This window comes from Ictidomys tridecemlineatus, chromosome 11 (genome assembly GCF_052094955.1).
Source record: "Ictidomys tridecemlineatus isolate mIctTri1 chromosome 11, mIctTri1.hap1, whole genome shotgun sequence".
In the NCBI taxonomy this organism is placed as follows: Eukaryota; Metazoa; Chordata; class Mammalia; order Rodentia; family Sciuridae; genus Ictidomys; species Ictidomys tridecemlineatus.
This window is the reverse complement of record NC_135487.1, coordinates 12,031,326-12,308,979: the sequence shown is the minus strand read 5'-3', so window position 1 is coordinate 12,308,979 and position 277,654 is coordinate 12,031,326. Positions and strand designations below refer to the sequence as shown.

The 277,654-nt window shown below is 55.4% G+C and overlaps 4 protein-coding genes, 2 long non-coding RNA genes, 1 other non-coding gene and 1 pseudogene across 21 annotated transcripts in view; 6 read left to right on the top strand and 2 right to left on the bottom strand.

Moving 5' to 3' along the window:
• The window catches only part of Ubr4 (ubiquitin protein ligase E3 component n-recognin 4), a 127,829-nt gene extending 61,957 nt beyond the window's left edge, over positions 1–65,872 (top strand). For 6 of the 12 annotated variants that reach the window (XM_078025445.1, XM_078025442.1, XM_078025444.1 and 3 more), the window contains 53 exons: positions 151–272; positions 884–995; positions 2,929–3,059; positions 3,176–3,353; positions 3,797–3,901; positions 5,447–5,602; positions 6,401–6,575; positions 14,074–14,170; positions 15,054–15,161; positions 15,610–15,726; positions 16,681–16,890; positions 18,143–18,292; positions 20,059–20,286; positions 20,926–21,004; positions 21,399–21,644; positions 22,279–22,447; positions 22,941–23,085; positions 23,828–23,913; positions 25,375–25,462; positions 25,723–25,916; positions 27,694–27,933; positions 28,335–28,473; positions 29,294–29,419; positions 29,518–29,646; positions 30,612–30,955; positions 32,516–32,606; positions 32,894–32,978; positions 33,149–33,276; positions 34,858–34,987; positions 35,099–35,256; positions 35,943–36,052; positions 36,509–36,650; positions 37,285–37,366; positions 37,620–37,793; positions 39,623–39,744; positions 40,638–40,835; positions 41,722–41,802; positions 44,045–44,132; positions 44,657–44,784; positions 45,654–45,761; positions 46,250–46,369; positions 47,062–47,252; positions 47,674–47,847; positions 48,347–48,446; positions 51,913–52,131; positions 52,883–52,996; positions 54,292–54,434; positions 55,116–55,271; positions 56,511–56,705; positions 59,315–59,539; positions 63,275–63,365; positions 63,974–64,136; positions 65,495–65,872. In XM_078025445.1, the coding sequence (XP_077881571.1) occupies positions 151–272; positions 884–995; positions 2,929–3,059; positions 3,176–3,353; positions 3,797–3,901; positions 5,447–5,602; positions 6,401–6,575; positions 14,074–14,170; positions 15,054–15,161; positions 15,610–15,726; positions 16,681–16,890; positions 18,143–18,292; positions 20,059–20,286; positions 20,926–21,004; positions 21,399–21,644; positions 22,279–22,447; positions 22,941–23,085; positions 23,828–23,913; positions 25,375–25,462; positions 25,723–25,916; positions 27,694–27,933; positions 28,335–28,473; positions 29,294–29,419; positions 29,518–29,646; positions 30,612–30,955; positions 32,516–32,606; positions 32,894–32,978; positions 33,149–33,276; positions 34,858–34,987; positions 35,099–35,256; positions 35,943–36,052; positions 36,509–36,650; positions 37,285–37,366; positions 37,620–37,793; positions 39,623–39,744; positions 40,638–40,835; positions 41,722–41,802; positions 44,045–44,132; positions 44,657–44,784; positions 45,654–45,761; positions 46,250–46,369; positions 47,062–47,252; positions 47,674–47,847; positions 48,347–48,446; positions 51,913–52,131; positions 52,883–52,996; positions 54,292–54,434; positions 55,116–55,271; positions 56,511–56,705; positions 59,315–59,539; positions 63,275–63,365; positions 63,974–64,136; positions 65,495–65,559 (7,655 nt within the window). In that variant the 3' untranslated portion in view covers positions 65,560–65,872. The remainder of the gene's footprint in view (positions 1–150; positions 273–883; positions 996–2,928; positions 3,060–3,175; positions 3,354–3,796; positions 3,902–5,446; positions 5,603–6,400; positions 6,576–14,073; positions 14,171–15,053; positions 15,162–15,609; positions 15,727–16,680; positions 16,891–18,142; positions 18,293–20,058; positions 20,287–20,925; positions 21,005–21,398; positions 21,645–22,278; positions 22,448–22,940; positions 23,086–23,827; positions 23,914–25,374; positions 25,463–25,722; positions 25,917–27,693; positions 27,934–28,334; positions 28,474–29,293; positions 29,420–29,517; positions 29,647–30,611; positions 30,956–32,515; positions 32,607–32,893; positions 32,979–33,148; positions 33,277–34,857; positions 34,988–35,098; positions 35,257–35,942; positions 36,053–36,508; positions 36,651–37,284; positions 37,367–37,619; positions 37,794–39,622; positions 39,745–40,637; positions 40,836–41,721; positions 41,803–44,044; positions 44,133–44,656; positions 44,785–45,653; positions 45,762–46,249; positions 46,370–47,061; positions 47,253–47,673; positions 47,848–48,346; positions 48,447–51,912; positions 52,132–52,882; positions 52,997–54,291; positions 54,435–55,115; positions 55,272–56,510; positions 56,706–59,314; positions 59,540–63,274; positions 63,366–63,973; positions 64,137–65,494) is intronic. The other 6 variants (XM_078025447.1, XM_078025438.1, XM_078025440.1 and 3 more) reach the window with 6 other exon arrangements.
• LOC101958627 (activator of 90 kDa heat shock protein ATPase homolog 1 pseudogene) lies at positions 10,840–11,865 on the bottom strand (annotated as a pseudogene).
• Positions 65,873–73,474: 7,602 nt separating the features above from the next.
• LOC144367912 (uncharacterized) lies at positions 73,475–80,837 on the top strand. The gene is made up of 3 exons (XR_013427531.1): positions 73,475–75,216; positions 75,811–78,179; positions 78,742–80,837. It is a non-coding gene; the product is annotated as an uncharacterized LOC144367912 (long non-coding RNA).
• Positions 80,838–146,844: 66,007 nt separating this feature from the next.
• Positions 146,845–189,517, top strand: Iffo2 (intermediate filament family orphan 2). 3 transcript variants are annotated; one of them, XM_078025434.1, is made up of 9 exons: positions 146,847–147,875; positions 175,686–175,746; positions 176,937–177,032; positions 178,022–178,162; positions 179,402–179,541; positions 182,861–182,981; positions 183,112–183,204; positions 184,058–184,188; positions 185,326–189,517. In XM_078025434.1, exons 1-9 carry the CDS (start codon positions 147,220–147,222, stop codon positions 185,429–185,431), a joined length of 1,545 nt encoding a protein of 514 aa, XP_077881560.1. In that variant the 5' UTR covers positions 146,847–147,219; the 3' UTR covers positions 185,432–189,517. The 3 variants fall into 3 exon arrangements, with proteins under 3 accessions (XP_077881561.1, XP_077881560.1, XP_040143928.2); XM_040287994.2 differs by lacking the exon at positions 146,847–147,875 and adding an exon at positions 157,446–157,627; XM_078025435.1 differs by lacking the exon at positions 178,022–178,162 and having other exon boundaries at positions 146,845–147,875.
• On the top strand, positions 149,299–149,370 carry Trnaa-agc (transfer RNA alanine (anticodon AGC)). Its single transcript has one exon. It is a non-coding gene; the product is annotated as a tRNA-Ala (tRNA).
• LOC144367911 (uncharacterized) lies at positions 182,245–184,516 on the bottom strand. Its single transcript, XR_013427530.1, has 2 exons — positions 184,382–184,516; positions 182,245–182,370 (listed from the first exon to the last, which is right to left on the bottom strand). It is a non-coding gene; the product is annotated as an uncharacterized LOC144367911 (long non-coding RNA).
• A 1,578-nt stretch (positions 189,518–191,095) lies between the features above and the next one.
• On the top strand, positions 191,096–220,316 carry Aldh4a1 (aldehyde dehydrogenase 4 family member A1). 2 transcript variants are annotated; one of them, XM_078025432.1, is made up of 16 exons: positions 192,498–192,584; positions 192,745–192,959; positions 200,297–200,390; positions 200,867–200,959; positions 201,705–201,752; positions 202,481–202,636; positions 204,269–204,418; positions 204,486–204,560; positions 205,559–205,746; positions 207,769–207,842; positions 209,331–209,527; positions 209,675–209,722; positions 210,372–210,524; positions 210,806–210,927; positions 211,604–211,722; positions 218,910–220,316. In XM_078025432.1, exons 1-16 carry the CDS (start codon positions 192,513–192,515, stop codon positions 219,020–219,022), a joined length of 1,917 nt encoding a protein of 638 aa, XP_077881558.1. In that variant the 5' UTR covers positions 192,498–192,512; the 3' UTR covers positions 219,023–220,316. The 2 variants fall into 2 exon arrangements, with proteins under 2 accessions (XP_077881559.1, XP_077881558.1); XM_078025433.1 differs by lacking the exons at positions 192,498–192,584; positions 192,745–192,959 and adding an exon at positions 191,096–191,254.
• A 3,504-nt stretch (positions 220,317–223,820) lies between these two features.
• On the top strand, positions 223,821–242,034 carry Tas1r2 (taste 1 receptor member 2). The gene is made up of 6 exons (XM_005317518.4): positions 223,821–226,427; positions 228,264–228,564; positions 230,556–231,332; positions 232,779–232,988; positions 239,540–239,663; positions 240,568–242,034. Exons 1-6 carry the CDS (start codon positions 226,237–226,239, stop codon positions 241,494–241,496), a joined length of 2,532 nt encoding a protein of 843 aa, XP_005317575.2. The 5' UTR covers positions 223,821–226,236; the 3' UTR covers positions 241,497–242,034.
• The last annotated feature ends 35,620 nt before the right edge of the window (positions 242,035–277,654 follow it).

Below are 277,654 nucleotides of genomic sequence, written 5' to 3'. Positions count from 1 at the left end.
GTTTTGTTGGTTTGTTCTGCTGTGTTGTGCTTGTTGTCTTTTGTTAGCTTGACCTTTATGTGGGAATAAGAATTTGTACTTTATCTTAAGCTCCCAAGTATCTAGAGGCTTTTCCACCAAGTTTTCAGATGATATTTTTCTTCCCTGTAGGTCTTACTCATATTGAAGCTACTGTCAATGCACTGGTAGACATTATCCATGGCTACTGTACTTGTGAGCTGGATTGTATCAACACTGCGTCCAAGATCTACATGCAGATGCTATTATGTCCTGTACGTACCATTCCTGAGAATGTCTGGAAAAAAAATTTTTAATAGGCTTAAAGGAATTCATAGTTTCAAATATCAATAAAAGCTTTAAGATCTTACAGCATGGAAGAGTAAGGTTGGAAAGGGAGTGAGTGGGCTTAGTCTTTCTTGTTCAGTGCTGAATCCTTAAGGACTAGTCTGGTATTTGCTATATAGTGCTAAGTATTACTTAAAGAAGCACATGAATGAATGTAGCACATTAAGATGTCTCTTTCTAGGAACTCTGTCATAGAAGCTACATGTTAGAGGTACTGTTTATAGCACAGAGCTAAGAGGAGCATTGAGGGCTTGAACATCTGAAGAAAAGCCAATGTCTATATGTAAGGAGTCAAAAGTGACTTCAGGGGCAAATGGCCTGCCAGACTGTCACCAGGAACTGAGAGACAGGAAGGCAATGAATGGGTCTTCTGTATGCCAGGTTGGAAGTGCCAGTCAGCTTAACCTGCTGAATTTGGGTCAGCTGGGTGCCTGTGAAATAGGTCTTTACAACACATGTGAGTGACGCATGTGACGCACTGAGAAAGTGTCGCAGCTGCTTTTGTGAATAAGCATGACAGTTTCCTTTTAAACTTCAGGATCCTGCTGTGAGCTTCTCCTGTAAACAAGCTCTAATTCGAGTCCTAAGGCCCAGGAATAAACGGAGACATGTGACTTTGCCCTCTTCCCCTCGAAGCAACACTCCAATGGGTAATGTGAGGTGTGGGTGTGGGCTTCTGTCTGGTTTGGGGGGGTGGGGGAGAAGAGGTGCAGTCTTAGGAAGTGCTGCTCATGTTGACCAAGAGCCTTTGGTTTTTTTTATTTCTTACCCTACTTTTTCATGAAGAATTTTAAGGTGACATATAAAAATGTGTGTAGTTAAGTAGAATAAAAATAATGAAAGTCAAGACTATGTAAAAATAAAGGTAACAATGAAAACCAAGCAAAGGATATAGGACTCTTCATGACAGGGTCCCACATGGTCGTTAGTGAATACCTTATACTTGGCTGGAGCTTCTCCTGAGTCCCAGCATAAGAACATTTGAAAAGATCATGGTGACCAAACACAAAATGAACTTAATTTCCCCAGGCACCAAAGCTCTTCATTAAGGCTCCATTTTGTTTTGCCTAAGGAACAGAATCCTCAGTGGCCATACTGATAATAAGTTTGACAGATTTCACAGATTTCCCTCATAATACACTTGGCCATGGTCAAGAGTTCACCATTTTACATTTTAATAAGAGCAATTCTATAGACTGTCTAATAGCATTATACTATATAACTCTTTGGTTACTTGATTTGATTTGAAAGTAAGTTTCAAATGAAAGTTAAATATATTTTTAAATTTTCCAGCAGCCACATAAGGAATATAAAGAAATAAGGATAATTAATGTACTAAAAATTTGCTTGATCCAGTGTATCAAAAATATTATTTCAACATGTAGCCAATATAAAAAACCACTAGTGAAATGCTTTGTTTTCTGGCAGTCTTTCAGGTCCAACGTGGATTTTATGCTAGTGGCACATCTCCAGATGGACTAGCCAGAGCTCAGTAGCCACCCGTGGCTGTTGCCTACTGTATGGGACAGCCTGGGTCTAGAGGAGTGTAACTTTCAGACATTCTTCCCTGAGTAACATGTATCTTTTCTAAGGTTTCTAACCTTTACTGGTTTGCAGTCTTTTCTCTAGCAAGAACCTACACTGCCAACAGTTTGTGTTTCCTCAAGCTTCTTTTCTTTTTTTTTTTTTTAATTTAAAAATTTTCTTTTTTTTTTTTTGGTGCTGGGGATTGAACTCAGGGCCTTGTGCATGCAAGGCAAGCGCTCTACCAACTGGGCTATATCCCCAGCCCAACAGTTTGTTTTTCTAATTAAGGACATATTTGCCTGTTTTAATAATCCATCAAACCTAGCTGTGCATGGTGGCCTGTAATCCCAGGGATTTGGAAGACTGAGGCAGGAGGATTAGAAGTTCAAGGCTGGCCTCAGCAATTTAACGAGGCCCTAAGCAACTTAGTGAGACACTGTCTCAAAAAATAAATAGGGCTAGGGATGTGGCTCAGTGGTTAAGTGCCCCTGGGTTCAGTCCCCATTCCCCGCACCGCACCCCCCCCCTCACCTGGACTATTTCTTTTCTAGAAGGCTTTCCACCTTCCCACAGAAGTGGGCTTACATAGGACCTATTATAGTATCCTTAGTTCCCATTTGATAGTTTTGCATTTTAATTCTATGTAGTGTGAAAGTCTTACTAACCTAGTTGTTTTGGAGATAAGTAATGAATAAACTCTAAGCTTCCATGACAGATACACATCTCAATTGTATTATTTTTCATGTCTTGTCGAAGGCTTCCTGAGAATTGGTGGGAGTTTGTCAGGCCTTAGATTTCTTTGCTTTAGGGAAATCCTTTTCAAATCCTTTTTCAGTCCTATTCCTTGGGGACAAGCTATCTGTGCTTAACTCCATCTTCCTAGATTCTGCTAGGTCCAAGGCACAAAAGAAAAAGGTCTCTGGGCATAGCACCTTGGAGTTTTACCCTGGAAGCACAGGGTGCCATGTGCTGGCTTTTTGCTGTTCAGCTTATACCACCACATGTTAAGGAGGAAAAAGCAAGCACCTTCAGGTGATTGGGGTTTCTTTGACTCAGGAGACAAGGATGATGATGACGATGATGATGCAGATGAAAAAATGCAGTCATCAGGAATCCCGGATGGTGGGCACATCCGTCAGGAAAGCCAGGAGCAGAGTGAGGTGGATCACGGAGATTTTGAGATGGTGGTGAGTCTGGCAGCAGGAGAGGGGAAAAGGAGCTTCAGCTCCCCTCTAGCTCTTATTCAATAGACTCCACAATTTGCTGTTTGCTAAGGGACCCTGACAGAGTTTTCTCTCTGCAGTCTGAGTCGATGGTCCTGGAGACAGCTGAGAATGTCAACAATGGCAACCCCTCTCCCCTGGAGGCCCTGCTGGCAGGCGCAGAGGGCTTCCCTCCCATGCTGGACATCCCGCCTGACGCAGATGATGAGACCATGGTTGAACTAGCAATTGCCCTGAGCCTGCAGCAGGACCAGCAAGGTAGAAGGCAATGCCAGGAATAGAGTGGCCTTTGCCTTGCACAGCAGAGAGGATTTGGCAGTTACTGATATCCAGCTGACTTAGCTTGTCCCCACTTTTGGGGAGAGGTTGATCTGGGTGAGAGCTGTTAAGGGATACAGGTGGAGAGTGAGAGGGATTGTGGTGAGAATTTCGGGCTGGGAGCCAATCTCATTGTCTGCTGGTTTGGTCTTCTGGATTATTTACTCCTGAATCTCCTAGATTCCTCCAGCCTCTGTTCTGCCTGAGCTGACGGAAGCATTCCACCACCTCTGTAACTGAATTTGGGGGGTGGACAGCAGTGGATATAGGCCAGAGAGGGTCATGTGCTGGCTTGTAGAGACTCCTGAGGGCAGCAGGTGGCCAAAGCAGCTGTGGACGGGGTCTGAAGGGGATGTCGTGCTCACTCTCCACTTGTTTCCCAGGCAGCAGCAGCAGTGCCCTGGGCCTTCAGAGCCTAGGACTGTCCGGCCAGGCACCCAGCTCTTCCTCTCTGGACGCAGGAACCCTCTCTGACACCACAGCATCAGGTAACTGTCCACAGCAAGGAGCACGGCGCAGGGCCCCAGGACCCTTGGCCTTGTCTTAGTGCTGTGAGAGTGTAATGGGCAGCTGCTTTGACAGGCCATTCTGGACTTCCTGCTTCTGCCTGGCTTTAGGAATATGAGTGTGGAAGGCATAGTGCTGAACTTGGCAATGGTGCTCATGGCTCTGCTTTCTCACACTTCGCATGCTGCCTGGCTTGAGCTGATTCTTGAGGAGAGGTCCAGAGAGCAGCTGGTAGGCTGATTAGACTAGGGCTTGAGTTATATTGTTTAGTATTCTTTGTAGAGTTTTAACATGTTAAAAAATTTAAAAGGGAGACAAGATACTGTAAAGTTTTTACTGTTTAAGTTTTTACTCTTCCTTTGCAAAGAAAATTAAAGCTGCAAGTAGCTGGGTTGTGCTTCAGAATTGTGGGGCTACGTGGCTGACCATTAGGCACCTATGAGCAGGAGAGGTATGGTTTTTGTGGATAACCAAGATCCACAGGAAATCTTCAGAACTCATTTTGACTTGAATTTCATTCACTTTCCTAATGTGATTTGAATAGAGAGTTGAACCAAACAAAGGAGGATGTCATACCTGAGAAACCCACTGGAGAATCAACCCTCAAGTAACAGAAGGGTCGATTTATACTTTTCCAGACTGATGAATCTCTGTATTTGTTTCTTTTTCTTTCTTTCTTTTTCTTTTTTCTTTCTTTTCTTTTCTTTTCTTTCTTTTTTTTTTTTTTTTAATGTTTTATTCTGGGAGTTTGACCCTGGATAGATAAGAAAAAGAGAAACTGGCTATCCCCACCTGCTGCCATGGCTTGTTGCTTTTCTGAGGTCTCTTCTGTTGCTATCATTGCAGGCTCTGAGGTCGCTGTTGTGTTGTCTGGTTGTGTGCATACTGTACCTGCTCTGTGGCTGTCGTGGCTTCCCCCCGTGTATCTCATCCAGCATTTTCCTCCTGTCTCAGCTCAGCCCTGATCCTGGATGCTGTGGCTGTCTCTGGGGAATTTCCTTGCTTCATTATTAGCATCTGATGAGGATGATTAGAACGTGTGAAATTTCCCAGTGAGCCCCCTTGGGACCACTTGATTTTAAAAAACAGTCAATTCAAAAGCTCATGATAAGTGATTTCCTAAGCATAAATTGACTGATTACAAAACAAATCTCATTAAAATCCAGAGTTTTATGCTTTGAATGGCAATGGCTAGTTTGAGATCTCTCAGCAGGTTTCAGTAACACCTAGACAATGGTGACCATGAAGCATTTAGCTAGAAGACTCAGTGTCTACATCACTGATTCTTGTTGAATCTCTGTGCTGTAGTGTAAGAGCGAAGGAAATGCCCAGTGAACTGGGTTTTTACTTCTGTCTCAGTACTGTTTGCAATGCACCATGTACAGTGTTTGTTCCTGTTAGTGGTCAACTAGCGAAGCAAATCTTTCCCTTTTTTCTCTGACTACAGGATACATAAACTGCATCGTGTCCTCTGCACTATGTAGTTTGATACTTTCACCCCGAAGAGGGGTTTTTACTTGTAACAGCTCTTGTTACTCTCTCAGCTCCAGCCTCAGATGATGAGGGCAGCACAGCAGCGACTGACGGTTCTACCCTGCGGACCTCTCCTGCTGACCATGGTGGTAGTGTGGGCTCGGAGAGCGGGGGCAGTGCAGTGGACTCAGTGGCTGGCGAGCACAGTGGTAATGTGCCTGGGGGTCCTGATCTCGCTGGGCAGAGGGTGGGGACAAATAGGAATCCCTGCTTGGAATTGCTTTCAGCAAAGAGAAGTTGTAGGGACTCATTGAAAGTCTTGTGGAGTTCATTTACCCTCAGTGCTGAAGTTTCAAGTGTTGAGTTTGCTGACACTCAGTGAAGTAAACATTGAAATATTTTACAGGCATCTGTAAGTTTTTATTAGTGGAAAAAAAGCAGTGACATGCACAGTTCTACATCTTGATTAAAATAACTGTGACCTTGAAACCCATTAGCCTATAGTTTTTGCTCTTTATTACGGGGGGAGCATATTTTGGGGCAATCCTATTAATGATCATATGTATTGATGTAGCAAGCCAACCCCACAGTACACTAGCTAATAAGTGGGGGACTCTGGAATCAGGAAGCATGATAAAGCCATTTTTGTTTGAAAATGAGTCTGTAGTTAACAATTGACTGAAAAATTTTTATGGAGGAGATTAAGAGTAGCTCTGATAATTTCTAGATTTACATATCAGGTTTGTTTTCTCTGAATTATTTGATAAATTTGTTGAGATGAAGATCATTCTTGTGGGTGGAGCTTGGGTACGATAGGAGGTTGAGTGGCTAGAGAGTGTGATTTAGTATGGTGCTATGGGATCAGGATCATGAATTCAGTCCTCATTCAGCTTCATATAGAAAAAAATGATATCTATAGCTACCAATTATTGTCTAGCCTTTGCTAACTTGTATTCCGTTGTGCTTTGGAGTCAATTTTTTTTTTTTTTTTAACCATTTTCCTCTAGTATCTGGCCGGAGCAGTGCCTATGGTGATGCCACAGCTGAGGGACATCCAGCTGGACCAGGAAGTGTCAGTTCAAGCACTGGTGCTATCAGCACCACGACTGGGCACCAGGAAGGAGATGGCTCAGAGGGAGAAGGAGAAGGGGAAGCCGAAGGAGACGTCCACACTAGCAACAGGTCAGGACTGACCATTCACCATCTTAAGCTTTATCAGAGTATTTCAGAAACAGAGGTGGAATGGTGACAATAGTGTATTTCTTATGAAATATAAAGACAATCAACTCATGAAACAGATTAAGATCTTAGGAAATGCTCCAGAGCTATCATCTTCTCCTCTTCCTCCTCCTTCTCTTCCTCTGTCTCTTCCTTCCTTCTTTTTTTCTCCCCCCAGTACTGGGGATTGTACCAGGGTTTTTTGCATTCTAGGAATGTGCTCTAATAATGAGCAGCATCCCTACTCCTTATTTTTTGTTTAGAGTAGGGTCTTCATAAGTTGTCACAAACTGGCCTCAAACTTTTAATTCTCATGCCTTAGCCTCTCAGGTAGCTTGATTACAGTTGTATGCCCCCATATGCAGCTTAGATCTGTTGTCTGATTAGAGTTCTATAGATCAATTTCAGAGAGAATAGAAAATACTCTTTTTCTGAAAGCTCCCTAAATCCTATAAGTCTGAAATCATTGTCATAAAACCATGAATTTGGGGCTGGGGATGTGGCTCAAGCGGTAGCGCGCTCGCCTGGCATGCGTGCGGCCCGGGTTCGATCCTCAGCACCACATACCAACAAAGATGTTGTGTCCGCCGAGAACTAAAAAATAAATATTAAAAATTCTCTCTCTCTCTCTCTCTCTCTCTCTCTCTCTCTCTCTCTCTCTCTCTCTCTCTCTCTCCCCTCTCTCACTCTCTTAAAAAAAAATAAAATAAATAAAATAAAACCATGAATTTTTCTTATTAAAATTTTGTTTCTGGGCTGGGGATGTGGCTCAAGCGGTAGCGCGCTCACCTGGTATGCTGCGGCCTGGGTTCGATCCTCAGCACCACATACAAACAAAGATGTTGTGTCCGCCGAAAACTAAAAAATAAATATTAAAAAAGTCTCTCTCTCTAAAAAAAAAATTTGTTTCATTAATACTGATGAACTTATTATGTTGCATCCTTTTTTGTAAAAGGCGCTGTTTGAGGCTCATCAATAAGTTAATAGGTAGATTATATCAGAAATAGTTCCTTATTCAGCTTGTATACAAGGTAAAGGAGAAATAAGAGCATTGGTATTTCTAAATGCCAATGGTAGAATATTTTAAAACAAGATAATCTGTGAGTTTCTAATCTATCCCCCTTAAGAAAACGTGATGGTGTTTGGTACTGATTTGGTATTTAACCAAAGAGTAGCTAGAGAAATAGAAGAGGAGGAAGAAAAATTTAAGAATAACACTTGGGAGAGCTGGTCACAGTGGCACACACCTGTTATCCCAGCTACGCAAGAAGCTGAACAGAAGGATTGCAACTTCAAGGCCAGCTTTAGCAATTTAGCAAGACCCCTCAGCAACTTAGTGAGACCCTGACTCAAAAAGTAAAAGGATCTGGGGATGTAGCTCAGTGGTAAAATGTCTCTGGGTTTAATCTCCAGTATCGTCTTCCCCTCCACAAAAGAATAATACTTGTGATATAATGTTTGTTGAATTTGTTGAGACCAGCAGTTATCACATTAGTGCCAAAACAATGAATCCGAATTTTAAACTGAATGATTTCTGTCAGGAAGAAAACAATCACTGACAAGGCATTAGAGACAGAATAGAACATCTATGAACACCTCCTATGTTCCTATACCCTTCTGCTTCAACGTCAGCCACTTATAACATCTCTTTGAATGAAGATGATCTCAGACACTGTTAACTGTGATATTTTGATGGAGGGTTTTAAAAACTTCTTCAAAGGGTTTTTTACTGATTTTTTAAAAAAGTTAATGTGATTTTTAGGTTAATTCCATTGTGTTCAGATAATATGGAGTCTCTGAGATTGCTGGAATTTTTTTTTTTTTTTTCTGCTGGGACTCAAACCCAGAGCCTTTTGCACAGTAGGCAAGTGCTCTACGTAGCACTGAACTACATAAGATGGTTTTCTTTGTTTGTTTCCTTAGTTGTCTGGGAATCTTGAATGTATGGGTTAGTATCTTATTAGTTTTGGAAAATCCTCATGTATTAACCTCATCAGTTGTTGTTTCTGCCTCATTTTTTATTTTTCTTTTTGGGAGTCCATTTAAATAGATGTTAAGTTATCATAATCTCTTTCCATGTCTCTTAATAATCACTTTTCATTTTTATTCCTTGTGTGTATAATTTGTTAAGATTTATTCGAGTATCATTAAATAATAACATGTAGGAATAAGTTTGACAGATAAGATTTATATACTGAAAACTGCAAAATCTAATGAGAAATTAATGAAGACCTAAATAATTGGAATACTTACTATACCATGATTGTGGATTGAAAGTCTCATTGTAAAGATGACATTTGTCTTCAGATAGATTCAGATCCATGGGATTCCTGTCACAGATCCCAGTTGGTGTTATGTATGTGTTAAATTGACAAATTGATACTGACTTTTGTTCGGAAGTAAAGGACTAATTTTAGTCAAGACAATATTGAAGAAAATCCTTAAAATCAGAAAATATAACAATGATAGTTTATTATAAAGCTATGATAATTAAGGCAGTGTGATTAGTATAAGGATAACAAGTACGTCGATAGAACAGGCTGGAGTTCAGATGTAGATTCCATACATACATGGTCATATGATTTATGCCAAAGGTGACATTAGGGGAGGGATGGTGTTTCCAGTAAAACTGGGGGTTAGATGGAAATTCATACAGAATAAAATTAATCTTACATTATGCCTCAAACCATTGAACTGTAGATGTAAATTTAAAAGGTAACACATTATCAGTTTTAGGAGACAAAATATTTTCATAACTCAGGCTTAGCAAAGATTTCATAAGTAGTGTTAGAGCCACATCCCCAGCCCTATTTTTTGTATTTTATTTAGAGACAGGTTCTCACTGAGTTACTTAGCTCCTTGCCATTGCTAAGACTGGCTTCAAACTCGTGATCCTCCTGTCTCAGTCTCCTGAGCCCCTGGAATTACAGGCATGTGCCACTGCACCCAACTAGGGTTTGTTTTAACAGATATTCCTTATAAAATCAAGGAAATTTTATTCCTAGTTTATTAGGAGACAGTTTTCTCTAGTGATGTTTTGAAACTTTCCAGTAACTTTTATTGCATTTATTGAGTTGATTATATCACTTTTTCTCCTTCATTCTGTTAATGGTTGTAAATTACATCAATTTTTCTCTTAAACCAACCCTATGGTTTGGTTTAACTAGATTCTGATGTTATCCCTTATATTTTGGGGTTTTTGATTTGCTAATGTTTTGTCTAGCACAGTGATTTTCCTTTAAAATAAGTTAGGACATGTTCCCCATTTCTCATTTCTTTGGAAGGGTTTGTGTAATAAGATTACTATATTTATTTTTCTATAAGTTCTTGGAAAATTTACCAATGAAGTCATCTAGACTTGTTTTAAGGAAAGATTTTAAATTATAGATTCATTTTTTAAGTGATAGAGAATTATTTCTATTTCTTTGTATCAATTTTAGCATGTTATGTTTTATAAGGAATTCATTCATTTTATTTAAGTTGCCAATTTTATTGGCATGTAGTTGTTTGTAATTATTTTTTATCATCCTTATGATGTCTTTAAGGTTTATAGTATCTTTTCTTTTTATAACAGTCATCTAGCTAGTGATTATCAACTTATAAGGAACTGTTTTTTTTCTGTTTGTCTGCGTTGTATTTATTCCTCTCATTTCCTTTTTCTACTTAGTGACTTTTTTGCTTAATTTTCTATTCTTTTTTTTTTTTAGCTCCATCAGTTGGAAACTTAAAACTATTAATTTTAAATTTTTCAAAATACATATTTTAAAATACATGTTTGAAAATTTTATTCTAAAATTCCCTCTTAACCTTGCTTTGTCTGTAGTCCACATATTTTGATATTATGTTTTAATTGCTGTTCAGTTTAATCTGTTTTCTGGATTTGTTGTAGTTTAGTCCTTGGCCCAGGGGATATTAAGAAGTATTTACTAAATTTCTAAATATTTTGGGGAATTTTCTAATTATATGTTATTGATTTATAGTTTAATTTTTTTGTGTGGTTAGAGGACATACTAGATGATTTTAGTCCTTTGAAATTTTTTGAGATATCATTTATTTTGTTTTGTTTTTGAAGTTATGTTTATTTAATGTATGTACACTTAAAAGGGAAATTACTCTGTGACCTCACCAAGCAGAAAACATACACATACTAAGGTATATGTGGAGAGGAGGGACCCTGACCCCAAGTTAGCAGTTGGGATGGTGCAATCCTGTGAGTCAAGAGCCCCAGTCAGGAGAGGGCTGGATTGAAGTATCTAGCAGGCTGGAGCCCCCTGCTGCTGGCCCTAAAACAATGTGCTCCATAGCCAGAGGTCTGTTCAATGCCTTCAGTGTAGTACCGCTGCCAGCCCTGCTGTGTCCTCTCCTCCTCAGGGTCAAGGATGCCTCGGCCTTCCATGCACAGCTCAGTCTCTCCACTCTTGTCAATGAAGGTCAACATGATGGTAGCAAAGTGCCCCTTTGGCCAAGAGTTAAACCTCCCTTCATCGCAGTATGTTTTTCAGGAACTGGATCAGAAAATTCCCCAGAGACACTGCCATCTCCATGTGAAACTTCTCACCTTTGTCTGCTTCTGACATTGTGGGATCATGGGTAAAGGCCTGAACCAGCCTTGGGTGGTTAACTCTCTATAGAGTTCCTCTGGGGATGTCGGAGAAGGTCTCTCTAAGGTTGCTCTTATAAACGGGGCATTTTGACACCACCAGGTTTGGCCTGGGTTTGTTTGAGGAGCAGAGTTAGTCTTGTGTGCCTCAGTTTTCAGTGCTGGCTCCCCTGTTGGGTCTACTCACTCTCCATTCACTGTCTGCAAGATCATGCCCTGGGTGAACTCTGTTTTTTGAGGGTGCTGATGTAAATTCCCATTGCTTCTCTTAGAAGTTTCACCTGTTCTTCCTTTATTAAGGCCACGAAATTTGTATCAGGTTCATCTTTGTTAAGGCTTACACTAATCTCTTTATCCACTCTATTTTCGTCAAATTTGAGATCCTGTTCAGTTTAATTTGATGCTTCACTCATGAAAGAAGATAAGTTTGCCTTTTCGATTGTTAATGGATGCCTGTCCATCAGGCTTACTCACTTCTGTCACCTCACACTTGCCTTCCTTGTTTTGCACTCTTGCTGCCAGGAACAGTGTTTTCAACTTTTCTGTGGACCAATTAGAAGCATCCCTCTCTGTCAAGTGCTAGTTGTTCATGTTGCTGGGGTCTGCCTGCTCCTCCACGGTCCATCATGGATTGCCCTCACCCCACTTGGCCATAGGCTTTCCTACCGAATCCCCCACCAACTCCCAAGCAGCCACATCCACAGCCTCAGGACCTCTTGGTCCTAGCCACCTGGCAGCACCTGGAAACTACTAAAGCAGTCATAGCACCTCCTGGCTTGCTTTTCTCTCCATCCCACCCCCTCCCACCTTAACTTTTCGAGACTTATCATTTTTTTTAAATGTTATCTTTTTAGTATTTTTCAGTTGGTTTTAGGAGAGTCAGTTTAGGTAACCTAGCCATATTGGTGGTGGGAGTCTATAGTGCTTTTCAATTCCTTTTTTTTTTTTTTTTCCATTAGTAAGTTAATTAAATGGTCACTGAATTTTTTAAAAGAATAAAATACTTTAAGTCACCCAGGAAAAGAAAATTGCAATTTGGGGGCACAAGTTTTAATTTTCTTGTTAAATTTCAAGAATAGTATCTGTTTGGAAAGTCAGTAATATGGTATGATCTTGGTTGAGATCTGACTCCACTCATTTTGTCTTTTTTCTTTGTACCTGTGTGTTCACATGTATCTTTTCCAAATCTGAAGACATGATTCCATCCCCAAATCTGTTTTATCTATGAAACTATTAAACTCCTGCTGTTGTCTTACATTTCCTCACTGGTACCTCGTCCATCTCTGAGCAGTTCTTACTCATTTTACTCACAGCTTATAGCTTCCCAAGTTGTTCATGGGTGCCCGTGTGGAATGTTATATATTACTGTACTCTGAAGAACAGTTAACTCATTCCTCTGAGTTCTTTTTAGAATAACAACCGTTTATAGTTCAGGTAAGATCCAATGCTTTCATTCAAGTATTTATGATTTTGAAAATATTCTGGAGGGCTGGGGATGTGGCTCAAGTGGTAGCGCGCTCGCCTGGCATGCGTGCGGCCCGGGTTCCTCAGCACCACATATAAACAAAGATGTTGTGTCCGCCGAAACTAAAAAATAAACATTAAAAATTCTCTCTCTTTAAAAAAAAAAAAAAAGAAAATATTCTGGATACCTGTTAGGATATATAATGCATGAGAAAATCATGCACATTTCTTACAAATAATCCTTGAGGTGAAATGAAGGGACAGTTTATAATTATGAAAGTGAATCCGTTCATTCAGCAACCATACTTTTAATCTGTCTGTGATCATGTGTTAGGTGAGTCTGCCAATCTTGTCAGCGGGACCTTAAATGATAAATTTTCATATTGATTTTCTTGAGTCAGAATACTAGCTAGGTGGGCACTTGGTACATAAGGCCAACTGTGTATCTATAGATGAAGAAGGCTAGTAGGTAGAAGCGAACTAAATATGTCAGAAAATTTCTGGGTCTGTAAGAGAGTGGTTTTGACATTAAATTTTACATTAGGGAAATGATGGGGAAGATGTGAGAGAGAACAAAGCAGTTATTGACCTTCCTAAGGACTTAGGAAACATGAGAAAGAAAAGATCAGGTTACGGTGCAACAGGCCTGTACATCAGATTCCAGAAAATAATGCCTGGAGGCAGGTTAAAGGCATGTGTTAGGAAACCATGAAACCTATAATTAAAGGTTTAGTTCTTTTTGTTGTTTATTTGTTTGTTTCATTGTTGCTGTTTTGGTACTGGGAATTGAATCCATGGCCTTCCCTTGCAAATGCTAGGCAAGCACTCTACCACTGAGTTATATCAATAGCTTTTAAAACTTAAAATTTTATTTTGAGATAGGGTCTCACTAAATTGCTCCGACTGTCCTCAAACTTAGTCTTTCTGCCTCAACCCCGTAAGTAGCTGGAATTGCAGAAATGTGCCACTGTACCACCAGAGGTTTGGTTCTAAGAATGGCTAGAACCTGATAGTTTGCTTGGGAAATATTTTTTAACCATCAGTTGTAGATTAGAATAGTTTTGCTCCCTTTTAACAGAGTGAGATTTCTGCTCCTATGTTGCTGTGTATTTCTTAACATTTCTTTTTTTTTTCTTTCTTTTTTTAAAAATATTTTTTAGTTGTAGTTGGACACAATACCCTTGTTTTATTTTTTTATTTTTATGTGGTGCTGTGGATCAAACCAAGGGCCTTGCACGCGCTAGGCTAGCGCTCTACCGCTAAGCCACACCCCAGCTCCTATTTCTTAACATCTTTTTAATGCTCCTTCTTTTGTTTGGTGGCAGGAGGAAAAAACTATCCTCAGCTGGTGCTCTTGTGTGCTAACTCATGTTTCTTGTATTTCTCTTGTTCTTTTAGGCTGCACATGGTACGTCTAATGCTGTTGGAGAGATTATTGCAGACCTTGCCCCAGCTACGGAATGTTGGAGGTGTCCGGGCCATCCCGTACATGCAGGTATCCCTTGCTTCTCCTGGGTCTACTACATTACAGTGGAAATGTCCTAAACAGAGAACATGTCTTTCAGAGGACCAAAAGCTACAGGTGACAGAGAATGGAGAACAAGCCACAGCCCTTCATTTTTAGATGAGAAGGCTAAGGGTTAGAGAATCGTTTTAAATTGCCCAAGGTCATCACTCTAGTTTTGGACTGAGCCAGGAGCAGAGGCTTACTCTTGAGACTCTTAGTCTGTTGTCTCTAAGTATTAAAATGTGGTCTGGTTGCTATTTTTCCACTAGCTGTCTTCCTTGGAGGCAAATTGTTCTACAGTTCTTAGCTCAGCACACTGCCTTATTTTAATCATCTTTGGATGGATATAATATAGGTTAGTCAATTAATTTGTTCACATTTTACAAAACCTTTAATTTTTAAGTTGTAGATGGACACAATACCTTTATTTTATTTATTTATTTTTATGTGGTGCTGAGGATTGAACCCAGTGCCTTACACGTGCCAGGCAAGTGCTCTACCACTGAACCCCAGCCCCAGCCCCAAAAATATGATTCTTAATGACTCTGGATACTTAAACTTTAGAAAACTTGGAATGTGGAAACGCTTCAGTGCATTACAGTTATGGTCAACAGGAAGTAGGATTAGGATTTCTTTAGAGATGCCTATATTTAGAATAACTGTTCCTTAGGAAATTGGCTTTCATGTTTTCTTTTTTAAAAAGAGAGAGAGAGAGAATTTTAATATTTATTTTTTAGTTTTCAGCAGACACAACATCTTTGTTTGTATGTGTTGCTGAGGATCGAACCTGGGCCGCATGCATGCCAGGCGAGCGCGCTACCGCTTGAGCCACATCCCCAACCCTCATGTTTTCTTTCTCTTTGCTTTCTAGGTCATTCTAATGCTCACTACGGATCTGGATGGAGAAGATGAGAAAGATAAGGGTGCCCTGGACAACCTACTCTCTCAGCTTATTGCTGAACTAGGCATGGATAAAAAGGTAAAAATAGAGCAGCATACCAAGTAAGAAGCAGAAATTGACTAAGATCCTTCCTCTGGTTCGCATTCCTCTGGAGGAGCTTCACTTGGCTTCTGAGGGTGACCATTCACTGACAGCTCCCATTCTATTGATTGACTCTATGGGTTCAGGGCTTATACTAGCCCAGGCATACTTTAGTGTATTGAGCACAAATGATGAACCAGACAAAGTTCCCACCCTCGTGAACCTTTTGTAGCTCATTGAGATGAAAACATCTAATTAGGTATTTATGTCTTACTGTAGCTTTCTGAGTGTAGCAGGCTTTTGATCCCTCAGGGACCCTGGAACTTGGTTTTTCTGTGATTCCACCCAAGAAAGACTAGGTCTGATGGGATAAGGGACTTTTATTCAGAGGCTACCTCAAGCTGTAAGTAAGTGCAGGCTTCTGGGCTTCTACTTCTCCCTGCAGGATGTCTCCAAGAAGAATGAGCGCAGTCCCCTGAATGAAGTCCACCTGGTAGTGATGCGACTCCTTAGTGTCTTCATGTCTCGCACCAAATCCGGATCCAAGTCATCTATATGTGAGGTATTTTTGCTTTTAGCTTATAAATTTGGAGAAGGGTAAGAGGATTGTCCAGTTGGTGCATGCTGAGGGCAGAGATGATACTCCTCTTTTAGAATAAGGTTATTGTTACCTGAGGGGAGTAAGAGTCTAAGCTATTACCTCTTCAAGAACAGAACCTCCACCTTTTTCAGAATTCTTTCCAAGCTCTGGTGTTTGCCAACAATTCCTCCAATGGAGGGGTTAAAGGGTTTGGAAGTTCTATTATTGAAAAGCAAGGGCCTGTTCTGCAAGGCACAGAGTGGCTAAGAGGATTCCCCTAGTGTCTGTTGCTATAAGGTATGGTAATAAAGCAGAAAGAAAGCGAAGTGTGTGTGGTGAAAGGAGATTAGCACAAAGCGGAGAAGGTAGAAATTGAGGCTGAACTGCATCCAATCTTAATGAGCTTATGGGCTGTGGGGTTTGCTGGGATTTGCAAGGCTCTCCTAATGGTCTTATTTACAGTAGCTTTCCTCCTACTTTTTTATGCATGTGATCACTCACCCCGGTCTTCTTTGGAAACTGGCTCTATGGAAGCACCCCTACTGGGAGGGTGAGGTTGCTGTGATAAGAACTTGTATGGAAAGTTCTCTCTTTCCTTGTTGCCCAAGGAAAAAGAAAACCAGGAGGTTGTTTCCTCTTACTCCAGGAGGAATGGTTATTCTAGTCCTCACCTCCCTGGCCTCTGGCACATGTGTGTAGAAAGGATAGGCTGAGCACCTGTATTCATTTTCTCTTATATGTGGTTGTTCCAAAGAGTTGGGGGAAATCTTTGAGCTAGTTGGGACACTTTTACTGCAAGAGACTAATGAGCTCACTTCCTTAGCAGCTGATTTTAAGACTGCTGAGAGTGCGTTTCCTACCCCTTAGCACTCAGTTGGTTTATACAGTTTTTACAAGACATTTTTGCTTTCTCTATGTGTATTTTCTCCCTTCTAGTCATCTTCCCTCATCTCCAGTGCCACAGCAGCAGCTCTGCTGAGCTCAGGGGCTGTGGACTATTGCCTGCATGTGCTCAAGTCACTGCTGGAGTATTGGAAGAGCCAACAGAATGATGAGGAGCCCGTGGCTACTAGCCAGTTGCTGAAACCACATACGACTTCCTCCCCACCAGATATGAGCCCATTCTTTCTCCGCCAGTATGTGAAGGTGAGGTCCAAGGAGCACTCCCAGCTCTCCAAGCACTCTGCTTTGTACTCTCAGTGAGTTTAGAATGAGCTGCTGCAAGAGGGAACCAGGTTCCCTGGTGCTGTTTAATCTCAGCAGAATTTAATAAATGACTGCTTCCTCACTCCTGGCATTTTGATTCCTACCTGTAGGAATCAGAGGAACTAAATGAAATCAGTCATCTCATTCCACATGAAGCTCTTTAGAAAAAGATGAGACATGTACAAGGTAGTGCCAACTTCTGTGGGTCATGTCCTGGTATATGTCAGATGGCCCTCTGCTGTCCTGTCACAAGAACCTCTTGAACATGTTAGTTACCATGGGCTTTCTGATGGAAGAGTCCAAGAAGAGTTCCCACCGGGTGTACTAACCTAGGTCAAAAAGTCCATTGTGGATCCAGCCACCTCCTTAATTCTCTAGCTTTATCACCTACAGCACACCCTGCAGGCAGCCCTGCCAGACTTGGTGTTTCCCTAAATGTGGCAAGTTGATTTTGTGCGTGTTGTGCCTTCTGAAATTCTTTTCCTGTGATCATTTCTTCTTCCATTTAGCGAATTCCTAGTCCTACTTCAGCATCCACCATAAGCATTGGATCCTTGGAAAACTTTTCTGCTGTCAGGTTTTATCTCCAGTGCGTAGTATAGAGCCAGTAAGAAACTGGGGATTGAATATGGGACATATTGTACTCCCAGACTTCTGTAAGATCTTCCTTTGGGACTGCACAGTTTGTAAGATAGCTATTATTCCTGTCATCCTCAAATCTCTCAGTACCTCTGCCTGTTTGTGTGATACGAACCCAGGAAACTTGACTGGCCTGCTTGGTTTATTGAAGTATTTGATGTTATAATAGAAAGTTTTGGTTCTAGGGAATGTGATACATCTCTTGTAGAGAGATAGAAAATCTTTAACTGCTCCTTTTTTTTTTCCAAAATTTTGCCAATCTAGCTCTAACTTTTATGTAAGCTGAATACACTTGATGCAGTGTCTCAATCCACAGAAGGAAATGCCAGGCCATTGAAGAGCTTTGAGGTGTCACCACTGTAACTTTGTATTAAAGTTGTCCTAGGGCTTTCTGAGTTTGTGAACTAACTTATCTATCAATAATGGTTGTAGCTTTGAAAAGTGCCCTTTACCGACCAGCATGTAGAATGCCTAGTGAGCAATACCTAGCCCTTTCATGATCGTGGCCATGGAAAAGTGGCAAGCACTGGTTCTCATGTTCATGTTCTCCTAGGGCCATGCTGCTGACGTGTTTGAGGCCTATACTCAACTTCTCACAGAGATGGTACTAAGGCTTCCGTACCAAATCAAAAAGATTGCTGACACCAATTCTCGAATCCCACCTCCTGTCTTTGATCACTCGTGGTTCTACTTTCTCTCGGAGGTGAGTAAAGGTCCCGTGCAGCGTGCCAGTCTAGAAGCAGACACACCTGCTATCACCTTGTTGGCCTGTTTTCTTCCTAACCCTCACCCAGTGTTTTTCTAGTGGAGCTTCCCATTCATTTAGGTCATGATCTGGCCACTCTGGAACCTGCCATTTAGCCAGACTGTGGAAGCTGCGTATCCCAGCAAGCCATCAGCACTAGTTTTTGATTGTATATGTTTAACTTCCCTCACATGGACAGTGATGAGTAGCTTCACTCATTTAGGCTCTGTCAGAGAAACAAGAAGCACTCTAGTTATCTTTAGAGATTTCAGTGTAGGGTCTTGGTTAAATGCCTATGTGAGAACCAAAAAAAGACATAAATGGGACACTGTGGTAATACGGATAGCTACCTGCAGCCCTGGAATGAAGAAGAGAAGCCCATAGATCTGAGCAGCAGCTCTTTGAGGAGTGGGTACTGCTGCTGGTACCCTCTGAGCTCTGAGGGGATGTGACGTGAAGATTCAGGGAGCACTCAAAGAAGCTGCTGTTTAGAGCAGACAGTCATCCTGTGTGAGGCTGTCGGTAGGACTGCAGAGGAGTTAGCCCCTTGCCGCCTTTCCCTCCAGTGCTTCCATTGGTAGAACCTTGGAGGGAGCTGACTGGCAAAGGGGCAGCACAGATGATGTGATTCAGACCTGGCCACCACAGTGGAGTAAGGTGGGTGGGGTTGAAGTACAGAGACGGAAGCTTAACCAGATGGCAAACCTGATATCAACTCTGGGAAGAAGAATCTCAGACGCCCATTTTGAGTTGTGTAGCTGCACCACCTCAGCCTCTTTTCTAGCTCTTTTACCTGGAAAAGTGATTCAGAATGCTTTTTTCCTTCTAGGTATTTATGGGCAGCGTGAAACTGCCAGCTTCCATGCAAAATATCTCAAGTACTTGAGGAAGGAAGAGAAAAATTAATATTGTGATTCTTTTTTTTCCTTTTAAATTATTTCTTTCTGTGCTTTTCTTTCTCCTAGTCCCTTTGAGGGATACTTAAGTTCATCAGAGGCTGACGTGGCTGAAAGGAAATACAGTTAGCCCTTGGCATCCACATATCTATACATTTAACCAGCTGGACCAAAAATACATGTTTATTTTGTTTTGTTTTGTTTTTTTGATACCAGGTATTAAACCCAGGGGTGCTTAACCACAGAGCCCCATCCCCTGCCCCTTTTATTTTTTATTTTGAGACAGGTCTTGCTAAGTTGCTTAGGACCTTCCTAAGTTGCTGAGGCTGGCTTTGAACTCTGAATCTTCCTGCCTCAGCCTCCTGAGGCACTGAGATTATAGGCATGTCCCACTGTGCCCTATCAAAAATATACATTTTAAAAAATTGTGTCTGTACTGAACATTTATGGATTTTTTTCTTGTCATTATAAATAATACAATATAACATCTATTCATATTCAATATAACCATCAATTGGCAGAAATAAAACATTTACATTGTATTGGATGTAATAAGTAACAATTACTTAAAATACATGGAGGATGTGCATAGGTTCTATAAAAATACTATACATTTTACTTGAGCATCTATCTGTAGGTTTGGGTATTGGGGTCGGGGGATTCCTGGAACCAGTCCCTGTGGATTGGGTTGTGGATTGGACAGCTGTGCCTTGGCTTGGATTGCTTACCAGTTTTTAATTGCAGTTCATTAATATTCAGGGTTTTAGAGTCAAGATTGTACAGATACAGTCCCAGAGATACTGACCCTATCATGTTTATCCCCTCAAGTATCTAATGATCCAGCAGACTCCATTTGTGCGCCGCCAAGTCCGCAAACTTCTGCTCTTCATCTGTGGATCAAAAGAGAAATATCGCCAACTCCGGGATTTGCACACTCTAGACTCCCATGTGCGTGGGATCAAGAAGCTGCTAGAGGAGCAGGGGATATTCCTCCGGGCAAGTGTGGTTACAGCCAGCTCAGGCTCCGCCTTGCAGTATGACACGCTCATCAGTCTGGTACGAGGGCTGGGAAATTGTAGGGTAAGGGTGTGTGATGAGACTAGTAGGTAATTGGATAGATCAGTAGAGGGCTTTTAAACATTTAGAGTTTAAGCCTGGCTAGAGTTGCTCCATGTAGATTGTAACACCTGAATGCATGTTGTATCTTATGTAGTTGGCTTCAGGGTCTATAAAGTGATGGAGGGTTAAGGTATATGATGTATTACTGCCTGAAAACAAACTGTTTGGACTTAGGGGACTAAATGGAACCTTTTGCTTTTGAGCATCTAGAAAGAATAGCTTTAATCTTAATAACTCCTAGCTTGTTCATCTAGTGTTTTGTGTTTGTAGCAAGAAAAATGGTGAACTGGATTATAGTTTCTCAGAGCGTGGCCTACCTTGCTGTTGCCTTATGAGTAGCCTGCAGGTTCCCTGAAAACAAAGCCCCGCTCTGTGTGGTGGGAAACAGAACAGAGGGAGCCTCCTACTACTGCAGTTGTTGTGGGCTCTGCTCCCAGGTTCACTAGCAACCCTACACAAAAGACCATTGTCACTTTGCAGTCTCAAGCTAGGTGACAGTCACTAAAGACAGCAGGTGTGGGCTTATTTGGGCTGTTGTTAGAGCTGCTCATTACCTGAGATTGGTTTCCGTTTCAGATGGAGCACCTAAAAGCCTGTGCTGAAATTGCCGCCCAGCGAACCATCAATTGGCAGAAATTCTGCATCAAAGACGACTGTAAGCAAAGCTGCTTTTTGTGGTTGATAGTTCATTCCTTCAAGAACTGTCTATTGAGGCTGCTTTGTGCTAATAAGCACTGAACTGGATGCTGGAGCTGTAAGAAGATATAGAGACAAAACTGCCTAGCAAAAAAGAAAGTAAAAACTTAAGAGTGATAAGGACTGATTGTCAAGATTTGGGGTGTTGTGGGAGCACAGAGTAGGAGTATCTGAGATTATGGCAGTGAAGCTAAAGAGGAGTAGAAAAGTTTGGAGAAACCTCTGTTCAAAAGAGTGGAGGCTGGGTCCAGTTGTCTTCTCAGAGAAGAAAGCTGGTGGGAGAAGGGCAGCTATGGCTGTGTGGCACAGTCTTCCCATTCTTGTGTGTCTGACCACCACTCCTCTGCTTACAGCTGTCCTGTACTTCCTCCTCCAAGTGAGTTTCCTGGTGGATGAGGGGGTGTCCCCGGTGCTACTGCAGTTGCTCTCCTGTGCTCTCTGTGGCAGCAAAGTGCTCGCTGCCCTAGCAGCCTCCACGGGGTCTTCTAGTACCGCTTCTTCCTCGGCCCCCGTGGCCTCCAGTTCTGGACAAGCCACGACACAGTCCAAGTCTTCCACTAAAAAGAGCAAGAAAGAAGAAAAAGAGAAAGAGAAAGATGGTAAGAGTCACTTCTGATTTTGGTTATTGGGGTAAGTGTTTAATTCCCTTTTGGACCACGTACTTTGTTCTGAAATTCTGAAAAGTCCTTCATTCAGGTTTTCTGAAATGCTCTCTAGCATCTGTTTTTTATCTCATTTTCAGTTATGGTGAAGGTAAGCCTTCCTATACCAAGTGACTAATGGGAAAGGTCAAAGTGCATTGAACATTTTTAGTAGGCCAAGCTTCCCCCCCCCCTGTGAAATAATAAGTAACAATACCTACCCTGTGACGTGATTGTCAGAGTTAAGTGAAATCCTGCTTAATCTGCTGTGGATTCTCTGTGGAGGTCAGCTCTTTTGGCTGACCCCCTTCTCTTAAGTCTTGCTGCTTTTCTTGATCCTTGGAGACCTGACACAGGTTATCAGCAATTGGTAGCAAAGGAGGTGGTTTACATTGCATTATTTTGAGTCTCAATTCAGGCCATCCCTTCTGTCCCCCAGTAAACTGAAAATTGTTTTGCAAATTATAATCATCTAGTTGAAACTTTTAGAAATAGGAAGAATTCCCTCTTCTCCTTCTGATAGTGCAGGCCTAGGCCCCTGGGTGACTTCTTCCTGTCTTCTTTAGTCCTCAGTCCTGCCCTGATCTTCTAGGTGAGAGCTCAGGCAGTCAGGAGGACCAGCTGTGCACGGCTCTGGTGAACCAGCTGAACAAATTTGCCGATAAGGAAACCCTGATCCAGTTTCTGCGTTGCTTTCTGTTGGAGTCTAATTCTTCCTCAGTGCGCTGGCAGGCCCACTGCCTGACACTTCACATCTACAGGTAGGGCCAGTAGATATGGTTTGGCAAATGGACATGGGTCTGGAACCAGGCTGCATATGAAATAGTTCTACCTTGGCTTTTTGTCAGGTATTCATTGTCACAATCAGTATTGGCACCAGCCTGAATCCTCTTGAGCATTAAAGATTTCTTCTTTGAGCTATCGCTTTCTAGCTATTAAGCTAATTTTATAGGTAAGAGACTGTTTTCTGCTCATAAACCTAAAACGACCAGGCTTGACTCTGTTGGCTAAACAAAACTCAGTTTCCGGCTTTGGAGTAAGGTTGGATAAGAATAGACCACCTACTGAAGATTGAGTGATGGTGCTACCTTTGTTAGGATTGATTGTCAAAAGAGCCACCAATCCATTCCAACTTAACCCACAGTTTTTAGAAAGTAGATATGTCTACAGAAGTAATACATGGACCTTGGTGATAAATAAAGGTGCCTCAGCATTTTGTGCCACCTGGTAACAGGAGCTATCATTTATTTACAGAAATTCCAGCAAATCTCAGCAGGAGCTCCTTCTAGATCTGATGTGGTCCATCTGGCCAGAACTCCCAGCTTATGGTCGTAAGGCTGCCCAGTTTGTGGATCTACTGGGTTATTTCTCCTTGAAAACCCCACAGACAGAGAAGAAGGTAATAGTCAATATGGTCAGAGATGCTAATTTGCCATTTTTCTTTTTTCTCTTAAGAAAATTATAAACAATTAGATTGGAGGGGGGGTTCATATGTGAAATCTCTTTTGAAGATATTTAGTTATGTATTTTTAATTAAATGTGCTAAATAAGTTTGTATATCATGTAGATAATATGCACTAGCACATAAGTACAATCTGAATTTGACTCTGCCAAAAGAAGTCAGTTAAGTAAGGGAAGAAATGCAACCCTGTGCAGTTGCTTGGGAAAGAGAATGGCCTCCTGGTGCAGGTAGCTCATTTTTGTGCCTAAAAATGTTTCTACAATTTGATAACTATTTCATGACTTTCCAAAAGAATAAAAATTATCTGGGCTGCGGTTGTGGCTCAGTGGTAGAGAGCTTGCCTAGCATGTATGAGGCACTGGGTTCAGTTCTCAGAACCGCATATAAATAAATAAAAATAAAGATCCATCGACAACTAAAAAATTTTTTTAAAAAGAAGAATAAAAATTATCTTTTCTGTAATGTCTGAAGGATGACCTATCACTAATCTTTGGAACTTCTAAAGAAGGTATTAGGAAATTAAACAGTTGGGAATTAGGGCCAACTTTGTATAATTGTGAATGGAGACTGAAGTCTGGTACTTGGAGGGTCGTCTTTGGCCAGAAAACCAAAAAAAAAAAAAATTATTTTCAATAAAACTTGACTTTTAACTGTGTTTCTTCACTGGATCCCGTTTTAGTTGAAGGAATATTCACAGAAGGCTGTAGAGATCCTGCGGACTCAAAACCATATTCTTACAAACCACCCTAACTCCAACATTTACAAGTGAGTTTTTTTTTTTTGTTTTTTCTTGCCTCTTTGAAGCACAGTTACATTTTGAATAGCTATGTGCCTGTTGTTAGACTCTTACATATAAATTGAGAAACTCCTCAGGGGTTTATATAACTTTATTTACTTTTTTATGTGGAACAGTAAACCCACCTAGTTGATAAAATCTGATACTCTCCCATGTGCTCAGGCCTTTGGCCCTGTGAGACACTCAGAGTGTAATCTCTGAATTCACATGGTGGTAAGGAGTAATATCAGAAGGTCTCTGGTTTCAAGGGCTTAATCTAAATAAGATAAAAGAGAAAAAAAATCTAATCTCTTTAGTCCTGGGGATTGAACCCAGGTGCACTTTACCACTGAGCTATACCTCACCCCTTTTTATTTTTTATTTTGAGTCAAGGTCTCACTAATTGCTGTGGCTGGCCTTGAACTTGAGATCCTCCTGCCTTAGTCTCCCAAGTTACTGGGATTCAAAGACTTTTTTTTTTTTAAAGAGAGAGTAAGAGAGCCGGGGGGGAGAGAAATTTTTAATATTTATTTTTTAGTTCTCAGCGGACACAACATCTTTATTGGTATGTGGTGCTGAGGATCGAACCCGGGTTACACGCATGCCAGGCAAGCGCGCTACCGCTTGAGCCACATCCCCAGCCCTCAAAGACTTTTTAATAAGGACATTGCTTAAATTGATGGATTATTATTTCCCTGGCTTCAAAGTGACTTTTTTCTTCTTCTTTTTTTTTTTTTTTTTGGTACTGGGGATTGAACTCAGGGGTACTCAACCCCTGAGCCACATCCCTAGCCCTATTTTGTTTTTTATTTAGAGACAAGGTCTCACTGAATTGCTTAGTGCCTCGAAGTTGCTGAAGCTGGCTTTGAACTTGTGATTCTCCTATCTCAGCCTCCTAAACTGCTGGGATTGCAGGCATGCGCCACTGTACCCAGCTAACTTTTTTCTTTAAACAACTTTTTTGAAGTATAATTTATTTGCCACAAAATTTTCCTATTTTATTAAGTTTGATTCTTTCTAGTCTTTTAAAAAATATATATATAACGTTATTTTTTTAATGTGGTGCTGAGGATCGAACCCAGTGCTCTACACATGCTAGGCAAGTGCTTTACCACTGAGCCACAATCCCAGCCCTACCTATTTGAAACATAGAATTCAATGACTTAATTCTTTTATTTATTTATTTATTTAGGTAAATTTAATTATGTCTTTTCTTTGAGGCAAGTTTTAGTGCATTTTGAGATTCCACTGAATGTCAACTGAGAAACAGAAAGTATCTAAGGTCAATTGGTTGAATTTTTTTCCTATAGCTTCTAAACCCTGCTGGGATTTTCTCACTTTCCTTATTTTCTCACTCTGGGATGGCTGATAGTGGCTTTGTTGTGCTTCTTTGTGAAGCTCAGTGTTTCCTAAAATGAACTTTCCTTATGCTGAAATGGTTTCTTCCTTAGCACCTTGTCTGGCTTAGTGGAGTTTGATGGCTACTACCTGGAGAGTGATCCCTGCCTGGTGTGTAACAATCCAGAAGTGCCATTTTGTGTAAGTAACATTGTTAGCATGCTATTTCTGGGTGGCAGTGGGGTGGGTTTCTTGGTTCCAGAGATTGGTTGTTACTGTGTAGAAGTTCCTTCTCTAGTGTCTGTTTACCCACAGTATAGATTCTTGCCTGCCACATTTGTTACTCTGAGTAGCAGCTTCATCCATGGGTGAAGAATGGATTATGCTGATGAACGTTGAAGGCAGGAGGAGCTTATTAGCCCTTGAACTAATTCTGTGTTTTTGTGTACCCTTGTATCTAGTATATCAAGCTGTCTTCTATTAAAGTGGACACGCGGTATACCACCACTCAGCAGGTTGTGAAGCTCATCGGCAGTCATACCATTAGCAAAGTGACAGTGAAAATTGGGGACCTGAAGAGGACCAAGATGGTGCGGACCATCAACCTGTATTATAACAACCGAACTGTGCAGGCCATCGTGGAGTTGAAAAACAAGTATGGGATTTGCAGGCTTGGGGTGGGGTAGCAGGTTTGTAAGGCTTAATACCAGTTGTTGGCTTTGGTTCCTGGAAGGACACAAAGTAGCACATCCTAGGGGCCATTATGGCTTAATGGCTGAGTCACTGGTGACTGAGGAACAAAAGTGAAATATTAGTTCTTGAAGATATTGATAGATTATTGTTAAATTAATTCAGTGACAACCTAGAGGCCTGTGAAAGTTCCTCAGCAGCCTGCCTCCAGAGGCAAGTCAACAAGGGCTCCCAGCATCTCACGTCCATTTCAACTAGAGTGATTCTAGTCTTATGGGAAACCGTCTACATTGCCACTTCTTAGATTAAGATAGCTATATTTTTCCACATAGAGCATGAAGTGTTTCTCAAGAATCTTCTCTAGAGTGTATTTTCATTTCTGCATAGTGCCTATCCTCCATATCTCCCCACTCTGAATCTTTGTAACCCCTGGGCCCCAGCATCTGGATCAGAGCATGTGTCATGTGGGTCCAAAGAGGACTGAGGCTGTTATTATGTCTACTGTCACAAAGAAAGAGTTCTGTCTGTTGAAGTCTCACTCCTTGCTGTTAGAGAACATAGGTAGCTGCTATATGCATATTAAGACTTTTGATGCTTTCAAGGGCAACTTCAGCAACTTAGCAAGACACTGTTTCAAAATGAAAAAAGCAGGTGGTGAGGGTGCTGGAATCGTCTCTGGGTTGGATTCCTGGTACAAGAAAGAAAAGACTTGTGGTGCTGGAGAATGGAATTGTTAACTATTATTCCAAAAGGCAGAATAATGTGAGTGCACCCCATCAACACATGGCCAGGAGCTCTATGTGAAGCATGTTTTCTGTTCTTCCTTTGAGAAGCAGTGTTAACATTGGAAACCTGAAACCAGCTGCTGCCCATTTTGGTAGCACCTGCAGAGACTGTGGATTTGGTTTTCTGTTGTATTGAGTCAGCACAGCTAGCTACTGGTAGATTATGTGCTTTGGTTCCCAGCTGTGTGACTTTGGAGGACTGACTTAAACTTTGATTTGCACAAGTATAAAATGAACACAAGTTCTCACTTTCAAGGTCTTTAAGGGTTAAATGACTTAATATATATAAAGTGCTGGGAACATTGCCTAACGTGGTAAGTACTCAGTAAAGTGTAACTCTAATCATATTATTGTAGTCATCCCTAAACTAGCCTGTTTGTTCTCTTTATGACTCGGTTTAGCACTTGGTTTTGACCCTAACCAGATCCTGGTATATGCCTCTGCTCTCAAGTAGCCTAGCTGTATCCTTCCAGGGTAGTCATTATGATGGGAACTTGGTGGCAGTCACCATTGTGCCCCTTGGAATTATTTGAGACATTTGTGTGGCATACTTTGGAGTAATGTCTTTCATTATTTTCTTGGAACCTCAAGTTGTATGAACAGATTAAAGTATTTATATGATCTGTCCATTTAAAAAATATGTATGTTTTTTGGTTGTAGGTAGACATAATACTTTTATTTATTATTATGTGGTACTGAGGATTGAACCCAGGGCCTTGGATGTGCTAGGCGAGTACTCTACCCCTGAGCCACAACCCCAGTCCCTATCTGTCCTTTTTTGTAGAGAAAACATAGTGGAAGAAATTTTTAAATTAACTGGCAATTATTTTAGAGCTACCACTTAACTGCCTTAGAAAAATATAGAGAGTAGTCTTTCTCTTTGTCTCATCCAGACTGTCACCATAGAGGGTTAAATGACTCTCAGGCCCTCTGTTTGTCTGACACTGTCTCTTCTAGGCCTGCTCGCTGGCACAAAGCCAAGAAAGTTCAGCTGACCCCTGGGCAGACAGAGGTAAAGATTGACCTGCCCTTGCCCATCGTGGCCTCCAACCTAATGATCGAGTTTGCGGACTTCTACGAAAACTATCAGGCCTCCACAGAGACCCTGCAGTGCCCACGCTGTAGTGCCTCTGTCCCTGCCAACCCAGGGGTCTGTGGCAACTGTGGAGAGAATGTGTACCAGTGTCACAAATGCAGGTAAGTCAGTGACTGTCCCCAGGCCAGGGCCAAGCACCTTCCTTGTAATTATCTGTTTTAGTTATAAAATTTCAGGGTTGGTGCCTTCCATATTTAGAGGATTATGGGTATGTACAGTGGGTGCATGGATTGGGAGTAGAACGAAAGGAGGCGGAAGAGTGGGGTGTGTGTCTGTGTGTTGCCTATACAATGGCAGGGGTGTGGACCCAGGAAGGGAATTGAGTTTACTTCTAGTTCTACCCATTTTTGTTACCTGGATGGGTACATCATCCTCACCTATTGTTATTGTTTCTTGGGTAATTCCTGTAATTGTTTCCAGAGTACAGATGTGGCATAATCCATCTCCTCAGGCACCTATGCAAACTCTGCCACCCACTGACTCAAATACTTTGGTTCTTCAGATCCATCAACTATGATGAAAAGGATCCCTTCCTCTGCAACGCCTGTGGCTTCTGTAAATATGCTCGCTTTGACTTCATGCTCTACGCTAAACCTTGCTGTGCAGTGGATCCCATTGAGAATGAAGAAGACCGGAAGAAGGTAAGGCCATACATGGCTTAGACACAGGGCAGTGGCTTTGATTTGAACTTTGGCAGAGCTGGTACAGTACAATGTGCTTTTCCTTTAGCCCGTGTTTTCCTCAATCCAGTAAATAATGGGCTTAGGGACCAGCTTTCAGGTGGGAGCGAATAATGGCATAAGTTGCCTCCATCTCATAGTTTGCTTAGGAGTTCAGAGAGGTATTGGTTGGTCTTGAAACTAGAGCCCAAACTTAGACAGGCAGAAAGAAAGCAGAGGATACATCCTGCATTTGTTGCATAGGTTCTTTCACACCAAGGCTGCCAGCTTTCCCTGAGCATTGTGGGTAGTAAAGGGCAGTGAAAAGGGGGGAACCTACTAGGATAACAGCAGAGCCTTTAGCTTGGAGCCAGGGACTCAAGGCTCCATTCTAGCTGTGCTTTTAATTCTTATGTGACCTGGTCTGAATTACTTCTCAGCATTGTTTTTTCTTTTTTTAGTTGTAGGTAGACACAACAGCTTTACTCATTTATCTCTCTCTCGCTATCTCTCTCTCTTTCTCTCTGTGATGCTGAGGAACCAACCCAGTGTCTCACACGTATGAGACAAAGTGCTCTGCCATTGAGCCACAACTCCAGTCCTCGGCATTGTTTTTTGTTGTCTATCATTAAGAAAAATATACCAGCTTCTAAGATTATTGTGAAAAATAATTTCTAAAACATTTTATCTGATTTATGGGAAATGTTTTAGTAAATGGTTGGCAATTGGAATTACTCAGGGAAAGTCATCATGTTGTTGAGTGTTATGAATATTCACGTAGTTCCTATCACTTTCTGAGTAGGCTGTTTCCAATATCAACACTCTTCTGGACAAAGCTGATCGAGTGTATCATCAGCTGATGGGCCATCGGCCACAGCTGGAGAACCTACTCTGCAAAGTGAACGAGGCAGCTCCAGAAAAGCCACAGGTAATCTCAAACTGGAGAGCATTTAGAGAGGGCTTTGGGTCATGATCTGAAGAGTGCGCCTGTGTACAAGTCTTACAGTCACCCTCTTGTGATTGCAGGAAGACTCAGGGACAGCAGGGGGCATCAGCTCCACTTCAGCCAGCGTTAATCGTTATATCCTACAACTGGCTCAGGAATACTGTGGAGACTGTAAGAATTCTTTTGATGAACTCTCCAAAATCATCCAGGTAGGGAATGGGGATAACTTTCAAATGTCTTGTCCAAGTGTCATTGATACTATCTTCAGAGTAGTCTGTTGCTGTCATCCAACAGTTAAGCTCTTGGTGCTGCCCTTGCAGCTGCTGAAGTAGGCAGAGCCACCACATCAAACACCACCTCTCACCTGGTAGATCCTGGCATTCGTCAGAGAGCTGAGTTTATTATCTGTTTTCTTGGCCATTAACTTTTCTTCGTTTTTTGGTTTTGGTACTGGAGATTGAATCCAGAGGAACTTTACCACTGAGCCACATCCCCAACCCGTTTTATTTTTTATTTTAAGACAGGGTCTTTCTGAGTTGCTGAGACTAGCTTTAAACTTCAGATCCTGACTCTCCAAGTTGCCAGCATTACAGGCATGTGCCAACATGCCCAACTGATTTCTTTGTTCAATAGAGGGGTTACTGACTTAAAAAAAAGATAGGTGCCAGGATTCTGTTCCCTCTTCTTCTGATATGCCAGATTTAGGCTACAGTGAGGGTCAGGGCACATCTGCTGCAGTTGACCAGAGTGACCATGTGTCTGTCAATGTACTAGTCTAGTCCTTGAGAGAGGGAAACTGGCCATAAGCAATGAAGTCTTATACAAAGAGAGCACCCATTTTTGCCTACTCCTCAAATTGCTGGTGTGCTGTCTTTGCTACATTTGCATACCTTTCTTTAAAGGACAGTTTCCTGGGAGTTAAGAGTGAGCCTGTGATCAGAGTCTGATTTCTGACTCTGTCCCTTACTTTGGTCAAGCCACCCTTTGTAAGTTTGTTTCTTCCTCTGCAAAATAGGGTTAAAGTATATAACAGGTATGGTGTATGGTTGTTGAGAAACTTCAGTTATACCATGCACATTAAGTTTTGTCCAAAGCAAAACTAATTTTCCAATTTACTTCCGCTTTCTCCTTATTTAGTTGCCAATTTCTTTCTTTGATGTCTTTTCATTCTTAGAAAGTCTTTGCTTCACGCAAAGAGTTGTTGGAATATGACCTGCAGCAAAGGGAAGCAGCCACCAAATCATCAAGGACCTCTGTGCAGCCCACATTCACTGCCAGCCAGTACCGCGCCTTGTCTGTCCTAGGCTGTGGCCACACTTCCTCCACCAAGTGCTATGGCTGTGCCTCCGCTGTCACAGAACATTGTATCACACTGCTCCGGGCCCTGGCCACCAATCCAGCCCTGAGGCACATCCTCGTCTCCCAAGGCCTTATCCGGGAACTCTTTGATTATAATCTTCGCCGAGGGGCTGCAGCCATGCGGGAAGAAGTCCGCCAGCTCATGTGCCTCCTAACTCGGTTAGACCCTGCTTCGTGATTATTGGGCCTGTTAATTCCTACTATCACTGGGGTGCTTCTGGGGGCTCTAAAGGGTACAGAGAATTGTACTGCTGCCTGCCAAATGGGTTAGTTTATCACAGAGGAAATGTGCGAAAACATCCAGGTGTTGGTGAGCAAAGAGAGAGAGCTTTGAAACCCAGGCTTCCTTGCAGACTGTTTATTTGGCTTATACTTTGTTGGTTCCAGTGATGTGTCCTGAGGAAACTCTCTGGGTCTTGGTAAGGGAGGGTGAGAAAGTAGTGGTTTACTTGGACTAAGAAACTCACACGCAAGAAGACAGTGGAGTGGAGGGGCTTAAGCTTAGGCTTTGGAACAGAAAGAATGAGGCGCTGGATATGGTACTTTGTGCCATGTGCCTTGAGGAAATTCCTTAATTTCTCTGAGCCTGTGAAAAGTACTAACAATAGTAGTGAGTGAGTACCTTACAGGCTTGTGGAGGAGAGATGCAGTAGTCAAGTGAGTAAGAACTCATGTTGTGGAGCACTTAGTAGAGACCCACTGTGTGGCATAAGTTCTGAAACATACTGGGTGTTCTTATGTTTACTGTGTGGCATAAGTTCTGGAACATACTGGGTGCTTAGTAAATGTTATCTGCTATGTTATTTATTCACTCATTTAACAGGTATTTATTGAGTATCTGTTGAATGCCAGGCTCTAGGGATAGAGTGGTAAATAAAGTACTTACTCTCATGTGGCCTACGTCCTAAACGGAGAAAGCTATAATAAACAAACAGTGATACAATATAATGTCAGAAAGTAAAGATTGTGAAGAAAAGTAAAGCAGGGATGGTGAGCCCAGGTATAGGAGGACTTGCTGTAGTGGGTAGGGTGGTTGGGGACTCCTCTGAGGCAGGGTGAGGAAGCAGCTGATGCAGAGGCTGAAATGCAGGCTTGTGCGGGGAGTACGGGCAGTGACAGAGAAGCCTGCGTGGCTGGGGAGAGAAGGGTGAAGTCAAGAGGGAAGGAGGGCCAGAGGTTGCAAAGGAGCAGGCCCTACAGTTTTGGAGGCATCAACGGACTTAGGGTTTTATTCAAAATGTGTTTGGAAGCAAGAGAGTGGCATGGTGTAGTTTTATTTATTTTTTTCTTGATGTTAGTAGTAACGGAAATATTACAAAGCACATAGATAGGAAGTGTGGGTGTCTGTAGGAAATTACTTGAGGCAGTTGGAGAAGATGAGGAAAGTCTGGTGTCCCACACAGAAGATAGTGGACTCCTAGATTTGGGAGACTTGACACACTAGACAGCTTCTGGGGGCCCTGAAGATTGGTATGTGGTCCCCAGACATTGGTGTTCTTCCTCACCCAGCATCTGTTCCCAGGGAAGGTGAATGTGACATGTCCCTTTTTATTACAGAGCAGGGTTTTATAAGGCTAAAGCTATAGTCTCGCCCTGGGAAGGAAGTGGAAAATTTTGAGCATAGAGCCCTAGTCATTCATTTTCTCTGGACCTCTTCAGGTGGACAGGGGGGCCATAACTAGTGATGAATAACAGAACTCCATTGCTTTTCCTCCCCAGAGACAACCCAGAAGCCACTCAGCAAATGAATGATCTGATCATTGGCAAAGTCTCCACAGCCCTGAAGGGCCACTGGGCCAATCCAGATCTGGTGAGCAGGCTAGCTGTCCTCTCTGACTCTTCCCTTGTATTCCTTTATGTTCTAGCTTCACCTCCTCCAGCTCCATTTGTAGAGACTAAGGAGGGAAGGAGGGACCCTTTTGGAGAGCTCACATCCCAGAATGACTTCCCAGTTGCACTCCATAGCACAAGGGTCTCCAGTGCTGTTTTTCCTTGATGGAGCTTCCCACAGTCAGACATTAGTTAGGCTCCCTGATCAGAGCTTGGACTGCCCTTTAGAGTCTTCTTGACTCATCTCTCTTCCTACTTGCCTTCTAGGCAAGTAGCCTTCAGTATGAGATGCTGCTGCTAACAGATTCCATCTCAAAGGAGGACAGCTGTTGGGAGCTCCGGTTACGCTGTGGTGAGTTTGGGGAACATCTGGGTCAAGGCTTTTCCAGGAATGGAAAGGGACTCCAAGGTACAGTCTTGGCTACAGAGGAGAGGTGAAGGAGAGAGGACGCTTGGGCAGCCTCTGCTGGGGCAGGTGGCATATGTTTTGTGATTGTGACTCTCTTTCCTGACCATCTTTAGCACTCAGTCTTTTCCTCATGGCTGTGAACATTAAGACTCCTGTGGTAGTTGAGAACATTACCCTCATGTGCCTGCGGATCTTGCAGAAGCTGATTAAACCACCTGCTCCAACCAGCAAGAAGAACAAGGTACTAGGCTGGGGGGCTTTTAGCACTGCGCCCTGCCTGAGGTCTCTGCTTACTTGAACTCATCTAACCTGGATGGGCACCAAGCTGCCTCTCAATTCAGCAGAGATGGGTTGGGATTTTTGAAAAGGAAGTTTAAAGTAATCATTAAAATACATACATATAGGATACAGTACTTGGAAGGACTATGTCTTTCTGAAGTCACATCAGAAGACTTGCAGCTCCCAGAAAGCATTGTGTTTTTTCCCGCCCTTTGTGAGTGTGTCATGGTGCAGTGAAGGAATCCCAGGCCCCCAAATTGGCTTGGTTCCAATCCCACCTCTTCTTTTTACTAGCATTGTGACCTTGAGGAAGTTACTTATCATCCTCAGTTTTCCATCTGTAAAATAGTCTCCACCTTTAAGTTTGTATAAAATAAATGATTTAATGAGTTCCTTGAATCTAAGTTATAGTAATTATAGTAAGGACTGTCTTACTATAATTTTTTATTTCTAGTACTTAATGTGGTATCTAGTATATAATAGGTGCTCAGCGAATCATTCAATGAATGAATTAAGCTAAGCTTTTTTTTTAAAAAGCATTTTTTTAGTTATAGGTAGACACGGTATTTTTATTTTTATGTAGTGCTGAGGATCAAACCCACTGCCTGACACATGCTAGGCAAGTGAGCGCTCTACCTCTGAGCCACAAACCCAGCCCTTTAAGCTAAGTTTTTATCCTAAAATAACAATAGCTGAGCCACAGGTTGACCTGCTTATACAGCTTGTAGAATATGTAGGCCTTAATTCTTTCTCTTGGGCATGCCTGAGGCTGTGTGCCTCCAACCCTCCCTGGGTTGGTCCTTAGGCCCTTCAGATTCCTGCTGCATCAGATGGACCATGGCTTTAGCAAGTGGGAGTGGTGGTGGTGGTGGTGGGTTATCTTCATGGCAAAAGATTGCTTTGTGATACTGTGCACTAGGGGTTGTGGCGAGGCATCACACAATTTCCTGTGTTTCCCTTGTCCTGATCTAACCCACCTGTCCTCAGCAAAGACAGGGCTAGAGCACCATCATTTCTTCCCTTTAATGAAAAATTATTTCCCCAGAGCTGATTCCCAGCTAATACAATTAGTCCTTGATTGGAAAGAGGAACCTCACCCCCAGTATAACTGTCATTTTTTTCCACCATGTGAGGCAAAGGAAATTTTCACAGAATAACTTACTTCCTAAGTACCAAAGCACAGTGTTGATGTTTGCCTTTTGTTCCGGTTTTTGCTTCACAAGACGTTCCCAAGACTTTCAGGGCATCTGTGTAGACAAAGCTGTTTTCTGGTTAGTGATGGCTTTCCACATCCTGTAAAATGTGCAATGAACCCTGGAAGGTCTGTGCTTCTGGGAACTGCAGATTAGCCTTGGGATGGAGATCAGTAAATGTGGTTGTAGGACTCTCCATAGGAAGGCAGCTATACCTTCTGCACTGTAGAAGCCAGTGATCTTAAGCTCAGTGTAGAGTGTATGTCACCTGTCACTCCTTAGGGGTCACTGTCATTTCATTGGAGCTAGGGTCTTGAACTCTCTCACCTCTGTCTACTTGCTTCCTCCAGGATGTCCCTGTCGAGGCCCTCACCACAGTGAAGCCATACTGCAACGAGATCCATGCCCAGGCTCAGCTGTGGCTCAAGAGAGATCCCAAAGCATCCTATGAAGCCTGGAAGAAGTGTCTTCCCATCAGAGGTGTGATTGTCCAAGATGTGCAGAGCTCCTTCCTCCTGCCTTGGTCCTGATGGCACCCTTTTTCGATCATTTCTTCATACTCACCTATCTCTGCAATCCTTGGTCTTTCAGGGACAGATGGCAATGGGAAATCCCCCAGCAAGTCAGAGCTCCGCCATCTCTATTTGACCGAGAAGTATGTGTGGAGGTGGAAACAGTTCCTGAGCCGCCGTGGGAAGAGGACCACTCCCTTGGATCTCAAACTAGGGCATAACAACTGGCTTCGACAGGTGAGTGGCCGCCTCCTGGGTCCCTTGCCCTCCATTCCCTGGTCTCAGCAGTGTGTGTTTGCTCCTCATCATGTCTATCCTGCTTTTCCTTTGCTGTTCTTGTTTCGTTTCAAATGATAGAGCCTCTTAATTAGAACCACCAGCATGGGGGACTGGCCAAAACAGAACTGTTCATCTGCCTTTCTTGTCAGACTCGTTGTGCTGTCTGCCCCTCTCTGCTTAAAGGACTAAATGTCAGCACTGTGCTCCTTTCCTCTGTCCTTTCTGTGTCTGCTTTCCTTCCTTCCCCTTTCTTCCTAGCTAAGGTTTTAAAGGATTGAAGTCATTATATGCTTTTCATTGATTAATAAAATAAATACTTTGTTTAAATTGAATTGCAGGTATGCCCAAAAAGAATGACCAAAGTTTTGCTAAGAAAAATGCTGGCTTCACCTTTTCTCTTTTAGTCATCTTAGGTATATTCTCCAAATTATTTGGTGGAGAGACTTCCACAAAGAAGGGGGGCTTTTTAACAGCCTCTTTCTCAGTCTGCAGCAGTGGGTCCTGTGTTAGCTGGTGACTTGAATTTTTAGCCCTTTCTTAGAGAGCTTCCCAGAGGACTTCTGGATGGGTGGCGGTTGGATTGCCCTGCTGGGGCATGTGAAAACAGGGCGTCTTCTGAGCTGGTCTTTTCTCATGTCCTGCAGGTCCTGTTCACTCCGGCAACACAGGCTGCACGGCAGGCAGCTTGTACCATTGTGGAAGCTCTAGCCACCATCCCCAGCCGTAAGCAGCAGGTCCTCGACCTTCTCACTAGGTATATATTTCAGGGTGGGACGCAGAGGGTGGCTAGATTTCATCTAGAATGGTTTCCCTGTTCCCAAGTGAATCACTGATGAGAGCTTGGAAGCATGTGTGTGTATAACCCTCTCCTTGCCTATCACAGAAAAAAACACAGGGTAAAAAGCTGCATTTTATTATTATTATTAGTAGTAGTAGTAGTAATGGCAGCAGCAGTAGCAGCTAGAATTTATTAAGATCTTATGGGCACATAAATGGTTAGCATGCATTATTGTATGCAATCTTTGTAGCATTAAACACCAAATATGAATGCATTCATTCCCTGAGGTGCTCTGAAGTCTTTCCAGGTTGCTCAGATGTCCTCTTCCACCTTTAGAAGGAGGAGAAAGAGAGGCAAAGCAGAAGATGTGTAAGAGAGAGTATTGGGTCTCTCAGAGCACTTCTCTAGCGATGTCCTGTCTCTTGATGTCAGTTACCTGGACGAGCTGAGCATAGCTGGGGAGTGTGCTGCTGAGTACCTCGCTCTCTACCAAAAGCTCATCACTTCAGCTCACTGGAAAGTCTACCTGGCAGCTCGGGGAGTCCTGCCCTATGTGGGCAACCTCATCACCAAGGTATTCTTCCCCCTTGCAGCGGAGCCCTTGTTTCCCTAATTCCATCAGTTCTCCCCCCCCCCCCGCCCCCCTTCTTCATTTAATTGCAATAGGGGATAAAGATGGTATTTGAAACAGTGATGTGTTTTGGTACTGGGGATTGAACTCAGGGGGACTCAACTACCAAGCCACATCCCCAGGCCTATTTTGTTTTTTATTCAGAGACAGGGTCTTAACTAAGTTGCTAAGTGCCTCGCCATTGCTGAGGCTGGCTTTGAACTTGCGATCCTCCTGTCTCAGCCTCCTGAGCTGTTGGGATTACAGGCGTGTGCCACCGCACGCAGCCTCAGAGTTCTTTTTTGTTGAGGAAAAATATTTGTTGAAAATATTATTTTCATGACTTAGCATTATTTGTTTCATGGTTGTTGGTATTTGTATCAATGGTCTGTTGGCCATTGAGGCTGCTTCCAGGTTTAAGCAGTGCCCTAACAGCATTGCAGCTGCCCTTGGCTTCTTGGAAAGCAGCCCCAAGACTTAGAAGAAGGAGATGCAACTCCTATGTGCCTTGGTTGGTGTTACAAGCTCCTTGGGGTAGCAGTGGAGGGGACTGGGATCATTGGCAGTGCTGTCACACTGTGCTTATCATCCTGTTTAGGAAATAGCCCGCTTGCTGGCTCTGGAGGAGGCTACCCTGAGCACTGATCTGCAGCAAGGCTATGCCCTCAAAAGTCTCACAGGTAGAGAGAGCCACCTGGCCCTTCTGTTAGGGCATCCTGGGTATGTTTTAAGGACTGACACTTAGTTTCTGGGTGTTGAGTCAACTCTCTTCCCTCTTGTGTTGACCATGGTGCAGTTTTAAGCTCTGCATTTTTCTCCTCATTGATGGCTTTGCACTTGTGAGCTCCCATTCACTAGTGACCAGTGACACGGGCCTTCCTTGCCTATATTCTCATCAAGAGCTCTTGCAGCAATATTTTCCTCTCCCCACAGGCCTTCTCTCCTCCTTTGTTGAGGTGGAATCCATTAAAAGGCACTTTAAAAGTCGCTTGGTGGGTACTGTGCTGAATGGGTACTTGTGCCTGAGGAAACTGGTGGTGCAGAGGACCAAACTGATCGACGAGACACAGGATATGCTGCTAGAGATGCTGGAGGACATGACCACAGGTAGCACTTCCTGGGGGCTGGAGCCCAGGCTCACACACCCCTCCTAGACTGGCAAAGTGCATGATTCTGATGTCCCCAAGTGCTACAGAGCTAGAGAACAAGTGGCAAACATCTCTCCGTATTCAAGGACAGAAACCTATCTCTTAAGAGCACTGGTTCTTAGAGCTCGGCTCTGTCAATTTGGACTTAATATGTTGTGCTGTAAAGCAGGAGAAGGGCAGGAGTTCAGTTTAGTCATTTTTTTTTCTATGTGTAATCTGTTTAATCTATCATTGAGTTCTTTTAGTTCTAAATTTTGTCTTTTGTTTTTTATTCATGTCTCCCATCCCTTTTAATAGCCTTTAAGCATGTTAAGCACATTTGTGTCTGATAATTCTAAAATTTGAAATTTTTATGGATCTGATTCTGCTGTTTATTATTCAGGTTCTTGTATGATACCTTAAGACTTGTTGTATTTTGTGATTCTTTTTTTTTTAACTTATGACCTTGTTCTCAGGTTATTGTGGAAATTCTTTAGTATTCAATCCCAAATGGATTTCTCCAGAAAGAGTTTTATAATTGCTTCTGTGAAGCATCCCAGGGCACTGCCATTTCAGAGCTACCTCAGAGGAAGCCCTCAGTTTCAGGTTGTTCAGTCTTGGGAAGCAGAAAGTTGGAGCCACACACCCCTTCAGGCAATGGTTTGTTGTGGTTTTCAGTGGAGATTTGCACCCCTACTCAAATAATGCCATAATTTAAGGAAAGACGATTTAGTGTCTGTTATTTTGATGATGCAAGAATGAGAGGGTTATTTCCAGTTGTCCTATATGTCAAGAGTATAGCTCTTTTGGGACCACAGATTTATGTGGGTGGTGGTTGTGAGGTGGTTCCTGCTGCACTCCTGTGCCGGCAGGTCCAGGGCTCTCTATATAGCTTGAAAATCTGGGTAGATTGTGGAAATCAAAGCTCAAGGCCAAAACCACTTTGGTATTTTGCTCATCTTCCTGGGTTCCTGATTTCTCAAGAATTTTGGCTTTTGATTCTTCTTGTTAGTATAGTAGTTCACTGATACATATTCATTTAACTTTTAAAAATTGCTTTTAACAGTGGGAAGTAGGGAGTAAGTCAGGGAACCTCTCTTGCTGTATTATCCAAAATGGAAATCCTTTTTAAAAAGAAAATATTTTTTTTTAGTTGTAGTTGAACACAATATCTTTATTTATATATTTTTATGTGGTGCTGAGGATCGAACCCAGAGCTTCACATGTGCTAGGCAAGCGCTCTACACAACCCCAGCCCTGAAAATGGAAGTCCTTTTGATGCCACTTTCTTCATGCCATGCTAAGCTGGCTGGTGACCTTACAGTGCCACCCATTTAAACACCATATTTCTCCCCATCATGTGACTTAAAGTTCTGTTTGGCTTATGAGGTCAGTCTACCTAATCTTTTATAAAGAAGCTTAAAATTGGAACTGTCCTTTGATTTGACTGGAATACAGTCAGGATTATTATTTGACCTTGTCCCGAGATCTGTTTTTGGCAAGGGGTTGCTAAGTTGAATAAGGCATAGTTCTCTCGATAAGGAGGTCCTACCCTCAGAAAAAGCAGCACATATACAGAACCAGCCATGAGGCACAATATTGATTTGGGTATTCAGGATGTCTAATCAAATGTGTCTGAGTTTAAAACAAGTCAGCATCAGATTTCCAGTTGAACTATTGGTGTTGCCAGGTAGAATACTTAAAGACTTAGCAGGCAGAAAGGATGTAAGTGATGGTACTTTGTTGAAAGCCTTGTCTCAGTTCATGTGGGTGAAGCTTTTTCCTAATTGGCCACTTTGATTTTGGCAGGTACAGAATCAGAAACCAAGGCCTTTATGGCTGTATGCATTGAGACAGCCAAGCGCTACAATCTGGATGACTACCGGACTCCTGTCTTCATCTTTGAGAGGCTCTGCAGCATCATTTATCCTGTAAGCAGCATGGTGCTCCCTGTGGCCCTTAGCTGTCAGCACAAGCCATGGTGCTGAAGCCTCTTGGGGATTCATGAGAGTCTTGGGGAATGTTGCCACCTATGGACCTTCAGTCAAAATTGTAGGAAGATCCCCTGACACAAGAGCAGAAAAACCTCATGTTCTTAATGATGGCATATCAATGGTCTTCCTTGGTCTTACTTCCTAGATTCTAGGTCAAGATTAGTCTTTATTTTTTAATTACCAAAAAATCCCATTGCTTATCAATCCACCATGCTATTTGAAGAAGCAGTTTTGAGTGAGTATAAAGGTATCCTTCCTCCTTCCCTCCCTCCCTCCCTCCCTCCCTTCCTTCCTTCCCTCCCTCCCTCCCTATAGCCCCTTATTCTGTGGACATCTGCAACACATGTGTCTTTTCTCTCTGGCTTGAGCTACATGGAAGCCCAGTGTGAACCCAAGACCCCTTCCTGCTATTGAGGAAGACATGAGTCTCCTCAGACAGCAATAAGAGGGCATTGGGGCTGGGTTTACAGTGTCATATAGTGTTGTGTCATATAGAGAGGTCCTCTCCACAACTTCAGGGTCATCAGTGATGCAGTCACTGGTCTTGTCTAGCCTTGCATGAGATGAGCATGTCACTTCCTCTCTGCTTTAGTGTTAGGCTTCCTCTCCTCGTCTACCTGAGTATCAGAGAAGATATTTGATATTTAAGGCTATTTGGATTGTATGTGGCCATTTAGAATGACCTCTGAGTTTTCTGTCCTTTATGTCTCTCATGTTTAAAGGCTGAATGCATTTGGCGTGTTCCCTTGAGGGTCCATAGAACAAGGTAGCATGGTATAAATCTCTCCTTCCTCTGTCCCTTCTGATACATCCTTCTCTGTCTCCTCTAGGAGGAGAATGAAGTCACTGAGTTCTTTGTGACTCTGGAGAAGGATCCCCAACAAGAAGACTTTTTACAGGGCAGGATGCCTGGGAACCCGTATAGCAGCAATGAGCCAGGCATTGGGCCACTTATGAGGGATATAAAGAACAAGATTTGCCAGGACTGTGACCTGGTGGCTCTCCTGGAGGATGACAGTGGAATGGAGGTAATCAGGGAAGATAGTCTGCCGGAGACTAGTAGGAGTGTGGGCTGGGATCAAATCCAGCTGATTGTTCTAAGTAGCTAATTAGCCCTGGGAAGAGAGTTGACTTCTGCCTCCTCATCTATAAAGTACGGTTAATGATTCCCACTCTCTGCCTCCCTGGGTTTTACCGGTAATTACCTATGAATGGCTCTGCCCAAGGCATGGAATAAGCAAGTGGTTAATGGCTGTTGGTTATAGTGGTGATATGTTTCATTATCATTGTTTGCTTCTGGCAGAGATTTCTGAGAGATTCCAAGTTAATGGTGCTCCCAGAATCCTGGCATTTTAGTGCCTATTTAAGTTTGTAGCCCTGTGTCTGATATTTTCTGGCAGACAACCTCTTGCGTCTGGTGTTAAATGTACATCATGGCCAGGCATGGTGACACATTCCTATAATCCCAGTGGCTCGGGAAGCTGAAATGGGAGGATAGCAAATTCAAGCCAGCCTCAGCAACAGCGAGGCTCTAAGCAACTCAGTGAGACCCTGTCTCTAAATAAAAATACAAAATAGGGCTAGGGATGTGGCTCAGTGGCCAAGTGTTCCTGAGTTCAATCCCCAGTACAAAAAAAAAAAAACAAAAAACATTGTGTAGGACACATTGAATAAAACGAAAAATTGCCTTTTCTGGTACTAAAGTGGGCTCAAAATAGAAGGTCCTCAGCAGGGTTTCTAAACTGGAGTCCATGGTTGGGTTAGGGTGTTTGTCCCTGAGCAGGTGTTTGATGGAAAGATCCATGACACACGGAAATTATAGATTATGAACCACTGCCATGAAGTGTTCTTTGATCTTGAGACTTACTTGCCTTACAATTAATTTGGAATAACGGCCTCATCTTTTCCCTTCAGCTTCTAGTGAACAATAAGATCATTAGTTTGGACCTTCCTGTGGCTGAGGTTTACAAAAAGGTCTGGTGTACCACAAATGAGGTATGTGCTTATTTTCTTGCTTGGAGGTGTGGGTGTCCTTCTCTGACTCAACAGACTTGGACCAGGAAGAGCCATCACATATCACCACTTACCCACCTCGGAAGAACTCTTAGGCATTTTGTTTTCTCTGTTTTATGGGGCATCAACCAGTTATCTTGTCTGCTTTTGGAAGCATCTGACTAATGAAGATCAAAGAGCTTCAAGAGCATTTTCTGCCTTGCAAGGTCTAGAATCCCAAAGATTTGAGGCCAGGTGGTGTTTTTTCTGAGCCCATGCTGTGATGGGGAATGCCGGCTATCTTGAACTTTGTATCCTCTTAAGAATTCAGCTTTCACAGGCACACCCCCTATCGAAAGCTGGGTCAGGAAGCATTGTTCCTGTTTTATTCCTTGGGGAACTGAAACTCAAATAGGCAGTTGTTCTCAAGGAGGGGAAAAGGAAATGAAGGAAATACAGTACTGTGGTCATTTTGGTCACCTTGATACTTTTTGTCCTCTTAGGAAAGTCAGACATTTTACTTCCCCTTTCCCTTTTTTGTGTTTCTTTCTGTTTTCCTTCCTTTCCTCTCTTTCTGTGTCCCTTCCTTCTTCATTTTTCTGTTTCTATTCCTTTTCTTCTTTTGTTTCTGCTGGGGCTCTTCAGTAAACATCAAATGTTTAACTTAGTTACAGCAAAGTAGTGTACTAGTGAAGCATAGCAAACATCTTTGTTTTGTGCTCTACCACTGAGCCACATCCCTGCCCCTTTTATTTTGAGACAGAGTGTCACTAAGTTATCTAGTCTGGCCTAGAACTTGCCACCCTTCTGCCTCAGCCTTCCTTTCAAGTAGCTGAGATTGTAGGCATGCACTATCATGCCTGGCACAGCAAACTTTTTAAAATACTTAGTCCCAAATATTTCCGTAGGAAAATAAATTGGCAATATACTGTGCATTTTTGCCCCTCTCCTTTCTGTCCTCCCACTATGCCAGGAATCCTGGTCCCTGTTTCTGTTGCCAGTTAGGTAAATGTAGCATTATTGACAGAGTGACAGTCAGAAGACTGTCCCAGCCATTGTACCTTGCCCCAGTGACTTATTAGAATCCAAATAGAACAATACAGGCTTAATCTCCAATGCATGTTAATAAATAAATAAATAAATAAAAAATAAAGATTGGGCACTCTTGTAAGTGGTGGTGGTACACCAAAGAATGCATGTGAGCACCTCCCTCAGAACCATGAAGTCATATTTAAGTTGAAAATCATTCATTCTTCATGTTGGTGTGCTTACTTCACTGAGGGGTTCTGGAAAATTCCAGAGTTCATGATAGTTTTGTATCTGGGTCTTCAACTTCCTGTCCCTTCTCAACCCTCCGTCTGCCTGATAAATAGCCCATCTCTTTAGTTACTTTCCTGTGCTCTGTTTTCTGTGGTGGTTTTCTCTGAAGAGTCCTCACTGGGCTTCCCTAGCTGGAGGCCCTTAAAGAACTGGCCTTTCTGACAGGGGCTCTTGTCTTGAAGCTGTGCATAGAGTTGGAAACAGGCAGATGGCATTGGGGTGGTGCCCACTTGCCACTCAATCCTAGAGCATGTCGTTGAGCTCCTGCTTCTCACCTCCAGACCAAGTGCACCTGTGCTGGGGAGCCCAGCCCAGTGCCTGGCACCACATGGATTCCCACAGGGGCTTATTCCCAACCGTTCTAGTCAGGCTGTGGGTGTTAGCGTGGAGCAGTCTGGTCAAATCCTCTCCTTGTGTGGTGACATGGAGATTTCACACTCTTCCAGGTAGAGACTGATGGGTTCTCATTTTTCCCTCAGTGCCTGAGACCTGCATTGAAGCTCTTTGATGTAAATGAACTTGCTTGACGTGATTCTTTGGGTAGTAGTCCCAGGAGTTGGAGTTTTTCCTGAGCAAGGCATAGGCTTAGATTTAGAATGGGGCTTACGGCTGGATAACTGAACAAGCTGTTGAGCCTGGTACAAAAGGATAGTGTAAAGTGCTTCATTAGCATAGGACCTACTTAGCCCTTAATAAAAAGGTGTGAATGAGATTACGCATAAAGTCTACGTGATGCTTACCCTGCAGTGGACACTGGGCCGCCTCCTTTCTCCTAAAGAATTGCAGTGCTTTTTGAGACGGGGCTCAGGCCTTGTAGAAAAGCAGAGGTGCTTCATGTTGCTGGGCATTAAGCCTAAGAGGTGCTGGATCCTTTGCATTTTTCTGGGCTTATTATAAGTGCTTTTCTCCAACTTTCTCTGCTCAGGGAGAGCCCATGAGAATTGTTTATCGAATGCGGGGGCTGCTGGGCGATGCTACTGAGGAGTTCATTGAGTCCTTGGACTCCACCACAGGTAATGTCCCTTCCACCTGCAGTGCTGCACATGGACTTGGGGTTTCAGACGCATGGTCCTGTCCAGGAACTTGGGTATTCTCAACAAATACTCTCTTATACTCTGCATCAGAGCTGTGGATTTACCTCTCTATGGAGGAAAATATAGACATCAGGGCCTGATTTCATCACATCTGAAGATTGAGAGTGATCAAGCTTTTAGGGCGAAAATGCAGTTAGCAATAAATTTGAGTTTAGTTTTATTTTTGTTCGGGTTTTGTTTTGTTCTCCCAATGGTGATAGTGATTGTTGTAGTTTCCTGTTTGAATAAGTGATTTTAATTGACTTGAACCTTAAGAATGATTTTTGGAATGATGTTGTGTAGTCTAGTATCCAATATTAACCCTTTTTTGTGGCTGTCTTTATTGGAGATAGGGAAAAGGACCTTCTGCTCTCAGCCCAGGAGAGGGCTATTGCATTCAGGGGATTCTGATTTATTCCCATCTTCACCTATCTCCATTCTTCGTGGCTTTCCTTTTCTTCCAGATGAAGAAGAAGATGAAGAAGAAGTGTACAAGATGGCTGGTGTAATGGCCCAGTGTGGGGGCCTAGAATGCATGCTTAACAGATTGGCTGGGATCAAAGACTTCAAGCAGGGCCGCCACCTTCTAACAGTAAGTTGTGGGCAGCAGGGCTGGGATCAGCCTTTCTGCACTGGGAACTCTGCAACACAAAGCTATGGCCATTTGTGCCACTTAACCCTAGAGGGCAGCATGGTGCCATGGACCAGCGAAGAACCTGATAGTTCCCTACACACTCTGAATCATTGACCCCCTACTCCTCTTTCCCGGCCTGCTCCCCCAAAACCCAGTGTCATGGCAGCCTCTAGTACTTCTTTAGTCATCTATGGAACCAGTAATCTCATTATTTTCCTCCAAGTAACTGCACTATGTCAATCATCATTAATAATTTTTTTTATCGCTTTTTAAGTGGGTCTTGTAATGTAACTAATTTCTCACATTGTAGGATCTTGTTTGGAGGTTTTTCTGGCTATTTTATTAGTCAGAATTACAGGATTCCAGAGGCACCACAAATATTTCACTACTATTTTTATCCCTAGAATATACAAGGCTAAATATTATCATGTCTGTTTTAAATGACCTGCCTGGTGCTTAAGCTCCCATAGTCTCTAGGAACTTTGGCATCATTCTGTTTACCATTGGTTCAGGCTCTTAGTGTCAGAATTTCCCCAAGACAGAGTATCAGTACTCATCCCATTAGGAACCTGTGTCACTGCCATCATTTAGGGATGATAGAAATAAGCCCAGCTTCTGGGTGTGGCCTCTGGAGAACATTGCTGTTTTAAATGCCAACCTGTTAAGAGCCCTGCCACCTTACCATGTCTCCTTTGTGTTCATTTCCCCTGCGTTTCAGAAGGAGTACCTACTGATTACACATAACCCTCTGAGACTACATTCCTGCTGGTCCCCATATCTTACCCATGTGGACACTCTAATGGGCTTTGATTTGCTTCTCTTGTCAGGTGCTGCTGAAATTGTTCAGTTACTGTGTGAAGGTGAAAGTCAACCGGCAACAGTTAGTCAAGCTGGAAATGAACACTTTGAATGTCATGCTGGGAACTCTAAACTTGGTAAGAAGTTGGCTTCAGATGATGAAGAGGGAGCATTCATAGCCCTAGGTCGAGGCTGGGGAGCATCTTCAGTTCTGGGCAAGGTGAAATGGACTTGCAGCCTCTTCAAGGCCTCCATTCTCTCTGACTGACTGGTAGAGAAATGTGGGTCCTTCAAGTGCCTCCTCCCTCCTGCTAACTTTTGCCTATGCTCTTGCTAGGGCACCCCAGAGCTTCCTTGTCCCTTTTCTGAATTCACATGAGAGGAAGGCAGTCCTTGAAATAGTCCATAAGCCACACCAATAGAAAAGTAGTACCCTTCTCCTCTGGGCACCCAAGAAAGAGACCCGCACATTTTCATTATTGTCAAAATCCCACATGCTTGGCTCCTTTTCAGAACAGGCACTTGTGTGTATTCACACAGTTTCTGGGAATTAAGGCCATGTAGGGCATCAGATGTCATCAGCAATGGTTGTATCCTGAGAGTGTCTGAGTCTCTTCTTCTACAGGCCCTGGTAGCTGAGCAGGAGAGCAAGGACAGTGGGGGTGCAGCTGTGGCCGAGCAGGTGCTTAGCATCATGGAGATCATTCTAGATGAGTCCAATGCTGAGCCCTTGAGCGAGGATAAGGTAAGTATAGGGCCCACTCCCTCCCTGACAGACACTGGGAACTTGCCCTGTCTCATTACCAGCAGTAGGCATGTCTGTGTCCAGCCAAATTGAACCCAGAATGACCCTCTCAAGTCACAGGAATGGCAAGATTTAACTATGGGAACATCATTATCTTAGAGCCTTTGAAATCTTTGAATTCAGAAGAAACATAGCTGCTAAGGATGTTCTTTCACTAAAACAGTGCTCCTTGATGGAATCGGGGTATGTCTTAGCTGATAGTCAGGGACCTTTGTCAACTGAGGATACCTTAAGCCCAGAGAAATGAAATGAGCTGTTCTATGCCTTATAGTTGATCACTGGTAGATTCAGGCCTAGAACACAGTTCAGTTTCTCTCCATTGTCTCCACCTACAACTCTCTCCATTCTTATTGGTACCAGTGATTTGGCCAGAAATATGCCCAGATGGATGTTCAGCCCTCTGGATTCTCTGGGAGGAGGGGAGATTGTACTAATTCATTTTGACCACCTGAGATTGTTGAGAGACCATCACAGAAACTTAGAAAGTAATTTATCAAGTGAAACTCCTGCTGTTTATAATTGCCCAGGAAGTGTTAAAAACTAGTTCTTCTGTGTCTGATGGGAATGGATGACCTTATGGGGTCAGCTGTTGACTACACAGTCCTGACTTCACCCCCACTTCTCTTTTGCAGGGCAACCTCCTCCTCACAGGTGACAAGGATCAACTTGTGATGCTCTTGGACCAGATCAACAGCACCTTTGTCCGCTCCAATCCTAGTGTTCTCCAGGGCCTGCTTCGCATCATCCCATACCTTTCCTTTGGAGAGGTGGAAAAAATGCAGATCCTGGTAGAGCGGTTCAAACCGTACTGCAACTTTGATAAGTATGTGAGAGTCCCCACAAAAGCCTAAACTAGTTCTGTGAGACCAAGGAAGGAACACTGAATTTCTGTTGGATTTTTATGTCCCCCTTCTGGCTTTTAAGGAGCTCAGTCTAGTGGGGGAGGCAACAATTGAAATATATTGTGTTAAAGTAGAGCTGGCTAGCAGACAAGGTGAAGTATGTGAGATGGAAAGGGGCATGATAAGGTGGAGCTGTGTATACAAAAGCTTGAAAATGCAAAAAAAAAACCGGTGTGAGTTTTGGCACATAGCAGCTAAGAGGGAGAGTGGCATGGTCAGGTCCAAGGATTTTTATCATGATGGAGTTTGGACTAGAGGTGGTTGGTGATAGTTAACCAAGAGAATGACGTGGTGGGTTTTTGTTTTACCTTCACACCTTCAGATTCTGCTCTCTGCTCCTAGGTACGATGAAGACCACAGTGGTGATGATAAAGTCTTCTTGGACTGCTTCTGCAAAATCGCAGCTGGCATCAAGAACAACAGCAATGGGCATCAGCTGAAAGATCTGATCCTCCAGAAGGGAATCACCCAGAATGCTCTGGACTACATGAAGAAGCACATCCCTAGTGCCAAGAAGTGAGAAGCCCTCCTCCAGAGACTGGGTCTTCCCTCCCTGTCCTTGGTCTTTTCTGTCACCATCGTGGTGCAGAGCTTCATGCCCATTGCTCTTCTGGGAGACTTCCCTCCCCTTCTGGAAACTATCAGGGTGACCACTCAACAACTGCAGAGTCCTTAAGGAAAAGATGGCAGCTTTTTTGTTTCTATTCAGGCTCATCACTTCCGCCCATTTTTTAGGTGGATTATTTAATTTTTTTTTTAATGTTGAGTTTTGAGAGTCCTTAGGGTTGTATTTCTAGGCTGAGCTGGGTAGTTCTTATCAAATCTTTGTGACATTCTTAATGGGTCTGGTTTAAATCAGTAGTGGGAAAGCCAGATGTAGTAGTGCAGGTCTATAATCCTAGTAACTCAGAAAGCTGAGGCAAGAGGATCACAAGTTCAAAATGAACACGCATGCTCTGGGAGTGTAAGTAAGCCAGAATGAACGACTGACTTCCAAGTGCTTTCTGTTTTGCAGTTTGGATGCTGACATTTGGAAAAAGTTTTTATCTCGCCCAGCCTTGCCATTTATCTTGAGGCTTCTTCGAGGGCTGGCTATCCAGCACCCTGCCACCCAGGTGAGTGGCTAGTGTGCATGTGGACCTTGTTCTGTAGATAGGATGTGTGGTGGGAGGGAGCTATTTACTCTCTTATATCTATCACCAACTGAACAAAGAACCGCTGATGTGATTCTACCCAGTTCCTAGAGTAGAAGGGACTTTTAGGAGTCATCTAGTTCTCTCTGTGCAGAGGGAAGTAATTATATTTGTGATTTCCACCTTTGCTTAGTCTTAAGTAAGGTTTCTTGTCTCATGGATCAGCTGTATAGCATTTGAACTATGAGGGTCATGACTTGGCCAGACTGTAAAACAGTTATGACTTCTGACCACAGTTTCTGGGACATTCACAATACCATTGCCACCATTTTCTGCTGTGCCTCAGGCAGCTGAAAACTCTACCAGGGGAGGTCCGTCCATTCTACTCAGCCCGTTCCTGATCTCTCCCCACTGGGCTGAGGTGTCTGTTAATCCTTCACAAATCCTAACTGGCCCCCCAAAGCAGGTAACCAGGGCTGGGTTTTTTGTTTTTTATTTCCTCCAAACTTCATTTTATATAACTAGAGATTCATATGCAGTCATTAAATAATACAGGGAAATGGTAGGTACCCAGTCTTTTCCAATGAAGGCATCTTGCACAACTACAGCATGTGTCACAGCCACTGTTAATCCTGACAGTCAAGATACAAGACAAATTCATCACCACACGGATCCCTCTTGTTACCCTTTTGTAGCTACATCCATTTCCCTCTACGCCCCTGCCAGGAGACACTGGAGCTGATCTGTGTTTCATTTTTATAATTTGTCATTTCAGGGGTTGTCATGTGCATGGAATCATACTGTGTGTAACCTTTTGGGATTGGCTTCTTTTACTAAGCATGATTTTCTAGAGATTGACCTGGCTGTTGCCTGCTTCAATACATGTATTCCTTTTTATTGCTTCACAGTGTTCTATGGTAGAGACAGAGCCCAGTCAGTTTAATCGTCCACCCACTAAAGGATAATTGGTTGTTTCCAGTTTTGGACTATTACTTATGAAGCTGCTGTGAACATTCAGGTGCAGGGTTTTGGGTAAATTTAAGTTTTCAATTTCTAAGAAAAATGCCCACTAGTACAGTTACTCAGTTGAATAGTAGTTGCATGTTTTGTTTACAAGAAATCAAAGATCCCTATAGCAGCATGTGTGTAGTCTGGTTTCTCTGCATCATTACTAGCAGTTGGAGGCTGTGTTGATTTTCCGCCTCCTGCAGAAGTGCAGTGACCTCTTGCTGCTGTGCTGGCTGTGTCTCCCTGGTGGCTGTGCTGCTGCACAGGTACCCCTTTCCATGTGCTTCATGTGTGTCTCTTTTTCAGTGAAATGACTTTATATCTTTTGCCCATTTTTTTAGGTGGATTATTTAAATTTTTTTTTAATGTTGAGTTTTGAGAGTCCTTAGGGTTGTATTTTTTTTAATGTCTATAATGTTCTATATTGAAGGTGGTTCCAATTTCTTATTTGATGCTCTGTTCTGATAACTCGCTCCAAAAATGTGATAATTCTATTAAAGATTCTTCCAAGTGTTCTACTCCAGTCTTTATTGTTCTAAACTCTTGTTCAACTCAGTACAGATTGTCACAATTAGCTATTTTTGTAGAGATGATTTTTTGCAGTAAGGTTCTTCCCATACATTGTTTTCCGTTGCTATGAGGAAGCTCTGTTTTGCAGAGGACTAAGTCAAGGAACAGCTATGATTGAGCCCTGTAGTCTCCAATCAGCTGCTTCCTGGGCTTGCTTTCATTATTAAATTGAATTCTTTTCTTTAGAGTAAAACTTTATCTAGTTAAATGCTTGGCATTCATAATTTTCTTTCAGAGGATTTATTGAGCAGCTGTCATGTCTGGTACTGGGCTGAGCTAAGTTGCTGAACGAGATGTTCAGTGTGCCTGATGGAAGATGGAACCAGAAAAATAGTAGTGACCATGCAATGAGATAGATGTGGTGTGGAAGGGGACAAAGGGAAGAGGATTTTTAGGAAGAGAGAGTGATACCTGGAAAGGCTCAGAGGCAAAAGAAAGCTTGAAGCATCATAAGAAACGGAAGCAGTTGTGTAGGACAGGGGAGGTATGGCAAGAGCTAACAGTGAGCCCAAGAATATTCTCCAATGAGAGGAGTGTGCATTTTCTCTAGTGGGCAGTGCCTGGCCATATTACAGAGAAGACCCTGAAGGGAGGTGAGACTGGAAGTAGGCTACTGTCATGGTCAAGGGGAGTGCAGTGGCAGCTTGGACTAGTTAGTAGACTCAACAGAGACCTGGGAGGTAGAATAATGGATTTAGAGACTGTGCACATTGAAGAAGCCGGATGGATCAGGAACACTGCTCAGTCCCTGGATTGGGTGTCGAGGTGAATGGCAGTGTGGTGCAAGGAGGTGGTGGACCCAGGAGGTTTGAGAGTGTGTGGGAAATATTCTTTAGCATACATTGTGGATGTTTGTTCTGTCCTCTTTGCTGAAATGTGAACTGACAGCAGTCTTTTGTTTCCCTGTCACCTAAAACACTCCTTCACACACATATACATCCATGTGCACTCACAGTAGATACTCAGGGTGTTAAGTTTGGGGCACCTGTGGGAAAAGTTCAATAGAATTTGAAATATGGGCTCAGCTTATAGAAGCATGAGACATAAGATAACATGTAATTTTGCTGAGGTGCAATTTAAAGCATAGCTGCAGTGAGAGTAGATTTATGAGCTAGCAGATGATCTGAGTTTTGCAAGTTAGCTTTGTTGTTTTCAACTTATTGTCAGATATATAGTCATTGCTATCAGTTCATTGGTGATGGGGTGGTGGTGATGCTCAGTGAGCACACCTGGTGGCCTTTTCCAGGCACTATCTTCCTTGGGTGTTCTGACATCCTCCACAGCGCCTGATGACCAGTGCCATGGTACTGTGACTTCCAACCTTCTCCAGCATGGGGGTTGATATCTGTTTTTATTTGTTTTTTTATTATCTCTGCTCACACATATACTAGTTGTGCCTCTCGTATCCCTGGGTTGAGGAAGCTGTGCCCTAGGTTCAGAGGGCCCGGAGGGTTCCTGGATGAAGAACCTAAGAGCAGTGTGTCATGAACCACAGTGCCTGCCCTGCCTGGCGGGCTGCTGCTTCTCTTGTCAGGATAAGAGGCCCTGCTGGCCCTGTTCACTCTCATTGTGCTAGCTATTTTACATGGGCCATTTGATTTTTAATTTTCACTTCCACCCTGGCATTATCCCTGTTTTACAATTGGAAACACTGAAGCTAAAGATTGTAGCAACAAGCGAAGGGCAGTAGCAGAGCCACCCTCCTTCCATGTGTCAGTATGGAATCAGAGGGTCTCATTGCAGTTGAGCAAGTGACAGATTGTGTGTATTAGTTGATTTTTCAGATCTTTATGCTCCTGGGAAGAAGGCTTGTCTCAAGAGTTGGATACATGTATCTCTCTGGTCTCTCTCTTATCTCTCTTATTGGCAGGTTCTGATTGGAACCGACTCCATCACAAACCTGCATAAACTGGAGCAGGTGTCCAGTGACGAGGGCATTGGGACTCTGGCAGAGAACCTGCTGGAGGCACTGCGGGAACACCCTGATGTAAACAAGAAGATTGACGCAGCCCGCAGGGAGACTCGGGCTGAGAAGAAGCGCATGGCCATGGCGATGAGGCAGAAGGCCCTGGGCACCCTGGGCATGACGGTAAAGCCACCTCCTCGAGTCCTGGGTTGACAATGGTGCAGGTGAAGGCAGGACAGGAGGAGGCAGGAACTAAGTATACTGGTACCTCAGAGGTGTGACTGCTGTTCTGCTTATAGATGGGGTTCAGGGTTGACTTAGCAAAAGTTAACAAAAACAGTAAAAATACCATTGGGTATTGAGGATTTGCTGCGTGCCAGGCACAATGCTGGAACACCTTACTTATAAGATTTTTGTTTAAACCCTCAAATGATTCTATGAGTTGAAAGCATTATATTCATTTTTCCACATGAAGAAATTGAGAAGTTAGTAGGTCAAGGCACAAAACTAATTGGTTGACAGGGTTTTGATCAGGATCTGTTTGACACAAAGGGCTCTGTGCTTCACTATCCCATCTTAGAGGAAGCAGTAATCCTAGAAGAGCCTTGTCCCTGCAAACTTGAGTGTCAGCAGTTTCAACAATCACACTGTAATGGTGGGCCAGTCAGAATGCAGCAGCTCTTCCCAGCTGAGACCTGGCATTGCTGGAACAAAGAAAGGGGGCTTTTTTTGGTGGCAAATGGAAGTACCACTTGGAGTTCCCTTTGGAAGTTTTCCTCTGCCTCAAGGGTTCCTGTAGGGAGGGGAGAATAGCAAAAGAATCTGAGTCTGAAGGACTTTGCTCTTGATGTTAACAGTGTTTAAGCGTCCCCAGGTCAGGGTGGAAGGACATGTGAGAATCCCCTTCTGACATGCTACCTGGGTTCTCTTACAGACAAATGAAAAAGGCCAGGTAGTGACCAAGACTGCGCTCCTGAAGCAGATGGAAGAGCTGATTGAGGAGCCCGGCCTCACATGCTGCATCTGCAGAGAGGGATACAAGTTCCAGGTACCACTGCTGGGCAACAGTTGGCCTCAGGGACATGGGCTCTGAGGGCATGGTCTGGCCTCATTTTCAGGCGGTGTCCCTTTCCTGCAGACCCTATTGTTCTTAGCCTGGGGTCAAGGCTGTATGCTGTCCTCTTTTAAAGGCAGGAAGGCACACTGAACATCATCATCATTGATGACAAATAGCACCCACTGGGTTCCTTCTGTGTGTGAGGCCTCAGGCTCAGAGCTCTGTGTAAACTGGGTAATCATGTCTCAAATGTAAAAAAAGCCCCAGTTTATGGTCAAGAAAACAAAGGACACATGGTGGAGCCAGAATTCCAGCTGGAGCTGCTCTGACTCCAGACCTGGGATCTTCACAGCACACTGTGCTGCTTTCATTCAGGATGATGAGGGAAAAGATCAGAGCCCCCACTTTCCAAGCATATTCAAGCTAGATTAACCTGAAAGGAGTAGAGCAGCAGGTGACCTATTTCTCCCCTGAAGGCCTAGAAGGTGGCCTCTTCCTCCCCAGCATGAACTAACCACTCTCAGCACCCAGGGTGTGGAAGGGCAAGTGTCTCTGTTGGTCCTGCTGTGCTGCAGCTTCCTCAGCACTGCCTGTCAACTCCTGAAAAGCAGGTGACTTATCAAGAAAGCAGCACGTCCTGCATTTTCAAATGGATGAGACCCGGAGAGAAGGATGGCATGGGCTTGCTTCTCTGCCCATCTGCTCAGCCCCTCCTGTGGGCTACTTTCATACCCCTTCCCTAGGCTGTACCTAGCTTGGTGCCAAACCCACAGCTGAGGTGCCAATGTTTTGGTACATTTCTGCTGCTATATGTAACAAAATGTCCAGATCAATCTGTAAAGAACAAAGATTCATTTAGCTTATAGTTCTGGAAGTCCAAGAGCATAGTGCTGAAATCTCGGTTTCTGGTAAGATCTCTTGGGCAAAGTGCAAGGATATGGGGGCCGGGGCGTCCAAGAGAGGCACCAGGCCCTCTCACGACACCCCTCAGGGAACTGCTGGTCTTTGTGAGGGTGGAGCCCTGGCCTGATTGCCTCTTAAAGATCCCACCACCCTCAACCCTGCTCTGAGGAATTACACCTCAGCTTGATTTTTGATGAGAATAAACCATTTTCAACCAGAGCACCTGCTCTTCTGTGCACTTCCCTGCGTAAAGCAGCCTAATCCTAGGGCATTGCCTGGGAAGGAGGACACTCAGTTCTCCTCACTCTGTTCTACCTCCTTCCTAAGCCTGAGGTGGGGTTTTCTCCTCATCTCTCCTCTCTTATCATCTGTTGTCTTTGCAGCCCACAAAGGTCCTGGGCATTTACACCTTCACTAAGCGGGTAGCCTTGGAGGAGATGGAGAACAAGCCCCGGAAACAGCAGGGCTATAGCACCGTGTCCCACTTCAACATTGTGCACTACGACTGTCACCTGGCTGCTGTCAGGTAGGCACTGGCTTTTGCAGAGTGGCTCCTTCAGCAGGTCTTCCCAGAGCCTCCCTTTTCTCTCATGTATGCTTCTGCTCTGGACCTACATTATTTCAGAGGAGTGGGCCACTTCCCTAAAGCCCTGGAGTTGCAGGGAGTGGGACTGCCAACCCCGAGGTTCTAAATCTACACCTATAACCCCAGCTACTTGGGAGGAGGATCACAGATTCAAGGCCAGCTGAGGCAATTCAGTGAGACCCTGTCTCAAAAATGGCTGGGAATGTAGCTGAGTGATAGAGTGCCTGGGGAGTAATCATGTTCTACCTTAAACCATAGGCCAGAAGCCATTCTTGATGTAGGGACCCAAGGCTGGTAAAAAGTAGTTTGTTGACCTAAGTTAGTGAAGCCAGCCTTTGCCATGGTTTATAGAAGTCTGGACCTGCCACGGCCCACCCAACTACAGGGTGAGAGAAAGGAGCACCCTCAGTTTCTGGGGAACTGTTTAAAATTTTGATTGGTTACTTCACTCCTCTCTTCATTATGAAACTCTGGTCTATAGACTTGGTCCTTAAGTCCAGAGATTATAAATGGCTCATTCTCCCTATAGGTCAGAGCATGGCCTAACGTATTTACTGTTAAACAGCAAGCCTCCCTTTCCCCCATCCGCCCAGGTGTCTGATGCCAGCTTAATTCCAGTAGTCATTTGTCCCTGCTCTACTCCCCACCCAGGTTGGCTCGAGGCCGGGAAGAGTGGGAAAGTGCCGCTCTGCAGAATGCCAACACTAAGTGCAATGGGCTCCTCCCGGTCTGGGGGCCCCATGTCCCTGAATCGGCTTTTGCCACTTGCTTGGCAAGGTGAGTATCAAGCATTTCCCATGGTAAAAAGTATGGAATTTGCCAAGCACAGTGGTGCATGCCTGTGATATCAGCAATGGGAGGCTGAGGCAAGAGGAATACGAGTTTAAGGCCAGCTTCAGCAACTTAGTGAGACCTGGTCTCAAAAATCTAAAAAGGGCTGGGGATGGAGTGCCCCTAGGTTCAAAAGTCCTCGCCTGCTGAGCCCCACCCACAGGGTGAGGAAAAGGAGAACCTTTGGTTTCTGAGACACTGTTTAAAATTATGGTTGGTCATTCTCCTTCTGCTGATTTTATGACATAAAACTCAGACTCCTGACTTAGTCCTTAAGGCCAGAATGTCCTGGAATTCACTTATAATTATATATGGCTCTGATGTTTAAATAATAAAAACAACCAGGCCTGTGATGTATGCCTATAACCCCAGCTACTTGGGAGGAGGATCACAGATTCAAGGCCAGCTGAGGCAATTCAGTGAGACCCTGTCTCAAAAATGGCTGGGAATGTAGCTGAGTGATAGAGTGCCTTGCAGTCAATCCCTAGTAACAATAAAAAAAGGAAAGGAAATAATAATAATAATAATAATAACAACAACAATGAAAGTAGCTTAGTTGCACGGAGGATACTGGACTCCTTTTAAGGCTTCCCTGTATCTGACAATCCAGAGTGGAATAGCTTAAGCTTCTCTGAGATCCGTGTCCTAGTGGGGCTTCATGGCACAGTGGCCCCTTACCAAGTCCTGTTTTAAAGCTCAATAACAAGAAGATATTTACTATAAACTAGGCTCTGAGAGTAATAATGATGAAAGTAACAAAGGGTATCATATTTATAGGTTTGCCATGTGTTGTTTCTGGCAGTACAGAGAGGTTAATTAGTTTACTCAAAGTCACCCAACTAATAAGAGACAGGGCCCAGAAGGATAGGAATATATATTGACTTATTAAAAAAAATAAATAAATGAATTTGAAGGTTGAAGAGAGAGTTCCTGTGGGTAGATCATCTTGCCAGAATGGAGTAAGTTCCATGTTTCCTCCAAAATATATCATGTATCCACAATATGTGCTATGACATCTGTCCACACTTAGGGAATGTCACACTTGGTCACAGCAGAAATGAAAATGCCCTGTGGTCTTGTCTTCTGCTGGCCCTGCCCTTGTCCCCAGCTCTCCCTCTGGTTCTGTCAACCTGGCTTTCTCCAGGAATTCACTCCAGCTTCCATGTTTGTGCTGCTTCTCTCCAGGCACAACACTTACCTCCAGGAGTGTACGGGCCAGCGGGAGCCTACGTACCAGCTCAATATCCACGATATCAAGCTGCTCTTCCTGCGCTTTGCCATGGAGCAGTCTTTCAGCGCAGACACCGGCGGGGGTGGCCGGGAGAGTAACATCCACCTGATCCCGTACATCATTCACACTGTGCTTTACGTCCTGAACACGTTAGTATCCTGTAGCCCAGTGGGTGGCCTACCCCATGGACCCTCTGCCCCACAAGACCCCCTGGCTTTCCCATCACCTCTTTATTTAGTTCCAGAGTCAGTGTCTGACCTTAGGCAGCTTCTACTGAGGTAGAGAGGTTCATCTGTAGCTTTTGGGAGCTTCCCAGAATAACATAGGGTGGGTGACTTTCTAACACTGCCATGTGTCCCACTGTGGGCAGCCATGGGCAGCATCCTCGGACTGGCCTTCAGCCTGGAGGGTAGCAAAATGGGCAAAGCCATTCTGCCCTCTTGCTTGGGGGGCCATGGTTGGAGCTCAGCGCAGCACTAGTCAGGGCACACGAGCTGTCGCAGGTGGAGGCTTCCCATTGAGGCAGGGCAGTGGAGCTGAGGCCCCACTGCATGCCTGGAAACTGGGTTTGCTGTTCCTGTTTTTCTTCCAGCAAGTAAAACTCTGGCAAGTGAGAGGGGAAGGGACCGTTGAAGATTATCTGGGAAGTCAGCTGAGAAGGAAGGAAGCCAGGAAGAAAATGTGTTTTTTTATCTGTGTGCACAATATGGCATAGTTGGGTGACACCTAGATGTGTCTTTTAAAAGAAGCACTCAGGAGGTGGAGAAGATTCTCCCATTCCACTCCAGGTTTTAGAAGCAAATTAAGAGATTTATTATGCCTTAGCTCTTGGGTGTGAATGGTGTCGTACTTACAGGACATGTTCCTGGCAGAGCCCCACAGCTCTGGTGGGCAGAAAATTGGCAGCCTGTGGAAAGCTATGCCACCTACCTGAGGCACTGCTGTGCTGAGGAGGCAGCAGTACAGTTGGCTTTTGTCCTTTTTGCCCTTCTCTCATCAACAATGTTGTTCTCTCCTTCCTTTCCTGTGCTTGAGATAAAAGGCTGACCTCCAGAGTGCAGGCTGCATTGTTACAGAGGCAGGGCAGGGCTTCCTCGGAGTGCGTTGCATCATCGCCAGACTCCTTGGGTATCAGAGGAGACACCTGGCCTCGCTGACGGCACAGACATGCCCACTGTCCAGATTCTGCCGCAGGCCTGACAGCGCTCATTATCAGTGTTCTTGGGGCCCTGACAGCAGGTTTTTGTGAGACGTGTCTTGGCAGCCATGGGGTGGAGTGGACTGCTCCATTCCCCAGGGGGAGAAGCCGACTTGTGAGGAAAACACACACCCTGCTTGGGTAGAGCTGGTTACTTAGGTACTGCCATGATCCTGCATGCCAGATGTTTAGAACTCCTGCTCAAGACCCTGAGTTGGAGGGGAGTTGGCTCTTGACAGTTACTTTGGACAAGCAGAGGCTGACCCAGAGGCTTCTGTTCTTCCAGCACATTCTTCCTTCCCTCACTAACCATTTGACATCAGTGTGAGCTTGGTTACAGAGCACTGAGTGCCTCTGGTGGACATGTACAAAGACGAGTTGGTCACACCATGACACCTACAAGCCACGGTGAGCTTGTGCAGATCTAGGATGTCCAGAAGCCTCGGGTTTCCCCGGGGGCTGGAAGAGCCAATCAGGTCTGTCTATCCTTTCTAGCCAGACCCATTCTGTGGGGAGCAGAAGGAAGCAGGGTATCCTTGTCCCGCCCCCCCCGCCACCCCTTGTCTCCATAGCCCAGCAACTGTGGCAGTGCCACCTGCAGATCTGGGAACTGGGATTTGGGTGGCTGCTAGCATGGTTTATTTACTCCCCACCCTCCCCCTACACTCACTGAGTCGGGATAGGGCATCAAGCATTTGAGGCATGAGAACAGCGGCCAGGTGATGAGGAGGCAGTGTAATCAGGAAGGACTGGGTGATCTCTTATTGACAGGTCCATGACCACTGGTCAAAACTTCGTTATGGGGATGAGGCAGAGTTAAGAGTGGACAGGCTCTGGAGCCAGATTGCCAGGGTTCTCAGCCAAAGTTCATGACTTTGGGCCAGGTCCTTAACACCTCTGTTCTGCAGTTTTCTTCTCTGTAAAATTGGGTCAGTGGGAGTACCTGCCACACAGGGTTCTTGTGAGGATTAAATAAGATAATCCACATAAAGCACTCAGAATGGCCTGGTGTTCAGGTTTGCTGTGATGGCGATCACCACATAGCTTAGGCAAGAGTGCGCGCGACCAGCAGTGCTTGCCTAGGAGAAATTGCTCTGCTTACGAAGGAGGAAGAGCACCTGCCGTGAAAAACAAACCAAATAGAGAGCCTGGGAAAGTAGCCAGGTGCACCTCAGTGCCTGTGAGGGCAAGGGTAAGTTTGGGCTGTGGTCGAGTCAGGGAGTCTAGATCCTTCCACACTCGATGCTGTCACTCACTGGCTTAGTGACATTGACATTGGGCAAGTGTCCTCACTTTCTGGGCTTCCAAAGTGGTCAGGTACGTCCACATTGGAGAGTCAGTGAACATGCCAGCCGCAGGGCGCTCAAGGGCGAGAGGTCCTGGGTTGAGTAGGGGTGGGGGGTGGGAGGCAGGGATCGGCCATGAACAAGGGCCTGGGAGTATTGATGGCGGAAGGGGCTCTCCGCTCTGCCCATGTTCAGCCAGCTCTGAAAGACGCTGGCACCCCACTGTGTGACGCCATGCCACTTTCCTGCTCCCACCATGCCCCTTTTCTTGCAGAACCCGAGCAACATCCCGAGAGGAGAAGAACCTCCAAGGCTTCCTGGAGCAGCCCAAGGAGAAGTGGGTGGAGAGTGCCTTTGATGTGGATGGGCCCCACTACTTCACAGTTCTGGCCCTGCACGTCTTGCCCCCTGAGCAGTGGAGAGCCACACGCGTAGAGATCCTGCGGAGGCTGCTGGTGACCTCACAGGCACGGGCAGTGGCTCCAGGGGGGGCCACCAGGTCAGTACCTGCTTCAGGAAGGTGCTGACTAATCCATGAGTGCTAGGTAAAGGCGAGCTCGCTGACTCAGCAGTCGATGTTAACACTGGTTCCCTCCCACTGAGAGTCTAGGCTGATGGCTGGCAGTTTCCTGGTCCCCTCTGGTTTTGTGTTCATCCATTGAAAAAGTGAAGCCAGTTTTACCTTCGGTAGAAAATTCAGGGAGGAAGGCAGCCAGGCACCAGGTGATACAGCTATTAAGATTATCAGCAGGGACTAAGCCTGGTGACTAATTTTTTTGATTTGATAGTTTTGCCATAAACTAAGAAGTTTCAGGGTGACTGTGATAGGGGATTTCTTTCTTTCTTTTTTTTTTTTTTTCTTTTATAATAGTTAAAAGCTCATCCTTCTCACTTCTTGGTTACTGTTCATATCCCATCTGTTCCATGTTCTGTGGGCCTTTCTTCTTCCAGACCCACTCCCCTAATCATGGAGACACCCCCAAAGAGGAGCTGCACTTCAGGAAGGAAGTGGTCCTTTGCTTTCATGACCTTGTGCTACAATTTAGGTCAGATGGTGGGTGTCCTGGGAGAAACAACTGAACAAAAACAACCACCCCCAGCTCTTTGAGATGACCGCAGTGGTGACTGTGTGGAGTGAACTCTGGCCCCACTCAGGCTGGTGTTGGGGAGCAGTCTGCCTGTGCTGGGGAGTAGGCGTGGGGTAGTCCAGTAGCTTGCTGCTGCCACTTGAGTGAAATGTGACCCTACTTCATTTCTGGAAGATGTCCCTTTGATTCTGCTTCAGTTCTCTAGATCCTGTAGTTTAGGATCTGAGGATCATTTCCTCACATAGGGGCCAACAAGGGAGCAGCAGAGGGACTTTCAGGCCCATGATGATGACAAACCAAGTGAAGTAGCAGGGGCCTGAGTGGGCACACTTGGTCCTTCACCGCTTTCAGCTCCAGGCACTTGGTGCCCCAGAGAGACCAGACTGGAGCTGTCCTGTGGTGTGGCCAACTCCAGCCTGTTGGGTACAGGGAGGGAGGGAAGGAATCTCGTTGGTCTCCTATGTGACCCCGTCCCTATTCCACATGTGTCACTAGCCGGTGTTTCCCAAGAGCTTGAGCATTGGTAATCAACCAGCTCCTTGAAATCTACAGTCAGATCCTGTGACTGTGACACTGTTTATCGGCCAGACTGAGCCTGCACCCATGGCACATAGAGTGGCCGTTAGTTGGGCACAGGTTCTTGGCAGGTGTGGGGTCCAAGCTTGCTAGAGTTGTTCTGCCTTCACTGAGGAGACTGGGATTCACTACTGTCCCAGGCAGTTAAAGAAAAGTAGTTTGGTCCAAGCTTAATTAGGAAATTCATTGTGAGCTACATTTATGCATTGCCATTTTCTCTGTAGCAATTTAGTCACCTTTACTAATTAGCCTTAAATAATTAAATTGGGCAGGGTCACCTAAGAATTCCTGCTTACCAAGCAGGACAGCCACAGAAAAGAGCCAAGCGTGGCCATGGCCTGGGCTGTGAACCTGCCACCTATGAAACAGACCCACAGAGGTGCTAAGGGCTTTCCCAGTACTGGGACACCCTCCAAGGAGAGGTCATGGCTAAAGGGCATTTATTCTACCTGTCTTATGTTCTGTGGGCCTTTCTTCTTTCAGGCCCACTCTCTAATCCTGGGGACATCTCCCAAAGAGGGAACTGCACTTCAGGAAGGAAGTGGTCCTTGCTTTCATGACCTTATGCTGCAGTATGTGTCAGAGAATGTCATGCTGGTATTGGGCAATGTCACTGTCAGCAGACTTTGTCCTCAGTCTACTACTTTTTTTGGGGGGAGGGTACCAGGGATTGAATTTGGGGCGCTCAACCACTGAGCCACATCCCAGCCCTATTTCGTATTTTATTTAGAGACAGAGTCTCACTGAGTTGCTTAGTGCCTTGCTGAGGCCGAGGCTGGCTTTGAACTTTCAATCCTCCTGTCTCAGCCTCCTGTGCCGCTGGGATTACAAGCGTGTGCCACCACACCCGGCTTCAGTCCGGTACCTTTTGAGGTAGGAGCAGTAGCAGATATATGCAAAAGTAGCTCAAGACAAACTAATGACTTCTGCATATTTTATAATCAGAAAAAAGTGGTTCTTTCTCTGCTGGGAACTTGCAGGTATTTAAGGCTAGGAGTTGCTCATGCCTTCATCACAGCCTTATCTACTGTCTTATTGCCAGGACTCGGGTGCCAGGACTCAGGGGTGGATAGTTGCCCTCATCCAGGGGCCCACCTGACAGTAATTTTTACTTTATGCTTCAGCATCTCTGGGCTGGGAGGCAGAGGAGGAAGTGGGGCACTTTGGGAGATCTTGGGCAGAGGGGGTCTAGGCAGCATATTTTAACATTCATCTCTCATTTTATTATTTACTTTACATTTGTGAATTGAGCGTCTGCTGAATGCAGGTGTGAATGGCCTGTCTCATGCTAGGTGCTCCCTTCATTTGAGGCCCATGGTTTTAGCTTCTAGGAAATAACACCTGTGCTTATTTCATTATCTTTCTTACATATACATGTATTTTGTACTGAACAGTTTTATACATGTCCCTTTAATCATGAGAAGTGTTCCAGGGTATAGAATACTCCATGGCAGGGTTCATGGCCTTTACTTACCTATTACAGATGTTATGGCTATTTGCAAATAAGCTCTCTCATGGAGCTTAGGTGGTAGAAACCAAATCTTGACTCTGAAACTTCACTTCCTTCACTGAAGGGAGTCCAGTCTTCCTATTTTTCATCAGGTTGTACCTGGTGTGATCATTCCTCAAGCCAAGACTGTCTACTGTGAAGGCCATGGCCCTTGTCAGAGGCAGCCCCTGGCGTTCCAAGGCTCTGACTAGTCTTTAATCCTGAATTGAATCATTAGACTAAGTGGCGACAATACAGGTTAGAAATAAAGGGGTGTGGTGAAAGCTAGCCTTGGGATTACCTCAGTTTTTAGGAGATGTTGGGGTGGTTGCATGCTCCATCCTAGACAATACTGTTGCTCAACACCAATTTTTCTACCAGCTTGCTGTTTTTAATAGAGCATGTGTTTGACAAATGATGGCATTTGGCTGGTTTGCATCTCCTGGCTGTTTATAAAATTTCTTCTGGTGGGAAAGTAAAGATTGAGGTGGCGGGGCATTGTGGTACAGACCTGTAATCCCAGTGGCTGAGAAGGCTAAGGCAGGAGGATTGAAAGTTCAAATATAGCCCTGGCAAATTAGCGAGACCCTGTCTCAAAATAAAAAGGGCTGGGATGTGGCTTAGTGGTTAAGCACCCCTAGGTTCAGACCCTGGTACCCACCCCCCCCCCCAAAAAAAATTGAAATAGAACCTTGTTTCCTCTTCATATATTAGGCACCATCATGTCCAAAAGCTAGTGTAGGGCTAAACATGGGAAACATTGGAACTGTTTATATTTCTTAAGTCAGGAGGCTTGATTGCCTTTGGACTTAGTTCTCCCCATTGGTTTTACTGTGCTTTGGAAGACAGTGCTAAGAATCAAATGGATTTCATGGACTGTCTTTGTAATGAATAACCCTCTGGCCCAGGGCTTCAGATTTCCTTGCCCACAGCTGCATTTTCCAAGAAGATAGGCACATAGACCAAGCCATGTGGGGCAAATATCATAGTAACTCTGCCCTTGGCCCCAAGTTTGCTTTGCTCTGCCCTTGCAAGTGGCCTTCTAGGAACTTCATGGAATGGGTTTGGTTTTCTTTTCCAGGCTGACAGATAAGGCAGTGAAGGACTATTCTGTTTATCGTTCCTCCCTTCTCTTTTGGGCCCTCGTCGATCTCATTTACAACATGTTCAAGGTAAGGAATCCAGGGGGCCCAGCTGGTTTCTGCAGGGGTATAGGATGTCTGTGGTCCTGGCTCTGACCTGGCCTCAGCATCCACAGACTGCCCCTCACTGGTGGGAGGCACTTTGCTTCTCAGAAGCAACTAGCTGGTGCTGTGGGGAGGGTTCAGGCCAGACCCACGCATCTGGGCTATCCATTTGTATGTAGCTGGGTCACTCCTCATGTCCCTCCAGCTTGCTGCCTGCTCCTTGTGCACTTCTCTAGGGAGCTGTGCCTTCAGAAAATCAAAGTGTTTAGGGTGGCTTCTGTTGTCATCTGAGTGAGACAGCTCGGTCAGAGCATGGTGATGATTCCCTTAGCTTTGGCGTGCAGCTGTGAAACGTGTGGGGAGGAAAGAGAGCGGCTGTGGTGGTGCTCCTAGGTTCCGGTGGCACGTGCATTATGAGAGCTCTGTGAGGAGTGACTGAGGTTCTTTTGGTCCTGGAGGTAGAACACATCCTTCAGGAAGCTCTGTGTACAGGGAGAGCTCTTTCCATGGGGTTGAGATGGCCTGACCAGCTCCAGGCCAAGGACCAGGCAGCGTTCAGTGAGTCATCTGGCCCTATCTGTTGGTTCTTGTAGAAGGTGCCTACCAGTAACACGGAGGGCGGCTGGTCCTGCTCTCTGGCCGAGTACATCCGTCACAATGACATGCCCATCTACGAAGCTGCCGACAAGGCCCTGAAGACCTTCCAGGATGAGTTCATGCCAGTGGAGACCTTTGCAGAGTTCCTTGATGTAGCCGGTCAGTGTCAAGGCTTGTCTTGTAAGAGCCACAGGTGTGAACCAGCTCCCACCAAAGTGCCTGGGAAGAACGTGTAAACACCAAGCCACAGACAAGCGGGCAGCAGCTCCGTTGTGTACTAAGACTGAGCACTGTCTGCCTCCGAGGCTCTGCACCCCTCATTGAGTCTGAGTTCAGTCCTCTAGGCTGCCCCATGTGAAAAAGCCACTCTGCTTATCCCCAGTTTTATAGACGCAGTGAGACTGAGTTTCCCAAAACAAAGTCAGGGGCCAAGTAACATAGCCAGGAAATGTGACGTTAAGAGAATTAACATGAGAAAGGGAGTGAATCTGTCTTCTTCCTGCCTTTTGGGGACAGAGACCTCTTATGTCACAGCTTTTTTTTTTTTTTTTTGGTACTTGGGATTGAACTGGGGGGGGGGCACTCGACCACTGAGCTACCTCCCCAGTCCTGTTTTGTATTTTATTTAGAGACAGGGTCTTGCTGAGTTGCCTAGCACTCCCTTTTGCTGAGGCTGGCTTTTCACTCTTAACTCTTAAATAGTTGGTAAATCCATCAGCAAAAAAGCACCTCTTGAGTGTCTAAATAGGGCAGCACATTAGACATATTGTGGGAGACACTGGTAGACAGCTCCTTTCCCAAAGCTAGCGAAGCCGAGGTTCATAATACCCTCCTGTGCACAAATTCTTTGTGTAATAAATTTGTCATCCTAATTGCAAACACATTAAAATTATGTTTGGATTTCATGATCCAGCATCAGGTAATAGCAGGGGGAGGTGACTTGGGCTCCAGGCCTGGGAAGCCCACCTAGGAATAAAGTTCAGGGCCCTCTGGTGTCACAGTGCTGTTGCTTCATAGCCTTCTGTCAGAGGTGTCCTGATAGGAAGCTGCCCTGGGCCAAAGCAGAGGTAATAACATGCCTAGCTCTGTTTTGCTGGCTTGGTTCTCGGCTTCACTGTTTCCGATGCTCATTGTGAGGATTGTGTAAGTGTAAAAATGCAGGGAAAAAAGTTTTCCCCAGATCTCGTTATCAAGAGAATGCCTCTATTAACGTTTATCTTTTCATTCTCTGGAAATGAGACCGGCTGAAGGTATGGAATGATGTGCAGTATGAATTCCTCTTTCTTCCCAGCCCACTGCCAGCTGAGCAGCTCTTCCAAGAGCTTGGAGCCTCTGCATTGGCTGTTCCTAGCAGTGGCCTCGGTGGAGGGCTTTCTTCAGCCCAGTGCCTGCTTATGCTGTCTGTGTGGCCACACGCAGCCCTGCTCGCCTCTCAATCTCTCTCAACCTCACCAACTCTGCTGGGGCTGGGGGCTGTGCACGCTGCTCCTACCCACCCTCTGCTCTGTGTTTTCCAGGTCTTCTATCAGAAATCACCGATCCAGAGAGCTTCCTGAAGGACCTGTTGAACTCGATCCCCTGAACATCCCCACGGAAGCTGCAGTTGACGGAGATTGAAGCTAGCTTGCCTTCCACCCCTCTGTTGTCCCCTCCTCGTGCATTGATTTCCCCCACAGGATGCTGCATTATTACCCTTCTCCCCTCCCTCATTTTTCTTGGAGTGGCTTGGGGTTTTTAGGCTTCCTGTTTTATCTTGTGTGTGTGTGGTGCACTAGCTATGAAGTTGTCTGTAACCCAAGCCATTGAAGGACCTGTACATACCTAGGAGCCATGAGTTGTCCTGGCCAACTTAATACTTGAGTGTGCACATCTTGAGAAATAAACGAATGACTTAAGGTGTGGACTCCTGCTTGCACCCACCTGGTGATGCTGCCAGGTGCTTGAGCACAGCCCTCAGTGGTGCGAACACCGGAACAGTCTCTGGGCCTCTTGTCAGCCCCACAGGGAGTCCGTCTGTTCTCAGCCAATAAGTCGGGGCACTCACTGCATTTAATGGCTATGATTCCCCCTGTAAAACAAAGCCTGACCAGCTCCAGGCCAAGGCCTTGATCTTAATTTTTGGCCTTAAGCGCTGGAATCCAGATTCAGGGGCCCTGGTAGTTTTCTAGTGCCCAGCTGAAAAGGGGCAGGCACAGTGGAGCAGACACTGTTTTTTCTCTAGCAGGCCTTGGAGCATGCTGGCTGCCTGTTGGGCATCCTTTGGTGACTTTGGGGTTGTCATGGGAAGAGAGGCCAGGGAAGACTTGGGATCAGGATGAGAGTAGCTGCTATTTCCATTTTCCTCAGTGTCACTGATAAGAAGGGCCAGTGAACTAACTTCATTGCCAAGGTCAGCAGCCAGAGTGGTCAGGTTTGTGCCTCTGACGCTGCATTCTGAACCTGAGACCTCCTCCCCACATTCATGGGGGCTCCTCAGAGCCTCTCCCAGATTTTAGCAAAAGGCCTGGGGCTGTGTGGAATTGCTATCCCATAACAGCCTGTGGGGAGTAAGTCAAGAGCGGCTTCCTATGGGGCTGGGATGGGGGCAGTGTGGACAGGGAGTTGGACCCACCCGCTGGATGCCAGGTTTGCTGTTGGGTGTCTCTATTGCAGGCAGCTGTGTTTGTTGTCACACCTTGGGACATTGGGCATTGACCCAGAACCTTCAAAACCTTCTCCTTGGCCTGCCCCCAGAGTCGCCACAGCTCACTAAAAGGTGTCTGTCTTGTGAAGGCCTTAGAATCTTGGCCCCAGCCCACTGTTACAGCTTCCCAGTGGCCCTGCCACCATGCCAGGCAAGCTGCTGACACAGTAGCCACACAAGTCTGTGATGGATCCAGGGCTGCACCTTGGCAGTGCCTCGAGTGGGAGGGGAAGCTGGTATAGGGAGAGCAGCGCCTCCCCAGCCACGTCCCATGGCCCTGGGAGCAGCACCAGCAAGCGCCTTCTGTCCTCAGCCACTTCCTATGTTGCTGTGTTTCTCAGCCCCGTTGTGGAATTTGCTGAATCCAGCTGGCAGTGCCTGGTGGCAGCTCAGTTGAAGCCCCTGAAGCCTGTGTGCAGCAGTTACTAGAGGAGGGTCATTGGTCTAGCCTCCGGTGTTCCTTGCCATCTTGGTGTCCTAGCTTCCCAAGTTCAGTACTCTGTTAGAGATTGCATGGAAGCTGGGTGTCCCCCCTTTTCACTAGGCCTGCTACCTGTCCCCCCCCCCCCGACCCCAAGCGTGTTTGCCGAGACAAACTGTGCTAAGCTCTTTGCATTTCATTCTTGAGCCCTGAGTTAGGTGGCAGTTTTCTAGTCTCCAGGTGAGAGAACAACCCCAGAAAAGGTACCTCGCCTGCAGGAGTCAGGATGTGGTAGGCTGTGGGACTCCAAGGACCACACATTCCACAGCTGGCATGTTTGCCTGGTACCAGGTGGGCACCAAGGAAGCATGTCAGGCCTTGTCCTCGTGGAGCTCTGCTTCCGTGAGAGAGATGATCACTTGGGTGGTCTGGGCCTACAGACTGGGAGAATCCTTGTCACAGACCCCCACAGGGTACCCCTTTCTCCTGTCGAAGATCCCCCCCTAAGGGCAGGGCCATTTGTTTGCCTGGAGCTGGTTCTGGTGTCCCAGGCCACAGCAGACCTTTTTAGCCGGGGCTGAAAGCAGAGCTGAGGAGCAGCAATGGGGACATGGGAAGTCCCCAGATGGAGCTCCCGGAGCTGGCTGCCGAGGGTTACCCCAGGGCAGGGCCAGGACAGAGCCTCGGCCTCTTGGCTGCCCTGTCTGTGCCCAGGTTATTTGGTCCCCACTCATTTGCAGAGGGAGAGACAGAGCCATGTCTGAAGGAGCAGGGATGGGGACCTCTGCCTGGTGCCTGGGGAGCTGGGGCTTCGCCTGCCCAGGCCCAGGCACCGCAGGAGGGGAAGGACCGAGTTGGCGCAGGACTGTCAGCTCTGACCCCTGGTCAGGAGAACTGGCCGTACTTCCTGCTGGAGCTGGAGGACCTTGGTGAGGGGCTGAGGCTGCCTTTGGGAGTGGAGCCGGTGCGCTCCCACCCGACCTGCAGCCAGAGGTTGTGTGGCAAGTGTGCATTACCCAACTAAAGCAGCTGAATGTCTTGGGCTCCTTTCATCTGGTGGCATGTGGTTGTGGTGAGAGAGGGCTCAGCAGGGGGCTCAGCGGGGTGCAGCTCTGCCTTGGGGCTTGGGCTAGTTCCTGGTCTGTGTGAGGATGCTATGAGCGAGTTTGGGAGAAAGGCCTAGAACCTGGCCCAGGCTCAGGTGCAGCAGCAGTACACAGAGACTGTGGTGGAGGGCTCTTGGGAAGCATTGCGCGTTGCTTCTCTGGGTGGCAGGGAAGACGTCCCACCCAACAGGCGAGCACTCGCCCGGCAGTGCAGTTGCCTTGGCGATGTATTTGGTCTCTGCTGTACCACATTTCCTGCCCCAGGGGGACTACTCCCTTCCCTACCTGTCCTTGTTTCTTGCCCAGTCTTGGAGCTTGGCCCCATCTCCGTGTGCTGCCAGCTTGCCCCCTGTGGCCTCCTGACAGGCCTGGAGATGCTGGGCCAGGCACATGCGGATGCAGGGCTGTCTCCCTGCTGCTCAGCCCTCTGGCCCCCGCTCTCTAGGGCTGGGGACAATGGACATAGAGGAGGAAGGGACTTCCCCAGGCCGGGACTCACAATCTCTGCTTACCCATGTCCAGGCCTCAGGGGTCCTGTGCAGGGCTCAGGGGCACTACAGGCAGCCCAGCCATGTGTCGCCCAGCAGGGTGTGACCCACAGGAAAGAGTGGTACGGGGTTTGGGAGTGAGCAGAGTCACCTATGGAGTAGAGTGTCCCCTGCTCACCCCTCTGTCCACACCTGGCTTAGATGGGGGCAGATCTCTGGCCCAGGTGCTGAGCTGAACTTCAGCTGCTGGAACAGTAGGGCTTCCTCTCCGGGGCGAGGGGTCATGCTGTCCCCTTCAGCACCCTCCTGGGATGGGGCCAAGAAGGAGCAGGAAGCAGGAGTTGCCCAGACATTGGGGACATGAAACACTGTTGGTGGCCACCATCTGCAGGTGGCATGTGGCAGCAAAATCCACACTTCACTGGGTCTGAATCCAGGGGCCAGACAGTAGCAGAATTAGCTCCAGGTGACAAGCACAGGAGTGATCAGTGGGAGGGGCAGTGCCGGTTGGTGTGGTGTTGTGGGCAGGAGTGTAGGAGAGGCCTCACGCTTGCTCTTTGACCTCTGCCCCTCAGATCTCTCTACCTCCTTTGCCTGATGACCTTGTCAGTCCATTTCCCTGATCCTGCTCAGTCTACAAGGGTCGCTACAAGGGTCTCTATTGGTGTGTTGGTATACACCTACAATCCCAGAGACTAAGGAGGCTGAGGCAGTTTGAGAGGCCAGCCTCCCCAACTTGTCTTAAAATAAAAATTAAAAAAGGCTGGACATGTGGCTCAGTAGTTAATCGCCCCTGGGTTCAATCCCTGATACAGAAAGGAAGGGAGGGAGGGAGGGAAGGAAAGAAGGAAGGAAGGAAAGGAAGAGAGGAAGGAAGGAGTAGAAATTTGGAGACCCCACAATACTCATTGAGTACCTTCTCTGGCCAGAGCACAGTGCCTGGCATGATTGCTAACCCTCAGTTACTACTTTTCTTTCTGTTTGGCAGATTAGGAACCTGAGGCTCAGAGAGGCAAGCTCACTTGCCCAAGACTGCACAGCTTGTAAATGAGATTTAGCTAGCCCCTGTCTTTCCAGTCAGCCTGAGCCCTTCTCATTCATCTGGTCCTGCTTCCTATCTGGCCTACACATGGATTCATTTAGATCATCCCAGCTCCCAGCAGCTTGGGGAGCCAGGACCTGGCCAGGTGCCCAGCAGGCAGGCGGTGGTGGGGGGCACAGCCGAAGGCTAACTGCCTCATGCTGGGAGTTGTGCTCGGGGCTGGGTAGATGAGCTGCAAGGTCCTGGGAACCAGCTATGGGCTGGGATGACAGGGCCAATACGTGGGCCCCAGTTGGCCCTAATGCCAGGGCAAACAGGGCAATTAGAAGGTGGCTTTTGTTTGGTGGGGCTTAGGGCTGGGAGTGCAGGTGGCCCAGCCCCAATCACACAGCCTCTCTTGGCCCTGGCCCCTTCCTGTGGCAGGAATCTGCTTGTCCATGGGGACAGGGTCACAGCCCTGTGGATGGCTACAAAGAGTCAGACAATGCCACTCTGTCTCCTCTCCCCGTCCTGGAAGTGGCGGCGGGTAGGCTGATTCTTTCCAGAGCGCATTTTGACTGGGACTCCCAGCCCTCACACCCCTCCTGCTTCTGATGGGCAAAGGGCTCCTGTCACCTCACAGGAGAACTGACTCAGAGGGGTACCAGGCCAGGGGTACCAGGCCCACTGCCCTTCGCACGACCTTCCCTCTGGTTTCTGCCTCAGGAAAACCCCTCTTACCTCCTGCTCATGTCAGTAGCAGGTATCACCTCCCTTGTGCCCACAACTCTCTGGGGTTAGCTACTATTTCTGTTAAAATGAGGAGATCGGGGCTCAAGATGGGGGTGCCTCATCCACAGGCTGTGCTCAGATCAGGCGGCCAGAGCAAAGCCAGTGGCCAAAGAAATGTGAACTTCAGGTCGACGACTTAGTAACCTAAGTATCTCTCCAGTACTGCACAGGACAACTTAGTATGGGTATGTCCTGTGCAATATTTGGGTCAGACTAATATTTAGAAATGACCCATCGTTTCTCTGAGTGTCACTGGGTGTCCTGTACTTTCTTTGTTGAGTCTGACCAACCTGTGAGCTTGCTGGACACACTGATTCCTCACCTGAAGGAGCCCCTGCAGAGGGAGAGATGAGACCCAGCACAGACCCCTTTTGTAGGGGCCAAAGGAGCCACAGGAGCCCTGCCTGGAAGCTGGGGAGAGAGTAGTGTGTCTGGGCAACTTGAGGTGGACAGGCCTGGAGCGTGTGTTTGGGGGTGTCAGAAGCTGGTGCAGAGGCTTGTCCAAGGGTCGTGAGCAGGTGACGCAGTGCCAGCACCCTCATCTCTGGCATTCTGCAGCTGCTGCCCCTGCGAGAATTGTGCTGAGACCCCCGGCCAGCTCCAGGTCCTCCCCAACCCTGCCCCATATCCTCTTTCCAGCACCTGACCCTGCAGTTCCTTGTCCCGCTGCTTTGCTCTGCATGTGGCCTTGGTGGCCAGGAATGGGAGGCAAAGTCATCAGGGTCAGGGTCTGGAGTCAGATTTGGGTTCAGGACTGGCTGTGTGGTAGCTTTGAACTCAATCCTTCAGCTCTCTGGGCCTCAGTTTCTTCATATGTAAACTGAAATGTCTCATGGAGGCTGTGGAAATAAGTCATTAGGCTTATGAATGACAGCCCAGGAAGGGCTGTGTGGAGTGGCTTGGGTTCCATCTTTAAAAAAAAAAAAAAAAAATCAGCGCCAGTGGCAGAATCTGTACAGTGGGAGGAGCTACTGGAGGGGCTGAGTCCCCCGTCACAGTGGGGAGTCCAGGAAGGGGCAGCCCAGCCATGTGTCAGGCTGGTCACATGGGGGTTGATGACATTGAAGTTCATGTCCAGCTGAAAGGGCTGCTTCCATCAGGTGGAAAGGTCAGGGTTCTGGTTCTATCCTGGCTGTGTGACTTCAGACAGGCTGCTCCACCCCTGGGACAGGGGCTCTACCTCCCAGGACTGGTGTGACCATGAGCGCTCTGGAAGAGTGTGGGTTCCAGGAATTGTCTCCCTGATGTGGGAAGAGAGGCCTCTGAGGAGCTTTTCATGGGACCAGGCTGGGAGCCAGCCAGTCCCCCTCCCTGCCACTCTGGCTGGTCCCCCAGTGGGTGGGGCTGTGCCGTGGTGAGAACAGGCTTCTCAGAGCCCAAAGGAACCAGGGAGGACAGTGTCTGCTGCCGAAAGCAGCCCTGCCACCCACCCGACACCTCCAGGGAGGGGCCCTGTGGCTTTCTTCCTGCCAGGGGAGGTGAGGCAGCCCCGAGCCAGATGGGCAGGTTCTCAGTGGCGCCCGGAGCACCAGCCCGGAAGACTGAGCATCGATGGCCCACCTGCGTGTGACATTTCCATTCTATGAACTCCTGGAGGGTGGAAGGGCCTGAAGTGATCTGGTCTAGTCTGACTTAAAGACAGGGAAACAGGCCAAGAGGGCAGGGACTTGCACACTTTCATGGGTGTCGTTCACGGGCGTCGGGCCTGGGCGGGCCTGCAGCCTGGTCCTGGGCTGACCGAGGCACTGCTCAGACCAGGTCCCAACAACAGCTGATGTGGGCCTTGTTCCATGGCGAGAGTTTAGGGCGCTCAGCCATCACCCCTGTGGGGTGGCACTGTTTTCTTCCCCATCCTAGAGGTGAGGGAACGGAGGCTGCCCTGTCAGAAGTTGAAAGAGCAGGGATTTCCGTCCATGGCTACCTAAGGCCACCATCCACATTTCTTGCTACTCGTCTTTGTCCTTGTCCCAGTCAGACACTATCTTGAAAACCTAGGCACTTGACTTGCCAGGACTGTGGGGCAGATGGCAAGGACTCTGCTGTCGGGGAGGCCGACCTGCTCCAGGAGGGCACACCAGGGCCGGAGGCCACCTGGGGCCCTCGAAGCCCAGTTTGCCAAGCTCTGGCTCAGACAAAGCCTGGCCAGGCTCCTTTCATCCCGGTGGCTCATGGAAGAGAGATGCAGCCTGGGGACCCTGCCAGCCTCCAGCAGCCCTTCCACAGGCCATCTATCCCCTTCTCTGTCAGCGCGGGATGGGACAAGGAGTCTGGCGTGGGAGGTCACACAGACCAGGGTGCAAATGTGAGTTCTGCTGCTGGCTGGCCTGCCTCGGCAAGTGAATTTCTCTCTGAACCTGTTTACTCACCTGTAAAATGGAGACGGCCGCACCCACCGTGAAGAGAGTGGATAACTAGTAATAGTGAGCTGACATGGGGTGGCGGCAGGGGGGACCAAGAGCGTCCGAGCCAGTGGCACGGCAGGGAATTGGGGTCTTCAGTCTGTGTGCTCTGCCTCCTGAAAGTCCCCCGTGGCTCCTGCCCCCACCGGAGCACATGGGAAGAGGACGGGGTGCTGTGGCCATTTCCCTGGAAGCCCCCGCATGTCCCCAGACTCAGGCCAGGTGTCCTGAGATGGCAAGAGGAAAACCTAAGGCGCGGGGCTGCAGGACTGAGCGCAGGAAAGGACAGTTGGGGTTTTGAGGAGGGGGAGGTCACGTGTGGTGGGAGGGTGGTGTGCAAGCACCAGGGCAGGGCTTCTTGGAGGGGGGGCAGTGGAAATCAGGGCTCCTGGGAGGAGGAAGCAGAAGGGGGGGCATGGTGGAGGGAGTTTGGAGAGCCCTGGGCACGTCTTGCCTCTGGGGTTGATGCTGTCCTGGGAAGGTGTCGGGTGGGGGAGCCAGGCAGGGCTGCAGGGCAGGTGCCCCTGGGGAGGGGGAGACAGGAGGGGGCGTGGCAGCAGAGGACAAGACGGTGACCTGCTCTCCATCTGGGACTCAGGGAACCCCTGCTCCTGGAACCCTCAGGGCTTCCCCTTCCCCCTTCTCCAAGGGCCCATTGTCCCCAGGACCTCCTGGGCAGCTGGATGGTGATGCAGACCTGTCCCCCACGTGATGTGGGGGTGGCGTGAGAACCGTCGGCGGGTGCTGGCGCGCATTGGTGCTGTTAGCCCTGTTGGTGCTTTGGGTTAACCCCACCAACTCCTGAGCACCTATGGGTCCCCATTCCTGGGACTCAGAGATGGATGAGGCTCCCACCCCTGCCCCTAACAAGGCTGAGTGGACCCGGGTCACCTGACCCCTGCTCTGAGTGAAACCATCGGGACAGTCTGTGGGTGTCTTTCCCCAGGGAGCTCTTTCTGGCCTTTCTGATGGTGACAGTGACCACGGTCATGGTGACGAGAGCTGTGGCAATAGCAGCAGGTGTTCACACAGCCCTTCCTCTCTGCGGCCCTTCATGCTTGCAGAACCCCTCAGTCTGGTTATCAGAGTTATTCCCATCTGACAGAGGGGTATACTGAGGCTCAGAGAAGGTGTTTTCCCTAAAGTCACAGGACAGGAAAATAGGGCAGGAGTATAAATCCAGGTTTGTCTGATTTCAGAGCCCGAAGTTTTGCCCCACCCTTTTTAAAATTAATTTGTTTATTTTAATTAGGTACATATGAGAGCAGAATGCATTTTGATTCATCCACACAATTGCAGCACAACTTTACATCTCTGTGGTTGTACATGATGTAGCGTCACACCATATGTGCACATATCCCTAGGGTAATGGTGTCCATCTCATCGCACCATCATTCCTGCCCCTGTGCATCCTCCCTACGCTCCCTCCCCTTTGCCTAATCAAAGATCCTCCATTTTTGCCATGCCTCCCCCTTCCCCATTATGGATCAGCATCCACTTATCAGAACATTTGGCCTTACCTAGCTTAGCATGATATTCTCCAGCTCCATCCATTCACCTGCAAATGCCATATATAATTTATTCTCTTTTAATGCTGAGTAATATTCCATTGTGTATATGTACCACAGTTTCTTTATCCATTCATCTATTGAAGGGACACTTTTTAGTTGTACACAGTACCTTTATTTTGTTTATTTATTTTTATATGGTGCTGAGGATTGAACCCAGGGCCTTGCACGTGCTAGGTGAGCGCTCTACCGCTGAGCCACAACCCCAGCCCCTGAAGGCTGCTTTTTTGAAGGACTCATCCCAGAACTTGCAGAAAGCCTGGAGTCCCTGGTCTACCCCCGCACCCCTGCTCTGTCCTGGACCAAAGGTCCCCAGCCATGATCTGGCCCTAGTGTCCCCCAGAGGGGCTGAGTCACCCGTTCTGCACAGCTCAGCAGTCAGGATGTGCAGTCAGGGCTTGTCCTGGAGGGGCTGCCGGGATGGACACGTGCCTGCGCCTGAGACCAGGGGGGCTGTCCTTCAGCCCAGAGCCCATTGCCCAGGGCACCGTGGTGGTGTTAGGGGACATGGCATTCCCGTTCCTCCTCTGAGTCAGATGGTCAGCTCTGGGCCACCCATGGAGCCAAAGTCTTTGACAAATGTCTGTGACACAAAAATATGACCACCTTGGGGTCAGCTGTCTTCCAGAGGAGCCTGTTTGGATCTTGTTAGACAAGAGAGCAGGAGACCCCGTCCTCAGTCCTCGAGAATGAGACCCCCATGTGATGAGACAAACCTGCTTTCACGACCTTCAAACCCCAGCCCACAGTGATCTGCTCAGGTGAGGACATGCCCGTCACGGGGCTGAGCTGGGAGGGGCAAGACCGGGACCCACCGCAGCTCAGGTTCCCTGGAAGTCCTCCCGGAGCTGCCTGGAGACACTGCTGCCTTGGGGTGAAGCCCTGGGCCAAGCGTGGCCTCCAGACAGCTGCTGCTGAGACTCTGATGTGCCTCCTTCCTGTTCAGCCATCAGGGTCCCCTTCTCATGGCTCCTTCAAGGCCTGGTCCAAACGCCCCTTCCCTGGCAGCTTCTGCTCCACAGAGCCCCCCATCTCCCATGAGACTCAACTGTGCACCCCACACCCTCCCTCCACCCCTGTCTCCAACTAGAAAACCCACCTGCTCCTCTCCCGCTCCTGCTCTGAACCCTGGACTCCAGCCCCTCCTTCTGACACCTTCCGTGTCTGCATCTCTGCACCCACTCTGCCTGCTCTCCCCTGGCCTTGTGGGGCTTTGGTCCCTCATGTCATAGACGGGCAAACTGAAGTCCAGACTGGAGCTGGCAGGGCAGGTGCCAGTGCTTTTGAGATTGCCTGGTGTCTTTTTCTTTGCACACAGCGTTTTGTTGTCTTTTGACTCTTTTTTATTCTACCAGATCGCCATCCCTGCCTTTTCCCTCCAGCAATGACTCGAAGTGTCACTGAGCGGGCTCCGCCACCCGCGCCTTCTGTAAGTGGGGTCTGGCAGCTTGGGGGGTGTCGGTGATGCGGTGAGGCTTGCCTGCCCATACAAGGGGCTCCGAGCGTGACCTCGGCTCTGGAGGGGACCCCCAGCTGGCTTCCTGCTCCTTCAGTCCTTCGCCGGCCTGATACGGGGACACAGGCAGAAACTGGGCCTGTGTCTCACGGTTCTTCCCTGAAGGGACAGAGCCAGCTCTGGTCAGGGGATGGACAGGAGGAATCCCAAGGCCCTGACAGAGGTGATGTGATAGAGGTGATGTGACAGAGCCAGGGAGAAGAGGAGAAGCAGGGAGGCTTCCAGGGCTGAGTCCCACGACCAACGGGACTGGACAGGACGTGGGCAAATGGGGTGGTGGGGCTGGCCAGGGAGGGACACTCTAGGCAGGGTAGCCAGGTGGAGGTGTGAGGCCAGCTGTGGCTTGGTTGGTGGGGACTGAGATATGACAGGGAACCCCAGATTCACCCCAGGCAGAGAGCACAGCCACGGAGCAGAGGCATGTGGCCTGAGACCCTGGGGACCACGGGGAGGCTGTCCTGCACCCAGCCCCCTCCTTCCCAAAAGAGGTGTGAGGCTGGACGAGCTGGGTGGCTGCGGAGCCTCCCCCGCCCCCCCTTCCTTCTGCACCAGGACATCTCCACCCAGAGCACCTGCCAACCCAGCTGTCCACCTCCTGAAGCCTGCGCCTCCTGCCCACTCACCCCTGCCCTCCTGGGCCTCCTCTTCCCTCCTTCCTTCCCCCACCTCTCCCAGGTCAGCCCCCTCACCCTGACCTTGGAAAGCCTCACTCCGAGCCCCTTGGTCCCCAGAGAGGCCTGGGCAGGGCAGGGAGAGCTGCGGTCCATGCCACAGCAGGCGACACATCCCGCCTGCCCTCCTCTGGTCAGGGCAGCCCCTCTCCCTGCCCTTCCACTGTGACACTGGGCTCCACCACCTTGCCCAGCTGGTCCCAGGTCCTGAGCTGTGGTGTCATCTCTGGAGGGGTGGCCCCAGGTGTAGTCTGACATGAGTCTAGGCATCTGAGCCAAGGCAGGCTGGGGGTGGGGACAGCACAGCCATGAGCCAGGGGCCCGAGGTCTTTGCCTCCTGGCAATTTTCTGGCCTGCCCCAGGGTGGCCTTGGTCCTCTCCAGAGCCTGGGGTCTCTTTGTGTTAGGCAGGAATTCCCCTCATCTGGAGACTCTGGACCCAAAGTCCACAGTCAAGGGCAGCTGAGGTTCAGGAGACAGGAAGCAGTTCACTGTGTTCATGTGCCCAAGAAACAGGTGGAACTGGGGGGAGCAAGGCCCCCCAAATGTGACAAAGCCATGTAGAAACAGCTCCTCTTGCACAAGCCCTTCTGACCCTGCAGCAAGCCAAGCCCTCTCTCTGCCCCAGGGCCTTTGCTTGTGCAGTTCCCTCTGCCTGGAAAGCCCTTTCCTCTGACTTCTAGAGCTTCTCCAGGCCTCAGATATCAGCTCGCATGCCATGGTCAAGGGCCTCCCAGAGCTTCTGTCTGTGTTGTCCTCCTCGTTCTCTCTCCCACTGTCCTCTTTTTACACAAGATGTTGTTGTGCTTCAGAGTTACTGTATTTATCTACTTCTGGCTGATGGTGGGCTGCCCCCTGCACTGCAGGCACAGCTCAGCCTCAGCCCCCCATGATGGGTGCAAACACCTCACTCAAAACTGACAAATAAAGGTTGTATTATTTATGGTCCATGGCAAGATGTTTTGAATACGTGTGCATCTGGAAGGCGTAAATCAAGTACCTGATGCACGCTCTGCCTCTCAGACCTCTACCTCTCAGACCTCTGTGTGTAGTGAGGACACTTGAAATCCACTTTCTGAGCAATGTTCAGGTGCACGACGCATGAACTACGGTCACCGTGTCGTGTGAGAGGTCTCTTGACCTTATTCCTCCTGCGGAGCTGATGTTTGTCCAGCTGCCCTGCCCACTGCCCCTGGGGGCCACGTTCTCTGCTCTGCTCTATGAGTTCCTTTTTGGTTAGTTTCCATGTGTAAATGACACAATGCGGCATTTGTCTCTGTGCCTGGCTTCATTCACCCAGCATAGTGCCTGCCTGGGTCATCCGTGTCGTCTGGAGTGACGGATCTTTTCTTGTCTCCAACCTGCCTGTGTGTACAGGAACCACGTTTTACTTTCCCGTTGACGGACACCGGGGTCGACCCACACCTCGGCTGCTGTGAACAAGGTCTTCCGTGAACGTGGATGGCAGGTGTCTCTTTGGAGGGCGGATTTCATCTCCTTTGTGTGCGTGTCGAGAAGCGGGATTGCTGGATCACACGGTAGTTCTACTTTTAGTTTTTTGAGCAGTAATTGTCTTGGGTCAGATGCCAGGTACCTGAGATCCCAGGGCAGAGACTCCATCCTGTCCTGCCTGCTCCCCTTCACTGGAGTGGGGGCCTCGGGGTGTTTCTTTTTATCTTTCTCCTCCTCCTCTTCTTGTTTCCCCCCCTCATTCTCTTCTCCTCCTTCTTCTCCTTGTAGTGCTGAGAATTGAACCCAGGAGTGCTCTGCCACTGAGCTACCCACCCAGCTCTTTTGTGCGTGTGTGTGTGTGTGTGCGCGCGCGCGCGTGTGTGTGCGGTGCTAGGGATTGAACCCAGGGCCTGTGCATGTGAGGGAAGCACTCCGCCAACTGAGTTACACCCCCAGCCCACCCAGCCCTTTTTATTTATTTACTGTTGTTACAGGGCCTCGTTAGCTTGCCCGGGCTGGCCTTGAACTTGTGGTCCTCCTGCCTCAGCCTCTCCAGTGGCTGGGGTGACTGGCGTGCGTCCCTGCACCCTGCTCCCAGGGGTATTTCTACCAATAGCCTCACAATTAGCATCCTCTTTGGCCTTTCAGGGTGAGCACCTGAGGGACACTGAGGCCGCCCTCTACCCTTCTGCCCCAGCCCATCCCTGAGACCTGTGCCTGTCCCTGCCGGCGCACCGTGGGCTGGCCAGCCTGCCTGTCGAAAGAGGCCAAGCCGAGGCGGGCGGCCTGGACAGCAGCTCCGCGGGACTCCGGCCCTTCCCAATTCCCGCGCCTGATACGGAAGAGCCGCCCAAGATCCAGCTGAGGACACGGTCTTGCCCCTCCCCGAAATGGGCCAAGATGCCGGGGCGGAACCTCAGGCTGCCTGGAGGCCGGTACAGAAGCCCCTGCTGAACCGCTCTCGTTCTCCAGATGGGAAGCCGAGGCCCCGCGGGGGTCACGAGCAGCTCTGTGAGGGGGCAGAGCTGCTGACGCCCCAGGTCTTTCCACAGACCCTTTCCCTTCTGGGTGGCCTTGCCACCCCGGCCAACTTGGCCCCAGCACAGACTGCTGTGTGAGGTCTGTCTTCACCAGGGCCACGGAGCCAGGTCCTACCCCTGTCGGCCCCTCAGCCGACCGTGGCCTTGTCCTCCACCCTGGGGAGGGTTAGGGCCCCTGAAGTTTTCGGGTGGGCAGAGGCCTTGGAAGTCCCCCACGGTCCTGCCTGGCGGAAATGGCTCTGCCTGCCGAGGGTGGCACTGCCCGTCCTGGGCTGCTCGGGGACTCGGCTCCCAGCCTGCGGAATTTGGGGGAACCAAGGCTGTTCCCACTGCAGGGAGTGGCGCCTGGGCAGGGCCAGGTGAGCTGGTGCTGAGCTCAGCTCGGGCTGACTCAGGCGGCGCCTCTCCCAGGGCCTGGTGCAGTGGTCCCGCTGCAGGAGCCTGGCTTCCCCCGGGCTGCCACGAGGCAGCCCTGGTGGCTCGCTCCCCGGACACGTGCGGGCTGAGGACCGCGCCTGCCCAGCTGGCTGCCCCGCCTGTGTTCTGGGCTGGGGGAGCCGCCCTGAGCCCCAGGCGGCGCCTGCCACCAGCGCCTGCCACCAGCGCCTGCTGACTGGGGTTCTGTCCTTCGTGGGGGCTGGCTTCTCCTGCCAGACTCGAATGGGGGGAGGACACCAGTTTGAGGGGGGCTGCCTGTCCTGGGTGTCGATGAGATTCGCTAGGGACAATGAGGCAAATGACCCCATAGAACACATAGGTTCAGCCTGCAGTGACTGGTCCCAATGGAAGGGAGAGGGCACTGGGCTCCCAGGAAGAGAGGGTGCGGGCGCCCAACTCCCCGGTGATATCTGCCCCAGACTGAGCTCCTGAGGGCAGGGACGGAAATACCCGACATGCCAGAGCGCACACCCAGGGTCCTCAGGAGGGGGCCGGGCTGTGGCGAGCCCCCCTGAGCTAAGCCATCCCCGAAGACAGAAGCAGAGTGGTGGGGTGCAGGGGACACTCAGGGGCTCGGGCCTGGACAGTCAGGCCTAAAGTGGGGTTCCCACCTCCGATGCCTGGCTGTCCCATATGGACTTGGCTCAGGTCTCTGAATCAAGTCTCTTGCCGGCCACCGCCTGAGACTCCAGATCACTGACTATAAAACAGGCTTCCTGATCTCACCATGTGAAGATTCGGCAGGTTTACCAAGAGCTTTGTGAACTGAAAAGCGCTATTTAAAAGTAAGGTGTTTTTATTATCTGCCGCAGGTGGGAAGTCACCCCCAATCCTTCACCCCCAACTTCACCCTGCGGAGGCCTGAGGGCCCCGCTAAGCTGCAAGCCAGTGGGAGCAGAGGGCCAGGTCTGCAGCCCCGGCCAGGGCTGGAGGTGGCCTGCCCCTTCCCCCTGTGGAACAAGCCTGTGGCTGAAGCTCCCCGCATTCCTTGGATGCCTCAGTTGGGAGAAATCAGGAGCAGCCCAGCAGCCTCTCTCTGGATTTTGTGGGAAACACAGTGATGAAGAGCCTGGGGTCTGGGTCACATGGGCCTGGAGTGCATCCTGGCTTGAGCCCCTGCTAGCTCTGTTGAGGAGCGTGGGTGTCCGCAGCAAAAGTGGCCCAGAGAAGGGTCAGAGCCCCAGCAATGGAAGGGGGTGGCCTGCGGAGGGGAGGCCTGGCGGGGAGAGCCCAAGTGGGGAAGGGATGTCAGGGGGTGTCTCTGTGGGTGGGGGAGCTTCGGTCAATTTGGTAAATACGTTGAGGATAAAGGGGGATCAGAATTCATATCAGGGACACGGAAGTTACACGTAAGGGAGGGGAGAAAACGAAAGCAAATGATGTTGCTGGGCGCGGTAGCCTGTCATCCCAGTGGCCAGGGAGGCTGAGACAGGAGGATCGCAAGTTCAAGGCCAGCCTTAGCAACTCAGTAGTTAAATGCCCCGAGGTTCAATCCTTGGTACCAAAAAAAGAAAAGAAAAGGAATGATGTGGATTGGAATTTGAGATACCAGGATGAGTGAGTTCATGGTTTGCAACATAAGAGAGAGCGATAGATAGATACAGATGGAAATGTGCGTATGGAGTGGTACTTGCCTAGAACCTAGCACCTCCTCCCCTGTGTTTTAAGTATCTCTAGATGACTTCCAGCAGCTAAAACAACACAAATGCGACGCAAGTCGTTATAACACTGTGTTGTGCAAAAGAGAGCGACCAGAAAAAGAATCCATGCATGCTCAGTACGGGTGCGGGGGTTTCTCCCCCAAACATTTTCCATCTGAGGCGGTTGACCCTGAGGACGTGGAACCTGCGGAGACAGAGGGCCCACGTGAGCATGTACTTCCCGTCCTGAGCCTGCCCCTGTCTCTTGAGAGGCTCTGGCAGCAGCCCCCACCCCCAGCCGTTGGCTTCGAGGTCCCATCCTCCAGGGACCAGCAGGGATCAGGGAAGAGATGAGTGAGCCCGCAAGACCTCTTAGCGCCAGCAAGTCAGGAAACGGTAAAAGAATCATGGTGATGTGTCAAAATGCCACGGGGCCGCCTGAAGGGGCAACCGCTGACCAAACCCGGGGACAATTTGTGCATTCTCATAACAGGGACCACCGTGGATTGTAACCCGTCGGATAAGAGACCACAGGTCCCCGCTCCAGAGGTAAGTGAGTGAATGAATGGAGATTTTGACGAGGCCCGGGACATTCACACAGGCTCTAAGTGTTTCTTCACAAAATATTTAATTACAAAGGGAGAAAGAATAACTTCTCAGTGGAGAAACCTAATAGCCACCGTCCTAACGAATGAGCACATTTAAAAATTCAACATCACCACTGAAGTCACAAACGCGAAACGCCCAGTAGCGCCACCAGACAAGGTCCTGCCACCAACACTGATCCAGACTCTGGCCACGAGGAAACGGCAGCCAAACCCAAATTCTGCCAAATAACTGGTCTGGAATCTTCCAAAGCACCACAGCCGTGGAAGGGAGCACTGAGCTACCGGCCCAGACTTGAAAATGGCCTGACAACCTCACACCTCAGGACATTGCAGGGGGCCCCTCAATACAGGGACACTTTGGGGACAGTTGGCAAGGCCGGTGTGGGGTCTACGGAGTGGAAACGATCAACTACTAAACTCTCAACCCGAACTCTGACTTGGTGGTTTAGCTGTGAAATGAAATGTCCTTGTTTGTAGAAAATGAATAAATTAGGGGGCGATGGGGCCCTAGGTCCGTAACTTTTCAATGGTTCCGGGGGGTGGGGGGAATTCCGGCATAAATCTTATCAGGTCTGCAATTTCTTCAGAACTTAAAATCGTTCTTACTATAAAGACATAAAATGGGCATCAAGGAAAGCGTTCCCCAAGTGAGAGCATCAGGCACAGCTCTCAGGTAAGGCTGATGTCACCTGGTGACTCGCCAGCTCCCTGCAGCTGCTGGCTTTGCCTTCTGTTTCTGCTGACCTCTGCCGTTCCCCTGGATGTTCGGAAGGAACCTCCTCCAAGAAGTCCTCCTGGATGGGTCATGTATGTCACCGACTCTGGTCACCCCCATCTTCTTCCCGGTTCTGGCCTGTGGCTTTGTTTTCATTCACGATCGCTTGTAGCACCGGAAGCGAAGGAGAGGGTTGGGTTAATGACACTGTGTCCCCTTCCCCTAATCTCCCAGTGTCCTCTGATCTGGGTGTGCACCACCTTCTTCAGAGCAGTGCCTCCTCTGAAGCCACGGCTCAGGGGAAGTCCACCCCAGAGTCACAGTGACTCTGGCTGGCCACGTCCACTGCCCTGCCTCTTAACCTGGCTTGGTAAAGCGGCCTCGTCTTCCCCTGCAGGCCCAGGGAACAGGGTGTCCCAGTGTCAGCTGAGACCAAAGTCTTGGCGATGAGAGCTGTGGACTCCAGGCAGAGGCTGGGGCTGGTGCCGAGGGTTCCCTGCTGGCCGAGCCAGGCACTCCCTCCCTCAGCCCGTTTGAGCTGGTGCAGCGCCTTGGGGGGCCACAGCTGCGCATGCTCTCATGGATGGGCAAACAGAGGCGCAGAGAGGGCCGGACCCTCCCGAGCCTGGTCGAGCTGCCCGCCCCGAGCCAGAGCCTCACCCCCAGGGGTTTATTCTCCAGGAACCGCGAGCTCCATGTCATTCTCGATTACGGGGGCAGGGGGTTGAAGCTTCTAGAATTTGGGGGAGGGGGCTCTTAAAGAACACAAAGAGACTTTCTTTGAGTGAGCCCATTGCCAGGGCCCCACCCAGGGTCAGTCTCCCTACAGAGGGGGGCAGCAACTGGACCTGGGTCCCTCAGCTCAGAGGACGGTTGGACCCACTGCTGGGTGAGCCTCCCTCTCCCAAGCTCCTCTCCCGTCAGTCAGAGCCTCTTCCTGCACCTTGAAACACTGTGGAGGGGACCCGGCAGGGCTGCGAGGGCTTGGCCTGGCTTTGGGGTGGGACGGGGTTAGAAAGCCCAGGTGGGGGCTGGGCTCCAGAATGGCCCAGGGGTGGGGGGGTTGTCAGGAGGGCAGGTTCCTGGGCACCCAGACACAGATCCTGTAGGTCTGGGGCACGGTCTCCAGGTGAGGCAGATGCTGTCATCCCTTTGGGACCTTTGGCTTTGGGGACACTTGTCTTGCCCCAGGCTCTGTGTCTGGCTCTCTTCCAGGCCGGGCCGGCAGAGCGTCCGAGCTGTGTTAACAGGCTGCGCTCGCCATGCAATTAGCAGCCCCGAGAACAATGCCCTGGTTTTGATCATGACCTCGGAGCAGCCTGGCCATGGCTGCCCGCTTCACTACCCTGCAAGCTCGGGCGTGGGAGCCGGCAGAGCGCCTGCCCCTCCTCTGGCTTCCCAGACACCTGCCAGCTGGCGGGCCGGGAGCAGGGGAGACGCCTAGGGTTGTCTGGTGCAATCCGGGAAGACTTGCTGGGGGAGGTGGCTGCTGGAGAGACCCACCAAGGGACTGGGACCTGGTCAGGTGCTGGGGTAGACTGGCATTCAGGACAGACACCACCCCTGCCCTCATGGGACTGGAACCTGGTAGAGACCAATAGGGAGGGAAACCGCTACAGCCAGAGTGATGACGGCCAAGAGGGACCCCAACTCTTGTCATGCCTCCCATCCCCCTGCTGGATGACGTCACCATTTACCCTAAAGGGAACTTAGAGGGTCTCAGGTACAGCCGCCCAGCCGGAGGCTGGAGGCCCGAACTCACCAATCGGAGTTCACCATCCCCCGGCCACAGCGATTGGCTCACGGTGGGCATGTGACCGAGGCAGGACCAATCAGAGGAGAGTGGGATCCGAGCTGGGAGCGCTGGGATGGAGATGCCCCTCTTTCCTGCCTGGAGGTAATGGGGTGACTCGTCACCCAGGAGCCACTGTAGGGTCGGGACAGGCAGCCTTAAGTGGGGCCAGCTCTGCCCAGCCCGCCCGGAGGTTGGAGGAAGTGTGGCCTCCTGGAGGTTTTGGAACAGTTGAGTCCCACCTTGCCTGTTTGAATCCAGTTTCGGTTCCCTGTGACAGTGGCAATGCCCCCCCTGTGGAATCTCTGCCGCCAGGCCAGGGGCCACCTCCAGGCTCCTGGTCCTTTGTCCTCTGAGTCCCTCCTCCAGGTGTTTCGTCCCTGCCCTTCTGCGGTGGGACTCAAATGAGGTGCCCGCTCCTGGCTCCTGGCCCTGCCCTGGGAAAGCCTTTCTCACGGGGCCACCTCTCGCATCTCACCCACCATGGCCAAAGCCACCAACCAGAGCCTTGAGTCACCTTCAGAGGCCTCCGCACTGAGCTATGAGGGACACACCTTCTCAAATTCCCCTCTCCGCCTCTGGCTGGGGGCGGCACAAGGAAAGCACAGACGGGGCGGTCTCCTGGTCAGTCGTGACCCGGGTGCCCCAGGTGTTGGAGGTCACACAGGGGCTCTTCCCACAGGCTCTCCTGCCTCTGTTGAGGGCAGCAGCAACAGCAGATGCCCGCTGTGGGCCAGAGGCTGTGCCCTTTCAGGGAAGTCCTGCTCTTGGTCCTCAAGGCCACCTCAAGTTAGCAGTGTGACTCTGGAGCTCAGCACAAGGACTTTGGAGCCAGAGTCCTGGGTGGGAATCCCATCTCTGCCACATACTGGCTGTGTGATGTTGGGCAAGGTACTTAACCTCTCAGTGCTTCTCAGCTCTGCTGCCCTGTATTGAGACACTGAATGAAGAGCTAGGATCCATAAAACCTTAGAACAACACGTGCGAGCGTAGAGTAGGCATCACAGCGTGTGATGACCGTTCCCAGTTTCCAGATGGGAAAATGGACACCCAGAGAGGATGAATAAGTGGCCCAGAGCGCAAAGCCCAGGAAGCCAGGTGCGTTGGATTCCAGAATCAATGACGCATTTTATTGCCACCTGAATGGCTTTCTGTAACTGGACCAGCCAGGGCCCCGGTTCAACGGGAGCCTGACCCTCTAGGGAGGCCTGGGACTGTCTACAGCAATGAGGCGGCCACTGACCTCCAGGACTGCTCCCGTGGACGCGCAACCACCCGAATGGAGGTGCGCTGTGAGTGTAAGATACGAGAGAGAGAGAGAGGGAGAGAGAGAGAGAGAGAGAGAGAGAGAGAGGGAGAGAGGGGGAGGTCTCCAACACTCTTACATCCTCGACGTGCTGAATTGGTAACATTTTGGGTGTGGGTTAAACCACATATTATTAAAGTAAATTATGCCTGTTTATTCTGACTTTTTACGTGGCTCTAGGACACGTGTGGCTGTGCCCTATTCTAGGGGACAGGCCCATCTAGGCCACTATTCATCTAACGCAGGAGGAAAATGAGGCCGGGGAGCAACTGGCTTTAAAGGGTTTTGCTGGCCCAGCTGCTCCCCAGTCCCGCTCCCGCGCCCCCTGGGAGCGCCACCCCTCGTGGGCAGTGATGAACAGGGTGATCGAGTCGGGTTCCCTGAGCCCTCACCTCTGGGTGCCATTCCTCCCCCAGTGAGGAAGAGAGCCACTTTCTTGAGCATCAGCGGGACAGTGTCCACGGCACCGTGCTCCCAGCTCCAGAAGGAAAAGCGTTTCCCAGGGCGGACTTGCTGCGCCCGGCTGAGACCAGAGCTTTAGGGACACGCTCCTCCATTACGCGCAATTTTCTACTCTTTTCTACCCCATTCGAGGTCATTTTTTAAAACGCGGCTGTGGCCCACTAACTGGACTTCGCACCCCTGGGGACCTGCGGCTTGGAGCGCTGGTCCAGGGCGGGAGCTGGTGCAGGAGGCAGGCTCCCGTGGCTCGTTCTGAGAGCGCACGGTCCGGGCTCGCAGGGGTGAGTCAGAGGACAGGTGGCCCCAGGTGCGCAGGAAAGGGCAGCCGCCATTGGGAGGCTAGGGTGCCACTGTCACCTCTGGCCTGGGATTGTCACCTCTAGGGAATGGCAGGGGGATGCTCTCCACCCACCAGGACCTCAGTGTCACCACAGAGAGGCCGGGAGGCTGAGCGCGCTCTGCCCACGTGGCTCCTTTCATGTGTAAGAGCCTCTTGTCGGAGGGGTGACTTGGCCCCGGGTACTGGGGACAATGTCTTCCTTGGACTCTCTCTGTCGCTCTGTCGGGAGAGAAGGGAACTCGAGGGAGAATCCACGCAGAAGGTGGGGTTAAGAGGTGGACGGAGACCAGGGAAGGTCTTTCTGGACACCTGGAAATAGCCCCTGGACACATTGCCTGGGCATGGTCTCTGGCCTGGGGTCCCCCAACCCACCGCAGCGACGCTTGAGTGCAGATCCGCTCCCCACACTCGGGCTGAGCCGGCTCCGAGCGCCCCTCTCGGTCTCTGAACCTCAAGAGACGTTTCCTCACCAGCAACGCTGTGGGGGAGGGAAGCACAAAGTGCCAAAGAAACAGCTTCCCACGCCGCAGCTGGCACACAGTAGGACCCAGCCAGATCCGCCTGTTTCCCTTCCCCGGCCCCTCTCCGCTCCTCCACACCCACCACCCGAGAACCGGCTCCTGGGGAAAGATCTGCTCTGTCGGGCAGCGAGTCTCCCGTCGCTGGCGGTATTCAAGGAAAGGCTAGCAAACCAGGTTCTGAGCCTGGTTCAGGCACCGAGTAGGTGCTTTATGGATGGTGAATGAATGCACGATGCAGATTCCTGCACGGGGAAAGAGGTGGGTGTAGCAGAGTCCCGACATCTGGTTACACCACAGGTTCACCTGGGAAATTAAAGCAGTGTATCTGTCGGCTTGGACCTCGCCCCTGGGTTCTGACTGCCCTGGAGAGCCACCGGGCCCTGGGAGTCCCCAAACTCCCAGGTGGACCCTGCACCCTCGAGGTGGAAAAGAACTAGAGCGCTGGGTTTTTTCCTAACTCCAAGATAAGATCTTGTTTCCGAACAATGTAGCAGCCACAGTGAACAACAATGTATTGTTTTCTGGAAAAGGCTGGGGTATCACGCAGGGAGTAATGAGCTTGACTGGCCCATTCCGCGCGGTGAACCTGCATCAGAACGCGGCGTCGCGTACCATCCGTACATGTGATTTTTATTAGTCAATTGGGAACATGTTTTTCAAAAAATCTTGTAAAGTCATTTACATTTTAGTATGAAGTTAGGTCAAAGTTACCGCACCCAGCAGGTGGTACATAGAGTAAGGGGGTTCACAAATGGCTTAAAAATATGACCTCAGAAGTCAGAGCCCACTGAGGGTTCTCCTGGCGGGGCAGAGAGGGCCCGGGTGAGCCAGCTGGGCCGTGAGGGCAGTGGCCATGTGCGTGCGCTGAGTGGGGCGAGTTCCGCAGGAAGCCCTGTGCAGGGTCTTCTGGGCCTGCGGATTCAAACAGGAGCCTGCGTCCAATGGAGGAGGCAGAGCCCGGACTCAGGAGCCGCTCAATGAGCGTCAGATGGGGAGGCCAGCCCTGGCCTGCTGGGGGCCTCCAGTCTCGGTGGCCACCTCTGCTCCCAAGTCAACGTTTTCCAGTTCACAAAGTGTCTTTGTACCGCCGTCCTCACTAAGTGACTGGCCTAATGAGGAGGCCAGGGTCCTGCTCGTAGGGAAGCACCTTGGCCATTTGGAGAATGGAGAACCTTTCTCCCCAGCGTTTCCAGAGCTGATGGAGGAGGCCCAGCTGCAGAGTGGACGGGAACCTGGAGGCTGGGCCCCTGCTCCCTGCCAACCCTCTGGGCTCCTTAGGGAGTCGGCAGCTCCGTGGAGCCCTGAGCATGCCCAGTTCTGATTGTCTTTGGGCTGTTTGTCGCCTCTTTAAAACGAGGACACCCTCATGGCTGCACTCTGTCTTATTTCCCCTGGGTCCCCTGAAGGTTTGCTGACTGACTGTTGGACCGACCTAGTGAACAGATGAGCGGAAGAAGGGGGTGCAGAGGAGGTCCCGGAGGGGGCGCTCGCTGCTTGCTTTTCCTGGAAGCCGTGAACCTCCTGCCCACCTTCTCAGAGTCCCCAAGAGGACTGCCACCCCCGTGCAGGTGTGCTGCTCATCGGCCTAGTAAAAATGTGCCCAGAGACCAGGTGATGCCCGAGACCCTCAGGGCAGGGTCAGGACTCCGCCAGCCAGGATGCACAGCTCAGTGGGAGGCGCGAGGGGCCGGGGACAGGGGGCAGGACAGCCCCTTCCTTGGAGGTCCCCTGCCTCTCCTCTTCCTTCTGCCAAAAATCACACCTGGAGCCGAGCGAGCCCGGGGGAAATGCACCCCAATAAAACCGCGATGGTCTTGGGAGTGGGGGTGGAGGTGACATGCCACACTGTCCCTGTTCTTTCCCAGGTCCCCAGACCTGGCCTTGACAATGAAGCAAGCCTTAGCTCCTTGGGATTCACTGGAAGTCCCTCCAGGTGGGGTCTGCAGCTGCCTTCTTTCCGATTGGTGAGTGCTTCTGAGGGCTGCGGCTGCGGGCGGCTGCCTGTTCCCCTCCTGGCTGCCAGCATGGAGTCCATGCCAGGAATATGTCCCAAACAACCAGAGGTTACTCAATAAATGTCACTGACTGCTGCCCCCAGGGGGGCCGAGCACATTCCTAGTTGCTGAGATCAGGGACCGGAAGAGGGCAAAAGTCACCTCCTCCCTCCACCCTTGTAGATCCCTCTTCACCACCGAAAATGAGTTTGGACTTGTGTCTCCACTGGGCCCCAAGATCGTTTTCTACTTTATCCACCCATTCTTTCCTTAACTAACATCTGACCGTGCTCACCGTTGCCCTCTTCCTCTTGCCTGGCCTCCTCCCTGTTTTCCACTTTCTTCTTTTGTCTCCTCAAGAGTGTTCCCCTCCCAGAAATATTTCATGCTTCCTCCTCTGCACCATGTCTGGTGCGAGGCTCAGGCTCAGAGGCCAAGAGCTCAAGCACAAGGCTCTGGCTTGAAGGGACAGGTCCGCTGGCTGGGAAGAAAGATGGTTAACAGAATCTAGGGGAAATGCCTTGAGGGATGGAGCCAGAGGGCAGGCGGGCTGAGTGGACAACAGCGACTGCCCAGGGACTCAGGGGGAGTGGACTGGGCAGAGGGGCGGAAGGAAGGTCTGGGGGCCATCGTGTGCAATAGCTACAGTCCAGCTGGTGGGCCCGTGGCCGGGCTGCTGACCCCTGCAGAGTGGTCACCCTGCTGCCCTTCCTGCCGACCAGCTGGGGGTGTGGGCAGGGGCGCTCCCGCCAGCCAACAGGGTGAGAGGCTGCACAGCTGGGAAACCGCGGCCAGATCTGGGGGTTACTGCGGCCCTCGATTACCCCGGCTCTGTTTTATCTCTCGGTCTTGCCTGGCTTTGTGCAGGGAGTTAATCGACTCTCTGAATCTTGCCTTTGGACCGAGACACAGCAGCAGGCCCCTCTCCCGTCTCCACCTCCTCCTCCTGGCCACCAGGTCAAGGGCGAGGAGCCAGCTCATGGCCCACTGGACGTGAGGGACAAGAGGGCCATCCGGGAGACGGCCACAAGCCTCCACAACAAGGCGGCTGCCGAGGACTCCGGGCGGCCGGGTGATGGGGTCCGGGGGTGCCTGGCCCCACCTCCTGTCTCCAGATGGTCACGGGCTTGGCAGTCTCTCATCTTCAGCCTCAACTCGGGAGGATCTGGGGTTATTGAGGCCACCCAGGAGCCTGTCCCATCCCCAGAAGGTCTTTGAGGATCCAAGGTGGCAGGAGGCCAAGTCAGAGCTCTGGGACCCCACACAGCCTGGGGCGGCCCCCTCCGAGGTCACAGTCTAGAGCGGAGCTGTCCCTGGTGGCCGGGGAGCTGTCTGGGCCTGTGGCAGGGGCTGGCCAGGGGGCGCACTCCGTGGGCCGTGCAGAAGGAGGCACGTGTTCAGACGTGAGGGGGAACCTTGGGATGGCGATGCAGAGCACCAAACCCTACAGGCCCGGAGCCCCGTGACCGCGCCGGTGCCCACAGACCCGCAGCCAGCAGCGTGGCCTTGCCAGGGACTGGCCAAGCCATCTTCCTGCAAAAAGAGCCACAGCTGGATGCCTTAAGACCCAGAGGAGTCTTGTCCTGCAGAGCGGGGACCAGAGGCCTGGCAGAGGGGTGGATGGGAGTGTCCCCGCAGGGCTCCAGGGCACGTCCCGGGGCCTCTCCCTGCATCAGGGGGTGCTGCTCTTTGGCATCCTGAGCTTGCAGATGCCCCTGCCCTTCGTTGTCACGTGGCTTCTTCACCCTGTGTCTCCTTGTCGTCTGCCTCAAAGGCACCTGGGTCCACGTTTTCCCGTCTAGGGGTCCCCAGTCCTAGTCTTCTCTCTGCCCTGGTTTTAACCTGGTCCCCTCTGCAAAGCCTTGATTTCCAAATAAGATTGCTCAGAGGTTGGGGACCAGGACTCCAACGGGCCTTTCTTGGAGGTGACACAGTCCACCCTGCAGCACTAGCCCTGCTCAAAGGCCTCCATGGGTTTGGCTCCGCATGGTCCGTGGTGGACGTGGTGGACGTGGTGGACCTGGTGGACATGGTGGATGTGTGGACGTGGTGGACGTGTGAACGTGGTGGACGTGTGGACCTGGTGGACGTGGTGGACCTGGTAGACGTGGTGGACGTGTGAACGTGGTGGACGTGTGGACGTGGTGGACGTGGTGGACGTGTGGACATGGTGGACGTGGTGGATGTGGTGGACGTGTGGACGTGGTGGGCCTGGTGGACGTGGTGGACGTGTGGACGTGTGGACGTGGTGGACGTGTGGACGTTTGGATGTGGTGGACCTGGTGGACGTGGTGGTTCTGTGCCCAGCTCCCTCCTAGAGCAGGTGAACTTGCCTGGAGCAGCCTCCTGTCCCCACAGAGCCCTCTGGCGGGAGGCAGCTTGGACTCCCAGCACTGGTGACTGCCAGGCCTTGGCCATGCCTCGGGGGACCCAAGGTCCCTAAGGTGACCCTGGGAGGGTATGGACCCTGAGGGCCTCCCAGCTGGGTGGGAGCCCAGCCACCACCTCATGGCCAAGCTGTGTTGCTGTGGACCCCGCCAGCCCTCCTTGTCCCCACTAGCGCTCTCGGAGCAGTCGCTGCCTGGGAATGGTGGCTGATCCTGTCCCTTTGTCCGAGAGGATGACCCTGAGTGGCTGTGTCGTGTGTCCTTTGCTTCCGGCTCTTCCTCTGAAGCCCGGGTCCATGGCCACGGCCAGCTCTTGGCTTTGCTCTGACCCGGGGTGGTGCATTTCACAGACACCGGACGGCACTCAGCCCTCAGCAGGCGGGGACGAGGCACCTCCAGTGTCCCTGCGTTCCGGGCTGTTGGTGGGAAGCCCTGAGACAGCGGGAGGCATGGAGCCCTTGCAGGTGGCCCCTGGTGACGGGCAGGGCTGCGCATGTCCTGGCCTCCGTTGGCCCTCGGCGGGACAGGCTGGGTCCTGGCGCACACCTGGGGCTGTGCCCGGGCTCAGTCCAGGACGGTGTCGTCATTCTTTCCGAATGAGCATTAATTACCTCCAAGGAGAGCTGCCAGCGCAGGATCTGGGCTCCTCCCTCCCATTGCTTTTCATTTTTCTTTTTACGAGGGATGAGGGATGCGCTCAGCCGACAGGTGAGGAGAGCAGCTGCCCTTTTAAGGTCAAGGCGGCTCCCTTCCCTGACTCACGCCCGCTCCTGGCGCTAGGCGCGCACCTCGCCTGCTCGAACCGCCCCGCCCGCCCCGCCCCCTCCCCTAGGGCTTGGAGGCTGACTCAGGCTGAGGTCACCTTTGGCTGGGTTCTCAGGCGAGCACCTTCTTGCCTGGCCTGCTGGGTTCCCACTGGCACCCTAGCTCCACCTGCGCTGGCGCATGGGCTGGGACCCCGGGCGGGTGGTCAGTGGGCGGCGGGGCCCCAAGCCCACCTGTCACCCTGCCTTAACCAACCCCTGTGGGCTGAAGGCCGACTCTGGGCCGGGCTCGCGAGGGGGCATCAGTGTTCAAAGATGAGATGACCCTGCCCAACCGGGCCAGGGCGCGTAGATGCACAGAGGTGTCCAAACCCTGGACTTTGTCCCGACCTGTGTGGTGTACCCAGGAGGGAGCACCCGCTGCCTGGGGTCAGGATGGGGTGATGCCCTGGAAACATGTCAATCAGAGGGAACGGCATGTGCAAAGGCCCAGACACAGGCTCAGGGGAGCAGGGGTGGGAGGAGGCGGTGGGAACAGGGCTGGGTGGCAGAGGCTGCAAGCTACCCCAGGGCTGGACCAGGTCTTGGGTCTACATAAGTGTCTGAAGAGGAGAGTGACAGGTCGGGGCTCAGGTTTTAGGTAGGGGACAGAGAGGAGAGATTGGTTCGACAAGCTCTGGGCTCCTGGGCAGAGGGGAGATTCCTTACTCTGCTCCCAAGCCCTTTTCCTGTTTCTGGGCTCTCCACAAGGGTCTCTGACAGGCTGGCTCACCTAAAGTGTCCCCCTGACATCCTGTGACCCAGAGTGCGCCTGGCCCCCCACTGGGAGTCCCACCTGCCCTGCTGTGGGCTCACGGGGAAGCCCGTGCACGGTGGAGCAGCCACGGAGGCACGTCTCCCCACATGTGCCTGCTTCTAAAGCGGGACTCTGACCCGGAGGGTGAGCCTGCGCTGAGCACCCTCATCTGCTTGCCCAGCGGGGATCCGGGCCGCTTGCACAGTGGGAGGGAGCCCCGTGTCAGAGGCAGGCAGAGGTGCCAGGCCTGAGGGCGCTCCCGGGGATCAGCTCCATCCCTCCCCACCTCCAGGGTCTCTGAACAAACTGAGCCAGGACGAAGGTAACTCTTCCACCCTCAGGAGGGAGGCTAGGAAATCCCCAGGCTCCTGGACCAGCTGCCCGGTAAAGACGATGTCCTAGATCCATACTCCGCAGGCAGGAGCTGGGTCCGCGCTCCCGAGGTTGCCCGACAGCAGGGAGAGTGAGGCCTGGGTTGTCCAGAGGGGCTGGAGCACTCCCCCGACTCTGGAGGAGGGACTTGCCACTGGCCCTCTCCTTTGTGTCCTCTCAGAGTGTCCACCCAGGACCTCCCTATGTGACCTGCAGGACAACTGCAGGCCAAGGCCTGTTTGCCTTTGGCCCATGAGCTCAGAAGGGCTTTCATGTTTTTAAAGGGTTGTAAAAACCAATAACAACAGAAGAATGTGCTGCAGCAGGCGCGTGATCCTCAAAGCCTAAATTATTTAGGCCCTTGTCGGGAAAACATTGGCCAACCCTTGGTCTACAGAAAACTCAGCCTCGGCCTGTGTTACCGCCACGATGGCGAAACGGCAAAATGCATCGCATCTGGAAGGTTGTCAACTCCCCCTCAGCAAACAGAGGCATCGGGATCATTTCTCTATTCCAGTCCACACGTCCAGGTTGGGCACTGTGCGAGACTGACCTTTCCTTCCTTTCTTCCTTCCTCCTCCAAACTCCCTGAACACCTCTATGTGCCGGAGACTCATATCCAATGGGAGCCAGACCCAGACACAAGCCACCTCGACTCTCTGTCCCGAGTGCTATCTGGCACCTGCTCAAGGGGGAGGGGTCGCGGGCCAGGGCTCCGGCCTTGCTTGGAAGTAGGTGAAGGGTCCTCCAAGGAGGACCTGTTGGGGGATCCTGCAGTCACCTGGGAGCCAGGAAAGGCCCTCAGAAAGGTGACCCAAAACGCCAGGCGCCCTGGGCTGGACCCCAGCCAACAGCACGTGAAGTGCCCCAAACCAGGGTCGTCTGAGCTGGTTTGATGGCCAAGAAGGGGCCTGTGTGAAGGGGCCAAGGTCAACGTGTGGAGAGCAGGGGTGGCAGTCGGCGGGGTCAGCACATTTGGAGCTTGATGAGTGGGGGCTCAGAAAGGTATTTTAGGGCAGAGGTTTGGGGTGAGCCTGGGGAACAAAGAATCACATGCCAGCCCAGGAGCTGGGAACCCGCAGGGGTCTGGGTGTCCTGATGGGCGCGTGGGATGGGGCAGGACAGGCTGCTGGAGGCAGCGAGGCTGTTGCCACCCACAGACCCAAGCTCCCTCCCCAGACTCGGCCGGACCAGCGCGGAGAATTGGGAAACCACTGTGTGGGGCTGGGGTGGGGAGGCCGGGGGACACCCCTTCCTTCCTGTTAATCACTGGATCAAACTTTCAGTACATCTCTCAGCCATTAGTCATCCCCGAGATAATCTGACTTTCCTAGCACCCAGGACAACTGAGGCAAGACACCAGGTTGTCAGGGAGGTGCTGACCCGGGCCGTGCCCCTCCTGGGTGCTGGGACTTAGGAGATGAGCTGAACCAGCAGGCCAGCTCCTCCTAGAGATTTCTGAGCTGGGGTTTTTGCAAAACAGACCATGGTGTAAATCCTAGCTCTGCCACTGTGTGATCTTGGGCAAGTAGCTTCACCTCTCTGGGCCTGTTTCCTGATCCTAAAGTGAGGCCAATGAAATACACACACACACACACACACACAATAAACATTTGTGCCTCCTATAAGGAAACTTTGAGAAGCCAGGCTCGCCCTCCAGAGGCTCCTGGTGAAGCTGGCATGGAGCAACGCCCTTGGCTGACTAGGGCACTGGCTGAGTGACATAACATTGCAGCTTTGCCTCGCCCTTGGAAACAGCAGTTTACACCCCACACCTCCGTGGCCCCTGAGGTAGTTGCTACCTGGGATCTGGTCAGTGGGGCTTCTGGACGGTTCTTTGAACTCTCCGAGTCCCACAGCTGGGCCTTTGCACAGGTAGTCCCCTCTGCCTGGAGCCCCGCCCCTCTTATGCCTATCCTGCCCCCCCCCATCCCACTGAGATCAAATCAGCATCGGGAGGTGGTCGCCATAGCGACCTGCAGAGTTTAGATCAGAGAGGCCCAACCCAATTTTTGCAACACCCCAGGGAGATTCTAATTATTCTGAAAGGTATCGGGAAACTCCCCAGGCAAGATGGAATTAGATTCACTTTAATTAAAAGAGAAATGACAGCCACCTGGCATTAGGGTGGGCAGGAGGAAAAGGGGGAGGGAGACTGTGGGAAGGAAGCCCATGGCCCTGGGTCCCCGTGATCTCCGCTCCCGTGAGGCTGGTCCCCTCTGTGCCTTGTTTCCCAGGAGGCCGCCCCCTCCCGGAAGGGCCCGATGGCTCCCCTCTCGCTGTGCCCACAGGACTTGGGACTCCAGTGGAGTCCCACACTCTGCTCTGCAATGACTGGGTCACATGCCTTTCTGCCCGGTTGGAGCGGGCTGGCCCTGTCGCCATGGTAGCTCATCTTCCCGGCCAACCTCGCCTAGGAGGGTGGCAGTTGGCAGCACTTGGTGTCAAACCAGACGCGAATATAGGTCAGCGCATCCGGCCTCGGCCGGCCGTTCCCTGCTCTGCGTGGGCTTCCTGGTGCCCCGTCTGTCTTTGCAGTTCTCCTGAGATATGTCACGCAGCGTGGAAGTCACCCGTTTCCGCACACAGTTCAGCGGGTTTCAGGGAAGGTGTATGGGTGCAAAGCTCAGCCTGCCGGTCCCCGAGAGTCACCCTCCCGTCCCTTTGCGGTCAATCTGCAGCCCCAGGAAAGCACGGATCTGACGGTTTCTCACGGCGCTTTTGCTTTTTTTTTTTTTTTAGAATTTCACATAAATGAGACGGGACAGTGTGTGCGCCGTGGAGTCGCGCTTCTTTCACGGAGCTCCACGTGTTTGAGGGTCGCCCCTGGGGTACCATGTCCTGGCGGGTTGTATCTTTTTAAATATTATAAATAAGGCGGCTCTGATGGTTTGTGTACACATCTTCACGTGGAGAGACTTTCCATTCACTTGGGTGGCTACGATCCCCAAATCCCAAGTCCAGGAAGCTCCAGATTTTGAACTTTTGGAGCACTGACAGGATGTCGTGAGGGGAAAATGTCACTCACCCGATGTCATGTGACAGGTCACAGTCAAAACACAAGCTCACCAAAAATAGTGTGTGAAATTGCCTTTAGATTACGTGTATAAGGTGTGTGTGAAGGGCAGGTGAGCCCTGTGGCTAGACCTCGTCCCGTCCCCAAGATATTTCACTATCTATAAGAAAATATCATTTAAAAACATGGTTGGAGTTGGAGGATATCATGCTAAGTGAAATAAGCCAATCTCACAAAACAACAGGCTGAATGTTTTCTCTAATACGTGGATGCTAATTCACAATCAGGCGGGGGACACGAGGGAAGAACAGCGTTACCTTAGATTAGGTGGAGGGGGGAGGGGATGTGGGGATAGGAAAGACAGTAGAATGAACGGGACAGACATTATATTATTACTGTGTGCATATATATGTGACTGCATGACCCATATGATTCTGCAACGTGTACACTCAGAAAAACGAGAAGTCATACCCCTTCTATGTATGATGTATCAACATAATGCACAAATGCATTCTACGGTCATGTCTAACTAATTAAAACAAATTTAAAAATTAAAAAAAAAAAAAAGGAAACCTGAGACACTGCAGGTCCTGGGCATTTCAGATACGGGGTGCCCACGTGTATTTAGGACGAGAACTACTGGATGGTCATGCAAGGTGCTTTCTAGAAAGCCGGCTGAGGGGCCTCTCTGGGGGCCACAGCGAGGAGACAGGCCCCACCTTGACGCTCTGGCCAGCGTGGGTGTGGGCACCTGTTTTGTCTTCTGGTCTTGCCATTCTAATGGGGGGGGGCAATGTGGAGTGGAAAGGCAGAGCCGGACCCACCTCCTCAGGGGTCTCAGGTGAAGTACCCTCCAGTCCACCCATTAGGTGCCACGCCGGCCGCAACTTTCTCACGGGGTTCTTGACCAGGTGGAGGAAGAGCCCTCCGATTCCCGGTTTGCTGAGAGTTTTTCTCGGGAAGCCATGTTGAAAACTCCCGAGGGGGCTGTGTGGCTTCTCTGCTGCCTGAGAGCGTGGAGTAGTGCGCAAGGGGGTGGCTGGATGTCACTCGCGCCTGGCTGGTACTGGGCCAGGAGGTATCATCCTCTGAGCGTGTCTCTGGGTCTGATTTGCTAATATTTGTCCAGGAGTTTCGTCTCCATGTGTGTGAGGAGGGTTGATGGTGGTTTTCTCTCTTGTGACTTCTTTGCCTTTGGTACCAGGATGGTGCCAGCCTCATGAGATGAACTGGGAAACCCTTCTTCCTGCCGTGTTTTCTGGGTTTCTGTAGGATCTGTAGTGCTTCCTCCTCATAGATTGGGTAGGATTCACCCGTGAGGCCACCAGGGCCTACCTTTTTCTTTGTGGAAAAGTTTAAAATCACCAACTTGATTTATTTACTCGATGATTGTATTTAGATCATGTAGGTCTTATTGAGTCAGTTTTACTATTTTTCATCTTTTGGGATATTTGTCCACTTCCTGCACATTTTCAAGTTTGTGGGTATAAAGATGTCTGTCAAGTTCTTGGTTGTCCCTTGTCTTATTTATATTTATTTTGTAATGATTTTATTGAGATATAATTAACATACAATGAAGTACATATGTTTAAAGGGTACAGTTTTATAGTTTTCTCTCTCTGTCTCTCTTACATACACACACACACACACACACACACACACACACACACCTGTGAACCCATCATTACATATGATGAACAGATCCATCCCCAACAAAGTTTTCTTGTGTCCCTTTATACATTTCATTATAGTTTTCATCTCTTAAATTTTGATCTGGGTTTTTTTTCTTCTAATCGCTACTTAGTCATTTTAATCTTCTAGTTTTGTTTTTTTTTTTTTGTACTGGGGTTTGAACTCGGGGGCACTAGACCACGGAGCCACATCCCCAGCCCTATTTTATATTTTATTTAGAGACCAGGTCTCACTGAGTTGCTAAGTGCCTCGCCATTGCTGAGGCTGACTTTGAACTCACAATCCTTCTGTCTCAACCTCCCGAGCCACTGGGATTACACTGGGATTACAGGCATACACCACAGTGCCCAGCTCCTCTAGTTTTTAAACACATGGGATTCAGTTATATGTTTTATTTAATTTTATTTATGTTTGTGGTGCTAGAGATCAAACCCAGGGCCTAACACATGATGGACAAGCACTGTGCCACTGAGCAGTACCCCCAGCTCCAGCATATATTTAAATGCCATTATCTGTAAGTCTAGCATTCATGTCAATTCCAAGTCCGTTCAATTCTCTGAGTTTTCTCCTCATTATGAATGGTATTTTCCTGCATTTTGCATGTCTGGTAATTTTTTTTACTTATAAATTTTACTTTGTTGGATGCTAAATATTTTTGCATTCCTATATCTTATTCCATCTTGTGTTGCTGGAACAAAATACCTGAAGTTGAGAACTTTTTCATGAAAAGGGTTTATTTGGCTCACAATGATAGAGACTGAGAGGTCTGAACATCATAGTGCTGGCGTCCTAGAGAGGGTCACCTGGATGTGTTACAATATGGTGGGAAGTGGAAAGGGAACATGCTACGTGCAGTGGGGCCACATGCATAAATGAGCAAGCTAGAAAGAAACATCCAGAGGAGGGTCCAGTTTTGCTCTTTTATGACAATCTATTCTTGGGGGACTTCCCAAGAGAGCAAGAATGAGCTCCTGTGAGAAGAGCATTAAATCCCACTTAAAGACCCCGTCACCTTCCTCTGGGCCACACCTCAAAATTTCCACCACCTCCCTGTCCAACTACAACTAAAAAAATAAAATAAAAGAACAGAAGGATTGCCAAGACCCGTGTGAGTACCACCCAGTGACCGGCGAATTCTGAGTTTTTGCAGTCTGGGGATGGAACTAGGCACTGTTTCTAGCCTGTGTGATCTCTGGTGACTGTTCCCTTTCCTCCATCAGGATGGCCCTACCCGTGGTCCGCGGTGGCTTTCCCACCCTCCTGCACCAGTCAATACTCTGATGTACCTTTTACAGGGACTCTGCAGAATTCTGGGGTTCTTTCTCTAGTCATCTCTCTCTTCAGTACACTGCCCTGCAACTCTTGCCAACTTAGTCTCTATGTCAGCGTTCTGTTACTGTAACAAATACCTGAAATAATCAATTTATAAAGAGAAAAGGGGGTATTTTTTGGCTCAAAGTTTTGGAGATTCCAGTTCATGATCTGATGGACCTGCTCCCTTTAGGCCCCTGGTGGTGGGGCAGCACATCAAGGTGGCAGCAATATGGTAAGGCATAACCACTCACCGCATGACTGGGAAGTGAAAAGAGGAAGAGGGAGGGTACATGGTCCCACAGTCCCCTTCCAGGGCACACCCCAATGACCTCACTTCCTCTCACTAGGCCCCACCTCTTAAACGTTCTCCCACCTCCCAGTGTCAAGCTGGGGACCAAGCTGTCAACACGAGGTTATTTGGGGCATTGCAGATTGAACCCTGGCGGTCTCCCTGGACCTCATCTCAGGGAATCTTCTGGGCCCACCTGGTTCCCCTCCTGTGCTGCAGCCTGGCGACTCATTCAAGGCAGAGAGCTGGGGTAATTGCCGGGCTCACTTCTGTCTCTTGGGGATCATGGATGTTTGTTGCCTGTTATCTGAGGTCTGCAAACTGGTGCTCACTGTGTTTTGTCTATATTCTCAGTTGTTTCAAGAAGGGGAGTAAAATCTCATCCTTGTTATTTCATTTTTCCTGGAAGCAGAAGTCATCCTGATGGTGCTGTTCCTGTCTGTAGGATCCGTAGTGATGCTCCCATTTCATTCCTCACATTGGTGACTTGTGAATTCTTTCTTTAAAATCCATCTAACTAAAGGCCTATCAATTTTATTTGTCTTTACCAAGAAAGATTTTAGATTTCATTGATGTTCTTAATTATTTGTTTCCTAATTTATTAGTTTCTGTTCTTCTTATTTCCTTTCTTGACTTAATTCAGACCTAATTTTCCCTCCTAAGTGGCACTTTGATTTTATTCCTTCCTTCCTCCTCCTGCTCCTCCTCCTCCTCCTCCTCCTCCTCCTCCTCCTCCTCCTCTTTCTTTCTTTTTTAAATAGTACCAGCATTTAAAGATATGAACTTCCCACCAGGCACTGCTATAAATAAATCCTGAAAATTTTAATGTGAGTTGTTAGGTTAAAATATTTTTCTAAATTCTTTTGTGATTTGTTTTCTTTTGGCCATAATTTCTTTAGAAGTATATTGTTTAGTTTCCACATGTATGGGGGATTTCCATTATTTCTTTTTGTATTAATTTCAAACTTAATTGTTTTGTGTTTAAGGAATATATGCCGCATGTTTTCAATTCTTTCAAATGTGTGGAGACCTGTTTTTTGGACCAGGAAATGACCTAACCTGTAAAGGTGCTGTGTACACTTTGAAAGAATTATATTCTACTTTTTGTCAGGTAGATTTTTATAAATACCAATTATATCAAGTATTGTTCAAATATCCTGTATCCTTGATTTTTGGACCCCTTTTTAAATCAATTACTAAGGAAGGAATTTTTAAATCTTCATGCATTTGGGGACATTATTGTCATGTGCATATACACTTTTAGTTGCTATGTCTCTGTACTGTGTTGACCCCCTTATAATAATGAAGTGTTCCATTATAAAATGGTCTTAAAGTCAATTTTGTTTTGTTATTGATATGGCCAGTCTAGTTCACCATGCTTTTATTTTCATGGTATATCCTTTTCCATTCTTTTACTTCCTTGTAGGCAGAATATAATTGAAACTTGCTTTCAATCAGTCTAAAGTCCATGCATTTTGATGGGAGGTTTAGTTCATTCACATTTAATGTAGTTGTTGACATGTTTGAAATTGGTCTGAAATTTTGCTCTTTGTTTTCTACTTTCTGCTTTTCTTGTACCTCTCTTCCACCTATTCTGACTTCTTTTTCCTCCACCCACATTTTTTATTGGTGTGTTAGGTTGTAATGAGATTTGTTGCTACACAGTTGTACATGCACATAATATAGCAGTATAATTTGGCCGCTGTTATGCTGCCTTCTTTTTTGTTAAGCAAACTTTCTTAAATGTATCATTTAAATTATCTTTTTTGCTGTTTTGTGGGGTTTTAGTGACTTCTTTGGACAATGCAGCATCTTAATTTTGTCACAATTGCTTCAACTTATCAATGACTAACTTTTACCAACAGAGTTCTATTACACACCTCCTTTGTGCTCTTGTAATTATATATGTGACATCTACATACATTATAAACCCAGTGATGGAGCATTATTATTTTTTGCTTTAAATGGTCATCATCTCTTTTTTTAAAAATATTTTTTAAAGTTATTGATGGACTTTTATGTATTTGTATGTGGTGCTGAGGATCAAACCCAGTGCCTCACACATAGTAGGCAAGCGTGCTCTTACTGAGCCATAACCCCAGCCCATCTTTTTAAGAAATTAATTAAACAAAACAAAATAAATCACATGTTCATGGATTCCAACCTAGGGGTCTGGATTACCATTAGGTTTCATGTTTCTTTAAAGTTTTCATTGTAATATAGTTCTGCCCATAATCGATTTCTTAGTTTTTATGTATCCATAAACGTCTTTACTTCCCCTTTGTTTTGAAAGACAGGTTTACTGAATAGACCAAGGTTTATTGACAAGATTTTTCTCCCAGCACTGTGACGTGTCACTCCAGCGTCTTCTAGCCTCCATTGGCTCTAAGAGAACTCGGCTGCTTATCGTATCCTTGGTTTTTTTTATAGAAAATGTGTCATTTTTTTTTTCTGTTGCTGCTTTTAGAACTTCTCCTTTATCTCTCAGCAGTTTTGCCGTGATATATCTAAGAGTGATTATCTTTGTTGTTGACCTTCTCGGATCTGCTAGTCCATGTTTTTCACCAAATTTGGTAACATTTGGGCCATTGCGCTTCAAACTCTTTCTGCTCCTCTTTTCTCTCCTTGCAGGGCTACAATTATACATAAGTTAGAATGCTTGATACTGTTCTTCAGATTTCTTTTTTTTTTTTTAAATACAAGTGCAGCCAGAACATTATATATATTTATATGTTTAGTTGTTGATAGACCTTTATACTTTTATTTATTTATATGTGGTGCTGAGACTCAAACCCAGTGCCCCACGCATGCTAGGCAAGCACTCTACCTCTGAGCCCCAGCCCCAGCCTCATGTTGGGGGATTTTTCTAGGGATTGCATTGGCTCTGAGATGACGTACACTGTTTTGAACTAGCTGTGCTGGTAGTCTGTGAGGCAAAGTTAGGCAACTACCTCAACTGCTCTTCGTAGCAGTGGGAGAACAGTCCTTGACCTGTGGAGTAAATAATGTGGCTCAGAGCTCGGCACAAAATCATCCCTCAGTAAATGCTTCTCCCTTGCCCGGACATGCCTGAAACTGGAACTCAGGGTCTTTCTCAGCCTAGCCGTCTGATGACTGATTGGAAGCCTGAGATACCTCTAGTTCTGTAGCCTAGCTTGAGGGAAAGGAAAAAAGGAGATCTTTCTGCCCCTTTCCATCTATCTAACCACAGCCCCATGGGGTTAATTCATCGACATCTGTGTTTATTTTAATACGACAATGTGCCATGTATTTTATGTAGTTTATATTTTATATAAAAATCACACTTTGTTTGCCAGGCACAGTGCTGAGCACTTTATAAACATTAACCCATTGGACTCCTTCAAGCTGAAAAAGGGAAAATTAGCTTGGACTGAGAAAGGACCAGTGTGGCCTTCATTGGTCAGTCTGGAGTGACCGGCATGCACACGGCCACCTGTAAAGTCACCAGGACACTGTGGTTCTCCCACGGTCACGCCACAGCCATCAGACATCGTAGCAACTTCTCCTTTCAGGGGCAGCTGCTTTCTCGTTCACAGAGAAACTATCCTCTCCAGTAAGTCATGGGTGACCGGGAGCCTGCCTCTTTGAAGTCTTGTCAGTGGGGACAAGACTTCCCCACTCTTGCTTCCTCGAGAGTGTTTCTCCCTCACTGAGCAGGTCAGCTAAGGGGACCTTGGGGCACGGTGGGCTTGTTCTGGTGGCCTGGGGGAGGGTGGAGCTCACCTCCAAAGCTGCCCTCGGGACACCTGGCGGCAGCCCACCCTGAACAGAGGCCCTTGGGGACACAGAGACTGCCCCCCACCCCACCCTGGGGGGCGGGGGGGGGCGGCTCTGACTTGCATCTGAAGGCTCCTGGGGAGCTGTGTCTCTCGCATGTTCCCAGGTGCTGCTGCTGCTGCTGCTGCTGTGTGTCCCCGGGGACCGCCTTGGCGATGGCCTTCGCTCCCCGGTGTGGCTCAGCATCATAGAGCAAGGGCTCAGCCACGGGGCGTGAAGAGTCGGCTCAGGACGAGGCTCCTGCCGCCCACAGCGAAGGGGAGCTGCGGCCATTATTTTTAAGTTAGTTGCTGAGATTCTCCAGTCCTCTGCTCCCCTCCTGTTCTTTCTGCTGTCGTTGCCCAGTGTGAAGTCCTAGGTCATGGTGAGGGTCACGGTCACAGGAGCTCCCCTGGGGCCCCTGGATTGGTTCTTGTCAGGGGTTCTTAGGCAAGGTGGAAGCCCGTCCCTCCGCCTTCCTGTTTTGCCACGCGTTCTGCCCCTCTCACACCTGTTCCCGCCAAGATGTCACCAGAAGCCAAACTAGTAGAACTGCCAGATCTTGGACCTTCAGCTTCCAAAACCGTGAGCTAAGGAACCCTTTTCCTTCATAAGTTCCCAGCTTCAGGTTATTTTGTTATAGTAACAAACAAACAAACAAAAAATGGACTAATGTGCTTTCTCTCAGTGGGGTGACAAATTCACGGCTGTGGCCTTTTGAGAGCTTTCAGTCCAGGGCAGAGACGGGGAAGCAACTGAACAAAACACAGTGTGGGATAAAATAAGCTCTGTGCATAGATGTGGTTGGAAGCTGCAGATTCAGAGTCATAGGGTAGATGCTTTTACCCTTGCTAATTTTTTTTTTTTTTTAATTTCCAAGATTTCACCAGGTCTTGGTTAGAAAGCCTCCCAAACCAGAAAAATCAGGGGCATCTCTGATGGATTCTGTCTGTTCCGCTGTGGGATTTGATTCCTCCTGATGTGTGCAGCTCTCTGTGAAGGTCCTCCCGGGAGCTCTTTGTCAAAGGCATAGATGACGTTTCCAGGAAAGAAGCCTATGATGGGGAGAGGGTTGGTCCAAAGGTGTGAACTCCGAGTCTCCCCACAGCGGGTCAACTGTCTCCCATCTTAGACAGGAAGGGCGCTGGGGAAGCTTCCAGATGATGACTGCTGCGGCCTCGCGGTAGATCTCAGTGGTTCTAAGCACAGCCAAGGACAACGGGCCCCAGAGCAGGCTCCGTGTTTGCTCTTATTTTATTTTATTTTATTTATTTTTTGCATTTTGTGCACACCGCGCTCTCCTGGCTCCCGTCTCCCTCCGCTCCTCGGCCAGGATCTGCAGTTCCGGGAAACCTTGCCTCAGCTTCCACCACCCCGTCCCTAATGGCAAGTCGATCTCTTCATGGGTTTTCAGTGAGGTGTGAGGCTTCCATTTCCTGTAACCTTTCTTGAACCCCAGGCTTGGCTGAGGTTTGAGTCAACGGAGGCAGATGGTTACGGAGCGTGGAGTGGCCCCCTTCACCGCTGTCACCAGAGGCCACCCAGGCCTGCCTGTGTACAGAGCTCCAAATGTGGGTGCTCAGCGTATCCCTGCCCCACGCCTTCACCGGGGCGTTCCTGCCCTGGCCAACACACCTGAGGAGCCTCCCCCCTGAGACAGGTGCCACCAAATCATCAATACGCACAGAGCTCTGCACACACACGTCTAGAGAATTGAGGCTCAAGCAGAGAGGGAACTTTCCTGAAAGAGAAGGAAGTCAGGCCCTGTCTCCGGAGGCCAGCTGCCTGCCCCGTGTCGGTCCCGGAGGGTCCACTGTGTGTCGTGGGCTAGAGCCTCCTCTGGCTGCATTTGGAGCCCTTGGTGGTGCAGCCTTTGATCATCTTTTTGGTTATGATCTAGAATCTCCGACACCTCGCGCGCTGTTTTCTGGTGAACGCAGGGCAGGGCGCAGAGCAGGTGCTTGGAGATGCTTTGGGACTTCCCTTCTCTCCTTCCCTCCCTCCCTCCCTCCGCGCCCAGAGTGGGGATTCTGGGTGCTCCGCTCACTGCAGGAACTAGATGGAGGCGAGGAAAACATTTCCACTCGCGGCCTCGCGGTCCCCCAAACTCTCCGGGACTGTAGAGAAGGCGCTGACTCTGAATATTCCTGGAAGCTGACCACCAGAGAAGCTGCACAGCTTAGCACAGGGGCTCCTGTGGCAAGCACCAACCACCCTCTCTTCCCTTCTTTTTTCTTTCTGTATGTGTTTTCCACCAAAATGTGGCCTCCCTGTGCCCATGGCGCCTGGGCAAACGAGGCAGGTGAGACGCCTCTGCATTCTGCGTTCACCACTGGGTCAGGACACCAGATGAGCAGCGGTCAAGGACTTCCTGGAGGAGGCCACCCTCTGCATATCCTTAATGAGTCCAGTAGAGCCTGGATCCTGGACCCACGCCTCCTGGGATGAAAGGAGGGGAACTGTCTCATGTTATTTATTCTCCAGCAGCTGCCCGAGCGCCACTGCTCCGCCCCGCCCCCTGTCCCACCAGCTACCACCTGGTGGCCCTTTGGAGGTGTCTGGGAAGGTAAGTGCTGAGTTAGCGCCTCCCAGACGGGCCTCCTGCAGGAAACTGCTGCTCTGTGCATGGCTGGCGTTTCTCAAATCACTAAAACCAAATCGCGGTCATTTTTCAGAACACAGAAAAAAATAAAGTTAATAGAATGTTTTCAGCTATCAGTTTGGGGGGACTTGCTGCCTTTTGTCCACACCATAACTGGGTATGTGGTCATGTCTCATCTAGACCCAAATTAAGTTTAATCCACTGACATCTCGTAAAGTTCCCTACAAAGTCCTCGGTCACACTGAAACTGCCCGGGGGCTGCTAGCCCAGCGCTCACCACCCCCCTGCCCCCGCAGCCCCTGTGGCCATGTCCCCTTCACTCCTGGGCCTGTGCTCTAGGCAGGTGGACCTTCGCCTTGGCCTGGACAAGCCACAGTTCTGCACTGGCTTTGCCTACTGCTTTTCCCTGCCTGGGCAGCGCTTGGTCATCTCACCGTCTCCCACGTGGACTTGGCTCCTTTGGGATGTGTGCCCCGTCCCGCTCCTGCCCACCCAGGACTGACCAGGGCCTCATTTCAGGTGAGCACAGCACCTGATAGCCCAGCCCCTTTCCTGGCTCTATTTACTCTCCAGTTAGGGGCCACCGGACTCATGTCTGTCTTCTGCCCTAGAATGTGCACCTTTCAGGGGCGACAAGCGGAATTTCTGTGTGTGTGTGTGTGTGTGTGTGTGTGTGTGTTGAATGAGTGTGTGTTATGAGCTCGTGTGCATGCACGACCATTTGTGCATACATGTGCACATGCGTGTGTGCATTTCCCTGCTACCATTTCCCGCGAGCCAGCCTGCTCCTCCACACACAGAGCTCCCTGCAGCCCTTGTCACCAGGGTGAGAGTGCAGGGCCTTTGGGAAGCAGTGACTTCAGTTTGCAAACAGAAAAGCTGAGGCGTGATAGGACACGCAGGGGTCAAGGTCCTGGGCTCGGGAGGGGTGGGGCCGGGTTTGACCCAGGCCTCTGACTCCACCAGTGACCTGGCCGCCAGCTCCCTGGAGGTGGGCAGGTTAAACAGAAGCAAAGAATCGGGAGGAAATGAAGCCACAGGCAGAACCTTCCCCAGCGATGACTCCACCTCCTCGCGGTGGAAAGCTTTGCCTAAAAGACAGGAAAAGAAAATTTCTGCGCCGTGAGCAAGCAGGCCGCGGCTCACCGGGAGGGCTCGCTTTATAAGGACTCGCTGGGATCCCTGGGCCTGCCTTTCGCCCTGGGTCCAGGTCCTGGACAGGGGAAGTGGGTGAGCCCCGGCTGGACGCTGGGCTCCGCAGCTGCTAGCAGGGCTTTCCCTGCCCCTGCTGGGGCATCTCCAGCCATCGCCAGCCACGGGCAGAACGTGACGCTTGGACAGCGCCCACCTGAGTGTCTGTGGGTCTGGCCGCTAGCTGGGCACTGGCCGTCACAGGGCAGGGGTCGGCGTGTCTCTGTCCCCATGCTCACGAGCCCAGCCCCTCTCCACCAGCGCTGCCCTTCTCTTGTCTGACCTCTTCCTTCTGTCACAGAGTCGCTGAAGGGGCCTGGCTGTGGTGGCCAGCGTCCTTTGTGAGAATGTACAGTAAGCCAAGAGGCTGTTTCCCAAAACTCCCTGTCACCCTGGCCATGATGTGGGCTCCCTGCAGAAGTGGGGCAGAGGGCCGGGCAGGTGGCACATGCCTGTAGTCCCAGTGGCTCAGGAGGCCGAGGCAGGAGGATCATGAGTTCAAAGCCAGCCTCAGCAACTTAGTGAGGCCCTAAGCAACTCAGCGAGATCCTGTCTCTAAATAAGATATAAGAAAGGACTGGGCGTGTGGCTCAGTGGTTAGGTGCCCCCGGGCTTAATTCCTGGGACCAAAACCAAAACAAAACAAAGAAAAAAACAGTGGGGGAGGCCTTTGTCGGTGGGGGTCCCACTGCCTGCCCTCCAGGGACTGCCCACACCCGTGGCCCCATCCCATTCTCCCTCTTCCTCTAAGTGACCCCTGCTCCCGAGTGCCCTATGTGCACTGATGGACACCTGCAGGCTGCCCCCTCGTGCCTGCTGGCTCCCCAGGAGCGTTTGGATTCGGGGCAGTGAGAGCCGCAGAGACCAGGCCCCAACTGCTGCTCGGGCCCCCCGGGAGGTGGGATTGGCACCCCCCAGTTCAGAGAGGGAGAAGCGGAGCTCAGGAGGTGAGGAAACCTGCAGAAGTCTTACAGCTGGAAGGGACAGGGACAGCCCTGGAGGAGGCTCTGACCCGCTCTGCTGCACCCATCAGCACCGTGAGATGCCTTTGCCTGTCCCCGCGGCCTGCCACAGACATCCCATGCCCAGGGCCTGCAGGGAGAGCCTGGGAGGCTTAGGAACGCAGGAAGGGGCTGAGCACCTCCGGAATCCCAGCCGGGGAGGGAAATGGTGAGGGGTGACATCGCCCAGGGAGAGCTTGGAGCTGGTAATGGTTAAACTGAAGGTCACCAAGGGAGAGGAGGTGTGGCCCAAGGCCACGGCTGTCAGGTGGCTGAGATGACAGGTGTCTGTGGAGCAGCCCAGGAGCCCGGGAGCACTGCTCTGCAAGGGTGTCTGTCATCAGCCGAGGTCCAGCGACAGGGCCAGGGGCACGGCAGGCGGCAGGCACAGAGAGCCAGGCCCCACTCCTTTCTGTGCTCTCCTAGCTGTGGACTCGGCAAGCCCACCCCCACCATTTCCTTCCTCCCCTCCCCCTCCCTCCCTCCTTTCTTCTCTCTCCCTCCTTCACTCTCTCCTCCTCCCGGTCCCTCTCCATCTCTCCTCCTTCCTTCCCTCCCTCTCTCCTCCTCTCTCTCCCCCCCTCCCTCTCTCCTCTCTCCTCCTCTCTCTCTCCCCCCATGGTCTTGCTATCTTGCTCTACTGCCCACACTGGCCTCAAACTCCCAAGCCCCGTCCCCTCCCGATTCCCCAGGAGCTGGACTTCAGGTGCGGCCCCCGCGCCTGGCTTTGCGCCTCCTGTTTGCATCTGTGAAGTGAGGAAGCACAACCCCGGGTTCAGAATCGGGTTGGGAAGATTAATTGGGATAAAGTAGGTCAAGGGCTTTGCAAGTCTCAGACACCCAGCTCCTAGTGGTGACATTCCCTCCTCCTGCCACCATGTGGAATATCACTGCTAATGCCAGACACTCTTGGGTGGGGGCTCCCCGGTCCGCACCCTCCTGTACCTTCCCAGGCTGTCCCACCTGGACGGCGCTCCCCCAGCACATCTGAGCCCCTGCTGCGTCTGGGGTTTGCAGCAGGACAGGATGGCGCGTCGTGACATCTGAGTTTCTAAGCTCTCGCTAAGTGCTGGGGCCTCAGTGGCACCTCGGTTTCTGCATTCCCAACAAGCTCTTGGTGACACTAAACTGTGGATCAGGGATCCCGCTGAGAATCGTGAGGTGACAGATGGGCAAGGGGCAGGCGTGGAACAGAGGTCCCCCTGGGCCACATGATTGGGCTGAAGGTTCTCTACTGGCAAAATAATCTACTTCTTCAGTCAACAGATACCTCAGTGCCGGGATGGGTGGTCGGTCCCTGTCCTCTTGGCGCCCTGGTGCCGGGGACACCACTGTAAGAACCGTGGTTGCCCAAGAACAGCGGCCCCCGATCTGAGACGTCCTGGTCCCTCCTGGGCTGGGGAGGCTGGCTGACCGGGGCCCGCACGCCAGGTGCCCAGGAGCAGGAGGTGCGGGCTGGATGCAGGAGGGGCAAGAGGTGTTCAGGCAGGTGTGGTGTGGGAAGCAGGAGCCACACAGATGTCCACCTCTGTGTCATCAAGTCACAGCCTCATGCAGGGGGACATGCCAGGCTTGGGCGGTAGGGAGAGCTGGGGGTGACGGCTCTGCCTTTGACACCTGTGTCACCGGATGCTGTGGACTCACCAGGGATGTCCCCTCTCGGGGTCTTAGTGTCTTCCCCTGTGGTGTGCAGGTGTCACCCTGGCTCCGTGCTCTGGGCAGGGGAGGGTTAACTGAGGCCACAGCAGGGAGTCTGGCCCCGGGGCGCCCCGCCACCATAAAGGCCTCCAGGTCCCCACACTGCCCTGCCCCACCAGGCTTCTGGGCCAGGGTCCCAAGGAGACTGGTTTGCTCAGAGTCACAGACTTGAAACTCCTTGTCACTCCTGGCAAGAAACCAGAGACCTGGCCGATAACAGGGCTGCTGCAGTCGACCGTCTCCTGGGAGAGAGGGGAGAAGAGAACAAAGCCCTGTTTGTCCTCCTTGATGGGACACGGGTGGCCTTCAACCTCCCAGACAGCTCTGCAGCAATGGCCCCAGCTAACCTGGCTCTGGAGCTGTCCCTGGGGACCCTTCTGCAGCTCCCAGCCACCCTGCCCCTTGGGCCTGTCTGTCTGCTTCTCCGGCTCATTTGTATCTGCTTATCCAGAGAGGGGTGGGCACGGAGGCAGGGCAGGGGGGTGGTGGGAGGGCGGCAGGGGGGCGGCAGGGGGGCGGCAGGGGTCTGGGGTGGCCCTGTGGTTTGCCTGTGATGGAGGGCGTTCCTGAGACGCCAGACTTTGGTCTCAAAGCTGGGACAGTCCCAGGAACGTTGGGTCGAGCTGTCACCCTGGTTCTGTGAGCCTCAGTGTATCATGTCTGCAACGAGGCTCCTTACCACCAGGCCTGGAGTCAGTGGGTGACGGGAGGAAGCACCAGCCCCTAGCACATGCCCAGACCTCTGGGATGGTCTTGGTTTCTTGTTATTCTGCCTGGAGGGAATTGCAGAGTTTTGACCTTGAATTTCTCACCTCCCTATTCCCAGGACCTTTACAAATCAACACAAAAGCAGATTAGGGTAGTGTTTATGATTGAGAAATTATTAAAACCATCCATTGTGCTTTTACCCAAAATGCCCTTTGATAGACCAGGCGCACACAGGGAACAGACACAGTTAGTAAAGGGAGAGGGTGGGTGGGTCCATTCCTGACTCTGCCCTTGATTTGCTGTGTGATCTTGGACAAGGTGCTATGCCTTTCTGGGCTCCAGCTTTCCCATCTACAAAATGGAAGGTTGGAGAGCACAATGTGTAAGCGCACCTCCCAGCTCTGACACTCCGTGATCCTGCAGTCTGATGCCCATTACCCTGGAAGGTGGGATGGAGGAATTTCAGGAGAAGGAAAGACTTGGTGGGTGAAGGGGTGTGGAGCGAGGAGAGACTAAGCTTCTGGCACCTTCCCAGGCACCAAGAAAAACGTGAAGAATGTCATCAGATGGACAATGACCAGGGCATCTCCAAGATGGAGCAGTTGGTTGATGCCTGTGAAGCAGACAGGGCGCCTCAGGTGCCAGGCTGCTGGGGCTCGTTTCTTGCTCCCCGGCTTCTCTGTGCACATCGGGGTCTTCATTCCCTGCGTCACCTGTTCATTCATTATTTGCTCATTCTCTCACCGAGAGGCGTGGCCATGGAGAGCCCAGACTCCCAGGCCGGTCTGCCTGGGTTTAAATCCCACTTCTGCCACTTGGTTGCTGTGTGACCTTGGCAGATATCCTGAGTTCTCTGTACCTCTGTTTCCTCCTTGGTGTAAAGTGCAGTCACCAAAAGCAGCTGCCTGGTGGGGTTGTCCCTCGTCTTAAATGAGCTAATGTGTGTGAAGTGCTCGGGAGAGGGCCTGGCACGGAGGAAGGGCTGTGTATGTGTTTGCTATTGTTTGTTTATTCTGTTGCCACTAAGAGATGACTATGGCTACGGGGCAGGCACTGGGCTGGGCAGGAACCAGGGATTCAGACCTGAAGGGCAGTCCCTGACCCTGAGGAGGTGATAGAGGGCTAAACAGGCAATTATAAAGTCATGTGGTCAATGTTTGGTGCAGGTAAACCCAGGACGCTATGGAAACCCCGAGAAGGGCACCCAGCCCCGACTGAGAGGGGCCCTTTACTGGGAAGATTTCCTGGCAGAGGTGGCCCTTGACCTGGGTCTCACTGGCCAGGAGGTGAGGAGGTGGACGACAGGAGCGGCTGGCACTTGTGCAGAGGATGGGTGCGGGGACCCTGGTGTTCTGGGCGAGGCACGGCTTGGCATGGCTGGGGGCGCTGGGCAGGTGGTAGGTAAAGGTGGGGGGTGGGGAAGAGCAAGGTGTGGGCAGTGGGGGACCCTCTGGGCCTGCTGGGGGGGGAGGCGCCAGCAGCTGCCCCAGCATTTCCAACTTGCAGGATCGTGCTGGAAATAAACAAGAAAACGTCCGTTACATGGGGATTCATTCGTCACTAAATCAAACACTTGTACCATCACACAAACATTCCACGCACGGGCAAGACTCAAAAACTGGAGCAGAGGAACCCTGAGGTGCAGACTAGGTAGAGAGAGAGACGCTGCGCTTTCCTCCCCCGAGCCAGCGGCTCTTCTTCTGCGTCCCCTGGATTGGACTCTGGTGCCCCCACTATAGAGCTCCATGCTTTAAACCTTGGGGTGCTTCCAAGGCCTCCTGGACATCTGTACGCTCCGGCCTCCCTGCGTTTGATTAAAACGAAGACACAAAACATTATCAACATCAAAAGGTGCTCATCTAAGAAGCAGGGAGTCGCAGGGTGACCAGCTCTCCCAATTTGCCCAGGACCAACCAGTAGTTTTCTGAGATCTAGGCTCTTGGGTGCAAACCTCAGGACCGTGCTCGTTGAACTGGGTCACCCTGGTAGTTTGTGTACAATCCGAGTCTGTAAAAGATCTAAAGGAATGTTTAGAAAAGGGGTGAGAGGCCGCCAGCGCTGTGGCAACACCCAAGATCCCAGTTGCTCAGGAGGCTGAGGCAGGAGGATCACAAGTTCTAGGCCAGCCTCAGCACTTAGTGAGACCCTGTCTCTAAATAAAAAAAATTTGAAGAAGGACTGGGGATGTGGCTCAGTGGTTGCTGTCCCTGGGTTCATCCCCAGCCCACAAAAGAAAGGCTCTTTGTCCAAAATGTTAAGCTTGGTCATCTCTGGGTGACATTGGGCCAATAGGCCATTAAGGATTTTTTTTTTTGATACTTCTTATTGATTCATTTGTTTGGGGTTTGCTTACCTGTATTAAATATGTGTTCTTGATACCGCCGGTTATCGGTGACGAGTCCTGCTCCCCCACGTATTGAAGTGTAACGTTAGAGAAGCACCGGAGGCAGGCATATGGAGCAGGGTTTATTTAAAAAGGGGTCACAGAGACTCCTCCTGCGAGGGAGAAGGGGCCATAGCTGGTGTCCTGGTATCCCAAGAGGCGAGGGGTTCTGCCCTTTTTAATGTCCTAGGATTCCTTTGTTCTCCTGCCTTTTCTCCTTCCTGCATAGTGACTAGGCCCAGGAATGCCCGGTGGGGGGTGCCAAAAGGTGGGACACAGGTGGGCTGAAGGGGGAAGGGCAGGGTGGAGTGGACAGGACACTTTAACAACCTTAGGGCTCCCTGTGGGGAGGGAAGATTCCTGGGACAGGTTGGACCAGGGGCAGGTTCTTGATAAGATCCCTCAGGGGACAGTCTCCAACTTCCCAGACCCACTCCAAATTGGTCTCCTGGATCCGCCCTGACTGATTTACCTGTCTACACCCACTGCCTTCTAATTCCGGCTTCATTTGATTTTTCAAGACATGGAACATAACAGAGTTGAGGCTTCGTTAGCAGCCAGGGCAGGCAGAGAGGGGCGGGAGGCAACCGGGAGTCAGGGAGGTGGGGGTGGACTTGGCGGTGGCAAGGTGGGAAGGACAGAGAGATTTGAGCGAGTGATTGGACAGAAAGATCCCGGCTCTGGCTGACCAACTGACCCAGGAGGCCCAAGTCCCAGGGCGGGGGGCGGGTCGGCATTACCTCAGATGGATCTTTCTAGAGGATCCACACTTTTGAGCAGGTGGTGGGAGTGCTGGGAACACAGCTGGCCTGGTGTTGGGCACAGGGACGTGCCTCAGGGACACGAGGAGTAGTTGGAGCAGTGGGATTCACCCCAGGAGCTCGGGGAACGGGCTGTGAACAAGGCCACTCAAACTTTTATGGCCACTGCCTCCTTTGAAGAGTCCCCAGACCTTCAGCGACCTGCCCTGTGGCCCGGAGTCCTTCCTGACCAACTCTTGGCCTGGACTGTGAAGAGTCGGGCCTCCGGGCCCCACAGCGGCCTGTCACCATCAAATGTGCTGTGTGCACATGACAAAGAAGATTCATTTCCGTCCTTGAGCTATGGGAACTTGTGTGCCCCTTATTTTTCTTTTTTTCCAGATTCACTGCGGCTATTTCAATCCTCTTCAAGGTACGAAGACAGGTTTCAAGGCCTCGCCTCTGTGTGTCTTGGTGAATGTCCCCTGTGCCCTTAAAGACACTGTATACCCTGCTGGTGGGCAGGGTGTTCTGTGAACAGGTTCAGGTCGAGGGACAGCGATCCAGTCTCTCCATCCTGGCTGACTTTCTGCTCACCCGTTCCCTCAGCTCCGCGAGTGTGGAAATTTCCAGATCTAATGACGGATTTGCTCCTTTCTCCTTTTAGGTGTGTCGCGTTTTGCTTCAAGTATTTTGAAGCTCTGCTGCGAGGCGTGTGCGCATCTAGGCACGGTATATCCTCTTGCTTGTTGATCCCTCGCTCACTGACAAATGTCCTCGTTGACCTCTCATGATGACCTTGTTCCGATGTCCACTGTGTCTGATATTAATGCAGACACTCCAACTTGTTTTGTGATCGATGTTTCCCTCGTGTCTATTTTTGGTCTTCCATTTAATGCATCCGTATCTTTACATTTAAAGTAGGTTTCTCGTCGACATCGTGCAATGGGGTCTTGTTTTTAAATCCACTCTGACAGTCTCCACCCTTGAATGGGACTATTAGATAACTTACCTTAATGCAGTTGCTGATGTGGACAGTTGTGCGATTTGCTTGGCTTTCTGTTTGTCCCATAACCTCCTTGTTCCTTAACTTCCCTTCGACTGACTTCTTTTGGATTCATTAGAGAATCAGTCCAGGGACTGGGGCCGTAGCTCAGTGGTAGAGCCCTTGCCTAGCACGCATGAGGCACTGGTTCGATCCTCAGCACCACATACAAATAAACAAATAAGATAAAGGCATTCTATCTATCTACAAATGCAAAAATTTTTAAAAAAGGAATTAGTCCATTTTATTTTGACTCTTAAAGTTTTATTAGTAGTTGCTTTAGGGTTAATAACATAAACCTTTACATCACCACTTAGTGTTCACATCACTTTATGCCTCTTTGCCTGTTCGTTAGTCAAGGTTCAGCCAGAGAAACAGAACTACTGAGTGTGCTGTGAAATGAGGGCTTTGTTGTAGGAGTTTGTCCTTACATAATTCTGTGGAGCTGGCTAAACTCTCTGTACGAGGGGGAGATGGATTTAAAGTTGGGACAGGAGCGGGAGAGCAGGAACAATCTAGAACTCAGGTGTCATCCCTCACCTCCTCCCACCCACCTTCAGTGATGGGAATGACTTAGAGGAGAAGCTGGGGACTGTCGCACACCTGGGCCTGGGGCACAGCAACCACAGGACCATTCAGCAGTAGCTAGAGGACCCAGGGGCCCGGCGGCCGCCTGGTGACAGCAAGGTGACCCGACAGTGAAGTGACTGTGTGGGCAGAAGCTGCCACGGCACCTGGCCTCCCTGCACCAGCTCTCTGCGAACATTTTTTTTTAAAAAAAACTAAAAAGCTAAGAGCTAAACATCTCTCGTGATCTGTACCAACTCCAAGTAGGAGGAGAGGAATCCTGAGAAGCAGCCCCAGCGTGGCTTAGTTCACGCCAGAGAGGGCCACTACCACGGAGGGCACAGATGCTGACTGTTGCGAACGACTCTACGCCAACAAACTGGGGAACCTGGAAGAAATGGAGAAACTGCTGGACACACATAACCTACCATGAAGACGCGGAAAATCGGGACAGTCTCCCGACAAGCAATGAGATTGGATCAGCCTCCCCAGTACAGCAGAGCCCAGGAGAGGACGCGTCACCACTGGATTCTACCAAACCTTTAAAACACGGAGCTTGTGCCTCCTTTCCCCAAGGTGCCCTGTGGGTGCCTGCAGTAAGGCACTTGGTTTCTGGATACCTTACCAACGCCACCGGACACTGTCCTGGGTTTGGTTTTAAGTAGTTATCATCTTAAAGAGTTGGAAAAACAAAGGGCAGACGTTTACGTAAACTCACCTGTTCCCCACCCCGTCACCTGCTAGTCCTCCGTGTACACTTTGAGTTCCACCCAGGATCATTTTTCTTTCACTCTAAGAACTTCCCTCCCCGTTTCTCGTAGGGCAGGTCTGCGGGTGACAAACTCCCTCAGCTTTTGTTTGCCTGGAGAGATTTTTATTTCTCTTTCATTGCGTGGCTCTTGTTGCTGGGTAGACTCCTGCACATTCCAAGGGGTCCCATTGTCTTCTGCTCTGCATAGTTGAGACATAGATGAGAAGTCTCTAGATTCTTATCATCGTTATCTCTATGGGACATGACTCTTTTTCTTTTAATTTGTTGTTAGTGATTTCAGCAATTTAAATGTTATATACCTTTTTCTTTTCTCTTTTCTTTAAAGCCTCTTTTTTTAAATCTTTATTTGATTTATTTATTGTTTTATGTGGTGCTGAGGATCCAACCCAGGGTCTGCCCCGTGCTAGGTGAGCGCTCTACCGCTGAGCCCCAGCCCCAGCCCCTGATGTGGGATTTCCATGTTTATCCTCTTGTGGTTTGTTGAATTCTCAGATCTGTGGGCTCTTAGCAGATTTAGAACATTTCTAGCCATTATCTGTTCAAATACATTTTCTGGTTCTTTCTCTGGTTCCCCTCCCCACCCCACCCCATCTCCCCCTCTCCTCCTGCTTCCTAAAGTCCAGTTACACATGTGCTAAACCATCTGATGCCGTGTCAAATTTTTCTCTTCACTAGGCTGATCTTTTTCTTTCAATTCTTCAACGTTATTATGATACTGTTTAAACATCTTTGTAAGCTGGTTCCATCATCTCTCTTTCTTTTTTAAATATTTTTTAGTTGTAGTTGGACACAGTACCATTGTTTTATTTATTCGTCTGTATGTGGTGCTGAGGATCGAACCCAGGGCCTCACACGTACCAGGCACGCGCTCTACCGCTGAGCCCCAGCCCCAGCCCCCATCATCTCTCTTATTTCTGGGTCTGCTTTTGTCGACGGATTCGTCTTGCCCTGGGTCACAATTCCCTGCTTTGGGCACATGTGGTGATTTCCGGTGGGGGGTGGGTGGGGGGTGCTAGACATCATGGACGTGGTATTGTTGAGTCTCTACTTTCTTGTTTTCCTGTAAAGAATGTCTGGCTGGGTTCTAATGGGCTGTAGTTGCTTGCACACCATCTTGGTCTATTTGAACCTGGTTTCAGGCTCTGCTGTGGCCAATCTGGACTCGCCCTCACTCTAGGAGCAGCTCTGTTCCGGCTGCGGCAGGACCTCTGCCGAGTCTGCATTGCTTGGGTTTTCAACGCCTTCTCACGCTCTGACTCTGAACGGTTGCAACTCCAATATCTCCTGGTCCTGGGCGAGTTCCAGAAGTTGTTGAGCTTGCAACTTTCTGGTTGTTCTTTGCCTCTCCGGCGTTCTGACCTATGCAGGTGTGACCTGCACACAGCCTCAGCCACAGCCCCCAGAAAATCCCAGGCAGGCTCCCGGCCGCGTTTTCCTCCATAGTGTCCTCCTTTCCAGAATTTTCGCTGCAGCCCTGATCTCCAAGCTCCGAATCTCCGATTCAGCAAGATGACAGTATTTCACTTGGGATGTCTGTCCCTGAACTATGGTGTGGCCCTCCCAGGGCTCTCCACTCGTTTATCTTCTTTTAGGGGTCACACCTGGCCGCCCCTCTTTGGCAATGTTTGGAAACAGTTGTTCCATGTTTTGTTCATTTCTCTGGGTGGTTAGTGTGGGGAGGCGAGTCCATCCCCGATTAATCCAACACAGGAAAGGGCAGGCATCAGGACCTGACATACAGAAATGCTCTTTAAGGTTCCTCATACCCATGTCCTTTGACTTGAAATAATTACATGACTATGGGACTTAGAGGTGGGCACAGGGTCTCTCCCTTCTCAGCTACCCCTCTGAGCCCAGCATGTGACAGGCCCTTGGAGAACGAGGCTGGGTTTCTTTGTGTGTCCTGGCAGTGACCTGAAGTGACCTGAGGAGGTGACGGTACCCCAGGCTGTAGCCCAGGAGGCCCAGCTCTCCCCTGTGCGGTCACCTTAGGCAGCTCCAGGTGAGATCACAAGGGTTCTCCTGTATTGGGCAGGGGACGGGGACTTGGCTTAAAGGATCCAGGCCTGCCCAGACTTGCCACACACGTCACCCTGACACTGGAGCTTGCAAAGCTTCGGACCTCCGCACAATGCAGGGACTTGGCCATGCTTCCCTGGTGGTGTCAGATGATGCTTCGGGCGGGCAGGTCCCTGGATGAGGAGCCAGGACCTCAGGCCGCTGCTCTTCTCTAGAAGTGGAGTGAGGTTGGGGGGTGGCAAGGGCTGGGCACTAGCCCGACCTTTGTGACCTTGATCATCTGACTTAGTTTCCCCAACTGCAAAACAGGATGGTGCCCAGGGCTCTTTCCCCCCGTAGTGAGGATCCTGAGGATGGGGTCCTGGAAGCCCATTTGGTTGGATTTTAATAACCCACGGTTCTGGGACACTGGCTTTCTGAGGCTCACAGTGACTCAGATAGTCCACGGTGCCGTGCCCCTGACACTGTGGTTCTGTTGGCCACGGCCTGTGGGATGCTGTGGCCTGTTGTGTGGTGTCTGACCCTGGAGCACCTGCTGGCTCCATCCCCATCCACAGCAGGAAACTCCCCCGGCTTCTCTCTGCTCCGAGGACCAGACCTGCTCCTCCTGCCCTGCTCCTGGGCTGTTCCTTCCAGTGAGTCACTTACAGGAGCCACAGACAGACAGAGAGCCAAGGACTGGCAGCTGGCCTCCCAGGCCTGGAGGGGTGGACTGCTGGCCTAGCTGAGAGAGCCTTGGTAGTCTGGCGGGTGGGCCAGGCTGGGCTGGCTAGCAGGGGGCTAGGGTACCGCAGCCCTGTGCCCATTCTGGGGAGGTTCTGCCCTCCTGGCCCATTACCTGGCATCTGGCTTCCCACTGATTCTGAGCCCCACCAGGAGGGTGAGCAGGAGGACAGGGCTAGGCCTCTGCCGATTCTGCCCCACAAGCTCCTGGCGCCAACCTCTCTGGGCTTGTTCCTGCTTTTCCAACCTTGGCTGATGCCCTGGCTTCTGCCTGGTTCCTGGGCGACCCCATTTGGGACATGCCATGCAGTTCTCTGGGCCTGGTCAGGTGACTGGGATCCATTGGAATAAGGGCTAGGATGCTTCTTCCTGACCTGTTGTACTGTAGATTTGGGGCGAGCCCCCAGCAATCCCGTCTAGACGCTGTGACTGCTTAGGTCGGGTGCTAATTCACAGGGATAGGCTGGAGGAAACGTGAGACAGAAGGTGAGACCCACCACTCTGCCAGCTGTTTCCTGTGTGACCTTGGACAACTCATTACCCCTCTCTGTGCTGCAGGCACTTCAACCTTTCCTGTGGGCAAGTAGTCATTAGTACTTGGTATGGCTGTGGAGAAAAGCCCTCAAGAAAGCGAAGAGGGTGTGCAGACGCAGGGCTGGCTCTTATGGTGTGGCCGGTGGAACCAATCCTCCAGGCACACCTGTGGCAAGAGTGCACCTGGCCCCACCCCACAGAGCTCCTCCACACCTGGGAGAAGATTTAATGGGCACTAGGGTCTGTCTCGCCTGGTGAAACACTGATGGAAAGATATGATCAGAAAAATTAACCCATCCATTCATTTCTGTACCTGTTAGTTTGCTCGTCCATCCACCCATCCATCCATCCATCCATCCATCCATCCATCCATCCATCCATCCACCCATCTGTCCATCCACCCATCCACACATCCACCCATCCACCCATCCACCCATCCACCCACCCATCCACCCATCCACCCATCCACCCATCCACCCACCCATCCACCCATCCACCCATCCATCCATCCATCCACCCATCCATCCATCCACCACCCATCCATCCACCCATCCATCCATCCACCACCCATCCATCCACCCATCCATCCATCCACCATCCATCCATCCACCCATCCATCCATCCATCCACCCATCCATCCATCCATCCACCCATCCATCCATCCACCCATCCACCCATCCATCCACCATCCATCCATCCACCCATCCATCCATCTACCCATCCATCCATCCACCCACCCATCCATCCATCCACCCATCCATCCATCCACCATCCACCCATCCATCCATCCATCCATCCATCCATCCACCCATCCACCCATCCACCCATCCATCCATCCATCCATCCACCCATCCATCCACCCATCCACCCATCCATCCATCCATCCATCCATCCACCCATCCACCCATCCACCCATCCACCCATCCACCCATCCATCCATCCACCCATCCACCCATCCACCCACCCATCCACCCATCCACCCATCCATCCATCCATCCACCCATCCATCCATCCACCCATCCATCCATCCATCCATCCATCCACCCATCCATCCATCCACCCATCCATCCATCCATCCACCCATCCATCCATCCATCCACCCATCCATCCATTCATCCATCCATCCATCCATCTATCCATCATCCAAGCTCAGAATATTTGCCATTCATTGTTTCAGGTGCTGGATTTTGTCTTAGGAATTCAACTGAGTGAAGGGTTTACTGCACCTGGACTCAGAAAAAACAGCTCAGGCTTGGGTTAGGAGCATGCTGGAGTCCACGGGCAATAGTCTCTGCAATCACCTCTCCCTCGCTGAGTGGCCTTGGCAGATTATTTAGTCTCTGAGTCTCTGCTCATCTGTCAAATGGGAAAAGTAATGGTGGTCCCGTGCAAAGGTTGCTGTGACAACTGACAGCTATCCAGGGTAGCCTTGTGTGATGGAGTACAGGCGCCATACGTAGTGGCATTACGTTGGAGGTTAAGGTCACAGGTAGCAGGTGACCTGTGTTTGAATCTTAGTTCTGCCTCTGGTTGGCAGAGGGGCCTTGAGCAGGTCATGGGGCCTTTCCTGCCTCAGTTTCCTGCCTTGTCAAATGGAACTGAGGTTCTATGAGGATTAATTTTTTTTTTTAATGTAGATCATCAGTTGGGTACAGAGGTGTGTGTCTGTAGTCCCAGCTACTTGGGAGGCTGAGGCCAGAGGCTCACTTGAGCCCAGGAACTGGAGGCCAGCCTGGCAATAGAAAGAGACCCTATCTAGAAAAAGAAAAGCTAAACTAGACAGAACAACAACCAAACCTGCAGATTGTTTGGCCCAAGGCCTGACACTTGGCAGTCTTCAATAAATGGAAGCCAATCGTATAAGGTATTCCTGGTGCTACTGAGGGCCCAGCCTGCTTGGGCTTCATTCCTGAACTTTGGGAGGTGGTGCTCCGTGGCGAGCGGGGCAAGAAGAGCTTCTCTTATTTGCATATATACTTAAAAACCTTCCCCTTTCAAAATGCCTCCTTGGTAGGTTAATCTAGATTGTATAATGTGCATGGCAGTGTGATTTATCCAGGACTTGGGAATACCTGAGTGTGTCTATTTGGAGAGTGAGAAGGAGGTTGGGGACCATGGCTCTCTCAGTGAAGATCCCCTCGTCCCTTGGAGTGGGTGACAGGATGCTGTGGCCTTGGGCAAAGGCTGGCCACATGGTAAACAGGGACTCATCCCGGAGCTTGGGATGTCTTTCTATGGAATGAGGCCTGGCGTCCCGCACCCGTGGCCCAGTTGGCTCCACCGGAATTTCTAGATTCCTAAGGCCCTGGTGAAGAAGGCACCCTCCTGGCCCCTCGGGTTTCCCAGAGGGCCTGGTTTCTGTTTTGGTGTCTTGTTGTGGGGTTTCCATGGGGCTGCCCCGCTCGGTGATGGCACTGATCTCGGCTGCAACACCCTTGCTACCGAAGCCTCCGGAGGCAGGAGGGAGCCACACCTGCAGCCTTCCCTCTGGGGGCAGATGGAGGAGAAGGAGGAAGCCAAGGAGGAGGGTGGCAGCTTGTCCCTGTAGCCACAGCAGTCACTGGGCCGGGAATGGAAACTCTGGCGGGTCCCCAGAGCTGGTCTCAGGGTGAGCAAGAGGACAGCCCTGTCCAAGCACCTGCCAGTCCCAGGAGTGTAGCTCTCAGGCATCCTTGCTCTGAGGTCCGCCTCCTACTTCCTGTCGGCCCCGGTTTCTGAAGTCTCCTGAGAGCGAGCACGGGTCCGGTCCGCGGCCTCTGAATGCAGTCCTTCCTTCCGTCACTCTTCATTCCCGTAGTCGAGGTTTCCTGGAGAGCCACCTGTTCCACACCAGGCCTGCACTAGATCTGGGGGAAGGGTGGTGGACTGGGCACCGTCTCGTCCCCAGGCCACCCACAGGCTGGAGGATCTGGCCAATTATAGCCCACCTGAAAGAGAGCAGCAGAAAAACACTTTGGTGCCCGTGTCACAGACCCCTTTAGTGAAGACTGGGAAGATTTGCCCAGAAAATGTCGTGAGCACGTGCATGTGGCGTTTTGCATAGAATTTCAAGATGCTGAGGAACGCCCCTGACGTCCATTCCAGAACCCCAGAGTGAATGTTCCTGAGTCACAGCGGGAATGTGGCTGAGAAGGCCGAGCCGGGAGGCTGGAGGAATGCAGAGCCCGGGAATGTTTCTTAGCCCTAGGAGTTCACGGAAGACTTCCTGGAGGAAGTCCACCTATTCATGCAACAAACACTTAGTGGGCGCCTACTCATGCCATCCCTTGGGAGGCAGACCACTGAGCAAGAGAGATAAGCTTCCTCCTTTCCTGGGCCATACACAGCCCCGGGGGAGAAGATAAAAAATAAACCAGCCAAGAACATCTGCAGGCCAGGGGAGGCTTTGGGGCAGATCAGGCTGAGCCAAGCAGAGATTCTTAATGGAAAGGCAGGTGGCCAGCCCCGCTGGAGCTTGGTGAGTGGTCTGCGACAGAGATAGAGTCAAGGACAAGGGCCAATCGCTCCAGCCCTGTGGCCCAGGCAAGACGTTGTGATTTGACCCAGATGGTCATGGAAACCATTTTTTCTTTTTAAGGTGAGAATATTAAGTTTGCACAATGAAAGCAGCGTGTGCATCATTTTTCTACCGCCTCCTTCTTTTCATGTGAAAATGTTTGACAGATGTAGGTATAAATTAGTTCCTCTTTTTGTTCTATTTTGGTTTTGTATTTACTTTTGTTTTTGGTTCCAGGGATTGAACTCAGGGGCACTTAATCACTGAGCCACATTCCCCAGCCCTTTTTCATACTTTATTTAGAGACAGGGTCTCATTGAGTTGCTGAGGCTGGCTTTGAACTCATGATCCTCCTGCCTCAGCCTCCTGAGCTGCTGGGATTACACACGTGTGCCACCGGGCCCAGCTATTTCCCTTGAAATGCTACACAGATGGTTTTCCCCTCTCGGTGTCTGACTTTTCTATTTTATGAGGGGGTGAAAGGGACTTGCATTCAGTAGAAACCACGCTCTGCATTTTGATTCTGTTCTCTCCCCTGCTGTGGATGCCCCCGGAGGTGCTGGGCAGCCTCAGTGGCCTCCAGCCCCGTGGTCAGGAGGGGCATGATTGACTCTCCACCATGTCCTGAGTTACCAGCATTTTTTGCCCCAGGTACTGGACAAATTACAGGCTAACGCATCCTGCTCTCTCACATTACAGCTCTCTTTGAGATGGGGGGGGGGGTGGCAGGACACGCACGATTTCCACGTTCCGAGAAGCTGCCCCTTGGTTCCCCGAAGTCGTTACGCTCATGGACGTTCCCACTGGCAGCGTCTGAAAGTTCCTGTTTCTTTATGTCCTTGCCAACTGTTGATCTTGTCCGCCTTTTAAAATTTTGACAATGTTTTGGGCATAAAATGGTAACTCGGTTTAATTTGCGTTTCCCTGATGACTAGGGAGGCCGAACATGTAATTTCGTATTTATTGGCTTTTGGGATTTTTTTTCTCTTGAGAGCTGTCTCTTCACACCTCCTGCTCCTTTCCCACAAGCCGTCTTCCTCTCATTGATTTGTGGGAGCTGTTTATATATTCGAGTTACTAATCCATTGTCTTCTACAAATGATGCAGCTATCTTCTCCCACGCTGTTTACTGGAGGGTTTTCAGGAGACACCGGCATCTGGTTTGCATTTTTAAGAGATCCCTCTGGCCACGGCATGAGAAATAGACAGGGGCCATGGGCAGGGGTGTAAGTGGCCAAGCCATGTCAGAGGTCATTCCAGTAGCCCAGGGAGGCAGGCAGGTGACCTGGGCTGGGGGTAGCAGGGAAAAGTGAGTAGTTCCAGGGCACATTTTAGAGATGGAGTTGACAGATGTGCTGATGATTGGAAGTCGGGTGAGAAGAAAAGATAGGAATCAGGATGACTCCAGGTTTTGGGCCTGAGCCACTGGGTGGATTGGGTGCCGTCGTCTGAGATGGAAAATGACAGGTGGAGAAACAGGTTTAGGCTGGGAGCGGGAGAGCCGGCATTTCTGTTTCTAGGACGTCGATAGCCTGTAGATAGCCAAATAGTTGCAGGCAGCTGGAGTGGGGAGTCTGGAGTTCATGGGGCTGAGCCAGGGCCAGGAATGGACATTCGGGACTCATCAATACGTGGATGGAATTTAAAGCCCTAAATCAGAATTAGTCGTAGTAAAGGCCGACGTTAGAGGCTGAGCAGCCCTAAAGAATCCATCAAGATCTGCCCTCAAATGTACCTCCACCAGGGCGGCTGTTTTGTTCTGTTGACTCTCTGTGCAGGATAAGGCTCAGCACACAGTAGGCCCTTGGTTAGTATGTGTGGAAGGGACACAGGAAAGAAGAGACCCAAGAAGAACAGAAAGAATGGCCAGAGGTAGGAGGAGGGGGATGGAAGCCAAGAGAAAGAGAAAGATCTCAAGAAGTTAGGACGGGTGGATGGTGTCGAATGCCATCAAGGAGTTGGGCACAAGAGACTGGCACCAGAGTGACTGCCCAAGCTGGCGACACAGGGGTCCTCGGAGGCCTGGACAAGGGCAGTGGAGGCTTGAAAGATGGCAGTCTGCAAAGCCTATGGGGTGGGGGCCAGGTGGGGGTGGGGAGGGGAGCAGCCTGTGGAAAAGCCCAAGAGGACACGCTGGGGCCGGCTTGTGTCACCGCAGCTGTTCCCCATGACCGGCCGTGAGAGCAGGGCGGCTGCGTGGGGAGAGGCTAGGGCCCGCAGGGTGGGCGTCAGGGCAGAGGGCCAGGGAGGGGGCGGCCGGTTAGACCAACCTAAGGGTGCCCAGCAGGAGGTTTTGGAACATGCTCACTGAGCGGAGGTTAAGGGGGTAACCAAGGGTCCAAGGGGGTTATTCAGGATTCAGGGGACACGATTCCAGGTCAACTGGCTTCAGGGAAATGGATTTCGTCTTCCTCCACAGGTAACAGAAGTCTAGGGGAGATCTTGGCTCAGGTGCTAGACTTGGACCCTCCTCACTCTTGGTCCTCCTGTCCCTGCGCTGGCTCCTGGTCAGCAGCAGCTCTGGACAGGGAGGGGACGGTCACCTGCAGGTCTAGGGCTTCGTCTGCCTCCCTTAACCCCAGCAGAAAGCCCCACTCAGTTCCAAACTTTCCCATTGGTTGTGCCTGGTGGTCAGGTGTCATGCACGAACCAATCGGAGTGGTCAAAGATGCGTACTCTACTCTGATTGGTCAGGCCTGTGCTGGGCCTGGGTCGGTCCCTATCGCTACGGTGCAGGTTCTAGCCAAGGTAATTGTCCTCTGGAAAATCAAAAAAGGCAAAAATGTGGGTGAGGTCTGGTGTTAGGCTGTCAGGCCTACAGAATGACGTGCCTACAGAGCTGGAGATATCAGAATCTAAAAAAAGGAAGTCTGTTAAAGAGGTTTCCTAATCCAGTGCTGTCTGATGGAAGCAGAAGGTGAGCTTATATGTAACTTTAAATTTTTAATTCTCACACTAGGGAAAAAAAAAGGAGAAACAGGTGAAATTTATTGTAATAATATAACTTATTTAATCCATTAGATGGAAATTGTTACCTCCACATGCAACCAGTATAAAAAGTACTGATATAGAAAGTATCACATTCTTTTTCATATTGTCTTCACCATCTGTACTTCGTTCTAGAGCGCATTTCAGTCCTAGTGCTGGATTTTCCTAGGCACTCTTGATCTAGGTTCGGTTTTATAAACTTCACAATGGAAAACAATAGGCCCACAGTGTGAAGGCTGTGGACGCAGCCCAGTGGCAGGGCACTTGTCTAGCCTGGGTGAGGCCCAGGTGCCAGCCCAGCACCACAGAAAACAAAATCCAACACTCCAATGACTGGCCTGTGTCTCTGATTTTAAATTTAAATTAATTAAAAGCAAATAAGGTTCCAAATTCCGTTCCATCCCAATAGCCACATTTTGAAGTGAGACACTTCCACATGGATGGCACAGCTCTGACCCCACATGTTTACCTCATCCCTGGCAGTGAGGTCCAGAGAGGGGAGTGGCTGCCCAGGGTTGCTGAGCAGGCAGGAGGAAAGTCCCTTGACTCCATCAGGGCCAATCCACTGCACCCCCTGCCCTGTCTTTAGCAGGGGGAGACGCTGCCCTAGGAGCAGCAGTGTTGGAGGTAAAGTCCGAGTATCTCCATTTTCCTTGTTCCTCTTCCCAGCATCACGAATCCTGGCCTGTTGGAGGCTCGGCCTGACGTGGTGAGAGTCCAGATCTTGCTGAGCTTAAATGCTTCCTCAGATTGTAAGATTTTTATCGTGACTGGGTTTAATGTTAGTCTTCTCGATGAGCAGTCTCTACCAGGGGTTACAAATATCTGTGGACGGAGTGCATAAAAAGACTTCAGCAAGCATTGATTGAGCATCTACTGTGTTCTTGACATGCTACCTCACCTTGGGGACATGGAGGTGAAGGCCACCCAGCTCCTGTCCTCAAGAGGCTCACCTCTGGCCCAGGTACATACATCATCTAGGGCACGCACAGGGTGGTAAGGGCCCTGCACAGAGTGCTACTGAGCCAGCAGATCACGTGCCCAGTGTAGGAAAACCACCAGCACTGCCTCCTGGCAATTGAGCCTCCCAGGAGCTGGACGGGACCTTGGGAAAATCTGTGGGAGCCCACACCTAGCACTGCCCTGCCGGTGTCTGGCCTCGGCCTGTGGGTGGGAGGGTGTTTGGGTAACAGCCTAAAGGCTAGGAGGGGTTGTTTTTGTTGTTGATGTCTGGAGCTGAGAGGGGCTATTGTTGGGTGAAGTCTCGGCTTGTTGGTGTGCAGGGTTGGTTCAGGATTGCAGGCGGGTGGGGACTGGTGGGGCTCTTGTCCTTCGTTAGCATCCCATTGGAGCAGCAACAGCCTTCTCTCTCTCTCACTCACACACACACAAAACCGACTATATAATTTAATTGGCAGAAAGAAAACATGGACTCCTTTGTTCAAATGTTAAGAATTTCAAGATGGCGGCAGGGGAGAGCATTCTGCCAAGGGCTGCCACACACCAGGAAGCCGGCCCTGCACATACCTCTGTTTGTGCGGCCTGTCTTCCCCCTTCTCCACCTGCTCTAAGGAGACTATAAGCATGCCTACATGTGCCCAGGGCTTTCCAGAATTTTCTCCTGTTCTCTCTCAACGTCTGGATGTGAAAGGTGGTTGACAGGCCACTTTGCACTTGAGGACATGAAGGTGTGCAGGAGCACCCACCCAAAATGTATCTCAGTCCAGAGCCCAGGCTCCCCCCATGCACCCCCACCCCTCGTCCTTAGAGAAATAAGCCACTTCGTCTTTGTGAGTTCTCTGACTTTTTTCCTAACACTCATTTCTTCTGAAGATGGCCAATCTGGTAGAAAAATAGAATCACCAATTTCCTCCAATCTGGTGGGGTCACCCTTGCCTTAGGCGAGTACCAGCCAAGGGGACCCCTAGTGTCTCCACCTAGCACATGTCCCCAGGGCTCTCGGGTGCTGGGACTCCTCCGGGTCACCTCTTGTCCTGCAGTTGTTCCCTACTCCCTTCCCCTCAGGACTCCTGAGTGGCCCCATTTTACGTTAACTCCTCGTGGTATCACGCGAGCAGCACAGGCTCTTTCTGAGACTTGGGGTCACAGAGACAATAGCAAGTAGCTAAGGTGACTTTGGATGCGCATCTCAGCAATCTCCAGGTCACCACTGCCCCAGGACTCCTTCCTGGCTGAGGTTCCCCAGAGCCGTCTCTCCGTGGCGAAGGACCACCTGCTCACCCCTCTCTGTTCTCCCTGGTTCCCGGGCTGTCTCTCCTCCCTCTTCCTGGAGATGTCCCGTTCACTCACTCACCCCTTCATTCATCAGTACTTACTGAGCACCTAGGATGTGCTGGGCATGGTGCTGGGTGCTGGAGATACAGAGAAGGACAAGACAAATCCCCGTTGTCATGGCCCACTCTGGTGGGAAGAGGAACTCAAAGCAACACACGGACTAGCTTCTAAGTTTTGGTTCTGGCAAGTGCCGTGAAGGCAAAGGAAGGGAAATCAGACAAGAAGAGGAGGCTCCTTTTAGATTGCATGGTGTTTAAGGTGCCAAGCCCTGAACACTGAGCAGGGACCAGCAGGGAAGGAGGGGACGGGGACCCTGACGGAGGCAATACTGTGGGCGAGGACCCGAGGCAGGAGGAGCTGCGGATCTGTGTGCCATAGGAAGGGACCCAGGGGCCTGGACGGAGTCCTAGGGGCCGAGCCAGGCAGACGGAGCTGGAGAGAAGGAGGGGCCCGAATTCCCAGTCCAGCAGGAAGCTCCGGGAGGACCTTGAGGATGAGGCGATGGGATCTGAGTTACGTTTAGGGAATAGTTCTCTGGCTGTCAGGTGGAGAATGGTCTGAAGGATGGAGGGACAAGAGGGGACATGGGGACTCTTATGGACAACTGCAAGGTCCAGGTGGCAGTTGAGGATGTCAGGGGCGGAGGTGATGGAGGCAGACGTTGGCATTGGCTTTGGAGATGGAAGCCTCAGTGCTCCAAGGGGGAAGGTCCTTGGCAGCCCTCACGGGGCTCAATCCCAGGCGCTGGTCCTTACCCTGGGCTCCTGGTCATCTGAGATGGGCAGAGAGGCTGCTGGGCCACGTGCAGGGTGTCAAGACCCAGTCGGGCATTGCACGGTGGAGAAAATGTTCCTAAGAGAATCTGTGGCATCTCCCTCATGGGAGACCTTGGGAGAACGAAGAGATAAAAGTGTGTCCACATTGGTCTCAGAGGCAGGGCTGCCTGGCACCTTCTGAAGTGCCTTCCAGAACTGGGATTTGAGGTTCCAAGGACAAGACAAGCCGTGGAATCAGTGTTGAGGTCACCCTTGACCTTTGGTTGGGGCTGCCAAGGCCCCTGGGTGAGTCTCCAAAGACTTTGCCCCAGTGCTCCACCTTAGGAGGCTGTGTGTCTCCCACACCGAGACCCAGGCATATGACAGAAGGTGGCTGTGTGACCAGCACACTCTCTGGAGTTGCCTGGGGCTGCAGCTGCCCCACTCAGGGCCTGTGGAATCTGCACGCGGTGGCCGGAGCAAACCCGGGGACAGCCCCCCCAGGACCCTGGAGTCTCCATGATTTCCACGCGCTCTGTGTAACCCTCTCTCTCTCGTTCCTCCAGTTCAATACATGTTACACCCGGCCCAAGCATGGATCAGAAACCAGCTCCCTCTGATCCATCCTCCTGTTAGGGTCCTTGCTGGGTTTTCTGCGAATACTAATTAATACAACGGAATGAGATCACGGTGGACCCTCTCATCCCACCCCATCAGTCTAAGCTGCAAAGATCTTGAAAACCCATTCCTTTTCCCTAAACCCACTGCCGTCGCCCCCGGCCAAGCCCATGTCATCCCCATAAGGGCAGACACCCCTCCCGGGAGGACACTGTCCGAAGCCCTTTCCACCCAGGATTTCACCTAGTGCCCAAAGACCCCAGAGAGTGACAGCCTCTGCGTAGGTCTCCTCTCTCCAGTCTCTTTGGTACCTGTGGTCCACACCATCCTCGGGCGTTCCCGACGATGGGTACGTGTGGAGGACTAGCCTTTCCCTTGGAACACTAGAACATTCCATCCACGTTAAACGCGGAGCTGGAGTTCAAGCTTTTCTCCTGCCCCCGTCCAGAGGCAGGAGCCCCCTTGGCCCTGGTCCCTCCCGGTGGAGGCAGTCTGCCTCTAGTTCTGCATGCTTTGGAACCTGAGGAACCTTGTCCTGCCGGCTCCCTGGGCTGACTGCTTTTGCTCCCTGGTGAGCTCCGTGCAAGGCTGAGCCGAGCTGTTGTTCCTTGCTTTGCTCTGTCACCGCATCCTGCAGTGGACGGATACACCACAGGTGACCCACCCGTTCTCCTCTGGACAGACCAAAGAGGACTGCCACCCATATTCACTCCATCTCTGGGGGCAAGGGTCTCCCGGGGGGGCGGGGGGGGACATGGGAACAGAAACGCCCGGTGGGAAGGTCGATGCATCTGAACTGGGTTGACAGAGCTTCCCAAAGGGTTCGGTGAATATCAGCTCCCCCAGGAAGCGCAGGAGAGCCCCATTGTTCCAGATGCTCGCGGTGTTATCAGGCTGCAGCGAGGGCCAACCTGGTGGGTGTAAGTGGACACACGAGGGAAGCGCTGCCCTTGTCCTGCTCGTGTTCTTAATGAGCTGGGCATTTTCCCCACGTTGGTTGGCAGCAATCGTTTCCTGGTCTCTGAATACTTGGCGGCTCCCAGCCCCTTTTTATAGTTTCTTCTTTCTTATTGATTTTTTAGGAGCCCTTCAGCTCTCCCGACCCCAGATTACGTGCATCCAAGCGTCGTTTTCTGATCTTTGGCTTGTCTTTTCATTTTCCAGATGTGTTGTGTTTTTGTGAACAAAAGTTCTTGTTTGGAGCACCGTGGAGTTTATGGAGATTTTCCTTTATGGTTTGTGCTTTTTTGTGTCTTTTTAAAGAAATGCCTCCCTTTCCTGAGGTCATATGCGTCGTTTCCTGTATTTTCTTCTAAACACATTGCTTCGCACATTTAGGTTTTTAATACACCTGACATTGATTATATATGTATCTCCAATTTCAGGTTTTTTTTTTCCCATATGGATAAGCACTAAGCTGTTTATTGAGTATCTCATCTTCTACATTCTTTTGCAAAACTATATCCTCTGCAGATTGTATTTCCACTTATGCCTGAGCCTCTCCTGGACTCTCCGGGCTGGTCCTCTTGCCTGTGTATCTGCCTCTGAGCCGTGACCACACTATCTAAATTGCTAATGCTTTAAAATGAATTTTGATGACACTTTCTGTTGTCATCAAAGGGTCCCGTCCCCAGAGGGTGGCCTTGCCTGGGTAGGATGGATTCCTTGGGTGTGTACGGATTCACTCTAGACCCCACTTAGCTCTTTGCTCTTCCTTACATAGAACAGATGGTCATGTGACTCGGACACCTCTTGGGGAGTTTTTTTGGAACTGCAGTGAATGATAAATTAATTTGTGAGGACGTTATATTCTGTGTAGTTAGTATTCGTTTTACTTCCCTTTGTTCTGTCTTGCCTTGGAGACGTCACATTTGGGACCATTTCCTTCCTCCTCAGGTGTGTCTTATAATGGGTGAAAGTTGGTTGGTGGTGAGCCACTCAGTTTTGACTGGAGACTTCTGTCCCTGTGGGTTCAAGATAGTTTTGCAGGGTACACAATTCTAGATGGTTCTTTCCCCTTTGACTTTGAAGATAGTGTCCCACTGTCCTCTGGCTACAGTGTCGACTCTCCTGGTCTCCCTGCTGGTGTCTGTTGTTTTGCTCTTCTTGCCCCCCGTCGGGCTCTCCCACGGACACATGCGTCTGGAGCTGTGGATTTCAGCGTTCAGCTTGCCCGTGATTTACCGCGCGTCTCGAATCTGATAATTCATGTCTTTCGCCACTTCTGAAAAGTGCTTGGTCATCATCTCTTTGATTGTTGCTCCTCTTCCTCTCCGTCGGCTTCCTGTGGCTACGTCATAAACTTCCACAGACCCAAAGCTCAAAGCAACAGAATCTACCCTCTCATCCTTCTGGATGCCAGGAGTCCTCAACCAGCGTCGTTGGGCTGAAACCCAGGTGTCAGGGGGGCTGTGCTTCCTCTGAAGACCCTTTTGGCTCTTAGCTTTGGGTGGTGGCCCACATTCCTTGACCCGTGGCAGCATTTGCAAATGTGTCTCTGCCGCCTTCACATAGACTTCCCCCTTCGCATTATCAAATCTTCCTCCGTCTCCTTTCTCTGCTCAAGAATCCATACGGCTGCATTTCGAGCCACCCAGGTAATCCTCGCTAATCTCCCGTCCCATGAGCCATGACTTAATTGCACCTGCAGAGACCGTCCCTCCCTTTGCCATATAAGGTGACATTCACAGGTTCCAGGAATCAAGTCACGAGGGTTTTTTTGGTTTTGTTTTTTGGAGGGGACATTCTCAGCCCACCACACCCATTTCCTCCTTGAATTTCCTTACGGAGCCACCGAGGCACGCGGTACCCTTCCCGCTCTGTTTTCTACGGCTGCAATCTTTTTTCCAGTCTATAATTTTCTCTCTCTGTGTCATGTCCTGTACGGCTTCTCCAGGTCTATCGTGCTTTCTCCCGATTCTCTTTTCATCCCTCTACAATCTGCTTTTTAATCCAGCCATTGAATTTTTTGTAGGGCGGGAGGGTTACAGGGGATTGAACTCAGGGGCACTCCACCACGGAGCCCCATCCCCAGCCCTATGCTGTATTTTATTTAGAGACAGGGTCTCACTGAGTTGCTTAGCGCCTCACCGTTGCTGAGGCTGGCTTTGAACTCCCGATCCTCCTGCCTCAGCCTCCCCGGGTTGCTGGGACCACAGGTGTGTGCCACCAGCGGTTCTAGCCATTGATTTTTAAGTTTCAGTTTATAGACATTTTTTTTTTCATTGGTAGACATTCTATTCAGTTGATTTTAAATCTTCATGGTCATTTTATAGTTTCTTGTTCCATGTTCAGTTTGATTGATTGGTTGAATTCTTGACATTGAAGGTGACTACAGGAAAATGCACGACTCTTTCGTGAAATTCTACTATGAAAGTCATCAGAGAAATCAGCAGGAGCTGGAGGGGAAAGTAGGGTCAGGAAAACAGAAAAAAAAAGAAACAAAACTTGTAAGGTAGGTAGAGATTTGTCTGCCGGTGAGACGGGTCGCCGCAGGGCCAGTTGATGGAGCAGCGCCTTCCCTGGCAGAAAGGGTCTGGTCCCCAGAGGTGGCCCTGCCTTGGGAAGGAGAGAGGGTCCACACACAGCGATGGGGACAGCGCTGTACAGAATCACCCAGGTTGGGAGGAGGAAGTGGAGGGTGTGCACTCTCCTCTGGCTGCTTCTGCTTCCTCAGTAAATAGGGAGGAAGGTCATTAACTGAGGAGGAGGAGGGAGGGGTCCCAGTCTGTGGGAGAGGGAAGGTGTGAACAGGCCTGGGAGGCGGGGACAGGAGTGGCTTGGGAATGCAGTGGGGTTGCCTGGCAGCGCAGAGGCCCAGTGGAGGCCCGGAGGCTGACGGGCCGGGTCTTAGCTTACTAAACCGTGGAGTTGACCAGCCCTTCCCTGCTTATTAAATCCTCCTTTATTTCCTCTGCTCCAAGCGCTCAAAGTGCGTGAGACCCCGGCTCTCTGGGGTCCCAGTTCCGCCCTCCACACCCCAGCAGCCCAGAGCCGTTCCCTGCCCTCCGTCCCTCACGCTTCTGCCTCCTCCAGGCCCAGGGCTCATCAGGCACAGACCGTGTCCTGTCCCTGTGCGTCCCCAGCACTGGGCGCCAGCAGGTGCCGAGACAATGTCCCTTGAGACCGTAACCCCTGACTTTGGCAGGTCACCTGGAGGCCAGTCACGGAGTCACTGGCCTGTAGAGAAGGGACTGGGACGGAGCAGCCAGGAAGCAGAGCCAAGCCCTGAGGTCAGGAGAAGGCCGCCGCATGGAGGGCTGGCAGAGAGACCACTGGGAAGGAGGTCACCAGGACGGGGCAGCGGGCAGGAAGGACAGGGGAGCAAGTGGGCACTCCCAGCCCCCGGCAAGATGGCCCCAGCTGTGACCTGGGCCCTCACGCTGGGGAAGGTACGGGGGACTGCAGACGCCTTCCTCTGGGAATTCTCTGGAAACCATAGAGCTCTAGAGGTGCGGGGGGGGGTCTGCCAGCCCCTGGTTCCCAAAGAGCCACGTGTCCAGTCCCACCCGTCCTCGGAGCATGCTCTCAGGAATGGGGTCAGCCTGGGATCCGCAGACAGCTTGCAGAGGAGCCCTGGGAAGAAAGATGAGCAAACCATGTTGTTTTCAGTTGGTGCAAACCTGCCTCTTCAGAATCTGTTGTGGGTTCAAATCCTAGCTCAATGATGACAAGCTCTGTGACCTTGGGGAAATCACTAAACCTCTCTGAACCTCTATTTCCTCCTCCTCCAATGAAAACAATCTCCCAGTGTTTCAATGAGGGATCCGTTTATTCACTCTGGTACCGTCACCAATATCTTTCCCACATCAGCCAGCACCTCCTACAGTCGTTGGCCAAGTTATCTATCTATCTATCTATCTATCTATCTATCTATCTATCTATCTATCTATCTATTTTTGGTACCAGGGATTGATCCCAGGGGCACTCAACTACTGAGTGCTGCACATCCCCAGCCTGTTTTTATAACTTATTTATAAGAGACAGGGTCTTGCTAAGTTGCTGAGGTTGGCTTTGAACTCGCGATCCTCCTCCCTCAGCCTCCTCAGCCTCCTGTCAAGGCTTCCCATGGAGAGTTAAATAATAAATATCGCAGGCCTCACAGCCATCCGTCTTTGTTGTGACAGTCGACTCTGCCGATAGCACAAATGACGATGACGTGTGCCGAGTCAACTTCATTCACAGATACGAAGGTGGAAATATCATGTATCTGTCCCGTATCTCAAAATGTGATGCTTCTTTTGATTTTTTTTTCCTCCATCATTTAGAAATGCAAAGATTATTCGGAATTCCAGAATAGCACAAAACCAGGCAGCAGGCCGGGTTTGTCCCGTGGGCCAGAGTTGGCTGCTACTCTCTGTAGATGGACCTCTTGCGGGGAAGACCCTGTGCGGGGGTGTGGCTCACGCTGTGTGGGGGTGAGCTGATTGTTAACTTCCCGCAGGCCCAGGGAGGGTCTGAGCCAGGGCTGTGGTCTCCATGGACCAGGACAGAGAAAAGAAGAGCAAGGTTCTCTCCTTGCATCCCCGATCACGGGTGCTCAGCAGGGTGCATTGACCTCCTGGGGGGGGGGCGGTGTCCGTCTGGCATCCGCCGTGTCACTGGAACCCACTGGCGGGTCTCTGCGCTGCGTCCTCAGCTCTGCCTAGAGCTGCGATCTGCCGTGAAGCCCGCCGTGTCTGGCCACCCATGGGCGCGAGTCAGCTCGCCAAGCGCCCAGAGATGGCCATCGACGAGCTGACGGCCTGGCAGAGCCGCCTGGATCCTCCTCAGGGTTGTCAACAAGACTCGCCGTGAGGAGTCGGGTGAGGAGCTGGCACCTGGAGCTCGTCTTCAAAGCTTCACTAAATTAACAGTTAAAACCAGAGGTGAGCAAGGGTGCGCAGAGCCGCTGGGACCTTGGAAAAGAGCCAAGGGACAGCTCGCGTGTGCCCCAGCTGCCCGGCTTGCTCGGGGCATCAAGAGGCCAGAGTCAGGCTGTCGCGGCTGGGAGGCCCCGAGCGCGAGGCCCAGAGGCCTCAGCTGAAAGGCGGGGTGATGGTGCTTTCCCCGGGGAGGGGCTGAGCCCGGCCCTGGGTCCTGCTCTGACCTGCTGGGCGTCTGCCGTGCCTCCCCCACCCCCGCTGCTGCCTTGTGGCACGTGTCAGTGTCCTCCATCTTTGTGGCCTCGTGGCTGGGGCCACATCCGATCCTAAGTGGATTGATTTGATATAAACAAAGCCAGCTCTGGGGGTCCACTGCACACGGTGAGGTCCTCGCAGAGACAGAAACGCGCCCAGTCCCTGCTCAGGTACCGTCGGGGGACCACGGTCAGACCCCAAGAGGGCGGGTGTGGCAGGTCCCCAAGCTCCCTGTGCCGCCTCGGGTCCCAGCGCAGCGTCCTGCTCTTAGCCTGCAGGGTGACCAGGGGTTGTCTTTTCTTTGGACGCCACAGGATGGGTCAGAATTGCACACCCGTCTGCGATGCCACACCAGCCATTTCCAACTCCATTCAGTTCTGACGCCAGCTACCAGAGTCCCCCAGGAAGGTCCCCAGAGGTGGCCCTCCCTGCAGACCAGTCCATGGCCACGAGGTTCCCCCTGTTCCTGACGGACGGGCTATAAATTGGGGTTTCCCATGACGGCCTCCTTGGGTTTAATAATTCACTAGGATGACTCAGAGACCTCAGGAAAACACTGCACCTGCTTTATGGGTCCACCATGAAGGGCAGAACAGGGCCAAGTGGGCAAGGTATGGGGGCAGGGCGCAGAGCTTTAGGGCACCCACCGTTCACCAGCCCGGAAGCTCTCTAAACGCCAGGCTTAGGGGGGTCACGGGGGATCAGTTGTGTGCTCACGACTGACCAGGTCATCGGCCATTGGTGATGGTCCAGTCCCTTCCCCCAGAGGTGGGGACAGGGCCAGGAGGTCCAGCTGTGATTGTGATGGGTCTCTCTGTCAACCAGCCCTTTCTGAAGCTATCTAAGGACCCCCCTAAATTATCTCACAGTGTGCAAAAGAGAGTAGATTCCAAGGGCTGTCGATGCTCTGTGCCAAGAACCAGGGAGTGGGGACCAAGACCACAGACCGTCTCTAAGCAGGGACGGGCACACTCTGACTTGCCACAGACCCCACCCCTCCCCGGTGATGTTCGTAGATGTGTGGTCTGCCCAGCCTCTGAAGGCTCTTTGTCCTCCTAGTAGAAGCCATGGTAGTCACAATAATTACAATAATGATGAGGATGATAACAGTAACAGGTGGCTATTGTTGGGGGTGTGTGACGTGCAGGAGCTGCTTGGAGCACTTTCGATGAAGTTTCTCATTTAATCTAGAGAAATCCTTCCAAGTAAGGTCTCCTATGTTCTCCCACTTTACAGAGAACCCAGGATCAGAGAATGTGAGTACATTTTCTGAGGTAACACAGCAAGTAAGGTGGAAAGCCGGACTGGACTGTGTCTTGAAGTGGCAGGGGTCTTGTGGGGAGTGGGCCTGGCTCGGATCTTCGGGGAGCAGCACAGGTTTGGGAGTCAGAGAAGCCCTGGGTTTCAACCATCATGCCCCCGCCCTGGGCAGGGGAGTCAGGCTTACGAGCCTCAGTTTCTCTACCTATCACCTCAGCATAATCACAGCCACATCACAGGGACACTGTGAGGATTGCATGAGCTCAGCGCTGGGTAGAAGCTCCATAAATGAGTCCTTGCTGCATCCAGCCTGAGTGGAGGGGTTGCCGAAAAGCCGGCATCCCCAAGAAGCATCCTACCTCCACCTCCATCCAGACCCAGTTCAAGGCCACCTCTTCCAGGAAGCCGCCCAGGTTTCAGCAGTCCCTGGGCCTCGCCCTGACTTTCAGATTCCCCGGGACTTTGGTTTACGGGACAGACAGCGCATGCTGTGCCTGTGGCCCTCCGAGCCCAGCACACCCACTCCGCCCTCTCAACACCTTCCGCCTCCCGGAGGACTCTGGACCTGTCCTGGGCATCACGGGTGGGCATGCCCGGTCCCTCCCTCTGGACAGTGGGACCAGCAGATGGCAAGGGGTAAAGTCGTGCCAGTCAGCTGTCCACACCGGAGCCTGCCCCAGGGCCCGGCAGAGCAGGCCTCCGGGAAGGGGGCTTCAGCACAACACAGTTCCCTCTCGGCAGAGACACTGCTTGGGGACCGTGTGTCTTTTGCCAGGGAACGTGCCGTGAGGTTGTGCACCTCGTCCACTCGGCTCCCCAGGATTCTCAGACGTCACTGAGACCTTGACCATCGCGGTGAAGTGAGCCCACATCAAATTCACCATTTCCACTTTTGGTTTTTTGTCTGGTACCAGGGATTGGACCCAGAGGCACCTACCCACTGAGCCACCTCCCAGCCCTTTGTGCATTTTATTTAGAAACGGGGTCTCGCTGCGTTGCTTGGGGCCTCGCTAAGTTGCTGAGGCTGGCTTTGAACTCCCAGTCCTCCTGCCTCAGCCTCCTGAGCTGCTGGGACTACAGAAGGGCACCACCAAGCCCGGCTTCGACTACCTTTTAAGTGAACACTCCTGGGGCATTCAGCACTGCCACAGTATCGTGCAAACATCACCACTGTTTCCAGAACTTTCTCATCATCCCGGCCTGAGACTCTGTGCCCAACGAACAGTAGCTCCCAGTCCCCAGCCTCCCAGCTGTGGTTAGCCTGTTCTCATTCTGTTCTGTGAATGAGCCTGTCCCGGGCACCTTGAGGAATGGAAACGCACCTGTTCATCCTCGGGTCTGGCTCGTTCTCTAAGCCTCCCCGTCTCTGGGCCCGTCCAGGTTGCAGCACATGTCAGAATTTCCTCCTTTTCAGGGCTAAATGCTATGCAGCATCCATTCATCTTTCCACGGACACCTGGGCGGCTGCGGCCTCTTGAGCACTGTGAACACAGGTGTGCAAGTGTCTGCTCAGGCCCCTATTTCAATTCCTGGTAAACGCCTGGGAGCGGAACCGCCGAGGATTCTGTTGACCTTTCTGAGGAACTGCCCAAATGCTTTCCCCAGAGCTGTGCCATTCAACGTTCCGTTTCAGGGGTCCCGTTTGTCCCTGTCCTCGCCAACTCTTGTGATTTGCCATTTTTGGGGAGAAGCGCTGTCCCCGTGGGTGGGAAGTGGTCCCCCTCCCAGAGCGGCCTTCTCACAGCCCCAGCCCCCCCACGTGATTCCTGAACAGCAGGGGCCACGCTTCTCTCTCCTTCCCCTTTAAGAAGGGCGAGAGCTGTTTGGCAGAACCCCTGGGTTTGGGGGGCTGGCAGGGCCCTTGGAGTCTGGCCAACTTCGTGGTTTTCAGGGGAGGCTGAGGCGGGGCGTGGGGTCACACCTGCGGGGCCCGCTCCCTCGATGACCCAGCGCCCGACTGAGACAGGGAGGGGAGTCTGGACTCCTGGCAAGTGGCCAGCGTCCAGTCCCAGAGCACAGGTGCACCTCCCCGAGGCTCCCCCAGCACGTGTCCCCATCCTGCCCCGGGGGGGGGCGGGAGCCCTTGACCTTCCCTGAGGAGGGGGACCCCAGGAGGGGAGCCCAGAGGGGGAGCCCCGGGTTCCTGGCCAGACTGGCTCTCGCCCTCAGACCACCCCAGGGGTCTCCCCAGGGGCCACAAGGCCCCCGGGTGGGCTCCATCCGATGTCACCTCCACGGCCCAGGAGTCGGGACCATTCGGCTTTGGGTGCCGGGGTGAAGGGGGTGCGTTCCGCCCACTGTGGCAAGTAGTGGCATCCCAGGGGACGGGGGTTGGAGGAGAGGAGCCTTCGGGCCTGTGCAGCCGTGTCGCGGTCCCGGTCCTACCACAGATCGGCCGTGAGATGTCTGCAAGTCACCTGGGCTGCCTGGGCCTCCGTCTCCTCATCTGCAAAATGGTGGCATGAGCATGTCCCCACAGCACTGCCGAGAGGAGCCTTCCCCTGGGCATGGGACCTGCTGGTCGACCCCAGCGACCCGCGGCAGAGGCGCTCTGATTAATCCCGCTTTCTGCCTGATCCTGAGCTGTTGCGGCTGGACGCTGTCGGAGGCCCCCTGTCCCCTCAACCCTCTCCCCTGACCCCGAGTCTCCACCCCCATTGACACCTGTGAAGCCATTGCCATCAGCTCCTCTCACCAAGACGTCAACCCAGATGCTGCTGACTCCTCCTAGGGACGCGGTCACACAAAGGGGCCTTCACAAGCCGGGGAGCAAGGAGCCGGCGCCGGGACTTCGACATCTTTGAGAACAAAACAATGCGAGCCGGGCGCCGATCTGAACCCTCATTCATTCTCCCCAGGCCAACGGTGGAGATCAGGGCTTTTAACATCACCCTCTTCTTACAGAGGAAGAAACAGAAGCCCAGAGAGGTCAGGCAGCTCGTCCAGGGTCACTCAGCTGGTAAGTGACAGGGAAGGGATGCGAACTCAGGTAGCCCTCCCCCGACCCTCTGTGCTTTCTGTCCCCCAGCGCTCTCCGGGGGCTGGCACGGTTTCAAGGTGCTTCACACTCACGATGACCTCTGCCACTTCTCCCTGCAATACCCTCGGCTCCTATTTCCACCTCACACCGACCTGAGACGCAGGTATGCACAGGGGGGATCACGGGGCGGGTGGGGGGTCTGGGGAGGGGGAGACTGTCTTGGGGGGGGGGAGCCTTTCTTGCTATTGAGATTCTGCCTGTGAATCAAGGTCACGTGACCTTTGAGGACAAAGTTGCTTTGTCCCCAACACTCCCCCCAGATGGCGGGAATGGTGGGGGCAGGAGAGACAGCACAGTGCCCTGTCCACTGTGGCTGCGTCATGGCCCTGGGTGGGTTGTGGCCGTGTGAGTGGCTTCCCTCCAGAGCACAGTGGTGGCCTTCCTGCGCCTCCAGGGCTGTCATGAGCCTCAGAGGAGAGAAGGTGCTCAGCCTGGGGCCCATGTGCTCCCTTGTCCCCAAAGCCACCTCTGTTCTGTGCTCTCCTGACACCTGGCCTGGTGCCTCTAGGATATCCTTCTAGATTTTTCTATGTATATACACACCTAATCTCATATTTATAAGACAAACAACTTTCTTTTTTTTTTTTCCTTTGGTACCAGGGACTGAACCCAAGGGTAGGTAGTTGACACTGAGCTACATCCCCAGCCCCTTCAGTATTTCAACAGGGTCTCACTAAGTTGCTTAGGGCCTTGCTAAGTGCTGAGACCGGCCTTGAACTTTCCATCCTCATGCCTCAGCCTCCCCAGTTGCTGGGATTACAGGCGCGCACCATCGCGCCCAGCAAAAAACACTTTATAAAGTGGGTCGATCTGTTGTTTTCTGTTTGGTTTGGTCGTGGTGCTGGGGCGGGACCCAGGGCCCCCTGCATCCTGGACGTGTGCTCTGCCACCCAGCGACACCAGTCCCCGTCGTGTTCTCTACTCTTCGCTTCAGCCATAAGCAGTTTCTCTTTCTAAGCCAATAAATACAGACGTGCTCTGCCCTGTGGCCTGCCCTGAGGACTTCATCTTACGCCAAGATTCATTTAGTCAATCACCTGTCGCTGGACACTTAACGATTCCCGTAATGTGTTTCGAGTTGGGCTGACCAGGTGCAGGGCAGGTGTAGACCAAGAAGCCTCTGAGTCCACCGTGGTTATGAAACAGCCACCGTGTGAGTGGCCAGGCCGACCCAGGCGGCTCTGAGTGGTGAGCAACTTCCAAGTCGCGTTGAGGACAATCAGGGAGCCCTGGATGAGCTCAGACACATTCCTTCCCTCCCCGGCCTGGAAGGGGCGGTCCTCCAGGAAGAGCGCCCCGTGACTCACTCTTCTCTTGCAGTCACCTCCCGGGAGGTGTCCCTGTTGCTGGGACCTTGGTGGCGGCAGCAATTGAACCGTGAGGCCAGAGGACCTGCCCTGCTTTCTTCAGAAAGGCTTTCCCTGACACAAGAAAACCATTTGCAGACCGGAAGCTGGAGGGGAGGCCCTCCCGCCCAGTGGTTTCTGGAGCTCCCGGGGTCACCCTGGCAACCACCCACCCACCCCTGTCCCCTGCTCAGCTTCAGCATCCTCCTCCAGCCCCGGGCAGGCGTGGGCACCCAGCCACCCAGGACCTGCTCAAGGGTTTGCACCTCTCATCTCCAGGTCCTCGGTGCCCCTGGCCTCCCCTCCCAGCCTCAGTGCCTCCACCTGTATAGAGTGAGGTCTCTCAGACGGGTGAGGAGAGAACGAGGTGGTCCCGTGGGGCGGTGGTCCATGAGGCTAAGTGCTCCGCCACCGTCGCTACGGGGCCAAGGTGAGGATGAAGGCGCCTCCGCCGAGCGCCAGAGGGAAGAGGCTCAGCTCATTTTGTTCCTGAGGTCAAGGGTCCATCTCCTGGGCAGAGGCCACCTGCACTTTCCAAAGCTTTCAGATGATGATAAAAACGAGGCAGAGGAGGCCATCTCCCCTGAGGGAGGGCTGTGGGCTTTGGAGTGGCCTCAGAGAGCCACCCTGATCTAGGACTTACCCTCTACCAGGCGTCCTTCCGAGGACGTCATAGATAGCACGTCACCGAACTCTCTCCACAGCCCCGGGAGGCGGAGGTGTCGTTTACAGATGGGGAAACTGAGGCTCTGAGAGGCCTCACACCCAGGAAAGCGCCGTCTTGTTAAACATTGGGCTTCAAATGAATCAGGGCACATCAAAGAGAAGGACGCGTGTCCCCCAGGTGGGACTTCTGAGTACACTGGGAAGAGCTGGAAGAGGAGGGCAGCCAGGGCTGGGCGTGCTGGCTCCGTGGTGCACCCCGGAGGGAGGAAGGTTGTACTGGGGAGAGCTAGGAGGAAGTGGCTTCACCGTCTAAAATCAAGGGACGCGTGCTGAAGGTCACTAGGCCACAGACAGCAGAACACTTCCACGCCTTGGTGCACAACCCGATCACCCACTTGGAAAACTGCTGGGCAGTATCTGGTAATGCCCAACCCGCTGGCACCCGCTGGCACAGCATCTGAGAGGAGCAGGTGCTTACGTTCACCCTCCCGGTCCCGAATGGGGCAAGCACCCGAATGTCCACGGGCAGCAGAATGGAATAAATCAGTCGTGCCGCGTTCCACACCATGAGCCACGACACGACTCAGAGAGATGAGTCCTGCACACAGCTCCCTGGTGGATCTCACCCACACAGCACTGAGCCACAGAAGCCAGGGCCACACTACAGGATAGAAAGGGACCAGGGTGGGAAGAGCCTTTGGAAGGTAGCAACTGAAAGGAGCCGAGGGAGCCTCCCAGGGTGTGGGAAGCAACCTGCTGAGAACCTTGGGGGTCCCTGAGCTGTGCACCCACTGAACGTGGCTGTGCCTCTATCCGAGCCTCAACAAAACAGCACAGAAGAAATGCTCGGATCAGTGAGAGCCAGCCAGCCAGCACGGGGCGGGGCGTGTCCTGGAGGAGTCAGAGCGGGAGAGGCAGCGAGGCAAGAATGCAGGTGACATTCCTCAGCTTGTCTCTGCCTCATGGGACCACGTCCCTCGTGCTCTCTGTGCCTCTTGCCACTCATTTGGAGTTTCTGCTCACACCGAGGTTTCCACCACCCGCCAGAAGTCACTTCAACAGCTCACTCCTCAGTCCCCCTTGGGTGTCAGGGAAGGGGCTACAGTTGAAAGGAAAAGACTGGCCGGGAGGTCAGCGCTGGGTTCAAGGCTTAGTTGTGCCGGGACCGTGGCTTCCCTGTGAGCCACTTCCCCTCTGTACGAAGTTCTTGAACAAATGAGGTTTTAGGGAGAAGGCTGGGGTAAAGGACATGCTTAACAGATACCTACGGGAATCCAGGGCCCCTCCCACCTTCAGCCCGGGGATGCGCAGGTTGCAAACCTCTGATTGCCTGTCACGTGGAGCTCAAAGCCATGTCCCCAACAGGGCCTGGTGCACACTCGCGGTTCAAGGCGTTTGCCTCAAGATAGCTAGCACTTCACGTGTGCGGACTTGTTCAGGCTCACAGCCACCCTGTGAACCGAGAGCATCCCATTTCACAGAAGGGGAAACAGAGGCACAGAGGTTGAGTAGCTTGCCCAAGGTCTCGTGGTTAATAACTGATGGAGCCCGACTCCGGATCCCTTGCTTCTATTCACACTGCTATAGAGTGTACAGAGCCACCCAGGCTGGCCTTGGGGAGCCCTGGAGAAGGTGCTGGAAGCACAGTTCTCCCTGAAGGCAGCTGACCCTGGTCAGCACCGTCAGGGTGGCCAGTGGGACACTCTGGCACCTGATGTGGGTGAAATCCACACCCTTTCTGATGAAGGCCAACTCACCTAGGAAAACTGTCGAACTAAGAGGCAGCTTAAGCCGCTTGTGAGCCTGGGGCTGCCAGGGAGGACAGGCCAGCGAACTGCGGCTGATGCCCGGATGAGCAAGAGTCACCTTTTGTGCCAAGAACTTTTTTTTTTTTTTGGCTGCTGCTGTCATTATTGTTTTTCTGGGGAGGAGAGGTGGGACATCTTAAGAATTTGCTTGTTCACCTGCAGCATCGTGAGGATTTGTGGCCACTCCCTTCCTCTGTACCATCATGTTTTACTGCTCGCTTTCATTTCTCATGAAGAAACCTGACAGGAATGTTCTAGAAACTGCAGCCTGGGGGTGGGGAGGAGGGACACGGGCGGGGGGGGGGGGGAGAGGGAGCCACGCATTCTCTGTGGCACCAGAGAGGGCTACTTGGCATGGGACTGAGGACGTGCTTTTATCCCCTGCTTCTTTACACAGTTATGGACTTTCCTCGTTTGCTTAGGGGGGAAAAAAAGGTGAGAAGACTGTGATGATAATAGTTATCAGGAACCACTCCTGCGACTCCTTTGGATCTCCTGGCCTCTGCTCAGCCGTCTCCCCCAAGTTCAACTTCCTCCTCTGCACCCTGGATGGCCTCCGCTGTCTCCAGGCGCTGCCCTGGCTCTCCGGAAGCTCCTGCCTCAGCTTTCAGGGTAGGATCAGTGCCCAAGCAAGTGCCCAGAAACGATCATGGAGCGGCTGAACTTTTCAGTGCCTAAGGCAGGGCTGCCCCCCATCAAGAGGATCTCCCACCCAATTCTAGGGTAACTGTTGGCAGGACAGATCCTTCCTGGAAGAGGCTTTGGAAGCCACTCCTAGGGTGTGGCTTCTTAACACTTTCTGTTCCATGGGCCCCTCAGGCATCTGGTGAAACCTGTGGCCCCTTCTCAGAGTAGTTTTTAAAAACACTTAGGATGCATTTTTAGTGCATGCAAATAAAACCATTTAACTAAAATACAGACATCCAAGTATCAAAAAAGAAAATTTGGACAGTAAAATGCTCTTCTTTATTAAAACTTTAAATAATAAGATTTAATGGTGAGGGCTGGGGATGTGGCTCAAGCGGTAGCGCCGCGCTCGCCTGGCATGCGTGCCGCCTGGGTTCGATCCTCAGCACCACATACAAAGATGTGTGTCTGCCAAAAACTAAAAAATAAATATTAAAAAAATCTCTCTCTCTCTCTCTCAAAAAAAAATATTCAAAGACTTTAAAAAAAAAGATTTAATGGTGGGTCTAATATGATTTCCAGAGTTGGGTAGCTTACACAGTCTCTCAGGATACCTAGAGTAACTGTGGTATGATATGAAAAAAAAATCAGTGGTTTGTATTAGTGACAAAATCCCAAGGGCTTCTACTTGCTGCCTATTCATAACCAAAGGAAATGCTAAGTACCATTTAGAGATTTGGGAACGTGAAAGATTCCAATGACGTGGGCTGCTCAGAATTCTATCCTCAGCCCCCTTGGGGGTCTAAGAACCCTTGCTTCGGGGGAAATGGCTTTTGATTATTTAGGTTAGATAAGCAAGAAAATCACCAACAGATGAGAGAAGCCAAGAGTAAAGAATGGTGACCCGGTTGGGCCGTGTTAAGCAGAGAAAGGGTACCAGCTTGGTGAGTTTCTGAGCTCAAAGGCGGGTCCATTTCAGCAGGCAGCAAGAAGCTGGGGTCAAGGGAGGGAATGTGTGGAGAGTTTGCTCCAAATAAAAACCAGAGACTAACATCACACCTCAGAGTCACCAGGAGCAAGCCTGTGTCTCCTTTGTGTCTCTTTTGTCACCAAGAACAATGAGACATTGTCTCTAAAGACAGGGTAACTGCCCTCAAGCTTACACATAAAGAGACAAAGCCAAAGCAAGTGAATAACAAGACAAAAATTAAATGGCAATGCAAAAAATATTGCCAGGGGAATCTGGAACGTGACGTGCAAGCCGGTTGCCTGCCTTCCTCTGAAGTTTGTGGTGAGGATGAATGCATAAATTAACAAAAGGCCAGCAGTGGGTGTATGTGTGTGTGTGTGGGGGGTTACAGTATGTGTTTTGCGATCTTTGGGGTTTCTCAGGTCTCAATGACCTTGTCTATAAAATGGGCACAATAACCGAGTATGATCACTGTCATTTATTAATGTTTGCAAATTGATCCAGGAGACACCAGGAGACTGGAAAACTTGGCCTTTAGGGTGGTAGATGGAGAAAAATCTTTGAAGAAATGAATGAATGAACGCGCCCCCCCTCACTGGTTCTGCCCAGGTGCTGCAGCTAGGGCGGTTGGATGGGACAGATCCCCATCTCTGGGCTCAGCAGCATCTCAGATAAGAGAGCAGTGGTGGGGAGGTGGTCAGTAGCTCAGGGGACGCCAGAAGGCCCAGGCGCGGCTGGCGGGTGTCATTCTGAGGGTCTTTGCTTTACTTTTCCTGGCGCCCCTGGCGGCCTGGAGCCTTTGTGAGTACTAGCCCGGGTACTAGCCTGGGTGCGAGCAGGCTCGCAGTGTCCAGGCAGATCTCGGGACTAAGAGGCCCGCAGCCAGCAGCCCAGGAGCCTAGGAGCCGGGATCCGCCGCATGGGGGACGTGCGGGCGGAAGCGCTGCTTTAAGCCGGGAAGGGCCATCTAGGCTGTCCCAAGTCGGAGTGGGGGTGGGTGCCGAGGTACCTGCGCATGCTGTGGTCCCTCAGCCCTTCCAGGCCGTGGTCCTACCGCCGTGGAATTTTGGGTAGGGAAATTTGGGATGGGAGAGGTCAGAGAAATGGGGCCTCCCCAGCGGACGAGATGGGGGAGGGGAGTCCCTAAAGGGGGAAGCGAGCGCGGCCGAGGCTGCCGGCCCCTTTAAGAGGCCGGACTGGCTCTGCGGCGGTTCCAGCTAACCAGGTCCCTGGTGCAGGTCTGCGGCCGGCGTTCACCGGCAGAGAACCCGAGAGGTGCGGGTTAGCAGGACTGGACGCAGGGGAGGGCGTGGTCCAGCCGGGGAGCTGGGAGGAGCCAGAGCTGCGGCAGCCGGTCCACTGCGCCAAGAAAGCGGCGGAGCCGGGGGAGTGGGAGGAGCCTCAGACCTGTGGGCGTGGCCCGGCCCTGCGGGCCTCGGGGGAGGAGCTTCTGCTCAGGGATCGCCGCAGAGGGAAGAGGGGTGGGCGTGGCCAGACCGGGGGCGGGGACAGCGTCTGCAGTGGGAGGGGCCGCCGCAGAGCGGGTAGTGCCGGCCGAGAGTCCTCTGCGTGCGCCAGCCGCGGCCCCCTCACAGCGTCTCTGACAGCCCGGGCGGTGGGACCCGCGACCCTTACTGGTCTCGTGCAGTCACCCTGGCCTGCACCGCGGCCCGAGGAGCGGCCGCGTCCCGTCCTTCGTCTCGGCGCCCACATCCGGGGGCAGTCTAGCCGGCCGTCGCCGCGGAGGCCGCATCTGGCGCGCATCTGGAACCGCCCGGCCGGCCGCGCTGGAGCCCGCGCCTGCCCTGGCCCGGCCGCGCCGGGAGCCCTGCCCGGAGCTGGAGCCTCACCTGGAGCCGCGGGTCCGGGGCCCTGAGCCACGCAGCCGGCGCATGGTGAACTCGCTGCTATTCGGGGAGATGGCCTTGGCTTTCGGCTGCCCGCCGGGCGGCGGCGGCGGCTGCCCCGGCGGCGGCGGCGGTGGCGGTGGGGCCGGACCAGGGCCGTCGCCGGTGACGGCAGCGCTGCGAGACGACCTGGGTTCCAACATCCACCTCCTCAAGGGGCTCAACGTACGCTTCCGCTGCTTCCTGGCCAAGGTGCACGAGCTGGAGCGGCGCAACCGGCTGCTGGAGAAGCAGCTGGAGCAGCAGCAGAGCGAGCGGGATCGGCGGCTGCGCTACAAGACCTTCTCCCGCGAGCAGGCGGTGCAGACGGGGCCTGAGCTGCTGCGGCCACCAGTGCCTGGCGGCGGCCACGGCAGCGGCCCGGCGCCCGGCGCCAACGCCAATGCCGTGGCCCTGGGCTGCCTGCCCCCCGGCGGCGGCTCGCACCCGCAGCACTACGGCCGCCTGCCCGGGACCATTTGGAGCTACACGCAGGTGCGGCGCACGGGCGGCGGCGGCGTGGAGACGGTGCAGGGCCCCGGCGTGTCCTGGGTGCACCCCGACGGCGTGGGCGTGCAGATTGACACCATCACGCCAGAGATCCGCGCGCTCTACAATGTGCTGGCCAAGGTGAAGCGCGAGCGCGACGAGTACAAGCGGAGGTGAGTGGGGCCGCCCCTCCCCCGCCTCTCCCTGGGAGGGGGCGTCCAGGTCCAGGCAGCTGCGGAATGTGTGCGCAGGAGGGCAGGGCGGGCAGCTGGTCCTGGCAGGTGGGCTCTAAGCTGTGTTTGCAGAGCGCTATACAAGCGCTGGGAGGACTGTTATCTAGATCAAGAATGGGGGTGGCGCTGACTATGGTTGGGGATACCTCGGCGCCGTCACTGGTCCACGCACGTTGTTTTCTATGGGACGTAATAGTCCGCGGTGTTGTAAGTGATCTCATTTTTGTCCTCTTGGCGGTGCAGACTGTGAGGTAGCGTAACCCCCATTTTGCAGATGAGGAAGCTGAGGTGCAGAGATGCCAAGTGACTTGACCCAGGAGACTGGGCTAATACCCGGTGAAGTCAGGATTTGATTCAGTGACTTTGCGCCTGGCTAGTCTGTCTCCCAACCTAGGTATTTCCCCAAGGATGTGGGAGATAGGCTCCCTCCCTCAATGGGTGAAAAGAAAAAATCTCTTAACTAACCCACTGCCTTTGTTTTTTGAGTTTAATGATATAATGTGTGTGAAAATGGACGGATCTTTCCCTACCCCGCTGTCTTGTTCCAGTTCCATAAGGTCCAGCTCCCTGGGCTGGAGAACCATAACTACATCACACTGGCCATGAGCTTTTAAAAATGCCTTCTCTTCTCCACGCTTCCCAAGTCTCGTAGTTTACTGAGCCCCAGTGAATTCAGCCCTAAAGGTACCCACCAGGAGATAACCTTGGATCTGAAGACTGGACATTAGTGGACCCAGACCACAGACTCTGGCTAGAGGTGAGGGACACACTGCTTGCAGGACTGGCTAGTGTGTTCCTGCCCAGTCCTGATTCTCTGGCTGGAAAACTGACATTGCTTCCGGCCTGTGTCTTGATTGACAATAAGGTCTGCTTAGCTTTCTGATGAGTGGGGTCTATCTGCTGCATCTCAGGCCTGGATGGGGGAGGGGCCTCTGGTCCTGGGCTGCTGTCTCAGACGTGGACAGCTCTGCACTTGGAGACATGGCTCGGAATCCAGAAGGACTTTTCGTTCTCTCCTTAATGTCTGCTGCAGGAGCGGGACAAAGTCTCCTTCCTTCATCTCCCACTGAGCAGGCTAGCTACTGGGAAGGATTCTAATGCCGGCTCCATCACTGGCCAGAGAGATGGTTAAACCACTCGCAAGCCCGTGTGCTCATCAGAGAAATGGGAATAGTGAAATACACCACAGTGCTTGAGGGCAGAGTAGGACTCTGCTGTTTTTTTTTTCAAAGTACAGGGTAAATGAGGGGCCGGGTGAGGTGGTGCACTCCTATAATCCCATCTACTCGGGCCGCTGAGGCAGGAGGATTGCAAGTTCAAGGCAGATCTGGGCAACTTAGTGGAACTCTCAAAATAAAGAGCTGGGGGTGTAGCTCAGTGGGAGAGTGCTTGCCTAGCATGTGGGAGGCCCTGGGTTTAATCCCCAGTACCTCCGAAAGAAAAGTTAACCAGGTGGATTCGTTAATGATGACAGACGGGCTGGGGATGTGGCTCAAGCGGTAGCGCGCTCGCCTGGGATGCGTGCGGCCCGGGTTCGATCCCCAGCAGCACCACATACCAACAATGATGTTGTGTCCGCCGAGAATTAAGAAAAAATAAATAAATGTTAAAATTCTCTCTCTCTCTCTCTGTGCCCCCCTCTCTCTCACTCTTTCTTTAAAAAAAAAAAAATGATGACAGACACTTTGTCCAGCCAACAGGAGCAGAACTGTCTGGAGCTGGCAGTGCAGGGTGGTGAGCTTCCTTCTGGGGTTCCTTTCTCTCTGGAGGACTTGAGAATGGCCTGATGCTTTTATAAGGAGGCCACCCCTCTGGCCCTGGTGATCAGCCCTGTCTGGGCGGGTCAGGGTAAGATGCTTTCCTTGGTGAAACTCAGGGAGGGATGGGCCGGTCCTCCTGTCTGCTGCTGTTGACCATGTCGTCATCGTCATCCCACAGACTTGCCTTGTATTTGTCTAATGGTGTGTGTGCTCTGCAGACCTGGGTACTAGGAGATGGGAAGACTGTGCCCAGTCTTGGAGGGAGATGGGTTGGCATTGAGCAACGATCTGTTCAAGTTGCACCCAGGGCGTGGGATGTGATGTCAGCCTTTGGCGCTGGCCTGGAATGAGCCAGCGCTCCTGGGGCAGGTGGGGTGCAGGTGTCCTTCTCTCTGCCTTTCTGGGGTGCGTGCATACCTTCCCGACCTCCATGATTGTGTGCATTGGAAAGAACCATCTTTTCTGAAGTTGATTCAGGCCTCATGTTGGATTTTTCCAAAGTGAGCAACCCCCCTGCCTGGGGCGCAGTTTCCCTCCCTGTGAGCCAGGTGCTTGGGCTGGAACTGTGCTCCTTGCAGTCCTGGATTTCTTCAGCGATGCTCTAGGGGTTCCTTGAATACTTCACTCAAATTGTTTTAAAAAAGTGTTACAAAAAATGTCACAAAAAATGTCCTTAACAGCTTTGTTACAATGTTAATACAGTCACAAAAAATGTCCTCTCTTTTAAGTTCTTGGTGTTGACTTCCTGGATTCCACTAATGTGTAACTTGTTCACAGTTGACCTCAAGGTCCCTCTTTCCCCTTGTCTGTCTGTCTGTCTGAGGGTGTTTCGAGATTCCCATGCAAACCTCGGAGAGCTAGTCCCTATCCCAGCCCCTTACCTGTGTGCCTCAGGATTTCTTTCATCTTCTGCAGCCCAAACTGGAGATGGAATCCAACTGGATGTGGAACTGTCATCCCTAGTCCCCGTCCTCGATGTTAATGCATCAAAATAGATTAATGGTTGCCCTGATTGAATTGAGAATAGGTGACTGTTAGGTACTTGAGCCGACAATAGAAATGTAAATATGTAAAATTCTGTTTTTATTTGTTGATATATTGGGGTTTCTCATAAGAATTTTCTTGGGGGGGGAGGAGGGTAGATATATGATCAACTTAAAAAAAAAAGTTTAAAAAACAGTGGGCTACACGATTTCAAAGGGTTTTCCCAGCCTTGACAATATGAAAGTCTGAGTCGAAGCTCCTGGCCGACCTCTGTTCCCCTTCCCACCAGAGGAGCCACGGTCTGGGAGATGAGACCAGGATCGGCCACTAAGGCCTCTGCTCCGCCCAGGAAGTCTAGTGTGGACTCCTCAGTGGTGACCAATGGAGGGAGCCTGTCTAGGAAAGGCATGTCCCATGTGCCTGTGGTCACCTGGAGGAACCCACAGCCTCAGGGGCCCGCAGTGGCTTCCTGGTGTGTGCAACTCAGTGTTCTTCAAGCTGGGGGCTTTTCGGGTTCCACCTCCATGATTTGTGGCCCCATTCATGTGCGACCCCTGTAGGGGTACTTAAGCGAAGTAGCTTAACGGCTTTATTGAGGTCTCATTTGCATATCATGGAAGAAAGTCACCCATGTGAAGTATATCAGTGACTTGAAGAAAAGGTCCAGAACTGTCAGCCATCTGCACAGGCCAGATTTAGAATCCTCCATCCCCCGGGCACGCTTCGTGGCTGTGGGTAGACGGTCGCCATCCCTGCCCGCTGCACAGTCGGGACCTGCTGTCTGTGTGTCCATGTGCCCTTCCTGGACATTTCACGGTGGTGGCTTTGGGCTCTATGTCGTCTTTCTTGTCTGGTTTCCGAGGCTCACGAGTCCTTTCCTTGCTGAGCAGCGTGTAAACCACACGGCTCATGCGTTCGCCTGCCCCTTCCACTGTCCCTCTCAGGACCATCCGCGGTGCTCCACCACGTTTAGGGAACATGTGCCCAGGCAGAGCTTCTGGCCGCGCTGCCCCGCCCTGGCCCTGCTCACCACTTCTTTGGTTTCCCCTCGGCCCAACCAACCATTTACCACGTGGGAAATGTGGTCACCGAGACTGTAGAGAGCGCAAGGTTGTCAAGCGTTGATTTGGAAACCAAAACAAACACACTCCTGTGTCCCCGACCAGTGTCACCAAAATATCCTGTTCTGAGTTTGCAAGCTGGGGGCTTTCCCCTGGGAGATTCCTGCTGAACTTATCTGCACTTTAAACAGGAGAGTTTTCTCAGTTGACATCAAGGAGACCTGGATTCCAGGTCCAGTTCTACCACTGTGTGCTGTGTGACCCTGGGGCAACAGCTGCCCTCTCTGGGCCTCAGGTCATCCACCTTTACGGGAAGGGGTTCCTTTGGGTAATCCCTTCAGCCCGCTCTGTGATTCAGGTCTGTGACACAAAATATAGGTTATGGCGATTTTTCTGCCCGATCTTTCTGACGTGTGCTTTCTGTGGTCCTTCTTTGTTCTGGGCGTCCCTGTCCCTCTTGCCTCTGCGTGGCTGGAGTCCGGGCTTGGGGCATAGGCGGTGCTCATGTGGAGCAGTTTAAACAGTTTGGCTCTGGAAGCAGGAACTTTTTGAGTTGGTTGAGAAAAAGTTCCCTCTGAGAGCGTGGTGCTGGGGCGGTGGCCCCGGGCTGTGCTGGCCTGGGGTCTGGTGCTCCTGCAGCCCTCCTGACTCCGGGCCCAGTGTGATGGGGAGTGGGGGCCTAGTTCCCTTCCGAGCAGGTGTGTGTGAGGCTGTGTGTTTTCCCTTGGGGCCTGGGGTGAATTGGAGGGTCACTTGAGAGTCAAGAGGGGCCACTGTGCTCACCGGGTGCCTGGGCGATTCTGGGGACAGTGGGAGGCTGTGCCGCGGGAAAGGACCCTGTGTCCATCTGACTCCCCAGCGACTGCACAGTCTGAGGAAGTTCCCGTCTGGGCTGGGCCGGGCCAGTTGGGGCTTTCACTTTAGAGGTGGGGAGACCAGGGCCCAGCCTGAGCCCAGCAGGACCCCCAGAGCCGGGTTCCCTGCCCTGACACCAGCTGCTTGCAGCCGGCACTTAGAAAAGGTCCCTGCACTTTCTCATGTGTCTGTCTTGAGCATTTTTATTTTTTTTAAAATCCCCTTTCTGGGGTGGGAGGAACTCTTGTCACAGCTATTTCTGACCTTGAGCCGGAAGGGGCTGGGCTGTCAGCCAGAATGGAGGTCTCCAAATTGGATGGTGAATGGGGCAGCTGGAGTGTCCCCTGCCTTTTCCCGTCATGCCCAGGGAGGCCCTCCAGCAGGTGGGTGCTGGCCCCGGAATGCCCGGCACCAAAGGCTGCCCATAGCCCCCTTCTCTGCCGCTCCGTGGACGCTGTGTATCTCTCTGAAGCTCCTTCGCTGCGGATTCTTGCTTTCTTTCTCTTTTGGTACTGGGGATTGATCTCAGGGGCCTTGACCACTGAGCCACACCCCCAGCCCTGTTTTGTGTTTTTTATTTAGAGACAGGGTATCGCTGAGTAGCTTAGTGCCTGACTTCTGCTGGGGCTGGCTTTGAACTCATGATCCTCCTGCCTCAGCCTCCTGCCCAGCTGCTGGGAGTACCGGCCTGTGCCACAGTGCCCACCTGCCATGAATTCATTATTTCCAATTTCCCTTCAGGGGCGGCTTGGTGTGGTACAAAACAGTTGGAGTCCCTGCTGTGCCACCTTCTGTGTGACTCTGGGCCAGTTGCTTGGCCTCTCTGAGCTGCCTGAGCTAGTGCTGCCTCCTCGGTATGGAGGGATTCTGGTGTTGCTCCCCCAGGGCTTGGGAAGGAGTTAATGAGCTCCTGAGTGAGGGCCCGGGGCCTTGGAAGCTCCTTGTGTGTCCTCCTCTCAGCCCACCCCTCTTCCCCTGGCAAAGTCTCTTCCCTTAATTTATGAGGATTTCTGGGCACAGCCCTGGACTGCCCAACAAATCCATCTCGGGACAGTCGCTGCGCTGTGTCCACGGAAGGCGCCAGAGGTGGTGCTGGGGGCGGACGGAGAAGGGCTGAGAAGGGCTGCCGCTTTGTCCTGCTCTCTGGAGGGCCTTGGGCCTACTCTGAGCGGTGATTTGTGCCTCCGGAAACCTCTGCTCCCAGCCCTTTCTCCCAGCCGCCTTTTGAAAACACAGCGAACCCCCGTCGAGGCCCTCGGTTGCTGGAGAACCATGTGCCCGAGTCTCTGGGCCGGCCTGGCATTCTTCTCTCTGGGGACAAATTTGGGAAGGATTCTCAGAGCCTCCAGCTAGAGGAGGGGTGGGACCCGGGTCCCAGAAAAGCAGAGGAGGAAGCCGGAGACAGCTGACACCGAGATTCCTGCTGGGAGGAATGCGGGCGGGGCTCTGCATGGCCACCGGATGCGCGGCCCTGCCCCCAGCACGTGTGCACAGTCGCAGCTCTCCGTGCAACACGCTCACGTGCACACGCGTGCACACGCACCCTCCCCCGGGCTCTCTTTGGTCCAGGCCCGAATCCCCCCACGTGTCGGGTTTGAAGGACACAGAAGGGTAGGCCGGTCTGAGCATGCCCTTGCTGCGAGCAGCCGCATCGACTTCCAGGAGCATTGATCGCGGCGCTGCTGGTGACAGGAGGGCGCGCACTTTGCACTCGCAGGCTTGGGATTGGACTCCGCGGGACACCCGGCTGTCACAGATGGTGGGAGGCTGGGCGGGCCAGGAAGCCACCGTCCCCTGCTCAGGCTGAGGAGCGTGACTTCTTCTCTTTGGGGGGGGTCCCCAAGCGCCCACCTCTTCCTGCCTGCAGCCTGGATCCTAGCAGCGGGATTGCCCACCCATGGCCTGGGCGCCATGGAGCCGGCGCCTGGGCTTTCTTCTTTGCAGAGCCCCCTCCGGGCGGCCAGAGTCCACGCTGAGTAAATATTTGCGTGTGAAGGAGAGTCTGGCTGCAGCAGGCAGTAGGCACCCGGGGACAGGGGACATAGAGATGACACAGGGATCCAGCTGTGCGTGGAGGGAAGGATCAGCAGACCCGGGATTTAGTCCCAGCGCATCAGCTCCGTGAATTCAAAAGAAGCCCAGTGCCTGGTGCCCCATGCCTGGGCCCAGCCCAGGAGGGAAAGGCTGAGTGAGCGTGGGCTGGGCGCTTTGCCTCTGGGTCTCAGTTTCCTCATCTGTGAAATGGGGATGCCAGGTCCCGTGGTCTGAGGTCGTGGGAGGAGTCAGGAGGCCCACAGAGCTGCAGAGCGTTTTGTGTGTCCATGGTCAAGTTCCAAAGAGAGGTACTTGGGAAGATCTCACAGGGCGGAGAGGGAGCTGTGCCGGCCCTTGACGGGGCACCTGCTGGAAGTTGGGGTGTGGTGGTCCCCACGTCCTCTGCCTGCAGCCTTTAAGGGTTGTGCAGCCTCTGGGCCTTGCCAGCCTGTGGGTGCTGGGGGGCCCCGGCCAGATGGGGCTGGCCAAGCTCTGGGACTCCCTGCCCAGCAGTAAGCTCCCTCCCGCCCACGCTGGGCACAGGGCTCCTGGCTTCCTGGCAGGATGTGGTTCTCTCTCTAGTCCCCAGCACAAGAGAAGGTAGTTGGCGCTGGGTTGTGGCTCAGCGGTAGAGCGCTCACCTAGCACGCACGAGGCACTGGGTTCCATCCTCAGCACCCATAAATGTAAATTAAAAAAAAAAAAAAGAAAGCGAGAAGCTAGCTTCACCCAGTGATCAGCCTGGCAGGGGCTGCTGGCTCTTCCGAGGGTTGCAGCCTGGCTGAGCCCCTGGGTGGTGGCCCGGGGCTGCTGGGATCCTGTGGAGTCCAGATCCCGTCCACACTTGCCTGAGGTGTGGCTGGAGCTTTGCCTTGCCCTCCCGGGAATGGCGCAGTGAGGGGTGGGCTTGCGTGGCCCTGTGAAGACTGTGTCCTCTCTGTGACTTTGCTGGATCACGCACCATTTAATTTCTCACACCCAAGTTTATCCCTCTATAAAACGGGGTGAGGTTTCTTAGGAGTTCTGCTTCCTGGGCTGGTGTAAAAATCAGTGCAGTCGTGTGATACGAAAACATCTTGGGAGAGGATTTAAAAATAAACCAGTTGGACTCAGCAGCTCCTGTTTATTGAGCACCTACTAGTGCGAGGCCCTCAAGCTTCTGTAAATAATAATAGTAATCAGCAGAGAATCTCCAGAGGAAGGAAGCGATCGCGCTCCTCTGACAAAGGAGAGGCTCAGAGAGGTGAAGACGTCCGTCCTGCGCCTCACAGGGAGTCCTGCCTGGACCTCCAGACCCCAAGCTCAGTGCCCTTCCTGGATGTGTGTCCCATGCCACCTGAAGGCTAGTGAAGGTGGAGCCTAAAGCAGGCAGGAGGCAGGCCTGAAGCAGGGTCTCTCCAGCACCTGTCACAATATTGCCACGTGGGTGGCAGAACAGGAGGCGGTGGCTGCGCTAGGAAGACTTTCTGCTGTCACTTTACAGTAATTCTTTCTTGAGAAGCAAGTAAATCGCGGTGGTGGCAGGTGGCGGATCCCCCACCCCTGCTCTCTGGAGGGGATCCTCTTGGGGGTGGCCGGGGTGGGGGGAGCACCGGGTGAGGGAAGCTCTGGTCAGCCAGGGAGCAAGGCACAGCTGGGCAGTGTGGCCGGTGGGGGATGCACAGGGAACGGACACACACCTGGGTGTGGCTTCCCGTCGGGTCTCAGGTAAGCCCCCGGCTAAGGCAGATGGACACCAGGCTCAGGGCAAGTAGCTTCGCCCACGTCCACAGCAGAGCCGGGCCGGTTGAGACTGGGCTCTGGGGTGTGCTCCTATTGTCCTGCCCAGCCCCAAGGTGTCCCCAGAACAGTGACTTGAGGGTCTTCACTGACAGCCAGGAGGAAGCACTGGGCATCGGGGGCAGGATGGAGGCTGGCCTCCGCCGTGGGCTGGGGACGCCTGACTTTTGCTTTTGATCAGCGCCGTGAACTTTACCAGGCCACAGGGAACCTGTTACCGTCATTTCGTGCCTCTATGGGGGAAGACGAGACTTCTGGGTGTGGTGTCTGAGAAGACAGTGGCTGGTCACTCACTGCACCAGGCCCCGTGCTGGGCACCAGGGGAAATGGACACAGCCCCTGCTCTCCGGAGCTCAGAGTCTGGGGGCGAAGGGAAATGTCATACCGTGCGGCAGCATCACGGGTCAGGCACCTGCTCAAGTAGTGCCTGCATCCCAGGAGCCTGATAAACACTTTTTTTTTCTTTTTTGGGTACCCGGGATTGAACCAGGGTCCCCTCAACCACTGAGCCCCATCCCAGCCCTATTCTGCATTTCATTTAGAGACAGGGTCTCACTGAGTGCCTTAGTGCCTCCCTGTTGCTGAGGCTGGCTTTGAACTGCGATCCTCCTGCCTCAGCCTCCTTACAGGCCTGTCAGGAACATTTGTTAGTTTTAATTGGTTAAACAAGTATTTCTGGCGTTGCCTCTTGGCCAGGCTCCATTCAGAGCAGTTCACACACATTGAGTCCCTGGAACCTCACGCTGAGCCAGCCCTGCGAGTGGGAGACCATCTCGCCCATTTTCGAGGTGCTGCACACTTGTCGCACACCCCCTCTAGCCTCTGTTTTCACGTCTGTGAAATGGGGGTGCGCAGTCTGCTCTCACCAGGCTGTTGGGCTCTGGCCTGGGCAGAAGCCCCTGCACGTGGCCATGCGGGGAGGGGCTGTCTCCCAGCTGTGACCAAGATGCTTGCTCAGCGATCTCTGCTCGCGTGCCCTGACTGCGGGATGTGTGAGCTCACACAGCCCCCACGCGCTGTCTGCTGCCGGGTGGAGAGAGGCCCCTGCAGTGGGGATGGTGCCTTCCACCCTCTTAATTGGCCATTTTTATTACTCGGATTATTTTAAGACAGTTCTTGGCTCCCTGCCTCCTGTTGACCATCTCGGGGGAAGGGAAGAGCTGCTGGTCTTAGTGGACCTGGTGAGATTCCCCGGCAGACAGACTCCTCTCAGGGCCAGGTCAGTACTTCTTCCCAGGACCCTCCGGGGGCCTCTCTTTGCTCAGCCCCCTCTGGTCAGGGGAGGAAGGCCTCCTGGGGACGGGCAGGGGAAGCTCCAGGAGAAGCAAGTTGCTGTCAGCACCAGAAGGTCCCAGAGCTCCGTGGGAGCCTGGCGAGGCCCGGGTGCCCCAGCCTCAGGAGTCCAAAGCCCCTGGGCCTGAGCAGGGCCAGTCAGTGGGCCCGCTGGAGAGCTGTGCCCGGGGCTGTGGTCAGAGCAGAGGAGGAGGACGGTGCAGAGGCCTGGAGGGGGGCTGTGGGGCGGGCGGGCACCGCTGCTGTGCCCAGCTGGTGTGGACTGTCCTCCTCCACTCTTCCCCTCCGTCCTCTTGGCCTCCCTGCTCTGGCCACCCCGGCCCCCCTCCTGCCCCTCTTCCCCTTCTTCCTCGTGCTGTCCTGGTTTCTGCCCTGGTGGCCGGCTCTCACCCCGGCTGAGCTGGGCCATCCTGTCCCCCAGCCAGACGCCAGGCCGCTGTGTGGCTCTTGCTGCCGGGGCTCCGAGCCCCCTGGGTGCTCACGTCACGTCTGTGTGTACGTCTGTGTGTACGTCTGTGTGTACGTCTGTGTGTACGTGTGTGTACGTGTGTGTACGTGTGCGTGTACGTCTGTGTGTACGTGTGTGTACGTCCGTGTGTACGTCCGTGTGTACGTGTGCGTGTACGTCTGTGTGTACGTCTGTGTGTACGTGTGCGTGTACGTCTGTGTGTACGTCTGTGTGTACGTGTGCGTGTACGTCTGTGTGTACGTGTGCGTGTATGTCTGTGTGTACCTCTGTGTGTACGTGTGCGTGTACGTCTGTGTGTACGTCTGTGTGTACGTGTGTGTGTACGTGTGTGTGTACGTGTGCGTGTGAGCACGAGTCGGGAGCCTCGGTCTCGTCTCTGGGGACTCAGAGCCCTCCAGGTTGGGGCCTTGCCTCTGGCCACCTCTGGCCACCTCTGGCCACCTCTGGCACTGTGGGCTGGGCCCTCAGCATCAAGGTGAGGCCAGGAGGCCGGGAGGTCAGTGCCCGCCATGGGGGCCAAGGCCTCGGTCACACGCAGGTGGGGGGCAGGTGGGGGCAGGTGGGGGCAGGTGGGGGCAGGTGGGGCTGGCCTGCTCACCTACTCCCCTGGCCTCCCAGGTGCCTGGGTCTTTCAGCCCAGAGGGCCTGAGTACTCCCTAAGGTCATTTCATCCATTCCGCTGCCTCCAGGCACGGCCATTCCCGCCATCCCCCGTGAGCAGATGTACCTCCCGTCCTTCTGACCGACCCGGGGGTTTGTCTTGCTGTGTTTCTGTCTGCCCCCCCCACCATGACCACTGTGCAGATGAGAACAGAGAGGCCCATGGGAGAGAAGCTTCCTGGGGTCACACAGCAGGGGGTGGACCGGGCCTCCCACCCTGGGGCTGCCGCCTCCGTCTCCCAGCAGCCCGAGCACTTGGGGGTGAAGAGCCACCCACCAAAGTCACAGCCCAGGGCGTCCCCACGGAGCACCCTGCCCCTCCAGCAGACCCGGGTCCTGGGGCTGTGGGGCTGTGGGGCCGAGGTGCCCTCGGATGGGAGGTGGGGTTTGTGTCCTTGGCTTTGGGCTCCTGGGGTGGTGACTGAACCGCTGTCCCACCCGCCACCCAGGTGCCGGTGAATCGTTTCTCTGCCTCGGTTTCCTCTCGTGGAAAACTGCTGGGGAGGCCACAGGGCTGCTGCAAGCCACCCAGTGGCTGTCCCGGCCCCCTACCTCCGGGTGAGCCCTGGGTTGGGGGCTGGAGTCTTGCCTGGAATGCCGGAGCCGGGTGGCCCACGCCAGGCCTCCAGGCCCCCTCCAGACCCGGACGTCGCTGCTTTACGTGACAGTGGGCTTCACCCTGCCTTGAAGGCCCACCCCCGCCCTGGGCCCTGGGAGCTGGGTGGGCAGCTGCGGGCAGAGCTGGCATCTCCCTGGTGTCCTGTGCCAGGGACCCACCCCCAGGTGGTCGGCCAGTCCTTCCTGAGCCTTGGGCTGCGCTCGCTCTTCCTGGGTGCCCGCCGAGGGCTGGGACCGCCCGAGCCTGTCCTCGCCTGGCCTCCGTTCTCCCGGCTGTCAGGTGGGCTGTTGGCCTTAGCTCTTAGGTTGTCCCAGGGCTGGGAGGTGGCGTGTGCTGGGTGCCAGGCATGGTGCGGGCACCCAGCTGCCCCCCGGGCTGCCCCCGGGCCGCGGCACTGAGAACTGCTACTTCCTGTCCTTCCAGCTGCACCCTGGCCTTTTGTGTCCGGGCCTTCCTGTCCCCAGCCTGGCCAGCCCGCGAGAGGTCACATCCTCCTCCTTCCCAGCAGACCGTCGGCGCAGAGTGACCGGGAGGGCAGGACCCCGAGGTCAAGGCTGTGTCCGGCACGGGGAGTCGCCTGGAGCCTGTGGCTTCCAGGTGGGCATGGACGGGGGCGGCTGTGCCTGTCCCCGCCTCCCCGGGAGGCCACAGGGTTGGTGTGAAGCTCATGGGCAGGGGCCGGCTGGGTCGGAACCCGCCTCTGGCAGACAGCTCACGGGAGGACTTCCCAGGCTCACTCTGCCAGGCTGAGAAATGGGCTCACGTCCCCCGCCCGCTTCTCGGGGGCGATCTAGGGCTGGAGGCAGGGCTCCCCGGCAGCCAGCCGCCCCTTCCTCCTGGATCCCATCAACCAACGCCTCTTCAGGGACGGCGCTGAGCGCTCACTCCCAGACCTTGGCAGAGGGTGACATTGAAGGCTGGCTCGCCATTGTTCTCCCGGGTTGACGTCAGGGCAGAGGTTTAGGGTTTCGGCTCTGAGACAAAGGCCTCCTTGTAGCTTCTGCCAAGTTGAAGTGCAGGCACGTCACCCCCAGGTGGGAAACCAGGTAGAGGGATCGAGGCGGGAGCGCCAGGAGCCTGGGAGGCCCGGCTTGGCCTCAGCTGCCCAGGGAGGAGGCAGATCTCACGGTCCAGCCACACCCCATGCGCTCCTTTCCCACGAGGTGCCCAGAGCTGTGCAGACGCGCTCCTGAAAGGGAGGGGAACTGGCGCCCCGAGTACAGGCGGGGAGCGGAGTCTCCCAGGCAGGGGGACTAGGTACCTGCTGCAGCCGGAGCGTGCAGAGCCTGCAGCAGCGCTCCGACTTCAAGGATCAGCCCGGGGCCCAGCACAGGGTGTCACTTCACATCCAGCTCTGGGAGGGTGTCTTGGAGAGCCCGGATGCAGTGAGGCCACAGCAGACAACCTGGTGGCTTGGGGGAGCCAGAGCTGACCTCTCTGTCCTCAGGATTCAGAGTGGACTCCCTGATTGTGAGCATGTGTGTAGGGCCTGCGGTCTGCCCGATGTGTATGACACGTGCTCAGGGTAGAGGGGGGACCGGATGCTGGAGAGTCAGTGGTCACTGATTCCGGGGGGGGGGGCCATGTGGGCAGGCATAAGGAGCCATCTCAGAGGACACCTAGGACCTTCTGCTCGTCTTCAGTGTTTTCCCACTTGATATTCATCCATCTGTCCATCGTTTTGGGGGTCCCTGTGCCCAGACCCTATGTTCGGGCTTTGTGATGGTCCTAAATGAACTGGGTGCTTGCCAGTTCCTGGGGAGCTTTCCAGTTGACTGTCAAACAGGGCGGAAGAGTGCTAGAGCTTCAGTCTCCCTCTTTCCCTTATTTCAGAGAGGGGTAGCGACTTGTTCAGGGTTGCCCAGCGAGGGCTCATCAGGTATGCAGAGTCCAGCCCTCGCTCATTTCTCTGCCGTGCTGACCGCTCTGGCCCCTGGCTGGTAGCCTTCTTACCCAGCGCTCACCCCCTGCCACAGCCGATTTGATGCGTTCTTCAGCTTTTCTGGAATCCTCCACAACCTCTGCTCTGAGACATCTCTGAGATGCCCGCTGCAGCCTCGCTTGGCTGTGCCCTGCCCTGACACGTCGCCTTGCACATCCGCAACAGGAGGCCAACTGAACCCCGAGTGCGCATGTTCCTTGCAGGCCCCAGGGGGTCTCTGAATCTCTCTCACCTTGAGGTGGGGACCATTGCAAATCCTGCTTAAAAATTTTCCTTCCAAGAAGAGCATTCAGAGACTGTCCAAGACATGCCGTCCCTCATCCTTTTTCAGCCTTTTCCAATGGGAAGTGCTTCCTGGTCTCTAGCCATGATCCTGAATGCTGCATTTCCCCTGGCTTGGTTCTCCTCTGAGCAGGGAAGTGGCTGGACGTCACCCCATGCCCCCCGCAGCCCTGGAAGCGTGTGCTTGTCTCTCCACCTCCTTCACCCTCCCTCTCAGGCCTGCGTCTCAGACAGGGCGCTCTGGGTCGGGAGGCTGGACCCTTTGGGATCCCGCAGGTTCCTGGAGAGGCCCGGTCCTCCTGTGTGGCGCTGGGGTTTGCACCCAGGGTGAGCCACGTCCCCGGCCCACGTGCCTCTTCCTGCTGGAGTCGGGGCCCTCTGCACCGGAAGTGGCCCGGGTCCCGCCTCTCCGGATGGGGAAACTGAGGCCCAGAGAGGCTGACTCCCTGCCTTGGTCCGTCCCATCAGCGTGGCCGAGTGGGGTCCCTCTGGGGCCGTGGCATCCTTGCTGTTGGGGCAGGGGACCTTCCAGGTTGGTGGAGACGGTGGGTGGTCGGGGCCCAGACGGGGTGAAGCGTCCTGGGCCGCGCTCAGGTGCTGTGGCACCTGCTCCCTGCCTCACTGTCCCGTGGCTCCCTGTTGTCACACGGCCTCCCAGACTCCTTTTTGGCCCCAGGGAGGTCCTCGTGTGTGCGAGGGGGACACTGTTTCCGCGGCCAGGGCAGGAAGGGGTTAAGTAGCCCTGCCTGCCAGGGCTGGACGCCCAGCTGGTGTCCTGGCGGCCATCTGGCCTGGCAGACACCACACTGCGTCCCATCTGTCCCAAGGCAAAGTCACCAGGAGGAGACCCGTCAGAGTAGGCATGGAACCTGCTGTCTGTCCCCGCTAGGCCGGGCCTGGGCAGGCTGTCCTCTGGCCACTCGCCCAACTGCCCCGGAGTAACTGGCACACAGGGTCTCCCCAGGAGAGGAGAGTCAGCTCGTGCAGACAGGCCCAGAGAGGTGCAGAGACAGGCTCAGCGTCACACAGCAAGCCAGTGCCAGTAGAGTGGGTCTCATGGGGGACACTGCTTGCCCTGTGGCTCCAGCTCACCCATCAGTAGAGACCGTGCAGGGTCCGCTGTGTGCCGGGCAGTGGTGACTGGGGACACGAGGCAGCGCCCCGCGGGGAGGAGAGGCACATCCCAGCCTGGCGGGGGCTGTGACACGTTTGCACAGCTGGACACGGGGCTGCTCTAGGAGGGACATGCTAATCCGAGGCGCTGTGGTCCTGTCGTTCCTCACAACCCAGGGGGGTACCGTGGTGACCCCCATTTTACAGATGAGAAAACCGAGGCTCAGAGAGGAGAGTCACTTCGTGGGACCACCAGCTGGGGGGCGGCCGAGGTGGGCTCCCTCCAGGTCCGTCTGGTGCCTCTGGAGGTGGGGCAGGCTGGGCCTCACTTCTTCCCCAGGTTGGCTCCTCCCTGGCTCTCTGCCCCGGCCTGTCTCCTGAGTGCCACCAGGGACCGTGTGTCAGGAGGACGAGGCTCAGGAGGAGAGTCCCCAGGAGGGTCGGGGTGAGAAGAGGAGCGGTGCTCTTGCCGTCCCTCGGCACAGCTGGAGTTGGTGGCCCTCTGACGGGCCTTGGGCGGGCTCCCGGCGGCATCCGGGCAGCCCTGGGGGACTCGGCTGGTCGGCCCTGTCTTTCTCGAGGCCAGCACTCTGCCCAGGGTGGGGCTGGACCAGGCCGTGGGGGCCACACAGGGTCCGCCGGGGCCTGGCAGCCGGGCCCAGGCCTTCAGCGCTCTGCTCTGGAGGTTTTGGGGCGCTGCAGCGTGGCGTCCGCTCTGATCCCTGGGGCTGAGCCACACCCTCCTCCACCTTCTCCCTTCGGTGTGAGGCCACGGCCCAGAGAAGCCAGGGCAGGCTTCGGGGTCAGGCAGCCCGGCTCCCGTCCAGCTCTGCCTCCTCGCGGGGCAAGAGAAAGGGACCCAGAGCCGGGCAGGTCAGGGCTCCGTGGGTGTTGGGTGGGGGCCGGCCCCCCTCGGCCCCCTCTGGCTCGTGTGGAGTGGGGTCGGGGTGAGCCGGTCAGTCACTGATCCCCCTCTTGGCACGAGCCACTGCAGGCGAGTGGCTGTCCCCGCTGTGTAGAGCCGGCCCCTTCCCGGCCAGTCACGACAGTCACATGGGGCCGTCCCCACCCCGCCCCACCCGCATTTGCACAAACCCCCGGGTAACTGGCGGCCCTCTTGCTGTCCTCCCCCAGGGACGGCCAGGAACGCTGTCCTCCCCTCGCCAGGTCTGAGCCCCTGCCTGGCTGTGTGACCTTGGGAACGCCCCTCCGCCCCTCTGCGCCCCAGACTTCGTTCCGAGGGGCCTGGACCTCTGGTGCTGGTCCTGGTGCTCGGCCCGCTCCTCGCTGTGCTCTTTTTGCAGCGCTGGGCACTCGAACCCAGCCTCCACCTCTGAGCTACACGCCCCAAATGGCCCAGGCGGCCTTGAGCTTGCCGTCCTCCTGCCTCAGCCTTCTGAGTCTCTGGGATCACAGGCAGGCGCCCCGCCCAGCTTCTGTGCACTTTTGTCACCTCACTGGGGCCACATGTCACCCTCATCGAATGCCCGGGGTTGTCCTCCACTGTACCGCCCTGCGCTGGGCCCTGGCTCCAACGCGGAGCCTGGTTTTAAACTGGCGCTTGCCTGGCAGGCTGTCCTTGGCCACCGAGCCCTCATTTGTCCAGCCTGCAGGTGACAAGGGAGCCTTGGAATCTGAGGCCGTTGCCCCAGGCTGCTGGGTGAGTGACGTGGCCCCCTGCTGAGCCACTGTGCCCTGCACCTACCTGGGGGCCGCTCCGTCACTTGGCATAAACAGTGGACAGATCCAAGGTGCACATTAGGTTCCAAAATAGCCTGGGAGTCTCTGTTTGTCTCCAGGCTGTAAACACGTCCCTGGGTGGTGCCCAGAGCCCCTGCTGGCTCTGGATAGGGCAAGAGCTGGAGCCCAGAGGGGAGGGCTGGAGGACCCTGGGAGGGGGTGAGGGAGAGGGTCTCTGGGGGCCAGAGAGTGGGCTGTGTCACCAACATTGCCACCCCCTGTCCTGGCCAGATGGGCCGGGCTTTGACGTGGGAGGAGGGCCGCAGAGCGGGTCTGGCCTGGGGACGTTGGGAAATGGAGGCTGCCGGGCGGTGGCGGGGCCAGCTCCTAGGCCAGTCAGGGCTGCAGCAGCCCTAGGTTGCGTCTCCCTGGGGACAGCCCTGGAGGTGACACTCAACAGGCCCCATTGTACTAGTGAACGCTCATCTGGCGGCTTCTGGGTGCCACCTCTGTGCTGAGTTGCGGCTGTGCCCTGGAGATGGCCTGATCTTGCAAGAGCTGCGTGAAGTGAGGGGGGCCCGCAGGTGGCAGGGGACCTCCGTGCCCACTGACCGGGGCCTGGTCCTGGGGGAAGTCAGGGTCACCGACGGGGTCCTGAGGAGCCAAGAGACACGGGAGACAAGGTGGGGGGCGTGGAACCTTCTGGGCAGAGAACGCCGCACACCCAAAGGCCTCCCGCGCCAGGCTGGGCGTGCGGCGGGGACGTGGCCGCGTCTCGCCCACACTGTGTGGCCACTTGTCCCAGGGCTTCTCGCCCATCAGGTGGGACCTCTGTCCTTTCAGAGGAGAGGCGTCCGGCCCTCAGTGGAGGAGCCCGATCTCCCACCCACAAGGAAGGGCCGTGTGTGGAGAGGCCACGTTTGGTTCAGAGGGAAACTGCAGGAGGGGGGCACCCGGGTTCTGCGTTCATTGACTCCCTGGGCGTCGGGAGCCCGTGTGCGGATGCGGGGAGCGCTGTTCCCGGTGCTGCCCACCTGCACACAGCCTGGTCGTGCCCACACGCCATCCTTGGAGGACACACTCAGAGCATGTCCAACCGAGAGCTGGAGAGGCCACAAAGGTGACCTGCTCCGAGTCCGTGTCAGGCACCAAGGTGTTCTCAGCAGTGCTGTTTGGGTTGCTAGGACTTGGGAGTGACAGCGGGGGTCCCACTAAACCCACGGCACCCCACCACCCGTTGAGAAGGATGCCGCCAGTTGTGGAGTGGAGCCTCGTGGCTGAAAACGACATGCTCTGAACCCACTTCTGCTCTCTAAAAAGCTCACAGGGAAAAGCTGGGCAGGATGTGCCCCTAGATGTCAAGGGTCACCCAGGGAGGGGACTTGGTGGGTTTGATCTTCACCACCCCACATCTCCTGTGTAACCATTGTAAAACACTCCTGCAATTTAGAAATTTAGAACCAGGGGTACATGAGTGGGTGTTTTTGTCTTCTTAAAAATTAAATGGTTTTGACTTTTTGACCAAGGATACATGACATCATTCAAAACTAAAAAGAAATGGAAGGGGGGCTGGGGATATGGCTCAGTTGGTAGAGTGCTTGCCTAGCATGCACATGTCCCTTCTTGGGATCCATCCCCAGCACCACCAAAAAAAAAAAAAAAAAAAAAAACCGAAAGGAGTATATGTATTGGTCTGTTTTCTGTTGCTAATACAAAACACCTGAGGCTGGGTAACATTTAAAAAAAAAAGTTTATTTAGGTCATAGTTTTGGAAACTGAAAATCCAAACAGGGTGGCTCTAGATTTGACCAGGGCTCCTTTGACCATGTCACATCGTGGCAGCAGCATGTGTGAGAGGGAGTGACCACATGGTGACACGGGAAAGCAGAGAGTGAGGAGGGGCCAGGCTCTCCCTTGTCTATGACCCTTTGAGCAAACCAGCCTGGGGTCCCCTGAGACCCATCTCAGTCCCTCCTGAGGGCAACCCCCAAGGACCTCACCAACTCCCGCTAGGCCTCGGCTGTCCCTCTGAGGTGGGGCTCACGGAGGACCAGACTTCCCACGCACCATCCGTGGAGGACACGAACCGTGGAAGCGAGGACATTTTGACACTCTGTGACGTGGATGGCCCTGAGGACATGGTGCTAGTGAAGGTCCTCCCTGCCTAAGGCACCGAGCGGAGCCCAGATCTACGTGGAGAAGGGGCTCCAGGGCCTGGGCGTGGGGGAGGGTACGGGGAGTTGGTGTTGAATGGGTGGAGAGCCAGTTTGGAAAGATGAAAGAATTTCTGGAGGCGGATGGTGGATGGCTGTGAATGTGCTTAATGTCCCCGACCTGCACACTTAAAATGGCTGAAGTGGTGTGATGAGCCGGGAGGGTGATGTGCCCCTATAACGTCGGTGACTCTGGAGGCCGGGGCGAGAGGATCGCAAGTTCAAGGCCAGCCTCCGCCACTCAGTGAGCCCAGTCTCATAAATGAATAAGCGTGCGTGGCTCGGTGGTGAAGTGCCCCGGCCCAACCCCTCCCCAGATGTTACAATAGTAAGATGTTACACGCGTTTTACTGCAATGAGGAAAAAACATGCTCAAGGGAGAAAGTGGCGAGTCTCCCCAGCATCTCCATCACCCGGCTCCTCCCTCCAGCCTCTGGGGACCCATGGGCCAGGCAGCTGGGGCTGGCCTTCACTCACGGGCAGTCGAGATGCTGCCTGGCCACCGGGGCCCAGGGCGAGAGCTTGGCAGCCGGGGCCACAGCTTCCCCTGCTCGCTGGGCGGGGGGCTGAGGGGGAGGCCGGGGGAGCAGAGATCCTGCCCTGGAACAAGGCCGGAACTCGCCTCTCCACTCTCAGGAGACCCCTTAGTCCCCTTCTCTGTCCCCAGCACCTGGCTCCCAGGTGGGCACCTGGGAAACGTCCGAGAAGCAGCTGGGCTGAGCGGGGGGCACCGGATGCTCCCTGGCTGAGGGCCTGGTGGCTCCAGAACATCCAGAGCTCAGTTCACAGGCTTCTTCCCGGGTGTGTGCTGTCTTCCCAGCCCTCTGTTTCCAGGCCTTGGGCGGGGGCTGGTTTGGCACCTGGAGCCCAAGCCCTGGCCACGTCCCTAATGAGCTGCCACCTAGCTGGGCCGCCCACTCTCACTTGAGCTGTTTCTAGGCACAGCGTCCACCTACCGGGCATTTCCTCGGAGCCGGGCCCGTCCTTAGTGCGTGATGGGTCCGTCCTTAGTGGTGACGTGCACCGCCTATCGCGGCCCCACTTCTGCTCGCTCCTTCTTCAGGACCACAGCGACAGGACCACGCGGGCAGGAGGGGAGGGGACTCACTTTCTCAGAGCCTGCTCGTGACCTCTTCCACACAGTGGCAGCCCAAGGGGGACCTCGAGGACCTCACGGGGACTGGGGAACCAGACCTCCTGTGGCCTGGAGCACACGCCGGGAGGGATGGCACTTGAGCCCCGTCCTGTTGGACTCCCAGGTGGAGCCTTGCGCCCTCTGTGCTGTCCCCAGGGGTCCCCGGCCTGGGGAGGGGGTGGCTAAGGCCTTCCCGAGCTGAGAAGCGGCTCTTGGGAAAGCACAGCCCCGGCCAGGGGTCTTTTCCAGGTCAGTGACTGTCACCCGTGGGCACTGTGCCCCTGCCCCTGAGCAGCATGCTGGGGGGCGGAAGGAGAGGGGTTCGTGGGGCGGAGACGCCGTCTTACCCTGAGGTGGGGCGTCGGGGGGGGGGCGGGCTCTGACCTGGAGCAGTGGTTGTCACCTGTCAAGTGGGAGTGACTGACCCCCGCTCACAGAGCCCTGGTGGGAGGAAAGTGACCAGCCCATAATCAGCGGGTCACAGTAGACGGGGCCCTCCTCCGCTGGGAGAGCAGGTCTGATGAGCGGCAGGGAGGGAGGCCGCGGGGAAGGCTGGGCCCAGCCCTGGACGCGCTGGGTGGCGGCGGCTCAGCTGGGGGGGAGGTGGGAAATGAGCTGCAGAACCTCGGGTGGTCTGTGATTTGGGCCACAGATTCCTCTCGCCGTGGGACGTTCCTGGAGTCTTTCCCTCCTCGGCGTGGCCCGGCGGGCGGGGGCAGTGCCCACGAGGGTGTGGATTCGGTCAGGTTCTCACAGCGCGCTGCCCGGATGTCAGCGTCCACAGCTGTTCTCAGTGACCCATCCCAGGCCTCACCATCCTGGGAGCCTGGCAAACGCAGACCCTGGGCAGTTAGGACAGTGGCTCATGGAACGTCCTCACCCTCACGTGGCATCGGGGCAGGTGACCTGGGGCCTCTCTGGCCCCCTCTTTGCCCACAAAGCCAGCAGCCGGTACAGGAGGACACCCTTAAATGCCCAGGCCTGTCGGGTGGCACCGTGAGAGGAGCACCTGCTGCCACAGTGTCCCTTTTCAGCATGGACCTCGGGGGGCCGAGATGTGCCCATCAGTTCGTAGGGAGCCCCTGGAGGGTGGGGCAGAAGCAGGTGTTTGCCGGGTTCCTAGCAAGGGACAGGGTGGCATTAGCATCTGTCTTCTTTCCCTCTGCCACCCCATCCCCGTGTGCCGCTGGCCACCCAGCCAGGTGACGTCAGCACCTAGTTCTTTATCTTTACCTTCAACAACACGATTATGGCAGGAGAGTGGCTCTGGGGTCGGGCACCCTTAGGTCTGGCTCTGTCAGAGTCCTGGAGCACTCTCCCAGTCTCTGAGTGACTGTCACTTGGCATTCACGGGGATGGTGACACTGCCTGTCACGGTGCGCAGGGCCTTTTTGTATGTCACGTTGTAGGATAGTTACAAAAACCCTGTGAGCTGGGGGTGGGTGACTTGCCTGAGGTGACAGAGCTGCTGTGTTGCTGGGGCTTGTTCCCAGGGTCCTCGCGCTCTTCTCCACTCCGCAGTCACACACTCGAGAACTGGTGATGTCCCAACTGGCTCTGGAGACTGTGGAACGCCAGACAGCTCTGTGGCCAGTGTCGGGGGCTGGTTTCTGACCTAACTGGGTGGGTCCTCCCAACGCATCCAGTGTGACCTCATTGTATGGCTCAAGGGAAAGTGACTGGGAGGAGGGCACTCTGGTCGTCTGCCTTCCTGGTGGCTTCAGAGATGATTGTCATCTTTGATTCTGCAAGGCCTGAGCAGCTCAGGGCAAGGGACCCAGGGACTGTTGGTTGAATGAATGAGTGACATACGGATGAATGAGTGCAGGCCGCCACCCCGTCCCCTGCTTCTCAGCCAGGGAGGGGGTGCTCAGGGGGTGCCTGCTGGTGAGGGCAGGCAGCCAGAAGCCTGGCACCATGCAGGGTGTCACCTCTTCCTGGCTCCAACGAGGAGCCATACCCAGGGTCTGTGAGTCTCAGAGGTGGAGGGATTCTTAGAGACCCTGTTGCAGACGGGGAGACTGGGGTCCTGGCCAGGCAGTGAATTAGCGATGCCCGACGCCCGCCACTGCCCGCGCTTCCCCGTGGACATCAGAGCTGGCCGCCCTGGTGGCTGGTGGTTCAGGCTGAGAGGTGGCCTGCTGGTGGGGGTCCTACTGGACGCCGTGGCTCGGCAGACCTGGCCCCGTTGCGTTTGCAGCTGGGGCTCTGGCCTGCCCGGGCCATTACTGCCCGCCTGTAATGGAGCCTGCCCTGGTTAAGTGTTCACATTAAGTGAAAACCTCCCCCGCGGAGACGATCAGTTGGCATTTAATTTGTGTTTCCTTCCGAGAGCCGCAGTACAGCTGGGCAGCTCTGATGGGCATGTCTGCGAGGCGTCCCTTCCTGGGGCGCAGGGGCTCCGTGGAGGGTGGGCTGGGGTGGTACCCGGAGGGGCAGGGCAGGCAGGGGTCGACGGGAGGATCAGGGGCCTCCCTGCTCACAGGCAGCTGAGGCTCCTGTTTGTCATGTTCAAGACAGAAAAGTGCTCTCGAGATGCCAGGTGGGAGGAGGAGGCCAGGAGACCCAGAGACCACATCTGGCTCCCGGTGGGGGTCCCAGTGGGGGTCCCACGTGTGTTCCTGCTGGCCCTCTCCCGCTGCCCTTTCTGCCACAGATGGACTGTCCGGGGGGCGCAGGGGTGTGGTGTGGACGGAGGAGTTTGGTCTGTGAGCTCCTTCCAGGGGTGCGGTGGAGGCTGGGGCTCCAGGTCCTCGCCGCGGTAGACCCACCTGGTCTTGGTGGCCAGTGGGTGCCCGGGTCTGTCTCTCCTGGCAACCTCTCCTCCAGCTCAGGAGGCACCTCCTCCCTGGTCTCGCTGTGTCAGCACACCTAGGGGCCTGGGCTGGTGAGGCCCCTGTGCTGCAGCCCCGCCCCAACATGCGCACCGTCCCGGGCACCTGCGGCCAGGGAGGAGCAAAGATGGCACGGGCCGGACCCCAGGAAGGAAGCTGCTCCCGTCCCCACCTGCCTCTGCCCGAGGCCAGGCCCACGCTTGGCCCAGAGGACGTTTTCCACCGACGGTCTCCAGCCAGCCTCACCTGAGCACGTTCCCCTCCCCCAGTGAGCTGGCCCGGGCGTGCCCGCTGCCCGCCTTTCCCAGCGAGGTGTGCACCACTCCTGCGGCACCTCCAGCTCCTGCCCGGCTGCCCAGCCAGACCCCTGCGCCCTCCAACCCAGAAGGAGGGCTGTGCTTCCACCTCACTGGTGGGGAAACTGAGGCCCAGAGAGGGTGACCGACCTGCCCGAGGTCACACAGTTGGAAAGTGGTGGGGCAGGAGCTGACCGCCTGTTGCCCAGGAGTCTCAAGACTCTCCCCAGCAGCCCCAGGCTGTCCCTGGCGCCTGGACTACTTCGCCTCCCTCTCCAGAGCTGAGCCCCTCTCTCTGCCGGCACAGGAAGTGAGAAGCCTGTGACTCAGCCGCCCCTCTCCCTGGGCCGGGCTCTGTGGGCTTGTTCCTGAGTCTGTGTCATTTTGAGCTGATGGGGGAGGGGGAGCTGGCCTGGGCGGGGGCTGGGGGCTGGCCTGGAAGCTGCCCCTCCCCCCATGGCCAGCCAAGGCTTCTCGTCAGTCACGTGGTCCCAGCGGTGGCTCCTCAGGAATGCAGGGAGACCACATCTGGCCAGGACCAGCGCTGCCACCTCCCCCTCCTGGCCACCGCCTCCCACGTGTGCGCCTGTTCCGCTGAGAGGGTGGCCGGGCCCAGAGCTCAGCTGCGGTGCCTTTTGTGGAGTCATTTCCTCTCCCTGCTACTGTCCCAGGTCCCTGCCTCCCCTCCCCGGCCCTGGAGGGCTCTGAGCAGTGGGAGGGGATTTCTCCGCCGGCCTGGGCCTGCTTCCTGCCCTGGCCGTCCCTCGGCCATCCCTGGCCGTCCCTCGGCCATCCCTGGCCGTCCCTCGGCCATCCCTGGCTGTCTCTCCTGGGAGAGGCTCTGGAGCTAGTGGTGGCGCGGCTGGACTCGGGGCTCCTGGGTGCCCCCCGGCCCGGGAGGATGCTCCAGAGGGGAGGGGGCCAGCAGGGGGCGAGGGAGTCGCCCACTCAATGCCCAGCGCCTCACCAAGGCCCGGGGGTCGCAGGTGCAGGGAGCACAGCAGAGCAAGGAGTGGCCCCTGTCACCAGTCCTGGGGCCCGAGGTGGGGCCGACCCCAGCTGTAGACCCAGCTCTGCCTCCCTCCTCAGCAGCAGGGACCTCGCCCACCCCTTCCTCCTCGCCCATCAGCCGGCCCAGGATGCCCTGGACGTCCAGCGGGCATGTGGTGAAGGTGAAGGGGGGGTGGCGTCACTGCAGGTCCACCGCTGTCCCTGGCATCGTGGGCTGGCTCCTTTGGTGGGACACAGTGACCAGGCTTCCTGGGAAGACAGCGGCCCCCACCCCTCAACCCTGGAGTCCAGCTGAGTGGCTCCAGGCTTGGGGAGGAGGGGACATTCCAGACAAGCCTGGGGAGGGCTGGGGTTTGGGGGGCAGAGGAGGGGAGGACAAGAGGAAGGACCGCCCGGCCTGAGTCTCTTTCCCTGCCTGGGACATGGGGACAGTCCTTTGGGGGATTAAGTGGTATTTTACTAAGGACGTGGGGTTGGCTTGCCTGAGGTCACCCCCAAGGTGGTCAGGGACTGTCCCCTCCCCCTTCCCTCCTCAGCACTGCAGGAGAGAAGTGGGGGGCCCATGAGCCGGGAAGGGGGTCTGCGGAGGGGCATTCTTGAAGACACTCAACTTCCTGCCCTGAAGGTGTCTCTAAGGTGACCCCACCAGGTCCCCTTCAGCTCACCATCACAGAAGTTCTCGCCTTAGATGGCCCAGAAGTTGGATTGGGCCAGACCTGGGTTCAAATCCAGACTCCGCTGTTAACTTGCAGGGGTGACTCTGGCCAGTCCTTGGCTCAGCCATGGACTGGGGTAGAGAGTGGGGGGCAAGGGCTTTAGAAACCACGTCCGCCCCCCTGGCCTGCGGCAGATGCACCCTCCTGCTGGCGCACCGGCCCGTGCCCTCCCTCGGCCCTGGCCTTGTGCTCTTCCCTCTGCCTGAGCCGCCTCTGCCCAAGCCTCGCTCTAGACAGACCCGGGACAGGGGACAGACCCGGGGCACAGGACATCTGGGGAGCAGGTGTTGAAATCTCAGCCAGTTTGGGGTGAAGCTGGCGCTCCCTCACTCTGGGCGGGGTTGCAGTGCACATGGGTGTCTGGGGCGCTGTCACAAGCCCACCACGCCTGGCCCTTCACCCCAGGCCGCGAGTCACAGAAGGGCAGACACTTCTGCAGTGACAACACCACGGCCCACTGAGCCAGGCCTTCCTGCGAAACTCCTGGGAGGGACGTGGCGAGGCCAGTGGGCTACAGCCTGGGCGGCCAGCTGCCCTCCGCAGCGGAGCCTGTCTCTGGTGTTCTGGGAGCAGCGAGCCAGCTGCCTGAGCGGCCCGGCTTTGCCAAGAAGAGGCCCTGACATCTCCCGAGCGGGCACACCATTGGGGCGGCTGGGGACGTATCATGGAGGGGAGGGCAGGGCTCAGGCTGGGAGGCTGAGGTGGAGGCACCAGTGGAGGGTCTTCAAGCCCGGCCACCGCAGTGCCAAGCGCCAGCCAGCATCACTGAGGAGCGTCTGCCCCGCCCTGAGTCAGCGTCTCAGGGTTCAATTGGTGACAAGATCACCAGGTGATTCCTGGGCACATTATTCGAAACTGTCTGCTTCAGAGCAGGAGCTGGCTTGGATCCCAGCCGTATACGAGCTGTGTGACCTTAGGCAATTACTTCGCCTCTCTGAATCTCAGCTCCCTCATCTGCAAAATGGATTTGGATAAAAATTCTCTACCAAAGAGGGTTAATAACTCACAGCCCAGAGATGATGTGTGTGAAGGGCGCTGAGCCACAAATGGAGGACCCAGACCGAGTCGGCCAGCAAACGGCTGCTGCCGCCACCGCCATCGGGGATCCACAGGCGCAGCGCGGGTCTCACCCTGGGTTGATTCAGCGCAAGTCGCTTTGCCTCTCTGGGCCTCGTTTCCCCGGCTGTACAATGGGCCTCTGGGCCCCTGCCCTGCCTTCCACACCCGGGTTGCTCAAAGACAAGGCGGGGGTCTCACTGCCACAGGCCCATCTGGGGCAGAGGGGTGTCATTCTTCGCCCCTCCTTGCCCCGGGCTGAGAGGACACGGGTGGGCTGATGCTCACACACTCTCGCACGGGCCTGCTCAGCAGCTTGGCTCTCGGTCCCCTTGCCCGGAGCACAGTGGCCAGGAGAGATGATTCAGCTGGGGCCCAGTGTTGAGGGGAGCCCCAGATGCCCGTGCTGCAGGGTCGGTGAGGGTGACCTGGGAACTTCCCCCACTTGGCATCCCGTCCCCACGGGGGGCCTGTCCTCGGGAGAGGTGGCCTTGGGCAAATCACGTGCACGCTGAAGGCCTCCGTTTCCCTCTCTGCATGACGAGGGGCTTCCAGGGAGTGGCCCCCTCCAGGTTAGGCCCTGAGCCTCCTGAGTGTCCCCTGTGTCCCCCAGGGCTGGCGGAGCCCCGGCCCCAGCCCTGCTGTCTTGGGGTCCTGGAGCCCATGGCGGGTGAAGGTGGCGGCTGCGGTGGGCTGCTGAGGACCACAGTGAGCAGAGAGTGCTGTCCTCGGAGCCGGGAGCCTGGAGAGGAATTTTCCTGTGTGCAAACAGTCTCCGTTTTCTCTTGTTTCCAAAAGCCGGTGACGTCACCGTCTCCATCCATCCCTCTCTCGGGCCTATTTTTAGCTGGCCCGACAGCATCCTAAAAGGCTCTGGACTCCTGCTCTGTGGCCTTGTAGGGAGGGCTGCAGGGGAGCGAGACAGAAGCTCCTCTGTCTGGCCGGGTGGGGGGGAAGGGAACTGGCCCCTGGCTCCTCCCGGGAGGGAGGAGGTGCCAGAGACCCTGGTCTCAGGCTCACAGGCTCCTGGCCTCTGGGGAGCCCCCCAGGGGGACGCTGAGCAGTCAGCATGGACCTCCCCACCCAGTGCCGGCTTCTTCCCCTCGCTCTACCTCGGTGGGAGCCTGGCCCTCTCCACCTGTCGTGGGAGAAACCGACCCGTGCCCGGGGCTGGACTTATTGTGTAAAAGGTGACCGGCTTCAAAGGAGTCTCCAAAAAGAGAGCTGGCATTGTTGATGTCACTATTTTTACAGTCAGCCTGAGGCTCCAGGGACTCCTTCCTCCCCCCTGCGGTTAATCTGGGATGCCTTAAACCCTCATGCGTCTGTGCCCCTCTATCTTTTCCTGTTCTTTCAACCAGTTGTGTACATGAATGAAATGATTTGCAGGTGTACTTAGAGTCGAGTCTGGCCTATAATAAATGTTAGGTACATGAGAGCTGTATTTGTTAGGTTTTGCTTTAATGTAATAAAACAATCTGGGTTTGAATTCTGACAGCACCCACTGATAAGCTGTGTGTCTTTGAGCAAGACATTCAACCTCTCTGAACTTAGTTTTCACATCTGCAAATGGAATAACAACACCTATGTAGGTTTCTGTGTTGGTCAGCGTGGGCTACGAAACAAATAGGCTGTGCTTAGCTGCAGCAGCTGGAGCCCCAGCATCTGTACAACACTTTACAGTTTGCATGAAGGGGTGGCGACCCTTTGGGCCTCCGCCCCTCCTAGTGCCATCCTCATGTCTTGAAGTGATCCCTGTCACCAGCTGCTACTAGGGTTACCTGCAGCCCAGCTGTGTCCCTGCACCCCACCCTTGGCTAGGCGCTCCGGGAGGGCAGGAGGGGATGGGGTCACCGTGCTGCTCCCGGGCCAGCTTAGGGACAGCCTGGGGTGGGTCCTGGGGCTACCTAGATACAAGGAGGTCCCCCTCTGATCCCCTGTTCTCTTGGCTTTTGCAGATGGGAGGAGGAGCTGGCCAAACGCATGAACCTTCAGACCATGGTGGACACCCTGCAGGAGGTGAGAGCCCTCGGAGGTCCCCACCGGGGGGGGGGGGGGCAGGCGGACAGTCAGGTGGCCCAGGCTTCATAGGACAAAGCTGGAAAATGACTCCGAGCACAAGCCCTTCTCTGTGGTCACTTCTGCTGCCCTCACCTCTTCCCTGTGGAGGAAAGGGGTCCCGTCCACCTCCTCTGCTTGAGAGCTAGGAAGGGCCCAGCCCAGGTGACAGGTAAACTCAGCCTAGGAGCAGGAGAGCCTGGGTCCTGCGGGTGGCCTGGGCCAGTGACGCCCCTCTGTCTGTCCACCTGCGTTGGGCTAGGTGGGCTCCAAGTTCCCCTGCCCCTCAGTTTGTGGTTCCCCTGAGCTGGGACTGGAGAGAGCCCGTGGTCACGTCCCAGGTGGGTCTCTGGCCCAAGCAGGTGCCACAGAGAATGTAGCTTGGAGCATTCCCTCGGAGCACCCTGACCTCCCATTTCACCTCTCGGCCCCTGTTTTCCTCTCGGCCAAATGGGAACAAGAGCAGAAAAGTTCTTTCAAGACATTGTAAACATTGGGCCAGGGACAGAGCACAGGGGTAGAGCACCTGCCTGGTAAGGCCCTGGGTTCCGTCCCCAGTGCCATAAGTAATAAGTCAGTAAGTAAAGAAATACGTGAATAAATAAAATTGCTTTCTGATGTTTCAAGCACTTACTGTCGGGCTGGGGACACAGCCCAGTGGGTAGGGTGCCTGCACAAGGCCCTGCGTTCAATCCCCAGCACCACACACACAAAAGCACTTACTGTCCAAGAAAGAGACGGATTGAAGTAACTATCTCTGTGAGGAAGGAGAAGGGTGAACATCCCTCTTTCTTTTATAACAAAGTGTTCTTTCTTTATAAATCCAACATGTTCACGGTCAGACATTTGGAAAAATAAAGAACAGAGTCAAGGTGACCTGCAGTTCTCCCCTCCGCGGCTTGTCCCCGGCCTGCCACCTGTTACTTTGGCATGTGTGATGTGGCCGTTTTTAAGACCAGAGGCGGTCAGTCCCTGGCAGTCGGCCGTGGGTCAGCCTGGTGTTTGAACGTGCGGGGCCCTCTTACCCCGACCGCTCCTGTCTCCCCCGCCGTGATGATGTTTGGGAAGTGTTTGGAGGGGTCAGCACGGGCACCAGGTGTCCAGTTCCTGTGCCCCTTGCTCCCCCTAAAGCCTGCCATCTCCGTCCGCAGGCGGCGCAGGAGGCCGAGGCCATCCAGGAGGAGATGAACGACAAGATCGAGAGGCTCAAGGCGGAGCTGGTGGTGTTCAAGGGGCTCATGAGTGACGTAAGTGCCACCGCCGCTCTCAGTCACCACCTCTCCCCACACCCATCAAGCACAACGCTTCCTTCACTCCGAGGCTCCGAGCTCGGCTTCTAGTTAGAGTCCTGGCTGGCTGCGTGTGCCCCGGGGGTGGCCTGAGGGTGACGGATGCATCCTGGAGACCAGGCGCCCTCCCCCGCCCCCACGTCCGCTTCCCGGTCTGAGTAGAGATGCATTAATCTGCCGCTTAACCCATCCGACCCGCGGGCTCTGGACGTGTGCGTGTGGCCCCACTCCTTCCCGCTCACTCGGGGCCTGGGTGTCTGGGCACGGGCGACAGTGGGGACTGGGCCAGCTGGGTGGCTGTGTCGAGTCAGGAAGGGCCAGCGTGTGTCCTGGGCAGTCTGGGGCCCTCTGAGCACCTGTGGCCGCAGAGCCTCCGTGGAGTGTTGGCAGGTGGAGGGGGAGCCTGCTGGAAAGCAGTGCTGTGTGCGGGTGCCTCGGCCGGCGTGGCTCCTGGTGCCCAGGGCCCTGCGGCTACGGACGTGTGACTGGGGAAGTCATGGGGGGTCAGGTGGCGGACACCTGGCTTCCCCTCATTGGGTCCAGGGGGACCCCACTGTCCTCGGCAGGTCCCCACTGCCAGCTGTGGGCGGAATCCAGGAGAGCGAGTGGCCTTGGTGGCACCTGTGTGGCGGGGGGATGTGTCAGTGGGCGAAGGAGGGCGTCTCTCAAGGCGGGGTGTCTGTCTCTCTCCTTTGCTTTAACAAACACGGACTTTGCACCTTCCCAGAGGGCGCCTTGCCGCCCCGGGAGACCAGCACACACGGCCGCGCCTCTCACTCCCCAGGTCCCCACACAGTCCCCACCCCAGCAGCGCTGACCCCACCCTCCACCCGCAGGACAGGCTCAGGGCCCCCTCCCCCGACACCGGGGGCTCTCCCCACCCCTCCAGCCGGCCCCCATGCTCCCTCCGCCCCTCGCTCACGTAACCCCTGCTGTCCTCCCTGCAGCCCATGACAGACCTGGACACAAAGATCCAAGAAAAGGCCATGAAGGTGGACATGGACATCTGCCGCCGAATCGATATCACGGCCAAGCTGTGCGATGTCGCGCAGCAGCGGAACTCGGAAGACGTGTCCAAGATCTTCCAGGTGACCAGGGCCGCCCCGCACACCAGCTGCCCCCACCTCCCAGAGCAGCCCTGGCCCCCACCACTGCCCGGCACACCCTCCCTGCCCCCTCCTTCCACCTCCGCTCACGCCCCTCCTGAGAGGTAGCGGCGACCCGGCCCTACGGCCTCCCAGGAAAATGTAGACCCAGGACCATGGACGTGTAGGCCCCCGACTGCCCTGACTGGTTCAGCCCCGGCCCAGGGGAGTGCGGCCGGGGGTTCCGCACCAAGGAAGGAAGTGGCAGAGCTGGGCCAGGACTCGGCTCCTGACCCACACTGTGTCCACCGCTTCCCTTCCCACCTTCTCTTCTGGGTGCTGGGCCTGGGCATGGTCCCCGTGGTGGTGTCCCTTATAGGGAGACCCGGGGGAACAGCCTGAGCCCGGCAGGTGGGCCTCAGGGTGCAGAAGAGAAGCTGTGGCCGTGGCAGGTTTCCATTCCCCCCAAGAGTCTCGGCACCCCCAGACCTAACTGAAAGTGTGGGCAGCCCTGAGAGATGGCGGTCAGGTAGCACTGGTGGGGCTGTCCCCTGGAGAGGGCCCGGGGGCCGCCGCAGCTGACGAGGACAGGTGTCACTCTCTGGAGGCTGCTTCCTGAGTTTCGGGTTGTGACCTGGCTTCTGCTTGAGCCCGGGGCCCTCTGGTGTGCAGATGCTTTACGGTGTGACTCTGGACACGGCTGCGTGAGGTCCGGGGCCTCGCTGGGCCCCTTTTGTGACCTCCATGCCTTCTTGCTGGCCCTGTGCTGGGGAGCAGGAGGTCCTTGTGCCCCTCATTTGCTTGTGTCTTGTCTGCTTGGAGTGGAAGCTGGGTGGACCTCCGGTCGCCTGTCCGTCTGCTGCCTGTGCATGTGAGGAGAGCGCTGTTTAGGCCTCTGTCTGGGGGTCTCCGTGGCTGGCTCTGAGACACCCAGGCAACCGTGCGCCCTGGCCTGGCCCCTCTGCCTCCAGTCATGGAGCTGGCGGAGGGCCAGCTGAGGTGGCCCAGCCACCAGGCCTCCCAGGGAGGGCAGGGTCCAGGCCACCTGTATTCTTCACCCGCATGTCACCCCTCACGCTTCCTGCTAACGCTGCCCGCTTCTTAGAGGACCTGCGCACCTTCCCTGCAGTGGCTGGCCCCGGCCACGCTCCATCACCCTCCGAGATGCCGGTTTCCTTTTCCGTCCACCCCACCCTCCTTCCCAGCCCCCCAGTTACCGTGATCTCTTCCTTTCCGGTCCAGGTGGTCCCCAAGAAGAAAGAGCGTAAGGTGACTTCGGACGATGACATCTCCGAACAGGATGGAGAGGTGAACCGGTTCTCGGACGACGAGGTTGGCTCCATGAACATCACGGACGAGATGAAGCGCATGTTTAACCAGCTGTGAGTGTCCCCGGGCCAGGTGGCCGGCGGGATGGGCTGGGCCCTGGGGCCTGGGCTGAGAGTGCCCACAGGGGTGTTCGGTGTGCGTCGGGCAGTGTTCTGGAGGAATTGGGGTTCATATTCCACAGGGATAGTCGGAAGTTTTGTGGTTTCAGCCTCTGTGGGAAGCTGGAGAGGATGAGGTGTCCCAGGCTCAGGGCACAGTTGACAGGGCCTGAGAGCGCTGCTGGGTGTGGACATGGTGAGGCATGTGTGCTGTTTACCTCCATCCCGCTCCGTCCTCTCTTTTAGAATCCTCACCCCCAGAAGGGAGGTCAGAGGAGGGATTGCTTTGGCTGGGGAGAGGGGTGCTCTTGCCTGTGGGATGAGGGACTGGGCTGTCCCCTCCCTGCTCATGCGTAGAAGGGTCTGTGCCTTGGATGTCATGAATCTAGAAGGTGCCAGAGGTACGGTGGTCTTCTTGTGGGCTATTCCTGATCAGACCCAGGCACCCTTCACGTCCCTCTGCCTCGGTGGGCCGGCTGGGCCACCCTCTCAGGGCCTGGGAAGGGCCACGGCATTCTCCGAATGTCCTCCATGCTGAGGCACTTCTTGGCCAAGGTGCTCGGCCGGTGGCCAGGATTCAGACCTGGGCTGCGTCGGGAGAGCGTGCTCTCGCCTCGAGGTGCTGCCCAGTCATGGCAGAGTCAGCCGGGCATGGTCAGTGGTGACCAGAGCCAGCCTGTGCCATCTCTGGGAAGCTGACTGAACACATGTGCTACTTGTGGGCAGGCACAGTGATGTCACATTAGTCACTTAATGTGCAGGAAATTGGCAGCTGCTCACCATCAGGGCTCCCCGTCCCGCCCCACGGAGAGCTGGTGTGCCACAACTCCCCGGGTATGGCCGACCTGCGGCCAGCGTGGCCCTCTGGCCTTGGCTTGTCCGTGCTGTGTTCTTGACCCAGATGCATCTTGAATCCACGTGGTACCCTGCAGTGGGATGGGGAGGGGCAGCAGGTCAGCCGCGGGCACTGGGTGAGAAGCAGGGCAGGGCGGGGCCTTGGTCTGTGGGTCTGCCTTTCCCTCTGGCCCACTGGCCTGCTCTTCCCCTGCGGTCCCTTCAGTTGGGACCCTGAGAACGCAGCTTTTCCCTGGGCCTCCCAGCTGCGAGGCTGGCTTGGCATCACCTCGTCCCCGGAGCGTGCCACCAGCCCCTTTGTCATACCGAGGGGGAAATGGGCTCAGAGAGAGCATGCGGGTGCGGGGACCAGGAAGAGCCAGGCCCCAGCTCTGGGTCCAGGGCTTTTTCCCTCTTCCATGTCTGCGTCACTGTCCCTCTCTGGTCCCTTTTCACTAAGCCAGGCTGGCTGTGCGGAAGAGGCGACAGGGGCAAGAGCTGGAACTGGGGGGGTGCTGGGAGCCCCTGCCTGTTTCTCCCCTGGGCCTGTGGGGCTGCATTTTGGAGGTTTGCTATTGGGGGTGGCGAGGAGACCCCCAGACTCCGATTCCCTTTAGACGATCTCACGCCTCGTCTTCTGCTGACAGAGGCCTTTGGAAAAGAGCCATCGGTGGGGTCCGGGTTTTCTGAATGTCACTGTGACATTCGGGAGCCTAGGACAGTGGAAGGCCACAGAGACCCCAGGTCGGTTCCATGTGGTTGAGCGAAAGGGCTTCTCTGAAGACGTCACTGTCCTCATTTTCGTGTTAAGCTGACCAGGTTGGGTGAACTGGACAGGGCGCACACCGGACATGGCTCGTGGTGTAAAAAGCGTGCTCGGGTCCAAGCCAGGCCAGACCCGTGCAGCAGCGTCCACGGGTCTGCACGAGGCTCAGGATCTCGTTACATTCATCTGGTTGCAAAGTGGCCTTAGTTAAAAAATAAACAGATAAATCCTGTGATCATTTTGCTTGATCCCCGTGTCCTGCATTTCCAGGCGAGTGGCAGGGACCCAATGGACAGGCCCTGGCTTTCCCTCTAACTTATCCGCTAGCCGTGGACCCACGCCAGAGGCCGCTCGGGCCAGTTCTAGTCTTTGAACAGACGCGCCCCTGTCAGTGCTGTTTTGTTTTGATCTGAATCAGTTGCTTGGGCTTCAGACCAAGGAAAAAGGGAGGAATTTGCTGCCTCTCTGCCTGGGGCCAGCCCTCCTCCTCTGGCCGCCACCGCAGGATGGGGAGGCTCTTGCTCTTGTCTATCTTCCTGTCCTTCCTGGCCCGCCATCCTCAGCCACTGGGTTTCCTTCAGATCCCAGGCACTGGGAAGGAAGTGAAGTCAGGGGTGGAGTATGTGAACTGTGACGGGGTGACCCAGTGGCTCCTGGTGGCGCCTCCCTCTCCATCCCAGCCCTAGGTCTTGTCCTTGGACTCATGGGGCCACCTACAGGCTCCTGCAGGAACAGCAGTTGGGTAGGGAACCCCCTCAGCCTGACTCTAGGGGGCGCTGGAGGCAGCTGCCCAGAGGTGCCCAACCCTTTCCATTGTAGGATGGATGGGAACAGTGCCCCAGAGGATCCAGGGCTGGAAGTCTGAGAACAGGATCCCACCCTCTGTGCCACTGATGTGTTCGAGTCCTAGACTCAGCCCTCTCTTGGGACAGTGGGTGTGTTGGATGGAATGATCATTAATGTCCCTTCCAGTTAGGTTACCAGGGCCTCTTGGGGGCCCCTTATTCCTGGGCAAATGCTTGGTCAACTTCCAATTGTAGCCAGTTGGGAGGCTCTGAAACCTTCAGGTTTTTTATTCAAGTCCAGTTTCAGCATGTGGGAGTCCTGGTGCCTTCTGTCCTATCTCTGATGTCCTGATGTCCATCGTGTGGGTCACCTCGTATCCCTGGGTCTCATTTTCTCACCTGTAAAATTGGAATAATAATCGTGCTTACCTCATAGGGTTGTTTTGAGGTAGAATTGGTTGCATTTCAATACAAGTGTTCATATTTATATTTCATAATAAAATATGTTGTAATAAAAATATTTTTTTAGATGCATGCTCAGTGGCTAGTCCAGGCTCTGTCAAAAAAAAATAATAATAAGATTGGACTTGAGAGGAAGATATCTCTAGTCTCCATTAATTAAAGCCTGGTATCTTAAAAAAATCCTTGTGTGTGTGTGTGTGTGTGTGTGTGTAATATAAATTGTACAAATAAAGCTTAAGTACATTCTGCATTTCACAAGAGTTAAACTCTTTTTGGATATGACAAGTGACCTCGGTGTCTGGCACTCCCATCTTTGTTAAGAAGCCTGGCAGGCCGTACCAGGGGGAAGACACCCCTCTCTGTCCCCAGTGTGGGCTGCTGGAACCTGGCTTATGTTCACTTGTGCCCTCTGATGTCACCCCCATAGGCGGGAGACCTTTGACTTCGATGACGACTGTGACAGCCTGACGTGGGAGGAGAACGAGGACACGCTGCTGCTCTGGGAAGATTTCACCAACTGCAACCCCAGCATCGACCTCCAGGGCGAGGTGGGCCCGGGGCCTGGCATCCTGAAGGCGGGGGGCTGGGGGCGGCGCCTTCCCCCCACCCCTCGACCCTGTTCTTCCCGTGCAGCCCCCACCACCCAGCTCAATTGTCCCTTCTGTCCTGTTTCCCCAGCAAGAGGAGAATCTGGGCAACTTGATCCACGAGACCGAATCCTTCTTCAAGACGAGAGACAAGGAGTACCAGGAGACCATAGGCCAGATTGAGGTGAGGGCTCAAGGGCGGCTCCCCCAGGTCCACATGGCTGCCGCTCCTGGTGACCAAGTGTCACATGGGTGCGGGCTGGAAAGTGGGGTGAGCAAGGCTCAGGAGTCAGGAGGCCGTGGATTCCCTGCCTGGTGTTGGAGTCCCATCTTTCTTAGGCTTTTGGTTCCTGGGCTACAAGAGAGGGGTGGTGACCCCTGCCTGCCCCGAGAGCCTTTTGTTTTTTTAATTATTCATTTGAGATGAGGATCCCAGAGGAACCAGAGCTGGCATTTGAGTGATCTGGAGCAGCGGTAGGCCCAGGGTGAGCCCTTCCCAGGCTCATGCTCCTAGTGTCCTCACGTCCTTACGGACGGCAGGAATGGTGCTCCCGTAACACAGAGGAGGTGAGGTTACAAGAAACCAAGCGCCTTGCCCACGCCCCGCGGCCAGGAAGCAGCGCCCAGGCCTGTTCTCCTGTCCCAGAGGCTGTGCACGGGACCACTTCTGTAGGGGACAGCTGATGCTGTCACCATGCTGGGGAAAGAGAACTCAGGGCCTTCCCTGGAGGGAGCGCCGTTTGGTAGAGGAGAAGGGCCAGAGCCACGGACGGGGCAGGACGGCTCTCGTCACTGCCACACTTGGTGGGACCATCAGGAGGGACTGCCTCGGGGTTGCTAAGCAACCCTTCCCCTTCGACCAGAAGCACTAGCTAAGGACGTGGACCAGGCAGCAGAGGGCGAGGGGCCAGTGTCCATGAGGCAAGGTCCTGAGGGCGTGGTGCAGTGGGGCCCCAGAGAGGGAGGGAGGAGGGAGGTCTCCGAGGGATCTGCCACAAAGATGGCTTGTCCTCACTTACCCCCTGGGGTCCCCCCAGCTGGAGCTGGCCACAGCCAAGAGTGACATGAACCGGCACCTGCACGAGTACATGGAGATGTGCAGCATGAAGCGGGGCCTGGACGTGCAGATGGAGACCTGCCGCCGGCTCATCAAAGGCTCTGCAGACAGGTGCGCACCTGGCCTCCCGGGGAGTCGGGGGCGGGTCCTCAGGGGGGCTCTGGGCTGCCCCTCACAACCTGCCTAAGTTTCATCTTCCCACCCGGCGGTCTGTCCACCCACCCACCCACCTACCCCTGCAACCACCGTGCACCCTGTGAACATGAGCCCACCTACTGTGTGCTGGGTGGCTCACCCCGCTCACCTCATGGAACTCCCACAGCAACCCTGTGCCCGTGGTTCAGCGGGAACTTGCCAAAGGCCTGCTGTGTGCGAGGCCGCAGGGTCCAGAAATGAGCAGTCGGGGCCTCAGCGCTCAGGGGCCGTGGGGAGGTGGGCAGGGCCCCCCCACTGCGGAGGCTAGGGCTCCCATGGGTCTGTCGGAAGTGAATTCCCTTCTTCCTTCCCCGTCTCCCGACCCAGGGCCAGATGGGTCTGTCCCCAGGAGACTGACATGCATCAGGCCTCGCCCACAAAGAGCGAGCCCTGGCCTTCAGGACACACAGCTTTGTTGGGGGTCAGACACGCTGATAATAGAGTCACACGGGGAGAATGCTTGGCCTAGAGCGCAGATCTGTGTGGCTCACAATCCTGGCTCTTGTGGTGGCTGTCACAAGAGAGGCAGCCCTGTGGGAAGCACAGTGTGCTTAGCCTGGCCTCTCTTTAACTCGTGGAATCCCCCAGAACACACTGCGATTACAGACAGGTGAAACAGCTTGTCCCTGTCCCCCAGCCAAGTGTGATGGAGCCCAAATCGCAATACAGCGTTGTTGACCTCCAGCTGGGGTAGCCTCCTTTCCGTTCTGGGTTATTTGAGGTTTAGTGAGCACCTACTACGTGCCTGGACCTGGATGGGATGATTGCAAGTTAGGAACCAAGCTTGATCCATGGCTCCTGCTCCCGAGGCGCTTTCTGCCTGGTGAAGCCAAGCACCCAAGTAGAGGCCGGGGCCCGGGAACTCGGGAGGTCTCGAGAGTCCAGTTCAACTCATGATCTTGAAGGTCCCTAAACAAACAGAGCAAGGGCAGGGTTTAGGGCAGGACCCCTCTGAGAGCAGATGGTGAAGGGGTGGCTGCTCAGCTTTCCTGCCCCTGGACCCCCTCAGGAGCCCCATGCTGACTGTCTGTCCCGTTTCCCCCTGTTTCCCAGGAATTCGCCGTCCCCCAGCTCCGTGGCCAGCAGCGACTCAGGAAGTACAGACGAAATCCAAGATGAGTTGGAGCGGGAGGGGGACGTGGAGCCGATGGTCAGCTGATGACGGAGCCCCAGGCACCTGGTGGTCCTGGTGATGGGCCTGTGGCCCCTTCTCTCCAGGGGCCCAGGAGGCTCCTCCCATGGGCTCCAGCCCTCACCACACAGACTTCCTCTGCCTTCCCTTCTCTGGAGGCCCCACGGGACCGCTGCTTCCTTCCACCGCCCCCACGACCAGTGCCCCTCTCCATCCACCCCCCACCCAAGGAATGGTGCTGTCAATTTCTATCGTTCTCCACGTTACAAATGCAGACTTCTGTCGGAGGATGCAGTGTGAACTGTGCCTTCTCCCTTAAGCTGAGCCACTTTGAGCTCCAAAGATTTATTCCTGGCAGGTGTTTTTATACAAAACTCCAAGGTGAGGGCGGGGCCCGGGCCTGAATCGCGTGGTTTCTCCCCTCCCACCTGCTGCTCTGATTGGCCATGAGCTTTGCCCTCCCTTTCTCTGCGGCTGACACCGGGAGGGCTCTCCCTTCCCTGGGAAGGAGCTCTTGCCTCTGGGCCTCGTGGGGACCTCCTGGGCCCTCACTTACTGAAAGAGAAAGGTGGGAGGAAGGGAGGGAAGACCAATTTTTATTTTCTATCTTGGATCTAGTGGCAAAGTAGAGGGACAAGGCACTGTGGGGGGCGGGGGGTGGAGCCTCACTGTGTTTAAACTACTATGCAAAAAAAACAAAACATAAAGCAGCTTGCCTTATATCTTCCTGGATGGCAGGCCCTCTCCCCGCTCCTGGCTCTCCCCCGGAGCTGGGAGGGAGGCTGAGGTTGGAGCCATCTCCCTCGAAGCCTCCTTGGGTGCGCCTCCTCGGGTGCGCCTCCTTGGGTGCGCCTCCTCCATAGGTCCAGGTTGGGAGCGAGGCCTGCCTTCCTGCCAGGCCCGCCCCACCTGACCGCTGGCTTTCTTGGGGACCTCTGTGGGGTTGGGTTGGGCTTGGGGCGCTTTTATTGTCCTGATGACTTGATGTTCTCCTCTCCCTCTCCGGCCAATAATAAGGATTTATAGAGCTGTAATTTCTCTGTGAGAAAGTCTGAAGGGGCCAGGCCTGGTACCTCTTCCGTCCATGGTAGGGCTCCCCTTGGTGCCCGCCTGCCGCCATCTTGGTTCTCCGCCGTCCTGTGGTCACCTGGTATTAGGCCACTGGCAGGAAAGAGGCATGGGAAAGGGAAACGGAGGGAGGTGGCAGGGGCTGCTGGTGGGTTAGTGTCTGGAGGTGGCCTGAGGAGAACCCCGGTGGGGGCCGCCCCTGTTCTGCGCGTGGACACGGGAGCCTTTTTCCGCCAGTCACTTTACCCACCAGCTGGGGAGTTCATCTGAGCCAGTATCTCCCCGCGGCTTGAGGGGCCTGAGTTGGAGGGCCCTTTGTTGAGACCACCCACCAAATCTCAGCTGGGGATCAGTGCAGCAGGCTTCCTCTCCACAGCTGGATGTCCACCCCAGTGCGGGGGTGGGTGCCCATTTTTCGTGCCCCCTCGTGGGCCGAGGAGCACTGTGGCTGGAGAGGGAGGGTGGCTCCTGACTCCCCTCTGCAGGGTGCCACTGGCCATTCAGGGCCTTCTCGTCCATTTTCCCCGTGTTTTGCCGTCTTAAAACCGTTGTACATTGCATTCATCAATATGTAGAGAGAGAGAGAGAGAGAGAGTCATTGTCTGTGATATAATTTATCAGAATCTGTGGTGTCTCTCCTGAGCTTTTCCCTTTCTTTTATTTGGGGGGCGCATCTGCTGGCCCCTGGGCAGTCTGGCGGCCCGGCTTCCGACCTCCTCATCTCTCGATGGCCAGACTGCTCCTTTGGCGGGTACTTGGAGGGATCAAGGTTTTGGAAGAGGGACAGCCCCTTCCCCCTCCTCACTGGCCCTTGTTGTAAAGGTTACAGGGTTCACACATATCTGATTATTATTATTGTTGTTGTTGTTGTTGTTGTTGTTGTTTTATTTTGATTTTAACCAAAGGTTATCGGAGCCGGTGGGGCTTAGACCTCAGCTGCTGAAGAGATTTCCCATTTCCATGAGGGTAGGAAGATGGCCGCCCCCGCGGGTGTCCCCAGCCTGGGGCTGAGGGAGGCGTCCAGGGCTGTGGGGCAGGCTGGGTGGGAGCCAGCCCTGGGCTGTTCCTCCAGTGGTGGAGGGTCACAGACCTATCTTTAGTTAGGACAGTTAGGCAGCAGTGTAAGAGTTTGGGGACAGAGGTCACGGTGGTAGTGGTGTCCTGTGGTATTAGTTTGCTTCCCCCTTGTCCACGTAGGCCATTTGTCTTCAGGGTGCTCTGATTTGTCCAGGGAGTGTGAGAATGGCCGGTGCCAGAGAGGGACCCTGGCCTGAGCGTCCCTTCCTGCTGGCTCCCACCACCTGCTCTCCTCTGGGGCGCTGAGGCCTTGGGGCCGTGGGGAGGAGCGCAGAGCCAGGGTGTGGCCAGCCGCCTCCTGGGCAGGGCCCTGGGTCTCGCCTGGTCACTGTCCACGCCACTCAGTTCTTTAAGTTGGTTGCCAGTGGGCCCTGCTTGACCCCTCGCCACGAGCCCACAGCTTGCCAAGAAAGACCCCACCGCTCTCTGGGGCAGCGCGTGGCCCATTTGGGGCCAGCTGGTCCGTCCTTTGTAAAGCTGTAAATACTTCATTTTTTTGGTTTTCTATTTCTGAGCCCGGTGTCATATTGACACTGGTATTTTAGACTCGTTCTCAGATGGGCTCTCCTGGCTGCCCTCGCTCACTCGCACTCTCCTAGGTTTGGGGGTTTTATACATACACAGGATGGGGGAGCAGCAGAGAAGGTAGCATTGTTTTGACTCCCTGGTTGATTGTGAAACACACCCACACACATACACACACACACACACACACACACACTCCTCTGAGACTCTGAACAGTGAAAAAAATGATTGGCCAGCAAACACATTCTGCTTTCTCATGGCAATAGGACTGGAGGCTCCCGAGGACCAGTCCCTCCTAGACTCCGCCCTGGATGACTCGGGAGAGTCCAAGTACTTTGGCTTGGGGTGGGAGGAAAGGGGGTGGGGCAGGGGATAATATAAAGGTGTAACTTAAGCTAAATGTAATCTATTTATAAAGCCAGAGACTCTCATCTATTTTTATGAAAGGAAAGGTTTTTTTAAATCTAGGGTAGGCAGTTGAGGTAGCCCAGCATCTTTCCGTGGACAGGATATTCTGCATGTCGCTGCTGGATTTCATATCACCAGTACCCCCGGCCCCTGACTTGCCTTCCTGAACTCATCCACACCCAAGAGCGCAGTCAGCAGAGAGGAGCCCACTCCACCCTGTTTCCTTCTCCCCTGATCCCTCCAGTCTTTGGAAGTCTTGGTGAGGGGAGGGATTTCCAAATTGAGGGGAGTGGTTGGAAAAGGGGGCATTTGGTCGGGGACAAGCTCTGCTTCAGTCAGCTCTGATTAGGTGCCCCAGCTCTGATCTGCCAGTCTGCTGTGTTGGGAGAGGGCTGGGAGGCAGCAGGCTGTGGGTGGGGACCTCCTTTGGACCTGGTTCTTAGTGGGTCCCAGGGGTCAGGCCGCCGGGGCAGGTCTGGAAATTCCCTAAGACGCCCAGAGAGCAGCCCTGCTGTGCCTACTGGGGCAAGGCTGCAGTCCTTGTGCTCCTGCAGGGTTCTGGACGAAGGACCCAGGATACTGGGGGTTTCCTTAGACCTGTCCTCCTCCTGGGACAATAAGCTTGGCTCTAGATGGCCACGTTCCTAGAGTGGAGCATCTGATCCGCCGGTGGGTATGGGGAAAGTCGGATTCTCTCTGGGAGGGAGTTTTCTTTCCTGGAAGACTTCCTGGCACAGAGTGGGCGCACTGCTCACCGTCTCCCTCCTTCCCAAGCTCTCAAAGACATGAAACAAAGCCCCCTACCAAGACCCCTTTGTGGACATTTTAGCATCTACCTGGTTTTTAGTCCCGTCCTATCCCACTGTTGCTGTTCGTCTGCCAGCTGGGTCTGACATCACTGGGGAGGGGGATTTGTACTCACTGAAAGACTACTGATCCTACCGGAAAACCAACCTGTTTACTGTACTGTTGTAAATATCGTGCCCTTTATATCCTGTATATTGGCTTCTTTTAAATAAAGTGAAATGTCTTAGATTTGACTGTGCATTTATTTATTTTTAAAAATTGAGGATGCAAGTGATGATGGCGGGGGGGGGGGCCCGCTGGAAGACAAAGGGCCACATAAACACTAAAGCAAACTTATTAGCCAACCCCCGATAAAATGGGGGAAATTTCACTTCACCTGTTAACAGGCACCTCACAATATGATCTTTGGTAGAAGAGGAGGGAGGGATTATGATATGTTTTACAGAAGGGGAAGGGAGAGCCAGAGAGATGGCACAGCTGTCTGCAATGGAAGTCCTGTTGACCATAAAGCTCCCCTTTCTCAAACATTTCCAGTGTGCCCACAGAAGCCTCCTTGCTGGGATTGTGGATTGAATACTGCCTCATGTTCTAGTGAATTCTTGTTAATGGCCACATTCAGGGTGACACTATTCCAACACCTGACAGGGCCTTCTCCAAGGAAGAAGAGGGAAAAAAACCACCATCAATTAATTCCAAATGCCCCCCCCAATCTTTAAGCCATGACAGTAGTTTCCCTTCCTTTTTGAATATTTAAATGACCCCATGTGTCTTAAACGGTGTAATCTGGTGGAAAAGGAGTGATGGGGGGCAGTCTGAGGTGTTATCACCTCCATTTTACAGAAGAGGAAACTGAGAGAGGCTAATGTAATTTTCCCAGTGTCATATCAAGGAATCAGAATTGGCATCAGAAGGGACTCCTAAGCAGGTTCTCGGTTTACAAGGCTGGAGGAAATATGAACAGAGGATGAGAAAAGCCTTAACAGTGTTTTAGAGATGGAGTAGGTTCCCACTCCAGAAGACTTGAGTGTCCGAGTTTTTAAATATATTCGAGGGTTGAACATCAAACAACCTCAAACCCAGAAAACTGAAATTTTCATGGGGTGGGGGGTGGGGCGTAGGAACAACTGGTTTTGCTGCCAGCGGCTAAGCACAGACCCGCTAGGTTTTATCTCCTGTCGATCACTAACTGCAAGGAAGCAGGGACTCGGTAACCAGCTGGCCCCGCGCCAGGCCAGGCCGGGAGGAGGCGGCGGCAGGGCCCGCAGTCAGGAAGCAGGAGGGAGGAGGTTCATCCCAGGGCCTGCAGTCCGGGGTAGCGGAGGGGAGCTGCCTGCGGTGTGGACCTCCGGGGTCGATGAGCCTGGCGGCGGGGTTGCAGCCCTCCACCCGCCAAGGACGTCGTAGGAGAGGCTAGCAGACCCTGGGGCACCTGTCGCGCGGGTCTGAGGGTGGGGCGCAGCAGGTCCGTCCGCCCTCGGCACGTGCCCCAACCCCGCTCTCTCATTGGCTCCCGCTGCCCCTCTCTCCCAGGCCCAAGAAGGCTGCGACGGGACCGCCCTGCTGATTGGCCCGGGGGCTTCCAAGTGTTGTTCTGATTGGTCGCTGCGGCTCACGCCCTCCCCGCCCACTGGGCCATACCATATAAAGAGGAGGAGCAAACCTCTAGGTTTCAGGACTTCCCTTTCAGATTCCCTGTCCCGCGTTACAGAATGGCCTCGGTCACGCAGCACAGACAGATTTTATTAGCAGAAGGTAGATCCACCTGGTGGGATCCCGAGCTCGGGCGGAGGACGGTCGGCGCGGGCGGGGCGCCCCCTCCCGCCGAGCTGGTGCGCTCCGGGCGGGGCCGCGCAGTCAGGCCGCCAGGGCTGCCCGTCCCGCGACCAGTCCGCCGCAAGCCGAGATGCTGTCACCGCTGTCTGCACTCCGTCGCGCCCCGCTGGCCCGCCCCTGGAGGGCGGCCGGGTGAGTGAGCACCCGTCCCGGCCGGCCCGGCACGGCGCCTGCTGCCCGGGGTTCCCAGGGTCGCTGGGCGGCTCCTCCGCGCGGGACGCCCACCTTGTGGGACCCTCCAAGTACCCAGCGGGGTACCCAGGGCTGCTTTCTGCCCGAGCTCGCCCCCTCCCGCACCTAGTCCTTATCCCCACAGGATCCCTAGGTCCCCTCCCCGTCGTTCTCAGTGGTCACCTTCCTTTAGCTAAGGGATCCCCTTCCCGACACCTGCACCCGGTGGGGGTGCTCGGTGCTGGCGTCCCAGGCTCAGAGAGTGGCCTCCTTCACTCACTCTCCTCCACGTGCTAGATATTCAAATTCTCTGGCTTCCCAGCGGGGACCACTTCTATTTTTAGCACACCACGCCCCTCTCCTCCCCACCCTAATCTCACATTCCGGACCCCCTCTGGTCTTCCGGGAGTCCTCTCCACCGGGATTTCCACCTCTCCTTCTCTCTTCCTCCTACTTTTTCAAGTTAATTGTTAGAAAAGTTGGACTCCTTTTCCCTGGTAGGTGGAATGATACTTATGCAGCGCTAGGCATTTGGCGTGTGTCCCACTGTGTTAGGATTAAAGGATTTAATACACGTAAAGTGCCCTGAACAGTGCGGGGCGCGGTCGTCATTATCACTTTTATTTAAACTTTTCACTGCCTTGAGGCATAGGCATTATTATTCCAGAAAATGAAGAAACAGAGGAGCTGTTCCAGGGTGGAGTGCCTCTAAATCCAGATTTGCAAACCTGGGCACTGTGGAGCTGGGTTCCTGGACCATAGGTGCAGGTGACAAATGGTCTAAGAACCCTTCCTGCCCTAAGCTGGGGGCGGGAGGAAGCTGGGACATCCACTGCCCCAGAGGGGCTCATAGGATTCTGGTGGGGCTGAGGTATGAACTGTGTCCCCTCTGCCTCGCTTTTGAGTTTGGTTTGCCTGGCCCCTAGGGCAGTAGCTGGCCATGCCCCCCCCCCCCCCAAGTTCAGCTCTTTCTGAGTTAATCAGTGTCTCTCTCCCTGCCCCCATGGCATAAGTTAGTTTTAACTTCTCTGTGTGTTCTCACAGGGAGGGGATAGGGAAGGACACAGAAGAGGACATGGGACGCAGAGGCTTCTCTTCCAAACTAAGATGGGCCAGCCCCACTTGCCAGAGCCTGGGCATGGTTGCATCTGCAGCCTCTCTGTGCACTCTGAGACCACCTCTCTCAGAACCCAAATGGAAGCCCCAGATAGGTAGGGCCATGCAACAGATGCATGTGCTGAGTCCTGGGCAGATGCTCAGCATACTGCAGGCAGAGACAGCGGCATTTACGGTGAGTGGGCCTGACAGGTTTTCAGCTCAATGAGGGGGAGAGGTGTAGACACGAAGCCCTCTAGTGGAAACCAGTCTGCATTCTAAAGAAAAGCCCATAGTACTATTTGCCAAGCCATGGAGTCCCACAGGCCCAGCGCTGTGCTATCCCTGTCTTACAGATGGGGAGTCACACCAGTGAGGCAGATGTAGGACCAGAGTCACAGTTGACCTTACTTCACGGTCATGCTCTTAATTACGAGGCCCCTGGAGGTGAGAGGAGAGAGAGGATTTTGCAACAGGTTACACAGGCTCAGGCCACTTCTCTGCCCCACCGCTGTCCTGGCTGGATGCCGGAGAGGGTTTCTCAACCCTGCACCATGAACACTGGAGCCAGGTAATGACATGGGGACCGCTTTGAGCCCATGGGGTGCCAGGAGCACCCCTAGTCATGACAATGTCTCCAGATGTTACAATTTATCACCTGGGGAGCAGAATGGTCCTGGGTTGCCCAGCTCAAGGACAGCTTTGGTGTTTGATCATTTGTGCATTTATTTGACACATACACAGGAGACACCTGTAGTGCGCTGTGTCTGCCTTGATAGAGAAACAATTCTAGGACATTTTTAGTGATAGCTCTCAGTGTCCTAGAAGTTAGACTCTAGTACTAAGAAAATCTGCATTTTGGGGGCTGAGGCTGTAGCTCAGTGGTAAAGTGCTTGCCTCGTGTGAGTGAGGCACTGGGTTCAATCCTCAGCACCACATAAATATAAATAAAGGTCCTGTGTGTTCCTCTACAACTAAATAAACATTAAAAAGAAGAAAAAGAAAATCTGCTTTTGAGGAATCAGCAGTGTTTCTCTGGCTGACTTGAATGCTAGGAATTTCAGCATTTTTTTTTTGACACTTGTTAGTTTGTTTTCTTTTTTTATTCAGTTAGTATGTGTGTATTTTAAAAAGTACAAATAGTGCAAAAACAGAATACAAAAATCACATGTAACCTCAACATCCAGAGTAGGTACCATCATCATCTTAATGACGGTTCTTTTTCACTTTCCATGAATGCATACAGTGAAAGCCATAAAAGTGGACTCAGTGCGAGGACAGGTTGATCATCCCAAATCTGACTCTCTGCGCTCTCATGTGACGCCATAAGAGGAAAATTCCTCACCTGACCTCATGAGACAGGCCATAGTCAAAATGCAGGGGCACTAAGAATATTGTATAAAGTCACCTTCTGGCTGTGTGTATAAAGTGTATGTGAAACACAAATGAATTTTGTATTTAGACTTGGATCCCAGGCCCAAGATATCTCATAAGTATAGGCAAATATTAAAAAATCTGAAACCATCTGAAATTTCTGGTCCTAAGAATTTTAGGTAAGGGAATCTTCAGCCTATATCTTTTATTTTTATTTTTTTTCTTGAATGCTGGGGATTGGACTCGGGGCCTGGTGTGTGAAGTGCTGTACCACCAGGTCATATCACCACCTATACATGTCGTAGCTTCTTTTCCTTTTTCCCTCGGCACAGACTTGTCCTCCCTACTGTATGTCCCTGGGACTCCAGAGCTGGGTGTGGCACCTGCTAAGCCCTGGACAGACCAGGTGAATCGGGTCGTCAGTGAGCCCTTTTGTCCACATTTATTACAGAACAGTTTTGAGACATCACTATGAACGTGTGGCCTTTGAGGATGGACTCAGGGATGTGGCTAGTGACAGGAGCTAGCATGTGCCTTTCATGAGGATGATTTTACTCAGCTCTTGGCAGCTTACAATGTAGCGGTTACATCCCCGTTTCACAGATGGCTGATGGGAATGCAGGAAAGCTTGCCCAAGGCCTCAGGCTGGCTGGCACTAGGCCTCCCTGGCTGGCCTCCGTTCTCCATGGACCCTGACTTCTGCCCTTTTCTCACTGGTGTCAGTAAATAAAAGACCTGGCCAGGAATGTTGTCCGCTTACAACAGGTGCCAGCTGCATCCCTGGCCTGGAGATGATTCCTGCAGTCTGCTGGGGGGTTTGGGATTGCACCTGCCCACCACCCCTGGGCCCTGCAGGTATCTGGGGGGGGGGGGCCGTGGGATCCCTTGACACCCATCTACCTGCTTGATTTTCATAATTTCAGAGCCACCCAGTATGTGCCCAGCTTGCTGCCTCCCGCATGGGCACAGGCTGCCTGGGCTGGCGGTCGCCCCCTGCATTCCCTGGGCGCACTCTGCTCTCAGACCGCCCCCAGGCAGTGGCTAGTGCACTCAGGGCTCCTGGCCTGGAGGGCGCTCTGCTGACCACATGAACAGATGCAGTTTTCATGGCCTCAGCAAGGTGGCTGTCCTCTGGCCTTTCTGGGTCCTCTTCTGTGAAATGGGGACAGTCCTATAACAGCCGTGGAGCAGGTGATCGCACGGATTAGTGCTGGTGCGAGCCTGGTACCTGGCATGTGTTCTGCGAGTATTCGAGTGCAGAGTGAGGAAGCTGCAGCTGCAGCTGCCATACTGCTTCTGAAGTCGTTCAAGCCCCCACTCAGCAGCTGGCACTGGCTGCCCTGGGGGCACTCTGCCAAGGACACCCAGGAGGTGCTGGACAGTGGCTATTGGCATGGCTCGGATCCTGGCCACACCTCTTAAAAGCTGTGTGGCCCTGGGCAGGCTACTTGATCTTGCTGAGCTGCCTCGTGTTATCCTGTGCAAAATTGGGAAAATCAGCAGCCACCTTCCAGGGTCATCTCTAGAGTGAATGAGTTCACAGGTGGAAGGCACTCTGGAGGGTGCCCGGCACCCAGAAAATTTGGCAAATGTTGCTCTGATTATCATCCCCTCCCACCAGTGGGGTGGGTGCCCTGGGTGACCGGGCAGCCCTGACCAGGAGTACCTGGGGTGGCTCAGGGCAAGGGCCTGGGACTCAGGTGTCCCTAGCCCCCTTTTTTCTCACTACTGTGGATGCAGACTCCTAATTGTCCCCAGGCTGGGGGAAGACGCCTGCCTTCCTGGGGCCTCCGGAGCCCTGAGCCCTTTCCTTTCCTGGCAGAGGTGACAAATACAACAGAAAGATCCCTGGCTGAGCAGCAGTGCCACTGGGCAGCTGAGTGGCCTCGGGCAAGCCTCTACCCATCTTGGGGTGGCCTCTTCCACAATAGGAGGTCCTCTAGCCACACCGAATGGCCAAGGGACTGACCACGGGCCTCTGAGATGTATGGGGCGGGGGGCTCTAACCATGGACTGTGTCCAGAGGGAGGAAGACCTGGAGCTGTCATTTGCTAGCCTGACCGTGACTGTGAGCCATGAATGAGTCCTGTAGTCTCTGAACCTCGGTGGTTTATGCCTGGTCTGGGCCTGGCGCCGCCCCCCTCCCGGCCCCTAATTGCAGTGATAAGGAGGATTTGCCTTATCAGGCCCCAGATAACAGTGGGTCCAGCGGGACTGAATGAGGAAGAGCCGGCTTCCTTCCCATTTCTCTCCTCTTGGCCTTGGCCACCCCGTCCCCGCCCACGGGGGGGGGGGGGACTTGTGTCCACCCCAGGTGATATGTCAGCGGGAGAGCACTGGCCTGGGAGTGCTGTCCTGGGGGCCCAGGGCTCAGGTTCATTGCTCTCGCAGTTTCTCTGTTTCACTGGGCAGATGTGGGGCTTGGAGTGCCCAGTGGCGGACAGGATGGACCCGGCCACTGCGTGACCCTGTGGCCTGGAGGGAGCACAGATGGACCAGCCCTGTGATAACCGTTGTCCCTGGTGCTTCAGGAAAAACGCAGGGCTGCGAGGTGATCCCACAGGTGCCCCACTGGGCCGTGCAGCCGGCTCGGCAGGGACATCCCATGTAAGGAGGCCGAGAAGGCCAGGTGACTGGACTGACTGCAGGGGGCCAGCGGGTGCTCGGCCCAGGCCTTGAAGGTGCTGACCTTTTATTTTAGAAGAAGGGAGAGGCCCCGAGGGGCTGTGAGCGGAGCGGGTGCCTGCCCCCCCCCCCCCCCCCCCCCGCTTCCCTCCCTCCGTCAGACTGTCACCTTAAAATAGCGCCACACGATGACATTTGGCTGACTGTAGGCACATGTGCCGTGGTGGTCACCGGAGATGGTAATGGAGGTGGAGGATTCCTGCCACCTGGTGAGGTGGTGGCTGCAGGAGCTCGCAAGGCTGTGCATCCCGTGTGGGTGCGGCTGGGCAGAGACCTGCGACCTGAACCAGACACGGCTACTGGGCTATGCTTTTGTTCTGGAACATTCTATATATTTGAAAAAGAGCTGATTGTAAAGTGGGCACCGTGTCACCTGCAGCAGCCTCTCACCGCTCAGGTTCACAGTGTCGCTTCATTGCCAGAGGCCAAGGCCAGGTGCGCAGGGCATGCTCTGTGACATTGCACAACACGTAGCCCCGTTGTTAAGCGAGGAGGGCCTGCGTGGCTTTGGTTGTGTCTGGAGTGGCCACTGCCTTGGCCCGGGCAGGAGCCGATGGCGCCTTGGGCTGGGGGGTGCCCAGGTGACTGGGGGGTGCCCAGGTGACTGGGGGCGAGGCCCTCCCCTGCTCCTCCTCTGGGGTTTTCTCAGGTGGCGTCTGCTGGGGCACAGCTCTGGCCGCAGGAAGGGTGACGTGGGCTCAGACCCTGGCGCCTGCAGAGGGTGGGGAGGGGCCCTGGCCGTGGGGTCCCTGGGTGAGCAGAAGCGGGTGCCCCAGGTGGTTAGGGGGACCTGAGTCAGCCTCAGACCCTGCCCCGCCCCTCCTCCCTGCAGCTCGGGAGCATGAGCTGCTCTGAGAAAGGTGCAGGTCCGTCCTGCAGCCGGCTGTCCCTGGGCTCGGGCTGTGGGCCTGAGTGACGGGGAGCTGCCGGTGCCCTGCTCCGGTGCCCTCCATGGTGTGGCACGGCTGGGTAAGTGAGCGAGTGAGGGGTGTGGACCTGCCCAGAGGCCCCTGTAGGTCCTCGTAGAGGCCCACGTCCTGTGAATGACCGCCCCCACCTCACCCGGGCCCACGAAGGTGCTCCTGGTAAGTCAGGAGCGGCCCAGGAGCCAAGAGCAAGAGTCCGCCGCCAGTCCCTGCTTCTTCCTGGCTGCAGTTGACTGGGCTGAACTTTGAACTGGTCTCGGCTGCCCAAGCCACACTCTGGCTGATGGACAGCTGGGCCAGGGCCTGGAGACTTTCTAGGCACAGAGAAAGCCTGTGATCCTGAGGTCATGGTGGGCCTCTGCCCTGTGGCAGGTGGAGGGAGGCCTGCAGGATTTCTGTTTCTGGCACTTCCTGGGATGGGCAGGGCAGGGGAGCTGGTGTCCTGTGGTCCTCTGAGTTGTGGTGGACGGTGGTGCTAACCTTACCGCACCCCGCGGTGGAGCACCCAGGCCTGTCCTGGGAATATGATCCTTGGGAACGTCTGGGGGCCACTTTGCCTTTGATGGCCTGGCCGGAGCGGAGGGTGAGTGCAGGCAGGGCCCCCGGGGCTGGCAGCAGTGTGCCCGGGTCTCGAGCAGGTGCTGGTGTTGGCTCCAGGTTTGTGGCTTCCAGAGCCTGGCTTTCCCACCAGCAGGGAATCCGGGGCCCAGAGGCTGGAGCTGATTCAGTTACTTAGTGTCCCCTGCCCGGCCTGGGAAAGAGCCGGTGCTGCCACAGCAGTCCAGTCTGGGCGGGGGGAGGGGGGGTGGGCTCCAGGGCTCAGCCCAAATCTCAGCCAGAACTTTCCAGATGGCCCAGGGGTTAGACACTGCCCTTTCCTGAGGGGCTGCTGGGGCTTCCTGCTGCCTTTCCACTCTGCGCTGGACAGCGGTGGAAGGGGGCAGTGTGGATTTCTTTCTTTTTCTTTCCTCCTTTCTTGGTGCCAGGGATTGAACTGGGGGCGCTTAACCACTGAGCCCCAGCCCCAGCCCTTTTTTATATTTTATTTAGAGACAGGGTCTCTCTGAGTTGCTTAGGGCCCCGCTGTTGCTGAGGCTGGCTTTGAACTCTGGAACCTCCTGCCTCAGCCTCCCAAGCTGCTGGGATCACAGTGTGGCCACCACGCCTGGCTGGCAGTGCAGATTTCTGTGGCTTTGCACTTGTAGCTCACGGTACCATTTCAAAGAGGGACAGTCACTCGCTCAGGGTCACACAGCTAGTGGGAGGGGGCTGGATGGGAGCCCGGACCCGCTTTCTTCCTTTGGCTGGGGGAAGGGTGGCCTGGCTATGTGGGGGAGAGTTGGGAGAAGAGGAAGGCCTGGTGCTCAGCTGCCCGTCCTGTGTGCCACCTGCCCTTCCTTCAGCCTGGAATGTGCTGCCCAGAGCTTCCCCCGCCTCCTTGGGGGCACGGACTACCCTCCCGGCCACCCTGGCTGCTGCTGTCCCACCCTCCTGTTCCTCATTCCGGGCTGCCTTGGGTAATGCTGGTGTTTATTTCCTGACTGTACCTGTCACTGGAGGCCAACGGCTGAGGCCCATCTTGGTCACCGTTGGACCTTCAAGGTCTGGAACGTGTCCAGATTTGGTCGGTGCAGAGCGCGGGCACAGCCTGCCAACCGGGTCCTTCCTCGAGGACCCCCAGACTGGGCCTTTAAGGCCCCAGAATCCTTCCCAGGGAGAAAGGACTCCTCCCCCAGCCTGGCCACCGTGTCCTCCTGCTGGGCCTCGCGGCCCACACAGCACCGCCCCGACACAGGTTCTCCCAGGCCTGAAGGATGAGGCGCACGAGTCCACTTCGTCGTTTTTGTCTTAGCACAGACAGAAGCAAGGTCACCGTGTCACCCACACATGCTGGGCCCCCCTCTCTTGTTAAATAAGAGCTACCACTCTGCCCAGTCACAGAATTACCCCAGCGTCCACCCAGAGCCAGCCCCGGCCTCCTGGCCCTCCTCCAGATGGCCGTGGCAGAGCCAGGTCCTGCCATGCTGGGTCCCTCCGACTGAGGCGCCCTGGGCAGCCTCCGAGCAGCCCGGCTCAGTCCGTACTTGTGGCTTGGGGCCGGGAGCATGGCGCCAGGGCCAGTTGTCCTGGGTTTGTGTGGCTCGCATCCAGTCCCTGCTCATTTTGGGCTCAAACTAGTCATCTTCCTGTTAGGACTCAGTGACCCTGTTTCTGTGAAGGGGCTGCTGGCGAGGCCGTCCGTGCCGCGCTCATCGTCCACGTTTACAGAGGAGGACACTGGCCCTGGACCAGCAGACCCTAGAGTCCTGCTGCCCCCGGGGCCCCCAGACATGGTGGTGGTCCCAGGTCATCAAGGTTTGGGGCTCCTCTGGAACCAGACAGAGACCCCTAAGCCAGCCCTCCCTGTCACTGGGAACCGTGCTCGGGCCACCACCCAGATCCCCAGCCACCTCCTGGGCGTCCTTGCCACCCGAGTGCTCAGCTCCACTCTGGGGAACGCGGCTCTTCCCGTTCTGGAGGTGCTCAGCTCTGGGGTGTGCTGCCTGTTCAGCTTCGGGAAAGAAGTCCCTGGGTCTGCGGGGCAGGGTGGCACCTGGGGCTAGAAGGGACAGTCGCCTGTGCGTGTGCAGAATCTGTCGACCTGGCTCAGCCACTGGACATTTAAACTTGAGATGTCCATGGGGTCTGGACAGAGTGTTCTCACCGAAGAAGTGTTCTCATGTGGCGTCTCGGAGGAGGAAGGTCACCTGCCTGAGGACACACCGTGGCAGGATGGGGGCTGCTGGGTCTTGGGCCCCAAGGCCGGTTCTTCCCCTGTCTTGCCCATGGACCTCAGGCCTCTGGGCTGGCCCAGCACCCCCAGGGCAGGGGCCTGGCCGCCGTGGCCACCGCTGACTGCCTTTCTCCCCCGCCCTGGGCGCAGGCTGCGGTGGAAGCACAGCCCCTCCCTGAAGGTGGCCAACGAGCCCATCTTGGCGTTCACGCAGGGCAGCCCCGAGCGAGAGGCTCTGCAGAAGGTAACGGGGTGGGCAGCCCCCACGGCCCGAGGTACCACCCTGTGCCCGTGGCCATCGCCACTTCTCTGCCTCATCCCCCGGAGGCAACCTGGGTCTGGCGGGGGCTGGGCCTGGAGGTGGTGGAGCTGGAGCCGCAGGCGACAGCCAGGGGCCCTTTTGCAGCCTGTGCCGCCGGGTCAGAGGTCGTGTCCAGAAGTCGTCCACGAAAGTCGTTTTCTAGGCAGTGGCAGCAATTTAAAAATGAAGAGCTGTCACATGACTCCAGATGTGGGTGGGGAGACCTGGCAGCCTGGCTGCACCTTTCTGCAGGGTGACGGCTGCTGTCCCCGAGGGAGCATGTGCTCCCAGGTGACCCCAGTTGGCCCTTCCTGTCTGGGTCCCCACCTGGGCAGCTCCGTGGCGGACTCCTTATCAGGGCTTTCGGGGGGAGATGGAAGGGCAGCCAGTGCCCACCCACGCCCTGTCCCTCTCGCCAGGCCTTGAAGGACCTGAAGGGCCAGACGGAAGCCATCCCATGCGTGGTGGGGGATGAGGAGGTGTGGACGTCGGACGTGCAGTACCAGGTGTCGGTAGGTCCAGTGGGTGGGGAGGCTCAGCCCGTCCCCGAGTGTGTCTCCTCTGACAGCTCATGAGCATGGAGCCTGTGGTCTCTGCCGTGGACAGGCCACTGTGGACCCCTAAAATGTGCAGAAGCAAAGGGCACCCCTGCTGTGACAGGCAAGGTCGGGGAGGGGTACTGACACCTTCCCGTGTTCCTGGTGGGCCCCAGGGCTGGGAGCTGAGGGCCAAGCCGGGCCTGAGCCCACCTGCTGCGAGTTCATCCATCAGAACCCGGGTCCGCCTCCGGTGGCCCAGGAGGTCCACAGGTGCCTGATCTGCAGGAGTGAGGGGCCCACCCTGAGCTGGACGGGGTGGCACGTTCTGGCTCTGTCCGGGGAAACCACTGGACAGTTCTGCAGGGATATTCACCCATGAGCCTCTGGGTCTTGCTCTATGGTATGAGGTGGCAGCCCAGCACCCACTCCTGGTGGAAAGACCCTGGGAGGGACGTGAGCGTCCCCAAGGCCAGGAGCCAGCAGCTGGCAGAGCTGACCACATGTCTGTCTGACCACCAAGTCCACGCTTCCTCCGAGAGGCCGTGGCCTGTGGTCCTTGCCTTACTCGTCCTGTGGCAGGTGCTTGGCAACCTTGCAGAGGAGGGACGGGGTGGCCGGGCTACTGAGGGCCCCAGGGGGCAGGGAGAGAAGGAGCGTGTCTAAGACCTTCCCAGGAACGTCCTCCTGGCAGTGACCACACTCTTCCCTCTTTTTTCAGCCCTTTGACCACAGACACAAGGTCGCCAAGTTCTGCTATGCAGACAAGGTGAGTCCTGGCCACCCTGGGTCAGGGTGGCTGTCCTGGCTGTGCCACCTGTGCGGGCCAGACTCAGTGACTCTCTCTCACCTGGCGTCTGGGTGGAGGCAGCAGGCGCTGAGTGAGGCCCTGGGTGGAGGCTGACAGGGCCAGGAATCCGGAGTGAACCAGAGCCAAGTGAGAGTTGCCTCAGCCCGGGCTGGGACATCCCCAGACATGCCCACTGCAGGGGGCAGACCTTGGCTTGGGGAGGAATATTCTGGAAGCCTGAGTCAGGGCAGGTGAGACAGATGGAAATTCAGGCACGGAACTGGCATCAGGGGAGCGAGCAGGAAGGGATGGGGCCAGGAGGGGCCAGGAGCTGGGGTCTTGGGGCGTGAGGGTGGTTGTGTGGGGCACCAGGCCTGTGCTTCAGGCTGCAGGACCCTCTGGCCAAGACCCACAGGTCCCAAGAACAAGGTGAGGCCTTGCTGGACCGTGAGAGGAAGCACCGAGAGGCTCGGGCCGGGCCTTGGTGTGCTGGCCCCCCCAGCAGGTCCTTCAGACCCCAGGCTGACAGCAGCGGGCTCTGAGTTGCAGCACCCAGCCAGCCAGGGGACAGGCCCTCCGCAGCTGTGGGGACCAGAGGCCAGGGGAGCCAGGGTCTTCCCTGGTGGGAAGTGGCTCCCCCTCACTCTGCCCTCCCCTGGGGCCCTTCCTGCTGCAGGAGGTGGTCCCCAACCATCCCCTCTCTTCAGGCCCTGCTCAACAAAGCCATCGAGGCCGCCCTGGCCGCCAGGAAAGAATGGGACCTGAAGCCTGTGGCCGACCGGGCCCAGATCTTCCTGAAGGCCGCAGATATGCTGAGTGGGCCGCGCAGGGCCGAGATCCTGGCCAAGACCATGGTGGGGCAGGTGAGGGGCGGCGGCCTGGGGCTGGGCTGGGAGGCAGCTGGTGGGTGCCGGGCCCTGTGGAGACCCACCGATGACCTCAGGGACAAGGCCAGTGGCAGGACAGAGGAACGGAGATTATCAGACTGCTGCAGTCCTGTCCCCTCTGTCTCCTCTGTCCCCCTCCCCACCACCCCGGGCCAGGCCTGTGGTGCTTTGCCTGGACCCGCAGCCAGACCCTGGTGCCCCTCTACTACCTCCAGGTCACTCCTGGCTCGGGAACCACCAGGATCTCCCCGTCACCGAGAGGAGAGTCCCCAGACCCTACCCCATGACTAGGGCCCTCTGCCCTCCCCAAGGCTGCCCTGCTCTGGTGCAGACTGTTGGGACTTGGCAGAGCTTCCTGGGACGACATCCCGGGCATCTCTGCCCCTGCCTCGGGCCCTGCTGGCACGAACTCTGGTCAGCCTGGCCGTCCCTCCTCCCTGAGGCTGCCTGAACCTTTCAGGCCCCCAAGGGCTCATTCTTGGTTTTTTTTAATTTTTATTTTTCATGTTGAGAGGGTCAGCTCTGCTCTGTCCTCCCAGAGCGTGCTGTCCCTTTGTCAGTCACAGCCGTGCTGTGCGGAGGCACCCTATAGTAACACCGTCTTGGCGCCTCAGCCTCCTGGGCTGTGCACCGAGTCCTGGAGGAGTCTTAGCTCCCGGTCAGCGGTTCACAGGTGCCAGGCACGGGAGCTGCTGGCAGTGGTGTGCTGGGAAAGGAGCCCAGTGAAAGGGTCAGTTCTGTCCCCAGGATCCCAGTCTTAGGGAGCCAGCCCACCCGGTTCCTGAAGGCACATCAGGGGCTGACCCAGCCTCTCCCGGGGCCAGGGTGTTTGCCCCGCCTCTCTGCTGTCCCGTGGTGAGAGCGCCCTCTGCTGCACAGAGGTGGGACGGCAGCTCCACGTGCTGCCCTGAGAGTTGGAGTGACACACAGGTGGGCACACACAGGCACAAGTGGTCACGCTGGCTTCTCTTGTCATCCGGCTTAAGACTCGGGAGCTTCTCGGGAGCACCCTGCACACCTTAGCCCAGCTTCCTTGGCTCCATATCCCTGACGGGCTGGGTACATGCCGGTGACCCTGGGTGACGATCAGGGTCCCATCTGGAAGGACTCATTCTTGCTGCCCAAAGACCATCCCCCAAGGCTCCCACTGGCCATTTGGAAGAATGGCAGTTGGAGGGAGTCGGTTGTGGGTCTAGAGCCCTCAGTGTCCAGCACACGATGTCCCTGCCTGGTCCCCAGCCGTCCCCTCCCCCTTGACTGGTGTGAGCCTCTCTCTGGAAGGTTCTGGTTCTGGTGTGGTCTGTGGATCATGATCACATATCCGGGCATCCCGCTGGATCAGAGGTGCTGGGACACTAAGATGTCACGTGCCTGGCCCCAGCAGGGGCCAATGCTGCTGGTCCCCATTCAGCCCAGAGGTGTTGGTCACTGGGGGAGGCGATTCAGGTGTTTGAGAAGCAGGGTCCTTTCCCTCTCTGTCCCCGGGGTCAGGCCTGGTCAGCCCACTGAGGGCTTCCCATCCTGCTGGGATCTGGCCATGCTTCGTGAGGGAGAAGGGTCAGTGGGAGGAACATCCGTGGCCACTGAGCCCCGGCCGCCCACCTGCAGGGCAAGACTGTGATCCAGGCGGAGATCGACGCTGCCGCGGAGCTCATCGACTTCTTCCGCTTCAACGCCAAGTTTGCGGTGGAGCTGGAGGGGGAGCAGCCCCTCAGCGTGCCGCCCAGCACCAACAGCGTGGTGTACCGGGGGCTGGAGGTACGGAGGTGGGCCCGCGGGGGCTGCGGGGGCGCCGTGCCAGGGCTCACGGCCCCTTCTTCCCCAGGGCTTTGTGGCGGCCATCTCACCCTTTAACTTCACGGCGATCGGAGGCAACCTGGCGGGGGCACCGGCCTTGATGGTGAGCACAGCAGGACGGCAGCCCTGGTCTTGTCCCTAGTCCCCAGCAGACAGGCCACCACGGCCTCCGTGGCTCTGGCTGTGGGGAGCAGCACAGAGGGAGGTGGCAGCCGGGGTGTGGCTTTGGGTTCTCTGCCTGGCTTGACTCCCAGCTTTGTCCCTGTCTGGGAGACCCCGGGAGACCCCGGGAGACCCCGGGAGCCCCTGAACTTCTCCGAGGCAGTTTCTCAGCTGCAGGGTGGGAACCACAGGGAGCCCGGTGACAACTCTATGGGGTTGGAGCAGGAGGTGCCAGATGCCAGGCAGCTCTGGCCCTGAGCAGGGGACTCTGGCTGTGGTGGTGGTGGTGGTGAGCTCAGAGCGCTGGCCATGTGCTGCCGTTAGAGGGCCTCGGTCCCATCATGCCTCTCGTCAGTGACAAAGCTGAGACAAGACAGACTGACGAGGGCCAGCGGGTGGGCTCGGGCTCAGCAGGTCTCGGGGCCCATGGTCGCTGTTGGAGTGGAGGCAGATGTCCCCTGTGAGCTCCGGTGTGACGGGGAGACATGGCCGACCCCAGGCAGCCCGGGCAGGAGGAGGCCGGTGCTGTCGTAGGGGGCACCAGGCTGGTGACACCTAGGTGTGAACAGGGACATCCCGTGCTCTGCACACCGGGGCACACACCTAGGCATCCATGTGCCTGTGAGGCCACACGTGCCCTGACCTGGGACACGTGCAGAGGGAGCCCGGAGCACCTGCCCGGCCGAGCCCAGAAATGCCGAGAACAGACCTGCCCGGGCCAGTAGGCGCGGCTGCCCGAGGAGGGCGCCCAGGGGTGGGGCGGCCGGGCTGGACTGGGGCTCCTTGGCAAGGGCTTCCAGAGCGCAGCTGCAGACACCTGGAGGACATCCTGGCCAGCACAGGGCCGGGTGGTTCCAGCTGAGGGACGGCCATGCTGTGGGTGGGAGGGGACCAGGGCTGGCGGCCCTTGGCCTTGGGAGTGATTGCCACCTCCTGCAGGGCAACGTGGTCCTGTGGAAGCCCAGCGACACGGCCATGCTGGCCAGCTATGCTGTCTACCGCGTCCTCCGGGAGGCTGGCCTGCCCCCCAACATTGTCCAGTTTGTGCCAGCCGATGGGCCCACATTTGGGGACACCGTGACGAGCTCAGAGCACCTTTGTGGTATCAACTTCACAGGCAGCGTGCCGTAAGTCCCCGGGTGTTAGGGCACGGTGGCCTCCTCCTTCACAGAGGTCACCCACTTCCCCCCATATGGCCCCCGTGGGCCCCTGGGCCTCCCTGGGCCTCCTGTTCTTCACCTGCCCAGCAGGACGGGGTCCCTGCCTTGTAGCACAGAGGAGGCCGGAGGCAGGAGCACCCGTGTGCCCTGGGGGTGTCTGGTCCCGAGTGGCTGGAGGGGGGTGTTCTGGGGCCACCTGGTGACCCTGGCTCCCCGGTGGCAGGCACCACCTCCACATCCACTCACGAGCGGCTCTGCTCACGCTGAGGCTGGTAGCGCGTGCAGGGAGCTCAGGCCCCGCTCAGGCCCCGGGTCACCGTCCCCCCACTTGGGGGTTCTAGTCCAGAGACTCAGAGCCTCATGAGTCTGGAGGGGCGTCTAGACTGCGAGATGAGGGTCACGGGAGCCACCGAGGCTTTAAGCTCTGGAAGAGGCTGAAGTGACTCACTTCCAGCCTGCGGTTGCCAGGGTTGGCCCTCAGGTGGGACCAGGCAGGTGGCTCTTTTCTTGACCCCTGTCGTGCCGGCCAGCCCCGAGCAATCAGCACAGTTTCATATCAAAACCCCAACTTTGATTCTCTGAGGACTGGACACGCTGGTCACCCTGGGCCTTTGTTCCCCACCTGGGCTGTTGGCTCGAGGTGGGCAGTACCTGAGGCCCTGGGTCTGCATGTCCCTGGTGTGGCCCGGTGGCTTTCCTGCCTGGCCTCCTGGGCCCCTGCATTTGCACCCTTTATCCAGGGTGACGGCTCCGGTGCTCTGCGGTGTCTGTGGCCAGAAGCCGCAGCCTGGGTAGGAGGACTTGGGCGCTCGGGGAGGGGCCATGGCCCCGAGTCAGGGCAGAGATGGCGGTGTGTAGAGGCCTGGCCACGCAGCTGGCGCCCGCCCACTGTGAGGGTGTGAGGAGGGGTAGTGGGCAGGAACCTGCGGCCTCTAGTAGCAGGGACAATGTTTACCCAGGTGGCCCCAGGAGGCAGGCGGGCCACGTGTGGGTCACTTTGACTTTGAGGAGCCCTTGGGTCATCTGGGCGAAGGTGACTGGGGGCAACCAGATGTCCCCGCCTGCAGCTGGAGCCCTCCTGGTGGCCCCAGGACCCCTCCGTGGCCTCTCACCCTCTCTGCTCGGCCTGGGCCCTGCCACCCCCTTCCACACCCCGGGCCGCTGGGTGCTGGTGGCAAAGTGAGAATTGCTGAGACGTCCCTTTTGCAGAAGTCCCACTCTGCCCCCGCGGGCCCCCTGGGTCCCGCCTGTTAGCGGGCGGAGCGGGCCTGGCCCCCATTTGCCACGCTCTGCCGAGTAGCCGCTCAAAGGTGGGAAAGTCATAAATTAGTATCAGCTACTGTGTCGCTGGTTCCTGGGTGATTAGCATTTTTATTGTTTTCGGTGCCGAGGTTGGTCACAGCGGGAGCCTGGGGAGGAGGTGAGGGCCTCTGGGCAGCAGCTGGGGGCAGGAGCCTGATTCCTCCCTCAGGACCCTTCTCAGTTTGGCCTCTGGGCCCTGGGCCCTGGGCCAGGATGCCCCTCGCAGGCACTGCAGTGTGCAGCCAGCCCCCACCAGGTACCTGCAGCATCCAGAGCTCTTGACTCGATGTTGAATTAATTACGAGACTGTCCTGCCACGTGGGGCTTGTCCTCTAGTTCTTCGGCAAGGTGAAGAATTTGAGGCTCAGAGGGGTTAAGCAATGAGCCCAAGAGTACACAGCCTCATGTGTGAGTCAGGCCTGGAACCCAGTGCCTCCTGGTTTCAAAGCCTGGGCCTTCTCTGCACCATCTTGCCACCCAGCCTCCCTTTCCCAGTGGTCACACTTGGCTCCTACCACCCCTGGGACCCCTGCCCACCTCCTGCTGGACTGCAGGTCCCCACCACCACTGAGACCCTTGCCCACCTCTTCCCTGGGGTGTTCATTCCCCTTCATCTGCCAGGACCCGCCCCCCAGGACCCTCATCCTGAACCAGTGCCCTGACACCCACTCTGTCCTCTGCTTCCAGCACCTTCAAACACCTGTGGAAACAGGTGGCCCAGAACCTGGACCGGTACCGAACCTTCCCACGCCTGGCTGGAGGTAAGGACCCTCCCACTCCAACCCTGCGGGGCTGGGGACCTCCCTGCCATCGTGGGGGGAGAAGGAGGTGCTGGCACCAGGGATCAGGTGCTGAGCTGTCCTGGGCCCCGGCACCGTCCAGTGGCGCTGTCTGTGATGATGGGACACGTACCTGCCTCTCAGGACGGTAGCCAGGAGCCACAGGTGACCGTAACACCTGAGCCGTGGCTCGTGTGACCGAATGGCTTGTTTTCTTCCATCGTATGTTAAATGCACTTGCCACGTGTGACATGGTGGACCGCCCAGGTCTGCAGGGACAGGAGCAGAGCAGGGCCAGCCTGGGTGGTGATCTGCAGCAAAGACCAGGGCCAGTGCCTGGAGCCGGGAGGGGCGGAGGGAGCAGATCGGCCGCAGGCCCGGCTCTGGTTGGCCCAGTCGTGATTTCCCCTCAGAGACGCAGCTCTGTGGTCAAGGGGTTTGGTCCCTGCTGGGTAACAAAACAGAGTGGGGTCCTCTCCGCAGGACTTGGCCGCTAATTCTCAGAGGCACCTGGTACACTTCAAGGGCAAGGTCGGCCATACACTTTCCCAAACTCACGGAGCCCTCTGGAAGGTGCCTGACCCCACAAGGGCATCTCCCTGCAGCCTCAGGGGCGACCTGGAGGGGCGACCCGGGAGGCTACGCGGCCACAGGGCGCGGGCAGAGCTGGGGCTGGCGTGCAGCCGTTGGGCCCCGGGGAGAAGTGGGCCATGGACCCCATTCCTGAACCGGCAGGAGCTTGGGGAGGGCTCAGGAGGCCAGCCCCCTCCAGGCAGCGATGACATTTCCCCCAGTGAACCCCGGCCCAGCCTCTGAGATGAGCTGGGGGCCACCCGGTGGAGGACGTGGGGTCCTCTGTCCTCAGCCTCCTTCCTGCTTCCTCCCGACGGCCCACGTGGAGCCCAGGCTCCGGCTCTCTGTCTTCTTGTCTTACAATGGGGGGTCCAGCCAAGGGCCCGGGACTTTGGGGAACTGCCACAGCCATGGGGACTGGAAGGCAGGTGACAGGGCTCTGCTGCTGTTGCCCTGAGTGGGGACATGGTGGCCAGAGGGTGAGGTGACCCTCCGGAAGCTCCTCACACTATGACCCGGGGCTGGGTTCCCACCGTGAGGAGGGAGGAGGCCCGGCCAGTGTGGACGCTGGGGCCTCCTCTCTCCCTCGTGCCCGCATCTGGGGTGGCCTGGCTCTTGGGAGTCTTTGACCTTGGTCTTGTCTCTGCCCCTGGGTGGGACAGTCCCGTTCCTTAGCTGTGTGAGTCGGAGCTGTTGACCTCGGATGCCCTTCACCCTCCTGGGCCTCCGTCTTCTCTGTGGTGCAGGAGAAGGGCCTGGCCGTGGCTCCCGGGCGGCCATGTGTGGCTCCAGCCCTGTCTCCTCCCATGGCCACGAGGCCCGTGGACAGGCGTGGGCGGTGGCTGGGCTGCGGGGGAGCCTGGGAGCCCCTGTCATTTCCCCACCCGACTCCCACAGAGTGCGGCGGGAAGAACTTCCACTTCGTGCACCGCTCGGCCGACGTGGACAGCGTGGTGAGCGGGACCCTGCGCTCGGCCTTCGAGTACGGAGGCCAGAAGTGCTCCGCCTGCTCTCGCCTCTACGTGCCCAGCTCCCTGTGGCCGCAGATCAAAGGGCGGCTGCTGGAGGAGCACAGCAGGATCAAAGTGGGCAACGTGAGTGGCGAGTGGCGCCGCCCCCCACCGCGGCCCAGCGGGTGCTGATGGGATTGGCAGCGCTCTCCGAGGGGGGCCCGGGGAGGGGCTCCTTCCTCCAGGCCTGCAGGGCCTCATCTCTCCTGGGTCTCCCTCCTTTGCCTCCAGCCTGCAGAGGACTTTGGAACCTTCTTCTCCGCAGTGATTGATGCCAAGGTAAGGGGCAGGAAGCAGGCCGTGCCTGGGGGCAGAGAGAGGGAGACGGTGACCCAGCCCCACCGCTCCGAGCTGCCTGGTAGCCACACAGACCCTCCCTGGCCTTGGAAGGAGCAGAGTCTTCAGTAACCCTGGAGCCAGGTTCAGCAAGCCCCTCAAAATTGTGTATCTGTGTGTATGCACGCTCACACGCACACACAGGCAGCGCATGCACACTCAGCATGCACACACAGGCAGCACATGCCCACTCACACACACACACACGCACACACACAGGAAGGCCCTCCTGTGTGCATGGCATGCCCAGGTGCAAATGTGCACACGTTCACGCGTGTCCATGAGAGCGCATCTCTGCAGAGCAAGATCTCTGCAGCCCTGTGTGGGTCCGCAGAGTGTCCCCAGCACGTAGGACAGACATCCACATGACAGATCTGCGCACGTGCACAGCCTTGAAGCCATCTGTGTGTCTGTGTTGTCTACATCACACCTGCAGCTCTGCCACGGGCACACACACCCCACGAACACACACACACCTGCCCCCAGTGTCCCCCACCTCAGCCTCTGTCCACCACTTGTTTCCTTTGGGTGTGAGTGGGGGCTGCTGCTGGATGACCTCCCAGCCGCCCTGACCCGCCCCTCCTCCACCTAGTCCTTCAGCCGCATCAGGAAGTGGCTGGAGCACGCGCGCTCCTCGCCCAGCCTGACCATCCTGGCCGGGGGCAAGTGCGACGACTCGGTGGGCTACTTCGTGGAGCCCTGCATTGTGGAGAGCAAGGACCCCCAGGAGCCTATCATGAAGGAGGTGACTGGGAAGGCCATCCTGGGCCTGGACGAGGCTCCTCAAGGTCTAGACATTTGCCCGGGACAGCAGGGCTGGCAGCTGCCGGCTCTTCCCCAGCCCCTCGGCGGCAGAGGGGACTGTGAGAGGGAGTGGTGTCCCCAGAAACGTCCAGCACCCACTCTTCCTGGGGAAGTAGCATCTGGCCCTTTTTGTGGGGGTCGAGGTGTGGCCTCGGGCGGGGACTGGGAAGAGGGAGGCAGACCTGGGAGCCCAGGAGGGCCTGACCTGGGCCTCTCTCCCAGGAGATCTTCGGGCCTGTGCTGACGGTGTACGTCTACCCTGAGGACAAGTACCGGGAGACCCTGCGGCTGGTGGACAGCACCACCAGCTACGGCCTCACGGGGGCAGTGTTCGCCCAGGATAAGTGAGTGGCCTGCCCTGTCCTGCCTCCTGGGCTGGTGCTGGCACCAATGCCGCCCTGCTTTCTCCCAGTGTCTGCCCCAGGCCCCGACAGACAGGCAGGTGGCCCTCACAGCCGCGGGGCTCTTTGTCCAGATCCAGACCCCGCCAGGACTGCTGAGTCGATCTCTAGGGGCCTGGTGGGGGCAGCTTTTGACAGACACAGGGATCTGGCGGTGCCCACTGAGCCCTGTGACTGCCCTGTGGCCTAGCAGAGGAGGAACAGGGACTGCCTCACGCGGTCCCTGATGTCCGCCTGAGGCTCTGTGTGTCCCTGCCCGTGGAGCTGATCCACTGTGTCTGTCTCTGAGAGTGGAGGTGGGATTGGAGCGAGAGGGCTGTGGGGTCTGGGAGTCCCCTGTTCCTGGAGATGGGAAACTGGACTGGACAGGCCCCTTCCTCGGGTGCCGCTGACCCTCCATGTGACCCTGTAGGGAGGGTGCTAATCCCCTTCCCAGAGGCTCAGGGACCCACTGCCTGGCCCTAGCCACCTACCGCTAGCAGCCAGCAATGCCACTTGTCCACGTGTGGCCTCGTGCTTAACTGGAAATCCCGGGTGGGCTGGGCAGGGACGTGGGGTTGGACCTGGGGCCTGCAGGGCGCCTGGGCAGGTGCTCTCCTCCCTGTGCCTTGTCTCTCAGGGATGTCATCCAGGAGGCCACAAAGATGCTGAGGAATGCTGCCGGCAACTTCTACATCAATGACAAGTCCACTGGCTCCGTGGTGGGCCAGCAGCCCTTCGGGGGGGCCCGCGCCTCTGGTGAGTGGTCCCTCTTCCAGAGCGGAGCCGAGCTCCTGGCCAGAGACTCTAGATCCTTCCTCTCGAGGGTTTAGGAGAAATAGGAATGGCACGGGGTGCTGGGGCTTCCTGTGGCCGGGTGAAGGTGCCAGTTCAGGGCTCCCAGTGCCCATGAGCAAGGCCTTCCTGCTTCCCGTTCTACGGAGGAGGAGAAGAGGTGTGAGGAGGCTGAGATTCTGGCTGCAGCCCCTGCATTTCCGACCAAGAGGCTCAGGATCGCTAAGTGCCAAGCCCTCTACGTCACAATGGGGAAACTGAGGCCAAAGGTTACTGCCCCCTAGTGGCAGAGCCAGGGATGAATCAGGTGTGGGGAGGCTCTCTGCAGGCACACCTGGGCGTCCTGCACTGATGCCCAAGGTCAGCCCAGACCCTGCAGATCCCGGGCCAATCTGGAGTGCTCCCACATCAGACGGCAGTCACAGGTGGCAGGTCCCTGGGTCACCCACACTTCTATCCTACTGGCTGTAGAACAGCCTCCTCCTCAGGTTCTGTATGATTTCGCTGTAACTTTCCGCAGGAGAGGTCACTCCGTGTTAGTGATTGATTCCAAAGGGTGTGTGTGTGTATATATATATATATTTACACTTTGAATTTCTTCTCTTTTAAATTTAGTTTTGAACTGATACATAAAGACATAAAAGTTGAACGGTATTAGTGGGGTGCCAGTGATCAGCGGGTTCCACGTGACGTCTCGGACATGTGCGCGTTATGTAATGTTCAAATGGGGTTAAGCACATCCGTCTCCTCGAGCATTTTTCTCTATTGTGGAGACAGTCAAAATCCTCCTAGCTTTGTGTGATGGATGGCGTGTGATGGATGGCGTGTGATTGCTGCCTCCCATCAGCCTGCGGCAGCCCCCCAGAGCTGCCCGTCCTGTTCAGCCCCCGCCCTCCCTCACCCACTCTCCCAGCCTCTGGTTCCCAGTTCTACTCTCAGTGTCTATGAGATCAACTTTTTAGATTCCTCATGAGAGAGAGACAGCACGTGATGCATGTCTTTCTGTGCCTGGTGGATTTCTCTGAACACAGTGTTCTCCAGTGACATCCATGTTGTCGCAAAACATAGGTCATTGGTGTGTGTGAGAGAGAGTGAGAGAGAGAGACTGGGAATCGAACCCAGGGGTACTTAACCACAGAGCCACATCTCCAGCCCTTTTTATCACTATTATTCTTTTATTTTTGAAACAGGATCTCACTGAGTTGCTCAGGGCCTTGCTAAGTTACGGAGGCTGGCTTTGAACTGGTGACCCTCCTGCCTCAGCCTCCTGAGCTGCTGGATGACAGGTGCCCCAGTTAGAGTTTCTCGCTTTAGGGCTGCATAGTACCCCGTGGCCCGCAGTCGATGGACACTGGACACGGAGGCTCCTGTTTCTTGGCTGAGGTGGACAGCTGCGGTGAACACAGGGTGCGGGTGTCCTTCAGTAGATGGGTTTCATTTCCTGAAGGGAAGCGAGGCGGGCTTGCGGGTCATGTGGTGGTTCTGTTTTCAGTTTTTGAGGCGCCTCGGACGGTTTTCCACAGACCTGAGCTCACTTAGGTGCCTGCCAACAGTGCCGCGGGTCCCTCCGCCACCTCATTTGTGCTTTCGAGAACCGCGGTTCTTCCTGGCGTGAGGCCGCGTGACGTGGTGGCTGGGTTTGCTGTTCCTGGGTGATCAGTGTCACCAGGCATTTTTTCACGTACCTTTGGCCCCTCGTCTGCCCTCTTTTGAGCGATGTCCATTTAGGTCAGCTGCCCACTTGTAAATCAGGGTTTTTTGCAGTTGAGTCTGAGCTCCTCGTGCGCTGCACCCTCAGCCCCGACCGTGTGTCCTGTGCAGTCCCCAGCCACGTCCCGCCCCCTCTCTCCCGTGCTTGTCCCTCTTGCTGGGCAGAAGCTTTTTAGTGGTGCTGTCCCGCTGGACTGTTCTTACTTTTCTTTCCTGTGGTTTTGGGATCCTGTTTTTTTTTTTTTTAAAAAAAGTCCTTATCCAGGGCTGGGGATGTGGCTCAAGCGGTAGCGCGCTCGCCTGGCATGCGTGCGGCCCGGGTTCGATCCTCAGCACCACATACCAACAAAGATGATGTGTCCGCCGAGAACTAAAAAATAAAAATACTAAAAAAAAATTCTCTCTCTCTCTCTCTCCTCTCTCACTCTCTCTTTAAAAAAAAAAAAAAAACAAAAAGTCCTTGTCCATCCCCATGTCCCAGACCATCTCCCTTCCCCCAGCAGTTTCACGTTTGGGGTCTTAAAGTTGAGTCCTTAATCCATTTAGAGGGATCTTTTAGCTGGAGGTGGGGTCTGTTTGATTCATCACTCTGCTCAAGTTTACGTTGGCTGTTCGGGGCTTTTTGTGATTCCGTGCAAAGTTTAGGATCGTTCTTTCTTAAGGGTGCGGTGAAGAACTTATTGTGTGGCATCTGTCGATGGCTTCGGGCAGTGGAACAATTCTGATCCTCCAGTCCGTGAACATGGACGTGTTTCATTCCTTGGGTGCCCTCTTCCATGTTTTCCACTAACATCTTAGAGTTTTCATTGTGGAGACCTTTCGTATCTTTAGTTAATTTATTCGCAGGTATTTAAATTTTTTATAGCTATTGTAAATGGGACCGCTTTCTTGTTCTACTTCAGATAATCTGCTCTTGGCGAATGGCAATGCTACTAGTTTTTTTTTTATTATTTTTTATTATTGTTGATTTTATATCCTGTAATTTTATCATTGATTAGTTCTAATAGTTTTTTGGTGGAGTCTTTGGGATTTCTCCGTATGTTCTCTGTCTGCAGACGGTGACAGTTCGACTCGCTCTGTGCTGCTTTGGGTGACCTTTATTCCTCCCCCTTGCCTGAGTGCTCTGGCTGGAACCAGAGCCATGTTGAATGAAGGTGCTGAACACGGGCGTCCTTGTCTTGTTCCAGATTTGAGAGAACGCCTTCAGCTTGATTTATTGTGGATCGTCTTTATTATGTTGAGCTCTGTTCCTAATTGGTTCAGCACGAAGGGTTGTTAAATTCCATCATGTGTCTTTTCTGCGTCTTCTGAGACGATCATGTGGTTCCACCTTCATTCTGCTGACAGGGCGTAGCGTACTCCTAGATGGGTGTGTTGAGCCATTCTTGTATCATCCGTGGGATGAACCTCACTTGATCGTGGTGAATAATCTTTTGAATGTACTGTGGGTTCAGTTTGCTGGATTTTACTGAGGATTTTGCATCTGTGTTCATCGAGGATATTGGCTGGTAGTTTTCTTCTCAGGTTCTGCTCTGGCTTGGACCTCAGGGTAATGTCGGTCTAAGAATGTATTCAGAGATTTCCCTGCTCTTCAGTTTCTGGGAGTAATTAAGAAGCGTGGTGCTAGTTCTTAAGTGTGGGGTAGAATCTGCAGTGGAGCTGCCTGGTCCTGGGTTTTCTTGGGAAGTGGGAGACGTTCATCACTGACTCAATCTCATCGCTTGTTATTTCTTCGTGATGCCATCTTGGTCAGGTTGGAGGTGTGGCTTGGTGGCAGAGCACTCGCCTGGCACCGTGTGGCCCTGAATCCATCTGCAGAACCTCAACAAAACAAAACCCACCGTCTGAGTAAGGCATGTGTACATCCAGGGTTTGCTTCTCCTGGGTCCTCAGTTTTTTTGACATAGAGTTGTCCATGACGCTCTTTAGCGATCCTGGCGTCATCACAGAAGGTCTGTGGGGTCCGTTGTAATGTCTCCCTTTTCCTGTCTGGTCTTGTCTGAATCTGTCTCCTTTCCTGGTCTAGCTAAGGGTTTGTCCATTCTCCCTTCCTTCCTTCCTTCCTTCTTTTCTTCCATCTCTCTCTCTCTCTCTCTATCTCTCTCTCTTTCTTTCTTCCATTTTTTTAAAATCTCTGTTTAATTATTTCTCCTCTAATCTTTATTCTTTCTTTCCTTCTACTGATTCTGGGTTTGGTTCTCTTTTTTCAAGTTGTGATGCAGTGGTAGATTTTTTAAAAAATATTTATTTTTTTAGTGGACACAATATCTTTATTTTATTTTTACTTGGAGCTAAGGATCAAACCCATGATGCCAGGTGAGCGCTCTGCCTCGGAGCCCTGCCCAGCCCAGGGGTAGATTGTTGACGTGTACCTTTCTACTTCTCTAAACGTAGGCGCTGATTGCTATGAACTCCCCTCTTAGCACAGCTTTTGCCGTACCCCTCAGGTTTTGGTGTTTTGCTACCATTTTTATTTGTTTCAAGAGACTCTTAAGTTTCCTTCTTGATTTCTTCCTGACCATTGGTTGTTGAAGAGTAAGGTATTTGATCTCCACGTACTTGTAGGGGTTTTCTCATTTTAAATTCCAGTTATATTGCATTGTAGTTGGAAAAGAGATACTTGATATAGTTTTATTTTTAATGATTTCTTGTGGGCTGGGGTGTGGATCAGTGGTGCAGTGCGTGCTTGGCGTGCGCAAGACCCTGGGATTGATCATTAGCACCACAAAAATAAATTTGGACTGGGGTGTGTGTGTGAAACTAGTTTGTGGTCTGTCATGTGATGTGTCCTAGAGAACGTCGCTGTGCTGATGAGAAGGGTCTGTGCTCTGTAGTCGGGTGGAATGTCCCGTGGCTGTCATTTGGTCTAGGATGCAATTTAATTCTGTTTCTTGTCTATTTTCTGTCTGGTTGATCTATCCATTGCTGAAAGTGGGGTGTCGAACGGAGTCCTCTACTGGTATCGTACTGGAGGGTGTCTCTTTCATTGGGTCTATTAACATTTGCTTTCTATGTTTGGGTGCTGTAATATTGGTTGCATATTTATTTAGAATTATTTCCTCTTGCTGACCTTTATCATTATGTAATGGCCTTTCTTGTCTCTTTTTACTACTCTAATTTAGAATCTGTGTCATCTAAGTTTGGCTGTTTCAGCTTCTTTGGATTCTGTCTGCAGGGGTGCCTCCTTCCATCCCTCCTCTTTCTGGCTTGTGTGTCCTCAGGGGCCAAGTGAGTTTCTTATGAGCAACATGTGGGTGGGTTTAAAATTTTTTTTTTGAATTTTTTGTAGTTGTAGATGGACAGAATGCCTTTATTTCATTTGTTTATTTTTATGCGGTGCTAAAGACCGAACCCAGGGCCTCATGTGTGCTAGATAACTCGCTCTGCTTCTGAGCCACACCCCAGCCATTATTTGATTGATTTATTTATTTGGGAATCTGTTCAGTCACTCTTTGCCTTTGAATTAGGGAATTTAATCCACTCACATTTAAGGTCATCATCAACAGGTGAGGTCCTGCTGTGGTCGTATTGTAGTTTCTTTCTCATTCTCGCATAGTCTTCGCTTGTGGTCACGTGTGTGTTGATTCCTCCGTGTTTATTTTTGGTGTCTACTACACCTTTTTTGCTTTGGGATTCCTGTGAGCCTTCAAAACTGTCTTTTGATTATAACAACGGTTCTGAAAGGAGAGTAACTTCATGTGATCATAAGAATAGAGAGAGAATATCATGATAAAAACTCTGGGGCTGGGGACGTAGCGCAGTGGTCGAGCGCCTGCCTAGCACGGGTGGGGCCGGGGGTTTCATCCCCAGCCAGGAAACCACCCGCCATCAACCACTGCGACCCCGAAACTCTGCCTGATGTCCTGTTGTACCTGTTTGTGTTGCTGATCTCTCAACTTATTAATGTAGTTGTTATTATTTCGAATTGTCCTTTTTTTTGTTTGTTTTTGGTTTTATTATTAGAGACTCTGCAAATGGTTTCTGCCCCGTGTTTACATTACTAGAACATTCTGAATATATCCGCGTACTCTCACCGGTTTTATGTTTTCCAGTGTTTTCTTATTAACGTCTTTTTCTTGGGGGGAGGGGCCCTGGAGATTGCGCCCAGGGTACTTAAGCCCTGAGCCCCATTCCCAGCCCGTTGTTTGTATTTTGAGACAGGGCCTTGCTAGGTTGCCAAGGCTGGCCTCGCATCTGCGATCCTTCGGCCTCGGCCTCCCATGCTCCTGGGATTACAGGCGGGAGCACTGTGCCCAGTTTAACACGAGAACCTCGTGCCGGTCCCCAGGCCTGAAAGGCTTCTGCTGAGGCGTTGGCTCTCGGGGGATCAGGACCCCTGTGTGAATCGTTCCTTTTCTCTTGCTGCCTTAAGAAGCTTTTCTTTAACTTTCACCTGTGAGAACTGAATTATCAGATGTCTCCACTGACTTAACCCTGGTGACCGTTGGCCTCTCTGTACCTGGGTCCCTCTGGGTTTGGGACGTGTTTTCTTACTGTGTCTTTGAAGGTGCTTTCTGCCCTCTGGTATTCCTAAGTGCTTCTTGGACCCCTAAGAGGGAGGTCACAAAGAACATGTTATCGGGGTTTTTATTTTTTTCCCAGTGCCGGGAACTGAGCCCAGCACCTGGCACATGCTAGGTAAGCACTCTACCGCTAAGCCACATCCCCAGACCTCACAGAGTCTACTTAATTTTCTGATTTATTTTTGGTACCAGGGATTGAACCCGAGGTACTGGGTACCTCCCTCGTCCTTTTTTAATTTTTTATTTTAAGGCAGGGTCTCCCCAAGTTGCTTAGGGCCTTGCTAAATGGCTGAGGCTGGCCTCGAACTTACCATCCTCTTGCCTCAGCCAGCGAGCGGCTGGGATTGTGTGCAGCACTGCACCCGGCACAGGTCTGTTTTAAAGGGTTCAGATGCACAGCGGATGAAGGGGCAAAGGCCGGAAGGTTCCTGAGTCATGGAGTCCGTACTGCACCCTCCCGTCGGGGATGGGCTTGTCTGTGGGAGACTCGAACCCGAGTCTGCGGGGCTCCTTTCGTAGGTACCACTGGCTAAAGCTCTGGCCGTCAGAGCTGCGGTCAGCCTCGTCTCCACCCAGTGACCAGGGGCTGAAGGTCCAGCCTCCGACACATGGGTGGCTTCGCGGGCGGCTGCCCCCAGCGTGAAGGCCAGGGGCACATTCCTTCCTGTCTGCGACACACCAGGTGTCCGGCCCCGTCAGTGTCCCCTCAGTGCCCCCTGCCGCCTGCCCATCAGCTCCCGCCGCCCGTGCACATGGCCAGGTGCACTCTGGGCCTTGGCTGCGGGGAGCGCGGTTTCTGCCCAGTGGCCTCCGCGGGGTCTCCACCGCCCCGCCCCCGCTGCCCCCGCTGGTGACCTTCATCATTATGTAATGGCTCCTTCGTCTTTCCTGAGAAAACCAGAGCTGTCTTCTCCACAGGAACCAACGACAAGCCGGGGGGGCCCCACTACATCCTGCGCTGGACGTCGCCCCAGGTCATCAAGGAGACGCACGCGCCCCTGGGGGACTGGCGCTACTCATATATGCAGTGACCCCCGAGCCTCCCTGTCACCTGTGTCCACCCAGACCCCTGGCCAGCTCCTGTGGACAGCTCCCTGGGACAGCCACGCTGGACGCCCTCCTGGTCCCTGGTGTTGGGTGCCTGGGGAGGAACAGGACACTGTCCCCTCTCCTGTCGGCCCTCCTGGAAGTCCCATTTGGCAGGAATGACCCTGGTGCCAGGCAGGTTCTGTCCCCCCCCTCCCTGCACTGGGCCCGATGGCTCAGGGACATGGGGGACAGAGGGAGCAGCTCTTGGGACCCTGTGGGGAAAGGCGGCGGCTCTGGGCCCCAGGGCGCCTCACTGCCCGCAGGCTCCCGGCCTTGGCCAGGCCCCTGCAGGTGTCCCAGTGAGGTGTGGCTCGGAAGGCGCCTCTGACCTTGCCCTCCTCTGACCTTGCCCTCCTCTGACCTTGCCCTCCTCTGACCTTGCCCTCCTCTGACCTTGCCCTCCTCTGACCTTGCCCTCCTCTGACCTTGCCCTCCTCTGACCTTGCCCTCCTCTGACCTTGCCCTCCTCTGACCTTGCCCTCCTCTGACCTTGCCCTCCTCTGACCTTGCCCTCCTCTGACCTTGCCCTCCTCTGACCTTGCCCTCCGTGGCTGGGCCTCTCGCCTTCCCGGCTGTGTCCAGACCCACCTGAGCCAGGGCCCTGCGCCCAGCCAGACGCCTTCACGCTGTGCCTTCCTCCAGGCCGTGCTGACCTGGGCCCACCGCTCCTGGCCACCTGCCGCCATGTGGGAAGGGACGTCCTGTGTGGGCTGGTTCCCCAACCCCCGGCAGGGCCTCTGCTCTCGGGCTCCTGAGCCCTCCAGACCCGCCCTAGAGACGTCCACCTCAGAGCCCGACTCCAGCCAGGAGCCCCCTGCAGAGCCCAGTCTGCCCGGGCACATGCTGATCCTCTGCTCCCAGACGGGGCCTGTGGACCCCCTCCTTAGTGTGAGTGGCCTGGGGCTCGCCCCTCAGTGCCCGGTCATGGGGGCAGCCAGTCCATGGCCGGGGCGACTCCTCCAGGCCGGGTGCTGGGTGCCCAGGAGGCGCGACTTTCCCAGCCCAGGGCCTGCTGGGGCCTGGTGTGGCTGTTCCTAAGTGCCCTGACCGACCCCGTGGCCCCCAGCCCAGGTGGGCACCCCTGCCGCCTGGGCGTGGGCTCTGTGTCCCTCAGAATCTGTCTGTCTGTCCCCCATGAGGGCCGGGGGTTGCGGGAGCAGCTGGCGGAGTCCTGGTTCTACACTGTGCGGTGGGGGCGGGGTGCACCGTGCCACCCAATAAAATGCCTGTCACCTAGTCGGAGCCTGGTCTTTGTGGGGATGGCGAGGGCCGGGGACCGTCCCTTCTAAGCCTGGTGGCCTTGCCAGTGTGCAGCAGTAGCCCCCCAGAGCCCTCAGGTGAGGGGACGGAGGGGAGGCCCTGATATTTGCGAGTCTCTGGAGGTGGCAGGAACTCTGGAGCTGGAGGACCTGGGTTCAAATCCTGGCTCACTGCCTCCCAGTCAGGTGATCTGCAAAAGATCTGCAACCTCTCTGACCGTCTGTCTCTTCATCAGTAAAACATTCATCCCCGCACGTACACACCCACGGGTTACCAAGGGAATAAGCGAGTTGATTCATGTAGGTGCTTAGAACAGCGCCAAAGGTAGAAAATGTTTCCCGCTACCCACTGTGGTCACAACAACCACTGTCACTCGCCGATTGGTTGATATTATGTCAGCTTGGTTGGGCTACAGCACCCAGATGTCTGACTAAACATTCTGGATGTTTCTGTGATAGTATTTTTTACATAAGAATAGCATTTAAATTAATAGAATTTAAAAAGGGAAGAGATCATCCTTCATAATGTGAGTGGACCTCCCATGATCAATTGAAGCCTTAATAGAACAAGAATGAGCAGAAGGACCTCTGCCAGCGGAGTGCCCTTAGGCATGAGCGGTCTCCTCCTGGGCCTCCGCCTGCCCGCTGTGCAGATTTTAAACCTGCAACATCTGCGGCCCTATGGGCCAATCCCTTAAGATCTGTCTCCTGTGTGTGTGTGTGTGTGTGTGTGTGTTCCCAGCACTGGGGATGAACCCCGGGGTACTCACCACTGAGCTACATAGCCAGCCCCTTTTATTTTGAGATGGGGTCTCTCTAAGTTTCTGAGGCTGGCCTCCAACTTACCATCCTCCTGCCTTAGCCTCCTGAGTTGTTGGGGTGACAGGTGTGCGCCTGTCTTCTCTGATTTCTCTTGTTGGGTCTTTTCCTGGGGACCCCTGTCTCTGCATCTGTCTCCTCAGTCACAATTGTCTTGCGAGTCGGGCTGCCACTCTCCCATTTTGTAGATGACAAAACTGGGGTGCAGAGAGTCAGGGCACTTGCCCAGGGTGTGGTGTCGCTGGGAACCAGCCAGCTCTGTGTGGCCCCCAAACTCCTCTCTCCCCCATCCTGACGTCCACCCCTGGTGCTGACCGCCCTGGGGAGACCTGCTCCACTCGGCCGATGGCTCGCAGGGGAGCACCCACGGCCCGTTGGCTGGAGCCCGGTCAGGCCCAGGCCCAGGCAGGCCCGCTGACCTCTGGAGGGCCGTGTCCTGGCCCGTGTCCACCTTCAGGTAGCAGAGGAGGGCTGTTTCTAGCCACGTCTCCCTCCATAGTCCCCCTCAGGACCGTGGGCATGGAGGGTCAGAGCTGGGGAGGCGGGGGGCCCATCCCGACCCCCTCGTGGCCACCGCTGATTGGTGTGAGACGGGGCTTGCCTCCAGACAGGGAGTCCACGCGAGGGTGTGCCCCAGGACAGAGGACGGTACCTGGGGCGCCCTGACCCCAGCAGACGAGGGGAAGGCTGGCACTTCAGGATCCAGGGCCACACGTGACTTGCCCAGGTCGCTCAGTGCAGAGCTGGCTGGGTCTTGGCAGACTGGCTCTGCAGCCTCCGTGTGGTGCTGGGGACGAACCTGGGCCTCGTGCTAGGCCAGCGCCCTGCCCCTGAGTGGCACCCCCAGCTCGTGTAGCCTCCACGGCGACCTCACCAGGTCGGTCACTCTCGGCTTCTGTGGCAGGGTTGGTGGAGGTCAGAGGAGGAAGAACCGGCCAAGGTCATGTGACCGGTTAGTGGAAGTGGGCTTGAACCCAGGCTGGGCCGGCGGCTCCTGCTGCCTGGCCCACTGCTCCCACAGGCCCCTGGCTCCCGCATGCTCTGCCCGGGCCATTATATTCCCCCTACCCACCTCCGTGTCCTTTTAGTGGGCCAAGGGGTGACAAAACCGCCACTCACTCTGTTCCCGTGGCCCTCTCCCACCCTGAGCTTGGGGCTGGTGGCCTTCGAGGCCCAGCGACTGCTCCCTGCCTGGGGAACTCGGGCCTCTTTGCATGGTCACCACCATAAGTCCCCGTGTCCGTGGTCACCCAAGGAGTCCTTCATTTCCCTGCTGTGGCCAGGGGCCCAGCCGCAGCCTGGGTTGAAGCGGAACCATTTGACTGAGGCCGGACGTCCCTGCCACCGCTGCCCCACGGGCTTCAGTGGTGCGTGCCCTCTAAGGAAATGAGTGGCCACCTGGGCCAGCTCCAGGCCATGGGTCTGGCCCGAGCTTCAGCGGGGGTGGGCAGAGGAAGTCAGGTGCGGGCCCGGCCCCTCTGCGGCCCTGGCCTTCCGCAGCGGACCTGGGCTCTGCGTAGAGGCTGTACTGAGCTGGACGCGCCATGCCCGGGCATCGAGCCCAGTGCTTCAGACACCACGTCTCATCCTCTGCCCAGACCCAGGGAGCTCCCGTGTTTCCATTTTACAGACGGGGACATTGACGCCCAGGCAGGGGAACGGGTCACCAGGGGGGAATGACCAGCCTGGCTTCATCCCACATCTCCATTTGACGAGCACTTGGCATAGCCAGCCCCAGAGCCAGACAGGCTTGGGACAGGATCCTGGCCTTGACCCTCTTCCCTGTGCCCTGGCCTCCCAGCTCCGGGGCTGACGTTCTTAGGAAGCTGAGGAGGGAATGAAAAGTTTAAAAATGAGGTCCCTCCCACAGATTTCGCGTAAGGGCACTCGATGAGCGAGAACCAGCAATTCCACCCTCCGTGACGTGTCTGCCTCCCAGAAACACGCGTGCCAGGAAGGGGGCGATTCGGGTGCAGCTGAGGACCCACTGGCAGGGCGGTCTTCTCACGGATTTCCTTAGGCCACGCCAGCCTGGGACCGAGGTGGAGATATGTCAGCCCCATTTTACAGACGAGAGACCGAGGCTCCGGGAGGTAGCGAGGGACCCAGGCAGGTTTGGTGAGGCGGGAGGAGCAGTGTCCACGCCACAGCAGTCACCCGGCTGGGAAGTCCTGGGGGAGCCCTGGGGCCAGCCTGGCCTTCCGCTCTCCGAGGGGCAGGATGAGGAGACTGCTGGGGCCGAGCCCTCTGAGAACTGCGGCCAGGCCTCCCCAGCCGGCCTCCCCCAGCAGGCTGGAGAGCAGCTTGTCCCCCCGCCCTCCTCTGGGCTCCCTGCAGCCCAGCGTTGCCTGGCCGAGGGTGTGCTGGGAGAAGGGACCGGCAGGAGGGGCGGAAAGCAAGTAGGAGAAGACAGGCAGGGTGGGGGGCCGCGGCCTTGCCCCGGGCCCAGCCCCACCCACACCAGGGCCCGGGGGAAGGAAGTGCAGGGCGGCCCCCTCCGGCCACTGCGCCCAGGTCCTCTCCGCAGCACCGGGGAGCGGATGCCAAGGCAAATGGGCACCTTCTGGACTGGTCATTTCCATGGCCCGCCCCTCCCCTTCCCTGCCTCCCCACAGGTTTTGCATAAGTCTGTCGTGGCTGGCTGTCACCATGGTGACCAGTGGCTGCTCAGTGTGAGCCCAGGGACATCCGGTCCTGGACCAGGCTCTGAGGGTTGTTGGTCCACCTGGGGGTGCACGCCATCACTGGACGACGATCACCAACGTGGCGTCCTGGGGACACTGGATGACGTCCACTCTGTCGCCCTGGGATGGGGGCAGAGCTGGACCAGAAGCCAGGTGCCGGGCATCATCCAGTGCTCAGAGAGAGCATCTGTCCCTGCTGACAGCCTGCTCAGGGGAACCCCATTGTTCCTCTTTATTGGAACCCCTCAGTCTCCGCGGATCCTGTAGGGTCCCATTACAGCCTTGGGCAGCTTCTGTCCATATAACTGGTGGGTCGCTTTGACCGAGTCACTGCCCCTCTCTGAACCTCAGTCTCATCTTCTGCAGGATGGGAAGATAGTGGTCACACCTTGAAAGGTAGAATAGCCTAAGGTGACAGAGCGTAGCCATGCTCAGCACAGGAGCTGGCAGGTGGGGAGCCCTCAAGACGCGTCACCATAGAAACGCCTTGAGCTCATCACGGTCACTGGACACTGAGGCTCCACGGCACAGGTCGGCCTGCCCACCTGGGCTGCCCTGCAGGGGCCCTGAGGTCTGTCCCTTGTGTGTCCCTGGCTCTCATGTCATGGCCAGTCCAGCCCAGGACCCCCGGCTCCTGTGTCCTCACAGATGACACGTGCAGTCCTAGCGCCTCCCTGTGGCGGTGCCAGGAGCCGATCCTCCTCCAACACCTGTCTTGAGGGGGCACCGAGTGGGGGAAGGGCAGCACTGTCCTCCTCCTGGTGGGAGCACAGGTTTACGTGGGCCCGGGGTCAAGGACAGGCCCAAGATCACCAGGGAACCCTGAGCCCAGGCCTCGCTGGCTGGTTTTCTGTGTTTTTCTCAGTGACAGGGACTGAGCCCACCAAGCTCCCGCCCCAGGTCCTGTTGGTTTTCTTTTTGAGACGGGCTCTGGCGGGTTGGCCAGGCTGCCTGGAGCTTGCCATCCTCCTGCCTCCGCCTCCTGACTCGTGGGGGTCCCAGGCGCGGCCGCCACTGCTACTGACTTCAAATGCCCACGGTCTCACCTCGGGGACATTGGCCAGGAGGGGGTGCTCCCGCTCTGGAGCTGCTGAAGACACCCCACTTCCTCAGGGCAACAGAGGGACACTCAGCTGGGCAAGGAACCGGGGTGTCCCTGGTGGCTGTCCGTTTTGTTACAAGGAGGGACGACCTAGCACTTTGGCCGTGTCCCCTTTCTCCGGGGCCTGCCCTGCGCCCTGCTGTTTGCAGACGCTATTTTATTCAATTCCCACGCCATGAGCCGAGTCATGATCCTTATTTCAATGGGGAGGAAACAGAGCCTCAGAGAGGTTAGCCAGCCTGCCTTTGGTCACACAGCCAGGCTGATGTCAAATAAAAGCCGTCAGAGTCGCGCTGCCTCGGGGTTCCCAGCAGGAACGGGTCACAAGGCGAGGCTGGTAACAGGTCCTGGTCACGTGCAGGTGAGGGCTTTGCTGCCCAGCGGGTCCTTGAACAGGTGTGGGGCAGTGTCTTGGAGGAGGAGGAGCTCAACAGAGGTCACCTGTCACCTGTCTCTGTCCCCTCTTCGTGTCTTGGAGCCCCTCTCTGCTCAGCACCTTGGACCCCACAGCAGGTGAATGCCAGGGTCAGCTCTGAGCGGTTCGATTGCCCCTGAGGCTCTTCCAGGCCCTGTCCTGGCCGTGTGGACAGGCCTTCTGTGTCCCCTGGTGGCGCCTCCTCCACCCGAGTCCTGGTGGGCACTTGGAGGGGCTCATCACAGAGCTGGGGGAGGCTGGCTGACCATGTGGCTGTCAGGAGCGAGGCCCCGGAACAGTAACCCCGTGATGTCACGTGGAATGGCGGGCGGGTGACCTGCCCTGCTGAGTTCCAGCTCCTCGGCGCCCGAGTGGGGGTGGGGACCACCTGGCTGTGGGGAGCACTGAAGGAGATGGGGCGGCAGGCCGTCCTGATGCCTGGCTCTTGCTGACGGAGGCCACTGGGGCACCCCGTGGGCCAGGTCCTGTGCCAGGCCTGGTCTGGCTGGGCTCTTGGGGTCTTTTGGCACCTGTCCCATGTCCTGGGAGTGCCGGGGCCCTCAACATTCTGAAATGTTGAACGTCAGGGAGAAGAAACTTGTTCCCAGCCAAGTGGCAGGAGTGAGGCTGTGGCCAGGTCACGGGGTCTTCTCCCTCCAAATGGGGTCCTCTCCCAGGCCCCCCTGTGCCTCAGGAAGGACTCCCTGGTTCTGGTCTCCTCTCCTATCCCAGAGCCCTGGAAGCCCCCCACCTGTCCTGGTGCCCCACGGTCAGCAGCAGGACCGTCGCTATGTAAATGTCTGTGCAAATGTCCTGGGTCTAGCCTCCGGCTCCTCAGGGAGGCAGAGCCTCCTCCGGACACCGTCACTTCAGGGCCATGGGGCGCCCGCGGAGGACGTTCCCCTCCCTAATCCTCTTGCTGCAGGTCCTGGCCGGGCCGACCCGGGCCAGCGAGAACTCCGAGTTCTCTCTGGCTGGGGACTACCTGCTGGGTGGCCTCTTCACCCTCCATGCCAACATGAAGGGCCCTGCCCACCTCGACGTCCTGCAGGTGCCCAAGTGCAAGGAGTGAGTCTTGGTGGGAGGCTGGGCGCGGTGGCGGGCGGGGACCAGGGCTGGGCCAGGGCGAGGCTTAGGGGACTCGCCTCAGGCCCCCCGTCTGGGTGCAGCCTGCAGGTGCCCCGGGAGGCCACGCACAGTCCACGTCACTGAATCTCTGACGATGGCATTTTGTGACCCTGAGACCTGGGTCCTCCCAATGTCACGTCTGTCTGTGGCGTTACAGGACGCTGGAGCTTAGAGGGGTCCGAGAGACTCGTTCTTGCCACCTTGGCAATGGGGGAGGCCAGGGAGGCCACACAGGCTGGTCAGACGGGGCCTGCCCTTGGGAGGCTGACGTGGTCTCCTCAGTGGGTTCTCAGGTGGACGAGAGGCCTGCGAGTTCCAGGGGGGCAGGGGGCTTCCAGGGCTGCAGGGGGTCTCCTCCGCTCCTCCTCCATGAGCCCCTCAGGATGACAGTCACCGGGACATTGGGGGGACATCTTCCTGCCAGCACGAGGCCAGACGCTGGAGCCAGCCTGGGATGACACAGTGACCCTGCCACAGAAGGGGGGCGCTCCAGGGGGCAGAGGGGAGGGGCAGGGAGGAAGGCGGCCGAGGGCTGACCACAGGTGCACCCCAGTGACAGAGCACCAGATGACAGGCTGGGCTGAGTGGCGAGGGAAGGTGCTGGTGTGACACCGAGCGAGGAGCTGGGTCTTCTGATGCTGTGAAGGGCAGTCTAGTGACGGGAGGCTGGTGGCAGGCGTGGGTGGTGAGACTGATGCTGTTGATGCCATGGTGCTGGTGGAGGAGCACTGTGGGGCTGGTGCTGGTGGTGAGGGCAACAGTGGTAGCGATGGTGACAGTGGTGGTGGTGATGGTGGTGATGGTGGTGGTGGTGGTGGTATTGGTGATGGTGGTGATGGTGGTGATGGTGGCGATGGTGTTGGTGGTGATGGTGGTGATGGTGGCGGTGGTGGTGATGGTGATGGTGGCGGTGGTGGTGGTGTTGGTGATGGTGGTCATGGTGATGGTGGTGATGGTGGCGATGGTGTTGTTGTTGGTGGTGGTGATGATGGTGGTGGTGGTGGTGATGGTGGTGATGGTGTTGGTGGTGATGGTGATGGTGATGATGGTGGTGGTGGTGATGGTGGTGATGGTGATGGTGGTGGTGGTGGTGATGGTGGTGATGGTGATGGTGGTGGTGGCGATGGTGGTGGTGGTCATGGTGATTATGGTGATGGTGGTGATGGTGTTGTTGGTGGTGGTGATGGTGGTGATGGTGTTGGTGGTGATGATGGTGATGGTGGTGATGGTGGTGATGGTGTTGGTGGTGGTGGTGATGGTGTTGGTGGTGGTGGTGATGGTGGTGATGGTGTTGGTGGTGATGATGGTGATGGTGGTGATGGTGGTGATGGTGTTGGTGGTGGTGGTGGTGATGGTGATGGTGTTGGTGGTGGTGGTGATGGTGGTGATGGTGTTGGTGGTGGTGGTAGTGATGGTGGTGATGGGGGTGGTGGTCATGGTGATGGTGGTGATGGTGGTAGTGATGGTGGTGATGGTGGTGATGGTGACAATGGTGGCCATTACATGTATGGGGTAACAATGGTGACAATAGATAATGGAGTTGTCTGTGGGTGACGGAGTGTTAGTGAGGGTGGCTACAGGGATCTCAGTGTGGGGGTCACAGGGACAAGAGTGACCCTGGGATATGGTATGGTGGCAGGACTGTGCCAGAACTTTCCGGAGCGGCTCCTCTTGGTTGGGTTTGGCTTTCTCGTGGGGGGAGGAGGGCTGGCTCTCCCTCCGCTCTTCTCCCCTCCTTGCTCGGCCCGCTCTGCCTCACCTGGCCGTGGCCCCCAGGTACGACCTGAAGGTGCTGGGCTACAACCTGATGCAGGCCATGCGCTTCGCGGTGGAGGAGATCAACAACCACAGCAGCCTGCTTCCCGGCCTGCTGCTGGGCTACGAGATAGTGGACATCTGCTACCTCTCCAACAACGTGCAGCCCGTGCTCTACTTCCTGGCGCAGGAGGACTACTTCCTGCCCATCCTCGAGGACTACAGCAACTACGTGCCCCGCGTGGTGGCTGTCATTGGCCCTGACAACTCCGAGTCCACCAAGACGGTGGCCAACTTCCTCTCCCTCTTTCTCCTTCCACAGGTGAGGCTGCTGGACCCTGGGGGAAGGGGCGGGGCAGGGGACAGCAAGGTGGTGACCCAGGAGCCTCCGAACCCTCCCCGACAAGTCCCAGCCTGGGGGAGGCCGCCCAGGCTTTGGAGGCCGACGGGCCTGGGGTGCCTCTTGGCCGAGTCTCAGCTGCTGTGCGGCTTGGGCAGACCCCTGAGCCCTTCTGAGCCTGTTTCCCCGCCTGTAAAGTGAAAGGCCTGTCTGCAGAGTGAAGTCTGACCCGCAAGAGTTTCCAGCGCATAGTAGGTGGTCAGTAATGCTATGGTTATTAAGTAGAGCTCAGGAATGAACGGTCGGAAGGTGCTCTATGTTCTGTGAAAGTGCCCAGCACAAGATCTGCCCCATGGGGGGTCCTCAGGAAAGTGCCATTAGCGTAACCACTGTTAAAACTGTCATCGTCCTCATGATTGAGAGTGCCCAGCCCAGTACTGGTTTAGAGTGTCTACTCATCAGAGAGCAGCTGGCATAAGGCTTGGCGCTCCGTAGGTTGTTAAACAACTGGAATCGTTGCTGTAGTTTTTACCAAGTAGAAGCACCTGACTCAGGGTCTTGACACTTAGTAGGTGCTCAGGAAGTGTTCATGTTTGTATGAGAAGCATCTAGTCCAGGACTGAAGCCAGCCTGTCATTCAGGGAACAGCTATTTCCTGAGCGCCTGCTGCGGCAGGTGCTGGGGATACGGCCGGGAACCAAAGAAGCAAAGGCCACTGTCCTCTTGGGGTCTGTCTCCTAGTGGAAGGGAGACAACAGGTGAAATAATCGGTGCTCCAGAATGTTCCGAGGTGGGTCGCTCAGCAGATAAAGGGCGAAGTTGAGCAGAGGGGCGGGAGGCAGGGGCAGAGGGGGAGACGGGGTACAGGGAGGGTGCAGGCTTCAACAGGCAGGGGCTCAGGGCACCTGGGAGAAGCACCTTCCAGGAACAAGCAGCTGCCCAGACCCCGAGCCCCCCACGGTGAGGACAGAACTAGGCGACCAGGACCCCGTGGGGGACCAGGAGAAGTCAGGGAGGCAGGGGCTGGGCACACCATGGGCCCCTTGGGGGCCACTGAAGGCCTCTGGCTTTGCCCGAGTGACGCCAGGAGGCTTGAGGGTTTCCGCACCGGGCATCAGCGTGATGGCCTGTGTGTGTGGGGTCGGCCGGGCTGCGCGGGGGAAGGCGGGAGGACCAGGTGGAAATCCAGGCCGGGGATGACGATGGCCCGACTGGGCCTGGGGGTGGTGGGGTGGCAGGTCCCTCGTGGGATTTCAGCGCAGTCAGGGCGCGTGAGGTCTGAGAGGTCGGTTTGAGGTTTTGAGAGGCCTGAGCCTGGTGGATGCCAGGAGTGTTGGCATGGAAACAGTGTTTGCCGCCACCGGGCGGTGTGGGGTCACCCCGGGAAGGATGGCAGATGGAAAAAAACCAGCAACACAAAGGGAACAGAAGGCGCATCAGGGACAAAGCCAAGAGTGAGGGGCAGGAGGTCAGGAGAAGAGAAGGGACCTGCGGATGGGCCTGCTGATGACAGAGGTGCTCAGGGACACACAGTAGGTGCTCAGGAAATGTTGCTGGGTGGTGGGGAGGATAACAATGCCTAGCCAAGTGTTTGCTGCTGACTGTGATGATGATGGTGAGCGTCACCTAGCCGGTGCGGCACACAGTAGGTGCTCAATAAGTGCTATTGCAATGATATCATCACGATGCTGCTGATGTAAAGTATCTAGCTGGTGTGGCACACAGTAGGTGCTCAATAAGTGCTATTGCAATGATATCATCACGATGCTGCTGATGTAAAGTACCTAGCTGGTGCAGCACACAGTAGGTGCTCACGTGTGACTGCAGGACGACCCTGACAGTGCTGATGTGACTGTCCAGCCCTAGAGTGGCTTGCAGCATGTGTTCCCCAAATGTCACCCAGATGATGACGGCACGTGGACCCCCTTCCCCGTGGGCACCTCAGTAATGCCAAGGGCCCCTCTCTCCGGCAGATCACCTACAGCGCCATCTCTGACCAGTTCCGTGACAAGCAGCGCTACCCGGCCATGCTGCGCACGGTGCCCAGCGCCAGCCACCACATCGAAGCCATGGTGCAGCTGATGCTCCACTTTGGCTGGAACTGGATCGTGGTGCTGGTGAGCAACGACGACTACGGCCGGGACAACAGCCAGCGGCTGGGCGACCGGCTGGCAGAGGGCAACGACATCTGCATCGCCTTCCAGGAGGTGCTGCCCATGCCCGAGCCCGACCAGACGCTGACGCCCGACCAGCGGGCGCACCTGAGCCGCATCCTGCTCAAGCTGCAGCAGACCACGGCGCGCGTGGTGGTGGTCTTCTCCCCCGAGCTGGCCCTGCACGTCTTCTTCGACCAGGTGCTGCGCTGGAACATCACCGGCACCGTGTGGATCGCCTCCGAGTCCTGGGCCATCGACCCCGTCCTGTACAACCTCACCGAGCTGCGCCACACGGGCACCTTCCTGGGTATCACCACCCAGAAGGTGCCCATGCTGGGCTTCAGTGAGTTCCGCGTGCGCCGCGCTCAGGACGGACCGCCGCCCCCCAACAGGACCAGCTCGTGGGCCACCTGCAACCAGGAGTGCGACGCCTGCTTGAACATCACCGAGTCCTTCAACACCATCCTCACCAGCTCCGGGGAGCGCGTGGTCTACAGCGTGTACTCGGCCGTCTACGCCGTGGCCCACGCCCTGCACAGCCTCCTGGGCTGCACCCAGACCCACTGTGCCAAGGAGGTGGTCTACCCCTGGCGGGTGAGGCCCGAGGGGCAGGACAGACTCCACTCTGCCTGCTTCAGTGTCCCCTGCAGGGTCTCGGGGGTTGAGGGCCCGGGGAAGGGCTTGTGCTCCCCACCGGCTCCCTGAGGTCTGCATCCTGTTCTGCGTGGCCTCGATTCTGACCTGGAATCTAAGTCTGTGTTTTTCTGCGTTCACACGCACACAGCCCACCAGGAAGCCTTCCGGCCTGAGGAAGGTTTTACCGAGGGTCGGGGAAGCAGAGAGAGGGGAGTCGGAGAGGCACGTGCTGTGCTTTGCTGCTGGACATCTCTGCTCTTCAACAGGACCTCACCCCCTGAGCAGGGGAGGGAGGACGCTAGGACCAGCTGGCTTAGGGATCTTTCACTCTGCAGACCCTGAGATGCAGGGAGCCCTGGATCCCCTGTAGCCCAACAGATCACCCCATCTCTGGAGGAGAAGATCTAGGAGACAGATTGGTAGGCTGTCTCAGCTGCAGGCTGTTTTGGGGTCAGCCCAAAGAGGTTCAGTGACTTGCTCAAAGTCGCACAGAAAATTGAAGACAAGAGGCAGGACTGGAATTCAGGCCAGAGGATGCCCCGTTCAGTACCAGTCTCTGGGGGTGTGTAGGGACCACAACCAGAGCTGACCCCAAGGAGTGGGGAGACAGGGAGGACCCAGGGAGCAGGGCAATCCCCTGCTGGCCTTTGTGGGTGAGAGACACAGTGGGCTCTAGGCCTCTTGAGGATGACCATGGTGACTTACAGGGGAAAGGGACACACGGTCCCGGGGAGGGGAGTCTGTGCTGTTTCTCAGGCACTCTGTATGCCCCTAGTGTAGATTAACTCAGAGCCCAGAAGACATAGGGCCCTGCTGCTCCCACTCTGGAGAAGAGGAGACTGTGTTCCCAGAAGTTAAGTGACAGGTGTGGGGCCTCAGGGCAAGTGGTAGAGCTGCGGTCTGGACCCAGTGCTCCTGATTCCAAGGCCAGACCCCAGAGCCTCCCACATGGCTTCTTTCTGAGGACTTCCTGCCCGGATTTACAGATGTGGAGCCCGCGGTTGTGGGTGGAGCCCGCGGTTGTGGGTGGAGCCCGCGGTTGTGGGTGGAGCCCGCGGTTGTGGGTGGAGCCCGCGGTTGTGGGTGGAGCCCGCGGTTGTGGGTGGAGCCCGCGGTTGTGGGTGGAGCCCGCGGTTGTGGGTGGAGCCCGCGGTTGTGGGTGGAGCCCGCGGTTGTGGGTGGAGCCCGCGGTTGTGGGTGGAGCCCGCGGTGGTGGGTGGAGCCCGCGGTGGTGGGTGGAGCCCGCGGTGGTGGGTGGAGCCCGCGGTGGTGGGTGGAGCCCGCGGTGGTGGGTGGAGCCCGCGGTGGTGGGTGGAGCCCGCGGTGGTGGGGTGGTGCCCTCGCTCGGGACTGGCCAAACTGATGCCGGCTTCGCTTCTCTCTCCCTCCCTCTGACCGCTGCAGCTACTCGAGAAGATCTGGAAGGTCAACTTCACCCTCCTGGGCAACCAGATCTTCTTTGACCAGCAAGGGGACGTGCCCATGCGCCTGGAAGTCATCCAGTGGCGGTGGGATCTGCCACTGAACCCCTTCCCGAGCGTCGCCTCCTACTACCCCTCGGAGCGGCGGCTCAGGAACATCCACAACATCTCCTGGCACGCCCACAACAACACGGTCAGCCCCGGGCACCGCCAGGGGGTGGCCTGGGCGCTTGTGCTGGGGTGGCAGGGCCCTTTTTATCAGGAGGGAACCCGGAACTCAGCGTGGGTGGGAGGGTGGGGGTCTCTGTCCTACAATCTGGGTCCTTCCTTCCCTGTTGATGGAGAACTGGGTGGTCAGGGGGATGCAGGGGCCTCTGCCCAGTAAACTTCACTGAGCTTGTGCGCGCCAAGGACTTCGGTTCTCCTGTCATTCCCCAGGGGATGGAGGCTAACACCTTCCCAATTTATGGGTTAGGACACTGAAGGCACAGAGAGGTGGCTTGACTTGCCTAAGCCCGCACAGCTTGTCCCCAGTGGAGCTTCCCTGGGTATAGAACTCTGCTCAGCCTGTCCTTGAAGTCTCCTGCTTTGTCCTGGTAGCCAGGCCCTTGACTGTGTCTGGTGACTGCCCATCTGCAGCTATTTTGTTTTACCCTCTTTGGAAAACAGACCCTCAGAATTCTGCAGGAGCCCGTGAGACAGAGAGCAGCCTGGTGGAGCTGGGGAGGGGACCCAGGACCTACACGCATCTCCTTTGTCTCTCTCCCTGGTTCCAGAGGAGTCTGGGGCTGCTGGTTCCTGAGCTTCTCGAGGGGGACTGTGAGGGAGTGGGCAGGTGGAGACCTTTGTTGGTCCCTGGGGCTGCAGCGAGCACCGGGCAGAAGCAGACAGTCCTGGGCTGGAAGCCTGAGCTCAGCTGTCACGGGCTGGTTCCTGCACAGGGCCATGAGGCTGCGGGCCCCTCCTGGCTTCTGGAGGCTTCCGGCACTCTGTGGCAAACCTGAACTGTGGACGCTCCACCTCCATCTCCCCTTCGCCAGGCCTCCTGTTCTCCTCTGTGCGTCGGAGTCCAAATGTCCCCTCTGTAGAAGGGCACCAGTCATAGAGGGTTAGGGACCACCCCGTTGTCATATGTTCTCATCTTAACTTAATGTGCCTGCAGTGACCCTGTTTCCCATCAGGCCACCTACTGAGGTCCTGGGGGTTAGGACTTCAAGGGGACACAGCAGGCAGAGGCCCCTGCTTCCCCCTGTATGAGCTGGGTCTCCCCAGAAATCTGAGATAGGAGATGAGCCCAGAATATTCTCCTTGGGGATGGAAGAGGCCAGAGAGTCCACTAGGGAGGAGGGACGGTCAGTCCCAGTGAGGTCCCCCAGTTGGACACTGCCTGAGCCAGTGAAGCTCCAACTTCCCAGGTCCTTCTGAGGAGCCACCTTGCCCCCAAGGGACAGAAGAGGGCAGCACTGACCTGCTGGCTGCCGTCCCCTGGCCAGGAGTTAGTGGGAGTTGACCCTGTGTTTTGGGGTCCCCTGTGAGTGCCACAGCTTCTAGATCACTGGCCTGAGCCCTCAGCTGCCTCGTCCTTGTGGGCTGCACCTGCTGCGGCTCCGCCTTAGCAGTGACCCCAAGGCTCCCCGTGAGTGCCCCGGACTCCAGACCACCCTTCCACCCACCCCTCTCTGGGCCCTCATACTTCCTCCTTTCTCGGCTTGCCATTCACTGGCACGAGGACCCCAGAATGCCAGGCGGTGACCGCAGAGCCCTGCGGTGCTTGTGGTGGGCATCCCCTGTGGGGACGGGGATCCTGCCTCCTACGGTCTAGGAGGGTCGGAGGTGACGTGCCACGTCCACAGTGGGCCCCTGAGAACAGTGGTGGGTGCCCTCTCCTCCCGAGGGCCCGCCAGACCCAGCTCCCGGTGCCGCGGCCCTGGACGCCCGCCATTCATTCAGGGTGTACCTCACCCCCCAGGACAGTGTCCCCACCCACAGGTGTGACCCTGAAGGCAGCCTGCTGAGCCTTGGCACGCCACCCCGTCCCCTGAGGTGTGTGGGGTCCCGGGAGGACGTGCTTCAGTCTGAGCACCTGGATGAGGGTGGCCGGGGTCTGAAGGAGTGGCCGGTTCTCCGCCTCAGGAGCGGGACCACCGAGGGGCTCAGCGTCGGTCTCCGCTGTGGGACGGTTCGGCGTTGGGCTGGGCTGACCACGGGGAGAGGGAGCCCAGGCCGGCACGGGAGTCCCAGGCACCAACTCGAGGCATTTCCTCGTGCCCACGGCCGCTCTCTGCCGTCTCCATCTGTGGTTCCTGCCCTGCCCCGGGCCTGAGAAGCGGATGGTCCCCTGGCGTCCTGGGGTCAGGTGCTCAGGGTCTGGGACAGCCCAGCAGGACTCCGGGGTTGGATTCGTCCGCCCGCATCCACGCTCAGATGGTCACATCTGCTTGGTGTCCCACCCTAAGGGCCGGCACAGAGCCAGGGCTTTCTTTGTCTGAGCATGTGACTTTCTGTGCTTTGAAACCGGGAGCCCCTGAACCACCTGGTAAAGAGGGGACAGCTTGTTCAGGTTAATTTCCAAGAGCAATTTGTGCATTCCCCAAATCCAAATAACCAGTTCACCAAGTGCCCTACTGTCACGGCAGGGGGGTCGGGGTGACCAGTCTCCCACCTTAGAAAGGATGCCTGGCATTCCCCAGACCACGGGACCCTAAGCGGTGTCCCCTAAGCTCCAGGGTTGTTCTTCTGCCCTCTGGCATCTGCAGCTCTTCCTTGGACATAAATAAAAAGTACTGGTTCCGGGACCAGTGGCACGCGCCTGTCATCCCAGTGGCTAGGGAGACTGAGGCAGGAGGATCGCAAGTTCAAAGCCAGCCTCAGCAAAACCGAGGCACTAAGCAACTCAATGAGGCCCTGTCAGGTGTAAATAAAATACAAAACAGGGCTGGGGATGGGGCTCAGTGGTCGAGTGCCCTGAGTTCAATCCCTGATACCAAAAAAAAAAAAAGTACCTGGCTACTTCCTACTCACAGGTCCTGATAGCATGAAGATGGCTACCGTGGACCAGGTGACCTGCCAGGTCAAGGTGACCAAGCTCCACGCAGCCTACCTTGTGACAGAGAGCAGCAGAGTAAATTTAACTGCGTGATAAGCTAGCGAATGTTAGTGATTTGACATCTTTTTAAGAATATTTATTTTTATAACTTCTCCAAATATTATTCTCACGGCTCCCCATAAGATTGGGTCTGTTTTAAATCTTTGAAATTATTCATTATGGTAAAAACATATCAAGTTCATCGTCTTAGCCATTTTTAGGTGTACAATATAGTGATGGGTCTGGGCCACAGCCTCTAAAATTTTTCATCTTGCAAAGCTGAAACTCAGCTTTGGGTTTCCAGTGAATGACCCCCATGCCCCCGCCCCCGGCTCCCTGTCTCTGAGTTTGACTACCTCAGTGACCTCGTGTAAGTGGACTCGGACCGCAGTCGTCTTTTTGTGAAGGTGGATTGTGTTTGAATCTTCATTAGTCTCAGAGTGTTTTCTAATTTCCCTTGTGAACACTTTGACCCACTGTTGTTTAGGGGTGTGTTACTTAAGGTCTTGAATTCTCTTAAATTCTCTTCTGTTGTTGATTTCTGATTTCATTACGGTGTGGTTGGAGAACATACCTGGCACAGTTTCAATCCTTTTAAATTTACTAAAAGTTGTTGGGTGACCTGCTATGCAGCCTGTCCTGGAGACCTGCCATAGCTGGATCTGGGGTGACCCCAGAGACTCATGTGGGGAAGGCTTGGTCCCCAGCTGGTGACTCTATTGGGAGTGGGTGGAAACCTTAGGAGGTGGAGCCTAGTGGGGAAACCTGGGTCACTGGGGGTCTTTGAAGGGTATACTTTGTCTCTGGACTCCCCTCCTCTCATCTCTTTGCTTCCTGGCCATCCTGTAAATGAGCTGCTTTGCCCCACCACATCATTCTGCCATGATGTCCTAGTCCCTCAACCCCCAAACTCAAAAATAATGGAGTTGGCTGGCCATGGACTGAAACCTATGAACCCTTGGGCCAAAATAAATATTTTCCCTTCTAAATTGATTTTCTCAGGCATTTTCTTACAGTGACTGGCAGCTGACCCACACAAACAAGTCCCACTTGCACTTGAGAAGATTATGTATCCCACTGCTCTTAGGAAGAGTGGTATAGGTGTTCTTTGGGTTTTGTTAATTGATGGTGCTGTTCAAGTTTTTTATTTCATTGTTGATCTTCTGATTAGTTCTGTAAATTACTGAAAGTAGAATACTGAAGTTACCTATTGTTGAATATTATATGCTGAATCATCTATACCTTCAAAATTCTGATTTTTTTTTTTTGCTTTATGTATTTTTGCTCTTTTGTTGGGGGCATACATGTTTATTTTATAGTTGCTGTATCTTCTTGATGGACTATGTATTTATTATTATAAAATATCTTTCTTTTCTTCTATTAACCATATTTGTTGGTATTTCTCCCCTCTGGCTTCCATTGAGATTTTTGTCTTTGTTATTACAGTTTGAATATAATGTGTTCAGTGTAGTTCCTTTGGTATTTATTCTGCTTGGTGTTCTTGAGCTCCCTGAATCTGTGCTTTCGTGTTTGTCATTGATTTTGGAAAATTTTCAGCCACTATTACCTCAAGTACTATTTACCTCCTCTCCTTCTGGGATGTAATTGTTCCCTGGTTCTTAGATATTCTGGTCCCCACTCCCTATGTTTTTCTCTTTGTTTTTCAGTTTGGGAAATTTCCGTTGATAGATCTTCAAGCCCACTGATGAGCCCACCGAGGCACTTTATATTTCTGTTATTTTTCTTGGGTCTTTTTGTTTTTAGCATTACATTTTCATTCTTCCCTAGAATTTCCATTTTTCTACCAACATTACTCATCATTTCTTGTTTTGCCCACTTTTTCAAGTAGAGCTCTTAGCCAATTAATCAGTTGTTTTAAATGCCTTGTGATTTTTTTTTTTTTTTTTTTTTTTTTTTTTTGGTGAAAACCAGACGAGATGGACTAGGTAAAAGGAACTGAGGTCAATATTTTTAGTATGAGATTTTAGGCTTCTCTGGATAGGAGTTAGGCTATTTTTACTGTTTTATGTACTGTGGGTCATAAGCTAAAATTTCCTCCCATGTCCCTTGGGCTTCCCTAGAGACTCTTTCTTGTAGAGTCTGGGCACCTTGCAGGTCTTGGCAGCATGAGCCTCGGTTACTGTGCAGGAGCCTGATAGGTGTGTGTGTGGGGAGGGGAAGCATCCCTGGATCCTGGGATTAGGGCTCAGTCTCCCAGCAACCTGCGCCCGGATGTGCTCCCTCTCCCTTTAGGTCTCTGCTCCAGGATTACCCGCTCAGTGAGGCCTTTGTCACCGGCCACACTGGACATCGCAGGCTGCTCCCCAACGTTCCCTACCCCCTCGCAGGGTTTTGATTTTCCTCACTGTATTTATAACCGTGGTCTGACGCACTTCATGTTTGGGTCTCTGTTCCCCTAAGTCCCCTTGGAGCAGGATCTTTGTCCCCGTTAGTCACTGCTCTATTCCTGGTGCCCAGTGGCTTTCTGAGCGAGTGAATGACCACAGGACGAGGTTCCAGGGCACGAGGCAGGACGGATTTGGTTACCTGGGAGGGGATAAGAGGCTGTCCGGTGTAGGAGTGGGCAGAGGATACGTGGCGATGCTGCCCGGTGGTCGGTCTGCGTGAGGGGTGTGTGTGTGTGCGCGCGTGTGTGCGTGTTGGTGTACACATCCCTGCACGTGTGAGGTCATGTGCCAGGTGGTGGAACATGAAGACAGAGACCTCAGAGGACCCGGACTTCAGAGTTGAGCAGAGAGGGCGCTGGGGCCCCGTGTCCCTCGGCGACTCCCCTTGCTGGGCCCTGGGCTCTTCTTCTGTGAACTCTGTGACACTCTCCTAATTTGTCACCAGAATGATCTTCACACAGCCCAAACCCAGCAGGCTGCTCGCACACTTGACAGCCCTGGTTGCCTCCCTCCGCCCCACATTGTTGGTGTGTCACCGATGAGTTCAGAACGGGCTCCCCTAACCTCAGCTCGGCCCGCACACGCCGACTGCCACCATCTGCAGCTTCCTGGTCATGTCCCCCTCCCCTACCTTGTCGCTCTTTCCGTTTCCTTTCCACGCGATCCGTCCTCTCGATGCGTGAGGCCTGGAGGCCTCCTCTGTGCTGGATTCTTCTGGGTTCTAGAAATCTCAGCCATGAAGGCAACATGCATGTCCTTGTCCACCTGTTTCTCTCTACCTGAAACCCTGCCCCTCCGGAAGGACGTGCTCACTGACAGCCTTGGTTGCAAGTGACAGAAGATCATGGTAGCAAAGAGTTCATTTATTGCTCACACAATTGAAAACTCTAGATGTAGGCTGTGGGGCTTCAGGCAAGGATGGATCCAGGGTCTCACTCTCTCCATCTCTTGGGTACTTTGTCCCCTTTGTGACAAGATGGCTGCCAGCAGCTCCAGATTGCCTCCTGTCCTCTCAGCAACCTCAGAGAGTCTCTGTCTCAACAGTTGAATGCTTTCAGCAGAGGAAGGTGGACTAGGTCTCGGGCAGGTAAAACTAAGAGGGTCCTTCAAAGCTGCAGTTCCAACGGCGACTCTAGGCTCTGTCCCTTTGCTAGTGAGGGCCAGGCTTCCCTCCCCTGAGCACCCCACCCTTTGGGGAGAGCAGGGAGGCCCCGAGTGGGGAAAGGGTCTCAGGGTCTCTTGCCCCCCCAGGTGCCCACGTCCATGTGCTCTAAGAACTGTGAGCTGGGGCAGAGGAAGAGGCCGGTGGGCATCCACCCCTGCTGCTTCGAGTGCATCGACTGCTCCCCGGGCACCTTCCGCAACCAGACCTCAGGTACAGCCCCCGCCAGGCCGCAGCCCACCCCTGCCCCGTCCCACCCTTCAACAGACCTGCCTGGGCCTGTCCTGCCCTGGGGAGGTGTGGGTCCCAAGGCCAGGGACCTGGTTACCTGGCGGGGAGAAGCCATGAGACCTGCAGGCCCGGGGCCAGCGCAGGGCCCTGCTCCCCCTGCACACAGCCCGGGCTGGGGCTTCAGGCAGAGTGTCCCTTGACGGTGCGCAGGTGAGCGGGCGAGCGGCTCTCCCTGACCCGGCAGCACCCGCCCACCGCTCTCTGGCCGCTGCGTGCCCCCGGGTGGTGCGGAGCCCAGCGGCCGCTCAGGGGCGGCGCTGACTGCAGGAATAAGCATCTTTCTCAAGAGACACCAGGGAATGTCCCCTCTGTGACCACTTAGTGTCAGCGCCGTTCGGAGTCGAGTCTCAACATTTTTGTGTTCTGGCTTCACTGACGGCCAGTTGAGAGGCTTCGTCCCCCGAGCTCCCGGCAGGCTCCTCGGCCCCCCTCCCAGGGGCTGGTTTTCACCGCTCTCTCTCCGGGGCCTTCCAGCCCAGCTGCCTGCCACAGCGGTCAGTGCTAGGGACAGTGCTGACCCAGGGGTTCCTTGAGGAGGTTGATCTCTCTCCCGCCAGAGGCGGGGTGTCAGGAGGAACTGCAGTTGGAAGACCCTGAGTCCAGGGGACCTGGGTTCAAATCCTGCCTCTTTAACTTCTGTGCTGTGTGGCTTTGGGAAAATCACGTAGCCTGGCTGGGCCTCAGTTTCCTCGTCTGTGGAATGGAGTTTCAGGGGCATTGGGAGAGCCACGGCGTGGACCCTGCCTGCGGGAGCCCTTACCGTCTCCGGCCTGGGGCTGGGCCCGGAGGCGGGGTGCACTGACGGGGCTGTTGTGGGTCTTTGTAGATGAGTATGTGTGCCAGCCCTGCCCGAGCTCCACGTGGTCCCACAGGAAAGACACCTCCTGCTTCCAGCGGCGGCTGGCCTTCCTCGAGTGGCACGAGGCGCCCACCATCTTCGTGGCCCTGCTGGCCGCCCTGGGCTTCCTCAGCACGCTGGCCACCCTGGTCATATTCTGGTGGCACTTCCCGACGCCCATGGTGCGCTCGGCCGGGGGCCCCATGTGCTTCCTGATGCTGGGGCCGCTGCTGCTGGCCTACGCCATGACGTGGGTGTACGTGGGGCCGCCCTCGGTCTTCCGGTGCCTGTGCCGCCAGGCCTTCTTCACCCTCTGCTTCACCGTCTGCATCTCCTGCATCACCGCGCGCTCCTTCCAGATCATGTACGTCTTCAAGATGGCCCGCCACCTCCCGCGGGCCTACGGCTTCTGGGTCCGCTACCACGGGCCCTACGCCTTCGTGGCGCTCATGACGGCCATCAAGACGGCCATCGTGGTGGGCAACATGCTGGGCACCAGCACCAGCCCCACCGTCCGCTCCGACCCCGAGGATCACCACGTCATGATCGTCTCCTGCCACCCCAACTACCGCAACGGGCTGCTCTTCAACACCAGCATGGACCTGCTGCTGTCCGTGGTGGGCTTCACCTTCGCCTACCTGGGCAAGGAGCTGCCCACCAACTACAACGAGGCCCGGTTCATCACCCTCAGCATGACCTTCTCCTTCACCTCCTCCGTCTCCCTCTGCACCTTCATGTCGGTGCACGACGGCGTGCTGGTCACCATCATGGACGTCTTGGTCACGGTGCTCAACTTCCTGGCCATCACCCTGGGGTACTTCGGCCCCAAGTGCTACCTGATCCTCTTCTACCCCGAGCGCAACACCGCAGCCTACTTCAACAGCATGATCCAGGGCTACACCATGAGGAAGGACTAGCCCTGCCGCTGGGTCCGCCGTGAGGCCTCCGCGAGGGGAGACGGGGCCAGGGTCTCAGAGGGACACCTGGCCGTCATGCCCGAGGACTCCCACCTCGCCCCGGTCGGGTCGGTCACTTGGCATCCCTCTGGGGTTCTCTGCAGCCTGGCCGTGCTTACCCACTTGGGGACGGATGCCTAAAAATGTCCACACTTTGTCCCTTCCCCTTGAGCTGTTTCATTTGTCAGGCGCTGCCACTTGCTTCTAGTAGACATGACCCAAGGTGACCTATGGGTCTCCAAGGACAAAGTCTGATTTAGCGGCTCACTGCCGCCACCTGGTGGTCGCCTTGGGCACCCGCAGGCTCCGGCCCCTTGCCCTCAGTCATGTGGAGGCTGAGCTTCCCGTGCTGGTGGGGGCTGGGGTGGTGCGAGCCCCCACGTGCTGCCTGGCGTCAATCCCTTTCCCAAAGAGCCCAGACCGGGCCTCCATGTTCTAGGTGACGGCTGGGCACAGAGGGTGCTTCATATTGTCTGGGAATAAACCTCTCTTGGCAAAATGGACCGTCTTCCTTTCTGTTTTCAGAGGTCTCCTGAGGAAGGACAGGTGGACCCTGAGGGCTTTGTCCCAGCATTGCCCCCACCCAGCTCCGTGACCTTGGGTCAGTTGCTTACTGTCCCCAGCCTTCATTTCCTCACCTCCAGATGGGAACAGGCGTTCCTTCAGGGGGACATTGAGGGTCAGAGGTGATGTTGTAGGTGCTCAATAAACGCCACCTTCTGCAAACTGACCCATCCCTGACACCGTCAGGGACAGCGTGAGCGTGTGGCCTTCTAATGGCCAGATTCCAGGGTGCGCCATGCCCGGCCTGCGATGCTGGCCTCCGTAGGAAGTCAGCCTCCTCCAGGGTCCCCACAGCCCTGCTGCTGCCTGGGGGACCCAGGCCTTGGGCAGCCACAGAGCCAGCGTGCTGTGGCCTGGCCACGTCTGCATGCTGCATCCTGGAGAAGCTGTGCCGTGGGGCGTGGGTCTGCCCAACGGAGCACCCTCCTTGGTGGACTCCAGCGGCCGAGGGGCCCTGGCTTCCCCAGATGCAGGGGTCAGGCCTGGCCCCTCTCGGCTCACAGACCTCTAGTGCTGCCCAGAGGGGGGAGTGACAGGCCCAGGGCACTCAGCCTGCAGGCGGGAGGGCTGGGATCAGGGGTTCCTTGCTCAGGAGAGGAACCAGCTCCCTGCAGCACCCATCCGCGTGCCCTGTGGGCCTTCCCAGCACTGCCCGGGAGTGACGCAGCCCGTCCAGCACTGACCCCAGCACTGACCCCCGCAGAGACAGCTTCCACGAGCTGACTGACAGCGGGGAGGGCGGGCTGCCTCCTCCTGGTCCCTGGTTCACCTCTTTCACCCTTCAAGGCAGTGGGTGGTGGGGTCTTGGCTAGAGTCACTGGCATGCCGGGCGGGGGCCTTCCTTTTTAAAGTCACTTCTTCATAGTGGTGGGGTGGCGCCTATTTTTCTTCCCCGGGCCTCCTTCTGGAACCAGAACAGGTGCGCCATGAATCCTGATGGCAAATCACCTTTGACACCCTCTCCTTCCGCTCCCAACCGCTCCCCTCACCACGGCCCCCTGAAATCAGTACCGCTTTGGGCGCCAGGTCCCAAGAGGCGTTTAGAAATATGAAACAGATGTATATCTCCCGGTCTTCACAGGGGTTGGGTTTCAGGGCCTCCCAGGGATACCCAAATCTGAGGATGCTCAAAGCCTCGTGTAAAGTGGGTATTTGCGTAAGCTACACACGCCTCCCCTAAACTATAAATCACCTCTGGATCCCCTGTGGGACCGAGCTCAATGCAAATGCCACATACCTCGGATACAGGGGCTGGCTGCAGTGGTACATACAGTCACGCCATCGTGACACTGAGTGCTAGGTTCCCTCCTAAGAATTTTACTACTTTATCCACTATTCCCCACCAGACTATTGGCCAGGTACTGTCATGGTCCCTATTTTATAGATGGTGGGAACAAAAGGTCTCGAAGAGGTTGTGGGGCTCACCCAGGGTCACCCCTGGGCTCACTCCTGCCCAGGAGCCACAGTCAGAGCCCTCATCCTGATGAAGTGACTGGTTGGCCCTGCCTGGCGGGTCCAGGAACCCCTGTGCATGATGGGAAGTCTCCCCAGCCGGGGACTGTACTGTGGGAGGGAGCTCAGATTGTAGGGAGGTGACTGGTGGGTGCAGTGACCAGGGAGGACTTGGGGGAGATGCATTGAGACTTCAAGGACGGAGAAGAGTGGAAAGTTGGGGTGCGGAGGAGGGGCAGGCGTGGGAAGTTGGGGTGCGGAGGAGGGGCAGGCGTGGGAAGTTGGGGTGCGGAGGAGGGGCAGGCGTGGGAAGTTGGGGTGCGGAGGAGGGGCAGGCGTGGGAAGTTGGGGTGCGGAGGAGGGGCAGGCGTGGGAAGTTGGGGTGCGGAGGAGGGGCAGGCGTGGGAAGTTGGGGTGCGGAGGAGGGGCAGGCGTGGGAAGTTGGGGTGCGGAGGAGGGGCAGGCGTGGGAAGTTGGGGTGCGGAGGAGGGGCAGGTGTGGGAAGCCGGAGGAGAGGTGGGTGGGAGGAAGCCAGGTAGCTCCAGGAGTGGCTGGATGTGGGAGCTGAGAGAGGAAGGACAGCCGGGTCTGAGGGGAGAGCCCAGCCCTGGGCATCTGAGCCTCGTCCCCTCTGGGTGGCCACTTCCAGCGTCCTGGACATGTGCCATTCAGCCCCTCTCAGCTGCTCACCTTCAGGATGGGTCTTCCCACCCCGTTGGCTAACCCACCTGCCAATCATCGGTGGGCACGCCCTCACAGGCCCAGGAGGTAGCTTTACCCATTTTTAGGTGTGTCTCTCAGTCCAGGCAAGTTGACGGCCAAGGTCAACATCACACACCCAAGGAGGGCCTGCTGGGGCCTTCCTGGAACCCCCACTTCCTTCCCAGGGGGTTCAGAGATTTGGGGGGGCAGCTTCATATATTCTGGTCCTGGAGGTGGCTGTGTCCCGTCCCCCTCGCCCTTGGGACCAGATTGTCAGCGGCTCAGGGAGCTTTAATCTCTTAATTCTCTTTTCTTGCTTCTGACGCTTTGGTTTAATTTTTTTTTTTGAAAAAAGTAGATAATGACCTCATTTCTCTGTCCTTTCTCGTGGACCACCGCTGGAGGAGAGAACCCTGGAGCCCCGCTGACCTTAGGGGACACATGGCCTTCTAAAGCCGCAGGGCTCGGGCCTCAAGCCTTTCTTGTTCTCCTCCCGTGACGGGAGGCTCACTGAGGACAGCCCCAGTTACCAGAAATTCTCCTGAAGTGGAACCCAAACTGTGAAGCGCCCACAGGAAGCTGGCACCAGTTAGTGCCCAACAAATCCAGGAACTGGGGCTTCGAGAGGAGACGGGGTGTGGGCCATGGCTCAAGGGTCTGGCCAAGGAGCCCAGGAGACCCCTTGAGAGTTGTCACCAGGCCCAGGTGAGCCGGGATGGGGCCTGGTGTGGGCCGGTGGTGGCCTTGGGGCTGGCCCACATCATGTTTCCTGGGGACCCACCGGCTCTGGGGTGGGATGGGGGAGGAGATGGAAACGGGGTTTGGGGGGTCGCTACTTGGGACGGCTCTTGGGTGGTGGGTTGGGGCCACTGAAGAGTCAGGAAGGACATGCTGAGGTCATTCACACCATCCCTCTGCCTCTGTGCAGGCCTGGGACCCAACCCGGTGGCCGGTGCTGACCTGATTTTTCCGGGCCTCCCAGGGTGGCCCCAGAGGGAAGGACGGGCAGATGCAGGGGATCCGGGACCCCTGGGCCATGGCCCCCAGGCTCCCTCCTCATCAGAAGCTGCAGCGCCCTCCGGTGGGGAGAGGTGGGGAGGCTCATCCCGGCTGCCCTGATCCCTGCTCAGGAGGCCACCTGGAGGTGTCCGGGTGGGGAAGGGGAGGGAAGCGCACATCCCTGCAAGACTGTATCCGCCATCTGCTTTCGGTTAGCAGCTCCTGGGGAGCCTAATTGGCAGATCAAACCATTTGATGTTCCATGTTAGATAAGTAGTGAGAAGGGCCCCCTGGAGTCGGACACTTTTTGGATGGAGCCCAAGCCCTGCATCCGACCAGGCCTGGGGTGCTAATGCGAACCAGACCCTCGCGCACAGAAGCGGTGGATATTCACAAGTGTCAGGAAGCTCCGGGGCGGGGCGCGGGCCGCCCTGCCTTCTCCCCCTGCGCTGAGCAGGGCCAGGGGCTCCTGGATCGCAAACTTGGGCGCTGAGGGGGAGCAGGGGCTCTCGGAGGGTGGCCCCTGACACCAGCTGTGCTGGGGACACCTGGGGCTCGCAGGTCCTCCTGGGCGATGCGATGCAGTGGGAGGCTCTGAGCTCCACGGGGGCACGCTCTGGCCCGACTTTCCGTATGGCTGGTGGCAAGTCACAGGACGTGAAGGGGCGGATGCTGTGTAGCTTTGGGCAAGTGGCTTTGCCTCTCTGGGAGCCTCAGCCTCTCCATCTGGAAAGTGGGGGTGGGGAACAACCCTGCTTCCCTCGAGATGGCTAGATTGGGTTCGGGGCCCAGACCTGCTAGGACATCTTGCTCTGGATGTGATGCTTAACCAGTTGGACCTCACTAATGTCATCTGTGAGAAGAATTATAGGAGTCCCCCTTATCCTCCGTTTGGCTTTCCCAAGTCTCAGTTACTTGAGGTTTGTCCTGAAACTGTTAAGTGGAAAATTCCAGAAATAAACAATTCATGAATTTTAAATTCCACCTTGTTCTGAGCATCGTGGTGAAATCTCACCAGGAATAAGAATCATGCTTTGTCCAGTGTGTCCGTGCTGTATATGCTACCCACCTGTCACTAGGTAGTCATCTCGACTATCAGATAAATGGTCAGTTCTTGTGTTCAAGTAACCCTTATTTTATGTAATGGTCCTAAGGAGCAAGAAGAGTCCTACTGTCACTCTGATATGTCCCACATGTCAAAAAGAAACCATAAAATGCTTCTTTTTAAGTGAAAAGGTGAAAGTTCTTGACTTTAGGAGGCAAGAAAAAAAATGGTAGGCTTAAGTTGGTATGATCTATAGTCGGAACAGAGAGGAAGAAATAATAGATTCATGATTCAATTCTATCTGTGGTGTCAAGCATCCACTGGGGGGTCTTAGAATGTATCTACCCTGAATAAGGGGGAGGGGGCTACTGTATCCTATCAGGAATGTTGAGAGGATTAAGTGAGGTAATACATGGAACACGCTCAGAACTGTGCCTGCCCACGGTAAAAGCTATGTAAATGCTACCTTTTGTATCAGTCAGTGTTTGATAGGTTATGCTGTTGTGACAAGTATCCCCTGAGTCTCAGTCATCTACAGAAACGATGGAGTGCCCTCCCTTGTTATTAGGTGGGTGTGGGCTGCCTGCGACTCTCTTCCATGCCTCTTTCCCAGATCCAGGCTGTAGGGCAGGATCTGTCCCCGAACCATGGCCTGTCACCACAGAGTCACCTACAGCTGCCTTTGGAGGTGGCCTCCGAGGTAGGCTCCTGGGCCCAGAGCACGTTCCCTGTGGCTGGGAAAGCCAGGCTCCAGGGAGGGGCTCCCGTGTGTCCTGGGCTAGTCCTGGGCCCGTCTCTAGGCACTGGTGGCCGGCCACAAGCCACGGTGGTAGCGGGTCACGATCCCTGGGAGTGGCGTGTCTCCTGCCTAGCCCAGCACACCTCTAGCCCTGGGCCTCGGGACGGCTCTGTCCCTGTCATTCCCTGCTAGCGTTTTGCAAAGACAAACAGCAATCGCTGTGTCACAGCCTGTACCGTTTATGGAGCACGTCCTGGAGGCAGGAGCGTGTCCCTTGCCTCACACCCTCAGGACTTGTCCTGCGCTGCCCCTTCAGCAGTGGACGGGGTTGGGATGGGGATCTGTCTGTCTGACTCTCAGACCAAAGTGGAAAGGACTTCCCCATGGGGAAGGTGGGGACAGTGTCCTTGTGGGCTTCATAAAGGTGCTGTGACAGTGGCCACTGCTGAGGCGCTAGCCCTGGGCTCAGAGGGCAGGGAGGGGAGGCGCGAGAGGGCAGAGCTGCAGTGTCCACCCAGGCTGTCCCCGTCGTAGCCGTTTTTCCCAATCTTTACTACGACCTTGCAGGTGTGAACTGCTGTCGTGGACGTACCTATTTCCTGAAGAGGCCATTGAAGCCCAGAAAGGGGACCAACTTGTCCAGGAACATGGAACAGGCAGGTGACACAGTCAGCACTGGAACCCAGAGGGGCCACTAGTGTTGGGGACAGTGAGCAGGGTGGCCACACTGTTGGCAAGATAGTGACATACCTCGAGTCAAAGAGAGCAGGCCACGGCCAAGTCCCCTCGGATGGCTAACTGGGCAGAAGTCAGCCTCGGCCCCTCCACCCGGCCTCCATCTCTGCACCACGGGGCTGCTCCAGCTCCCGCCATCACATCTTCATTTCAGCCAGTAGGAGGGGAGTGGAGAGGGCAGTATATGTCCCTTCCTTTTCAGACGTGACTTGGAAATGACGGACATGTCATTGTTCAGAATCTAGCCCGCAGGCCACAGCTTGCTATCACAGGAGGTGGGCGTGAGGCCTTTGGTGGGCGTCTGTGTGGACACTGTGAGGTGCTCTGGAACCCCACCCCGTGCAGGACTGAAGGGCACTGTCCCCTCTGCTCAGTCCCCCACCTGGGCAGCCCGCGTAGGAGCCGCGGGGCCTGGCCCCTCAGACGTGGCTCAGGACAACGCGAGGAGCCTCCCAGTCCTCAGAGGCCCCGGGGGCGGCCAGGGCCCTTGCTCGGTGGCCCTGCAGCCCGCCTGTCCCCGGCCACTGCCTGCAGAGGTGCTGCCCCTGGGTGCCCGTGCACTGCGTGGCACCGTGTGCCCACGTGACCTTGAGGGCTCTGTCACTAAAGGCAGGGGGAGCGCCTGCGGGTGGACGGCAGCGTCTCTGCTTCGTCCTGGGGGGTCATGGTGGTCACTGTGGGGTGTGACAGTGTCTATGGCCATGGGGAGGGTGGTCACGAGGCGGCTTGTCCTGCTGGTGTTGGCCACGGCCCTGGCAGTGGGGGGATTCTGTGGCAGGACCACCAGGGGCGCCACCCGCCTCTTTCCCTGCTGCGCCAGCTCCTGCAGGGGCGGCCCTGTCCCCTCCCCTGTCCCTGTCCCCTCCCCCGTCCCTCTCCCCTCCCCTGTCCCTGTCCCCTCCCCCGTCCCTGTCCCCTCCCCCGTCCCTCTCCCCTCCCCATCCCCTCCTCTCTGGACCATGTCAGCTGCTTTTGCTGTGGTCCCTGTTCTCCTGGCTGCTGGTGCTGCCCTGGATGGGCCCCTGCTGCGCTTCTCAGCTCCGGTCCCAGTACTGGTCTAGCCTCCGCCCGCCCGGCCCGGCCTCCTGGCTGACATCCCCTCCGCTCTCCCTGGGGCTGGGGCCCAGCCTCTGTCTCTGGAGCGTTCTGGGCCAGTGTGGGCTGTGGCGCTCCCGTTGCTCCAGCGAAGCACAACCTCACTGTGCCTCAGCCGGGAGGCGGGAGCGGGAGATGCCGATGGTGACGGTGGTGACGGTGAGGACATTGTGTTGGTCTTGGAGGAGATGCTGCTGAGGGGCTCGTGATGGTGTGGGTGGTGATGGTGTTGGTGACGGTGTTAGTGGTGATGGTGTGGGTGGTGACGGTGTTGGTGACGGTGTTAGTGGTGATGGTGTGGGTGGTGACGGTGTTAATGGTGATGGTGTGGGTGGTGATGGTGTTGGTGGTGATGGTGTTGGTGACGGTGTTGGTGACGGTGTTAGTGGTGATGGTGAGTTGGTGTGGGTGCGGGTCATGGTGGGGTGGGTGTGTTGTAGTGATGGTGTTGGTGGTGATGGTGATGGTGATGGTGATGGTGATGGTGTTGGTGTGGGTGTGGGTTGTGGTAGTGATGTGTTGGTGCGGGTATTAGTGTGGGTCATGGTGCCGATGGTGTTGGTGATGGTGTTGGTGGTGATGGTGTTGGTGACGGTGTTAGTGGTGATGGTGTGGGTGGTGATGGTGTTGGTGACGGTGTTGGTGACGGTGTTAGTGGTGATGGTGTGGGTGGTGATGGTGTTGGTGGTGATGGTGTTGGTGACGGTGTTAGTGGTGATGGTGAGTTGGTGTGGGTGCGGGTCATGGTGGGGTGGGTGTGTTGTAGTGATGGTGATGGTGTTGGTGACGGTGTTAGTGGTGATGGTGTTGGTGGTGATGGTGATGGTGATGGTGATGGTGTGGGTGGTGATGGTGTTGGTGATGGTGATGGTGATGGTGTTGTTGGTGACGGTGTTAGTGGTGATGGTGTTGGTGGTGATGGTGATGGTGTTGGTGTTGGTGACGGTGTTAGTGGTGATGGTGTGGGTGGTGATGGTGTTGGTGGTGATGGTGATGGTGTTGGTGATGGTGTTGGTGGTGATGGTGTTGGTGACGGTGTTAGTGGTGATGGTGTGGGTGGTGATGGTGTTGGTGCCGATGGTGTGGGTGTGGGTGTGGGTTGTGGTAGTCATGTGTTGGTGCGGGTATTAGTGTGGGTCATGGTGCCGATGGTGTTGGTGGTGGTGTGGGTCATGGTGCTGATGGTGCCGGTGTTAGTGTGGGTCGTGGTGGACAAAGCTTGGCGTCTGGTGGGTGCTCAGTGAATACTCGCTGCGTGCACTTCTGTGTGTTTTTGGACCCTTGTGGTAGCTGAGCCTGACACTGCCAAACAGGTTCAAGGACACCACAGGGCTCCGGCCGGTGTTGGCAGTGGGAGTGAGTGGAGAGGGGCTGGGACTGGCAGCCAGTGTCCCAGGGTAAGTCTGGGTACAGCCGCTGGGGGCTGGGAGGCTGGGCGCGTTAGTGCCCCTTCCTGGGCCTTGCTCTCCTCTGCTGTGGACGGGACCAGAGTGGTCCATCCTGCAGGGCCACACCTCCAGGCTCCTTAATAGGAAGGAGCCTCCAGGGCCTGTCACAGCGGCTCTGGGTACGGTGAGGCAGTGCCACAGGCCGGCGGCTTAAAAGCAGCACAACTCATCTCTCCCAGTCCTGGAGCCCGAGGTCTGAGAGCGGGTGCCCGCGTGGCGGGGTTCCGGGGGTCCTCTTCCAGGTGGCTCTCCGCTGCCTTCTTCCTGGTCCTCACGGGGCGGAGGGAGCACGTGAGCCCGGGGGTCCCCCTCCAAGAGCACTAACCCCTCCCAGGCCTCGGAGGGCCAGACTCAGCCACTTCTGCGCCTCCCCTGGAAAGGGCAGTTCTTAACCCGGAGGACCAAGGGGCCACCGTGCAGCAGGCAAGAGCACTGGGCCGGGAACCAGGGGACCTGGCCTGACTCTGCCTTGGGCCGCTGGCTCCTGGGCCCTGGGCCCATCGCTCCTCCTCCCTGTGCCTCAGTTTCCCTATCTGTGAAGTGGGCGCGTTGGACCAGGGCCTCTTTGGGCTGCTTCCTCCTGCATTTGGTGGGAGTCCGGCGCATGGCCCTCAGCCCAGTGCCACCTGCCTGGCCCGGCTGGCCCTGCTCATGTCCCTCATTCCTGAGCTCCGTCCGCCACAGCCCTGTTCACAGGTGGACGATACGTGCACATCCAGCGTGGGCAGGAGCATGGCCCCACAGTGCAGGCTCTGCTGGGTGGGCCCGGGGAGGGCAGTGGCCCTGCAGCCCCCACCTCCCTCTGTCTGCTCTCGGCAGCCCACCTGTCGCAGCCCAGGACGTCAGCCCAGAGTGACAAATAAAACCAGGAACTCAGTGACCGCTCCTCAGGCGACCAATGGAGCTTGCTCTCCCGACCCTGGGCCTCGGTTTCCCCAGCTGTGAAAGACGAGTGGCTCCTGGCTCGGGTACAGAGGTGACACGTGTCCTGGTGACAGATCATCTGAGGCCACGGGACCGGTGCCCTGGAAAAGCCCGTCTGAGGCCCTGCGAGCACTTCCTGAAAGGGCAGCTCCAGACGTGGCCAGCAGATGGTGCTGTTGGTCCCGTTCCTGGGCCTCCGGGGCTCCAGCCCCACTGCCTGGAAGTGCTCTGGACCCCGTGGGCAGCACACACGCGCGTACAAACACACACACACTCACACGGATGTGCAACCTCAGAGACACGCAGAGGTGCAAGCTGGCTGCTCAGCCCTTCCAGCCTGGCTGGGCTCACTGGTCACACCTGCATGCACCGCTGTGCACCTCCAAGGCATGGGGACTGCGGGGCAGGGTGTGAGAGAGCAGAGCGGACAGCTGTGAGGGTGTGACACCAGGGGCCTGTGGTGCCCGTGGTCTGCAGACCCCGAGAGCAGGTCTTGGTCCACACACCTGGGCTGCGTCCCTCTGGGCAGACCTCTGTGCTGTGTGTCCTGGGGCTCACGTGTGTCTCTGTGCGCATTCGTCTCTGTGCGCATGCATCTCTGTGCGCATGCGCCATACATCTTTGATGGTAGCTCTGGGCTGGGCTGATGGACCCCAGCTGGAGCTGGGTCTTTAACGAAGGTCCACCCCGGAGCCCCATTCCTAAATTGCCTCCTCCTCAAAAGGCCAGAGGGGCCGTGCTGGCCAGTGTCCCACCTGAGGCTCAGCACAAGGGCAGGCAGGTGTGAGGGGCAAGGGTGGCACGAGGCCGAGGGTCCCTGACTCCTGGTGGAAGGTCCCGCGTGGGCGCAGGAGCTGCCTCCAGCATCGGCCTCCGCTCTCGGCGAGGTCAGCCTGGGAGCCTCAGATCCTCTGTCTGCAGACGCGGGCTCAGCCCCGGTGGCCGAAGACCTGGCCTCATGTGGGAAGCCTTGCTGGGCTCTGCCTGCCCCCGTTCACTCAGTAGGTGCTAACTGAGCGCTTACCTGGTGATGCTGGGGTCCAGTGGGAGTGGAAGCTTTTCTTTCACGTCAAGCACAGCCCAATGCACAAGAGAAGCTCAAAGAGGAAAAATGGCACCAATGGCAGGGTGACACACACTGGTCCCAGCCTGGGCAACTCGGCAAGATCCCGTTTCAAAAATAAAATATAAAAGGGCCGGGGGTCGCCAGCCTGTGTGGGACCCAGGTTCCCAGGACTGCAAACAAGCCACCCTGACCCGGGGTCTGGGTCCCCACGCAAGACCCCCTCCTGGTCTCTTCCTGCACCAGGGCCCCCGAGCCAGGCTCCTCCCGGGCTCCTGCCTCCCACCCGGAGCTGCCCCGGCTCCCAGGCCCTTGGGAGGCAGGTGCCCAGGCCCCAGGCCCAGCGCAGCTCTGAGTGGCTTGGGCAGCTGCTTCTGCGGAGCCTCAGTGTCCCCGCCTGTGGCACGGGATCAGGATGCCTCTTGGAGCAGCCGATGGTGGCCGTGAGGAGCCACTGGGACAGGGCAGGCCAGGACTCCGGGCACCGGCTGCTGTTTCCATGGTGATGACCGGGTTGGCCACCTGGCCCCTCACAAGTCACTTAACTCTAAGCTGCAGCGTCCCCCGCTCTAGGACCCCCGAGATGGGGGACAGCCCAGGGGACACAGTGGGTGCTCAGGGATGAGACGTGCAGAGGGTGTCACCCAGCTGGCACGGCCTTCTCTGTGGGGACAAGAACGGTGCCCGCTCTGTGGACAGGTGGCTTCTGGGAGCAGGAGGGTGGCAGTCCCTCCTCCGTTGCCTCCTCTCCCTCCATCCTGTCCCCTTGTGCCCCGGGGAGTGGAGCCGGTCCCCCACGAGCTGTGCCTTTTCTGACTGCAGTTCACACTGTATCTGCAGTGTCCCCGGCCTCCCTCCCGGCCGGGTCCCCAGAGCTGAGCCCAGGAGCCCAGGGAAGCGCAGCCCCGTCCCTGCGCCCCTGCCCAGCCCCGGAGCGTCCCCTCTGTGGGATGCCGGGGCCTGGTTCCTCTCTCCCGCACCCTGGGCTCTGCTCTTGGTGGCTGCTGGGCGGTGCCTCAGGTCACCGGCCTGACATTTCAGGGCCGGTTCCCTGTGCCAGGCAGGCACCAGCCAGGCAATCGATTCTCCCTGCATAATCGCTCAGCACCGTCCGTGACGTCTCACCAGCCCCATCGCCCTCCACGCTGCTTCCTCTGGGCCTCACGCTGGGTGGCTGGTGCCCCCTCTCCTAGGACTGGTGCATCATTTCCAATTCCAAAGAATGGCCCTGATTCCCACCGCCACGCCCCTTTCGCTCCCACAGGCTGGGTTTGTCACGTGCATATCCCCCCCCCCCCCGTGTCGTCCTGCACCAGCCATGCCAAGTTCCCACCAGTTCCTCTTCTACCTGTTCTACCCCAGGACCTTGGTCCATGCTGTGCCGACTCCCAGAACCTCCAGGAGCCGCTGCATAGTCTTCTCACTGCCCAGCCCCCTGCCGCTTGGCACTCAGGTCTCAGCCACGCCACCGTTGCCCCCTCCAGGAAGCCCCCCTGCACTTCCCAGACTGGGTTAGATTTCCAGTTCCGCTCGTTTTCACAGTCGGCCCATCTCTGGTCCTGTCCCTCCTGTGATGACTGACTTGACATCTGTCCTCCTCATTCCCCTTGAGGAGGCCCTGGCTCTGTTCTGCTCACCCATTGGTGCACACAGTGATGCTCAATAAGTGCTCAGCGAATTGAATGAATGTTTAATGACCACCGAGGACCACCACTCAAACAAAGCTACAAAAATGTCCCTCTCTGCGATGGTTAGGGACACCAGAGTCCAGGCCACACCAGGCTGGGGCAGAGCAGCCCCGACAAGGGAGGGAGGGGACCAGGTCCCCAAGGCCTGGCCAGGCCGAGTCCTGTCTGGTGGCGGGGGAGGGCTCGGCCACTGTCGGCTGATGCAGAGGCTGGGAGAGGTGACGGAAGTGACACTGGTGAGGTGGATGGTGCTGTTGGTGGCAGGGATGGCGTGATGGACGCTGGTGGCGGTGGGGACAGTGGTGACCTCTGGGCTTCGGGGGTCCCACAGGCCCGCTCCTCCCCCGCCCTGTCCCTCCGGGTCCCTCCAGCGGCTCCGTCTCCCCTTCTGTGGCCCCGGGTCACAGTGGTGCCAGGCGGGGACTGGGCTGCGGTGAGGCTCCGGTGGGGGCCCGGGAGGCTCCGCGGCCGCGGGGGCTGAGCACTCAGGTGTGGGTGACATCCGGCAAGGACGGCTCTGTGACCATGGCCCCCTTCAGCTTCTCTCCCTGAGGATGAGGTGCTGAAGGTGGCAGCCGCGGTGGCCAAGCCGGGGTGGTGACATGGAGGATGACGATGTTGACGGAGGCTTAGGACAGCGGACACCAGCAGGTGGCGGGGACCAGGAAGTCATGGGGAAAAGAGATAAAACCCTGAGCTGCAGGAGTCACGCAGGGGCCCCCAGAGGGGACCAGGTGGCCCTGAGCAGACGTCCAATGCCCTACCACGGAGCTACACCCCGGAGCACAGAGTCCCCATTAAGTTACTGAGGCTGGCCTCCCACTTTCAATCCTCCTGCCTCAGCCTCCTGATAGCCGGGATTGCTGGCCCACACCACGGCTTCTGGCTTATGTGTTTAAAGTCTCTCTGTAGGTGCATCGCGGGCCACCAGCCCCACTACCTGCAGTCACTGCCCACCCCTCAGGGAGCTGAGCCTTCTGCACACACAGGGACCCAGCAAAACACAACCACTGCCAGCCTTCTCTTCCAGTGCCTCCCGCTTAGTGTACAAGATGTGAGTCTTGAACAGAGAGGGCAGCGCCTTGGCCAACACCACACAGCTAGGGGAGGCAGAGCAGAGGCTCAGGGAGTAGAGGTGGAAGCTATGGTGCAGCCCACACCCTAGCAGGGTTCCCCCCACTGGGGTGACCCCAAGGGTGGGAGAAGGTGAGGGCAGGGGAAAGAGACAGAGGAACTGACCCTTATCTAGCCACATATGGGTGTAATGAAGTCTGTAGACTTTGAATCCCAGCTCTGTCAGTAGCTGTGTGACCTTAGGGAGACTGCTAGACCTCTCTGGGCCTCCGTTTCCTCGTCTGTAAAATGGCGCTGATGATAATGGGACATTGCCAGTCCCGAGGATTCTGGTGAGGTTTTCCTCTCCCCTGGGCGGGGCTGCTGGTGGCAGGTCACCGTTGTTACGTGCCCTGCCCTCTGTGTCTTGAAACAGACCTCTCCCAGCTGCAGGTGAAGGGACACAGGAAGCTTGTGGGGCTGGCTCCGAGCCGCTGGGCTGGCTTGGCAGGGGGTGTGGGGGCCGCGGGGGCCGTGGGGGCCCGGGGCTGGGGCCTGAGAAGCCCTGACATCAGGCCCACAAGAATGCGGCCCTGGGAGCCCCTAATCCTGGAGGGGAGACAGCTGTGGCTGAGGCTGCCCCCCTGCTCTCCTGCGGGGCGGGGGGAGGTGGGGGCTGCGGGCGGTTAACCCCGTCGGGGCTGGAGGCAGAGGGGGCAGCAGAGGGAGGGGTGGGCCCTGGCCAGGCCTGCAGAGTCCCCAGGTGTGGCCAGCTGGGCCTCCCCGGCCGAGACTGCTCTTCTGAGAACCGCGAAGGAGGAGGGGAAGCGCCAAGCAGCATCACAGCTGGAGGGGACGCGGGCATCTGGCCCCAGGCCTCTGCTTTGAGGCAGGGAGACGGGGGGCACAGAAAGGGGCAGCCGCCGGCTCGGGTCACACAGGAGCTGGTGGCTGCGTGAGGAGCTCTTCCGCGAGTCACCCCCATTCCTCCCCCTCCGCAGCCTCACATCCACCTGGGGACAAGTCCACGGGGTCCTGCTCCTCTCCTGGGTCTCGGCCATCTCTGGCTGCCAGGCTGGCACCACCCGCCACATCTCGCCTGGACGGAACCAGGGGCAGCTTCCCATGGTGGCCGTCGGGTCACCGCCCTATCCCTCACCCCGGCCTCCTTACAGCCCTGGTTGTCCCACCAAGCCACCTGGCCCTGTGTCCCCCGGCTCTGCCCCTTCTCCCCTCCTGTCAGCCTCCGGTCGCCTCAGACACCAGCAACCTCCTACTTCTCCCCCGGACCCTCCAGTCTTGTTGCAACCCCAGGACACTTGCACATGCTCTTTCCTCTGCTGCTTGGAGGGCTTTGCCTCACAGCACTGTCTCGCGTCCATCCATCGGGCCTCGCGGGCCACCCTGGCTGATGTCGCTCTCCAGTCACGTCCCGGGGCTTTGCTTTCAGAAGTCGTAGCGCTGGTCGGCCTCCATAAGGGATTAATGGACCGACTACAGGCCAAGGTGGTCACACCCTGGGGGCCAGCCAATGCCCACTCGGTGGCCTCCATTGCCCTTGATGTTGGTGACCCTGTGGCCTGTGACTGGAGGGGGCCACACAGCCAGGGGGTCCGGAGGGAGGAGGGCGACGGGAGCTTCTCTAAGCTCAGCCCGACTCTGGGGCTGTGGGGACCTGATGTCGAGGCCGAGGGACACCCACGGGACAAGGCAGGGGGCGCCTGGGCCTGGCAGCTGGACCCGGGCGTGGGCTGCACCTCTGCCGTCCTCTGGCAGGTCCTGCTGAGTGCGGATGCTCCTGGAGGGAGCGGGACCCCCACTGGCACGAGGACTGAGGGTCTCCTTCCCGGTGACATGTCCAAAGCTGCCTGTCCCCGGGGCTCGGAGCCGGGTGGCCTGGCGCAGCGAGAGGGGAGAAATGGGGTTTTACGGGAGCCCCCCGCCGTGGCTTGGCAGCCCGGCCCCCCAGGTGGCCCCCCAGGTGGCCGTGTGCCCACGGAGCCGGCCAGCCCCCGGCCCTTCCGGGAGCCGGAGGCTGAGGAGTCGGGGGGCGGTCTCCGAGCCTGGGGGTGGGTCAGGGCACAGTCGGGGAAAGTCACGGAGAGAGACCGAGGCGGAGAGATGGGGAGACAGCGTAGGCCGCAGGGGGCCAGGGAATGGGGCGGCCGGGGATCTGGCCCTGGCTCTGGACATGACTGCTGTGTGAGCCTGGGCAGGCCCCTGGCCCTCTCTGAGCCTCTGTGCCGGGAGTGGATGGGCTCTGTCAACCATCCCGCCTGTCTGGGCTCGGGGGGCGGGGGCCGGTCTCACTTGGAGCAGAAGGTGGGGAGGCCCGGGAGAGCCCCTGGCTCTTCCCAGACCCTGGGAATGGGGCGAGGCCTAATCTGCTGTTGACATTCCGCCGGGCCCGGGGGCCGCGAGTGGGGCTTGGGTTTCCCGGGCCTGTGTGATCCTCCGGCCTCTCGCAGCGGGCGGCCCGGGAGGCAGCACTTGCTCTGTGTCACTCTGGGGTGGATTAAGGACCCTGGGGCCAGGGGCTTCAGGGTGCTGAGGGGAGCTGAGGGTCAGGCTGCGGGCCAGCTGCCGGGTGGGGGCCGCTCTCCCCTGCGTCCCTTGGAGGGGAACGTGGCCGAAACCCGAGTGGACCTTGGGGATGACGATCAATCGCAGTGGAGGCAACAGATGCGGAGTCCCACCGGGTGGGGGACAGGGAAGTTCTGCAGGCTTCCCACTGCTATCCGCTGGACGATAGGAAAACGGCCTGGGGAGGGGGCCTTGGGAGGGGGCCGTGGCCCCCTGCTCACCAGGTCGCCAGGGGATGGGGTTTGAATCGGGCAGCGCGTGCGGTCCCTCACAGGGTGTGGTGTGGACCAAGGTGGAGGCCCGGATGAGGCCGGGATAATAAGGGAGGCCACTGAGGGACGCTGGCCAGCCACCAGGGCGGGACCTGGGGCGGTCAGTGGGGTGGGAGGGGGTCCTGGGGAGGCCGGCACAGGAGTCCTGGAGGCCAGCAAGTTGGAGGAGGCACACGGGTCGGGGTGTTCGGGGCTCTCTGCTCGCGTGGCTCCCGGGGACGGATCTGAGCACCTTCTGAGAATCTGGGTGCGTCTCAAAGGCTGTGTCAAGGCCATGTCCTGCTCTTCCAGGTGACACTCTGGTGTCACCAGGGTGCTGTGTCCTCGGCTGGGCTGAAGGAGGAAACTGGAGCTGCTTTGAGGCCTGTTTCTCTGGGAGTCCGTGGAGCACACCAGGGCTGCGGGACTCCGTCTCTCTCACCATCTCCCTTCCCTCCCCTTCACCCCCACCCCAAGTGCTTGCCCCTCAAATGAGCTAGAGGAGGTCTGAGACAGACAGCACCGTCCCTGTCCCCAGAAGAGCCATGACTGACCCTGAGGGCAAAGCCAGGACCTCAGGTATGAAAGTGGCAAGACCCTGGTCAAGGTCACAGCCAAGGGCGTTGGCAGGAGGCTGGGGACGTCCTCGAGACCCGGGTTGCCAGGCACAGCATCGTCATGGCGGTTGGAGGAGACACCACGCGGAGGAGGCAGGGACGGGCTGGCCCTTGACCCCCGATGGTGACCTCAGTCCTGCCCACCGGGGACGGCAAGGACACCCGAGTCACTCTGGTCTGTGAGTTCCATGGGGACAGGGCTGGGTCTGGTCTTGGGCCCCGGGACGTGAAGGAGGAAGGTGGGGACCCCCGGAGAGGACCCCGGGGCCGCAGCCTCTGTCGCCTGGGGGTCTGCCTGGCCTCCCCTGGCCCAGCCTCCTCCGGGGCCGGGAGATGGCCCTGTGGAGGGTTCCAGAGGCCCAGATCGGATGTCGCCCCTGAGCCCTGGAGAACCTGATCTGGCCACCCGTCTCCCGGGGTTCCCTGGACCATCAATCAGCAGCGAGACGTGTTTTACAGCCGCCCGCCCACCGGCCCGGGGCTGGCATGAAACCCAAGCCCGCTCCCCGCTCCTGCCTGCTCAGGGGTCCGCGGCCCGGGCGCCTTAACCCTTTGTGATCCCTCTCCTACCAGCTGCGGGCACAACCCCTCTCCCCCACCAACCCTGCCCAACCGGGTCCCTGGGGGTGGACCAAGGGGCCACTTAGAGGAGGGCAGAATGGCTTCTGGGGTCTTGGCTGCCCCTGGGGACCAGCAGGAAGGCTGAGGGATCAGAGGACGGTCCCGCCCACCCTGGAAACCCGTGTCCTGGTTCCAGGCCTGCCCTTCTGTGCTGAGCGACCTCAGGCAGGTTGCTTTCCCTCTCTGGGTCTGTCCGATCGTCTTCCTGGTGAAACTTAGTTCTGGGCCTTAGATCTCAGCCGCAGTCCCTCCCCCCGCCAGCGCGAGTCCCTGGAAGAGACCCTTTGCTTCTCCTGGGAACTGGGGGCCCAGAGAGGATTTCTGTCACTCAAGATGGCACAGCCATCTTGTAGAATTGGGCCCGAGCTTCTCTCTGCCCTGGCCACTAGGGCTAGCATGTCCCTCCCTGCTGCCCTTGGAAAGCTGTCTGTGGGTCACTTTGGGTTTTCAGCTGGTTGCCAGGCCTTCAGGGGCTTCTAAGGGGACCGCCAAGTGGAGTTGAGAACTGAGGCTGGGGACAAGTTCCAGGGCAGCGGGAAGGAGCCCGGGGCGGCCGGGTGACCCCAGCTTCGGGATGAGCTGGCTGGTAAACGTGGTCTCCGTGTGGCTGTCCCCTGGTGAGGAGAGCGTGCCAGTCGCCCAGTTCTCAGGGTGGAGCACAGCGGTGGCCATCGCTGGCTCCACAGCCCCGGGCCCGAGTGGTCATCAGGGCAGGGCCGCACCCCGTCACCGGGGGTCTTCAAGCAGCCCGAGCCTGGGGGGCTGACGGGGCCTCCAGGGCTGGTGGGGGTGGCGCGGGCGGGGACGCACCTCTGGGGACTCCAGATTCCAGCTCCTGACCAGGCAGGTCACTTCAGGGTGGGGCGGGGCTCCAGGAGAAGTGAGGTTGGGGGGACCAGGCTTCCTCAGGTGACCAGGCTCGGGGTGCGGGTGTCATGCCCACAGCGGGACGTGCCGGGCTGACGGACGGCAGTTTGAAAATCAATTTTCTGAAGCCCAGTCGGAGGGGCGGGCGGGGGCCAGGGGACCCGCGGGCTGCGCGGAGGCTCTGCCCAGCAGGTGGAGCCCAGCCCTGGCTCCAGAGGCTCAGCGTTCCCCTGCCTCGGCCGGGCGACACCCGGGGCTCCTGGCCCTTGGCTGCCACTTCTGGGCTCCTGGGGAGGGGCTCTAGCTGGAGTGGCCGGTGACCACCGTGCCTCAGTTTCCCCATCTGAAAGTAGAAGGAGTGGGTCTCGACTGTCCTCACTCCCCGGAACCCAGGCAGCCAGTCTGGCCTCTGCAGCGTGGAACATCACCTCCTCAGAGGCCGCCCGCCCGCCCAGGGCCTCCCTGCCTCCCCTCTCGGCGATAGTGGCCACTCTGCCCAACCCCCTGAACCCAGTGGTGTCACCTCTGCCTGTCTGTCCTCCTGGAAAGAAGGACCTGCCTCCCTGTTCCCTGTACTATGCAGGGCCTACTCAGTGCCCGGCACACAGTAGGTCCTCAGGAAACAGTTGGCAGATGTTGGAACCCACGGCAGACCCCCTGGTAGGCCTGAGAGCAGCAGCCAGCTCCTGACTCTCAGGGCTGACAGTGTTGGGGCCACAGAGTGTCCCCAGGCTACTTCAATCCTGAAGCAAGGCAGGGAGGGCCAGGAGGGGGGCCAGGAGGGGGGCCAGGAGGGGGGGCCAGGAGGGGGGCCAGGAGGGGGGGCCGGAGGGAGGGCCAGGAGAGCAGGGGGGGGAGGGCCAGGAGGGAGGGCCAGGAGGGAGGGCCAGGAGGGGGGCCAGGAGGGGGGACCAGGAGGGGGGGCCAGGAGGGAGGGCCAGGAGGGGGGGCCAGGAGGGAGGGCCAGGAGGGGGGGCCAGGAGGGGGGGGCCAGGAGGGAGGGCCAGGAGGGGGGCCAGGAGAGCAGGGGGGAGGGCCAGTAGGGGGGGCCAGGAGGGAGGGCCAGGAGGGAGGGCCAGGAGAGGGAGCCAGGAGGGAGGGCCAGGAGGGGGGCCAGGAGGGAGGGCCAGGAGAGCAGGGGGGAGGGCCAGTAGGGGGGGCCAGGAGGGAGGGCCAGGAGAGGGAGCCAGGAGGGAGGGCCAGGAGAGGGAGCCAGGAGGGAGGGCCAGGAGGGGGGCCAGGAGGGGGGGCCAGGAGAGCAGGGGGGAGGGCCAGGAGGGGGGGCCAGGAGGGAGGGCCAGGAGAGCAGGGGGGAGGGCCAGGAGGGGGGGCCAGGAGGGAGGGCCAGGAGGGAGGGCCAGGAGAGGGAGCCAGGAGGGAGGACCAGGAGGGGGGCCAGGAGAGCATGGGGGGAGGGCCAGGAGGGGGGGCCAGGAGAGCAGGGGGTGAGGGCCAGGAGGGGGGGCCAGGAGGGGGGCCAGGAGAGCAGGGGGGAGCCAGGGCAGTGCCCGCAGCCCCAGGGGTCACTTGGGGGAGCTTGGGCACCCGGCCTGGGTTGTGGGCTCTCCTTCTGGGCCGGAGGCTCTGGCTCAGCCTGTGGTGTCGCTGTGTCCCTCTCCTTGGGGGTCAGAGACCCTGGTGGGGGTCCCAGGGAGAGGCAGCAGAGGACAGGGCCCTGGGCTCCGGGTGCAGGTCCCCGATCTGAGCTGCTGGCTGGTGACCTGGGACAGGCTGTGGCTCTGCCTGTCACCCCGTCTGCAGAAGGGGCCGCAGCCCTCCTCTGGGCTCTCGCGTCCACACCCGCATCCTGGCCCCTGGCGGGCAGCGAGCACTGCCCGGTGTCTCCGTGCCCGGGATCGGGGCTGGGCGGTGCAGCACTGGTCTCTCCCCCCTTCTCTCTCTCTCTCCCCCTTTTCTTCCTTAAAAAGCCTCAATAACAGCAAAACAAGACCCAGGACCTTCCGTGACCTGGGAAGAGGGCCCGGCCCGGTGTCTGGCCCGGGACATGTTTATGGCCCCTCCAGGCCGGGCAGTGGAGCCCGGGACGAGAGCCCGTTCCCAGCCGCGCAGGGAGGCCCGTCCCTCTCCCCAGCTGGCGGTGGCACGTGGGAAAGGCCCGCGGGCGGGGCGGCACCTGCTGCTGTCACTCTCCCTAAGCACCGGGGTTCCAGTCCCCCAGGAGGTGGGGTGGGGTGGGGGACCTGCCACAGCTGACATGGCCCAGGGCCACAAGGCTGTCCTCAGACTGGGGGTCTGCCACCCAGGCTCCTGTCCCCAGAGGAGGGGACAGGCCCTGGAGCCCCAGAGAGGAGGGCAGCCAGCCCAGCCCCGGAGGCCTCCCCTTGGGAGGGGGACGGGGTCAGCGCGCAGTGGCACTGGCAGCGGAGGGGACGGCAGGCTGGCCGAGGGAGGGCCTGGTGGAGGCCGGGAAGCGCCGCAGTGGGGGTGCCCGGGACTCCCTGGCGGGCGGCGGGCACCTGCTGCTAGAGGTGGAGGAGGGGGCTGGAGCCTGGACTCGTGCCGAGAGGATGTGGGTGACTGCAGGACAGGGACAGGGACAGGGACAGTCGGTGTGTGTCCCGCAGTGGCAAGGTCAGAGGGGGCGGTGGAGAGGGGGCCCAGCAGAGCGAGCCGGAAGTCGGGTCACGGGCTGGCCGCAGTCCCCCGGTCCCCAGCAGTGTCCCTGATGAGGGCACTTTCCCTCTGAGACTCAGTTTCCCACCTTGGCAAGGAGGGAGTGGGACAGACAGGGTGGCCTCTGTCCCCCGAGTCACCACACAGCTCTATCGTGATCAGAGGGAAGTCCCCGGCCTCAGTTTCCCTGCTGGTAAAATGCCAGCCCCACCCAGGGCGCGGGCAGCCCAGCCCCCGTCTGTAGAGAGGCCACCGCCTCCGAGCCTGGCACGTCACCGACGGGGGACGCCTTCCGTCCCAGGCCCCTCCGGGCTGAGCCAGTGATTCCTCTGAGCGGGGCTTTCTGGTCACACCGAGGCTTGGCACGGAGGGCAGTGCTGGGCAGCGGGCTGTCCCTGGTGGGCGCTGGGAGGGCCACTCAGGTTTCAGAGCTCCCGGGACGGCAGGGCTCAGGAATGTTCCCAGGCTGGACGCGGGCAGCTGGGAGCCATCCGTCCCAGGAAAGGAGAGGGGATCAGGGTCTGGCGAGGCCTTCTGCTGGGAACCAGAGCTGGGGGGCCTCCCGTCCAGGCTGGAAAGACGAGGCCCTGCTGCCCGGCAGCTGCTCCTGGGGAGGCCAAAACACCAGGCGGCCTGGGCCCTGGGGCTGGAGAGTGGGGCACGTGGAGCCTGGAACAGCCACCCACGGAGCCCAAGTGGCCTCAGGTGTGACCCCAGGGCGCTGGGGGTGGCCAGGGTGCCACAGCCCAGGAGACGAGAGCAGGGCCCGTGGCCCACGAGAGCCCCACTGCGGGGCCCAGCAGAACCCAAGTTCACGCCCGTCTCAGGGCCAGTGTCGTCTCTGCAAGGTGGTGATGAAGGTCAGGACCCGGGCCACCCGGGTCCCCAGCCCCACCCCACCCGGGGGATGTCCACCGCTGGGCTGGCCAATCGGCTCGCGGAACCTTCATTCTCCCAGGGGGTCACACCCCCGCCCTGAGCGCCAGCCGCTGTCCTCACCCCTGTGGGGGACGGCACTTCGAGTTCCCGTCCCCAAGGAGCCACCCCTTTCCCTGCCAGCCCTGGTGCCCGCCGTGGGGGCCCCAACCCTGTGACCTCTGTGTCCTGGGCACCCTGGTGGCTGACATGACTGTCTCGGGCTCTGCAGGCCACTCTGGAATGTCACATTTTGGTGTCCCCATTTCATAGGTGGGGAAGGAAAGACCCTGAGGCGTGCGGAGAGGGGGACAGGGCAGGGAGGGCAGTCAGGTGACAGGGACAGACCAGACGCAGGGGAGGACCCCGGCCTGGCGCTCCAGGGTGGACACCGCCTGCCTTCTTGGGCGGAGGTGATGGCGGCAGGTGCCGCGTGCAGTGGGATCAGAGGAGACCCGCTGGAGCCCCGGGTACAGAGCGCTGGGGGTGCTGCGGGGAGGGCTCCCGAGGGTGACATTCATGGTCTCATCGGGTTTGAGACGTTGGGGACGCTGTGTGTTCTGTGGTAGTGCTGGTACCATGATGTCCCCGCTGGTGGCGTCAGGGCTGGCGGTGCTGTGGTTGACTGTGTTGGTGTGGCTGCTGCTGACGGTGGCGGTGGTGGTGACAGTGATGGGAGTGGTGGCACGACCCCTCGTGGCCGTGTCTGTACAACCCTTCTCGCGGGTTTGGGTGGTGGGGGCCTGGGGTCATGTGACTGGTGTTGGCAGTGGCGCTGGATTGAGATGGGTCCAGCGCCACCCAGCAAGGCCAAGGCCCGCGGCCTTCAGTCACCTGCTGGGCTCCGTTAAGGAGAGTGCCCTGCGGCTCTGTGCCCTGCGGCTCTGGGCCCTGAGGCTCCTCCGCGCGTGTGGCCCTGGCGCTCCTGGGCTCCCCTACTTCCCGGGTCAGCAGGGCGGGGTCAGTTACAGTGGGGGGGGGCGTGGGCAGGCCGGTGAGTGGGGTCCCCAGCGGGGAGGCCAGACCGCGGGCTTCCCTGCTTCCCAGGCCCTCCGCAGGCCTCCCCGCTGCCCGTCCTCTGTGACGCGCTTTTCCAGTAAAGACTCGCGGGGACCTTGGTCCAGGCCCCAGAGGACCCCTGAGGGGCCAGATGCGGGCCCTTGGGGTCAGACCTGGGTTCCTTGGGAGCAGGGAGCTTGTCTGCGTGGCCCCGGGCACTCCCGACCGGGGACAGGCAGTGAGTCAGTGAGGGACCCGTCTCTTGCCCAGGGAGCCCCCGGATTGGCGGGATGATTGGTGGGTGCAGAGGGCGGGCCCCAGGCCCTGGGAGCAGGAGGAAGGGCGCGGTCACCTCTGAAGGAGGCCTGGGTGTCGGGACCGCGTCACCAGGGGAGGAACGTGGGGAGAGCCATCCCGAGGGGCAGCCCCCACTGGGCCTCCTGCCCCCCCTTCTCTGCCGCCCACAGGCCCAGGGGCTCCCGGCGGAGGAGGTGAGGCCTGGGGGTAGAGGCCCTGGAGCTGCCTCCTGGGGAGGGGCCAAAGCCTCGCTGAGGCGCTAGCGTGGGCCAGAGTGGGGCTTGGGGATGCTCCGGAATCCCACGGAGTCTAGAAGGGTCCTTGGAAGGCATCTAGCCTGTCGGTTCCCAAACTGGGTTCCCCCAGGCCTTGGGGTTCCAAGGAAGGATCTCTGGGAAGGGGAAGGGGACCGAGGGGTCCTCTGTTGCCAGGAGGGAACTTCTCCAAATTCAGCTCTAATCCCGTCTCCGCAGGCACAGGCTTCTGGTTTCTCCTAACAGAGGATTGAAATCCTTGCCACGGTCCCCGGGGGCGGGGGGGGGCGGGCCCCTGCCGGCCGCTCAGCCTCTTGACCATTGGCACAGGCCAGCTTCCCGGCGGGTCCGCTGCTCCCGAGTCAGGACCCCAAGCCGGGGCCTGCACACCTGGGTCCTGGGTTCTCCCGAGGCCTCCTGACGCCCGGGAGGCCCTGTCCTCGGCCCAGGCACCCGCCCTGGCCCTGCCGTCTGCCTTCCCCACAGGCGCCCGCTCTCGGCCCGGGAGAGACCTGGCTCCTCTGTCCTGGGGTGGCCCGGGGCCTGGGACGCAGTAGGTGCTCAGTGAATGTGTGAAGTAACAGCTTATCCACCTTCTTGGGCTGTCAGTGAGGGAGGCGAGGCCCAGAGAGGGACGGGATTGTCCCAGGGTCACACAGCAGGTTGGCAACAGAGGCAGCCTGGGTCTTCTTGTCCCACACCCTTTCCATGGTCCCTTGCGACTCTCCAGGGCCCCTTCCTGCCTTCCCTCGTGCCCCCGCTCCCCACTCGCCGCCCTAATCAGGCACGTCCCTGGAATTCTCCGTGGAACATCTGCAGGGGCTGGGCATGGGAAGCTGGCAGCAGCCCGTCCCTCCTGGGGGGCAGGAAGTCACCCCCATTCCAGCCACTTGGCCAGGACCGTCTCCTCTAAGCCCCAGCCTGGGAACCGCTCCCTGGCCCCCGCGTGGCATTCCCTTGCCCGGGCCTTGCCAGGGGCCGCCTCTGGTGACGGCCGGGTGGGGCGGCCGGGGGCATGATGGACGGACGGCCTCCCGCCCCAGCTGCTCCTCTCAGTCCCGATGGGAGGCCCAGCCCCAGAGGCAGGGAGGCAGAGCGTGGGGAGGTGGCCTGCGGCCAGGGAGAGATGAATAAGGACCCGGGAGAGGCGGCTGACCGCGGTGGGGAACACCCTTGAAAATCGATTCTCCGTGTGGAAAACCAGGGGGCGAGCAGGGTCCTCCGGGCCTCGGGAGCCTGGGGGCTGCGGCTCTTCTCCCGGGTCCTCTGGGCCTGCCGTTCATTCCCAGGGTGGCCACCAGGTTCCTGCCGCCCACCCGTCTGCGTGACCCAGGCTGTGGCCACTCCACCGAGGCAGGAGCAGCAGCCACCAGCCAGCCTGGGCCTGGGGACTCAGTGTCTCCGGGAGGGGCTGAGGCAGCCGGTTGGAACCGGATCCCCCTCGTTGCCGTCCACTCCTTCGCCACCCGAGAAGCGGGAAGCTCCCTGATTCCCGTTTTGCAGATGAGGAGACCGAGGCTCTCAGCCTGGAGTCTTGCTCCCCAGTGGGAGCCTTGACGGGTCACCCCTCTGTGGACAACTGGGCAGAGGGCCCCAGGCTGGGTCCCCCATGCCCCCTGTGAGCCGTGGGCCCCAGAACACACGGGGACCCCCCAGGAATGTCCTGGAGTGTTGCTGATTGTCCCTGTGATCACCACGGTGAGGTCTGCTTATGAGAGACACCAGAGAAGCTTCCAGAAGAACGCAAATGAGCCCCGTGGGAAACACGCGCAGACGGAGGCCCGGGAGAATTTAGGAGGCAGGCATCTGGGGCTCAAATCCCCACTCTGTCCCCCAGGGCCGTGGCTCAAATCGCCTGAGGCTCCTTCCTCCCCGGAAGAGGGGGACAGGACCCACGGGGAACCCGGGAGTAAAGAAGGTGGCGCTGGGCTAGCGCCTTCCTGGGAGCCGCGAACAGAGCAAGCTGACTGTCATCGTCAGAGAAGCCCCGTCCTCCCTCGGTGGCCACTCCACATGAGGGGCCCGGGGGCTGCTTACAGCCATTTTATCCTGTCACCGTCACGGATTCACAGGAAGAGGCAGAGCGGAGGGGAGAGAGGTCCACCCGGTTCTTCCAGGAGTCACATCTTCCGTAACCACAGCCGGGACCCAACCCAGGCCATGGCCCCTGGCCCAGAGGGGGGCGCTCTCATCTTACGGGGTGTGGACTGGGGTGTGGCGTGGATATGACGTGTCCCCCTAAAAGCTCTCGGGGCCACGCGGGAGTGTCCAGAGGTGAAAGGGTTAGATTGTGTGAGCTGCGACCGAGGCGGTGGATTAATCCATTTGGATTAATCCATCTGGAAGGACGGCTGGTGTCCGTGGGCAGGTGGGGCGGGGTGGCAGGAGGTAGGTCACGGGGGTGTCCCTGACGGCTGGCTCTCTCCACTCTCTGGCTGTCAGGAGCTGGGCGGTTTGCCTCTGCCACACGCGTCCCCCGCGACGTGCGTCCCCCGCGACGTGCGTCCCCTGGGGCCCAGCACGGGGAGCTGGCCAACCGTGTGACCGCACCTCTGAGACCAGGAGCCCCGCGCACACCTCTCCTCCTCTCAGCTGCCTCGGGGCCGAGCGCCCGGGAGCCCTGGACGGGCTGTGGGACAGGCGCGTGTTTTATTTTTTAAAAAAGCTGCTGAACAGTTCCCCAGAGGGGTGATGCCCTGCCTGTGCCCACTGTGGTACCCTGCCCGTGCCCACTGTGGTGTCCCACCATGTGCCCACTGTGGTGCCCTGCCCGTGCCCACTGTGGTGCCCTGCCCGTGCCCACTGTGGTGCCCCACCATGTGCCCACTGTGGTGCCCTGCCCGTGCCCACTGTGGTGCCCTGCCCCTGCCCACTGTAGTGCCCTGCCCCTGCCCACTGTTATGCCCTGCCTGTGCCCACTGTGGTGCCCCGCCATGTGCCCACTGTGGTGCCCCGCCTGTGCCCACTGTGGTGCCCTGCCCCTGCCCACTGTAGTGCCCTGCCCATGCCCACTGTTATGCCCTGCCTGTGCCCACTGTTATGCCCTGCCCATGCCCACTGTTATGCCCTGCCTGTGCCCACTGTGGTGCCCTGCCCGTGCCCACTGTGGTGCCCTGCCTGTGCCCACTGTGGTGCCCTGCCCGTGCCCACTGTTATGCCCTGCCCGTGCCCACTGTGGTGCCCTGCCTGTGCCCACTGTGGTGCCCTGCCTGTGCCCACTGTGGTGCCCCACCATGTGCCCACTGTGATGCCCTGCCCCTGCCCACTGTGGTGCCCTGCCCGTGCCCACTGTTATGCCCTGCCTGTGCCCACTGTGGTGCCCTGCCTGTGCCCACTGTTATGCCCTGCCCATGCCCACTGTTATGCCCTGCCTGTGCCCACTGTGGTGCCCTGCCCGTGCCCACTGTGGTGCCCTGCCTGTGCCCACTGTGGTGCCCTGCCTGTGCCCACTGTTATGCCCTGCCTGTGCCCACTGTGGTGCCCTGCCTGTGCCCACTGTGGTGCCCTGCCTGTGCCCTCTGTTATGCCCTGCCCATGCCCACTGTGGTGCCCTGCCTGTGCCCACTGTTATGCCCTGCCTGTGCCCACTGTGGTGCCCTGCCTGTGCCCACTGTTATGCCCTGCCCATGCCCACTGTGGTGCCCTGCCCGTGCCCACTGTTATGCCCTGCCTGTGCCCATTGTGGTGCCCTGCCTGTGCCCACTGTGGTGCCCTGCCCCTGCCCACTGTGGTGCCCTGACCATGCCCACTGTTATGCCCTGCCTGTGCCCACTGTGGTGCCCTGCCGGTGCCCTCTGTTATGCCCTGACCATGCCCACTGTGGTGCCCTGCCTGTGCCCACTGTTATGCCCTGCCTGTGCCCACTGTGGTGCCCTGCCCGTGCCCACTGCCATGGGAGAAGCCCAGCTCCTCATGGTCGCAGCATTTGGTGGCATCACTTGAGACATTCCGGCTGCCCTGACAGACGTGGCGGGGTCTCATGCCATCTTGCTCTGCATTGTCCCGTGGCTGGCCATGCTGGACGTCCCCTCCCGTCCCGGTCTGCCATCCCGAGTCCTGGCCTCCCCCAGCACGGAAGGCCAGCCCCGCTGCTGGGGTCACCACAGACCCTCCTCCGTCCCGTTCTGCTCCAGTGCACCACGTGTCCCTGTCATAAGGGATGCTGCCATCCACACCCTGGGCATAGGCCGCGTCCCACCTGCCGCGTCATCCCAAGCACAGATCCTGGGGGCAGAATTCCTGCATCCGTCTCCCAAGGGTTTTCCAGTCTCTGCTGCACACCACCTAATTAGCCTGTGAGAATTTGCAACATGCCACCCCCTTCCTGGTTCCTCTGTCACCTCTTCAGCAACAATCAACTCTTCTGAAGCTCAGAAAGGAGATCCTACCCTGGGTCTAGGCCTTTGGAAGTCAAATGCTGGTTCCTACCATCCACTTGCTGTGTGACCTTGGGGATATTACTTAGCATCTCTGAACCCCACTTGACTTCTCAGTATAATTGGGGGGATGACTGAGGAACATTGCTTTAGAGAATTGTCGCGAGGATGGCAAGAAATATTTGCATAAAGAACACAGCCTAGTCCTGGGCTAAAGCCACCACTAAAGCAATCACCATTACTGGTATTTGCCAAGTTCTATGCCAGACGCTGGGGACATAGAGGGATGCTCATCTGTTCACTCTGCAAAGATTCCTTGAGGCACCACATCCTGGGTGGGGACAGCCAGCTCTGGCCAGGTGACCTGATCAGACTGTCACAGCCCTGCCCTCGTGGGGCTGGCAGGGACACTCCTGGGGAGGGCGCGACTGGGATGGAGAGGATGTGCCTGGGGGGAGGAGACAGAGGGAGCCATGCAAAGCTCTATGGGGAGAGCACTCCAGGCAGAGGGGCACCAAAGGCCAACGCCGGGCTTGGAAGCAGGAGTCAGGAGCCTCGGGTTCAAAGCCGCGGTTGCCGGGTGCCTTGGGGTTCTCCCTGCTGCCGCCTGGGAAGGGGGACTCGTTCCTGCTTGGCTTTGGTGCAGGTGAAAACCAGGAGAGCCACGAGGGGTGGGAAGAGGGGCCTGAAACTTCTCGTGGGGACAATGGGACAGAGGGGGACAGTTCTGGGGAGCCTGCTCGGCTGGGCTGCAGGTCGGCGCCAAGCCCAGGTCCCTCAGGCCCCGGCTCATTGAAGGAACCGTTTGCTGGGCCACCAGTGCCCCAGCTCCCGCCAACCAGCGCAGAGACTGAGGAGAGGGCCTCTCCGTTCCCAGACAGACGGAGGCCGTGGCCCCGAGGCCAAGGCGCAGGCCGACCAGGGTCCAGGCAGCCGAGCCTCAGAGGCCAGGGACAGGCTGCACTCCCAGGTGAGACCCCCGCCGGGGCCTGGTGGGTCCCTGGGAGGATGGGGGTGCTGGCCCCGCTGCCTGGTGGAGGAGGCACGGCCGGGGAGGGCGCCTGGTCGGATCTGGAAGCCAAAGAGCCAAGGCCAACCCGCGCCACGGCGCCACGACGCCAGGTCGGCCGCTGGGACCCGCGGCTGCACGGTCCTGGGTTGGGCCGAGGTGCGCCAGGCGCTATGGGCCGGGTGGGCGGGGGCCTTGCACCTGCTCAGCACCTGCCGCCCTGTGACCTTGGGTTGTCATTGGGCTCCCGTTTCTCTCATGGTGACTCAGGACCTCGTGGGACTTAGATGCATGCCACCTCCCGCGGAGCCTGGGCCTGCTCCAGGCCCAGCAGTGGCTGATCTGGCTCTTCCCCCTCCTTCTGCAGTGCAGCGCACAGGCTCAGGGAGGGGCAGGTCCCTGAAGTCCCTCAGCCAGCCGGGACCCCTGCCACCCCACTGCCCACCTTCGCGGCCACCTTCACGGCTCCCCAGGGTGCTCACGCTTGTCCCCTGCAGGGCCCGTGCCGGGAGGGGGCCCTCTGCTGCCGATGGGAACACTGAGGCCGGAGAGCTTCACCTTCAAGGCCTGACACAGGGTGTAGACATCTAGCTCCCCAGCCTGCCCAGGGTGTAGACATCTAGCTCCCCAGCCTGACGCAGGGTGTAGACATCTAGCTCCCCAGGCCTGCCCAAGGTGTAGACATCTAGCTCCCCAGGCCTGACACAGGGTGTAGACATCTAGCTCCCCAGCCTGCCCAGGGTGTAGACATCTAGCTCCCCAGCCTGACGCAGGGTGTAGACATCTAGCTCCCCAGGCCTGCCCAAGGTGTAGACATCTAGCTCCCCAGGCCTGACACAGGGTGTAGACATCTAGCTCCCCAGGCCTGATGCGGGGTGTAGACATCTAGCTCCCCAGCCTGCCCAGGGTGTAGACATCTAGCTCCCCAGGCCTGATGCGGGGTGTAGACATCTAGCTCCCCAGGCCTGCCCAGGGTATAGACATCTAGCTGCCCAGGCCTGCCCAGGGTGTAGACATCTAGCTGCCCAGGCCTGCCCAGGGTGTAGACATCTAGCTGCCCAGGCCTGCCCAGGGTGTAGACATTGCTGGTTAATTGAAGATGGATAAAGGAGTTGGGTGGGGTTGGTGAAGCTGCTTAGGACACCGGCATGTCCCCTGGCTGGAGCCGAGCCTGAAGCCTGAGTCCCGGCCCCGGGCTAGCATCTGTCTCCCTCCAGACCTGCCCATGGCGGACCTCCACATCTGGATGGGCTCCCACCCCTGGCCCCTCCTCTGGCCCCACACGGGGACAGGTTTAGGTGGAGTAAGGGGGTGGGACCTGGAGCCCCTGGGCCCGCTGCTGAGGCTGACACCTGGCTGCGGAGATGACAGCACAGCAGAACAGCGCGTGTGACGTCCTCTGAATTAATGTGAGCGTCCTGGGCCCCGGGCAGTACAAGCGGTGGCAGCAGGGGACCCTGTGTCCAGCCTTGATTAAATCGCAGCGCTCTGCCAGTCTGTACCCATTAGCACCGCGCAGAGGGCGGCGGGAGCGGAAAGACGGCTGCCCCTGGGAGGGAGGCGCCACATGGGGCGGGGGTCCGGAGGCTCCAGATGGCTCACACAGGGGGCGCAGGAGCGGCTCTTCGGCCTTGGCCCCCATGGCCCCCATCAGGGCCACGGGGCCACGTGCACCTCCCCTGGGGTGGGAGCTGGTCGAGTGGGTCCACGAGGGCTCTGCGGCCTCCAGGACTAATCACTGCCGTGTGCAGCGGGGGCTTCGTGGGCCGGGTGTTGTTGGCTGCGTAGGAGTTCCCTCTGCCGGGAGCAGGGTGTCCCGGGGGATTGGTTAGGGGCCCTAATTTTCTTTCTCTGGCTGGTCCTAAGTTGGAAGCAGGAACAGAAATGAGAGAATCCTCCGTTATTAACCAAATTCCTGGCCCTTTGTGGCTGACTGTTGGAGAAGTGATTTTAGATTCCTGGATTGTCACTGGAGACCACCATCTGGACTCCTGCAAGCCTCCGGCTCCGGGTTCACTGGGGACAGGTTGGTCCCCAGGCAGGCTGCTGGGGCCAGAGTTCTGCTATATTGGATCTGGCGGGGCCTGTTTGTGAATTCAGCCTCTCAACCTCCTTCAGGAACAAGAATCCTCGGGGGCCACCTCCTCCAGGAAGCCTTCCCGGGGCTCCAGTTCCAAGCAGGTGTCCTGCTCCTGGCTCCCACGCTCCATCTGATGGAGGCGCCACCGCTCTTACCTGAGACAGTCAAGGGTCCCAGTCCCCTGCTCACGAGGAGCACGTGTCCTGGACCAAGAGACGCAGCCCCTCCGCCTCCGTGGAACGTAGACAATGGTGGCCCAGCCACGAAGATTAGCGAGATCCTAAACACACGGTGCTCCCGCTGCTCTTGTCCCCGTTCGCACGATCACTGCCACCCCACAAGCCTGGGCCCGGCGGGGTCGCTCCCCCGCCTCCGCCTGGGCAGGGAAGGTCTGTCACCAGGGTGTGCAGCCAGGTTCAGAGGGCCACCGAGCCTGGCTCCCTCCACGCTCTGTGCCGGGGATCAACACGAAGCTCCGTCCGATTGGGGTGACAGAACGGGAACCCATGTGCCTCTCCTGGGCAGAGGTGTCCATGACCCGCTGACCCTGTCACAAGACAGTCCTGACCGGCCCAGCGCCGCCCGCCCTCCCTCCCACATCCCAGAAAAGAGGGGAGAACTGTCCTCAGAGAAGCCCTAGCCACAAGGAGGCCTTGTCCCCGACAGCCCAGCTGCCGGGGCCCCTGGACGGTGGCTCTCGGGCCAAGGTGCCGCGGCCGGTGCTCTAAACAGGTGGCTTTCGTTAAAAAAAAAAAAATCTAACAACTTTTCACTGGAGTTTAATTCACGCGCAGCGAGGAGCGCGGGGCGAGCGATTCCGCCTGGAGATGCGCGAGTGCAGCCCGCGCCCCGAAACCGTGTCTCCAGCTCTGGGAGCCCCGGGCCCTTCCCCGCTTCCCTCCTGGAGGCCACGGAGTCTCAGAGCCTGGAGCCGGGGCTCCTCCGCAGCCTGCCCTCCTCCGCCCCCAGAGCCCTGATCCCGCTGCACCCAGGGTGCCATCGCGGCTCTCTTCCGTTGGTGGCCACGGGGTGGCTTCCGGTTCCCACTGGCAGCCCGCCAGGGCCTTCTGGTGGCTGGGCCAGCACTCCTGTCGCCTGAACCTCCGGGCGCCACTGGCCTGGATGGCCTGCGCTCAGCCCAGTGGACACTGCCGGTGCCCAAAGTGGTGCCCACGTGCGCCCGACGGCAGAGGCTCAGACTCCGGTGGCACCCGGTGTTCCGCGCCTCCCCCCGGGGACGGTCCCCAACCTGCACTTTCTGAATGAGTGACGAGGCCGAGACTCCTTTCACGTCTACTGGCCGTCGCCCATTTTCCGTTCGTATTGGTTTTTGTGGGTTTGTCTTTCTCCGATTTCTTCGTAGATAAACTGGTGGGAAGATGTGCCCCGGGAGCTCTGCCGCGTCTAGCACTCGCCTCCCTCCTGCAGGCCGTCATGTCTCCTGTCACCTGATGAAGGGCCCTGGACGCACTGATGGTGGTTGTAACTGTCTCCTGGACGAGACAGAAAACGCTGCGGGTGGCCGTTCGGTCCTGTCGTCGGCTCCTGGAACACGCGGCGCCTGAAGCATTCCTCCACAACAACTTTGAGGAAGTGATCCAAGGGAGCCACAGCGTCACCCCAGCGGGGCCCGTCGCCAATGCAGAGGCAGAAGGCGGCACCAGCGAGAGGCCCCGGCCGCACCCCTCACCTGCTCCACAGCTGCCTCAGTTTCCCCACATGTCCGACGAGGCCGAGTCCTCCCACCTGGTCCAGTTGGGAGCATCGAAGGAGTCAATTCAAAACCAACTCAGGCCTGCTGGACCCTGATAATAAGAATTAACTGCTGGACCGACGGTTGGTGTCCCTGGGAGGCCGTCCAGGACACACGTGCGTCAGTTTGTCCAACCACCACTTCTCAGGGCTTTGTTATTTTTGGAGGTCTACGTGGTGACGGTGGTGTGACAGCAGGGACCAAGGCCACATCCACACCTGCAGGGCGGGGGGCAATTGGGGGCAAGTGGCTGAGAGGGGAGCAAGCTAGACTCCTAGAACCAACGAAGCCGGCCACGTGTGTCCGAACCGACTCAAGTGTGTTTATTTGTTGATTTTTACCTCGGGTGACACTGCTGCCAAGTGTCACCGTCCATTTGAAACACTGTATTGTCTCTGTCATTCCTGCAAGTGCCTCCGGGGGTGGGGCCCAGGCCAGTGTCCCGTGTCCCACAGTCTGTGTGGCTCCGTCTCCCAGGCACAGGGGACAGACGCAGGCCCCTCGGGGCTTACCTGTGCATTTATGGTGCGCCACGCTGTACAGGGGGCAGCAGTGTTCAGAGGCAGCTGCATCTCTCCGTGAAGGAGCCCCAAACAGAACCCCCTGTGGGACAGCGGGTCCCTGGGCCACCCTGGTCCCTGGGAGCCGGCCCGTGCTGGGAGCTGCCAGGCGGTGCCAAGGCAAGGGCCCAAGCCACACCTGCTCTGCCACCGTGTGACCTGGGACAGACGCCTTCCCCTCTGTGAGCTGGGTCTGACCCACAGCGTGGCCTCCCGGAGCAGCGGGGAGGGCCACGGGCCTGCTCCCACCTGGCCCCAGGTGGGGTGCGGTCTCCCGGGGACTGTCGTATTTCACCCTTTGATAGGAGCCAAGTGGGAGGGTTCCCACAGGATGCTGGAGGGGGAGGCAGGGAGGCCAGGGTGTGAAGGCCGGGGGCCAGCAGTGCGGGGCCCTCTGCTGTCCCCACCCAGCCCCTGTCCCCCCGGCTCAGACCCGACCTGGGCCCCGCACCCCCGTCCCAGCCGCCGGCTGGGCCCGGCCACGGCCACGCTGTGGAATTTCCAATTTTCAGCTAATGTGCGGGTCATGACAGAGGCTCAGAGGCCCTGGTCAGACATAATGGCAGAAGAATTGTAAATGTCGCCCGAGTGAATGGCAATGAGGCTGGGCCGGGAGGGGACGCTCTCCCCGGGCCGCGTGCGGGCCGGGAGCGCATCTTCTCCCGAGTGTGTCGCATTGGATTTCCAGAGGTGCGGGCTCCAGGTACATGTCATTAGTAACAGTTGGGCCGATAATGAATCCTTTTATTTCTTTTCCTCACAGCTCATGAATACATAACGAGGCGCTCAGGCGCATCTGGCCCGGGCCTCGCCACCACCTAATCTCGTCCCTGCTCCAATATCCAGGCGGCCCAGCTGGGGCCCGCCTTAAAGGAGCCGCTGCCCTTTGCTGCCAGGGGACGCCCGGGTGGCGCAGGCCGGGCACCACGGGGACCCAGGGCGGGGAAACAAGCGGCAGAGTCGGGGAAGGAGAGGCTCTCCAGCCCCTGCCTCGCTGTGTATCCAGCAGGCGCTCAGCAGTGCAGCTGGGTGAACAGGGACTGCTTGGCCAGGGTGGCTGTGTGACAGCCCTACCTGCCAATCACTCTACCCGGTGGGTGGGACGTGGGACCCCTTTTACAGCAGCGGAAACAGGCTTAGAAGGCGGGGCTTGGCCCTGGGCGTGGCTCCGCCGCCCCCCACCCCAGGATGGCGCTGGAGGAGGCGCTGGGCTCCCCAGCAAGGACCTCGCTGTCTATTCATCTCTCATCTCTTCCCCAATGCGAAGGGGGAGACCAAGGCACTGGCTTTTAAGATCTGTTGGCCCGGATGTCCACAGCCTTTTCGTATTTCCCCCATTCCCTCCTCCTCTCTCCCCCGTGGCCGGCCTGACTTCTCTCCCCGGGGCGCGTCCCCACCTGCGCGACTGTCCCAGCTCTCACCACGATCATATTTGTTGGCCATCAGGGCCCCACCAGGACACCAGGGCTGAACCAGCGGGGACTCCAGCTGGGTCTCCAGCGCCAAGGACAATGTCCAGTATACAGTAGGCGCTCAGCAAACGTTTGCAGAGCACCTAGCCAGGCATGGTGGTCCCTGTCAACTCAGAGACTGGGGCAGGCTGAGTCCACCTCTCCGGCCTCGGAGTGAGCGTTGGGCCTCCCCTCTGGGCTCCCGGGCTCTTGGGTCTTGGGGCCTCCTGGATTGGAGGAGGAGCAGCGGTGACAAGCAGGGCTCCCTGGTGGGTGGGACACTTAGTCATGGAGATGGCCAGGCCCCTGCTGGTGGCCTGCGCCTCTGCCCTCTGACGGTCCTTCCCCAGCCAGGGGACGGTCCTTCCTGCAGCACCAGCGAGTCCTGAGTCTGAAGGCCACTCTGCCACTGGGACGTGACCTGGGACACCCTTGTCCAGGGCTGGCTGTCACCAGGCACCGTCAGAACATTTATAAACATTAAACAATATTTAAAACGACCCCAGATCACCCCTGAGCACCCGGCATGATCGTGAACTCCTTCCCCAGCTAAGGAACTAGAGGCACAGAGAAGTAGGCCACCGGCCTAGGGACACACAGCATTCAACCCAGAAGGAGGGTTGGAACTCAAACTGTCTGACTCCAGCACGCAGCTGCCTAAACCCAGATCGCACGGCCTTTCTGAGGGGTGTCCCAGAGAACGACAGTGTCACGAGACCCTCTCTGTGACATCAGCAAAGCTGTCTTTTTGGAAACTCCCTGGGCCCTGCAGGACACTCTACAGTGTGCAGTGGTGGGGGGACTCGGGTGAGCCAGGAGCCTGGGGCAGCTCGGGGGTGGAGGGGGGCTTCTGCTTGTTGCTGTGGGTTGTGGGCAAGTCACTCAACCTCTCTGGGCCTCAGCCTCCTCAGCAATAAAACGGGGCTGAATCAGCACCCCTGTGGGGATGCGGGAGACCAAGGTGCCCACCCCTGTGAGGTGTGCAGAACGGTGGCCACGTGGCACGGTTTTCTTTTTACACACAAAGTATGGAGCAGAGGTGGCAGGATTGACGTTGGTGCTCCTCTCCAACCTAACCTCATCACCTCGGCCACCCTCACCTCCGCCATCCTCCTTGTCCCCAACCCCTGCCACCACTGTCATTCCAGTCTTTACCTGGGACACCAAGAAGCACTGGCCTGGGACCCAGATGTGAAGGCTAGAATACCGGCAGCCCCGTTGGGTCAGGGTAGCAGGCCTAGCCCTGGAATGCAGAACACCCCAGGAGCTCAGGCCTGATCGGCCTTCCCCGCGGTGTCACATGGTCACTGGGAACAGTCCCCAGGCTCTGTCCTGAGGATGATTT

Coding starts and splice junctions, on each gene's coding strand:
- Iffo2 (XM_078025434.1), top strand. CDS start 147,220: ATGGTGAACTCGCTGCTATTCGGGGAGATGGCCTTGGCTTTCGGCTGC. Junction 178,163..179,401: donor ACGTGTCCAAGATCTTCCAG/GTGACCAGGGCC, acceptor TTTCCGGTCCAG/GTGGTCCCCAAGAAGAAAGA. Junction 182,982..183,111: donor GCATCGACCTCCAGGGCGAG/GTGGGCCCGGGG, acceptor CTGTTTCCCCAG/CAAGAGGAGAATCTGGGCAA.
- Aldh4a1 (XM_078025432.1), top strand. CDS start 192,513: ATGCAACAGATGCATGTGCTGAGTCCTGGGCAGATGCTCAGCATACTG. Junction 192,960..200,296: donor ACCATGAACACTGGAGCCAG/GTAATGACATGG, acceptor CCCTGGGCGCAG/GCTGCGGTGGAAGCACAGCC. Junction 209,723..210,371: donor CCGCAGTGATTGATGCCAAG/GTAAGGGGCAGG, acceptor TCCTCCACCTAG/TCCTTCAGCCGCATCAGGAA.
- Tas1r2 (XM_005317518.4), top strand. CDS start 226,237: ATGGGGCGCCCGCGGAGGACGTTCCCCTCCCTAATCCTCTTGCTGCAG. Junction 228,565..230,555: donor CCCTCTTTCTCCTTCCACAG/GTGAGGCTGCTG, acceptor TCTCTCCGGCAG/ATCACCTACAGCGCCATCTC. Junction 232,989..239,539: donor GGCACGCCCACAACAACACG/GTCAGCCCCGGG, acceptor TTGCCCCCCCAG/GTGCCCACGTCCATGTGCTC.